Genomic DNA, 237,295 nt, shown 5'->3' on the forward strand with positions numbered 1-237,295 from the left:
TGTGAATATGTATGTGTTCCCCACAGAAATCTTTTATTTTGTACATTTCTCAGACTCAAATGATGAATTATTGAAGACCTGTACCACTCCTGTGAAAAAGCAATTGCCCCCCTGAACCCAATAACTGGTTGGTCCCTCAGTAGCAACAACTGTAGTTTGTGATAGTTTGTGATCAGTCTTTTACATCTCCATGGAGGAATTTTGGCAGAATAGTTTTAATTCGATCATATCAGGTGGTTTCCAACACAAACTGCCCTTTTAAGGTCTTTTCACAGTATCTCAGTTGGACTGGTCTGAATTTGGACTTGGACTTTTTTAGCCACTCAGGCGGACTTGCTTGTGTGCTTTGGGTCTTTATCTTGCTGCATAACTCATTTGTGTTGAGCTTTAGGTCATGAACTGATGGTGGATATTGTCCAGGAGAATTTTCCGATTGAGAACAGAATTCATGGCTGCATGAGTTATGGCAAGTCGTCCAGGTCCTGTGGAAGCAAAGCAGCCCTATACCATCACACTACCACCACCATGCTTCACTGTTGGTATCATGTTCTCCTTGTGGAATGCAGTATTAGCTTTATGCCAGATATATCGGACCCATGTCTTCCATTTAGTTCCACCTTTGACTCATCAGTCCACAGGATGTGATCCCAAAAGTCTTGGGGCTCATCCAGATATACTTTTGCAAAAGCCAGATGAACCTTTATGATCTTTTTGTGCAGTAATGATTTGATCCTTGCAACTCTCCCATGATGCCATTTTGGCCCAGTGTCTTTCTTATTGTGGAATCATGTCTACTGACCTTAACTAAGGTAAGTGAGGTGTGCAGATCTTTTGATGTTTGTCTGGATTCTTTTGTGACCTCCTGGATGAAATACTGATGTGCTCTTGGAGAAATATTAATCAGCTGGCCACTCCTGGGAAGGTTCACTGCTGTTCCATGTTTCTCCATTTGTGGATAATGTCTCTTGCTGTGGTTCTCTGGAGTCCCAGAGCCTTAGCAATGGCTTTGTAACCCTCCAGACTGATGAATGTAGATGACTTTTACATTTGATCTTGAATCTCTTTAGAACGTGGCATCATGTGTTGCTTTTTGAGACCCTTTAGCTACTTCACAATGCCAGACTAGTTCTATTTAATGACGTTTAGATTCAACACACCTCATATGAGAGTGAAGCAAGTGAAATTTAACCCAGATCCAAAATTAATTTGGTCAGTTGTTGGATTGGTAGCAAAGGGGGCAATTACTTTTTCACATAGAGCAAGATAATTTCCCTTTTCTTTTTGACAGTTTACAATAATTGAGTACCTCAGTGTTTAAAAAAAAACGTCATGAGCCTCCATGTAGCTCCAAGCCAACGCGCAACTGACCACAACCAGAAGAGGGGCGAACAGAAGACTTGCATTGAAATATATTAAAAAATGACTTTACTTCTCACTTCATTTGTTTCCTCAGTAAACATTTTTGTATTTACTTTATGGTCCCAATGACTTATTTCAACACTCCGATACAGCTTGATGTACATTTTGTAAATTATGGTCTTATTTAGCTTAAAAAGACAATAAAATAAAATGCTTTATGGCAGAGTTAATTTATGATTGACAAGCCCCTTCTGTGTGTCCTTTAGTTCTTGGTCAGATGCATCCCTCAATTTTCTAGTTTAGTTTAGTGTAAAAAAAAAAAAGAACAATTGACACACCAGAACTCAGTGGCAAACATCATGGTGACTACATCCATCTTTATGGGGATGGCTAGTGTGACGTCACGGACCACTTCCGTGTCCAAGCCGCGGCGCACCGAATGAAAACACAATGGCAGTAGCGAAAGAACCGGTCACCTTTTTCACTGTGACATCTTATTTTGCGGATTTTCCGAAGTCGGTAAAGCGAGGTCTTAACTCTTACAACTCAAACAGAGTTGTAAGAGTTAGTGTGCTGGCAGGTGGTTTTAAAGGGAAAGTGCAGGCGTCAATGAAAAGGAAAACGTACAGTGTTGAGGTGAGTAGCTAAGTAGCGTAAGCTAACAAACACAGGATGTCAGAAATAAAGCTAGCTTTATCATCTGTGTGAGGTTAAATGTCGTTTACTTGGCTTTGTTAGAGTTATGTTAGATTTGAAAAGTATACTCTGAAGATTCCCAGCAGCACACTCTAGCGCTAACTTCTGCCGGGAGCACATGGCTAATTTGCATATGTAAATAACTACGCATCTCTTTACACTAATCATGAATCCATAACAGTTAAAATAATCTTAGCCAAACATTTTTAGCAAGTCAGTCCAAGTATTGGACTCAGTTAAATCCAAGTCACATAGACCCATATCCTAGTCAAGTCGAGTATTTTGGGCAGATTGGTCAAGCAAGTCCAAGTCCCCAAAACTGGGACAAAAGTTTCCCTCGGCAGACTTTATTCTTATAAATTAAAAGTATAAACTTATTATCAGAGACTTTAATCTCGACCACTTTTAGTTTCTTTTGTAATGTGGCCCAAACACTCCTCATAACACAAAAAGACAACATAATTCAAGCGGCTAATACTAGCTAGCGCACGTTAGCTCCCGGCGCTAAATGTATTTTCTAAGATTAGAAATCCGACTTACCTTATCAGTGTCAGCCATCTTCTCTTCTCCTTTTCGTCCAGAGGAAAGCGGTAGAAAGATATCGTTTTATTTACATCATTTCTATTGTTGCAACACAGGACACAACACAGCACCATTATATCGTTGGTTTGGTAGGACACGGAAGTGACGTTTTTGGACACAATGACGTAGTTACTAGCCATCCCCATATATACAAGGTGGGCCATACGTTTTCATCCATAGGAAAAATAAACATTTGATGTTGGACAACCGTTTTTGTTTGCATAATGTGCTCTATATGATTACCATTGTTTTGAAAACACATAATACGTGTTTTCCACTGTTGACATTATACATTTTCCTATGTATGGAAACTTATGGCCCACCCTGTAGTCTCTGACCAAATCAAGGTTCATCCTGGATCATGAATCTTGTGTACCATTACAACCTTAGAGCATACTAATGCAAACATTAAAACTGGGCAGTGTCTTCTTTTTGCTATTTCTAAAAGTACCTGTAGCCCCTGACTGACGTCTTGAACTACTGTTCTTTTACTTATTCTGTAAACACCTTTAACACTGAAGTGTCCTTGTTCTTTTATTCTTTGTGAACTGTTCTGTTTGTTTTTCATAGTTTTGCTTGTTGTCATTTCACTTTCATCTTGTCTTTTATCTTGTTTGGCTGCCCTTTTGTTATTTGTCCTAATGTTGTGCAGAACTCAAACCTGCAATGGACCAGTTGGATGTGTAGGACAGTAAAACATGAAACTGATTTTGGATCTATCTGTCTATAGATAGACAGATAGATAGATGAGTACAGTTTTATTTAAAGCTATCAAAGGATGTAATTGTATTACATTATTCCCAAAATTTCCCAAAAATAAGAAGCTGAGCCACGTATTTGATGTAATTCCCTCAGAGCACCTGGATTTACAGGCTTTCTCCTGATGTGTTTTTACTAATGACCATGACGCTATGCAAAAATGAAATTAAGAGTGTGCAAAAAACATCAAAAAGCACCAAAACTTGCAAGCACATGCAAGCTTTTCTCGACATAATGCCCTGGTGATTGCATATGTAGGCCAACAAAAGTGTAATTCAGCCAAACTAATTCCGAATCTGTGCAGCTGTCCACTTTGACTCAAGTGACAGATCAACATAAGCAGGAACAGCGAGATGCCATGACTCTTAGTCCCAAGTGTGAGTAGAGCTCCAAAAGCAGTAGATCCGACAATTCCCATAATGCCGCTCAATGGCTTTGCTAAATCCTTGCTGAATTCTAAATTAAAAATGGTAATTCTTAAGCCCAAACCAGGAAAAATATATATAATTGGCAGAGTACTCTCTAATTAAGCAATCATTTCTGACGGGAATAAGTAATTCTACAAAAAAAAATCCTAAAATTTGCCTCCTCTGGCTCCGCTGCATTCATTTGTTGGTTTAAAAAAAAGTAATAAATTAATGCATTCAAAGACAGCATTAAATAATATTGTTGCACTTTAACTTTTTGCCTTAAGGTTAGTGTTATTTGCAAGACTTATGTAACAGTAATCTTGCCAAAAAAGCAACCTCCACACAGCATAAATATCAAACAAATCAAATGAATAAATTTGTCAGCTAGAGCATTTCACTTGTTCCTAATGCAAATCGATCAGCCACTTATTGATTTCTGCCTCACTGTGCATCACTCAACACTTCCTACACACTGACTAGAAATAAGAGATTAATGATTGCTCATATGTGCCAGAACTTAAATGGATAAATCTAAAGTGATATTGGTATGCATACAGAAGCAGTCAGTGTTTCTGGTCTGAGAAATTGAAATGCAGCTGTGAAGTAGACAGTTCAATGAATTAGCCTCCCCTTTGAGAGGCAGAACCAGGATTAACTTATCCTCCCTGAATCTGATCTTGATTACTAAAAGTAAAATGCATACCTGAACTCTGATCAGTCAGGCTCTGGGGACCACTTAGGACTTCTCAGTGTGCTAATCATCCAACTGACAGCCGGTGATTGGGTCTCTGTGATTCATTCTTTGTGCATCTATGTGTTCCTCATGTTATTCACAGAGGCATTCATCACATTAACACCCCATCAAGTGCATCTATCATTTGTCAATGTTTGGCTGCCATGGCAGCAGTTGCGGGGGCTCCATCCACTCCTCCACTCACTTCAAGGCAATGATTAATAAACTCATTAATGCAAAAGAAAAACATTTCACCTGTGCTGTACTCAAGGATATGTTTCAAAACATACAGTACAATCACATGGTAAATGGCATTTATTCTTCATGATTTTTTGCCACCATTCACCATTTTATGCACCACAGTCTACATACACTCTCCGCCAAAAATATTGGAACAGTGAGGCCAATTGCTGTAGACTGAAAACATTTCAGTTTAACATCGAATGACGAATATGAAATAAGAGATCAATATTTCAGCTTTTATTTCCAGGTATTTACATCGTGGTCTGATACACACTTTAAAAGATAGCACCTTTTCATTTCATTTCATTTATTTTTAAAAATTGACAGTTCGTATTAATGTACATTTTCATGTAAATACGAGATATTATAGCCATGCAGCTAATTTCCATCTCAAGTCCCATTGGCAGATCAAAAATAGAATAACATAAAACCATAATTAAACAAATAACATAAAAACATAATTGAAAAAAAATATATACATATATATATATATATATATATATATATATATATATATATATACACACACACACACACACATACCTACATATACACACATATATATACATACACATACATTACATACACACACATATACACATATATACAAGAAAAACAACAACAAAGGATAATCCATAGTGGACATAACCAACAAAAGCTGGGAAACCAAAGCAGCTTGCAACATGATTATATTGTAAATATCTCTTTGTTGCTATTGTTTAGCCTTGTACAGAGATATTAGGATAGATTTCTCCAGTTGTTTTTTTTGTTTTTTTTGGAAAAGTACATGCACACAGTTTTAGAGATGTTAAGGTGTATTTGAGAGCTATCAAGCCATTTAAAGACATTACTCATAGCAACTGTCAGCTCTTGGGCAGCTTGCTTTTTGTTTTTTGCATGAACATACAAGACTGCATCATCGGCATACATTTGGCAGATAACATTTGGTGGACAGCAACTCGGTAGATCATTTATAAATAAGCTTAAAAGCAGTGGCCCCAGCACCGACCCTTGTGGTGCTCCAAGATAGTTATCATGGTGTTGCGATTTTATATTCTGTACTCAAACACACTGAGTCCTTGAAGAAATATAGGAATTAATCCAGTTCAAGGCATTCACTGAAAAAGTAAAATAGGATAGCTTGGTCAGCAAAAGTTGATGATTCACAGTATCAAATGCTTTCCTAAGATCAATAAAAACAGCCCCAACAATGCCCTCTGTGTCCAACCTGGACTGTAAATTTTCCAAAAAATAACAAACAGCCGTGTCAGTGGAGTGATGTTTTCTGAAACCAAATTGCATTTGGTACATGTTATATGAACTGTTATTTAGGTGCTTTACAATCTGGTCAGCAACTATTTTTTCCATTTTCTTGGAAACTGCAGGAAGTATACGTATGGGTCTGTAGTTAGTAACTGTAGCTGGGTCACCAGATTTGAGGACCGGTGTTCCATGGCTCTGGGAAAACCCCTTCAAATATAGAGTTGTTACAAATAATTGCTAATGGTGCTAAAAGAGATTGCTTGTGGGTTTTAACATTGTTTCCAAACCAAATGCATCTTTGGCCTTAGAGCTTCTCAGTCCTCTAATTATCTTATCGATCTGACACTGTGTTATTGTACAAAGATTAAAATTGGTGCGACTGTGTTTAGGGGAACCGGCCAGAGTTGACGTGGCAGTGTTGGATGCTCCATAGCTGAACTACCAATATCAGGAAGTGGCAGGCTGTTGTTAGCTTGCCACTGCTGGGCTATGAACCATCAGCAGGGTCCCGCTGTATGAGCTGTTCTTGTGTTAACTATATCCAGATGTAGAACCCCATCAACCTGAAGGGCTGTACATCCAGATTCCACTCTGGTGTGATGGTGACCCAGGATTATGTACCAAGTCTTGAACAGAGTCAATAAAGTAATCGTTCAGAACTGTTGCAATATCTCCAGGGTCCTGTATTACTTTGTTCCCCAGCTATAACTCCCTAATTTCTCTACTTGCTGCATGATGTCCTGTCAATTTTTTAATATTTGTCCAGATTTCCTTTGTGCTTCCTCTTGCATTATCTGCGAAAGTAATAAAAAAAAATTTGCCTTTGCAGCTCTAATTTCTTTCAGAACTCTTTCTAAAAATCTGTCTGTCATTACACATTTTTGTCTTGAGCGATTTTTTTTAGCGCGGGATCTCTATGTTTCATCAAAAATCATATGCTATCATTTAACCAGGGTAGGTGATTCTTTTTGGATGGCTTTACTTTAGCTTTTTTAAAATAAACTTAAACACTGTTTCTTGAATTACAGTCATAAATCCACTACAGTTGTCAGCAACACACAGTATAACACACTGCCAATTAAGAGTTTCAATCCAATTAATATTATTCAGTGCCTGTGTCAGGTTAGGAATCTCCCTCCTAGGTACTCTCATTTGTTCGGATGTTTTACTCTGGGTGCAATTAAATCTACTCTTAGAAAGTTTTCTAGTTAAGATTAAATTATGATCTGATAGACCAGTGATCATATTATATGTTTTCAAAATTCGTTCACACTTGTTGCTGAGGACTAAATCTATACATGATTCAGGGGATTTAGTTCGTCTAGTAGGACCTTTAATAAGTTGTGAGAAGTTATACTTGTTCATTATTAATGATGTAAATACCTGGAAATAAAAGCTGTATTGTCAATCTCCTGTCTCAAATTCATCTTTTGATGTCAAATCCAAATGTTTTCAGTCTAGAGCAAAAATAAAGGAATCAGCCAACCCTACATATAAGCTATATATACATATATGTATATGTATGTATATATATATATATATATATATATTATACCAACACTGCAGTATTGAAAGTTGGCATCAAATATTTGAATATATTTAAGACTTAGTCCTGTTTTTAATCAAACATTTACAGATTCTTAATGCATTTTCGTGGGCAAGATTCTGGGTGAAATTGTACAGCTTGTACAGAAATTGAAATCAATAGTTTGACCTTGTAGAAGAAACACAGTCACAGTTCACTTTTTTAGAGAGTTAGTTGATATTTATCATCCGTTTAGTAAATGTTATGTCACAGTAGCGGTGAGTTAGTTTAGCTTGATAAACTCTGAGAGCAGAGAAATGGCTGCCTCAGTTCTGTCTCAGGCATAAGTCTACCAATAACTTTAAACTTAACAGATGATACCAGATTGACATACATACAACCTATGCGTAGCTTTTGCATTTTGGCTTTTGTATGGATTAAACAAGATAAATGTAACATGACGTACTGATGGACAGAGCCATGCTCGCTGTTACCATGTCTCCATATATGTTGCATATGCAAATGTATACAATAATATTCTAACACATAGCTTCTGTTACGTTTACATCTAGCGTGTACACTTCTCCACAGTTTTAGGATCCCTTAAGCTGCCAACACTGCAGACCCTGATTTAGTTAAGTTTAGTTTGTGTTCTAGTCTGGACAGGTAGTGGCACCCAAATTTGTTTTCTGATCGGACCCTTCTCCCTCTATGCATGTTCCGTGATTCAGTGTGCTCCTGTGATATGGTCTGGAAGAAAACAAAGACGTATGCTTTGACTAACAGTGGTGAATTCAATATTGACTACAAATTATGGTACAAGTGTTGGCCAAAGTCCTACATGATAGGTTAAGTTGTAATGCTAAATCAGATGTAGTTGTAGGTATGAATGTGTTTGGCTGTCTCTCTGTGTTTTTCCTGGGATGGACTGTTAATCTGTCTACAGTCTAACCTTTGGACCTTTGTCATCTGGGATATGGGGACCCTTATCATCATGTTCACGATAATGTATATGTAGTTGAAGTTTTGGGACGTGCATGGTTTGAAAAAAAATGTTGGTTTTAAACAGGAATCAACTTGTGTATTAAAAACCAGCGTTTGGTCAACACATCTATCCACCCTGACCTCCTCCCTACACTGACTTTGTAGCTATATGCCATTATATAAACATCACTACTACACTCACTGCAGGGCTTTGTCATCTAAACATAAACATGTCATTTTGGATGATTTCTTAAAGCACCTAATGTCGTTTCACTCAGCTGCTAGAAGCTGTTAAGAACAAAAGGAACATAACTATGACTTCTAACAAGCTGCTTTGAAAATGACCTACCAGGCTGATTTTTTTTTTCGAAGGTCAGTGTCGCAGCAAACAGACATGAGAGTGGTATTCATCTATTCTTCTACAAGTTATTCGTGACAAGACTGTGAATAAAACAGTTGTTGTTTTATACATTTGAGCTTTAGCTTCTTTTATTAATAAAAGAATGAATGATAAAAGCACGTTTATTCATCAAAGCAAAGCGCACATAAAAGTGTCATCAGTGCCAAACAGAATACTGCACTGATGCCAGTAGTGAGCAATTTCAAATGATGAACAACAACACAGAAAGTAAAAGTTAAGTTTGATACTCCACTGTGTAGAGGAGTGACACCGTCATGACACTACTGCCTCCACTGTATCTGGCTTTCAATTACAACTAGAGAATCCTCTGCAGGTTTAGCAAGTCGAGTCAACTAAAGGCCACATACTTGCAGTGCTGACGTTCATCTGACTCATGACCTTTGTCGTGTGCCACCTAGCTGTATGATTCAAGGAAACAAAAAGGTCCTCTGATATGCACAACATCTCACTGTGCTGAGAACACACTGATTCACTGCTTGCTTACGTATTTACAGGAATTTTGACTAGAATGGAGCAAATAAGATTAAAGGTTTGTATGATTTTTTGGAAGATCTGACACAGTTTAGGATGAGATACACACAAAAGTAGAAGAAATCATCCAGGAAGCCAGTACTTTTTCACAGCATAATACACTAAATGAGATCATATGGACGAAACAGAAGCTGAGTAAGATATGCTAAACAATGCAAGAAATGGCTTCATACGTGTATAATACACACCCTGTGAATGTTGGGAAAATCCCTGGAGTATAACCATCAATCAGCAATATCAGCAAAGTCTTAGAAGTGGTTGTGTCTTCATGGGCTAATGGCAGGGCAGGGTCAACTTCACACACTAATTCGTCTGTTCAGAGTGACACCATGACTCGACTCTGTGACAAGAGCCAAAAATACAGCGCTAGCACCCCAAACACCCTGGCCAGTAGTCATTATGGAGCTTTCTCTCTGTCCATATGCTGCTATTTCTGTTGTTTCTCCACTTTTCTACATCTCTCTCTCTCTCTCTCTCTCTCTCTCTCTCTCTCTCTCTCTCTCTCTCTCTCTCTCTCTCTCTCTCTCTCTCCTCTCTCTCTCTCTCTCTCTCTCTCTCTCTCTCTCTCTCTCTCTCTCTCTCTCTCTCTCTCTCTCTCTCTCTCTCTCTCTCTCTCTCTCTCTCTCTCTCTCTCTCTCTCTCTCTCTTCCTCCATTTCTATGTTAAATTGAATCCAGTTCATTTGACTTTCATAATCGGTTTAATTAGATTCATTTAGTAGAACCAATATGCTCAACAAAAAAGTTGAGATTTCCAAAAGCACACAAGGAAGAGGATGGAGACAATAACCAGAGCTGAAACAATACACAATGTAGAAAATCGGAATCCAAAAAGAGTACATAAACAAAATACGCATAATTAAATTTTAAAAACCACAGCACAGGCTTCTGTTCCTCTGTAGTTGTCAGTAGGTAGCAGGGAGTTATTTTGCTGCACTGATTGTACATTTTGACATTTCATCAAGTAAATCCAGCAGCATTCTCGTTATTTATTTCCTTTTGCCTCTTCGTTGTCATGTTGCCAGTTTATTTTGGAATGAGAAAAGGCTTGTGATTCCTTTGTGTCGACATGTTTCTTTATCTTGCTGTGGTTTCCTAGAGTTTTCAGACGACAGTATTACCCAACTCAGCTGTGGCTTTGTGTGCCACCTTGATATCTTTTCCTTAGAAACTTTTTATTTCCAATTTCCTTATAGAGAGAACACCCAATAATCACATTTCGAAGATGCTGCTGTGGTAATTATGGTGCTGGAAAAAAATACCATAAACTGGGACACAGTTATTAGAAGATGCAGCCACATTAGAGGTTCAAGGGTATACAGGAATCTTTTATTGATTTTTTCATCAAGATATGTTTTTATCTCACCACCACAAATGAACTAGAAATAGAGCCAGAGGGTTTCCATCTGCATAGTTACAGCAGTGGAAAAGACAAGTGCTTTAAGTTAAGCCATCATCTGTGGAAAAAGAGCTTCTCGGGCTGCTTCCTCAGACTCCCCCACCCAGACTGAGCCACATTAACCTACACACTTTAATTTGATAAGAGTTTGTCCAAGAAGATTTATGTTGAGTGCATAATCATGCGTGTAAGCATCTACATAGTGTGGATCAATAAGAAAGAAATGTAATTTCCAGCATCATAAAGATTTCAGGGAGCAGCTACTTTGCAAACGTATTGATTTGTTGAGCAGATGTTGATAAAGCAGGCGGCTCCCCTCATGTTAGGTACCTGTGAGAATACATCACCATCAGCGTGTCTGATTTACTGCTCAGCATTACCTGCAGAGCTGGGACTAAAAGTGGCTGTTGGTGTGTCACTCTTGTTTTAAAGTGGCATGTTGTGTGACTTCTGCATCACTAATAGTTGTCTATGTGCTGCTGCCGTTCTACTGTGTTGTGGATCTATTTCTTACTGACATCCACCTCTGCTAATATGGAAATGCCGCCACTGTGTGCAGCTTGAAAACAGCTTATTAGCGGGCACTTTTCACCAACATTTACAAGTAGTAACACACATGAAGGAGTGCTGTTGAGATTTGCTCGGTCCAATTTTGTAAACCTGCAAAGCTCATTAGTGAAACTGGCTCTCTGATATCTCTAAAACTGGACCTGTTAATATAACACCTGTGACTTAGCCTGTGATTTGCAACACAGAGGTTATAGTCACTCATTTCATAGTGCTTCATTTTACTTGCACATTCGGTACATGCAGAACTCAAATGATTGCTAAGCCGTAGCCTTCTTGGCAGAATCAATCTCCAAGTGTGTTGCTACTCACTACACTGACAAGGAAATGTCTCGATTCCTGCATGGCGAACACATTCTGCCCAATCAGTGCCAGATTAGCAAATGTTGTAGCATGCACATTACACTGAAACCTCGAAGGTTCTCCTCCTTGGATGTCTCCATGTGAGTGTGGTGGTTGTGTTGGGTCTGATGTGTGCTGAGAAGTCTAATTAATCTAAACATGTCTGTGATCAGGGTGTGGATACGAGGTTGCAACAGTTCTAAAAGAGGCATTTATTGATTACTAGTAATAATTGCAGTGCATAGAAATCCTTATTATGTCTCTGCATTGCCTTGAATTTATTTGTTTTATGTAAACGCTTACTGTGATTCATATTTCAAAAAAAATTGAGTGAGCTTACGCTTTCTGTAACAAAAAAAGAGTATCCCTTGGAGAAACAGAAGATCCATAGTGTGTTTAGGCTGAAGGGATCAGACAACACGTTGCTCCATCATTTCCTGTTCTTCATGGATGATCTCCAGCAGCTTTTTAGCAAGTTTATAGACCTGCACGACAGCCAAGATTTTTGTTAAGATTTTATATGCACCATGGCTCATTGTACATCACAATTTAAATCATGTTTTCTGTTCTCTGTATGTTTATATATAGCATCTCACCTACGCCCACTCACTGCCATGAGTCCTGCATCAGTTCCTGTATGGTTGCTGTCAGACCTACATGTCATTGCCTCCATGCACATCCTTGGTAACACTTGTGACAGCTGGTTTACTCCCAGGAGAACATCAGTATACCAGAAGCTGGCTGTCGCAGCTGTTACCCTCCTGGGCTGCAAACAGGAAGCTGAGATGCTACAGAATGAATGGGTGAATGAGCCAGGTTTGAGATCCCAATGCAAACGTTTGGTACTGCGTCCAAATTGCAACTAAATGCCAGACCATGTTTAGTAAACCTTAGTGTTACAGAATATTTTAAAAGCTGTTTGTCTTTTTATGAAATCAGAGGTGGTGGTGTGTTGTTTTGTCTTCCCTTGCTTTTTAATACACCTTTCAAAACATCATTTACTGACTAAATCTGAGTTCTGCATTAAATTCCATGAATAGCTAACAGGAGACTTGTCCGTGTAATGATTCAAACCAGCACAAAGCATAAGGCAGCTGTTGATGCTGTAGAGCTCCCTTATTTGTCCAGATGCCTCCATAAAACCGCCATAAGACTGTGAGTCAGAGAGCAGTTCAAAGCCCATGTTGTTTGTGTTACACTGCCGAATTCATTTTTTTCTTGTCTGTAATTAGTTCAGGTCGGCTGATGTCATGTGAGCACACCTGGAGGTTTACACTGAAGTCTCCAGGCTTCTTTTCTTCCCTTCACCGTCCTCTGTTGATCATTAAAATGTAACTCAGATGTTATCTGCAGAAAGGTATTCATAATTTCTTTGCAACGTTTATTATTACAATGTCAGATGGTTATTGACAAAAATTATTAGAACACCTATAAAAAGCAGAGTGATTTGTGTACAGGTAAATGTCCATATGATGTTATTTATACTCTGTCTTCTCAAGAAAACCCTCCTTTCCAGTCAGATTACTTGGTTCAAAATGGTTCAAAAAGTGGTATGTTGCTGAAGTTGCATGATGGTACCTTGTCCAAGGTTGTGCTCACAATGACGCCATCAGAAATACACACGACAATGAGTGTTTTTTTTCCCCAGTCAGTAACCATTGTGCACAGCATGTGTCAGTCTGAACATGACATCTGTAAATGAAACATAAGTAGCACACTATTATTCACGGCACACATCAGCAGGAAACCAATGGTCCACAGTGGTGTATGCAAGGGAAATGGTCGTGTAGAGTATGCCATGCAGTGCAAGTTCTCACTGCACATTATTCACTGAAATAGTACTTTCATTACATCAGCAAGCCCAATTCTGTCAAATATCTCCAAATCCTCTGTGGACATACAGTATGCTGCATGTTTGCATTTAAAATTTTAGCTCTTCCGGTTTTTAACATGCTCTGGTCATCGGTACCTTATGTTATATGTAGCTTGTTTAAGACATTGCGGTATAAGAAACAACAATTTGGAGAGATGTACTGATCGGCAAGTTCATCAGCAGCCATGGCACTCACACACTCTCCAGAAATCTCCACTGATGAGAACTCACTACCCTCCACCAAGCAAAAATGTCTAAAATCAATCCGTCCACTGAAAACACAGAGACCAAGCTGATTCTCACCTGTTATCCAACTCCTTGTAAGTCAACAAACAAGCTGTCAAAATGTCAAAACGGCAATCACATTGGTAAATGTGAGCTATTCATCTATTCATTTTTTAACCTTTATTTTAACAGAGAGGGCTATCAGGAGCTAGCTCTTCCAAGGGCACTCTAAACCAGACACATAAAACAATAAAAGCACTCAAGGTCACTGTATGCATCATCAAATTATACAACAACCAGACCAAGGGCATAAACCCAAAGAAGCACATCAGTTCAAGGAAAACACATGCATTTATGTTGGTCTGTCAGTCAAAAGGGATTTAAATTGATACAAAATTTCGCAGATTGTTCCACTTATGTGGATCATGATAAATAAAAAACAGGTTCCCAGTGTCAGTAACGGTTTTCAAGGTCCACATGTTCTTGCGATCTTATACCTTACAAAAAAGTGTATCTGATTTGATTGTGCCACACTTGAAATTCTCCCTGGAAGGCCCGTTCTATAAGGATGTCAGACACCATCTGTGATGCATGGATTTACTCTGTGTCAAGATTGTGACCCTTTAATTTACCTTCAGGAAGCAGAAGAAGCTGCAGTGAGCTAGCCTAGCCGCGCTAGACCCATGCTCTGAAGACGCAAGGGTCTAGGCACGCTCGACAGGGAGGGAGGCGGGCTAAAAGGTTGTCTATCAAATCACTCTGCAGCAATTGGGTAGGTATACAACCAATCAGCGCAACGAATAGGCTCCTAGAACTCCGGAAATCAGAGGATGCGGGAGTTCGGTGAAGCCTTATTTATTCAGTCAATGGGTGAAGCTCAAGTATATTACAGACATGTTAACAGAAAGATTATTCAGAGTCGGTGCTAATGGAGCTCAACGACTGTTGTCGTTTTTGTTGTCGACCCTGGCAGAGAATTAAATTCGTTGCTGTGGGTTGTCTAGCGCGGCTAGGCTAGTTGTTTCCGGTTGTTTCTGTCAGAATCGTCGCGCCTCTGTCATCACTTAGTTACGCCCGCCTTCTGACTCTAAACTTCATGGTGATTCGTCCGGCCAGTTTTAGGAGCATCCAACCTCGAGCCTTATGGAGGATAACTAGACCCACCATGGCAGAGAATTGAATTCGTTGCCGTGGGTTGTCGAGCGCGGCTAGGCAAGCAGTGAGCCTGATCTGGTGATGGATGGGTAGGGGGACGCAATTGTTGTCATGATAGAGCGCCTGATAGTCATCACACCAAAGGTCACATTGCTTGCACTCACTGAATGATTTCCGTCAGATGCATGAGAAGAACTTGTTCTGACACTCTGGACACAAATTCAAGGTGCACAGTCCTGTGAATGTTGAAGAAACAATGAGTACACTCTTGGTGTTCTGACCTGACAGGCCTTCTTGAGTCCTGGAGATTATTTTTTTACTTCCGCATCTGTTGCATGCACATTATCAAGTCTGCTCCAGGAACAGAATCAGAACATGATGATCACACTCATAAATGAAAAATGCAATTTCTGGTGTGGTCTCAGACATCAGGACCCTATTTTTGGTCAGATATTTTTGCTATTCTGTGATATCACTTTTCTTATTATATCAACTTCTCAGCATTGATAGTGATTATTTTAGCAACCACAGAAAGCTGCAATGCTGTATTAACTGTCACATTTTTGCTATATTTATAGTTTGACAATTGCTGCAAAAAGTGTCAGATACTCATTAAACTGTTTGCTGCTTTCTTTGAGTTCTTCTTATTTAAATCATTTCTTGTACACTGAGCTGGAACAGCAGCATGAAGAGCCTTTGAATCCTGCTGGGGATCCCCGACTGATCCATGATCACCACTTTGTAACTGCCAGTTTTATTTTGGGTGTTGTATATGTGTGTTAGAGTAAGTTAACCCCACAAGGTAAGATGATGGCAGGAAACCGGAGATAAATGTTCCTCCCTCGGTGGATGCACGTAAGTAAAGTTCCTCCTGCACTTAAAATCTCACTGAGTGTTCATTCCATGGTATGCTTCTGCAACAAACTTTGCCAGTTTGACCTTGTCTTCCACTCACGGTTAATGGCTTTAAAAGCAGAGAGCGCTGTGCATTCTGCTGCAGAAAGCTGCTCACTGTCAGTGTGCACAAAAAAATGCATTTGTGGGCTCACATACACACCACTAGCTTCAGACATAAACTTCAGCTCGACTACTTCTGTATCCCTCTGCATACCCTTCTTCCTCTCTTTATTTGCTCCCTTCCGTCTGTCACACATAAACCCTACTTTTTGAACACCCTGCACTGATTTCTATTCATTCCTGGGAGACTTACTGTACCCTAACCTTCAATGTAGACATTACATAGCAAACCCTCAGCTTTGACCTTAAGCTTACTGTAAGCGCTATGCTGGGGAGATGTGTCAACAGTGTCATTTCAGGGGCAAACTTCTGTGTCATAAAACAACCCTGAGAACAATTACAATGGCAATGCGCTCGCTAACACCAAGGTCTTTATGTTTTAGATTCAGTTCCAACAGTGAAAGCTACTGAGAAGTGATCTTTTAATATACAGCAGTGTGTGACCATGAAAGGTTCGACCACAGACTGAGTTCCACCTGCAGTCTGGTTGTGAATTGCAGTCAGCAGGTGGAGCACCTGCATTCAGCAAACATCTCTGATGAAGCTGAAGGTGCATCCAATAATTTATTATCATTTTTGCTGGATTGCTGGCAGGTGTGGTGTCACTGTTCATTTTTGTGTCTGTGAAATGCGGAGCCTTGCTTTGTAGGATTGTTTGTGCAGTCTGCCATAGGCGTTTGTTTTATTTCATTGTGGGCAGTAGCAAATATAGAGCAGAACACAATGAGTGGCAGTCTGAGTTTTCCACTTTTTTCTTGATATTCTGAAACCATATAAATTGTGAAACTAATTGAAAGGACTTAAAAGTGAAGAGATGTATTATTTCATAAAGTGTGTACAACAGACAGATGAAAACACAAACGAGGAGTTCTTGGCAATTATACCCCATTGTCATCATTTAAAGGGGATATTCACTCCATAGGCTACAGAAGAATCTTCCAGATAAAGTCAAAGAGATTTGTGGTGGTGAAAGGAGTGAAAAACGGAGCTTATGACCATCCTGTAGAACAGATTTTTTTGTTATGAAAGTGGAAATGTATCACATGGAAATGGTCACATCAGCCTGATGCTGAAATTAAATCCTGTAGCAGCAGAGAAAAGCATTGTCCTTAAAATTTGTCTCATAGAGGCTAAAGGCAACATCTGAGTGGTTGAAGATACAAGTCTCTGATAGTTTATTTGGAAGTGAGTGAGCAAGACAAAAACATAAAAATGCAAACACAACAATATTCTTCACTGACATTCATCTCAGACAGGACACAATTACATCTTGACATTATTACGTTTCAAACTTCTGAATTAGATGCACTGGCATTCACCAGGAGGTACTGGTCCATTTCAAGCACAGCCTCAAACTAACCATAATATAACAAGGATTTAGTATTCCTCTTCCATAATGGTGCCAGAATGAGGCAAAGATGTTCTTACTTAAATCTCATAGTAAATTTGAAGTTCTAAAATCACTGGATTCTACACTTCTTGCAGCTCCATGTTGTCTTACAGGCACTATTGGATTCTCTAAAATACTGAAATGTGAGTGGATTAAAACTTTCTGGAACTTGATGAAAAAAGACTGAGACTGTTCTGCTTGATTGACTGAACCTTCTGTATGACCCTGGTGGTTCTTCTGAACTCTTTGGCTTCATACAATATATCTTTTATGAAAAACCTTGATGTGGTTTTCAACTGTTCCTTCAAATTTAAAAAACAGATTAGTTCAGTTGTCTAAACTAATTTTTTTCAGTTAAGACTTTTGGCCAAGGTAAAGGTCAGTCCGCCTCTCAAAGATCCAAAGTTGTTTAAATCAATCCACTGGACTTTAAGAAAGTTCCTTGAAGATGTTTCACCTCTCATCCAAGAGGCTTCTTCAGTTCTGGTGGTGGTTGGTGTTGCCTCAGCTTTTAAACCTCTGTGAGGTGTGGTCAGTGCTATCCATCTTCCAACGACCACTGCCAAGACTCGTCTGGCTCTTCAACAATGGTCGTTGGGACTAAGCCGTTGTGTTGTGCAGAAGTCAGGTTGGTACACAGTTGACAGCCGTATTTGACAACTGTTAGAATCCATGTTATGGCAAGAACCAATCAGCCAAGTAAAGAGAAATGACAGTCCATCATTACTTTAAGAACTGAAGGTCCATCAGCCCAAAAAACATGTAAAAACTTTGAATGCATCCCCAAGAGCAGTCGCAAAAACTATCAAGCGATACGACAAAATTGTCTCACATGAGGACCGCCCCAGTGAACCGAGTCACCACCATCATTAGAGTCCAGAGAAATGCCCCACAGAGTTCTAGTAGCTGACACATCTCTGCATCAACTGTCCAGAGAAGACTGCGCCAATGAGGCCTTTATGGTCAAATAGCTGCTAAGAAACCACTACTAAGAAAAAAACAACAAGAAGAGATTTGTTTGGGCCAAGAAACACAAGGAATGGACATTAGACCAGTGGAAATCTGTGCTTTGGTCTGATGAGTTCAAATTAGAGATCTTTGGTTCCAACCGCCGTGTCTTTGTGTGACGCAGAAAAGTTCAACAAATGGTCTCTACATGCATGGTTCCCACCATGAAGCATGGAGGAGGTGTGATTGTGTGGGGGTGCTTTGTTGGTGACACTATTGGGGATTCATTCTAAACTGAAGACACACTCAACCAGCATGGCTACCACAGCATCTTCCAGCAACATGACATCCCATCCGATTTGCGTTTAGTTGGACCATCATTTATTTTCCAACAGGACAATGACCCCAAACACACCTCCAGGCTGTGGAAGGACTATTTGACCAAGGAGGAGAGTGATGTAGTGCTGCTTAGGTCAGATGACCTGGCCTCCACAGTCACCTGACCTAAACCCGATCCAGATGGTTTGGGATGAGATGGACAATAGAGTGAAGGAAAAAGGGCCAACAAGTGCTCCGCATCTCTGGGAACTCCTTCAAGACTGCGAGAAAACCATTTCAGGTGACTACCTCATGAAGATCATGGAGAGAATGCCAAGAGTGTGCAAAGCAGTAATCAAAGCAAAGGGTGGCTATTTTAAAGAATCTAAAATATACTGTAAAACATGTTTTGACTTATTTTACACATTTTTGTTTGCTATATGATTCCACCGTTTTGATGCATTCAGTGAGAATCTACAATGTAAATAGTCATGAAAATAAAGAAAAACAATTATATGGGAAGGTGTGTCCAAACTTTGATTGGTAGTGTATGCAGGTGAAAGGAGAGGCATGGACTTCATAGATCTGCATATTCTCCTGGAAGAAAGTGTAGAATTACATTTAAGCCATTTTAAGGCAGCACTGGATCATTTTCATGGAAAACTTCTAAATATGTAACTTTGATACACTAAGATGAAATTTTAGTGGTTAAATTAATGACTTTAGAGGGACTTTAACTTTCTTTTGTCCTGCAGGCAATCTGTTATAAATTTTTAATCTGAAACATCATCACAGATATTTGCTGCAACTTTAGAAAGCTTCCTCCAGAGTGTTATATACAACTTTTTTCCACAGGTTAAGTAGTACACCTTGAGACAAATAAACTGATCCTCATGAATAAAATTGCCTCTTTAACCATGTTTTTACCATTAAATTTAATGGTTTACGTGCTTGGGGAGCAGATTCCTGTCTGTTATAGATTTTTCGCTGTTTTGTTATAGTCATGCTTTGCTCTCTTTACCTCCCCTCCATCCCTCCTCCATCTGTTCCCTCCCCTCTCTATTTTTGTCTTTCCTCTTCCGCCAGGCTGAATGGTGTCTTTTCCTGTCTTCTATTTCTGTCCTGCTCCATGTCTCCCCTTTTCTCCTCATCCCCACCCCCACCCACCCTTTCTCTCTCTCCCTCCCTCTCTCTCTTCTCCTTCTCAGGGGTCCTGTTCTAATTCAGTACTCATCCTCCAACCTAGTTTTCTGCCTTTTCTAATCCCCCCTTTAGACTTCAACTGCCTATATGGATAGTAATGATACAGTAGCTGTGGCCTCCTAGACATGTCCACTCCTCATCTTTTGTCTCAATCCTTTACTTCTTTTCTTCTCTTCCCATTTTTTTGTTTTGTTTTTCTCCTCTCATCCATCCCAGTTTCCTTCTAATCTTCATTTTCTTCTCCTCTCTTGACATCACAAAGTCATGGCTGGCCAGAGCGGTGGCTAAGAGAGGCTTTTGACAAGAAGTTTCAGAAAAGGAAACACTTTCTCAGTGAGGAATTAAGAAGACGGCTGCTTATCCGCCCTCGACACTTCTCAGTCCCTGTTTTTTCTCTGGAGTAAACAACTGGGAGTCTCCTCAACTCTGCTCTGCTATCTGCCTGCCCACTTTGACAGGCTGCAAACACACCAGCTAAGACCTGTCAGAAATCACATAGCACACCTGTCCACACATTTTCCTTGGATGTAGATATACATACCTATGTCTTCAGACGTTAAACTGCTTTCCACGAGAAAGCGGGTATGAATGACATGCATCATAACACAGTTGATCCTCAAGCCAGAAAAACAAATGAGGCACCACTAATGTGATTTTTTTTGTCCCCATAATCCCACTCTGGCGTTGTTTCTGTGAGCAAAACATCCCAAATCTTTGTGCACTGGCTACAAAAGCAAAGAGTCTTTACTAGAATCTTGTTCAGCTTTGAATAATGTTGAGGAGGCCATGACTGATGCAAAACAGACTGAGATTAATTTCCAACAAGCTGTGCAGCAATAACACAGGGAGGAATGAATTGAGAGTCGTGGCAGGCTGCGTAATGAAGTAAATTCTGGTTCTGTTGTGCAAAAGCAGTTTTCTTCTGACAAATATTGAACGAGATAACAGTGATAGGTAAAGATTCTCACTGGGTGAGAATTGTGAGTCATTCTATTGCTAAGCAGCAAATGTAATAAGTAGTAATGCAGTTATCACACTTAAACTGCATCGTTCTGCCACCATGTTGGACAAGATTTTAAAATAACATCTGGTAATATCTAAATTACTAGGGGTGCACATCACAGATGACCTCAGTTGGTCTCTCCACACCAACTCCACAGTGAAGAAAGCACAACAACGTCTGCACTTCCTGAGGAGAATGAAGAGAGCCAGCCTTCCAACACTCATCCTGACCACCTTCTACAGGGCCACTGTGCAGAGCGTCCTGACTGGCTGTTTCCCCACGTGGTTTGGAAACTGCACACAAGTGGATCGCAGATCTCTGGAGCAAGATGTGGTTAAGACAGCGAAGAAGATCATTGGTGCCTCTCTCCCGACTCTCCAGGACATCTACCACGAATGCTGCGTACACAAGTCCATCTCCATCATAAAGGACCCCTCCCACCCATCGCATGGACTGTTCCTTTCCCTTCTATCAGTAAAGAGACTGAACCTGCACATCAAGGCTCTGCAGCAGCTTCTTCCCACAAACAGTCAGACTGCTGAATATCCTGTGGCTACAACACACGTAGACCCGCATATACATCCATCACCTCCAAACTCAAGAATACACACAATACACGTTATATATGTACATGATATACTATTTGGCCAGAAAAAAAGCCACCACCTGGATTTAACTAAGCAAATAGGTAAGAGCCTTCCATTGGATAATTACTGCAGTGATTAATATATTTCAGCTGCAGCAACTTATTTAATCCTAGCTGATGCAGTGAGGAGTTTGTCGTTTCTTAAACAACCATCTTGGAAGACAACCTCCGGTCATAGGAATGATGTAAATCTGTCCCAGAAGAGTCAAATTACTGGCCTGTTTCATCAAAGAAAACAACTAAGGAGATTTCTTAAACTACTAAAATCAGGTTAAGAACTGTCCAACAGATTATTAAAACCTGAAAGATAGTGGTGAACCATCATCTTCGAGGAATAAATGTGGTCGGTCATGTGGTCTGATGAGTCCAGATTTACCTGTTCCAGAGTGATGGGCGGATCAGCGTAAGAAGAGAGGTGGATGAAGTGATGCACTCATTATGCCTAGTGCATACAAGCCTGTGGGAATTAGGGTTATGATCTGGCGTTGGTCAGGTTCAGCAACAATGACTACGTTTCTATGCCATTAATATTTGACGTTAAAGTACGGCGGCCCGCGGGCGGGCCGTTTTTTTATCGGTATACGCTTTTTTTAAATAGAAGGACACTGCAAACACGATTATACAAACACTATACACACATAGAAAGCTGAGATTCTCATGAATCCGCCGGTATAAACCACTTTCAGATGTGATTACCACAGCGGGTAATATAAACACATTTATCCAACAAACAACAAGTCAAGTAAACGTGCACAGCTCACCTGTCGACGCAGTTTGGACGCTCGTTTCTGGTCATAAAAGAAGATAATCCACAAAAACCGGCCAGAACCCAAGCTTAGCCATCCAGAGGAAACAATCCAGTATAATACTTTGGCCAAAACATGTCTCGAAATAGGTAAAAAATCCAGAAAACGATCGGCTCCGTGCGCGTGCACGCGGCGCGTGGTGGCGCTGTGCGTTTCATATTCACTGCATCTTTCTATTATAACTTTATCATACACGGTCCTATTTTCTTTGTTCGCGATTCAAAATGGATACTGGAGGCTTCTCGACCGCTTCAAACCGGACTTCAACCAATCAGGTGACTCGTTTCCGCCTACTTCGGCGATTTAGCCAACCATGGCCGAGTCTGACAGATATCGATTACATCACTTGATTGACTTGTTTCTCAGCAAATCACGCCGGAGGAAACGTTAGATTGACAGGCCTGGTAGCCAATGAGCTTGCTGAATGGCTTGCCTATAAATCCCGCCTCTGCCAGCGGCTTTATATGATATTTCATTCGTGAGCTCCGGGGTCCACCTGCTGTTTCTCTGTATTCCTCTCAATCTGTGTGTGTGATCGACACTGAAGCCTATCTGAAGTGATTTTTTGAGTTCTTTATGAGTTTTTGGAATGAAAATGAAGTGGAAAATGAAGTGAAAAGGAATTTATACCATTCTGTAGAGAGTGTGCACAGTGTATAAAGAGTGTATCCAACATTGACAGGGGCGGAGCATATCAGTACAAATACATGTGTGAAACACTCATTTCTTGTAGTATTGCTCTGAAATTTTGACCTGAACTATGTAAGACCCCAGGCTTTTGCAATATTGTGTTTTCAAGCTGTTGCAGTGCTGCCACACTGATTTTCAGGTGTTTTATTAGGGAAAAAATGTAGGCGAGAAAAAAAATTCATCCTAATTCAGTGTGTTCCAACATACATAACTCTGTGCCAGTAGCACCTAGAGTAATTCTGACTGCACTGGGTGAAAATTCAGGTTGTCAGCTTTCAAATGAGACCCCAACCATGCATGTACTCCAAACAGTTCAAGAACAGCATTCAATTTACTTTCTGTAAATCTCAGTAGAAATTTCGGGCGGAAATTGACCAAACCTTAAAGGGTTAAGGTCAGTATTCCGGTTTCTGAAACATTTGGAATAACCAGTTTACATGCCTAAACAGACAGAGTTACTCCTGTTTACATGATCAGCATAATCTGTGCTGCTGCGTGTGGGTTTCGCCATGTCTGTTTACCTCTTCTTGTGTATTTCCGGTGGGTCGCGCGCCAGACGCGGCATACAAGTAGTTGCCGTACTCAAAAGACCAAGATTCCTTTCAGATGAAACATGCGCAGAACGCAAATTAATGTTTCTTTCTATGGGGATATTCCGATGCGCGTTTATATTACAAGATATTCGGGTTAGAAAAGGAGTAACCCAGGGGTCTTATTCGGGTTTTTAAAAACCCGAATATGAGCATATTCGGGTTTTTGCGGGTGTTTACATGGCCGTACGCAACTGGGTTATTGCTAATATTCCGGTTATGAAAGGGTTATTGACCGCATATAAACGTAGTCATTATGTTCCCAAAGAATGAGGTCAGCTGACTACCTGAATATACTGAATGACCAGGCCTTTCCATCAATGGAGTTTTTCTTTGCTGATGGCATGTTCCAAGCTGACGATGCCAGGATTCATGTGGCTTACATTGTGAATGAGTGGTTCAGGAAGCATGAGACATCATTTTCACACATGGATTGGCCTCTACAGAGCCCAGACCTCAGCCCCATTGAGAATCTTTGGGATGTTCTGGAGAAGACTTTCCACAGCAGTCCAACTCTCCCATCATCAATATAATATCTTGGTGGAAAATGAATGCATCTTTGGACAGAAACAAATGCTGTTACATTGCAGAAGCTTATCGAAATGATGCCACAGTGAATGCGTGCAATACTCAAAGCTAAAGGTGGTCCAATAAAATATGAGTGTACGACTTTTTTTTTTTTTTAACCGGGTAGTGTATTACACACGTGGACAAAATTGTTGGTACCCCTCAGTTAAAGAAGGAAAAACCCACAATTCTCACTGAAATCACTTGAAACTCACAAAAGTAACAATAAATAAAAATTTATTGAAAATTAAATAATCAAAATCAGCCATCACTTTTGAATTGTTGATTAACATAATTATTTAAAAAAACAAACTAATGAAATAGGGCTGGACAAAAATGATGGTACCCATAACTTAATATTTTGTTGCACAACCTTTTGAGGCAATCACTGCAATTAAACGATTTCTGTATTTGTCAATGAGCGTTCTGCAGCTGTCAACAGGTATTTTGGCCCACTCCTCATGAGCAAACAGCTCCAGTTGTCTCAGGTTTGATGGGTGTCTTCTCCAAATGGCATGTTTCAGCTCCTTCCACATATGTTCAATGGGATTCAGATCTGGGCTCATAGAAGGCCACTTTAGAATAGTCCAACGCTTTTCTCTCAGCCATTCTTGGGTGTTTTTGGCTGTGTGTTTTGGATCGTTGTCCTGTTGGAAGACCCATGACCTGCGACTGAGACCAAGCTTTCTGACACTAGGCAGCACATTTCTCTCCAGAATGCCTTGATAGTCTTCAGATTTCATCGTACCTTGCACACTTTCAAGACACCCTGTGCCAGATGCAGCAAAGCAGCCCCAAAACATTACTGAGCCTCCTCCATGTTTCACCGTAGGGACAGTGTTCTTTTCTTCGTATGCTTGGTTTTTGAGTCTATGAACATAGAGTTGATGTGCCTTACCAAAAAGCTCCAGTTTGGTCTCATCTGTCCAAAGGACATTCTCCCAGAAGCTTTGTGGCTTGTCAACATGCATTTTTGCAAATTCCAGTCTGGCTTTTTTATGAGTTTTTTTCAGCAGTGGTGTCCTCCTTGGTCGTCTCCCATGAAGTCCACTTTGGCTCAAACAACGACGAATGGTGCGATCTGACACTGATGTACCTTGGCCTTGGAGTTCACCTTTAATTTCTTTGGAGGTTGCTCTGGGCTCTTTGGATACAATTCCAACGATCCGTCTCTTCAATTTGTCATCAATTTTCCTCTTGCGGCCACATCCAGGGAGGTTGGCTACTGTCCCGTGGGTCTTGAACTTCTGAATAATATGAGCCACTGTTGTCACAGGAACTTCAAGCTGTTTAGAGATGGTCTTATAGCCTTTACCTTTAAGATGTTTGTCTATAATTTTTTTTCGGATGTCCTGGGACAATTCTCTCCTTCGCTTTCTGTTGTCCATGTTCAGTGTGGTACACACCTTTTCACCAAACAGCAGGGTGACTACTTGTCTCCCTTTAAATAGGCAGACTGACTGATTATGAGTTTGGAAACACCTGTGATGTCAATTAAATGACACACCTGAGTTAAATCATGTCACTCTGGTCAAATAGTTTTCAATCTTTTATAGAGGTACCATCATTTTTGTCCAGGCCTGTTTCATGAGTTTGTTTTTTTAAATAATTATGTTAATCAACAATTCAAAAGTAATGGCTGTTTTTGATTATTTAATTTTCAATAAATTTTTATTTATTGTTACTTTTGTGAGTTTCAAGTGATTTCAGTGAGAATTGTGAGTTTTTCCTTCTTTAACTGAGGGGTACCAACAATTTTGTCCACGTGTGTATGTGCACAACTATTATTGATTTTGTTATACTGCTCTATGTGTGATTACGTACCTACCATGTTAATTACCGCTTGCACTGTATTATTATTTACACTGTATCACAGAAATTTATATTCTCTACCACGTACATATTATAGTCACCAATGTATAATTAGCATAATAACTGATCATGACTCGTGTGCATTATACTGTACATAATAACAGGTTACTGCAGTCAAAATTATTTTCACCCATTTTCAACCCAGTACCAAGTATGATCATGTTTTTTGGTTTAGATTTTTTTAAAATTACCTTATATTTATTCATATCTTTACATATTATCAACACTTTTATTTCAACACTGTGAAATGGATGAGACAAACGTCATTTCGTTTAACTGTGTATTACGTACAATGCTGAATGAAAATAAAGCTGAAGTTGGTGATGCATTGTCACTCAGCCAGTCCTGTGTTTTATCTTTATGTTGTAGGTGAGAATGTTAATTTTGTTAATATGATGTACTTCTGAAGATCAGAGCAGTAAGTCACAGAAGAGCAAAGAAATCTGAGGTAGCCTATTAATTGAACCGGTCTTTCTGAAAACAGCTGGTAGTTGAAACTGAAGTCTTGGGGAGTTCAGCAAAGTTATAGATGACTTTCTGAGCACACAAATAACTACAGTTTTCATAAGTATTGTCCTTGAAATTATCTAAAGTTTAATTCACATTAACAAAAAATGTAACCATAAGTCTTTTTCCATCTCTCTAGTTCTTTCACCAGCCTCTTCTGTTGAGCCGTGACATTTGGCCCAAAAACATCTATTACACCTGGGGCATTAGGTTTGTTAAAGGCTGCGAACAACACAGAAACATTGAATAAAGAGCAATATTACAAGATTGTTCAAAGAATAACCAATCTTTTCTAAAAAATAAACCAACAAAAAAAAGTCAAGTGAAGTCATATTAATTTATACAGCACATTTAATACAGTAGTAACACGACACATATAAAAGAAGTCCAAAAATATTAATTAAAATCAAGGGCATATAAAACATGTATCCTGAAAGCCATAAAAGGCCACCAATGAAGTACAAATGAAGAAACAAACATTGTACTCATTGAGGTTTACTTAGAGGTTAACTAAAGTAAAATTTCAGCTTCTCTTTGGCTCTTTATAAACTGGCCTTCATCAGCATCCTCAAAGCCTCTTTTCAAAACCAGAGCCAGTTTTTAAGTGTGGAGCACAGTCTTCATATGAGTGTGAAATCTAACTTTAAAAAATAAGAATCATTTACTGGTAGTTCATATGTTTTTTTGTTTTCCTGCTGTAAGTAATGTGACATGATTCTGTGTGGCTAGCAGTGTGATGTTTTGGTTCACAGTGTACTGTTTGGAGAGAATGAATGATCATTTCAGGGAATATTTACACACATTTGTGAAGAACTGCAATTTTCAGGGTAATATGTTTCCTTTTCAGCAGATGTTTTTATTGCAACCTTGCTCTAATTATCCCATTTTCTTGTCTTTACTATGAAAATGTGACTGTATTTTTTTTCCCTCTCTGATGAGTTTTAGCATCAACAGAGGAAGACAAAAGTTGCATTGCTTAAAGTGCAACATATAGGTTGATGACCCCAGTGAATTATTGTGAAGGAAACTGAAGCAGAAACTCAACATTTGCAAAATATGTCTATTTATGTAGTAAAATAAGGTTCTGAATAACTTTTGTTCTACTCTTTTATACTCACGTCAAAAAACACAACCTGGCAATGACCTCACCAATGGCCGAGCACTCAAGTTAGGCTGTTTAACAATAAGAAACACAGATTCTATTAGTAATTTGACAGTGAATAGATTGCAAATATATTTATATTATGAACTACAGGTTTATAATGCTGAGCCTGCTGGGTGTCACAGGGATCAAGAACAGATGGGGATTAGAGAAAAATAAAGGTCACCAGTGAGAATTTAATTTGTGGTGTGAGGAGAACCAATGAGCAGACATATAATAATGTCAGCTTATATTGTATTAATCACAGTGCCATAAAATTTATCACACACAACCAATCCAAAAAATCTGGACACACCTTCTCATTTAATTGTTTTCATTTTCATGACTATTTACATTGTAGATTCTCACTGAATGCATCAAAGCCATGAATGAACATATATGGAATCAAGTAGCAAACAAAAAAGTTGTGATTTATAAAAACAAACTTGGCGTGAGAATGTGCACACCGGTGCGCCAACCTTGATTCTTGATGCTTCCTTACGCACAAAACAGGGCGTAAAACACAAACTTTGCGTAGAAAGTGGCGTACGCTGTGTACATTGTGATTTCTAAAACAAACTTGGCGTGAGAATGTGCGCACCGGTGAGCCAACTTTGATGCTTGCTTAAGCACATTTTGGAGACAGAGGGAACGGCAGTGCCGGAGGGTGAAGTGGCAAATTGAAACCAGATTCATCTCAAACCTTTATTGTTATCACATATTAGACTTGTAGAGCCGGATAATCGTAAACCCTCATTGTTGTAGATGTTCATATAGTGCGTCATTCGGCCGACGACTGTATTTGCAGAACTATGTTCATATATTAACAGGGGCGGACTGAACGTTATTTCATTCGGTCGTTTGACTGAAGGGCCGGTGCAGTAATGTTTATTAAATAATTTTGTTTACTGATCACCCGGCTCCCGTATGGCTCATCGGGGAAAGCAGAAGACCCATTTGCAGGGGTGGTCTCCAACGCAGTGGCCTGGGTTCGATTCCTGCCCGCGGCACTTTTATGCATGTCTTCCCCCTACTCTTCTCTCCATTTCCTGTCACCCTTCACTGCAACTATCACAGTAAAAAGGCAAAAAAAAAAAAAAGTAAAGAATTTTGTTTATTTATCCATATGCGGCCGAATGGGATGAGCGTCCAACCATTAATCAGCCCTGTACAGACACGAAGGCACACATGCTTCACACCACAACCCCCGAGTGAAAATGAATTTGTCTATGTGAACCGAAAAAATGCACATTCAATCAGTTTACAAATTATTTGTACATCGGACATGATCATAGCAAATTTAGTGGCAGGGTGGCCTGGGTCAACACATGATTCATTCATCCTGACGCACAGCAGTGAAAAGACTGCCGGCCGGCACTGCGTGAAATGCCGTGGATCAGCAGCTTATTTATATACAGATACATTCATGAGTTACTTTGTATTGACCATTCATGGTAAAATGTGGGTGTGTTGTGGGCGGAATGTGAGGTGGATCCACCTGTGCAATCTTCCAGCTGGTGTGTGATTTATAAAGAAATTGCATGCAGCTGTGCTTACGCAAAGTTTTATAAATCAGGGGTGAAGGGCATATGCCCTTTTCGTATTTTCGGCGTAGGCAAACTTTTAGTATGGATCCTACGCAGTGTTTTATAAATGAGGCCCTAGGTCATCTGATGTAGAACTCCATCACTCTCCTTCTTGGTCAAATAGCCCTTACACAGACTGGAGGTGTGTTTGGGGTCATTGTCGTGTTGGAAAAGAAATGATGGTCCAACTAAACATAAACCAAATGGGATGGCATGTCACTGCAGGATGCTGTGGTAGCCATGCTGGTTGAGTGTGCCTTCAGTTTTTGAAAAAATCCCCAACAGTGTCACCAGCAAATCACCCCCACACCATCACACCTCCTCCATGCTTCATGGTGGGAACCATGCATGTAGAAACCATTTGTTGAACTTTTCTGCGTCGCACAAAGACACGGCGGGTGGAACCAGAGATCTGTAATTTGAACTCATCAGACCAAAGCACAGATTTCCACTGGTCTAATGTCCATTCCTTGTATTTCTTGGCCCGAACAAATCTCTTTTGCTTTTTGTTTTTCCTTAGTGGTGGTTTCTCAGCATGTTTTTGACCATAAAGGCCTGATTGGTGCAGTCTCCTCTGAACAGTTGATGTAGAGCTGTGTCATGAAAATAAAGAAAAACCATTAAATGAGAAGGTGTGTCCAACCTTTTGACTAGTAGTGTATTAAGATATGACACAACCAGTACTGACTATTTAATACTGGAAGGGCTATTGATACTTACAACAGAAACTAATACTCAAGGATCAGACGATCTCATGTCTAGCGTAAACCAACACTGCGTTTAATGATGAGGCATGAAAGACAGAGAAGGACAGAGGTGGGAGAGAGCTGACTACATTAGAAGGTGGCAAACAATGAAAGAAGACTTGTAGTGCAAAGCTTACATTCTTGTTGAGCTGAATCTGACAGATCTGCACCAATTCTTCCTGACAGCAGGAGTATCAGAGTCTGATGCTGATGGTGGAAGTGAAGCTGCTGTCTACTGAAGGACATGAACCAGTGATAAGTCTCTCATATCCTGCTAAGACATCCCATCTGAAACTCCATCACATCTTCAAGATCATAATTCTTGTGTCTACAGTGAGTGGCACCTATGGCTATGCTCTTTCTCACAGATGAAGCTGTGAAGGCCCTTTCTCTTTACCGCTACAAAACACTGAGATTACCCGGAGAAAAAAAAAAAAAAAAAAAACAACAACAACAACAAACACATTAACTGTCACACATGTGCACTTACACATGAATGTGTTGTACAGTTAATCACATGGGAGGACATGTCACACAAGCTGGCTTTCTACAGCAGTGATGACTGACAGCCTGTAGTCCTCACACACCAGACAGTAGTGTCCACTTTAACCCTCAGCCAGGGCCACAAAGCCAGGGAGACACACACAGAAAGTGGCACTTCAGTGGGTGGTTACACAGCTGCATGAGCACAATTACTATATAGGTATATGGGATGTTTCAGACCTCTGGCTCACTGGATTTCTACATGCCAATATAAAGCTACATTTGACTCAACAGGATTCACATGTGCAACGTTTCCCGCCCACCAGCAGCAGCAGCAGTGTATGACGTGTTAATAGCAGCTTGCTGCAGTGGCAGACGTGAGACAGTAACAACGCTTAGAGGCAGCCCTCACAGCTGGCTAACCAGTATCCGCAGCGCTATCATTTCCATGTTGTCACCAGTCATTCATTGTTTAAGTTCTGCTTAAGCAATTGCGGCTGCTTGACAGAAAAGGCCCGTGGCGATGCGTCCCGCCAGCGCTGCCTGTTAACTCAAATGTAACACGGTGTCCTGCGCTTCACCCCCACCAAGCTGGGACTTGGAAGCAGACACATAAGACGCAGCCGAATGGCTTCGAGAACTGGCAGGTCCTTCGCGGTTTTTCAGCCAGACAAAGAAATGGAGCCAGAAGAAGAATGAAAATGAAGAGAAAGAAGCAGAAGAAAAAAGGCGTAAGGGAGTAAAGGGCTTTAAAATAAAAGGAAGAGAAGAAGGGATTGATTAGGAGGGAGTCACGGTAATGAGCGGGTTACCCTTCCTGGGTAGCCTTGGTGGATAGCTGCCATCTCCACGTGAATGACCTGGCTGATTATCCAGACAGACAAATGGGGGGGCACCGGGCATTACTACAATCAAAGTCGAGGCTCCTAAAGGAAAATAGGCGACCGAGGGTATCTGCAAGAGAGATGATAATGTTCAGTCGAGCCAGAACCCTGTGGCGCACTCATTTCTCTCTTAATTAGATGGCAGGTTCAACTAAAACAGCCTCTCTCTGAATGAGGGAATGCCACGGGAACAGATTGGGAAGGTTCTGATCTTGGATGTGCAGACTACAGTATGTGTGTTTGTTGGCCTTCATTCATAAAACATAGCTCGTGGGTGTGTGCGAAAACTAAGAAGTTGGATTTATTTAAATGTTTGAACATTATGTCGTGTTCTTTCTCAGTGCTTGTATACATTTTTGAACATTTCAGGAAATATTTGCAAGCTTTAGTGGATAGCTGTGATTTTCAGGGTAATATCTTGCCTCTTCTCCTGGTGTTTGTTTTGGAGCTCTGCTCTAATTATCCTGCTTTCTTGTCGTTATTGTTGAAGCGTGAGCATTATTTTCTCTTCTTTAATTTGAGCATCAGATAATTAAGTCAGTTTGCTTAATGCCTATATTTCTCATACGCATACTTCAAAGTTATGCAAAAACTAAGAAGTGAATCAAATGTTGTTTGTGCTTTGATCTAAATGCCAACACTAACAAACTAACACGATCTCAGTGACAGTTGGAGATGTTTAGATGGAAAGTTTACCATATTTATTAATGTGTCACAAAGCAAACATTTGTTAATTTGCTGGAACAAAAAGTTCTGCTGACTCTGATGGAGCATCACTACTGCTGCAGGCATTTGGTCATAAATATGTGCAGATTATGTTTTAAACTGATGGTGGCTCTAAATAAAATGTTTAACAAAGAGAAAATCCATTGAATACTTGTCAAGCTTCTGACACTAATGATGGCAGCAAAGGAAAACTAAACGGATAGCCAAAGTAAGTAGGTTCATCTTCTGAGAATCATGAAAGTATAGTTCAAATCTCATTTAAAGGGAAACTTCAGTTTTTTTCAACCTGGGGTCTGTTTTCATATGTCATTTCATACATTTGAGTGATGGAGAAATGAATTTTCGACATAGCTCCAGTATTTAGCCAGGCAGTCAGCTTAGCAGCTCAGCTAGCAGATCAGCTAGCGAAAAGTATGGGGCAAGTGGCCTAAACACTCTATGCCGTTGTTTATAGCCACATCCACTAGAGGGGGCCACACCACAATAAGTGTGTGATTCGCATTTTGTCCCTGTCTTCATGGGCGTAACGGACGCGGGGTATGCGTGGGACATGTCCCCCGCACTTTCCACATCTGTCCCCTCTGTCACCCCGCACTTTTTTTCAGCCGTTACAACAGCTAAACCCGTTATTAGCATCCAGTAACGTGTTTTCCCGAGCCGTCTTTGAATGCACCATGAGCGCATGCTAACGCAGGTGTTCCACAGGAGACGTGCTGCTGTGCTGAGCAGTGCTAAACGTGCGTCTGGAGTAATGTTTAGCAAACCAGCCAGAGCCAGCAAGAAGCAAAAAACTTTACACAGTTTTTTCCAAACAAACCGTGTAAGTTGTGTGACCTTAAATGATGACAAGGTAAAACGTGGCAATATATCAATATGTTAAGCTAGTTAACAATAATTTAAATGTTGTTGCCCCTGTTACATTACTGCTAATTAGTTTATTCTTGGAATAAACCCAGTCCTCTTTAATTTCTGGGCAGAAGATGTGCTCACAATTGCTCTCCATGTATTTAAGTCTTTTTGTCCCAAAAGAGGAGAGTCAGGGAGGAGAAAAAAGAATAGGCTATCTATGGTATAAATTTACAACTATTCTTTACTCCTTCTCTTTCTAATTCTATCTCAGAATTTTGATTTTCAGATTTTTTAATGATTATTTCCATAACAAAGAGCAGAGTCAGGCAGGAGATGGACCAGAGGCGGCGGCCAGCAGTAATGTTGACCATGCAGGGTCTGCAGAGGTGAAAAAACATATATAAGTGGCTGAGAAAAAAATATGTATCTATGGGTTAAAGTGATTTTGAGGTTAAATTCTACTGCAATTGTTAGTCTTCCTAATGCTATTTCAGAATTTTTCTTACCACATTTTTTATGTTTATTGCCATAACAGAAAGAGCAGAGTCAGGGAGGAGATGGATCAGAGGCCAGCAGCAGGGACAAGGATGTAGGGTCTTTACAGGTAAGGAGAGATTATAACTTCCTGAAAATAAGATATCTATTGCAGGGAGAAACCAGGCAGTACTGATCATTTCATGTTCAGTGTTTGGCACCTTTGGCTACTCGTCCAGTAGATGTTCAAGGGACATTGTTGTCAACTCAAATAGAGTTTGGCCACTAAAACTTTAGATTTTATAGTTTAAAGTTTTATACTTTATAGTTTAAAGAACTAGCCTAGTTGGTCCCCTGGTATTGTACTGTGGCTGTTAGGGATTATGTGGTTCTTTAGCCACTAAGGACGGTGCAATTAAATGTAAGAGAATGATAAATCGCTCTGAAAAATTTGTCCCCCTCACTTCTGAGATGGTGGTTACGCCCATGCCTGTCTTTATTCCAATAAAACATAAATCATCATGGTAACATATCAATTTAAACTGGCTTATTAGGAAACTATACAGGAAAAATACAGGAAAGAAAAAATAAACCAGCAGTCAGTTGGTGACTCCATGCTTCGTGCCGTTTCAAACTTGATCGATTACACTGGTCTGGAGAAGCCACAGATGGAAAAGCAGTAGCACTAGAGATGGCATCATGGCTCCAAAAAGGAAGTTCAGGAGTGGGCTGAATATTTGCTGTTAATCATGTGCATGTGTGTTTTAACCCAATTACAAGCTGTGCACGTGATTTGATAGTTGCCCTGTGCATGTTTTGGGGCCACAAAAAAAATCTTGCTTCGGGCCACCAAAGTCCTAGGGCCGGCCCTGCCCGCGTCAAAGTCCACCCTAACGTGCTTTTTTTTCCCACACTGACCGGCTCGGATAGTCTCAACGAGTTTCCCACAACATACTAGAGATGAGAAGTGAACGAAAACCTCCACATTACCTGGGGATCGCTCTTTGTTGTGGTCTGTATCCAAAGCTCAGGACGCTAGAAAGCAAATCTCATTCCGAAATCGCGTGATAGCTCGCGCCAAAACCGGTGTTTTGGCACGAGCTCTCGCGTGATTTCACTCAGTGTGGGGAAAAAAAGAACGTTAGGGCTGGCTTTGACTCGGGGGGGCCTCTTGCCCCATACTTTTCGCTAGCTGAGCTGCTAGCTGAGCTGCTAAGCTGCCTGCCTGGCTAAATACTGGAGCTATGTTGAAAATTAATTTCTCCATCACTCACATGTATGAAATGACATATGAAAAAAGAGCCCAGGTTGAAAAAAACCGAAGTTCCCCTTTAATTCAACAGTTTCTAAACCTATAAAATGGTTAAGGCAGGTATTAGTGATAGGGCTGGACCTGAATGTCCGAATATTCGGTCGTGACGGTGGTATCCGAATATTAATTTTGAGATCCAAACATTCGGATATTCATCATTGATTGGGGCCGAATATCCGGAGCCCAGAAACTGCTATTCGGACCAGCCCTAATCAGCGATAGACATTTCCTCAATAGCAATAAGAGCATTGTCGATTCTTCATTTCATTGTATTCCATTTATCTGGATCAGATTGTAGTGTTAAGAGGCTAAGCAGGTCTTTTTAGACGTCCTTGTCCTCACCAACACTTTTCAGTTTTTCCACTTGGATCCCAAGGGTTTTCCAGACCAGATGAGAGACAAACTAATGAGCAAAATCTTAAGACCGAAAAAAAAAATTGCTAGAATTTGCAATTTGGACTGGTGGATCGTAATCAGGTTGTAAGTAGAGCTTCAAAATGCAAAAAGAAGAAATAGGAGCAAGAGACAAATTACAGAGAGTAGGCAATTGATTGGAAACTGCATTTAAACTCAAACAGGCTGTTCACCAGTTGATCAAAAGTTTAAGACAATACCCTTTAAAATGCAGAATCTGTGCAAAAATTTGGCTTTCATGTAGTTTTCTGTCAGGTATTCACACTGTCATGACCTCCTGATGGCAAGGGCAAAAAGACTTTCTGTGTTTGACTGTGGCAGGATTTTTGAGCTGCACAAGCAAGGCCTCTCGCACTGTGCCACAACTGCCGAGGTTGGTCGCAGTAAGACTGCAGATGGAAATTAGCTCTGTGCTAAATCTGGTGCAGGCATCTTTTTAATGTTACTGCACATTGTCAAACTAAAACTAAAACTATTTTAATTTTCTTTGAAGATTCTGAGGACCGTGGGACATAAAGTCAAGTGCTAAACCCCTCAAAGTTTCTCCTGCACTGGTTAGGATCTGAAGGGCTGTTCGTGAAGTCACAGGCTGATCCTCCAAATTAAGGCCCTTACTGATGCTGACTGCAGCCCAATAACATTTTGACGGCATCTGAAAAAGAAAGACAAAGACAAAAATCATCTTCAAAGGCCACATCTCCTTCCACACCACAAACTTTCCATCATCAAACATCGGACACTGAAAGTTGAAAGTTTTATTCTCCAACCAGAAAAACTTTAACCTTGACCCTCCTGATAGTTTCCAGTGTTACTGACATGACAAAGAGATCCCACTGGATCAGGCATATGGGTTCTGTAAAGCGTCTTGAGACAATTTGACTGTAATTGACGCTATATAAATAAAATTGAATTGAATAGAATTGAATTGAATTGAATTGAACTGGAGATGTTTTCGATGCAGCACAGTTGAGAAGGCTTCACTGTAAACTGGAATGCTTTTTCCTTCAATGGAACGATGGCGCTGCAGGTTGTGCAGGGGCGTCAAATGGTGGCTGGCTATTTGGAGATGGTGTAGTGGACATCAGTCTTGACTGGGGGCCCTTGTCTGTGTGGTAATGACTGGGTCTTTCAATAGGACAACGCTGCAGTTCATTACAACTCTCTGACGAAAGACTCCTTCCAGCGGAATAACATTGCACTTTTGGACCGTCCTGTGTGTTCCCCTGATCTAAATCCCACTGAGAAGGTTTGGGAATGGATGTCAAGGGAAGTCTACAAAAATGGACATCATGTCCAGACAGTGGACGCCCTTTGTGAAGTCATCTTCACCACATGGAGCAACATTGATACCAGCCTCCTGGAAACACACGAAATGAATTTTTGAAGTGATTAACAAGAAAGTTGGGGCTATTCAAGACTGAGTCTTGTTGACACTTTTAGTTCTCTTTGTTGTTGTTTTTTTGTTTTGTTTTGGCTATGATCTTAACTTTAGATTTGCTGACGAGCAGCCTGTTTGACTTTATCCCTCATCAGTACATGCCGCAAAACCTACTTCATCCGTACACTTGGGGTCCACCTGGACTCCAGTAGTATTTCATTTGTTTCATATTTCTGTGACTGTCCAAATCCTCTCAGTGTATATTTTCCTAAAACGTGTGTTGTCTAAAGATACAAATATGAAAGAAACAATGAAATTACTACTGATGATTACAAACATGTATTGCTTACAATGTAAGAACTCCTGAATTGAAATGAAGCACAACATAACTGAAACAGTCATCACAAGAGCAACATAACTCAAACATAAAAATGCATTGTCTGTCTGACCCCAAATGACTTTTTTATATATAACTCACAAACCTGGTTGGAATTAAATAAGATTTGGTTTATGTGATGGCAACTCTGTGGGTGACAACTACCTAAAGGAACTGAAAAACTGAGCTTGTAGATAAAAAAAATATGACAACTTATATACCAGTAGGGTCCGCATGGACCCCAGGTGTACTTATGAGGGTTAAATGAAATTTTCAATAAATTGCCTACTTCCTGTTTTTTGTTTTTTGCTTCTGTTTCTTCTTTTTGCATTTTGAAGTACTTGCAACATGGTTATGACCCAACAGTGTGAAATGTAAATACTTGTAATTGTTCCCCCGGTCCAGTGAGCTTTGGGTTTACCCCATGGTCTCCTCCTAGTTGGGCTTCCCAGAAAACCTCCAGGAATAATTTGCTCAATAGAATATTCACTAGATGCCTTAAATCCATTTGATATAAATTACAAGAGAAGCACATATCTAAAATGCAAGTTAGGTTGCAGGTCTCCTGAGATGTGCTAGTCCGTGGCCACTTGGTCCTCATGACCCTTGTTCATGCCCACAAACCTCCATTAGTGGGGGCTGTAATATGTTTTAAATGTTTAACAAACAGCCGGTGACACCAAGTCTAGGTCAGCCATCTTTAACCTTAAACAAAGCGTTTATTTAATGTATATGAAGGTGAAATTGTTCCTTGGTTCTTATTTATTTTTTTATGCCTTTTTTATGTGTAAATGTATATGTTTGGGTTTTTTCATTGTTTTGTAAATTTTAAAATTGTTACAGTCGTTGATGTCAACTGAAGCAGAACATTTAATCCATTTTTTACTTATCGTCCAGTCCTGCATTCAAAAGTGTCTCATGACTAACAGAAGAAACTTGCCATTTCTTTAGCTACATCATTATCAAAGCTAAATATACATCTGTTAAAATCAAATCATTGTAATATCAGATGGTCTCTAGCAGATGTAAGGCCAGATGTTTGGATTAACTGAACTAAATGACATCATTACAATATACCCAACTTTGATTTCCAAATGTCTGGAGTTTGGGTGGGGTGGGCGGTCGGGGGTGGCAGGAGGGCTCATCGGTGCTGGTTTGGCCACTGATGAGTGTGCACACATCTGTTTGAGTTGTCTTCAAGGTCTTAATTCTGCGTCTGACATCTAGCAGATGTTATTCCTGTTTTAACTTCCTGACGCCACTTTTTGCTTTACAACAGCATACAATCTTTGCTTCATGTATCTGGAAATGCTCCACAGGGATCATCCTGATTTGGTGGCATGGTCAAGCTGCAAACATCCTGTGAAAACCCCAGGAGCCTTTTGCAGTGTTGGAAACTCAATCTGTTTGGGACCAATAACTGAGCCATGTTCAAAGTGGCTTCAATTGTCTGTCTTGACCATCAGGCTGTAACTGACACTCTGTGTACTTCATAGTGTACTTCATGTTGTCTTTCCTGGCCATATGGCTCACTGTTTGTAGCAGCACGGAGTCAATAAAAACTCTACCCAGTCATGCACACACCCATATTCTGTATATCAACCTGATCTATGTGGTGTTGTGTGTGTGGAAGGTCACAAGTACACATATTATTCCCATGCTCAGTCACTGTGGTAGTGATGGTGGGAATCTGGCTGGACAACAGCTTGTCGGTTAACAGAGACTCATTCAGCTCTCAGACATCCTTCCCAGAAGCCCCCCGGGAACTCCATCAATAGAAGAAGACTGAGGAAGGCGGGGAGGACGGACACAGGAAGTCATTACAATCTGCATAGAGATTGGTTTGACCTCAGCGTCCACCCCCTCACCAGCCTGCCCAAAGCTTGACTGGACACAACAGATGTTAGTGGAGGTGGAGTCAAGGGATGAAGGAGGGGGTGAAATGACAGCTGTACATTGTCTGTCCACGCCAGCCATTGTTTGGAATGGGAAAAGAAGGAAGAAAAAGAGAGAGGAGGGAGACAAAACAGAAGGATTGTTGATTGCAGTTGTTTGAAACTGCGTTTTGTGCAGCCCTTTGGCAGAAATGTCAATAATGTGATTGAACTTATGGCAAAAGGAGGAGAGAGAAAGAGTGGAGAAGAGAATAAGAGATTGAGCGAGAAAAGGAAGGCAAAGGAGAAGGAGCGAGCAAGGCAATGTGTGCAGTTACTGACTGCTCGTTGGACACAAGAGTCCTCCTCAATAACAAAATCTCAGCCACTTGCAAAATCTTACAAAACCTTCATTGTGTTGCCTATTGATAATGGAAGGTCAAAACTGTTTATAGTGTTATTCAAAAATACAGTGTTAAACACAGTCAGGTTCAGCAACACAAAGCTAATCTTTTCTTTATTTTTTTAGTGAATAGGTTTTATTTTGATGTAACTGGCGTAACCCACATCAGTAAAACTAGCTGTTTGTCTTTTTACAAATTCAGAATTGTAGGCAAACGTGTTTGATGGCCTAAAGATTAACATTCATGAATCATTTCACAGATTTTAATTAGGAGTGAACAAGCCTAAAAACATCAGATTTAAAATCATCTATTGTGCAAACAGGTTTCTGCAGAAACGCATTAATGCCAGAATGTTAGAAACTGATGAGAACAAAGAAAGAAGGCAGGAATAACAGAGTAAGAGAGACAGAGACAGATGGGTGAGTGAAGACAGGCATTCTGCATGGTGGACAGCCAAGGCTGACAACCTGATATAGGACACAGAGGAAAAAAACTGCTAGGTCAGGCAAGAAACCCCAAAGGCAAAGGAGAAAATTCATGACATTCACATCACATCAGCAATATCACTTTACTAAAAAATAGAAAAGAAGGGAAATTTAGAGACAGGGCAAGAAAGGAGGGGGAGTGATAATATTGCTCTTGATGCTGGTTGAAATCCAAGTATAGAAACATCTTTTCCAAATGCCTCTGTGCTGCAGTAAGGAGGAAAAAGTCAACAGGGCTCATATCGATGCAGCAGAGGTCTGGAGCGATGGAGAATGACACAGCCAGGCTTCTCCCGAGGGGGAAAAAGTGACGCAAGTTGTTCCAAAATCAGCTGTGCAGACACCAGTTCCTGCCAATGCTGTCCAACAGCACAAAATTAAAAAAGAAAAATGGCAGCAGTTTTAATGGGCTTGAAGCTTAGTCATTACATCTCTTTTACAGAGTTTACAAAATGAGCACAATTGTGTTGGAAGATGATTGTTTTTCAGGCAACGCTTTGAAGCTTGGTACTTCGAAAGAAAGGCTTCCTGTCAAATGTGCTGAAAAAGCAACACGCAAGCACAGTTACACGCTGAAATCAACTCCTACATATCCATACACAAAACACACGAATGCAGACAAATATATGTTATAAGTACATCTACTCTGAAAAGCTACACTTTCATATATGAACGATCTGTCAAATGATAATGTGTTAAATGCTTGTAGAGACAAACCCACAGAGAATTATCTCCTAATTTTGCTGTTTCTCTGTTTTGACGTTTTTCATCTCATTAGCCATGTTTCCATTATGTATGTCAATTAGCATCTTAAAGAATCACATTAGAAAACAACAAACTGAAAATAACATTCCATGCATGCTTGAGGTGGCTGTTGAGTTTTTCACAACAGAGTTACTGCATATAATAGGAAAATGAAACACCTTTTTTTGAATAAATTCTGATGTAGTGAATGTCTACATCGCTAATGAGCTGCTTCTGCTTCTTTTGTTGTCTTCATCATGGACAGCGTGAAAAGCATCTAAAACCAGCTGACATGACAGAATAAATACAACTTTCCCAACTGAAAACAATTCCTGAAGACTTTTCTTTATTTTTTGTCACAGATGGAAACAAGAAACGCTTTCAGAGAGTACAGTACTCTGCCAAGGCTGCTCAGTTGTTGTATCATTTCTGATGAATGAAATCTTTAAAAAATGTTTGTGGTTCGCAGCGGTCAATTTGTAGTAGGATCACAATCATGTGATCGTCAGCAGGCAGCTGACGTAGTGTTCACTTGTACTCGTAGTTACAGTGATGCCGTGTCACTATCTCACAATGATACAGAAATCTTTAACAAATCTGTGGGTGCAGACTATAAGCCACATCACTGCCAAAATCTAATCAACTGGTCCTTGAGTAATTTCTGACCTTTCCTGAAAAAGTCATCCACTGGCCTGTTTTTGAGTAATGTTTCTAACAGACAGACAGACAGACAGACAAACCAGCACTGATTGTCACAAAACTATGCCACATTCCTTGACGGAGTGAAAAGTTTTGCTTTTGGTTCTTCTACTTTAAGGCTTTTTTGGCGGTTGACAAACAGCAGGATTTGCTTCCAGCTTCTTCTACTCTGTTTCTTAAAGGTAATGCAACTTCTAGTGCAACTTTTGACGGCACTACACAGACTCATTATATTCACTCAAAAGCAGTTCAAATTATTCCGCCAAGGAACACGGCGGAGTTATGTGATTATCGGCATTGGTTTGTCTGTCTGTCTGTCTGTTAGCAACATTACTCAAAAACGGACAAACAGATTTGGATGAAATTGTCACATGATTACGATCCTACTACAAATCGATTTAAAGATTTCATCAGTTAGAAATCATACCACTGAGCAGCCTTGACAGAGCACTGTGCTCTCTGAGTGTTCTTTGTATTTGTATTTTCTTTGAAGTTTTTTCTTCACTTCAAATTTGCTTAACGATAATATGGAAATGCATTTGTCATCTTTAATCAGCTAAGTGATTCTAATGAACCATCTGTATGCCAGATGATAAAGATTTGAGCTAAAGAGGCCGATGTTTTCCCTCAGGAGTTGGTGGTGACCAAAATAGAGCAAAAAGAAGAGTGAATATGGGAAATCGGCAGAACTCCAAGTGATTGTTAATGTTGCCTAAAACAAGTTTAGCTAGTTTAGTCAGTTTAGTATGTCGCCTTTATAAAGAAATACTTGCCCATTTTGGTTTTAAACCTGTTCTGCTGCCCTCTATCTGACAAGAACATGTTTAAGGAAACCTTTATCTTAAATTTTTTAAAGAACAAATGTCAGAAAATAATTCCCAGCCATAATTTTGCACACCACATTTGAAACACGCATGTGATTACAGCAAGCCTGCATATGTCTGGTCATCGTCAGATTTACCCAATAATACTGTCAATCATCAAATATTGCTCAGCTGTAACCTCAGAAATCTCCGCAGACAGATATCAGGGAGTTTGCCAGAGCTTTAGTCAACTTATTGCTCACACCTCTTTCTTACACTTTATTGCACAATTTATTGAACCATTATGCCTCACAAACAAAATAAATCCAAAGAGAGAGAAAGACCAATTCTCTAGATTTATTCTCCCCCGTATTTTCTTGTCTCTCACTCTCTGTCTGCTGGCCAAATGCGGTGCGACGCTGCCTGGTCATAACAGTCAGGGGGTTCATTTCTGCCTCGAGTCTAATGCAGGGCAACAAAAGCGCATGGACGACATTAAATATTTACAACAACATCTTCTCTCCCTCCCCAGCCGTCTGCCCTCAAATAGTCTGGACAAACAACCCACTATCACACGCATGCTTCATACACACAAAGGAAAGGTTACCTTGTAATGCAACTTGTTCACTCATATGCACACAGTCACACAAAGCAAGAGATATGCAGTTAAGAGAGCTTTTCTTTTATAAAACCCAGTGAAAATGTTGGTGTTTAATTTGATATTCTAAGAAACCATAAGTGAAAATATGATGGTTTCCAGCATCTCACTCTTTAGCCCTTTTTTCAAGCCCCCCTTCCCCCTCCCACCAAGTTTTTTACCTTGTTAAGATATCCATACCTATCTGTTAATTTGCTGCAAGACACATCGTGGGCGAAGAAAGAAGTCAACACCATGGCATTTCTTCTTTAAAACTGCGGTGTACTGATTACACTGGAAACACATATTCTGACTTTCAGGGTTTTATAGATAGCAATCCTGAAGAACTAGTTCTTTCTGCATCATTATTCTTCTTCAGAATTGGTTTCTGATTCAAACACGTATGACTGAATTACTGATCTGATCTGCATATTCATGAGCGAGAAAAAGTGTAAAATTATGTCTAAGGAAGGGGTTAATTTTTCAGAAACAGCTTTTGAAGACGTAGCTTTAATAAACAGAAATGAGTTTTAGGGGATTACTCAATAGCCAGAGAGACTTTAATTTTGCTCTCAGGGTTTTATATATGTGACAATTTACATTTTTATTTTGTTTTGTTTGGGGCTTTTTTTTGTGGAAATTACTCTTGAAAACGTGGTGGTTGCATTACATTCATTACATGTGACTTACATCTGACACATTAGTGTGATGTTTCTTTAATATTGCAGGGGTAGTTTCAAGTCTCTTAATATTGTACTTTTAATATTGCAGTTACTCAACCCTATAAAGTCCTGAAAGTGTTGACGAAGTTTTAGAAGTTTCTGATCGCTCATAACTTCCCACATAAAAAATACATTCTCGAGTGAAAGGGAGTTGACAGCATCTCATAACAGCTTTACAGTGGAAACTGAGCAGTACTGAATTGTCACAAGCACTGTCGCAGAATGTCACTATAGGGAGCACAGACGGCCTGAAAAGCTAACATCTGGAGAAAACCATAAAGTCATTTTCCACCAGAGAAACCTGTGAGCCCCAAACCTTCATGCATGTTCTGACCACAGGAACTGCTACTGTAGAACTTCTCTAAGGGCCATTTCTGGGGGAGATTAAAAAAAAAAAGTAGGCATTCCAGGTAGGTACTCCTTCAGAACTACTATGCAGGGCTCAACGCTATTTGGGTAAACTTAGAAAGGATGCCAAGCACCATTTTTTTCCGCCCTCTCAATGTTTTTACTGAACCGTCTTCTCATCTCAAACATCCCAATCAACAGTGTAAACTTACATCCACTCATGTTCAGTTACTATCATTTCTCTTATTGTTTTGGTGCCCTCAGAGTTCAGAGCCCACGTCATAATGGAAATGGAAATCTAATCTCTGAACCCTGACCATCTTCTGTAAATGTTCATACCATCTAACACCTGCCCCAAGATCCTGCGTGGGAAAGACACCTGAGTCATTCCAGTATGGAGGACATTTTATGCCCCACCCATCGAATTTCAAATAATCCATGTACAAAACATGCAATTGTTGTGGAAATGTACTTTACCTGAGACCAAATCTCAGAACAAACAGGAAAAACGAATGTTTGAAAGTCAGGAGTTCTCCCTAAAATGCCATTTTAATCTTGTCAAACCCCCCTGATGGCCAAATTGAATCTTACATAAAACAATTAAAACGAAACTTTAACGCCCTTTTGTTGGTATAATTTTTTCATTGTTGTCTCTTGTAATTACAGGAACATTTTTTTAATCAGCATAACATTTTAAATAATAGTTATTATGCATGGAATGTGTGTCCAATAACAACAACCCTGTTAGCATCATTTTTTTAACTGGTAGAAGAAGAAGAAAACAGTCAATAACATGATGAGCTGGAATTAGCATCATCAAACAGTTTTCCAAAAGAATGAGAAGAGCAAAGCAATGTCCTCTCTAATATTTTTCATAATTTCATAACATTGTCAGTCTTGATTGAATGTCTCACTCTACCCAATATTATCAGTAAAAAGGTAAATTCTTCAGATTTTTATCTTAACCTTTATTTTTTACAGCAGTTGTTTGTCTTATTGGTCAGCAGCAACACCAAGCAAATATCTAGCTTCTACACCTGAGAAAAAACTAACATTAACATGGATTAGCAACCCTGTTACTGTGATTAGAGTAGGGTTTGGAAACAGCAAATAAAGCATGGAATAAAAATGGTACAACTGATGTGTAAGCTGAGCCAATCAAACCTTTGATACCTACCTAACGTACCATTGATGAATGTGGAGCAGAAAATTGTAAAAGAGATGGTTAATTTTTCAGAAAAAATTTGAAGCCCGAATGTGCTCCAATTCTGGAATGACCCACCTATTGTGACTACTTCTTCTACCTGCAGGAGCCGCACATGAAAACATGCAGTACATTACGTGCAAGTTCATTGTTTCCAGGCTTTATGATAAAATAAGCAAACCATCTCCTGTTCTCACTCAACGGACAAATTAGACTGCATGCCAGGCTACTGATCTTCTCATCTAACTTTCAGTAAGTTATTTCCCACTATGTTGAATTACACACTGAGAAAATCCAGGTCCATTTTGGTGGAAATATGAAAAAAAGAATTACAGTGGACCTTAATCATAACACAGAAAGTTGAGTTTGTTGTGTTTGTATAAATGTGCTAACAGCATTCTTGGAACACAACTATACACATTGTAACATATTCAGAGGGAAAGAAAAGACTAAATCACTTACGTAAAATCTGTATCCAACCATTCACACGAACATATATTTAAGCATGCTAACACACACACACACACACACACACACACACACACACACACACACACACACACACACACACACACACACACACACACACACACACACACACACACACACACTCTGCAGCCCACAGCCCCAGCACCGCCCATGTATCCACATCTCGGGGTGCCATTGTGCGTGACCGCTCAAGCAGGTAATTCACTGACAATGAATAAAATGAGATGTAATTATTTTTCAAGCAGTCACTTGTTGAGTAGAGCTGATTGGGCTGAGAAACATGTGTTGCTCCCGGACTCCATTATTGCCATGCCGCCGTGTGTTTTACAGTAGCCAGACAGAGGTTAACGCTTCGCAATCAAATTGTGTGCCAGCGTGCGAGCGAGTGCGTGAGTTGGCTGTCGACTGGCGAGGAGAGGGTGGGTGGCGGAGGCGGGAGTGTGGTGAGGGAGTGTGGGGGGGTCTGAGGGAGGTGAAAAATAAGCCTCTGGCTATCATCACAGGAAATGGCCTGAGACATCCACTTCTCTGTCTCTCTGCCACCCACCCTCCTCTCGCCGTCTATCTCTCACACTGTTGCTATCTCTCTTGTTCATTCGACCTTTTTCTCTTTCTCTGCCTCTTGAGCTTTCATTCCCTCTATCTCCTCCTCTAACCTTCTTTCCATTTCCTAAGATAGCTTTCTCATTCACTTTCCATCTCTCTCTCTCTCTCTCTCTGCAGCAGTTATCGGTTTTTCCCTCTCTATCTCTCCTGTTCTCCATCTCACTCTCCAGACCTCAGAGTTTTCCTTTCTCCCTCCATCCCTCCCTCCCTCCCCATGCGCCTGTTTTGTTCTCTCTCCTCCTCACTCTTTTTATCCTCTATTCTTTCTTTCTCTCTGTCTCTGTATCTCTTCTGCTCTTTCTATCTCGCTCTGCTCCCTCCGGTGTACCAGAACAGGTGGAGGACAAGCTGATAAGTCTCAGTCTGACGCATTCTCACCAGCAGCCATCGCATGCTCTCTGATCCTGTGTTATTTGAAACACACCTTTACTGTTATCTGTGTGCATGTACGTGGCTCGCTCTCTATCTATGTATATATGGTTAAATTACAGCCAGGAGAGATACATCCACCGCCTTTGAACTGTTCCCACAAAGGCAGCTCTGCCTCACCCACCCTACCAAAGCAGCAATTCCATTCGATTTCATCCAGTCCTGTCTTGGTAATTTGCATCCTTTTTCTCAGCTGCTCTCTTTTTTTTTATCTTATTCTCTCTCTCTCTCTCTCTCTCTCCCTCTCTTTCTCTCGGCTTAGTGTCTTTCATCTTAAAGCAGTCCTCATAATACCCACACATACACAGAACTCTTGTCACAGAGACATGCACAGGCACACACACACACATCACACTCTCATATCTCTTATTTCCTTGGCTGGATAAAGTTGAGCAGGACTGGAGTCAGATCGTTTAACATATTACCGGCTCCCAGGGGTCCCTGTTTATGCCCGCTCACTCCAGAGCAGATGAGTGTGATTCCAGTAGCTGCTGCGCATTAAGCAGATCTCTGCAGCTCCATTGGGCCCCCGAGGACCTCTACATACGACGAATGCTCATAGTGGATAAGGCATACGGACGATATCTCCAACTTGATGTTGTACTAAAGATGCAGAGACATGCAGATGGGGAGTAAACACATGTCATGCAGTACAGAAACACACAAGCAGGTAATCAAGTGAGTTAATGCAGCATGTTAAATTGTTCTACCGTAAACACTGCAGCTCACACGTGGACGTAGGATGAAGCTGGGTATATAGTTTACAAGGTTAGATCTACAGCAAAGAGCCAGCAAGAAAGAATATAAAAGAATTTGTTAGATGCAATCAAGAGACCATTTGACTATTTTTAGTTTGTCAACAATACTGAGACAAATATAAAGTTTGGTCTGAGGGCGATGCCACAGGAAAAGCCATGTTGTTACCTAAATCAAACCCATTTATTATTTTAGGATCATTCTGGCTCAGCTTGTCAGCACATTGTTGTCAGATTTTGCTCAACTCACATTTGTCTCACCAGTCTAATTTATCAGTGTCCTGTGTTGTTTGTTGGCTTCAGTAGTTCAGCTGTACTTCATCACTTTTAAAAGAACTTTTGTTTCTAGACTGAATAATGACTTCATTGTTTTCATGCTCTTCAGCTTTAACTAGTCACTGGTGACTTATGTTTCATTTCAAAAGCTGTAATAGTGGTTGTTAGGAGTTTTTCTCAAACTAATCAAAACATTTGTCATTTAGAAGTTTTCTTTTACTTCTCGATGTCAATTTACATCAGTCTGTAGAGGTGGATCAGTGTCAGTATTCCTTCTTTTTCTGGTGTTTCTTTCTCTCCCGATTTGTCTGTCAGACTGTAAGAACTATAAGAACTGTAAGAAACAGTTGTTAATTACCATGACACCATTGTTGAACCATTCTGTGATCAGCATGCAACAAGGCTAACTTGGGTAAGGAAAAGAATTATTCTATGCATGTAGACAAACACATGTTGTATGCTGAGAGGACGCTGACAGGAATACATTAGCTTATTTGTAACTAGTTTTAGATGTACCCTCCAGGTATGAAAAGTGAAGTCAATCTGGAAGAAATTTAAACCTGTTTTCTTCTAACAGCCAGCAGGGGGCAACTCCTGTGGTTACTAAAAGAAGTCAGATTGTGTGTGTGTGTGTGTGTGTGTGTGTGGGGGGGGGGGGGGGGGGGGTGCTGGAGCCTATCCCAGCTGACTCGGACGAAGGCAGGGACAGATCGTGACCACATTTATTACCTCAGTAAATACTATCTTAATGAGTTTATGGTCTCAGTCGCTAGTTTTCAGTCTCTTTTCATACGCCATGATGTTCATTTTGCAAAATATGGTCTCATTTAGGAAAAAATACGTGATCGAGAAGAGTATCTTTTAGGACTAGCTTGTGATTGACAAGTCGCTACTGTATGCAGGGTTTCATCAACTTCTCTGTCACACATCAAATCTGGTTTAAAATATCAGAGGTAACTGACAAATTCCAAACTGGAATCTTCAAAAATCACAACAGGCAGCGTCACAGGCATCCGTCTTTTCTACACACTGAAAGCTTTTTTGGACTCAAATGTAGAACATAGACTTGGTTGCACAAAAGGTTTATTGCAAAACAGTTTTGGAGAGGAAGAGGGATTTCTGGAAGTGAGGAGGCTTTTACAAGTAAACGGAAGACGTAGGAATCTTGAAGTGCGTAACGCCTGAAGGCTGGTGACTGAGTGTGGCGTGTGGCTTAGTGGGTGGCTGACTGACCATTTTGGAGGAGGTGAACATGGCGTCGGGGAGAGTGAGTAGCAGACTGGAGCTTGAGAGTGGGAGTGAGCTGGCAAGAAGATGACCAGAGGAGACTGGAATCAGAAGTACAGAGATGCTGCAGATTACACTGGATCAAGTACGAGGAGGCAAATATTACAAAGAGGGTTCGGGATGACAACTCTACAACATGAGTAGGTACAGCAATCTAGCAAGAAGTGGAGTGATGATTCTCCAGCAGGTGGGTGGATTAGGTTACTAGATGATTCTCAGATGTGTCAGGTGATTGACCATGAAGAAGACCAGGTGGCCACATCCAGGTACAGATACAGAGAGAAGCAATGGGGACAAGCAAGAGACAAAAGTGAAAGGGAGAAAATAGTGGAAACACATCGAACAGGGAACAGAAAAATGAAAGTATGACAGCATAGTTGTCACACAACAGAAAGACACCAGTTTCACGAATGTTCTACCTATATGGACAAGCAATATGCACTAAACTTCATTTCAGTTAATAGCTGCTGACCTGTTGCTTTGTGCCAGTCAGCAGTTAAAGACAGACAGATTGATAAAACTCCCAAACAATGCTGTAAGTACAATATAAAGTCTCTTATTTTGTGTGTTTCTGTATGATACTTGAAAACACAGACCTGCTTCTCATCTAAAAAAAAAGACTTTGAACAACACCGGAAAGAATAAACTTTTGTTGTTTTGAAGCGTTGGCCCTGGTATCAAAAGACCTGTCCATCATTTTGAAAGCAAACATAATTATTCCAAAATAATGTTTTTTTCCCTAAAAGGATTGCACACACAGGGACGCATTACAAAAAGGTGTAAAATAAAAGAATACCTTGACATCAAAAGGTACCTTTGTGAAGCTTAGTTTGTTGCAATTTGTGTCAGTCAACTCTGTATTCATGTTGAGGCCACGCTTTGAGATGCTTTTAGAGTATTAGAAGGCTTTTCAAAGACCATTATAACAGTGAGCTGTTCAGTGAAAACATTCTGCTAAGCTACAACATTTTTAAAAGTAACTTTTAAATAATACTGTACGTGAATTATTTGTTGGTCTGTGATACAGATTCTGCATTTTGTGGATTTCTTTACTGTAGTAGTATTATAAAGAGCAGTAAAAGTGACAGACAAAGCAAACACTTAAATAAGTCTCCAATACATCCATGCCTGCCCACGCAGACACATGCAGTATGAATATTTTCCAACAAACACACACACACAGGCCGACCTTGTTACTGTAACGAGTCACATTGCTCACCACACTCAAGTCAGCAGTGCGTTCACATGCTCCTCAGTACAACAAGGCCTCTATGCTGCTGCGTCCGTTGGGAGAAGAGGTTCAAAATGTATCCAAAGGGCTCCGGCTGAGACAACAGAGGCCCGTGTTCTCCTGCTGCTGCTGCTGCTCTGCTCCTGGCCTGGTGGAGGGGAGCACAGGGGCTGCTGATGGAGAAGAGGTTCAGGTTTCAAAAGGATTTTTTTTCTCTCCCTCTTTTCTACCCAAATGGATCAGGTCAAATACAAACACAACACAGGTGTGTGTCTGTCTGTGCATCTGTGCGGTGTGTGTTTATTATCACATTCTGAACAGAATTTGAACTGTGCAACAAAGCAGCCAGTGTGTGTGTGTGTGTGTGTGTGTGTGTGTGTGTGTGTGTGTGTGTGTGTGTGTGTGTGTGTGTGTGTGTGTGTGTGTGTGTGTGTGTTGTTCATGTCCAGGTTGCCAGTGGAGAGTCGCATGTTCTGTTCTCATCACCACCTGATCCCACCAGAGTCCATCACACAGCACAGCCGTGTGTGTGTGTGTGTGTGTGTGTGTGTGTGTGTGTGTGTGTGTGTGTGTGTGTGTGTCTGTCTGTCTGTCTGTCTGTCTGTCTGTCTGTCTGTCTGTCTGTCTGTCTGTCTGTCTGTCTGTCTGTCTGTCTGTGTGTGTGTGTGTGTGTGTGTGTGTGTGTGTGTGTGTGTGTGTGTGTGTTTGTGTGTGTGTCTGTGTGTGTGTGTGTGTGTGGGTGTGTGGGTGTGTGTGGGTGTGTGTCTGACTGAACACGTGTACTTGTGTGTACACAGTATGAAAATGTGTATATGAGAGTGGAAAAAAAGTCACATGGAGTCATTATGTCACACAATCCGTCCCATATGTGCCGAGTTATCCAGCTCTCCGGTCACTGAGCTACAATAGCAGCCCACTTTTTAAAACACCAGCACAATGTGCGCCCGTCACGTGGTGAAACCGAGCCCAGTCAGCGGATACCACCCTGGGGAGTGCCAGAGGGGGGATTTAAGTTCAGAACCAGGAAGTGTTTCGATGAAAGCAGCAGGGCCTTGGGGGAAGTTTGTCCACCCTTCCCCCTCCATTTTACTTTCCTTGCCAGCTTAAACACATCTGTCCTGGACTGACCACCGACCCCACCCCCATATCCTCACAGCTGGGGCTTCTGGTCTGTGCCACATTCGATGAGTTAAACAGAAATAGTGAGAATTGATCTGATGAAATTAATTTGAGCGCTGGAAAAACTCAAAATAGTGGCAAATATGATTAAACAATAGAGAAAACTGTTCAGAATTAAACTACTGCAGATAAAATTCATCACTATTTAACGATGTGTAAGCATTTTAGTCACTTATGGTTGTTAATTCTTCCATAATGTTACAGCTTTTTGCAGAATAACAAAATCAATTATTTGGAGTTCTTAAGGAATACCTGTAAGATTTTTGAACTCCATGGTTGACTGTTCTGCATGAACTTGAAGTCATGACACCCACGCCAAGAATTACAATAACATCGTTGTAGTCCTGTTAATTAATCACCACATGTTTGACATGTAAAATCCTGTCTTATTACCTTTGTTCTGCTGCTGTTTCTCATATTCAGTGCTTCATGGAGCCCAATAACACCTAAATTTGCCATTGCAGTCTGTTTACTAGAATTACCTGCACAAGTTCCATCTGCTCACTGACAGTTAGTTTACTATAGTGTTTTGGTTGCGTGTTATCAAGTCTAAGAGTCTACAGCCATGCTAGTGGCTCTGCAGGGTTGTATTTATTTAAAAGATAATATCAGCATGCTAAGATGCACATAGTGACAACACTTCAACATATTTGGAAGGTATTAGGGTTTACTTGGCATAGAGGGGCCCTCTGGGGATTGAGAGGTTGGCAGTAATCATGATCATTTTGTCTACAGTAAAGCCAATGAGTCTGTGCTACCTTGTTGGACAGAAATCTATGCATTTTCCTTTGTTTGTGGCCTTCAAACTAATTTTAAAGGTGCAGAATACCAGCTAGTGTTCTGCCTACTACATGAAGAAGCGGGAGGAGGAGGCCGCTAAACAGACCAAAGACTTGAAAAGCCTGATTCTGAATGGAAAAATTGTGATTAATTACCACCAGAGTCGGGTATAACCTGACTCTAGACGGTAAAACTGAGATCCCATTAGCTTCACAGCGGAGCATCCAAGCCCAGTCAAAACAGTGCAGCTTAGCTGGCTTATCAAGCGCCAGCCTCATGTGTAAACATTGTATAGCAGCTGTGGATGAGAAAGGAGCTCACTGCTGGAAGTTAAAGATGCCACATTTAAGTTTTTGCTCTGTTTGTTGAACAGTTGTTTGAAAAATTGTGAGTAAGTTTCTTCAGAGAGAGTAGGATTTGCTGAATTTATTCTCAGTTTTCAGTATTTTGGTGCTGTTGATTTTACTTTGGTGCGGGGTTCCAGAAATTCCTCTGTGTAGGAGTAACCCTGTGTTTGATGGTTATCAGTGGTCACCATCTTCCTTTCCCATGTCAGCATGCAAACATTAGCTGCAAATTATTTTTAGTTTTGCAGGTATTTGCTTGTGAACCAAAGTGTGAACTGTTGATGAAGCTAGATGAAGAGCTGTGGATCACACAAGTAAATGGATGGTCTGTATTTATATAGCCTTTTACAATACCTGCAAGGTACCCAAAGTGCTTTACAAGATACGTCACATTCACCCATTCACACACACATTCACACACTGATGGTGGAAGCTGCCATGCAAGGCGCTAACCACGACCCACGTGTCTTGCTCAGGGACACCTCGACATGAACACGACGGGCCGAGGATCGAACCGGCAACCCTCCAGTTGCAAGACGGCCACTCTACCCACTGAGCATGCCGCCTCACATCGTTCTGAGTCATTCTGAGCACCAACTTTGCCTTTGTTCTTGTTAGACGATGCATGAAAATGTTTCCTTTTACTTCAGTCTGTGGGTTTCCAGACCTCTAGCTAAGTGTTGTGTACTTTTGCTCTGCATAGTTTTTGTCTGCAACTGGGTTCTACTTAACAGTCCACTTAGGGTGCTTTCACACCTGTTAGTCCGTTAGAGTGGTTCGTTTGGACCCAAAAGTTGTTACAATGTTGCTAATTTCAACTGGTTCGGTTCGCATTCACACCAGTGTTTTCGCAGTTGAACCAACTACGATGAATGTTATATCTCCCCCCAGTCGTTTGGCGGCGCTGTTCACAAAAATAATGACGTAGGTGAACGCTGATTGGCACAGCACGTGAAGAGGGAAAAATCCCAGAAGAAAACAGGCTGTGTTTATTCCATGGATCGAGGTTTATTCATAAACAATGAACTATGTTCTCCTGTTCCTTCTTGTTGCCATATATTCGTATCATTGCTTTATGCAGCAAGCACAAATACTGCTGTTGTTCCAGCATGAAGCTCGCATTCGGTACGAGAACATTACACAGTTATTTTTGGCACGGAGAAGATGCATTGCAAGACGTTGTCCCAAAATTCCCTGTGCAGGTTGCTACGGAAGCTCCCGTACACCAAAAAGTCTGCTGCGCCATCAAGCCGGTCCGAATGGAGACAGGTTTGTGTTCTCACCAGGAGCGAACCGAACTGGAGTTCACATAGAAGCGGACCGAGACCACCTCTCGAAGGTGGTCTCGGTCCGGTTCTTTAGTCCGCACCAAAAACATCTGGTCTGCTTTCACACCAGCCCAAACGAACCGTACTTGCTGGTGTTGCGGACTCCAGTCTGCTTTAAGCGGACCAAAAGGCGTATGTGTGAAAGCACCCTTACTGTGTGGCACTTTCTAGTTACCAAAGGTGTTTGGATTTAGTGCACCATACTTGACTTTCAACAAATCCTTGTCTTGTTTATTTACAGATTTATTACATACCTTCACTAATAAATTACTTTGCTTCCTACTAACCCCAGCAAGTAAAGTGTCTGGCACTGCATGGGCTATCATGCAGAAGGCAACATGAACTCCAGTACCTCTTTGCCACCCACTGACCAACTCCCACTTTCAAAATTATGCATGCAGCTCTGTTGAAAGTGGAGCAGGTCTGACTTTAAGGAGGCAGTTCTACCTTCAAGTGCTCCACATAAACCCTTCCTTCCAGTCATAAATATGACTAACAGTATAGCAGAAAGTCTTTGGTTGACGAAAAATTGGAGCCAATGTAAACTTTTTCATTTTCCAAACCGAACAGCACACAGATACTGGGAGCTTCTACTGCATAGAAGATAGAATACATGAATAATAGAATGCATAATAAGTAATAAAATGGAAACATGACAACGATAGTAAAATGAAAAGTAGGGACATATGGCACTAAAAGAGATTAAAAAGTGAAAAAATAAAAGCCTCATATTTGCCAGCAGGTGTTGGCACAGCCTCTGTATTTTTATTTCTCCCTCAAGGTCACACTTCTGCTTTTAATGTTCTTCATGTGCTTTAGAATTACAACATTTCCACCAGTATTTGAAAGCAGCATAATTACTGAAGCGGTGCTGGCCAGCCGGCCCACCCGCCCTCCGTCCGCCCGCCGCCCCCCGCCCCCCGCCCCCCACTCTGCACCCCTCTCAGGGTCTTACTGGGTTGTTAGAGAGCTGGTTGTGTTTTCTCTGTGTGGCCAGGCCTCGCTATCACATTACCGCACACATGCTGATGCAGCAGCTCCTGAAGCCGCCCCCCAACTCCACCCCACCCCAGCCCCTGTCCCAGCCTCTTTCACCGAGCTGCCCAACAATGGAGTGAAACAAATTACGATTTCAATTTAAGTAATGCCACATTACAGTTTCCAATCACAGAAATAAGTCGTTACTTTTGTTATCACCACTTCTAAATGTAAGATTAAAAGTTGAATTATCCAGGAAATGCTCCCCCACCCATCCCCACCTCCCCAGTCGTCCTGATTAATTTTCATAGAATTAGTCATCGTCCCCTTGTGCATCGCGCTCAGCTCAGATGAGAAATGGCTGAAAAGTTGCCTGCAGGAAATATTCTCTCAACTTTGATTTTATCAAGCAGCAGAGACAGGAAGCGAAATTAAGTTGAGTCCCAATTTTAGAGGATAAGAGGATGCAACTGACAATTCTGCAGCTGTGAGAGCAAGGTAGCATAGTGCTGCAAAAGTCAGTTTCTGAGGGGGTAATAAGCAAATTAATGGATTACTTTTGAAAGGACTCCAAGTATTTGTGAATTATAGTACCTGGAATATTAATCATCCTCCTCCTTGGCTGTTGGTGCTCTTTCACAGTCAAACTACCCAATAATTTAACAGCCTTTCTTGGAAGTCATCAGGGAAACTAAACAGAGAGGACAACCAGTGTTCCTGCAATATGTTTAAAATTAGGCACCACGTGGAAATTATTGGTGTGAGGATCAGCGGGGACAGAATCTTATGCTTGACTTGTTAAACAAGCAAGACCCTCCTCAGCTTTAATAACATTTTCTTTGGAACCTATCATTAGCTGAATGAAACGTGAATAACTTTGCACAATCTTTAAAGAATACTGAAGTATTTAATTGGTACAACAGAAGGAGAATACTGAGTGCTGTTCACAGTTTTTTCCATTAAAATTTCTATTTGAAGCAGGAGTGGTTAAACATTACACCACCAATAAGGTGTTGTTTCATTTTCATCATGACATACTAACTGGTTGCAACTAAAAAGCTCTGGCTTGTTTGTGTTTCTTTAAAGCAACTGTCTGTCTCAGTTGGAGCTAAGCCCAGGATGTAGTAATGGTGCCCATGCACAATGTTTTTGGCTCTTTTGGCTAAATATTCGCATGCAGCGAGGCATGCTCTGTCAGTAAAATGGCTACTTCACCAAAAAAACAAGGAGAATAGGTTTATTGTGTGATCCAAATTCTCAACAATTCTGCTTGAAAGATGCTGTTGTTTCCAGTAGTGAAGAGGAATTTGAAAATGACATCTTCCTGTGTACCACCAAATCTCACACTACCTCTGATGATGTTTCTGATCTCTTTTTGAGTAATCAGTCTTACAAGACACTCTTACAACATTTTGGGAAATGAAAAATTGGTTAAAAAATGAATTCTACACTTCAGTATCTTCCTTCTTTTATGATCACCCCTTTCTCCAAAAGTACAGTTTGTGCAGTCCTTCAAATACAGTGGAAATAAACTTGTATGAGCTCAAATCTATTGAAAACGTGTTATAGAAAGAATTTGAAAAGTTCAATACAAGTCTGTGGCTCTACCTACATGGATGGGGAGAGAAATTTCAGTGGCCAACTAAGTTTAAAAAATGTATGTATGGAATCATCAGTTAAATTTGATTTAAAAAAGTGCTTTAAAATTTTGGTGACTTGGTCAAAAAAAAAAAAATTCCTCAAAGGATGTACTTCTTCATATGCATGTAGTTTCACAACGTGAAGCTTAAATCAGTCCCACAACACGATTAGCTGGATGTTTCCTGTTTTGGTAGACTATTGGTTTTGGGGGAGGGGCAGGACAACTGTCATACAATCGCCATCTTTGGTGTTATAGAATCCTCCCATATACTATCTTTCCTGTCTGTAAGTGGTAAATCCACCCACTTAAAATGTCTCTGTATTCAACATCAAACATTTTAATGGTGGCACTCACAATATAAAGGTTCAGCAAGCTGACTTGTACCAGTAGAGCAAAAGTATTTTTCATCAGAAGCAATTTTTTGAAGGTAATTTATTTTTACATGTAATGTTATTCATTTTCTGTTTGCCAATGTTCGCCACCAGTGACAACCCTCAAGCAACATTTGGACAATAATATGAAGTTTGCCACTACTAGCAAACATGTCCACTGGTGATTTATCACCACAATTTGATAGTAGCTATAAACCTATCACAACCCTTGGTAATAAGTTTGACAACAGCTTCAAATATGTCACTTTATATTTGCAACAGATTCCATTTCTTGCGACAATGTCCTCTCGTAGACAGTCGTAGCAGTAAAAAAATGACAGAAATCTGTAGAAGTTATTTTCATATGTACCTTAAATCTGTGGAAAACTTCTGGTGGACTTCTGGCTCATTTACATTGTATTGTTTTCTGTGCTCTGCATTGCTGCCTTACAAAAATTGATTTGAGTTTGAATCTGCTAGTCAGCTGTCCACAGTTCAAAGACACAACCCTGTGAAGGATAAAGTGAGTACAGCTAAAGGATTGGACTGTTTGCCATATGTTATCCACAAAGTTAGCCAGAAGTCCACCACATGTGTGCCACAAACCCAGTTTGCATATGAAAATATGACCTTGGTCCAATTTTGTGCCGACATTGCCAAAATGTAACCACAACTGTTAACAAAAAGTTAAAATGCTTTAAGGGAATGTAGCTTTTGTGGAGGCTGCCACACTAGTTGAGACACAGAAGAGCTCTGTTCTTAGAAAGTTATTTGATTCAGAAAAGTTCTTATGACACAGTTTTAGGATAATGTATGTTTCTTTCTGTTGTAAGTAGCGTAACTGCCAAAGCAACGCTGGTATTCATGACAAGTAGTACTCCATGATTCAATAAAATTTAAGAAAAATTTTATAGCAGACAGGAAGAAGCTCTTAAACTGTATAAACACATCTAAATTTGACCTTTCCACAAGATAAAGCTGATGATAGCAGACAGCACAGTAAAGCCACCAGGTTTGGTTGGGAACTGTAGCTATAAGTAGAGCCTTCTGTAGCAGCAGACTGAAGGGAAAGAAAAAGAATGGGTGAGGGTGTTTATTTTTCCTCCCAGCAGAAAAGGCCTTCATTGATGGTTCTGGATATGCTGCCCTTTTTGGAGACACAGTGTGGGTCTGACCTGGCCTTTCTTTCCTTTTTTCTCTCTTCCACCCCACACACTCCCCCCACCCAGGAGCTGGAGGGGAGCTTGTAAAGTCAGCAGCCGTACGTTTTGTTATAAAAATAATCCGGGTTTTATTGGGATTGCCATGGGAGGGTGGCATAGAGGGTAGTGAGGGTTAAGTGGTTATACAGCACAATTCACCTCTCTTACCAGAGAAGAACTACACTGTTATATACTGTAGTGACTGCTCTATACACACACTGGGAGACAGAGGAGCTATTGGAAATCACAGTCGCGATTCTTTGGGGGAAAAAAGCACAAAGGTAGAAGTGTTGACGTGTACATGTGTTTCTGTATGCATGTGAAGAGGCAGTATGTGTGAATCAGCGTGTGGGGGTATTAACAACATGCTGGTATTTAAACTGCTCCTCTAACAATGGGTCTTAAGTCTCTAGCCAGTGCCCACAGTCTGTCTGCTAATGGTACCGGTCCACTCACTTACCCAGCAGGATGGAGACACTCCAATGGTTTTACGGAGTGCCAGGAAATGCTAAACATCACTAAGCGATCCTATGGAGCCCCATATAAATGCCACATCTGCCTGTAAACATCTCATTTTTGCTCATCCGGTAGTGCCCAATAGAGATTTCCAGTAAGTTGACAGGCCTTATTTGTAGCAGGGCAGCAGATATGTCAGGATGATCTCTGGGAACGTCTCAGTCAAGGTGGTTTTGGCTAAAAGGTCACCGAATAAATGTGCCTGCACAAGTTCAGACGGTGTCCAAGGCATATTCAGGACAATATAATCACAGCTGTGAGCAGCCAGGCCCACATGCGGTATACGGCTTGAAGGACAAAAGGCTCTAGAAGAAATTGATAGATTAGAAAAGGGCACGGTCAGTCATTTGTCTTTTGTTTTCCCTATCAGAGACCTTCAGTGTTGCCGTGTTGCCGAGGACAACATTATAAAGCATGAAAGATTGCCTAGCTTATGGGCATTTATGGCAAGTGTAAGTATTTCCACTGTTTTTCACAGTTGAGTGAGTTGCCCTTTAGGATTGCAAAGATGCCTCGGAAGGACATTCCGACGCCCAAACTCTGGAGAATGCAAGATATGGTGCGAGGCAGGGGGCCTTGGCAGACAGAGAGAAGCTCAGTGTCTGTCTGTCATTGTCCAGACGTCTGAGGGGCTACCCGAGGTCGCAACACTATTCCTTTGGTGGGATGGGCCAGGGTGTGGGAGGTATAAGCGGCTGTCTCCAGAATTCAAATACTGTCAACCCCTCACATCTGTCTCATCCCTAACAAGATGAACCTGTAAAATTAGCCTGCCGAAATGGGTAGTAGTTATGGTGGCAGAGGGAGTGCCGTGACAGGGATATTTGTCAAGAATTGGATTAAAGCAGATGGCTTTCTGAAACCTCAAACCAGTGTGATTAGATTTTCACCGTTGAACACTGATTGAAGGATGATTGCATTAGATGACAACGGGAAGGAAAAATACAGACAAAAACAAGCTCGATTTGAGCAGCAAGGCAGGATTGTAATCCTTTTTGCCCTGTTGCTTGCACACGGATGCCTTTATCACACCACTGTCGTTAGTGAGTGCCATCTGTTTGTTCTGTGCATGTGTATACATTGTTTAATCCACACGCATTATAGTTGGGTATTTTTAGTCACACTATTTTTTCACACATTATTGTGTTGTGTCTGTTTAGGCTTGGAGAGCAAATGAACACATGGAGCAGTGTTATGTAACTAGAAAACAATGAAAAGATAACCGTATTCTGTTAGTTACAGACAAAAAGTGGGCATAATCAGAGTACTGCTGCAGGCTTACAATTTCATATATGTGTGTATACATTTTAAATTTGCCTGCGAAGGTTGCAAAATCTTGTTTTTAGAATTAGATACTTGCTTTCGGTCTCTGTATGCTAAACCAAAAACCAACATTAGTCTACAAACATCACAGAGAGTGTAAACGAGTTGACAAAGGCACAACACACAAAACTTGTTAATTGTGAGTGAATTTTGCGTAATTTGCTCCTTATTTTCACATAAATTACAAATTGAAATATCAGTTAAAATTCAACTTTACTGCATTGAAGACAGAGTCCGTAACAGGTCAAAATAATAACGAGACTTGGGTCTGAGTTTTGACAAAACATTAACAGGAGCTGAAGTTCAGTTTGTTGCTTCTTTTTATTTGCAGGAGTCTTTTCTCTGACTTTATTAAACACCCACAACGTCAACTAGCAGCAGGATCAACATGTATATTTAGACATGTGGCACAGTCACAGTCACTTCTTTCAGGCTACTTAGAATTAGAAGTTATTCCTGGCATGGAGACGGATTGGAAGATTATGATCTGTAACCATAAATACTATTTTTATACTTTTCGTTATGTCAGACAGGTGAGCTGTCAAACACTGACTTTTATTATCTTCACTACAATCATCTGTCACAAGGTTGTTGTTGTCAAGTTGTATCCTGAGCTCCATCACCAGTGTTAGGGTAGCCTAGCCGCGCTAGACCCATGTTTCTGAAGGCACAAGGGTCTAGGGCCGCTCGACAGGGAGGGAGGCGGGCTAAAAGGTTGTCTTTCAAATCACTCTGCAGCAATTGGGTAGGTATACAACCAATCAGTGCAACGAATAGGCTGACGTAGTTCCGAGAGCACCGGCGGATTGTGGCTAAGTCCCATTAGCTTCCCAACCAGCGGAGCCAACTGGTATATTAAGGATTTGCCATATCCCGTCGGCATAAGTCCAAATACGTCTTTCTTCTCAATGAAACACTTCAGTGCCGTCGTTTGTTTATCTTTTCAAGTTGAATTTTAGCTTCAAATCTTTAAGGGCTGTGGCCAAAGCCGAGTCGAAAGATAACTGTTTATTGTGCGCCGGTTGTTTCTGTCAGAATCGTCACGCCTCTGTCGTCACTTCGTTACGCCCGCCTTCTGACTCTACACTTCATGGTGATTGGTCCGGCCAGTTTTAGGAGAATCCAGCCTCGAGCCTTATGGAGGGTAACTAGACCCACCCTGGCAGAGAATTAAATTCGTTGCAGTGGGTTGTCTAGAGCGGCTAGGCTAGTGTTAGGGTATTGTTTAGCTGAAAAGTTTGACTTGGTTACTAAAGTAAAAAATGTTCTTGTCATGTCAAGTACTTTGTTTTAGAGACTTTTCAGTTTCTCTGCACTGTACATGTTCAAAGATTACTAAACAAACTCAAGTAAAAGTTTTTTTGGCATTTTTTTTCTCTTGTATTCATTTGAATATTTGCTACATATTTTTTTAAAAATAACTGAGAGCAATCAAGTTACATTCCTTTAATATTGTGATACTGGATTAGGTAACTGGCATCCATCCATCCATTATTTATACACCACTTAATCCTCATTAGGGTCGTGGAGGGGGCTAAAATCTATGACAACTGACTTGGGGTGAAGGCAGGGGGCACCTGGACAGGTCACCAGTCTATCACAGGGCTTCATATAGGGACAAACAATCACACTCACATTTAAAATAATCAATTAACCTCATCATATTTTGGGATTGGAGGAGGAAGTCGGAGTACCTGGAGAAAACCCACGCATGCACAGGGAGAACATGCAAACTCCATGCAGAAAGATCCCGGGAAGACCAGGATGTGAACTGGGGATCTTCTAGCTACAAGGTGAGCTCCAAGGCCCGGGTAACTGACATGTCACATTTTTTCACAAATAGTCACTCACTGAATTGAGAAACATTTTTAAAAATACCTTTTCCATATCTGTGTCTGTCAGTGAGCCCACCACATTGTTCATCTGTGATACGACCGGGTGTGTTGCTGTGAAATTTTGTATAGAGAGTTGAGATCCTAAGAACGTTTTTCATCCTCAGACGTTTTCTGTGGCAGCACAATGAATTTCAATTGGCACTACAAGGAATTCTACTGAATTTTGTGATACTCTGACTTTTCATCTGGGGCTACCACCAAGTTTCCACAAATTTCATGAAATATCTCATGATATTCTATATGGCTTGGTTGAAACCTGAAATAGATGATTTGTGGTCCACAGAAAATGTATCTGCACACCACCAGCACACTCAGAAATCAGGGGTTTTGAGTTCATTACATTTAGTCGCGTTTTCAGCGAAAGCCTGCTTAGATTTTGGAACACAGCATTAGTCTTGTTAAACTCTGACTGATGTGACTGGAGTCCAGCTGTGGATGTAAAATGCACCGTCACAGAAACACATTCTAAGTAGCGGAGTTGGTAGAAATATTCAACATTCGTGGCAGCTTTCTCCAAGTAAACAAGTGGACGCAACTGATGTGCATTCATAGTGAACCACCAACAAGCCTGAGGCAGAAAATGGCCTTTTAAAAAATTGCTCCATTTTGTTCGACCAAGGATTGTTTTCATTCAGTTTCTGGCCGAACCTTTGGCATCTCAAATGAGAGTATGCAGGCAGAGCCGATTCCCATGTATCTCCCTGCAGACGGACAGAACAGTGTAGGAGTTAAGCTGCCCATGTAAAATTTCTCTCATGTTTGCCAGTTTTTTTTTATTATTATGCGTAGCTTCTTAAAAAGATTCACAAGGCAGACTTCCCAGCACAGAGAGTGATGGAGGCACAGTTAAAGGAAGTGAAGACATTCACTTGCAATAGCAGACCAGAGCCATAGCAGCAGATGGAGATACAGGAGTTCTAAGGGCTCCAGCGCTGCCTTGCTTTGCAGTTTTTTCCTCTGCGCTGACATGCAGCACACTCTCAGTTGGAGACTGAAGAACCTTAATAATCTACAGATATTCTTCCTTTTACATGAGATGGTAAATTAGCATGCTGGTGTCCTATCAAGATGGAAAGAGCAGCAGTGAGGCAGTTCATGGAGAATTCAGCTGAGATCCAACACTGATTTATAGACTTAGTGACTTTGTGAAATTAAGTGAAAGAAACTCTGGCGGAACCAGTGGTTTATCTCTGTCATCGAGCTGATCTATCACCCCGACTTTTAAGAAATTAAGCTTCCTTCTAGAGGGAGAAAAACACACTCCTAAACTGAGCCACCTTGCTTTGATGAAAGTAGGCCCCATTCTTTCCTTTACTAATCAAGCACTACAGTCCCCACTGCAGGTCAGATCAAAAAGATGGAACATGTTTGTGAAGCGGTAATGAAAAGCAATTCTTAAACGATTTTTTTTCCATCCCTTAAAACGCTATGATTAAAACCTGAGCTGTCACTTCCTATCTGCCTTTAATGAATATACAAGTTGAATGAAATGATGTTCTGTTGAGCTGTAATTTCCTTTTTCCGTCGAGAGGAAAGGAGAGAGCTGCTCATCATATGGGACATGCTTTAATACACTCATCTCAATAGATATTAACCACCAGGCGATTGCAGAGGCAATGAAACATTTGGGCCATTCATTTCAGATGAAGACAGGAGATTTCTCCACTTGGTTCCACAAATGTTTACCCATGAAATTGCAATGAGATGAAATGTGACAGATCAGCAGCGGCTGAAAGCGGTTTTCTGTCAAAAAGCTAACGTTGCGAAAAGACCTTTAGATTGATTATGACAACTTTGGTTCTCTGCCGTTTAGAATCAAGCTGCTACTGCTGGGTGCTAAAGTCATTCATTACTTTTCATTTCAATCTCATATGATCCAGCTCATATTCTAGTGTCCTAGTTCTGCTGTAAGGTCCGTTATGCCTATTTTAATTGGACTGATCCCTGTCAAGTAGAGATATCTATTAGAGAAACTGAGTATTTAAGTTTTAATAAAGAGGCTCTAAATATATACTTTGAATCTTAAGCATCTTCCACAAGTGACAGTAGGCTTTAACATCAACCTGCAATGTTTCAAAAGCTGTGAACAACTGTGTGCTATTAAAAACTTCAGCTGACACTGAAAGGTAACTTGAGGTAAATGAGGCAGTCGCTCAGAATTACTGTTTTCCAAATGTGAGTTTCAGCCAAAGTAAACCGAACATCTCATTGAGATGGAAAAGTCCAAACAGAGTAAGCAGAGAGGAGCGATGCAAAGGGAGCAGAGACTCACAGGAGGTAACCTGTGCTCTGCCTCGTAATGAGACTTTAGCCCACTTTCTCACTGCCTGGCCTGCTTTTATACATCTGTCAGATGTGCTAAATAATGTTCCTGTTGTTGCTCGTCACTCATACAACCTTGGTACCACCAGTTCTGGGATACTTAAGGACTCTCCAAGTGGAGCTGAACCGATTTAGCGTTTTGAATTTACTACTTTACATTATGAAAGGAGGGATTGTTTTCTATTTGATTTATTTATTTATTTTTGGTCCTGACGCTGAGGCTCTTTAGGGTTTAGTATCCATCAATACCAGTGAAATCTCTCCCTCTGTTGTTGCCGGGGAAGATTGACCTGAATTGTGAATCACTAGAGTTAATCCCTCCTACGTTTACTATATGAAGAGCTGGATTTCCTGAGCCAGCCTCATACAGACTGTCCTGGAAGCTAGTGGTGCGGATTAAGCTGCATTCTCCATCAGGTTGATGTCTGCGTGTGCACTGTAGATATTTTCTGTCTTTATTTTGAATCAGTTCTGTAGCTAAATTAAACAGTTTCAATGAGCAGGAAGCGCTACGGCAGAAAAAGAACAGATTTAATGATAAGTAACTAAAAACACTATAAAGCCTAATGAGACAATAAAGCTGCAATAAAAAGTTAAATGCAAAAATTACAGAGGGTATAGGGAATGAAATTGGATGCAGGGTGAAATATTGTGTTTGTGAAGCTTAAACTGTAGTTTTTGTAGAAGCAAAAGTCAAAGTGTATGAAGTTTGTGTCTTGTACTCGTACACAGCAAACACTAGGTTATCAGTGGCTGTAGCTGCTGCAGTGATTGAAGAGTGTGACAGCAGCAATGACAACAGATATGCAGCGTTTCCTCTCTCTGCTGCTGAGATGCTACAGCAGACCACTGCATACAAGAGGACTGATGTCACCACAGCGTCCTAGAAAAGTTTCAGGGGTCACCCTGTCGACTCCAAATCACCTTAGGGTGCTTTCACATCTAATCTGTTTCGTGTGATTGGGTTGATGTGAAAGCTGTCACTTGAACTCTGCTGTCGACCAAACAACTGCACTCAGACCGAGCTTCCATTTATCCTGACAGATTTTTTTTATTGCAGAAATGTGACTTCAGAAGCTAAACTACTATTGAATCGATCTTCTGGCTGTGAACTATTAAGAGTGGATCTTATAATGTGTAAACTGTGATGGCACGGATAAGTGCAATCCCTACTGCATCAAGTGTAAAGTAAAGTAAAAACAAAGGTGCACTGAACTGTGTCCTACTTTGCACGTTTCATTAGTTCCCCAATAAAAAGTGAATGAAAAGTAGCTGCAATCCAATAACTCCACTCTTGTACAAATTTCCTTTCTGTCTCATTTCTTGGGTGTTTGTCTGTTTTGGTATGGGTCACTGTGGTTGGATCAGTCCTGCCAGTTTTAATGAATTCAAGCTCATTCCCCATGCTTCATATGCCATCAACCAGTGTAAACACGACCAGAAAGAAATGACAGAAGCGTGTTTCTAACTGCCTTCAATGTTTATTTGCTCATTTTCAGTTTGCGCAATGGAAACACTGCATGTTCAAAATGAATGGATGTATGAATTAAGTGCAAAAGATGTAATTTCTTTAACTGGGGGTCTCTCAAATCAAACAATCTCTCAATCAAAACAATCACGAATTACGCGATTTGATGATGTTGTGAAGAAGTATGGGATCATGGGAATTGTTGTCTTCATTAGTGTTGCCAATGGATATTGATGTAACATGACTAATGAATGAGGTTATGTATGCTGTGTTTAATGACGTAGGTTTATGTTTATTTAATTTCATTCTAATGAAATAGCTGCATGTGATGCTAGCTAATGTAATGATCATTTCTGGCTTACAATTAAAAGAGTTATCTACTCAGACAGTCCAGGGCTGTTATCTGTGGTCAAAGCAATAGTACTAAAAGAACTGTGATCTATTACAAATGAGCAATACTAGTGATAAAATGGAAAAACAACGGTGTCATCTGGTCTATACCGTGCTTCCCTGGCTGCAGCAGGTAAAGGAGGTGTGATGCCCCTAGCCAAGGTCGTCAGTTTGTTTTTAAAAGTGGGGGGGAGTGGAGACCACAGCCATTGTCAGATGGAAATGCACACCCTGGGTGGCGTGCTGGGTAATCGGGAACACCGGGGATATCCCCGGTGGGCCGCTTTATTGTTGGGCCGCTCCAGTCATAAAATAATAATAATAATAATAATGCTTTAAATCATGGGTCTCAAACCCACGGGCCAACTGCAGCCTGTGGGACGATATTTTGTGGCCCTCTACTTGAGATCAAAGTTTAGCATTGGTGCGGCCCGCCTGCTTTTCTCATATGCTTCCGTGTCATTGGTAAGACAGCACTTTGAGAAAATGTCGAAGAACAGCGACAAAATGCCACAAGCTGGGATCAAACTCACAACCACTGCACCAAAGGCGGAGGCTCAACCTGTTGAGCTATCAGTACATGCGGGTAGAGGGGTCTGTGGGCCGTTATAGTACTAATTCTCCCGGGCCGAAATTTTGCCCCTGTACGCCTCTGGTCGGGGCTTCCACTTGGCACGGGCGTAAATTTAGCATCTGCACGTTTTTTTTTTTAACCTCAGGAAGGTGTGCTGCATGTCTCTGCAACTCTCGGCAGAGTGCGAATGGTGCATTCAGGAGCATCGGAATTCTCTATACTGCTGAAAATAACTGGGTTTACAACGGCTTACATGTGAAGAATTTGAATGTGTTGGAGACAAAATGACCCCTGACAAAAAGTGGGGGGGACACATCCCCACGTCCCCCCCTAAACTGACGCCTATGTCCCTAGCACACCACCATAATGAAACACACCATTACACTGAACAAAACTCTGACATTTCTCTGGGTTAGAACATTGTTGGAAGTAAGGAAATAAGTACACACAATGTATAACACTGGTATAATCATTTTTAGACATTCTACTGTGAAACATTGCTCATTATATCTTCCAGTGATGCAAAATCCAACAAAATGCAATGGCACCAAACTGAGCGAATAAATCATGATGCATATGAAGAATGCAAATGTATACTGATGCTTCTACTCTTCCAACCTCGACTTACAAAAATGAGATTCTCATACAACTGAACAACATTCTCATTTACATTTTAAAAGAAATGTGTTTTTTTCCAAATCAAAGAGAGTCTGATGGAGCAGAAAACACCTCAAGCTTGACGGAGACGTTTCCATTAGGAGAATGGAGGCATATGTTAGTAACTGGACTTCCATGCAGGAGACGGAGATTTGTGTTCGAAGTAGACTCATTATTCTTCAAATTAAGCTTTGTTTTCATTCACTGTTTGCTTTCAATTTTCACTCAGAGTTTGGTTAAGCTTCGGGATCAAAACTACCTGGTTTAGGTCAAGACAATATCATGGTTTGACAATTTCACAACATGTTCGAAACGTCCCTATTTTTAAGGTTACTATAGTGACACATTCTGTCTCATGTCATATATGATTGGTTTGCTGAAAATAAATGAAAATAAAGCTGTATGAAAGAAGTGTTAATTTAAAAAGTGATTTTTTTTTTGTCATATGTCAAAAGGCAACTAATGTATCAAACTTGATTAAAAATGCAGTTTTGTGTGTAAGAACATAATTGTTGGGAACCAGGGTTCAGTCCTCTGAGCACACCACATTTCACGTCTTTAGCATTTTGTTTGTTTGAGGTTTGAGCATGTTGTTGCATTTTCTACTTCGGCAATGGTTTATTGGCACCCAGCTGAGGAATTAGCGGTACCAGCTGTGTATCCCCACGCACATAAATCCTAATTTCTACATTGCATAATTGGATAGAATTGTGCATATGATTCACATTTTCTTTTGTACACTTTCTGAAAATTCATTTCAAATTTGCACCACATTTCAATAGCAATCCTTTCCCTTTGTGTCTACACCAAATAATCCTAACTACACGCACGCTTGATCTCCTCATTTTCGGTAGGTATTTGTATGTTTGAACAAGCTCTGTGTTCACTGAGGGATTTTTTTGTCCTGCAGGAATCCACCAGCAGCTCTTTCTTGTTTGCACCGAGTTGGAGGCACCACTGAAGAAAGTCCTGCATTCACTCGCTTCTGCACTGATACATAATGCATGCGGCAATGACATCAGCAGATTTTTCTAAATAGAAGCTCCTGTGTTGAAGCTGACATTTAAAGCATGGAAAATGAGAAGAAACAAAGCGACCAAGATCCCCTGTACCACAAATAATCATTTCTGACACACTCATGTCGTCTTACAGTCTGTAGTATCTACAAGTCAGTGAACTCTTTCATTCTGATAGAGGCTTAAGTCACTGTGGTTTCAAGCACAACCGCTAAATAAACCTGTGATTTATTTAGAGACCTTGTGATCTTAAAATGAAGCATTGAAGTTCTTCTAAAGGAAAGTGCAAATCTGCATCTTATTATCATTTCATATTAATTTCTGGGGGGGAAAAAAACATGCAATGCTGCAATTACTTGCGCATCCTTGTTATTGTTTACCAGATGCTGTGAAAAACAGAGTAAGCGAGTGCTCCGAGCTGCTGACTCGCTATCAGCCGCTATCTTTCTTTGCCGCGCTGTCAGCCATTAGCCTGTAATTTATGCTTTCACACTCTCAGGGCCTTGTGCTCAAAGCAATGGCATTGCCGTATGCGAGAAAGTTTTCGCTTTCACTCTGTTGACGGCTGTACATTGACTGATAAACAGAAACGCTGACAAATTGAGTGCTCCTTCACGCCCACCGCAGGTGTTCGAACAAAAAATAAAAAAGGAAATAAAAAGGTTCCCACTGGAGTGGAGGTGTGAATTAAACTCCAGCACAGTTTGGCATGAAGAGAAAGAGAGAGACAGCCAGACAGACTCTGAATGTGTTGATAGACAGCTGACACACATCTTTGACCATCTAACTGAAGCAACGCAGCCAAAGAGTGGATATACTGGTGAAATGCGATCAAAAAAACAGAAGCTGGAGTTGCTCCTTGGATACATTTAATGATTTTAAGCACAGCAGAAAGTCTGCAATATTGTCAGGTCAGCAGCCTGAGTTTCTAAAGAAAGATCTGAATGTCTTTTGCAGGCCTGGGGGCCATAAAACTGGCTCAGCATATAGGAAATTGATTAAGAGCACAAGTCAAAACACCACATGAAGTTGTTCAGCATTCTGAAACTCTGAGCAAGCAGAGAACACCAATAACAGATTGAACCTGAGGTCAGGAATGGAGCTTCACACATGATTGTCTCCTCACATAATACATCTGAATCCATCCGAGCCAACTTTCAGTGGAAAAAATCTGTGTAAATGGATTTTGATCATAGTCTTTTTCATTTTTAAGTGTTATTGATTGGCAGAGACACTGACAATATAGAGCCAAGATCAGAGTCTACTCAGGATTGGTTGCTTAATAGTGCCTCTCCGCTTTATTTAAATTCCTAGAAGCCCATGTTCACCATACTAAGAACAACTTCCCAGCAAGAAACCCACATTTTCTCAACAGAGTCTCTTGATGTGGCCCGAGGCCGTGCTACTTCTCCTTTTCATCACTGAGCTGTTTTTAACACACTGCCGAATGAGAGTCCGACTCAAAATTAGTGTCCTAAATCCAAACTCATTAACTCTCAAACCAAACAAATCTGTGCCAGAGCGTCTGTAACCTGATGTGTGTTTGAGATTAGGAGCACTGCAACTCAGCCTTGTTTATTTGGTAATCTGTCTGTGCGAGGCTTTGGGTAACGTCTTCACAGGGTTTACTATCATGTAAATTCAGAAGGTGCAGACAGTTTAGCATCAGTCAGGGCTGATGTGTGCTCACACATGGCAGCAAACAGAAGGGCAATATCTGAATGTATTCGTGCAATAATAAAAAGATCTTTTTTTTCTCTTTCCTTTGGGATGTAGTCTGGTCTGTGTTTATTGATTTGTGCTGGGGTTAAAAGGCCCCATAGCGTCTGTTGCTACATCAATATATACACTGAGACAAAAAATAATTTGCAATATTTTCTGTGCTAAGCCACAGAGATTATATTCTAATATTTTTCTTCTAATCTGCAAGTCTAATCTTAATCTTTTTGTTAGTTCATGTTGTTGTTGTAACTGCGCTGGATTATTTTTTGGATATTAGATATTTTGACTCTTGACTTTTATAAAGACAACAATAGAATCAGTCTCTGTACATTCAGACAGAATTCAGGAAATATGTTGGTGCACTTTCTCAGATTTTCTTCATAAATTGCGGCCCAAAACTAAGTTCTTTAAAATGTTTTGCCAGTACAGGGTGATCCAAAAGTTTGGAAACAAATGAAAAGTATAATCCCAATAGTATGTTATTTCAATAAATCAGTACCCCAGATACAGTGCCTTGTGAAAGTATTCGGCCCCCTTGAACTTTTCAACCTTTCGCCACATTTCAGGCTTCAAACATAAAGATATAAAATTTCAATTTTTTGTCAAGAATCAACAACAAGTGGGACACAATCGTGAAGTGGAACGAAATTTATTGGATATTTTAAACTTTTTTAACAAATAAAAGCCTGAAAAGTGGGGTGTGCAATATTATTCGGCCCCCTTGCATTAATACTTTGTAGCGCCACCTTTTGCTGCAATTACAGCTGCAAATCGCTTGGGGTATGTCTCTATCAGTTTTGCACATCGAGAGACTGAAATTCTTGCCCATTTTTCCTTGCAAAACAGCTCGAGCTCAGTGAGGTTGGATGGAGAGCATTTGTGAACAGCAGTCTTCAGCTCTGCCCACAGATTCTCCATTGGATTCAGGTCTGGACTTTGACTTGGCCATTCTAACACCTGGATACGTTTATTTGTGAACCATTCCATTGTAGATTTGGCTTTATGTTTTGGATCATTGTCCTGTTGGAAGATAAATCTCCGTCCCAGTCTCAGGTCTTTTGCAGACTCCAACAGGTTTTCTTCCAGAATGCTCCTGTATTTGGCTCCATTCATCTTCCCATCAATTTTAACCATCTTCCCTGTCCCTGCTGAAGAAAAGCAGGCCCAAACCATGAGGCTGCCACCACCATGTTTGACAGTGGGGATGGTGTGTTCAGGGTGATGAGCTGTGTTGCTTTTACGCCAAACATATCGTTTTGCATTGTGGCCAAAAAGTTCCATTTTGGTTTCATCTGACCAGAGCACCTTCTTCCACATGTTTGGTGTGTCTCCCAGGTGGCTTGTGGCAAACTTTAAACGAGACTTTTTATGGATATCTTTGAGAAATGGCTTTCTTCTTGCCACTCTTCCATAAAGGCCAGATTTGTGCAGTGTACGACTGATTGTTGTCCTATGGACAGACTCTCCCACCTCAGCTGTAGATCTCTGCAGTTCATCCAGAGTGATCATGGGCCTCTTGGCTGCATCTCTGATCAGTCTTCTCCTTGTTCCAGGTGAAAGTTTAGAGGGACGGCCGGGTCTTGGTAGATTTGCAGTGGTCTGATACTCCTTCCATTTCAATATGATTGCTTGCACAGTGCTCCTTGAGATGTTTAAAGCTTGGGAAATCTTTTTGTATCCAAATCCGGCTTTAAACTTCTCCACAACAGTATCTCGGACCTGCCTGGTATGTTCCTTGGTCTTCATGATGCTCTCTGCACTTTAAACAGAACCCTGAGACTATCACAGAACAGGTGCATTTATACGGAGACTTGATTACACACAGGTGGATTCTATTTATCATCATCAGTCATTTAGGACAACATTGGATCATTCAGAGATCCTCACTGAACTTCTGGAGTGAGTTTGCTGCACTGAAAGTAAAGGGGCCGAATAATATTGCACGCCCCACTTTTCAGTTTTTTATTTGTTAAAAAAAGTATAAAATATCCAATAAATTTCATTCCACTTCACAATTGTGTCCCAATTGTTGTTGACTCTTGACAAAACATTAAAATTTTATATCTTTCTGTTTGAAGCCTGAAATGTGGTGAAAGGTTGAAAAGTTCAAGGGGGCCGAATACTTTCACAAGGCACTGTATATTCAGAAGAGTAACAGATTAGTGTAAAACAAACATATTTCGACATGTTCATGTTTGTTTCTTACACAACGTTGTGAACGTTTCCACCAACTGGTTACACTGGTTACACTGGTATCTTCTGGAATGTATCTTCATTCATGCTTATGAAGGTTCCTCAAACTGGCCAGTAAATGTTGCCTCATAGTACTTTTGGATGTTTAAAAAAATTAAAACTGTCAGATACTTTACCATCAAGAGTTTGGAAATCTGACACTGATGGCCTGGATTTTGAAGTTATGCTCCAGCATACCTGGACCTTATGGTTCTACTAATTTTCTTCCGAGTTATTGCACTTGGCAAATGCTATGCTTTTAAGTTATTTTGTTATGCTATAACAAAAATGGGTAAAATAAGAGTGAATTCATGCACCCCCAACTCAAATAGACACTGCAGTTAAACTTTGTTTCCAAACTTTTGGGTCACCCTGTAGTAAAAGAACTTCTTTCCGAGGAAGCTATTTTAAAAACTCAGTAACCACAGAAATATAACAGCTAGAATTGTATGCCACAGATTCAAATGACTAAATGACCCCAGCAGAGGCCAAATTATAAATTACTTATCTCTGTAAATTGAAAAGAATACAAAATACTCAAACAAGGGTTGTGGCCAAAGAAATTTGCTGTAAGAGCATATGTGTGTGTGTGTATATATATATAGATATAGATATATACAGCGCTCTCCATAATTATTGGTACCCCTGGTTAAGATGTGTTGAAAGCCTCAAAATAAATTATTTTTTATTGCAGAAGCATTCTCTCACACTGAAATTGGTAGAAAAATGAATTATAGTTGAAGATTAGGTGCTGTTTTGTTAGCAAAAGGGGTTTGTACACATCAGTGGTGCTAATAATTGTAGCACACATGATTTGATGTAAAAGAATTATTTCTTAATGTGTAATTTTTTTCCCCACTGAATAAATGCACTTGAATTAAAGGTGGGATTTTCGTCTTTTTTTCATTGTGGTCTTATATTATTTAGAAAAATAAATACATTTTTTTAGAAGCTAAAGAACACATCTTAACCAGAGGTGTCAATAATTATGGAGGGCACTGTATATACAGTATATATATGGATGTATTCATATTTCATACTAAAAATACAAACTTTTGGCAACATTTCACCTCTTTTTGGGGCCTTTGACATCAGCACAACTTGATGTGTTGCAAGTATGGGAAGCCACCGTTCTGTTTGTTGCTATCTTTACATATAAAAATAGTGACGCGGACTCATTGTTAGGACTACAAAAACTGGTGTGCATGGAAACCTATTTATTCTCCTTATATGAGCGAAGTTTTAAGTTGTGTCTGTAAGCTATGTTTCATATTGTCTTCATGTTGAAATTTCACAACCAAGTATACGCTGAACAAAATCTGGGAAGGTGCAGCAACATCACTATTAGCAGCAATTCACAGAAAAAAAAAACTTGCACCGTCTAAAGTTATTTATTCTTGCAGTTTAAATCAACCTAAAAGTAGCTGTTTATATGTGTTTATACGAAAGCATTTGGAAACAAGTTTAAATGAATGCCTCCCAGCATGCACCTGGGCAACAGATTGTCTGGATATGAAGCCTCATTTTATGCGTTCACGCATTGTTACAGGTGTTAATGTGTTTTACATGGTGCTCCATAATGGCTCCACTGTTTCTACAACTGCAGTGTTGCTGCAGAGTCACTTATTAAAGGGGAACTCTGCTTATTTTACACATCGAGGTGAGCTTGCAGGTACACAGCCGAAAACAGTTATCTGCCCCTCCTGTCTATGTTAATGGGGTGGACCAGATATTAGCACTTTTCAATATAATGTGGTCCAATGCACCAACACCCACTACAACCTCAATAGTAAATTATTAAATTATCACCTCGGCAGCAGAGCTGTTGTGTTGGATTGCTGTGGATTGTACAGGTTTTCATGACAAAGTGCTTGGTGAGTGCACATACACACCTTTGCAAATGCTAACAAACATTTAAAGTGCTGTTCCTTCCCAGAAAACACTGGCACTGTGACAACAAAGCTTATATCGGACAGTTATTTCACTTTCATGGTAATCATTTCAGTCAACATAGCATTCAATCACACTAATTGAAAAAGAACTGCGAACACAACAAAAGGATAGTAAGACACCAGAGCCCTTGCCAAAACAAAGTAATCATAATAAAGTACATGAGAGCATGAAAGAAAAGAAAGAAACATCAGCAGGCTCAGTAGCTGCAATATCTGCAGCAGTATTTCCCCATGGCTTTGATTCTCTATATTCAGTGTAATTGAATGTGATCAATACAGTCTGAGAGAATCCTATGTGTGTTCCACTCTGAGGATATAGAAATAATGAATATATATCCAGAGCACCGCGTTTTTAAACACAGAGTCTGAATGTGCAGAGTTTAAAAGACATATAGGAGGTTATTGTGCTGCTTTATGGGAACTGTAGAACTCAGTGTTATTGGATCTCCACTCAAACACAAAACTTTTGTTTGTGCCTAGACTCTCTGGACATTATCCTCAGCAAAAAAAAAGGCACAAAAAAGAAAAGAAAAAACAAAAGAAAAAGAAAGGAAAAGGGGCTCTTCTATAATAAGATGGAGCTTGCAAAACACGGTCACGTGAAAATACCATCCTGCACTAAAGTGTCACATTTGAGAAATGCCTGACCTTTTGTAGTTATAGATTCCCCTCAAGACATGTTTTATGACATATGAAACACTGAAAATTACTTGTGTCTAATATGATTTTCCCACAGAAGCAAGTCACTTGTTAAAAATGTTAAAATTACATCTGCTCTTTGTCTGTCACCAAAATCAATAAATATCATACACTCCATTTCAGACATTTAATAGCTGGACACAAGATGTTTTTATGTGAACACTCAGCATGTCATTTCTGTTCCTATGAGGTCTTTAATCAAAAGACATAGTATGATAAGGTTTATAAGTATTATGCATATTCTTCTGATTAGGGGTCACTTAGAAATGTTTTTATTTTTCAAAGAAAAGCTTTTTTTTTCAATGAAGATTACATTCAATGAATCAGAAATACAGTCATGCACATTGTTAATGTGCATGACTATTCTAGATGGAAACAGCTGATTTTATGTAATATCCACATAGAGGTACAGAGGAACATTTCCAGCAACCATCACTCCTGTGTTCAAATGCTACATTTTGTTCGCTAATGGTGTTGAAAGGCTCATTGATGATTAGAAAACCCTTGTGCAGCTATGTTAGAACCTGAATGAAAGTGTGAGTTTTCATGGAAAACATGAAACTGTCTGGGTGACCCCAAACTTTTGAACAGTAGTGTATATAAACTACATATTTAAACATTTGGGATAATGTAACTGCACAAGCCATGAAAATGTAAAACGTGGGTCTTACACATCTTACTGCTGCTCACCATATCTTTCACTGAAAAGTGCATTTTCGGTATGTTTCTGTAACGTATTCTTCTACGCATTTTTGGGAATCACATTACAAAAAGTTAAAGGAGGTGATAAAATGCCCTGAATTTTGCATAAAAAGGTTTTAGTATTAGGTGAATTTTGTCTTTTTCGAGCCAGTACATGCAATGGGTGATGGAAACATCTTACTGTATAAGTTCAGACGTAGCAAACATTTGACTGACTTGACTGATGGGCTGTTTCTGCTGTTTTCATTGTTTTCGCCTCCAGACAGAATAAAAAGTCCAATATCAGCTGACATTTAGAATAATTAATACATTTTCCAGTTCTTGAAGCCCTTTAAACATTTTCCTCTTACAGATGGCTTCGAGGTTTTTTAGCCTCTGACTCACTGGCTGTGGATTGCAGGTAAAAGCTTGCCATTGGCCGTTTAAGAATCAGAATCTCTTTCATTGCCAAGTAAGTTTTCACATATCAGGACTTTAACTTGGTTGGCAATACGCTGACGGGTACAACAAATTAAAGCAAGATAAAAGATTAAAAACTCAAGTGTTGCAAGTCAAATATAAGGCATTGGAGTAGCTTCAAAATCCCCTTCATTATGGGAACCAACAATAACCTCCAAGCAGCAACCAACTAGAGTGAAAACTTTTGCCAAAGGTTTGCATTATGTAACAAGAAAAGCACTCAGAGAGCGCAGTACTCAGCCAGGGCTGCTCAGTTGTATCCGATGGCTGAAATCTTGAAAAAATTTGCGGCAGAAATCCCAGTACTATAGAATGTTGTGGTGCACATTAGATTTAGGTCTCACACACAAAGGGCAGTTTTATTGTGAAGGGGGAAAACGGGGTTTTGAACCTCCAGGTTTTGGCGGAGGGAAGTTGTTGTGTCCTGGCTGAGTTGTTGCAAGAAGCAAGAGTGGAGAGTGGAAAATAAAGTTGTTGAGACTCCTGGCGATTTTCGTCTCCTTTTCTCCAGCCTCCACATTGGTGACCCCAACGTTGAACCTCACAAGTAGGGACATGTCGACCGAAGCGACTTCGTCTGGTGCGGCTGCTGCTGCTGTGGTTCCACCGGCTGTGGTTCCGCCGGCTGTCTTTGCAGCTACTGTAAAGCTGCCGGATTTCTGGACACATGACCCAGAACCATGGTTCCAGCATGTTGAGGCCCAGTTTCACCTGTGTGGCATCACCACGGACGACACGAAATATTTTCACGTCGTCGCGGCTTTGGATTCAGCCACTACTCGCAGGTTGATGGGACTGCTGCGTGACCCGCCGGCTGTCGGCAAGTATGCGGCACTGAAGACTCAGTTAATACGGACATACCAGCTCTCGGATATGGAGCGGGCCGACCGACTGTTATCTCTGAGTGGGTTAGGAGACAGCAAGCCTCGGAGCTGATGGAGAATGTGCTGGCACTGCTGGGCTCCGGTGACACTTCATTCCTCTTCACCCACTTTTTCCTGCGCCGGCTCCCGCCTCAGGTACGCACTGCCCTGGCCGCCTCTCCCCTCATCCGTACTAAAGATTATAGGGGTTTGGCTGAAGAAGCTGACAGACTGTTGCTAGCATCCCGTCAGTTTTCGGTGCATGCCCTGTTGCCGGGCGGGTCCGACGGTGATGATTCAGTGGAGGTAGCTGCCGTCACGGAGTGCCGGAGAAGGGAGAGCAGCCTGTGTTTCTTCCACCGCCACTTCGGAGTGAATGCTCGGCGATGTGTCCAACCGTGTTCCTTTCAGCGGCCAGGAAACGAGCAGACCGGCGCTCACTAGCAGCTGCGTGCACCGGTGACAACGACAACAAGCTGCTTTTCATTGAGGACAGCGCTTCTGGACGTCGTTTCCTCGTGGATTCGGGGGCGCAACAGAGCATCGTTCCCCCCTCCTCTGCTGACAATTTGGGACAAGGACAAGGACCCCCGCTGGATGCAGCTAATGGCACACCTATCTGCACCTATGGCACCAGGTTTATGACTGTGTCTTTTAATGGCCGTGAGTTTAGCTGGGACTTTGTGGTAGCTTCAGTTTCAGTACCTATTCTGGGTGCAGATTTTCTGTGTGCATTCAGGCTGTTAGTAGATGTAGCTAACAGATGTTTGATTAATGCTGTATCTTTTGAATCTTACCCGTGTACTCTGGGGTTCGCAGGGCCTGTACTGGCAAACATGCTCGCTAATGGGAACACGTACCAGCGCCTGCTCGCTGAGTTTTCTGCCCTTACGGTCCCCGCTTTTTCTACTGCAGTAGCTAAACACGGGGTTGAGCATTACATCACTACAGTCGGCCCACCAGTTTTTGTTTTGCCGTCTGGATGCAGCTAAGTTGGCCATCGCCAAAGAGAAGTTTGCCAGCATGGAGTGACTGGGCATCGTGCGCCGTTCTGACAGCCCATGGGCTTCACCACTACACATGGTTCCAAAGTCCGACGGGGGCTGGCGGCCTTGCGGTGATTTCCGGCGCCTCAACAATGCTACCACTGATGACAGATACCCAGTCCCCCATATTCAGGATTTTTCTGCGCACCTGGCGGGGGCGGTCATCTTCTCCAAAGTCGACTTGGTGAGAGGTTATCACCAGGTACCTGTCCGTTCAGAGGATGTCCCTAAAACCGCTGTCATCACTCCTTTTGGGCTGTTCGAGTTTTTGAGGATGCCTTTTGGCCTGAAGGGCACGGCTCAGACATTTCAGCGGCTCATGGACTCTGTGCTGCGCGATATGCCTTTCCTGTTCGTGTACCTGGATGACATATTGGTGGCGAGTGCCTCCATGGAGGAACACTTGTTACACCTTCGCAGACTTTTCGAGCGTCTCAGTGAACACGGATTAATTGTGAACCCGGCTAAGTGTCTGTTCGGTCTTTCAGAAATCGAGTTCCTGGGACACTGCGTGTCGCGACGGGGCGCTGTGCCACTCCCTGCCAAAGTCGAAGCAGTTTCGGCTTTTCCGCGTCCTAGCTCTATGAAACCCCTTCAGGAGTTTTTGGGGATGGTTAATTTTTACAACCGTTTCATCCCCCGAGCTGCACACATCATGCACCCCTTATACGACACGTTAAAAGGAAAAAAAGGTAACTAGGACATTGAGTGGACCCCGGAGAGGTTGCTAGCTTTTGAGGAGGCAAAGGCGGCGCTTGCCAATGCTGCCCTGTTAGCTCACCCTGACCCGGCTGCACCCATCGCCTGACCTCCGATGCGTCCGATTACGCCGTCGGGGCGGTTTGTGAACAATGGTCTGACGGGGCATGGCAGCCGCTAGCTTTTTTCAGCAGGAAGCTGCGTGACTCTGAGAGGAAGTACAGTACATTCGACAGGGAGCTCTTAGCCCTTTTCCTCGCCACACGCCACTTCAGGTTCCTCTTGGAGGGCCGGGAGTTTACTGCTTTTGTGGACCATAAACCCCTTACATTTGCTATGGCTAAGACATCCGAACCTTGGTCGGCACGACAGCAGCGGCAGCTTTCTGCTGTTTCAGAGTTTACGACAGACATTTGACACGTGGCTGGGAAGTTCAACCTGGTTGCTGACTGCCTGTCCCGTACCCAGATTTCCACTGTTCATTTGGGGACGGACTATGCTGAAATGGCTGCAGACCAGCTGAAGGACCATGAGGTGCAGGCGCTGCGCACAACCGAGTCTAGTTTGCAGCTGACTGATGTCACGTTTCATGACAGCGGGGTGTCCCTCCTTTGCGACGTTTCTATGGGCAAGCCGCGCCCTTTGGTTCCCGCCGCTTGGCGCCGCCGTGTGTTTGAGGCTGTCCACTCCCTGTCACACCCGGGGGTTAAGGCGTCGGTCAGACTGGTGGGGGACAGGGTTCGTGTGGCCCGGTCTCAGAAAGGATGTCAAAGTTTGGACTACTACGTGCATGGCGTGCCAGCGTGCTAAGGTACAGCGTCATGTTAAATCTCCTTTGGGGCCCTTTCCCATTCCTGAGAGACGTTTTGACCATGTACATGTGGACCTGGTCGGTCCTTTTCCCCTGTCCCGTGGGTTTACTCACCTCCTGACCATGGTGGACAGGACCACACGGTGGCCCGAAGCGGTTCCCCTGTCCTCTACTACTTCGCCTGACGTTGCCCGGGCATTCATCTACTCCTGGGTGTCACAGTTTGGTGTGCCTTTGGACATGACGTCGGATAGGGGCCCTCAGTTTACCTTGGAGCTCTGGAATGCGATAGCTGGGAGCTTGGGGGTTAATCTGCACCGCACCACGGCTTATCACCCACAGGCCAATGGACTGTGCGAGCGGTTTCATCGTTCTTTGAAAGCTGCTCTCCGTGCGTCCCTGGTAGACAGTCGCTGGGTCGATAGGCTGCCCTGGGTTTTGCTGGGTCTGCGTTCCGCCCCCAAAGAGGACCTGCACGCCTCTTCTGCTCAGTTGGTTCTGGGTCAGTCTCTGAGAGTCCCGGGCGAGTTCCTGGCTGATGTCCCAGGTTTGACCCCTGGGGTTGTTGGACGGTTTTGGTCAGGAGGGAGGTGCTGGAGTTTTTTCACCAGTTGCTACGCACTAGAATAGTTCGTTTGCCTGAGTGGTATGTTTGAGGATTTGCTGCTTGCATGTTCTGTTTTTGTGTTTCCTTTGTGTGTTCTGGGGGGGCCTGTGTGGTGCACATTAGATTTAGGTCTCACACACAAAGGGCAGTTTTATTGTGAAGGGGAAAAACGGGGTTTTGAACCTCCAGGTTTTGGCGGAGGGAAGTTGTTGTGTCCCGGCTGAGTTGTTGCAAGAAGCAAGAGTGGAGAGTGGAAAATAAAGTTGTTGAGACTCCTGGCGATTTTCGTCTCCTTTTCTCCAGCCTCCACAATGTAACCATTTAATATAGATGTACCCACAAACAAAATGACCTTGCGCTGAGCACAGGCTTGTGTTGCGCATGTGTACGTTATGTATGGCTGCCGAATCACGTGACCAAAATGTGTAGCGAGCGGCGGGAATTAATGAGACTTGGAAATGGGCACTGTACCATGGCTGACGCTGCGCCCTGACCCCAATTGGGATATGCGAAAACTACAAATTTCCCCTTGTGGGATTAAAAAGGGATATTTAAAAAATAAATCAATAAATACCCCCGCAATTTAATCAGTTGGTTCTTGTATGATTTCGGACAGATAAGTCCCGATAAGTCCACAACGGTCAATTTGTAGTAGTATGATTTGTAATCATGATCATTAGCAGACAGCTGACGTAGTGTTCACTTGCACCATGACGCTATCTTGCAATGATACAGAAATCTTAAACATATCCGCAGATCCAGACTAAACTAGCATCACTGCCAAAATCTAGTCATGCGGTCCTTGTGTCATTTCTGAGCTTCCCTGGAAATTTCATCCAAATCCGTCAGTCAGTTTTTGAGTAATGCTGCTAACAGACAAACAGATGGACAAACGTACACCAACTGTCACATAACTGCCATTCGTCGGTGGAATAATAATGCAAAATTCTGAGTTTTACATGAACATCATCACAGCATTGTGTTCTTCATACAGCTCAAAGCGATGGTGCTTGATTTAAACGAATACAAACATTCTACAACTTTTTTCTCCCTGTAGCAGAATGATGATGAGGTGCAGTTAGACCATTCTACACAGCACTATGTCAGTGCTAAAGTTTTGTTTCCAGCTTTTTCTACTCAATTTATTACACTACTGAATAACGTAAAGTACATGCCACCTTTACATGACACTACACAATCCAGTTTATTTGCTCCAAAGCAGGTAATAGAAACAGGCCTAACTTGCCTTTTCATTATAGACCCATTTCAGTGTCTGTGCACTGGAGGCTTTAAGTTTCTTGTATAAGCAGGATACTTGATCCTGACTGGCTTCCAAATGAGCTGTGTTGTCACAAAAAAACGGGCTTTGAGCTTGAAGGCGAGCCCATACATTAGTAACCTTTTCCCACTGAGTGGATGAAAGTGATAACAGCTACAACATCCTTGGATCTAAGTGAAGGAACAGTAATTGAAACATTTCAGTGTGTGTGTGTGTGTGTGTGTGTGTGTGTGTGTGTGTGTGTGTGTGTGTGTGTGTGTGTGTGTGTGTTTAAGAATAAAATATGAATGAAGGGATTTTAATGAAGTCTTTTCACCATGTGACTTGAAGAGATATCAATATATCATCCTCCAACACTCATTTGGCCTCTTCTGCCGAGGCTAAACATTCTTACCAGCAGCAGCAGATAAGCAGCTTCATGTTTGGAGAACAGTCATTAAAACGCCCAGAGAAGATACTTAACACTACAAAAAAACACAATTTATTAAAAGCCAGAACATTAATTTCTTCATGACAAATAAAATTATCACAGCTGAGTAACAGTTATTGGTTCAGGCCTCATCTGCCAACAACACATTCTTTGTATTTCTTACACCACTTCCACTTCTTCAGTGAAAAGTGATAATTAGAAGAATAACAATGCTGAATTGATGCTAAATTGATCTATTCTCCCTGCTTCATCTGCAGAGTAGATGTGGAGCCTTGCTCAGGGGCACCTTAGCGGGGCAGGAAGCAGGCTGAACAATGGTATCTTTAAGCGGAGGGCCACCCTGCTACCCAAACCCCAAACCAAATCCTCATTTGGTTGTGTGGGGCTCGTTAAAAAGGACCTCGGAGTGTCTCAGGTCAGACTCCAGGTTGCGCAGCAGTTTGCCCAAACAGACCTTCCACTTCCCCACACAAAGAAACCGTCTTAATGAAGACGTGTAATGGTTGCTGCAGGGGCCCCTCGGCTCTGTCGGGGCCCTTGTTCGGAGGGGCTGATGGGCGGAGACCTGTTTGTGTGCCTTTTTTTGAAATCCTCCCCGGTCCCTGCTGTGATGCGTACTGCAGGAGCAGGCTGGGGGCGCACACACGCTGCAGCGCCGCGAACACACGCATCATTTCCAGTGGAGATTGGCACAGAAACGCAGCGCCACGATCCACTCCGACGTGTCTGCTCGGTACGGACTACTCAAACTTCTGACTCACACAAGGCGGATCGATCCTTCTAGTTCGTCCCAGATAGCGGATTAAATTCACGCTTTCTTTTCTTTTCTTTGCCCTTTTTCCTGCGCTCCTTTTCTCCTCCTCCTCCTCATCCTCCTCCTCTTGGTTTCGTGTTACAAAGCCTTGGGAGGGAGTTGCGCGGAGAGCCAGTTCTTCTGTGTAGGAACTGAATGACAGGATCATATGGCTTGATTTGCCTTCCAGTCCAATCATTTAAAAAATCACAGAGGACAGAGAGGGGAGAGAGAAAAAAAAACCGGCGGACGAAATCCATCAGAAATTGATGAGGATGTGGAATAATTTATAACTCCAAATTCAAAAAACAAACGCGAGATAACGGAGAAGAGAAGAGAGGCAGGAGGAAGGGATACTGGATCTGTCGTCAGAGAAAGACGGAGAGGAAACCCTGTGATCATCAGCACTATCACCGTAATAATGAGGTAAGTTTGCGCTCGTAATTTATCGGAGGCTGTAATGGAGGCTGCTGCGCTGCGAGGATTAAAAGTAGACGAAGGACGCAGAGACAGAAAACATCCAAACCCGGAGCGTCCTGGTCTCCAACTGTTGCCATGAAGCCCCTTTGCTTTTTTTCTTTCTCTTCTTACACACAGTACGATTTGGGACACAACGCGTTGCCTGAACGCATCATTTAGGTGTTGTGGGGTTGCCAGTTTGGGGCTCAGTGTGGTGCAACTTTATCTCCGTTCCGCGCAGTGTAAACACAGCGCACTGCGGTCAGGAGCACTTGGAAGGGAATCAACTGTAGTCCGTCCATTTACTGTATGTGCTGCTACTAAATCACAGTACAGTACAATACAGTATAAAACGCACAGCTACATGCCTGGGAAGAAGTGGTTTTTGCTGCAGTGTGTCAGGATTACTCAAAATAGTGATTTCTTCTAATATCTCTTAGTCCTGATTGATTCTGGTGCCTTATAATGAACTTTTAAGCACCTTGTCTTCCTCCACTCTGCTTTGTATCTTTTACAGTATCACTATGATACTCAAATCCTTTTCCTAACTTACTTTGTGACTCCTGAGGGGAAGTAGATTATAAACGTACTCCAGCAAATTTCAAAAGTATTCTCCACTTATACAGATTAATGATTTGAGATTTCCCACTGAAAAACAGGCAGAGCTTTTTAATTTCTCCAATGCCATAAAAGCAGCGAGTCCCCTCAAGTGCTGCCTGTATTCCCCCGCTCGCTCAGCTGACACTCCAAAAATTAAGCTCTTATGCTGACAATAATCCACAGACTTGAGATATTACTTTGGAGTGCTTTTTAACTCCTCATTCCCCCTCCAGATTTTTTTTCTTGCCTTAATGAAGTCAGTATTAGCTTCAGTCGAGTGATTATTGTAATTACTGAGGAGGAGGGGGCTGCGTGGGGGGAGACAGGCGTCCACACTGGACAGTGAGCAGGGGTTTGTGTAAAAAGGTGTTGGTTTAGAAAGAGGAGGAGGTTTTTTTTCATTTTTTTTTTACAAGCTGTATGGTGCCAGTGCCTGTTAACTAACAGACAGTGCAGGAGGGAGAGTGAGGAGGGGGTGTTATAGGGTGAGGGTTGTGGGAGAAGTTAGTGGAGGCATGTTATTGCCATGTGGGATGGAGCAGATAGGCTTTACACGAGCATTATTGTCCTTGAGGATTTGCTGTGCGCTGTGATATTTGTGTAATTGTCTCGTGAGGTTTTTCATGGATTTCTTTTAAGGCTGGCGGCCGGCCGGCTCGCCACGTCTCCATGTGTGTCTCTGCCATTTGCAAAGATTAATGAAAGTAATATACTAGCAGAAGTTCTGCGTTGGCAAAGCTGACATTTGCGGCGTAGAGAGGATAATCCTGCCCAAATTCTCTTTGCTCACCTTTTAATTTGTGAAATGGAGTTCACAGACCTTTAAAAACACACGTAATCCTCGATATAAGTGTGCCCAGTAGATTGTGCAGAAGTGAAGCAGGTTACAAGGAGATATCTCCGGAAACCAATTTGGTTGTTGAATTCCTCCTGACATCTGCATTATTCACTATCAGGAGGGAAAAAAGCCTTGAAAATCCAGTTTTATCCAGGGTAGTAGTGACAAAGACACTCAGTCTCTCTCTCTCTCTCTGTCTGTCTCTCTGTCTGTCTCTCTCTCTCTCTCTCTCTCTCTCTCTCTCCCTCCCTCTCTCTCTCTCTCTGTCTCACACACACACACACACACACACACACACACACACACACACACACACACACACACACACACACACACACACACACACTGCAGCCCTCTGGCCCCAGATGTTAATGCCTCCATTGAGGGAGCCACAGGACTCCTGCCGACTCGATCTCTTCATTGTCGGACAGACAATGGACTCTACATCCTGACAGCCAGCCTCCTTCCCATCTTCCCTCACACACACACACACACACACACACACACACACACACACACACACACACACACACACACACACACACACACACACACACACACACACACACACACACACACACACTTCTTGTGCTGCTCCTCACATACACTCACACACACACAGTTGAATAGCACACGGTCACGCAGGCTAAATGCACACATGTAAACGGCCACGCTTCAACAGAGGGGTTTAGGCATAGACATGTGCAGCTTCACAGTTTCATGTGTTCTCTTGTGATGTTTGAGTACGAGCTTGACAGATGCGTAATTTCTCCATGCTTTTATCTCTTATTTGTAGCATGTGTGTGTGTTTATGTGTCCCTTCTGGCTGTTGTGTCGTGCATGTGTTGTCCACGTCGGTGTCGGCTTCAGTACAAGGCTGAAAGTGGCTATGATTTTCCAGATAGATAGATAGATAGAGATACTTTATTGTCCCACTGGGAAAATTAGACTCATAACTGTATTGCGTACTTGTCAGCAACATCATAATATGCATTCCCGTAAGTACTCATACTTGTTATTATGGTCTGCAACAGTTCATTCAACAGTTAAAAAAGTGCAGAACTTTTCAGTATCTGTACTTTAAAGTAATAAAAGCCAGATCCAATAAAACAAACATATTAACCTGAATGTTTTTAGCCTATAAAATGTCAGAAAACAAAGGAAAAACTAACATTGAAGTTTCTGCATGCACGACATAATGTCATAATGTGTTGCTTTCGCTGCCTTACAGTCTGTCACCCAGAGACGTGAAATGTCTAGTCAGAAAGCTGCAAACCCTCCCGCTTGTGAAGCTGGGGGAGAAAAAAAAGCAAATTTCTGGTGTTTTTGTTTGAAAAGTGACTCAAACAGTGAATCTAGCTGTAATAGCCAGTTCACTTATCAATCCAATTATTCAGCTGTGTTCACTAATTGTGTCACTGCATGTGTCTCGCTGTCTTTGTGTGCACATGCATGATGATGAAGCTGTGCGTACTGACACCTGAGGGTCAACATTGCGTCATAGCTCGTCACTGTACCAGATGTCTGCTGTCTGCTCTGTGCCTGTGTGTGTTTGCGTGTTTAATTGTCAACTCTGTGTCACATACATCACGTCAATGCAATAGATACTGCAGCCCACATGGTGCACAGCTGAATGCACAGTAAAATCCCATGATAACAGGATCACTGCTGATTCTGTAACTCCGCGGCTACGCATACAGGAACACACACACACACACAGTCGGCATTCACGTCCGCTCTGGTGCTGTGTCAGTGTATGGATCTGAATCTGCTAACGATAATGTATTTTAGATGGTGGGAAATACATTTTTTCCTCCCTCTGCTGAGCAACAGTTGATGTGCCAGCTTCCCACAGGAGGCTCTTTTTTTTTTTCAAAACATCTTTCTTGCTTCCCACAACAGATTTAATTCTATCTGCTTTTCTTCAAAAAGTCTCTTTCAGAAGCAGATCTGGTTTTGTTTTTGCTGTTTCAAACCGGTCTGTTTCCTGCTGAGCTGAAGGGAGTTCACATCGCAAGCTGTGCCCTCTGTGTTCTGATGCTGCACGAACAGAATCACACTGATTCTGTTGTTGTTTTTTTTCCCTTTCGATGCTCGTCAGTGTGTATGTGTGTGTGAAAGCTGAACAGAGATATGGTTCATGGAAGGCCAGATGCAAGGTCTGGAGAGCTGAGGCAGATGGGTCGTGTGTGTGTGCTGGAGGGGAACAGCAGGAGGCAGGGCTGGGCTGGACGGCCTGATGTTTAGAGGAAGAGGAGGGGAAGAGGCTTGTTTACGGGAACATCATGGTAAATGGATTTTGGCACGGTTCAGGGTCAAAGTGATATAAACCTTATGCTTTTATGCCTTCGCTTTGCATGAGTCTGCATTATTATTGCTGTCGGTTCCTTATCAGGGGCTCCATCATCTGTGTAGACAAGATAATGAATGTAGCTGTGATATGTGCACAGCTCCCTAAAACTCACAGTTAAACCAGAACATGAAGTTGCACACATGAAGAAATGTTAAGCCTTGGTTGTACTCCCTTGTGGATGTGCACATGAACAGCTGTGGACGCCATAATTCTAAGTTTGTAGTCTGTTTTGGAGTCCCCTGGGAGGACTCACGTCTCCGTATTCTGCACATGCACACTACAGCCCCTGTAGCTCAGTCGCCACATGGACACAAGCTTTGGACCTGACCTCACACATTAGCATTTCATTAGCACATTAATCATGATAACTGATGAGAACTGAGCCTGTATAATTAATTGCAATCAGATTTTCTTCATTTCATTTGGTCTAAGTTCAGACCCAAACCCATGACGTTTGGTCCTTCCTGTCTCTCTTCCTGTGACGTGTCCATGTTTCTCTTCATCTGTCATGATTAGGACAAAACAGCCAGAAAACACTGAATAGAAATCTATGGGACAATTCTGAACCACCAAAGATGTCCATTCTATGATTCGTCCCACCCTCCTCCCAAAAAACCAGTTATCTGCTTTTTAACACCAAACTAGGAGCCATTTGGCTAATTATGTTGTTGCACTCACAAAGTGAAATGTCTTGAAACTGTAAATGTGTAGTAGAAGTATATCCTGTGGGGAAAAAATGCCTTTTAACCTTGTTTTGGGGCAAAGTCTCCAAAAAATTGATGTGATTTTATCAGTTTTTATGTGCCAGATATTATTGAAATTGCAGTTAGTATCCTGTCTTCATTAATCTAATGATAGCCTGTGGGCTTTAACAAGATGGCTGCTGAGTAGTGAGACTTGCTTACAAGGACTTTGGTAACATCGACATGAGTGATGGGAACCAAGGTTTCCCAGCAGAACGTTGTAATGTAATGAGATGATCAACCTTATGCATTCACTGGTTGGTGATTTTAATGTTGTGGCTGATGGCTGTATGTAGGAAAGCTCTGTTTTGTGTTGTTTCTTCTGCCATTCTCTCCACCATCTGCTAGTTTGAAAATCAAGTTTTATCTCTTCTAGATGAACAGGACCTTCTCTTGGGCTCTCAAGCAACTGTCTCTGTGCTGTAAATCAGTGCAGGAGAAAAACTGCAGTACCCCAGAGGAGGCCACAGCACTGCAGCTTAAGAAAACCCATGCTAATGAACAATATGCAAACACGTCAAGAAATGCATTCATCAATTTTTATGGCATGCGTGCAAAATAAAGAAACATATTGTATAAACACAAAGAAAATGAGTTAGAGGTTTCAGGGAGAAACTAAAATAAAACTAAAATATCTCTTTATCTCTTTACCTCTCCTCCAGTACGGAAATAGCCAGAGAAAATGTCTGTGTTGATCTGTGTTGTTATGCAACATTTACATACTACATAATGGATGAAATATGCATATGCTAATTGTCAAAATACAGTTTGCTGATTTTTGCAATTATCATACATCTTATAGTTGATGTTTCTAGGAAATTGTTTTCAATGAAATGAGGTGAAACACATATGAAACCATGCTCACAATTAGTATGCAGTACAAAACTAGGACACAGCTTTTGACTTGCAGATCGTGTTCCTGTGTCTCTTAATGTTTCATAGTTGATGTGAAATTTGTGAGTGTTTCCCAGCGTGTTGCATTTCTTCCAATGTGAAAATGTGTGTGATGTGAAAACGCGCTATCAGCTTTCAGGAGAGGATGTTGGTTGTTTCAGCACAATCTCCAATTTCTTAAAATTGATGTGGTTGTAATTTATCATTGAAATGCTATGGATTGTGCTATTCCTGCAATGTGGGACACAAACTGTGCACACACTGAAGCACACACACTTACACATACCACTGCACAACCTCCAGCCCATTCTCAGTAGCTTAAAGGCCCACTGAGAAGTTTCCGTCAGGCAGCGACGATGGATCCAGAGGGTTTTGGCAGTGGCTGTGATTGCAGTTGTTCCGAGACGAGAAGCTTTTGCTCTTCTGCAACTTCAGCCTTCCCTTTGAGCTTTCTCTCTCTTTCTCTCTCTCATTCATCTTCTATCTCTCTCATCCACTTATGCAGACATTTTTTTTCGCTCTTCCTCTCCTTCACTCGTTTCGGCTCGATTCGGGTAGCGTAATGAGGTCATTTTTGCATTGCCAAAGTGTAAGCACTTACCACTTATATAGCTCAACTTTAATTGAACAGACAAGTGCATATTCAGCCTATTGTGAGTGAAAACTATGCTAGGATAGAGAAAAGCAGTATAATCCTTTTGGTGGCTTTAATTGTAGTGCCAGTGCCCTGAATGCCCTGGGAGCTGTCATTATGGATCTTCCTCTCTATTCACAAAATCTATTCAGTTAGATTAAATGAAGTTCTATTGACATGATTGTCAGAAATTAACAATATTGCTAAAAGATGCACTTCTCTCAGAATACAGAACACAGAACAGTAATAAATATTTGTCACCCTCAATGAATGATTCAGTTCTCCTTTGGGGCGATCAATAAATAAATAAGCCCTCAGGGAGGAAAAGTGTTTCCAGGGAAAGTCAGACTGGTGGAAAATTCAATATGGAGCATACTGACGTTCCTGGAGGCAAATATGTAGGGCCAGTGTAGCTGGATGCACTAAATCTTTTTCACATTTGCAATGTGGAAGTTTTGTTTATCAAAGCCTTTCATTCTGACCTTTAATTTCCCCCCTCCTGGGCTGATCCATGCAATTTTAAACATGTAAGAATGCAGTGGAGAGAGGCATCACCCAAATCTAATTACGGACGTCTGAAACAAATGCATGAACAGATGGAGAGTAATCCATAACTCCCCACCATGTCATAAAGGTTTCTGCTATTCTTCAGCACAACAAACTCTGCCTCCCTTTATGTGACTCGCTCGGAGAGTTACTGGAGGCCTTCAGAAGACGCTTGGTGGAGCTGCTCTGGGAGACTGGGGTCCTCTGCATTATTTATGAGTGGTAGAATGGAGGTGGAGGAGAGCCCTGACCTGCTTGTTTGTTACCAGCTGACCACTATTGGCCATCTGCTGCCCGCCACCCTCGCTATTTCTCTCCCTCTCAATCTCTATCTCTATATTGTTCCGCTGTAGGCATCTGTCTATCAGTAACTGGGTTTCTATCCAAGTTTTTATGTAAAACATGACACTCAGAGTTACAAGGTTAAATGGATTTTTTTGCTTACTTGAGATGGAGCAGGATTTCAATAATACACTGTCATAAAAAGTAGATATGTTGATAAATATTAATAGGCAGTTGGTTTGGCAGTGAGCAGCTGTGTGTCTTTCCTGTTTTGAATATTATAAGGTGGATATTTGCTGTGGAAACTTGGGCAGCCACAAAGCGATGCAAACATTTACAGGAGTGGTCACATAATCAGCCCTTTCAGCCTTTTCTGTTTCCATTGTTGCGTCAAATCAGACAGCTTTGACTGCGACATTACCTCATTGCGCCCAAACAACAACAAATAGTAGTTACTGGACTAAACTTTGACCTCACAGCACATAGAACATTGAAGGTTTATGTTAGCATATGTGGGGATTTTTGTTTCGAAGATAGCTAAATTTGAAAATGCTCCTTGATGAGGACACTGAAATAGCAAAAAATAGAGTTTCTTGCTGCTGACCTCTCTGGCTTTTACCAGTCAGTGTCAAGACCCATAAAATAGATTTCAAAAAAACGTTCTTGTAGTCTCACCTGGCACAAAAACATGAGTAGCCTGTAGTTTTCGAAGGAGGAAATAGGAAGTTATGAAATTAGAGGTGCAAAACTGTTTGGGCAGCTTAGCATTTAAAGCCGGGGGAAACAGCTAGCTGCTAGTCAGGCAGTTTGCTTTCATTTATGTTTCTTTTGTCTACATTTTTTAAAGTTCCACATTTTTGGAAATTTTCTCATCCACTTTCTGCCTACGGGTCAAATTAGATCAGTACTGCTTTCATTCTGCTAAATATGAGGCTGGAGCAACATTTGGTTAGCTGCATGTAGGGGACCAAAGTGGTTAAAAACTCTGCTTACCGTCATGTAACTGAATTTAATTTTTCCTACAGAATAAACAAACAAGATAAATTGACCCTTGAAAAGCATATAGCTAGCTTTTTCTGAACTTTACACTAGGCTAAACTACCATGGTAATTAGACTGCTTTAGAGCTCTTTTAATACTCTCTGTTTAACAAGCATTCAATATGGAACAGCGAGTTGAGATTTCATGAAACCTAATAATTATCATTATTTTGCATCATTACTGTCAGATGCACAGTCATGCAATAATATGTGGATTCTCAGGAGAAAATGCATTTCTTTGTTCCAGAATTTGGACATGCCAAGAAATGGGCGAAGGTAGGCCAATCGTAGCGTGCTATTTAGTAAATAGGAAGTGATTCTCTTCACTTCCTCTGAATTGATTCAACTAGGAAAAATGTTGCACCTGTCCGTTAATCATTGTCATTGCAGAAACATCATTTCTTTCTTCCCTTCGTGGAATAATATCTTCACACTTAACACATACAGTAGCATTCATCTAGTTAGTGTCTTTGGCCATCCAGTCTAATTTTCATCTTCTAACTGTGTCAAAGACTGGCCCAAGGAGAGAAATCTTCATTACTTGTTCAGTAATTTAATCTTCAAGTAGCAACTGGACTCCTGTATCCTTCCCAGGTCTGTCCAAATTTAACTGAAACGGTGAAGCTGAATTAGGAAGAGATATATTATGTTTGGCCAAAAGAAAACTTTGTCGGGGAGCCAACTGTGTTTCGGGGGCACCATGTAAGGTATTTAGTATGTTTTCTGAGGCCTCCGATGCGCCTGTTCCTCGCCTGCTTGTTGTTTTGTTTGTTCCGACTCAGCAGATGTTTTCTGGCTCAGTTGTCCGCACTATGCTCTGTATACAGAGAACTGCCGGAATTGTTCTCTTTTTTGTTATTCTGGTTTTGGTGACGCGTCAGTGCTGTTTGGACCCAGTTTGAATGCCAAGGTTCCTATTGTTTACCGTCAATGCTTTGCTGTGTGTGTGTGTGTGTGTGTGTGTGTGTGTGTGTGTGTGTGTGTGTGTGTGTGTGTGTGTGTGTTCTTGTACTTGCTACATTGTGAGTACCATTTTCTGCATTTAACTATCAAAGTGAGGACATTTTTACAAAGTGAGGACATTTTGGCCGGTCCTCACTTTGAAACAGCCATGTTTGAGGGTGAAGACTTGTTTTTAGAGAACAGGTATGAATTGAGGTTTGGTTAGGGTTAGGGTAAGGATTAGGGTTAGGCGATCAGTTGTGATGGTTAAGGTTAGGGTAAGGCTCTAGGAAATGCATTACGCCTATGGATGTCCTCACTAAGATAGAAGTACAAACATGTGTGTGTGTGTGTGTGTGTATGTGTGTATGTGTGTGTGTGTGTGTGTGTGTGTGTGTGCACTTTGCATGGAGTTTATACATATTCTGCTCTTGCTACTTGCTCTTTTCATTCATTTTTTCCTTTATAGTGTAAGTAAATGCGAGCAGACTAGCCACAGAAGATAGCAGTAAAAAAATAGTGGCTTATGCAACTGAGATTTGGTGCATTTATGTATGTGCATAATGATGCCAATGCGGAGCAGTAGGGGGTGTGTAAAGGAAAGTAGGCCCTGACCCTCCTCTTCCCCGTGCTAACCAGAGCATGGTGGTTTGTTTTTATGAGAGCCTTTTTTTGGCATTGTTCTGGTCCGGTAGAGCTCGCCCTCCCTACCGTGGGACTGGCCGTTAGTGGGCAGGAAGTGCCGGGAGCGCGCAACTAGTGCACACACACACATGCAGTGTTGCAGACTCCAGCACACACAGCCCCTCCTGAGCCTTCGCCCCACACTCACACATAAAGTTTTGAAAGGACAATAAAAAAGTTGCCCTGCGGCTTGCAGGCTGGTAAGCTGCAGCTTATCCAGGAAGGAGCTGCAGCCGGGCTAATGGCCTCTCTCCAGGGTAGGCACTACAGAGGGGCCCGAACAGGCTTATCAGCAGCAGGAGGGCCCTACATGGCTGTTCTCTGAGATCTCCACTGAGCTCGTGTGTGGGAGTAGCTTAACTTTTGTAGCTGTTAGGAGAGTGAGAGCTGTGTTGCTTATTTCCTGCTGTGTTTGTCTAGTTGTATTTTGGCCTGCAGGAGAATAAAAGTTAGTCATTAGCCCCTCTAAGATGAAATATAGACGTTTACCCAGTATAGCACTTTAATTGGAGAATTCAAAGTTAACTTAGTGTTCCTAATGGCGACTCAGCCTATCAAGTCTTAGTGGGAAGTCAATGCTACTCTTTATTAGTGAAAAATCAATGGGATACCAGTGTGGCTTTTGCTACTAACCAAGTACTTTTAAGTACCATGGGGCGCTTTTGGCAGGGATGACAAGGATGACGCACCATGTGCTGTACTCTTCAAATATCTCCACAGCTGAAGTGTATTTGTTTGCTTTAATTGGGGATGTCTCAGCAAAGAGCCAGCAGGAATTGTGGAAATTGAGGCAATGTGCGATAAACAGGAGTGCGATGCCTTGCTTGCAGACTGTCTAATCAGATTTTTCCTCATGGATCCCACTATGATGACTCCAGCATGATCTGAGCACATGAATCAGACCGCTTCTTCATCTGCGGTGACGGAGGAGCTGGTAGGATGTTCAAAGCAGCTGCTAACTCTACAGCAGAGAGGTAGCCTGTCAACCACAACCGTATGAGAGGTTTGTTAAACACAACCCTTTTTCGCCTTCAACGAAAAGTAAATACAGGCTGCAGTGTAGCATGTCTGCATATCCCAAACCCGCTGTTTGTTTTTGTTGACGATGCCACCTCCCCACCTACTCGTCTGCTTTGCATATTGCCCGCAATAGACATGAAAAGATGCTGCAGACAGGAATGCCACATTCATTGTAGATGGGGAGGCTGGACTGACAGATAGCTGTGTATAAAATCCTGACATGGACAACATGTTTGTTCCAGGTGCTGTAATATCAGTGTAGTAATGATGAGCTGTCCTCCTGGAGACGGTTGATAGTGAAGACAACATTAAGAAAGATGAAAACTCCAGAGTCTCGATCTCCTCGAGGGCCCTGTTAACCTCCCTCATCAACTCTAAATCTGGCTTTATTGATTCACAGGTCTGCCTCTCCACACTTCTTTCTTCACTCTGAAATGCTTTATCGAGAGTACTTCAACAATCATTTCATTTCCACCGCAGATATTTTTCATCATTGCTCTGTCATTTTTTTTTTGTGCAAATACATAGACAATAGAACACCTCTTGTAATCAGGGCTATCTCTGGTTAGCACCTGATTGGCCTCACCTTGAATCCAGCTCAGAAGCCTGTTTTGAGCGCAGCTGTATAGGCAGCTGCAGCTATAATGGTCCTGTTGTTGAGGTGTTGGTGTGGTGGAGGGTCTGAAAGAGAGAGACAGATTCTGTTTTTCCCCTCTCACCCACCCCTATCCTGCTGCAGACTCACCTCTGACCCCCGGCTGGTTGTGCTCCCACCCCCCTCATCTCCTGCTGCTCTTTTCCAGTCCACTGCTCTCTGCATGGTGTCTGACTAGTTTGAAGAAACGAATGGAAGGAGAAGGAAAAAAAATCGAGAAAGAAAGATGCTCAGTGGGATGTGGCCACAATAATATGACAGAAAGGAGATAAAGGAGGAGAGGGACAGAAAATGGGAGGAATACAAGGCCTGGCAGGAGTAGAAAAAAATAGAGGAGCATATACAGGTTGCCAGATTTGGTCCACTCCTAGAGAGAGAGAGAGAGAGAGAGAGAGAGACTGAGATTGCAAAGCAAGAAGGAAGCCAGCTCACACAGACAACATCCCTGAGAAACCAAGATAAGAGCCGACCAGCAGTCAACAATTACACCATCAATTTCCAGCCTGGCTCTCACCTTCTTTTCTCAGCCCCTCTTTCAATCTCTCTCATCTTTTGCTTCATGGTGTTCATTCTTATTCTCTTAGTCCCAACTGCTTGTGTATTTTTATAATGGATCTCTCCCAGAGTTCAAGCTCATAGACATACACCCTCCACTGCTCTGACTTGTGCATACAGACAAAAATTCATTCTTCCCAAGAAGATTTCGAGTGGTGTTCTCATGTATAGTTTTCAAGTACTTTACTTGATATATTTGAAAAATGCAAAGTAGCTGAAGTCCTACTTACATGCAATAATAGATCATATGTATTAATATAACCCTATGAGAGAGCCCTTTCTGCAGAGAAAAAGTTTTTTTTTAATTTAATTTTACATTTGATGCTTTCTTTTAGATGCAATGAGACTGTTTTGTGAGACTGAAAGCAATTCCTGAAGGCTTAGCTCCATTTTTCTCTGGTAAGTGTCCAAAGTTTTGTTTGCTTCTTCTTTCATTTCAAGGTTGTTGGGTTTTTTTTGCAGCAAACAACTGCTTTTGTTTCCTCCTTCTTCTAATGTGTTTATTAAAGCCATGGAGTCTATACTGTTACCTTCAGATAGCACGACACACAGTAGCTTTTTCACAGCAATCAATGGAAACAAGTCTTTTTTGCAACATTTCAAACGATCACTTTAAAGTGGCTTGACAATTACGTGGGGACGCAGCTGCTGAATGTGAAAAGTGTAAAAGTGTACTAGATTAGAATTGCTGAATGATAGCTTTAAGTATACTTTGGAGATACTTGTCATATATTTTTACTCCGCCAAGGAACGCAGTGGAGTTATGTGACTATCAGCGTTGGTTTGTCTGTCTGTCTGTTAGCAACATTACTCAAAATGGACTAACGGATTCAGATGAAGTTGTCAGGGATGGTCAGAAATGACACAAGGACTAACTGATTAGATTTTGACAGTGATGCAGCTTATAGTCTGGATCCACGGATGTGTTAAAGATTTCTGCATCATTGTGAGATAGCGGCTCGGCGTCACTACAGATATGACAGCAAGTGAACACTCACATGATTGTGATCCTGCTAAAAATCGACCACTGGACTTATCTGTCCAAAATCATACAAGGAGCAATTGATTAAATTGTGTGGGTGTTTCTGAATCTCATCAATTCCTGCTGCCTGCTACATATTTAGGTCACGCAATTCGGTGTCTGTTGTTTGTGGGTATATCTACACTGATGGTCACATGCTGTGGTGCCGTGAGTTCTGACACTAATTTTTTCAAGACTTCAGCTGTCAGAAATGATATGACAGAGTAACTGCGCTTTCTGAGTGTTTTTCTTGATACTAAAGTGACATTCTGAATTACTTTTACTTGCAGCGAAGTATTTTTACATTTCATGTCCCTCCAAAATGTCAAAAATATATGTGCTGAGCAAACCTTTGTTACAATGGCAGTTTTTAGATAAAATGTCGTTTTTAATAAACTTACTGAAATAATTAGGAAAATTGGTGGTGGCAGGTCTGTGTAAAGATACACAGATGTGCAGCAGAAGCTAAAATGAGGCTTTAGCATGTCAGCAGCACCATACAGGTTTCAGATTTTGAGTCGAGAGAAATTTTCATTTTGTGTTTTCCTTCTTATTGCAGAGGCATGCTGTAAGGACACGTCCTGACAGTCATATATGGAAATTTACCAGAACAAAGCAAATTGAAAAGAGAATTTAAAAGCTATTCTTGAAGGATCCGAATACTTCTTTCACTGCTCACATTTTCGCACACTTGCAAACCAATGATCAGACAAATGTGGAAGGCCAGGTGCAATTTCTCTATTTCACACACTCTCACCTATACCAACACAATCACATATAACTTGCCAAATGCATTCATTTGCACGCAGACTTTCGTGCGCTCACACATTGTCTCTATCTTCTCTGTTGCTCACACTTGCACACGCACATACACACACAGCTGTGGCATATGGAACAGTTTATCTCGCAGTGTCTTTTTTTCCATACTTATTAGGCAAAGTCTTTTTTTAGGAACACCAGGGAGGAGAGAAAGGCAAACTCTTTATTCTGATTTTTTTTTTTGCCCGAGGTTAGACCAGCCGCGGAGAACACACTCACTCCTAACAGAGGCACACACACACACACACACACACGCACACACACAGACCCCCTCTGATTCTATGTATCAAAAACATCAATAAAGTCTCATTCAAAAAAGGTCTGAAGACTAATCCAAAGAGACAGAGAAGGCGTAATGAAAGGAGGCTGATAAACCGAAACAACACACACTCACAACAGACTTACTCTCAGATAGCTAGATAGCTAGATAGCTAGATAGATAGATAGATAGATAGATAGATAGATAGATAGATAAGTGGGGCAGTACAGCAAAATAGAAAAACTGAGAGGAGTCATGTCCAATTGAAGTGACAGAGTTAAATGGGCTTCCCTTTTTAATATTCACTGACCGTTCATCCTCCATCTCTCCATCCCTCCATCCATCCTGTCCTCTCATATCTCTTCGGCTGAACAACTCTGATTTGTGTACCAGGATTAAATTCCTCAAATTTGTCTTTCACTCCCTGTGGGAGAGGACTGTGTTTTTTAATTAATTGATTTTGAAATCAAGTTAGCTGCTTTTTGTGTGTGTGTGTGTGTGTGTGTGTGTGTGTGTGTGTGTGTGTGTGTGTGTGTGTGTGTGTGTGTGTGTGTGTGTGTGTGTGTGTGTGTGTGTGTGTGTGTGTGTGTGTAGGTAATCGAGTGTGTGTGAGTGTGTCCCTGACACTTAGCTGGCTAACTGAGGGGTAAGGTTGTGGGTTTTGCTGAGTGTATGTCCATATTTTTATCTGTTTAAGGAAGTTGAAGAAGCAGATGCAGTCGCAAAATTTAAATCAGAAAGTGTAAAAATTAATATTTGTGGTTTTAGAAGCACTATGGGCCAGTTTATTTCAGTTTCTTCACTTGTTTGTTTTTGGATTGGATGAGATAATGTGCTAATTACTGAGCTTCAGATGTTTGGGCAGGTGGATGTTATTATGCTCAGGTCCCCACAATTTCCAGTCTTTATGCCAAGCTAATCTAATCACAGCTTCTTTATAACAGGCAGACATGAGAGAAGCATCAATCACACTTTCAACTAAAATGTCACTACTTTGTACCTTTGAGTTCAGAAAAGATGCTTAAAGGATGGAAGCGTGGCCCCCTGACTACTCTAGCTAAAACTCAGTCCTATAAAATCTGAGGCCTCTTTCCTGTCAGGGGTTAAGTCTGGAAAATCTGTTCATGTGTGAGTTCACACTTTGCCTAATTAACAGCCTGTGTCTCTATGTAAAGGCCTGAGCGCTCCACTGTGCTCTCTGTGTTCATTATTTGTGTGTCTGTGTGTGATTTCCCTGTTTTGCAGGGACATTTGCTTTGTTGCAGAGCTGCTGCGTTGTTGCCTCCCGCATTATGTAGCGCACAAAACCGACCTCTCCAGAGCGGCGTTCACCGTCACAGCGAGGTGCCTCTGCGCTTGTAGCGCACGAGGATTGTGGTGTTGCTTTGTGCGTCACGGCGCTGGTGGTGGATCTGCTGCGCGCTGTCAGGCCCACGCCGTCTGTCGCAGTGTGTGTGCGTGTTTTCTTTTTTTTCCCCCTCTGTTTAAGTGTGTTTCTTTGTGTCTGTGTGTGGGCCTTTGTGTCTCAAAGTCTGTGTGGCTGTTTCTTTGTGTCTGCATCTATGTGAGTGTGCATTAACTTGTGTGCGTCTATTTTTCTTATTGTCTGGAGTGTGCATGTTGCGTTTCTTTCCATGCCTGTGTGTGTCTTTATGTGTTTGTGTCCTTGACCTTATGAAGGTGTGTGAATGAGGGCGTGCCTTTGTCAAAGTGCTTTGTGTCTGTATCTCCTTTAGTCTTATTAATTATATATATCTGCATAGTGTGTGTGTGTGTGTGTGTGTGTGTGTGTGTGTGTGTGTGTGTGTGTGTGTGTGTGTGTCTGTGTGTCTGTGTCTGTGTGTGTGTGTGTGTGTAGATGTGGTAAAACACATCTATGTGACAGACAAAGCTCCCGCTAGACTTTATTAACAACATTTACCAGAATCTCTGCTGGGTTTGTCTAAACTGAGAGATTAAGATGTGCCTACACAAACACACACACATTGACATGAGTGACTCACAACGTCTCTGTGGGTTTAGGAAAAAGAATGAGTGTGTGTGTGCGTGTGTGTGACACATACGCTGCGGCACTCCAACACATTCACACACACTCTGTTCTCATGTATTCTTGTTCTGTCATACACACTGCGCCACACCTCCCACTCACACACTCGCCAAAGGACACACACACAGAAAGTTTGTAAGAAGTACAAAGGCATCAGATGCTTTTAGCTGTGATTTATTTGTGTCTGCTCTCAGCTGGGCTGTCACACTCAGCATGACATACCTTATGCACGCAGAAACACTTCCAACACCTGAGAAAGTGCACCAGGCTGTTGTTACCAAGCTATGAAGACATCCGTGTGTGTCTCTGTCACTGTGAGGGTGTGTTTGCTGCATTGTGCAGCAGCAGCAGCAGTCGGAGTGAGTCGATTGACTTATTGGTTCTTGCAGAGAGAATGTGGGATTGTTCGATGCCTCGTCACTTATTTAAATGGAGGAGCTACACAGGTAGATTCAGACCTGAAACCAGCTGGAGAAGTTAAGTAGGAATAGTTAAATGCATAGTTCAGCAGATGGATACTTTTTTGTCTTTCTCAGAGTGATGTAAGTGACACGGAACGATCATTCTTCTCCTAAGTGCAGAGCTGAAGTCTGCACATGGTTCTCCTAGCTCTGCATAAAAACTAGAAGCATTGGAAACAGCAAGTTTCAAAATCAAAAAGCACACCAACCATCACTTCCCAAAGCTCACTAATTAAAATGATGTATCTATTTTGTTTAAACTTGTACAAAAAAAAGAACAAAAAAACAAAAGAAACAACAGCTTGTGGTTTCTTCAGAGAGTTGCTTGCTGGAGCTATTTCTTGATGAACAACAGCCTTGTGCAATCCCCCAAGTCCTGGACTGCCAACTTGCCATCAAGCCTGTGCAGAGAACAAACCCAACATCTCCTTTGCTGTGTGGGTGGATGTATAAACTAGTCTGTCAAGAAATAGTTGCAGCTTGTAACTCCTATCACTAATAGTCCTTTTTTTATTTCTTTCTCAATGTGCAGATTAAACAAGATAAAATGGTGGGTGTATTTTTTGTTCTGTCTGCAGCTTCACAGTAAACAAAAAAAGGTTTTTTTTGTTGTTTTTTGTTTTGCTTTACAAAAGGAAGAAAACGAGCACATTTTCCCAAACACACTAAGCAACTCCTACTTCGGCCTGGAATAATTTGACATTTCTTAGTGTCTTGTTGTTCAGAAAGATGCTCCAGCATTTTTCTCTCCAAGTGAGGAAACAGAATATTTGCAGTTTGCATAATTTGCCTGAAATTCTTGTCTGTGTATTTTAAGCGGGTGCAAATCCAATCAGCACTAAAGCATATGTCAAGAAAGAGAGACAACATAAACATGTGTTGTCATATTGACATGTAACCCACTGAACTCAACAATATGAAGTATTTTATTCAGAATGACACTGACGTAAATCAGAAAGAAAGACAGCACAAAAGTTGAATGAATTGATTACTTATTTTAGAAAGATGGAACAAACTGAGCTCAACATGTACAACATTTTTCTAAATGTGTATACACTGCCTGGAGTTCATCCCAGTTTCGCTAAACAGTCCTTGAATTTTTGTCACATGACTGTTAGTCACTGGTGGCGTCACCTAGGGTGCGCCAAGGGTTAAAAAATTATTTTTTATGGAATCTGCTTAAGACTGTTGTTTATCTTATTTAAAGTAAGACGTATGGAATATAGTGATTTTTATGAAATATTATGGTTTTAAGCTTAGCTTTGGTTAAGTTTTCAGACTTAAACAGCACTTTAAATGAATAGATAGTAAGATAACAGCATTTAAAACTGCCCTTGGATTTTGGGGTTCAAACGGTTAAGGTGTGTTAATGACTCACAGTTTCAACTCATGCACTGAGCAACACACAAAAAAATAAATCCACTTTGTTTGTAGCTGTAGATTGTCTTTCAGGGTGACCTAAAAATATTTATCTAGTCTAGAATTTACCTAGGAAAGATAAAATGCTGGAGCAGCTAAGAAACAATAACAATAGACTTAAACAACTTTTTGGAAGCCCTTTTCATTCATCATTATTACTGCTAGACACTGTTACTGTTGAGGTCTTAAGTCGGATTGCAACACATCTATTTCCTGAGACAAAAGGCCCATAATCCTGTAGATGGGAGCATTAAGCTTTTCTTTTTGTAACTAAATGAGTCGTAACCTGAGGACTTCATGAACATTCATAAAGTCAGTCCAAGATTTGATCCTGTAACCGGTTATTGTTGAGGAAAGTATATATACTAGTCACCAAAGTGGTGACGTAACCCTAGAAATGAGCCACGACTTACTTAACCTACTTAAACAAAACGCTCTGCAGTGTCTAACCGAGCTGTCGTCTGGCTGTAGCTTCATATTCACAGTGCTGACATGAGAGTGCCATGAACCTTCTGATCTCAGCAAGAAAGCAAACAAGTGCATTTCCCAAAGTGTTGAATTATACCTTCAGAGAGAAGTGACTCAACAGAGACAGAGATGCAGTGTCAGGAAGCTAAATAGGTTGGATCAGGGAGAAGTGAGGAGGCAGAGACAGAGTCAGAGAGCAGCAGACAAAAGTGAGAAAAGAAAAGAGACAACGGAGGCTGAAATGAAGCAAAGAATGGAGAAAACTCATAAAAAGAGAATGGGAGCCCAAGAAGTGTTTGAGATGATGAAAGACAGTCAGAAAAAAGTGTGATAGACACAAATAGGGAAGCGGGAAATACAGCAGATAAAAAAGCGCAGAGGCAGAGTGTGATTGCTGTCGCCAGAAGCTCTCCGGCTTCTGCTCGGTGACCACAGGCCTCCTCTGCACTTCATTTATTGTCAGTCTTTATTTGATTTCTTTGTACCGCTGTCATTTTCCCCCACTCCCTGTTTGCCACCCAGACACCCTGCCGCTTTTGTTTTTCCATTGCAGCAACAAAATGGCCTAGTTCTTCTCTCTAACCTTGCCTGATAGGACCATGGAGCAGTCTCTCACTTCCTCTCGCTTGAGTCATGCTTTGAGTTTATTCTTAAATGTGTGTTTTTGAAATAATTGTACATCGAAGTATTCCGGTTCTGCTAATATTTACCTCAGTGACTTTTACTTTTGGAAATTAGGGGATAGTGAGCCATGTTTTCCTTTGAATGTCTCAGCATGTGTCCTAATTTTCATATAAGGCGATAGAGAGGAATGATAGACGTGTCTTGAATTTGACGCATCCTTTTAAAGCGTACCAATTTGTGTTTGCATGCTGCCAGTCTGTCTAAACAGTCAGCCCACCACTGGTTTTGGTTGTGTGCAGATGTGGCTTCCATTTACCAGGCTGAAGACATTCTTCCATCTCAAATTGACTGCTGAGCTTTTGATTCGAGGGCTGACAGCATGTGTCAGCTACCGACGAGCTTCGCATTTATTCGCTGCCAGGTTTGTTTATGTTGATATTATTCAAAATGGTCTGCAATTTATGATGGAAAGTTGAAAGAGCTCCCCAGTGACAAAGCTGCGTGTGATGACAGTTTGTATGCATAAATAACAGGTTCCAAAAGCTGATCTTTATGTTTCGGTTGGAATAATATTAAGCAGACTTCATTGAGTCTCCATCTGTGATTTTGATGTAGGTGAAGTAATGATTTTTCTCTGCAGCTGCCGGCCTGCCAGCCTGTAAAACTCTGCAGTGAAACTTGCCTTAAGGAGCTGCCAACCCTCCTTAAACTATTTAGTTTGCATGCTTTTTACTAGCAGTCACATGACCGTGTAAAGGCAGATTTCCCAGTTGACAAGAATAAACTGAATCTGAGCTGTCCCTGTGCAATTCGGCCGTCAAAATTATAAATCCCGATCATCTAGCGAAAGGGCTTGCAGCTTCACACTGAATATATCAACCAAACCAAACCCCGGCTCCCATCCCGAACCTCTTTCTCCCTAATCCTACTTGAAAGAGGTGATTTATTCTCACAGTATTACAAGGAAAGCATTCTGCCCACATCGAACGGCCTGCAACTGCATTTAACAGGTAGCATTACACTTTAACACGGTTTCTCACTGTCCATTACCGCACCATTGATTCCAGTTAGGCTCACATTGGAAATGGATAAGGTGTAAGTGAGTCGAGGGTTTGAGTGGAGAGTTTCATCTCCCCCTGGTCTCGATGGTTCAAATCACATTGAGCAATTGGCTCCAGGCTCGCTGTGATCTCGTGACGAGGTGATATAATCCTTGTTGGTCATGGTGTCTGGGCTGCTAGTTGTTTATCATTTAGTAAATGCGAAAGCTTGGTGTTTATCTGTGAGGATCAATGGATTTACTTCTCTGTAGACCTGCAGGAATGCATGCATGAGTGCGGTACAGCAGCAGAGACTGTCTGCCTCCCATCAGCTGGTTTATCCTATGAGGACACAGCAGAAAATGGGCCTGTGATGTAGAAACAGGGACATCTCAGGCCTTTGGAAGGCTAAGCAGTATACCAACAGAACAATGTGTTCAAACCCAGCTGGCTGCATTTGTTTGTCCCCTCACTGTCTTTGCCATGTCTCCACTCCGTTTCATCCAAAAGAAGCACGAATACCATAAAACAGCTTCGTCGAGGTGGAAAAAGAAATTGCTTTTTAACCAAATGTTAAATGCGGCCTAACCAGAGCAAATGGTGAAATTCACCAGCTGTTCTGCATTTACAGAGCAAGACGATCTGCTGAGCTTGAAATGTGTCACATGCTCCGTTCCTCAGCTCCCCTGACGATCCAGCATGACTTAGAATTTATACTGTCACAGAATGTACATCGTGTAACATAGAACTGTATGTACTGACTATAAAAGGAGACATTTCCCACCCTTTGCTTTTTTTCATGACTGTGAAATCACACGACACTCCAGTGATTAAAACTTATACCCAGTTCATAAAGCTTTATTTGTTTGTTTTTCTGGGGCTTTGCTGTAGTAAACACTGTGTGTTATGTAAGTCATTCCCGTGAAACATCCTCTGGAACAAGCAGCATCATGGGAAGTAATGTGTCTTCTATTTGGCAGCAGCAACAGCAGTTTGTTTGAAATAACTTGGGGGGGGAAAAATAAAACGAGCATCTTGTTTTGCATGATCGTGACAGCCACAGAGGATCTTTAAGGAAGAGACTGCCACCTACAGAAACACATCTCATCCAAGCAAAAGATATAAGCTTGAGCTCCACTACTGTTCAAAAGTTTGGAGTCACCCAGACAATTTCATGTTTCCATGAAAACTCACACTTTTATCCATGTGCTAACATAGCTGCACAAGGATTTTCTAATCATCAATTAGCCTTTCAACACCATTAGCTAACACAATGTAGCATTTGAACACAGATGGTTATTTTGATGGTTGCTGGAAATGTTCCTCCGTACCCCTATGGAGATATTCTATTCGAATTCAGCGGTTTCCAGCTAGAATAGTCATTTACCACATTAACAATGTCTAGACTGGATTTCTGATTAATATAATATTATCTTCATTGAAAAACAAACTGTTTTTCTTTCAAAAATATGGAAGTTTCTAAGCAGCCCCAAACTTTTGAACAGTAGTGTATGTTCAGTTGAAATACAGAGCTCACTGCTTTGGCATAGGAGGGCGCAGGCCGCAGAGGATTCCAGCAAAGAAAATGTGCAGGTATGCTCCAGAACTCATAAATGGTCATGAGTCTCTGTAGAACCAGAAAGCAGAAGATTAAAACTTAACGGTTTTAAGGTTTGCTTATGGTTTCCTTCATTTGTGGGATCAACTGTAAGAACCAGATATTGTACACAATAAAAGGGATGCAGTTCCGTTTACATGGACATGATTTATAGAAGGCACTGATTCTGGGCTGTAAATGCACGGTTCATTGCCAGATGACGAAGAAAAAGAACAAAAGAAGAACGTAGGTTGCATCATGCTCCACTCCTGGCTTCTCTCCACTGGCTCCTTGTTCGTTTAACAATTGACTTTAAGATTTAGCTAATCCTTTTTAAAGGACATTACATAGAAATGTTGATCCCATAAGACTCAGTTCTCAGCCTTAGATCATCTGATGGGGCCCTTGTGTTCCAAATACATATACGATAAATCAATCAGCGTTTCTTAAACCTCAAAACGACTCATTGAAGTGTCTAGTTTTGTCCGCAAACCAAAGCTATTCAGCTTAGTGCCACAGAGAAGGAAATGAACCAAAAACAGTCACAATTAAAAAGCTGCAATCAAAAAATATAGACTTTTTTCTTTAAAATGGTTTAATGTATTAAATAAAATAGTTGACTAATCAATGAATCATTTCAGCTACAGTTTTTATTAAATTCTATTAACATTTTGCATTTAGTGACTTTCTTTGTTTTGCCGCCTTCTTTTAATTTTATCTCATCTTTACATTTCCTGTGTGGCCTTACTGTCTGTGTTCTTGTCTTTTTTTTTTTTTTGCCTTCTGGGTATCCCGCTTTGGTTTTGTCTGTCAAAGCATGTAGTTCATAAGCTGATTCTGCGGATTTAAAGGATAGATATGAAGTATCTGTAATCTGATAAAATTTTTCTGGAGTATTCTGTGCATCTCTAAATGTTGAGACCATGGAACAAATCCAGAGCAAGATGGCAGGAATCTGTATATGTGGCAGGGGAACACGTCAGAATTGACCAGAAAAAGTGGAGGATTTAGCTGCAGACATTTGGACCTGCTGTCAGAACCACAACCCGGACCTAAAGAATAAGCAGTGGAAATGAATATATGGATACAATAGTATTTGCAATGCTTGTTGACGTGTCCTAATGACAGTATCATGAGTGAAAGAAGCTGTCAATGCCATGTCCACCTTGAAACTGCAAGATATTTCAATCTACCAATGACCAGTGTTGCCAGATCTCACAATAGAAACAAACTTCCAATTCTGTGGCCAACAGCTGAACTGCCACATTGTGTAAATGAGAGGTCACTTATTAACAGTATAAATATATACATTTATTTTTGTTTGCAGTTTGCAGTCAACATAAAAACTTTGAACAACTTAAAATTTTTCAAGTCTGATTAAAATAAAAGACCTTATGCACAAGCAACAGTAAATAAGCAACTACACTTTAGAAAACAAGCCCAAAAACCTGTGACTGATGAGATTAGCAAGCGACTTTACAGAAAAACAAGTCCAAAGTCGCTTATAATAAGCAAACTTGGCAACACTACCAGTAACAGTTTCAGATTCAGACTTCCAGGATTTTGTACGTAGCAAACGTAAGTAACCAATACTGTCAGCTTGGTGGGACTTTCTGCAATATTCTTTTTGAGAAACGGTTTCTGGTGAGACTACGTGTGTCTGAACTGCAAATTTACAACTTGCCATGTGTAGTAGAGTAGTTTGCCAGTGTTTGTGTTGAGTTGTAGGTGAGCTGGTGTGTTTGAGATGCAGCAGGTCCTTCATAGATCCACACATCCTAATGGAAACAATGGTGTTGGCACATCTAAGCCATTTCACATCAGCGAGGGATTATTTTCACGGACAAACTTCTAAATATGTAACTTTGATACACAGAGATGAGTCTTTAGGTGTTCATTTGAGGACCGGTGACAGACTTGAACAATGTGGACTGAACACCTCCTGACAAACAGAAGAATGTCCACCTGCTCTGAAGCTGTCATCCACAGTTTTCTTCCCCAGACTTGCAGACTTTTCAGGTTCTAATTCTGCATCATAAGCCCTGCACAGCACAGCCTCTCAAAGAGCAAACATCACACACAAACACTGAGATGAGCAGAGACATAAGCATAAACACATATTCTAAGGCTTTTATGCAAATTTTAGCTTCTCTTCCTCTGCTTATCTCCCTCCACTTCTTCCTCTCTCTCTCTCTCACACACACACACCTGTCCTCCTCCCTTAGGCATGTCTTGTAGAGAACCATCCCTCTCCTCTCCTGTCAGTGGGAACAAATGAGCCGGGGCATGTTTCTTACTGTGTGTCTGTGAGTGTGTGTGTGCAGGGCTAAACTTCCTGAGTGTCTGGCCTTCCTCTCTCTAGTTGTTTCCACCCCCAAAACACACACATAAACACACAGACACACACACACCTGCTCCGCACTGTTACCCTCTGACAGATCACTGACATGCTGTCTCTAGGCCATCCTGCTGTGTGTGTGTGTGTTTGTGGTTACAGACACCCTCCCACTGTGTCAGTCTGGCAATTGCCATTTCTCAAGGAGCTAAGGAAGGGAGGGAGCGTGGAGTAAGATTGGAGGGAGGGCCAGGGCCTTGATGTGAGTGTGTTTGTTGTCAGAGGGTTTATTAATAAAGATGACCTCAGCCAGCACTGCACAGAGGGTGTGTGTGTGTGTGTGTGTGTGTGTGTGTTTTTCGCTGTCTTTCTTTTTTGTTGTTTCTCTCTTTGTGACTCCTTGATCAAGCCAAATAATTATTTAGAGAAAAAGGATTCCATTTTTATGTATTCATCCATAAAATTCAAAAGCCTGCTCCTGTCTTCTTGCTTTCTCCTTTGTGAATTTGTGGCAGCAGTCTGAGTCGGTTGCTGTCTGTTTGCGTGGACTCATAATGCATCTTTGCTTGCATGCGAGCTCATCTGTGTGTGGGAGTCTGTGTGTGGGTGGGCGTAACGGGGATAATCCTTCTTGATATAACTCCTTTGTGTCTCGGCGTCCGTGGATGTGATTATGTGCTTCATTATGTCGGGCTAAACAGGTTGAGTCCTCTGCGTGCGTGTGTGCAGACGTCAGTCACCTGCTGTGTTTGTTAGAAAGAACAGATGTCCTTGCAAGAATAGAAAGATGAGTAATTGCCATCAAAGTGCAGGACATTTCTGCCTGTCATCACTCCAAAGCAAGTGTGACTTGGTTAATCATCTTCGGGTCAGATCAGTCAAATTACCAAAAGTCAGATTTTCTCACTCTCCCCTGGTTGCATCACTTCATGTCGAGAAAACAGGAAAAGCTGTGTTTCTGTTCAAAAGCAGAATCTGTCTTTGTTGTTTTGGATGCGATTTGATTCGAGCAGATTTCAGTGGAACTACTTTCTACCAAAGAGATTGTCCCTATGAAAATTGTTGGCAGTGTATTCTGTGGATTATCCGGACCGGGATGTTTCTGTTTCATTCTGTTGAACACAGGATTCTGTGTATGTGGGAGAATAGAGCAAAGCAGAGCTTTAACTGTCAAATAAACCTGCATCCATCCTTGTGTTTAGCTTTCTTGATGTTGTCCCTGCTAGGTTCAGATCTCGCAGTGGTTTCATATAGTGAAACAGAAGTGCTGTCTAACCTAATTGGCTCACAAGAATTTTTAAACAGAGACCACTGCAACCATTATAAAACAGCCTGTATTTTGAGAACTTTGAGTTTCACAGCACTTTTTAGTTCAAGGTAGAATTCACCCACAGCCTCGAAACATTCAGGACTGCCACTGAGCTGTGTGCGTAGACCACCTCAGCCACCTAATTATTTGTGTTTTTCCTGTGTTCATGTGATATGACTGGGTGGTGTGGACAGGATTCAAACTGAGTCTGTGGTAAGTTACAGCTGCGCTCAAGAAGTGTGGCAAACCTTGGTAATATCAAAGTCAAAAAGATCTGCAAGACACTGTACTGTGCTGTGTTCAGTTATAAGGTAAGTTTGTAATTGTTGGGTTGAGCTGACCTTAAAAAACAGTTTAAGACTTGTGGAAAATGTTAGAAAAGGTTGGTAAAATGTACAGAAGTCAGGTTCGGGTGAGGATGATGTTGTCAGTAGTGGAGGGTGATCTCATTTGTTTAGCTGTCGTGCTCCCCTCTGTATCTGTCCCCCAGGGCTGGAGCTGGAGCTTGAATGGGACAGCCAGGCTAGCAATGGGCCCCCAGGGGCCTGGTAGTTACCATGGAGGGAGATGGCTGGGCTCATTTTGCCCTCTGTCTGCCCCACCACAATGAACACAGAGGCCATTAGGGACAACAGGGTCTTCCTGCAGCAACCTGGGAGAGCTGCAAAGTGATAATGCTCTGAGCTCATGTTGTTCCTGCCACCTACACACACACACACACACACACAGACACACAGACACACAGACACACACACACACACACACACACACACACACACACACACACACACACACACACACACACACACACACACACACACACACATTTGCAGGGGCAGTTGTAAATATGCACACGTGCACAAATTAAGCTCCACAAACACAAAGCACCCAGTGGGAATATGCATGCAGGAGCACTCACACTCACATATATTCACAGATGTAGCTGTGTGAATTGATCCACGCTCACATATATTACTCTTTAACCTCCCCCTCTGTCAATACTCCTCCACCCATGTAGGGCTCTCTGGCTCTTTGCTATTTCAGCTGCGGCTCCGACCCCCAGTCGGCTACATTTTGTCGGACAGACGGCAGCAGCAGTGAGAGGAAAGCTAATGAAACAGGATACCCCTGCCTCTGGTTATTCCACAGGAGAAGAAAAGAAAAATCACACTGGCTTTGACCTTGAATGAGTCTGTAAAATCACACAGTATGCTGAGAATGGCTGCATGTTTACTTATTCACTGGCGGGCGTCATTGTTCTTTAAGGCCCACGCAAGACCTGAGAAGTCCTGTACTCCCCTGTAATGAGTGAGGGTCCCCTACAGGGAGACATTTAGATGCACCAGTTAGTCTTCTGGAGCATTCTTTCACATATAATGTCAAGACCAATGCTAGGAAATTACATCATGAAAATAAATTACTTTAAATGGATGCTTTTTTCGCATTCGCCCATGCATGTCTGAAAATATAGATGCTTTTCTTTGAACATCGACCTGGAAGGTTGTGAAACTTAATTGCAGAAATGAGTTTGTCAGCCCACAGCCCAGGAAGTTGTGTATTTACGTAGGGATTTCATGATGGCAGAGGCATAGAATCAAAGACAAATGAAGGATGAAAGTGAGAGCAGAAAAAGAGTCCCTGTCTTATCGTTCATCTCTTACAAGTCCATCCATATTTCATCAATGTTTATAACTGTTCTGAGGATACCACATTTGAACTATTTAGTATTTATATTTATTCTTTATTTACAAAATGTTTACAGCTGCTTTGCATTAAGCAGAGTTCATCTGAGGTTGTTTGTATTCTCTTTATGAAAGGCTCATCAGTTAGATGGGAGATTTTACAAGACGAATAGGAATTACCATAAATACACAAGATACGCAAAACAGCTTTTTAGTTCAATATATCATTTAGTCATGTTGGGTACAAATTTTTAAAAAGGATATATTCATTGGATTAATTGTCATAATAAAATATACTTAGTTCAAGTCATAGTCCCAAGTCATTCTTATGTTAAAGACCCCCTCTAGTAAAAAGCTGAAAATCAAGGTTTTTTTTACCTTGTTAACTTGTCTATATGTTTTTATATACTAGAGGACATATTATGATTGGAATAAGCAGTCAATGCCACTGCTGACTATTTTCAGCTTGAACCAACACTGATAATTTGTAGGATGGGAAATTCTCTAACGTTATTGTAGCATCTATACCTAAATCATTACTTTAAGATCATCTGCAGTACAAACTAATTATACAGTGTTTGAGCAGACATAAGTGAGCTGGTGTGCTAAAGCTGCAGCGAGCAGAGAATGGTGAGTTCAAGAGAGGCAAGTATTTCAAAGATCTGCACATTCTAGAGGTAGCAATGGTGTAGAGTTCCATCTAACACATTTTAAGACAAACAGGGATTATTTTCCTGAAGAAATGTTGAACTTTGATAAAAAGAAACTAGTTTTAGAGGTTTAATCAATAACATGAGAGGGACTTTAACGTAATGTTACCCTAAGAAGTCAAATTCTGGCTGTGTAATTAGTGTACTCGGGGGAAGTTTGCTAGTAAATGTTTATTTTTTTTACATATTTACATATACGATAGATACAATGCATCATGAGTTTTAAACTCCGCCAAGGAACGTGGTGGAGTCATGTGGCTATTGGTGTTGGTTTGTCTGTCTGTCTTATTACTCAAGAATGAACTAACAGATTTGTATGAAATGTTCAGGGAAGGTCAGAAATAACACAATGACCAGTGATTAGATTTTGGCAGTGATGTGGCTTATAATCTGGACCCATGGATATGTTAAAGATCCTACTACAAATCGACCGCTGCGGACTTATCGGGACTTATCCTTCTGAAATGATGCAACGACTGAGAAGCCTTGGCAGAGTTCTGCGCTCTCTGAGTGCTTTTCTTGTTTTGGAGTTTTTCTGGCAACCTGCCAAATAGAAGTCCAATTTTCTCTCCCATTTAGCTCTGCTTTGGTTTCGACTATTTAAAATATTTGGCTCTTTAGCTGCTAAATTCTACAGTATTTAGTAGCTAGTTGCTAACTTTGTCAGTGTACAGCAGCGTACCGAATGGTGTCATGGTACATTGGATTTATGAGATCCTATATTTCGATGACTAGCCAAACATGTCAAACCAAAGTGATGAGCTTAAAGATGCATAAACAGTGCAGGGAACTCTACAAAGTCATTGCAAGGGGCACCTTTAACATGGAATCATTCACTGGTGCAGGTTTAATTTAATGTTCCTGACAAGCTACAGATGGTCAGATAAGCATTTTAACAGGCCCTATTCATTTATAACCTATTTACTCACTGGGTTTTGTTTTGCTACGGCTCCTTCTCAGCGTTCACACTCAAATAGGGCATTTCACTAGATGGAAAAGTTGACTTGTGAGCTGACACCCATAAAGTGTGTGCAGTGAGAAAAACAGAGATGCAGGAGTGAAAAGCTGTGTGTAGAACGTTGTGGGTTTTATCAGAGGGCACCTCAGCAGGAGGGATTTGTTTGGCTTTACTCCTTTATGAGACAAATATTGGGATGAATCTCTTCTCCGCTCTGGGCCTTTGTTGAGAAAAGACCCAGGCCCAAGCCAGTGCTTTACCATCACATCCTCCCACTTATATACACAAACCTCTTATACAACACACACACACACACACACACACACACACACACACACACACACACACACACACACACACACACACACACACACACACACACACACACACACACACACACACACACATATTATGTTTTTCTATCATTGTGGGGACTTACCATTGACTCCCATTCATATCTAACCCCTAACCCTAACCTTAACCAAACCCTAACCCTAACCAAAACAATGGCTGACCCTAAAGAAACGTTTTTGCATTTTTACTTTTTTCAGTATCAACAACATGGCCAAGAAAACACTGTTTAAACTTGTGGGGCCCGAAATGAGGTCCCCACAAGTGACATAGTTTTCGGTTTTCCTGCCGTTGTGGGGACATTTGGTCCCCCACAACGTAGCAAATGCTAGAACACACACACACACACACACACACACACACACACACACACACATTGATATGCACACAAAGACCTCTCACCCCGTGCGCTCACTTCAATCATTTTACAGGCGCTTTCTCTGAAATACATTTTCTAATTCCATTAAATGAACCTCATGGGGTGATTTCAGCCCTTTTCACTTCCATTTGCCCATCATATAAGAACCTGTGTGTGTGTGGTGGATTTATAGACAATTGTGTGCATTTTTCTTTCTCTGCGTGTCTCTCCTTCAGTTTAGCTCACACACCAGGTGCTGCTCGGTATTTTGTGTCCACTGTGGCTCCTGTGGGTTCTGGCACAGTGAGAATGATAATCACAGCTCCTCAGCTCAAACCAATATCAGTTGCCAAAAGCACCGACGCAGGCTCTGCTCTTCACACAGGAAATGAGTGGATGATAGTGGAAGGGCCCCACTTCACTGAGAGAAATCAAAATCACAATCACTTGATGTGTCAACTCCAACAAATGCGAAGGGGTTTTATTTTTGTCATTGTGCACAGATAATAGCACTCAAAACTGCTCGTTCATGCTGGCAGAAATTTGGTCAATGCGTTCTGACCCACTGCAATGCCAGAGGCTCTGATAGCATCTGTGCAGTCGGCTGCAGGTACAAAGATCAGAGCTGGCAGGGCGGATATGTTCCTCTCATGAATGCAGTCATGAATATAATTATCTAAATGTTCTTTTCAAGTACAATGGTTTCAGCTGTTTTCCTTATTTTTTTATCTGGTAGATAGATTGTAAAGAAATGAGAAACTCTGAAACACTAACAAGCAGCTCTTGACTTTCAGTTTTTGGTGATATTTGTCTTAGTGTCCCAGCATTCTTTTTTCACATAACATTTAATTTTATTTTTTCATCATGACAGTTATTACCACTTTCTAATAAGGTACCTTTTCCAGAGGGGGTATAAGCAAAGACAGTGTAGAAAGTGGACCTAGTAAGACGCGGAACCAATCAATCAGTTCCTTAAAACTGCATTCGTTCTGCCAGCAGAGGAGGGGACGAATCCTGCAACTCCAACGAAAAGTCAGATTATACAGAAGTTTATGAGAAAGTGACTCAACTTCTCACTTGATCTGTTAAGTGAGTAAACATTTTCCTGATCAGTTTGTATTCTCTGTCACTAGTTTCAAGTTTCCTTCAGTGCAGCATGACGTCCATTTTATAATTTATGTTCCTGCTCTGGAGTAAAATAGACCCAAGCAGGTGAAGTGTGATCGAGTTCACAGTCAATTCCACCCTTTACTGCTCCTTTGTGCCACCCTGTGATCCAAAAAGAGTCACTTTTGGATTCAGGAAATCAATGTTGTCTTGGTTGGTGGCTGACAAGCTATAGCTGTTGCCCCACATGGGTAATCTTAATAGATGATAAATAAGATGGCTCGGAAGTTCCCACATGATCCAGTCAAAGGAATTTTTCATAGTTTGGCAACCAAAAAGTTGTTCTCATTAATGGCTTTTGACTGATTTGTAAAGCCATAAGCTCCATCTTTCAAAATGAAAATCCAATTGAAAACATTACAGTACAGAATGACATTAGGTTAGATTAGTCGCCTTTGTTTATGTGTCATTATCAGTTTTCAAAGCCATCGATCTCTCAAACCTTGCAACAGAAATGGTACCAGAGCAGACACAATATTTCACAGACAGGAAAAAGCATGAAGAAGACAAATGCTGCACCGTCTGCTGTGTATCAGTCATCTCTATGGTACACTGAATAATCGATCCTTCAGTTGAGCATGAAGTGGCAACTCTCATGAGAAACCTCAGAAGGAATTGACTATGTCGAGCAGGCGCACTGATAATGGCCTCAGGAAATGATGACCACCACTAATTTTAGCTTGTAAATCACAACCAGGTAGTAATGGAGCTGCACTTAGAGGGGTCAGAGTTTATGAGTGACTTTCTCTGGAGGACAAAAGCTGTGAAGTCATGCTTTTCAGCTCAGGATTTCTTTGTTTTACGGAGACTTTTTTGATGAAGGAGGTTAGCATTTGGCATTTGCTGCTCAGATCTGACTTTGGCCAGATGTCGACCAAGATGGAATCTGTGTAGATGTACAGTACGCGCGCGTGTGTGCGTGTGTGTTGTCAGCCAGGTTTTCAGAGAGTGTTTGCCTCTAATAGGGACTGGCAGGCATTTTGTTGGGCTTTATTGCCACATGCCTCTTCCAATCCTGCCACTGATTAGAGCTGCCATCATTACTGACACGCACAACGTGCACGCGCACTCTTACAAGGAAGACTTTGGCACATGCTCAAAGCGCCGGCCTTTGCATATGATTAGCATCCCATTGCGTTGTCTTGTGCAGCCATCAAACGGAGCATAGAGTTGTGCTCTTGTCGAGGCCGATTGGAGGAAGTGATGGGTACAACGTCGCTCCACTTTCATTCTGCTCATCAGGGTGCTGTCAGCTTAAACAATGTCAAATTTGCTGCAAAGCAATTAAAGACCCAGCCTGTCACAATAGCTCCTGATAGAGGAGGCTCATATAGTGGTGTTGCGCGGGCAAACACAGGTGCTGGTACACGCTTTGCCATGGTCACACACGTGGGTATGCAACACATCCACCCACATTCACACACACACACACACACACATATATCTTTACAATAAGCATGCAGGCGATTAGCTCAGAAAGTGCCGGTTTAAACTGTTAGTCACTGCTGATTCACAAGCGGCTGGCTGGCTTCCACACAGCCACTCACTGTGTTGCCTGTCAAACACACAGGCGGCCAGCAGCTGGAGGTGTGTGTGTGTGTGTGTGTGTGTGTGTGTGTGTGTGTGTGCGCGCGCGTGCGTGCGTGCGTGCGTGCGTGCGTGCGTGCGTGCGTGCGTGTGTGTGTGCAGGTGTTCTTGAAATCCTGCTTTTTAACCAGAACCCTCATCCCCTCCTTCATTTTTTTTGGCCTCACATGGATGTGTGTGTGCTTTGGTTTATGCGTAGATGTGCATGCATACTTATGTGTGTGTGTCTGTGTGGAGCCGTGCAGAGCTTTGGCTGCTTTCTCTTGGATGAAGCCAGTGGAAAGCTGAGGTCTGGATGACTTACTTATTTAGGAAAAATTCACCAGAGATGGCCAATATGCTGCTGTGCTGTCACATAGCCGTGTGTGTCTATGTGTGTGTTTGAGTTCATCCAGTCTTATAGGTAACCAAGCCAGTGACCTCAGTAGCAGCATATTTCATTTTGGAGACATTTTTTCCCCTAACAGCCTTTAAAGTTATTCTGCTGCTGTTACGGCTTCAGCAGACACGCTGCTGGTTCAGTCCCAGGTGGAGACACTCACCGAAGGGTTAAACGCTCTACCAGAAGCGGCTAATATACACATACACACACACATGCTCATGTGCTGAGTTACTCAGAACCACAAGGTTCCTGATTAAGTTTAAATTCACTTTCTAGCACATTTAATTAACCTAACTTGATTTTGAAGGACCTGCTGTCAAACAGAGTTTCAGATTTTTACATAAAGTGCTTTTTATTTTTTGTAGCCATCGGAAGAGACTTTATCCTCTCTTTGTGTATTCTCTTCCTTTAGAAAAGCATCTCAATAGCAGCTTTCATGTCTTCATTGTTCAGTGAAAACCAAGAAGGGTTAAATCAAGCTTTAATGATTGAGATGATTGGCCTGCTTGTTAGGATGAACACAACTTTTAATAGTCAGTTGAATTGTTTCAAAAATGCAAAAGTTTGTTCCGAGATTAAAACAAGGTTTTAGATCATGAAGAGTTTCGAAGATACATGTACCGCATGCCTCCACACTGGCGTCACTAGTGACTAGAAGCATTATGTTTTCGGGATGTTCATGCATCCCATTCTCGTGACCGCAATATTTCAGAGACGCCCTGAGGGAATTTCTCCAAACTTGGCACAAGCGTTTACTTGGACTCACCAGTGAATCAATTATAATTTGAGGATCAACGATTGCTTTGACCTTACAAAACACATCTTTTCCCCCCATAACTCAAGAATTTATATGCTAGCTGTGGCATTTTTTAACTCAACGGTCTACTAGGACAAACTGATGATGTGATGACATTTTATATCCGAGAGGTCAAAGGTCAACTTTACTGTGACATCATAATGTTCTGAAAAAACACTTTTCTGGATATTATTCAAGTCTTTAACTCAGGAACAAAAGGACAGACTGTGACCATTCGATCAGACACAAGCAGCAGCCTGCAGGGCTGGAGTATGTAGTTAATGCAGACATACCAAAAATCTGCAGTTCCCTGATTGGCAACTTGAGCCTCCAAAAGTGAGTCAATCTGGGAGACACACATGTTGAAATGTCCAACTTCAAAACAGAAATAAACATGTTTACAATCTGTTGCAAAAACAATTTTGATCTCTACAGCCAACTTCCTTGTTAATGACGGCTGTAGAGGGTGAATTATTATATAACTCCCTCATTTAAATTGGATTAAGTCTTAAAATTGTGCGTAATTAAGGGCATGCCACTTTGAGTGACACGTGGTTACCGTCATAGGACAGTCCATGGCTCCGCTCTTGCTCCACCACTTTGTTCATTCTTGGATTAGCTGGAACTTGGGAAGAGCCAGGCACTGCCAAGGTGGTGATGACGAAAGCCTCTATACTAAACTTCAAACCCTCTGATCCGGTACCCTAAGTGTCACAGAGGGTTTGTCCGTTTTTGTTTGCACTCAGTGGTTGGATACTTCATTGGTGACACTAATCTTGGGTGTCCACTATCAGCTGTGGAGATCTTGTATAGACCTTTTGTGTTGCCTGACTGATGATGTGTGTGAGTCATTCGTCTATTAGAATCGGTTGCTTCTTTGCAGTAAAATGGATATTTGAACCACTAGTCATGTCTTTTTGTGTTCAGAATCAATCAATCATGTGAACACAGGAAAGGAATTTGACTGTCATGTTTTCACTATATATATTATCTGATTCCAGACAGAGATGTATCCTGCAACTTGAATAGTTGGTGGAGGCGTACAACAGTCAGTCAGTAATTTGTGCTCTTTTTTTGTACTTGAGATTTTGCATTCACAAGGCCATCAGGCTCTTCACATAATTTCACTGAAAACTTTGAATTGCAACAGTTTCTCGAAGATTCACTGCTTCTTTTTTTGTGAGAATTTTGCCAAGTTTCTGTATTTTTTTGTATTTTGAATTTTTTCTAGGTGAGTTTGAATCAATAAAGTCAGATGACCATCACAGCTTTTCCAGTCAATATAGTGCAGCCCAGTGTGCATAGAGTGTAGCTGAGTTTCGAGTGTCTAGTTTATTGACAGCAGTGAATGAAATATGATGGTGTCAGAGGGTTCGGTGTTGCCTTTGTGTGCTCTCTCTGTGTAACACTAGCCAGCCCTTACGTTAGTGATACTAACTGCTCGGCCCTCGGCACTCTCATTGTGATTAGTGAGCCATTGATGTTGACATGAATCTCAGCCTCTACGCACATATTAGCACACACACACACACACACACACACACACACACACACACACACACACACACACACACACACACACACACACACACACACACACACACACACACACACACACACACACACACACACACACACACACACTGGCAGGGACTCTGCAGTCAGTTATGTGATCAGCAGTGTGAACCAAGGGATCCAGTGAATGTGAGCCTGAAGGGTTCAGGTGTTTGTGTAGGTGGCTTTGTACATCATTGTTGTGCTATTTTTGCATTGAGACCAACAGCAATTAAAGCAACAAATTTTCACAGCAAAATTAAGCAAATTAATGATTTTTTTTTTTTTTACATCAAGTTGAACTTTGGTGAACTTAGCTGCATATATTCACTTCCTAGCAGCCTTTGAGGAAACAGCAGAGAGTCTGAAATGGATATAGCTTGTTAGCCATACTGCATCATCCACCTGGTTGGTTTATAATGCGCTTCACAAATGACGAATGCTTTCCAGACAGTTATGAAACAGGAGTCAAAGGCATAAACACAGTTTTATAAAGTATTCATGAATTCAGTTTTCTATCACTTGCGATGCTTCCTTACTCAAAGTCATGATGTCACGTCTGAGCCAGCCTTGTTCTGTGTAACTCAGTGCAAACTCTCTTTCTCCATTTCTTCTTTTGGTTTGTCATGTTTTGTTTATCATGTTTTGAAGTTTACTGTCTATAGTCTAAGATCCTGCCTTTATAATTCATCATTAAACGAGTCCCTGTTGAACTTTAGAGGAGCGTTGTTTCATTGATTGTTTTCATTGACAGTGCACAGTGTGAAGTCTAAATTCTCCAGAGATCCTGTGCTATGACTTTCAGAAACATTCATGGGAGTCCTGTGTGGGGTTTGTGTGTTAAATACAAGGGGCAATAGACGTCCTTGTTAACCTGCCAAGGAACGCGGTGGAGTTATGTGACAATCGGCATACATTTGTCTGTCTGTTTGTCTGTTTGCAACATTGCTCAAAAACGGATTTCACAATAATACAGTTTATAGTTTGGATCCACGTATTTGTCAATGAATTCTGTATTATTGCGAGATAGCGGCATGGCGTCACTGTAACTATGACAACAAGTGAACGCTACGTCAGCTGCCGATCACATGACTGCGATCCAACAACAAATCGACTGTTGTGGATTTATCGGGCCTTTTCCGTCAGAAATGATACAAGGAACAATTGATTAAATTGTGGGGGTGTTTCCGAGTCTCATCAATTCCCGCACCACGCTACATATTTAGGTCATACAATTCAGTACCCATACATAATGTACACATGCATGACACACGCTTGTGCTCAGCGCAAGGTCATTTTGTTTGTTTGTACATCTATAGTAAATGGCCACAATCTATAGTGCCGTGATTTCTGCCATTATTTTTTTCAAGATTTCAGCCGCCTTAAATGATACAACTGAGCAGCCTTGGCGGAGTACTGTGCTCTCTGAGTGCTTTTTTTGTTTTATCCTGTGATGATTATTACAGGTACTGGAGTGTGCTGTCAAATTGCATTGTATCTACCTATTTATAATAAGCTGCCTGCAGCAATGACCTACGGAGTTGCTTTGTGATAAGAGGAAAGTCTCTGAAATCTACCACTTCATCACTTTAGGTTCTTGTTATGACTGATTGGGGCAACAACATTCATGGCTGGCTAGTGTGTTAGCTCCAGCTGTTCACCAACTAGCCCTGAGAGTAGTCACTAATCACCAGGTTTCTACAACCATGTTTTACATAAGCTGCGAATGGATGTCACTCTGACTGTGTGATCAGGACTAAATGTTTCTATCTGTATATGTGTGTGTTTACATGCAGGACTTATACTTCAGTAGCATATGTGAATTAATGGCTGTGTGTACCTGTTTGCATGTGTGTGTGCGTGTACTCAAGAGTATGTGCAGAATGAGTACTGCTCTGACAGCCACATTAAAATGATTAAAGTTGCCTTGCCAATCTCTCATGGACACGTGTGCACACACTCACACACAAACAAACACTCTAACATCCACCTCCGTCACTCATTACTCCTCTCTTCTTCTTCTCGTTTAGCCCAATGTGACCTTCGTCTGAGTCGAGTGTCTCCATTCAGCATTCACAAGAAGACAAGAGAGAGGGAGATTAAGAAGAAAGCACACAGACGCGCGAGGGAGGAGAAGAAAAACAAGTAAGAAAGTAAAAACAGAACAAAGGGTGGAGAAGAAAAACACAGCAGCATCTTTTCTGTCTCCTCTGGAACCTTCCTCAGCAAACACCACGACTGGCAGCGTGAATCAGAGAATAGAACAGAGTGAAGAATGGAGGGGGGGTGGGCATGTAAGATGAGCGAAGAATCAAAAGAAATAAGAAAGTGAAGACGAAGAGAAAAAGGGAAACCATGCAGGAGGGGGAAGGGTGGCAGTTGTCAAAACAGGACATGGAAATTACAGGCATTTTCAGGAAATCCCAGAAAGAAATTATTCTGGAGCGAGACAAAGGAAAGAGGAGAGCGATGCATGAGCCAGGAGATAAGAAAGGAGGGAACAAAAAATGGCAGAAAAAGTTGAAAGTGGGTAGGATATTGGATTTTCGTTTTCAGAGCATTTTGTTAAGAAAGATGCTGAAGGTTATGGGTGTGAGAATGTGTGCGTGCATGTGAGGCACTCAGACCTTTTCTGATTGTGTGAGTGAATGTGAAAGGTGGCCATATTTCACCTGAAGTGGAAAAGTGGAAAACAAAGAAGAAAGAAAGAGAGGTAGAGAGGAGAAATATATAGATTGCTGCACTGCCACAAGTAAAATGAATCTGACAGAGTGTGCAGGGAATTTAAAGTTTAGCTTTACTGTGAATAAACTTTCATCATTTCCATCACAATCTTAAGTTATACTCTAAATGTAACAAACGTATAAAGTTTTAATTTACATTTTGAGAGTACACTCAGTAGAATCTGACTATTTAAGCTCCAAAGATATAGATGAAAGAAGTTAATGAAAGTTGATGAATATGTAGATCCACTCCTCTCTGTTGCCTTTAATTATTAACAGGCACTTTAGAGGTAACAGGGAGAGCTTTAAAGGCTTGTTTTGGCCCTGGGTTTCTACTGCCCAAATCATCTGATTAATGGAGGTTATTGAAGTTGTGTGTAGCGGAAAGTGGGAAGATCTGCCAGCCAGTCTTCACTTACAACTCAACACATCACAACTCATCACACTTTGTCATGATCCCTCAGTGTCACATGTGAACGTGCTGGGTACGCTTTTTCTTTTAATTTTTCAACGTGCAGTGAAAGTCCAGAGACAGAGACAGAGATAAAGTTCCCTGGATGTCAGAAATTGACACTATTGATCTTTAGACAAATGAAAACGAGAGTTCAGTCCAAAGTAAACTGAAATTAAGTGAAAAAATCATGGTTCATTCTTCTTGAATGAAAGTCTCACGACTACAGGTGCTTTTCCACTCGTACCTGCTCGGCTCGACTCTACTCAACTTGGTTTAGGTCATTTTCTGTTACAACTGAGTACCACCTCATCGTGGAGTCAAGATAGCACGGCGGCCCAGAATTCCCTTAACGTCATTTGTGTGTGATGCAAACGCAATATAACAATAGAGGACATCAAGGTCTATGCTCAGTCTATGGCCTTTTGTCAGATTCACAGTAAAAGAAGAGAGTCAGAGAATGCTGAGGGCGGCAGGCTTGATTTTTGTGAAGGACTCACTCTCATGTGTCGTCACTCCCCGTCCAGTCAGTGGGCTGCACTCTGTAGACATCACAATATCGTTTCGACTCAGCTCACTTGGAACCACGACTGAGTAGGTACTCAAATAGTACCTGGTACCATGTACTACGTCCTCATGGAAAACCTCATAAACCGAGTAGAGCCGAGTAGGTGCTGGTGGAAAAGCGCCATTACACTACCTCCTCACCTTCAACCTCTCTAAGAGGCTCTTTTAATCTGGAAGAAAAACCTGGGATTAAGAATAGGAACCGGTTATAAGTAACCAAATCCAAATATAACCTATTACAGGGACAGGAATTATCCTGTTGGGTGGACATGACCGGAAATGAAGCAGGGCATTAAAAACACATTTTCGGAAATAGTGGAGGGTTAGATGCAGGTTAGACATGGAGTATGAGCTGCACACAGATGTCCACAGAGATGTTTGTGCAGACTCTAGCAAATGTGGGCAGATGGCAAAATTTATGTCACTCAGACCCTTGGCTGGTCTTTACATATTCACAGATGCAGAAAGTCTAGTAATCAAGCCATAGGCCTTAGATGGCTGCTGCTATATTTAGAGAATGGAGGATTACAGTCGCAAATGATCAGAAGACTTCGATTGGATAATGACTTGTGAATCAGAGATTGGATCATTTTTCAGATCAGCAAAAGAAAAAATTTCCTTTTATAAAAGTGACAGCAGCGGTAAAACTGTATTTTCCTCTGGTGACACGTGAGGATCCGTACAGATCACGGCTCACTTACAGTCCATTACACCACTAGTGACGGTCTAATACGTTCACTGCATTGTGCTCCTCTCACTCCTGAAACCAAACCTACATCCTTGTCATAGTAGAACCCTGAATGTCCCGATGTGTGTGAGTGTGTGTATGTTTGTAGGTGGCCACCTCCTCTAGGAAGCGTGTGATGAAGAGCTCTCTCATTTACAATCAGTTGTCTGTTTGATCGAGCGACTGGGAGCTCCGGCAGACTTTAGTAAATTGCCTCCGATAAAAAAAGTCATTTGTATCCCAACTTCCACAAACAGAATACAGAGACGCACCAGCAGAAGAGGGACGCGCTTAAACACACACACACACACACACACACACACACACACACACACACACGTACACAACAATGACGGCCAAGCTGCGCGCACATAAACAGAGCTGTGAAAAAACAGCCTCAGGCAACATTCCTCAATCCATATTTTCTCTGCAAGCGTGTGTTTCTCTGTCTCGCGCTGTCACAATGCGCTTATCCCTCGTTCCCTCTAATAATTCCGGCTCTCTCTTTTACTCTCTCTCTTTCTATCTGCGACTCTCGCAGTGTGTGTTTATCTGTGTGAGGATATTGGTTGCCGATCATAAATAGCTTTTCTCTGACAGGGTGCCATCACAGACACAGAGCGCTCGGGGGGAGAGCGAAGGGGGGACAGGGAGGGGGAGGGAAGGGGACAGGGAGGGGGAGGGAAGGGGAAGTCAGGAGGAGGTGGGTGACAGAGGAGAGCGATGGAAAGAGCGATAGCAGCAGGAAGAGAAGGAAAACGCAAGAAAAATGGAGGCGGAGGTTATGTACATCACGACAGCATGACAGGTGTCAGGAATGCACGGATAAATGGACTGCACTTAAATGGAAACACTCAAATGCCAAGCAGGAGTTGCAACCTTCATACACACTAACACAATTCTTCACATAGAAATACATGTAATACCATATATGCTACAAAATCTCTAATAGCGAAAGGGATTTTATTTACTGCAGCTAAGCAGGCCTTCTCTGAAAACAGGCTTCTGTTCAGCTACTCCTGCCTAATTTGCTGCTGAAGCTGTTTGCTATTAATGCAAACTCTGCACTTTTTCTGTGTTTACCTATTACACTGATGAATTCAGCATAATGCACATTTCCTCTGCACTAATTCGATCCGTACAGCAAGAGGCTTGTCGCACGCGTTTCTCTTTTCTTACAGAAATACTGTTTGATCCACAGTTTTTTCCAATTTGCTGTTTATTCAATCACTGTTTCAGTGAAACTTCCTGCAACATCGTCTCACATTTAAGGCCCTCCAGCATATAAAGAGGCATAATCCTTTTCTTAGTTGGCTTTTAGTCAAAGGTCTCTACAGGGAGCGGGACTAAAGTAAAAACAGTTTGACATTTTGAGAAATACAGATTAAAGGAAAAACCAACATAAAATGTCTTAGTAAGGGATCAGGTCACCATTTACCACCGGAGTAAGCTGTCTTGGCATTGAATCTTCAAAACTGGGGATGAACATTATTCTTCCAAAAGATATTCCCTCATTTGCTGTCTGGAGCCTAGCACAACTGGTTGAGATCTGGTGGTTGGGAAGACATGACTCAGATCATCTTCGTCCCCAACAAACCATTCCCACCTGATCTGGATGTCGTCATACCGTTCAATAGTCTCTATCAGGGCACATCAGTTCCCATAAATAGTTGCAGTTAAGGAAATCGTCCGCCTCCTAATAGACTCAGTAGGCCGTTATCACCCTGTTTAATGGTGCTCTGTTATCACCTTATTTAATGGCAGCGTTGCCTCTATTTAGCCCTTACAAAGAGGAACAAAAGTGCATTTGATGAACTGATGAAGGAGGCTTGGGAGCTTCATCCAGGAGACTGAAGGTCAACTACCATCCTGGACCACACTTATATTCTTACTTTCTCTTCTCATTTTGACGTCTGCTCTCACACTGTTTTGTAGTATGTGTTTGGTTCAATTTAGGAACTAAAACTACTTGGCTGGGATTGTAAAGGGATCTTGGTACCAAATAACAAAGCTCCATTTCATTATTCACATGACAACAAAAAATCGCGGACGTTATTGTGGTGATACTAGAGTATTAGAACGTGGAGGAAGTGTCTACTGCCCCACATGTATGGGAATGATGTGTGCTGTTAAGAGACCATGTAATGAGCTGATAGCGTTCAGATAGGGTGAGCATATAGTGACCCTTGGATAAGGCATTGTCATCCTGGAAAAGACCACTCCCATCAAGATAAGGATGTTTTATCATACAATCCGGATGATCACTCAGAACAATTTTGCATTCATTTGCCGTCACCCCTCTATCAATAAGGGCAAGTGGAACCAAACCATGTTTACAAAATGACCCCTAGAGCACAACAGAGCCTGCAGATCCAATCACTGTAGGAGTCAAGGGTTCAGATTTTTCATTTGTCACTCGCCTGTACATTTTTATATATGTACGCTGAATAAAATCATCAGCCAGCAAGCATAGAAGAAAGTCAGGAAACTGTGGGAAACAGCTGTCCTGGCACCTATCAGCACCTCCAAAGCTCACTTATTAACATTATTCCAGGATTTTACTACACATGAGCAAGAAATAGTTCGAGCACATGACTCCCTGTAAACCAATACACTGTGTTGATGAATGTAATGTATAAAATACTGGAGTGGATATTCCTTCAACAGAAAGGCTTGCCAAATCATTCTCTCCTCAACAATGTTTCATATTAAAACCCTTTCGCTACCTTAAATAGCATAGTCATTTGAGCTGCTCTGCTGTGTGAAGTGTTGACAACAAGTGTTGAGTTTAACAGATGGCAGATCAAAAAAATAGCAAAGTAGAAGCAAAGTGAATTATTTAGAGAAGGGGAGCAGTATTTGGGGTGGTCTTTCTGTACTGATGAAATTGCGCATTTTGCTGAATTTACTACATGAAGCATTAAAGTAAATTCAATTTCCACTTTAACGTTTTTTTTTAATCAAGTCTTTAGTGGGCCTTTATTTGTCTGTGTCGACCAAGGCTACAGACATACTATACACAAGGAAGTGCGCGCACACACACACACACACACACACACACACACACACACACACACACACACACACACAGAAGTTCCCCACCATCAAGTTTGATGAGGTGAGCGAATGTGAACCCGCTGCATCTGGCATTCCTCCGTCTTTTCCCTCCACGCAGCAGCAGTCCCTGTGTCTCTATCGATCCCAGCTTATCTTCCCGTAAACCTGGACCTCTTTTCTCTCCTCCTCGCCTCGCCACCTCCAACCCTCCTCTCCTTCTTCCTCATTGCTATCGATCAGCCCGTGTGTTCAACAAACTAGAGAGCAGGGAGTGGTTAATGTCGAGCCGGGCCGGAGGAGCTCTGTACGTGGTTCGCGTATCGCCTTTCATTCTTAATGGGTCCAATCAGACTCTAATAGACCCTGGGTTAGAGCATCGAAGCCCACCACTCTCTTCTCATTCCTCTCACCTTTCACTTCTTATCCTCTCGTCAACAAGTATCTGTCTGCACTGTACGTCTGCCAGGTGCATTTTTAGCTGCTGACTGTTGATTTCGCAAACTGATCCGACAGCTCTCCTTGGCAAGTTTTCTTTTTGTTTTCCTATTTATTCATTCGGGGAAAGACTCGCTTCTGCTGAGTATGCACATGCTTCTTCAGAAATTCCCTGCTTTGCATTTTTTTACTGTAATGTGCATTCATTCCTGGGAGCTGCCCAATAGAACCACAGGTTGCTAATTTTGGCCACTGGGAACTGCCCAGTACCAGAAGCTCAAGTCTTTTATTATCTCCAGACTTCTCTCAGCCACTGAACACATTGACTTTAGCTGGGTTAAGTGCCTTGCTCAAGGGCACCTTCATTGTGAGTGGTGGTTGACTCAGGGGAAAATGTCTCTTGCTATTTTGCTTTACCAATGTTGTTTGCCTTCCAGGCTTTCAAATGCCACATGAGTGACAAGTACAAAGTAAAGAATCAAAAGTGGCACTGAGACGCGAACCCAGACACAGTGTTCAGAGTTGCTATAAAAGTACAGAAATAGCAATAGTGTCTCTCTAAAATCTCTTTATTAATACACAATTAGCTGCGTGTGAATGCTTTATATGCTAATATTACCAGCAAAGAGTTTAGTGGTTAAAGCGCCTCTGAGAGAAGAAAAAACACATTGTTCCTGAGTTTAAATAAGAAGCTAAAAAACTCAACATTGCGTAGGCGGTTTGCAGCCAAGTGTGAAGTGGCTGGGATGAGAGTCACCACCTCCAGATCTGAGGCCTCGGTTCTCTGAAGGAAACCATTGGATTGCTCCTTCTGTTAAGGGATTGAAGTATCCTGGGATCCGGTTCCCAAGTAATGGGAAACTGGTACGTGAGATGGGCAGAGAGGCTGGTGCAGCATCATCAGTGATGTGGACGTTGTACCAGACTGTTATGGTGAAGAAGCAGCTGAGCTGGAAGGAGAACCCTTTGATTTACCAGTCGATCTGTTCCAACCCTCAGCTATGGTCATGAGTTTTGTTTAGTGACTGAAAGAATAAGGTCCTGGATACAGGAAGCTGAAATGAGCTTCCTTTGTAGGGTAGCTGGGCTCAGACCTAGAGGTGGATAAACTTGGAGTTGCTGCTTCTTCACATTGAAAGGAGCCAGGTGATTAGAATGCCTCCTGAGTGCCTTCCCATGGAGGTTTTCTGGGCACGTCCAACTGGGAGTAGACCCGGGGGTAGATGCTGACGTTGCTGGAGGGATTATATGTCTCATCTGGCCTTAGAACATCTCAGGGTCCTCCAGGAGGAACTGGAAGATGTTGCTGGGGAGGCTGCTGCCTTCATGACTGCACTCTGGATAAGCAAAATGTAAATGGATAGATTTCTTCATTTAATATGCTATGAGGCTTTAGTATCTTAGCTTTTGCTGGTCTCGTATGACCAGAAGTTTATGATGACTAATTATTGGTTTTGTAAGCAAATTTCCATACTTTTGTATAATACACTATAACAATAATAATAATTATAGTATAGTACTCAGGCAGTTTACTGACTCAGGACTTTCCTCTACCTCTGCTGTGACAGTATTTCAGCTCAATGTTACACAATAGTTTAGCCAAACAGCATTTACCACTTTCATTTGATTGTGTTGTATGATCAGATAAACTTACATTTTAGTCAGACTATCTAATTCAATTCTTCCCAACAACAGGGATGGGATTCCCAGAAGGAGTTGCAAGAAAAGTCTGGTGGGTAACAAGTTGATTAACAAGGTACAAAAGCACACAAAATCATATATGTTAATTTGCATATGTATATTCATACATTTTACAGATGTTCCCCTATTTAAACTGAAAATCACATTTCTAATACAAACAAATTATTACCGTTATGTATGCTTTAGATTAGAAATTTAGCATTTTTCTTGTTTTGAAAGGAAAACTTACGGGATCATTTCACCTTTTTGATGTCAAAACTGAAGAATGTTCTGTTCAGTTGATGTCTAACATAGTTTTAGACATATAACAAAGGGTCACAAATACACATTGGTTTGATTTAAGACAAGCATAAATGGTTGGAAGAACTGATCTAATTTGAATTTTAATCATAATAGGGCCAGACGTTGGGTAATAATTTTACTCTTCACCTTTAGTCTCTGCCTATTGTTTTACAACGTCTGATGGTTTTTCCTCTCATATTCTTTGCAGTATCTGACTTATTTTTAGTGCTGTTGCTATATTCCCAGATCTCAGCACCTAATCTAAAGAATGTTGCTATTCAGCACAGGCATGATGACCAGGTCTACAAAATGACATTTCTGGGCTGGAATTGAACTGGAATTATTCTTCAATATCAGTATCCCATTAAAGCCAGTCTATATTTGCTTACTACTAAGTCAACTTACTTAAGCACGTATGCTTCCAGGTCACACAGATGATCAGAGAGCACTTAAGGTCACATTTTAGCCATGTGCTTATGCAATAAGACACATTAAGTTGACTCTACTCGTGATGAATCTGAATAAGCTCAACACAGAGTGTCCCTGAGCCTGAGGGACACAACATCTGATGAACACTTACTGAGAGACACATTCTAAATTCAGTTGAATCTAAATGCTAATACAGAAGGCAGTTGGGGAGGATGAAGGAGTTAAATGGGCTGAAAGTACGTAGTGGTGTAGCAGCAACATTGCACTGCTCAGCACTGATGCATGCAGAGAGGGTGCTTATATGGACCATCTAGTGTTAGAGTTTTAGCCATAAATGTTTAGACAGCATATATGCCTATAAAACTACTCTCAAGTACTGCAAGGTAAACAGTATAGCTTCATAAATAAATAGCAACCATAATAAGAAATTATACCATGAAAGCCTCAGCTCAAAATCATTTACACTACAGTTGGCCATGTCTCCCCTCTAAAGTCTCGTTTTTCTGCTGTTGACTGTCAATCTCGTCATCTCTTTGTTAGTGTGACCTGGCCTCCCTCCCCACCTGCCCCCCACTGAGAGGTGTGTGGGCTGCTTCTATAGGAGTCCAGCTAGGTGTAACCTTTCTGCCCTATGGCACCTCACCGGGATCCAAGGCTCCGGGCTCAGCATGAACTCTTCCCGAAAGAACAGAGCTGAGGAAAAGGGAGAGGACAGAGAGAGTGGGAGGGAAAGCGAAAGAGTGCTACCGGACAATTAGCCCCCCCAGAAGCTTAGTAGGCGGTCGCCCCGAGCCAGAATGCACCGAGTGTTTGGGGGACTGGCTGCCAGCGAGAGAAAGCTAAGTGAGGGGGGAGATGGTGTGCGCGTGGGCGTGTGTGCTGTGCTCGTTGTAGTGTTTTGCATTCACACGCCCAGCGGTTGTTGTTCCGAAATGAGACCGTACGTTGGGAGCCCACAGGCGTCAATACGACCATTTCTATTATTCAGGGCTGATTACGGCGCTAAATCGTACAGCGGTGAATACTTTTTAATGAGCTTTGAAATACAACAGAGAAAGTTTGTCAGCTTTTTTTGTTTGTCTGAATCTGGCTGGCGGGGAAAAAAGAGCATATTTGCTGAAGTGATTTGATTAGTGCGCTGGTGTGTGAGGAGCAGGTTGCAACATATGTGAGTGGTGATTTAGAAAATGTGAGTGTGTGTGTGTGTGCGATTGCAAAAGTGTGCTGGGGACACGTGATAAAGCCTTCCTTTAATGTTTTGCTGGTGTGTACAGAGTGTATGGTCCACGTGAATTTATGTGTTTGAATTCACCATATATGTATGAAACGTACAGTATATTAAGAATGGAGATGTTAAGAAAAAATAGCGGAGGTGCTGTGAGCGTCTGGGTGTGTGTTGTCCTGCTGCTCATGAACCAGTCCGTTGCCTGGAGCAAGGCTGATCGACCTGTGACCACGTTGTGATCATGGATTGGTGCACACACACTTACTTATGTGCATTGATGACAGGTCAAAGCTCCATCTCAGCATCCCCCGGGCCTGCACATGGGTCAGACACATCAAGGCAGGGCAGAGTGCATGTGGTTTTCCACCATTTCCCACTGCACTCATGTGTGCTCATCACAAGCAACATACGCCAGCCTGACAGCACAAGGTCGACCAGAGAATAAAGGGAGAGACAGACTTAGATGGAGAAGCTGAGAGAGAGGAAAACAAAGACAGTGTGTCTGCTCACACATAAGTAACCTAGTTATTGTTGGCTTTCTGCTGTAATCACATTTCTTAAATGTGAAGTAACTGAAAAACTTGGTTTCCGACATCAGGTGAAAGGATTAAGAGAAATCGCTTACCGACAGAGATGCATTCTCATTGGTGTTGGAAATAGTTTGTGTCCGGCATAGTCAGTGACATCCAAACAGCTGTTTAAATAATCGATTTGCCTTAAGTCCAGTCCAAAAGTACATAATCTTTAAGTGATTTGACTGAATGTTCATTGTCATGTCTATATTGATCTCACTTTACTGCTATTTTGGTTAAGGTGATTTTGCACTGCCTGACATATCCGTATTTTATCATCATATTCAAGGACGCTGTGATGGCAGGAACGGTTACCTTAACAGTTGTCCATCTAATACATGTGCCAATGTAAGCGTTACTAATTCTATAAGTTGATTTACAACAGCCTCAGCCTCATTTATGCTTGTCATTAACATTTTTGGTAGATTTTTTTTTCTATCACCATCCTTCCTGTTCTAGCTCAAGAAGATGACATCCCTTTTCTTCATCCCACCTATAAAACTTTAATTGTCTGTGTTTTTCCATCATTGCGTTTGTCAGGATGAGTGTGCCACTATATCATAATATAGGTTTTAAATCATTTTTGTCCAGTCATGCTGTAAAGTATTTATTTTAATATCCTGACAGGGTTTGCTCATTCTACATTTATTATGGATTTTACCGCGGAAGCCCATGCACTGATGACATTAGCTGCTCTAGCGATTGGTTGGAATTAAAACTATGGACCTCGAGGGCACAGGGTTGAGAGCCGGTGATTAAAGTCTTCTATGTGCTGTGGAAATTTGCCACTATTACTCAAACTTGAGATGTTGTTTGGGTGACTGTCATCTCCTTGAGGCAGATAATTCTTGCTGCAAAGGGATTTCATGTATTCAATCAGATTCCTCTGAAATATCGTTGATTCGGCTATTTCGTTACACTTGCCTATTTACACATCCTGCAGACACAGAGCAACATTAGCATTCATTTGAAGTTGTATTCATGACTTAATGAATATAAGTTGAATATTCACTCTGCTTCTAGCTATTGTTTAGATTCCACATTCAAGAGTGAAATATCTGACTCTGCATCTGTTAAATTTTTCACTGTGTTCACCAGCTACTTCTAACTTCGTCTGTCTGCTGTCTGATGCTTTCCTTATCAGAGCCTTTTCATTAAAACAGCTACCTGCAGTGGATAGCACCAAGAGTGACAGAGGGGTAAACTAAGACAATAAAGCTACCACGCAAAATAGTTAGCTACAAGATGCTAAAATGTCTCCTAGAACTGAAGGCAAAGGAAGTCCATGACACTTGTCTGTGAGTTCATTTCAAACAAGTAATCCCTTTCTAGTATATGCAGCCATTGAGACTGCCGCCTGAAAGTCGATTCTTCGAAGCATCAGTCGAAGATCATCAATCCAACTCAGTGTTGAACATTCTCTCTCTATACACCGCTTTATCCTCACTAGGGTCGCGGGGGGTGCTGGAGCTTATCCCAGCTGACTCGGGTGAAGGCAGGGGACACCCTGGACAGGTCACCAGTCTGTCACAGGGCTACATATACAGACAAACACTCACACTCGCATTCACTCCTACGGGCAATTTAGAGTGATCAATTAACCTCAACATATTTTTGGACTGTGGGAGGAAGCCGGAGTACCCGGAGGAAACCCACACATGCACAGGGAGAACATGCAAACTCCATGCAGAAATATCCCAGGCCCATCCCCAGGATTCGAACCGGAGATCTTCTTGCTGCAAGGCGAAAGTGCTAAACACTTACGCCACTGTACAGCCCAGTGTTGAACATTTGTACATAATACATGGTCTTTTCTATCATTAACTGATGAAACTAGAAAATGAACGTTCGTACGAATACTGAATCGTGTGACCTAAATATGAAGCAGGCAGTGGGAATTGATTGGAGAAAACACGCCACAATTTAATCAATTGTTTCTTGTGTCATTTCCAACAGATTAGTCCCGATAAGTCCGTAGCAGTCGATTTGTAGTAGGATCACAATCATGTCATCGTCAGCAGGCAGCTGACGTAGTGTTCACTTGTTGTCATAGCTACAGTGACACTGTGCTGCTATTCCGCAATGATAGAGAAATCTTTATCAAATCCGTGGATCCAGACTATAAGCCGCATCACTGTCAAAATCTGATCACTTGGTCCTTGTGTCATTTCTGACCTTCCCTGAAAATTTCATCCAAATCCATTTTTGTGTAATGTTGGTAACAGACAGACAAACCAACACTGATCGTCACGTAACTCTGTCGAGTTCCTTGGTGGAGTAACAAGTTGGAATCTGAGTTGGAGTTATACTTTTGATAGCAGCTGAGTTGGAACATTGCTATAGGTAACTTTAGGTAATGTAGGTCCAGTGTGGAAAATGAAGGGTTCTAATGTGTTGGAAGCTACAGTGCAGTCATATGTCTGTACACTGTCTGTGACTCAAGCTTGTTTGTACTGGTGCTCCATGATATATCTTGTGGTCAGAGTGACCAAAAAAGCATGCTGGTTTACATACTGCAAAATTAGACCTGATGTAGTGGGACATCCTATCCTGGTATTTTTGGCATACCGCTTTCAACATGCATATCTTTTTCTGGCATATGATATAAGATGGTAATATGGGCATTGGAATGCACCTTAAGCGACTGTAGGCAGCCATAAAGTGTCTAAGTTTAAATGTAACAGCTATTTAAGTGTTGCATATCTTGTTCACTCCCCTAAAAGAAAGAAAATAAAGGCGTTGTTTGTGCAATGATACGAGGTATTTCTCCCTAATCACTGTAGAGTTCATCTGGACAGTGGTAATGCCATGACTTTACTTTAAATGATTTTATTTGTATGCATTTGCATAGCCTTAAAAAAATACGCTGAAAGAACATGATTTTAATAGAAATGCATGTCGCTTAATAGTCATGCTAAATCATAATGCATATGTTAACATCAACTACAAAAAACAAATATTCAAACCATTGTAGTAAGTGACTGAATTCAATTTAACAAATAATATTCTGATTCAGATACAATCGCCAAGAGAACTTGAACACTTTGGGGAAAAGATCGTCTTTCATTGATATGACATATGTATTGACGCAAGTTTAATATCTAGATTGAGGCCCTGTTTACACGAGAACGCTTGCAGGTAAAAACATCAAAATATTTCAACAAAACACCCTATCGTTTATACGAGGATGGCGTTTTGGGGGCTTAAAAAAGCAAAAATTTGAAACCGGCCTCCAGAGTGGAAAAGTTGAAAACTCTCCGCCGTTACATTTCCGTCTAAACAGCAAATCGCAAAACTTACCGCGGCGGAGATCCGAAAAGGGAGATAGTACACATGCGCGTAGACATGACCTAGCTGCCTGGCATGCATATCCAATCGAATTCCACACACTATAGAGTCACCGTATATACGCAGATTTCCTTCAAAACCGCTCGTCTAATCGTGAAATAAAAAGACGCCACTTTTGCGTTTTCTGTTAAGATGGTCCTCGTATAAACGTAGCATGAAACTTGACCAACTTGTTGAAAGTCTTGGGTTCACTGAGTCTTTGAAATCTTTTCCTGTAATAAACTGCTTTTGATATCTGCAAGCATGAGTCAAACCACGGCTCAGGTATTGCCGAATCTTTCTACTGAGAGTTCAAAGGTTCTGAAATCTATACACCCACAAATGTTTTGTGTACAATACACTTCCATCTTACACCGCCACAGACCAACACCACAGATGGTCCTGCCGTCTGATTAGCTGGACATCAGTCTGTCTGGTTTCATCTCGCCCTCATCTCCTCTTCTATCAGTTCCTCAGGTCTGAGCAGGTGTTTGGCCTGCAGTCAGAGTCCAAATCAGATCCATTTCATCTGTAATCAGCTGCAGCCCCTGGCACTGATGGAAGAGATCAGAGCGCCAATCAAAGAATTATAAGCCGACCACGCCTGACCAGCAGACCATGACACGGACAAGGCGGCGAGGCGGGGAGAGGGGGCAAGCAAGCAAGAGCTACAGTAGGGATGAAAGGAGAGGAGATGGAGATTTGAAGGCTTGCAGAATCTCCCAGGGGAGAGACATGAAAGAGCAGGGTGCTGGGGGGAGGCAGCAGTGAGGGAGGCTAAGATGTTACACTGCCGTCTCTCATGGGATTTTTTTTTTTTTTTTGACGTTTCCATCAAGTGGAAATAGGTTGTTTAAAGTCAAATGCGGTGCTCAGTTCCGCTTTGAATTGAGGTAATTAGGATGGGTAGTGAATTCCAATCACCGTGTGAAAAGAAAGTCAATGACATTAACTTGACGCATTTGAATTGCTTGATGCCCCGACGCCGGTTCGCAAATCATTAATTGTATGCAAATATGGGAAATCATGTGCTCAGGTGCATGAAAATTGATGAGTGGATCACATATTGATGATAGCGGCTTTAAAGAGGGATTTCAAATAGTTTTTTAGAAGACGCTAACAAGGTATCAGATATACCAGATTGACCAAACATGATCACACACTCTTTGGCATTTATCTTCTGCATTCATACACACGCACATAAACTCGCTGTGTGCAGCTGATCAAATCCCTCTTTGATTATCAGTCTTTCATCTGCGCCAGCTCAACACAAACAATCTGGCAGCACGCAGCACACACACATCCATAAACACAGCTCTTTAATGTGAGCTGGTCAGCATAAACACTCCACACACACATTTGCTTACACCTGTATTCACACATATGCTAGTTAAAGCTATCACTTAGATGCAGACTCACTGATGCCTGATATTGTTTTAAGCCATAAGCTCAAATCACAAAGACTCTACACACACACACACACACACACACACACACACACACACACACACACACACACACACACACACACACACACACACACACACACACACACACACTATGTGCTTTAAGTGTCCACCTGTGTCTTTGTAGACTGGCAGACGCTGAGTGTGCACGGCGTGGGAGTGCACTTGTTTCCCTGTCAATGGTGTGTCCATGTCTGCTCCATTAGGTCCACACTCTGAATAAAAGCACTGCATCAGCTCTGTTGCCTCCATCCTTCTTGTCACTGTACAGAAAAAAGCTTCTCGCTGGACTACTGCAGAAAGGTGTTTTCTTTGTCAGCCCTGTTGCACGCAAGGCTCTGGAGCACTGTATGAATAAGTGAGAAGGAATAGCAAGAAAATGCTGAAGTCCATGTTGACTTCTCTCACTTCACATCCCGCAAGTCATCCATTTTGCAGGGAAAGCTGTAACATGATATTTTTCAGTCTGATTCCAGAGCAGTTTTGCTCCCGACTTGAACTCGGAACCTTGAAATCTCCTCTTTGAAGTGTTGCCACAATTGCACTCACTGTATATTTTTACATTTATAGTCCAAGCATTTAGCTAAAGCTTTCTTACAGCCTTCATACGGCGTGTGAGCTCGGATTCAAATCATCAAAACCGATTTTGAAGGACCTTCGTGTTTTTAAGGGCTGATCTCTGATCAAAACTTTTCAGCTGTAAAAATTCCTCGAAATTGGTCAAATTATCATACGTTATATCTTCTCCCAGGGCTCTCTGGTGGGTTCACAGACTCTCACAATACTTGGAACCTTTCAGAATACATTTGAATCACAAAAATGAGATTAGGTGAACTCAGGTCACAAATTAACATTTGGCAATGAATCTTTCTGTGTGGAAAAAGATCGTGTTTTTAACAACTTGTCTTTTGAAGCTCTGTCTGAACATAAAGTTCAAAAAGCTGAACTCTGCCATAAATTATACTGCTCTTCTTGTAGGAGCTGCAGTTTTATTTCTGTGACATCCACTGCCTGCAGGATGGAGTTGAAGATTTTGTCCTATGTCACAGTTCGTGAATACCAAATCTAAAAGACTTTGTATTATTATCTGAATGCTTTTCCAGTGGAAGAAAACCTTTTCCAAGCATTATCTCAAACAAAGCGTATGTGCAATGGGCTTCCTCGTTCAGTTTGGTTTGAAGACACTGCTGCTCTTTTCCAGAAAGTTCTTCAAACAAGTTGACTTGTGTTTGAACAATGTTGAATTTATCATTCAGCACCAGCCAAATTGTCCAGTCTAAATCCATGTCAGTGGCTCTAAATGTAACTCCGGCATGTTCACATGTCAACAGCACAATGCTGGCATGCCAATTTTTTCAGGCATAGCTAATGTTTACCATGTTAACCCTTTTAGTTTAGCGTTGTAGTTAGTTTAATAGTTAGCACAAGCTACAGCTGAGTCTGACGAGAGTGTCAATAGTTGGCTGGTATTTTTTCACAAAGTAAAATATTGGACAACATAAAGACCTTGTCTGGTAAAATTTTTTTTTAAAAATCTGACATCTAAATATGGGTGCAGAGGCCCATTTCCAGCGACGCTGGATTGAAAGGCTAATTGATGATTCAAAAACCCTGGTGCAGTTATGTTAGCATGTGAATTAAAGAGAGTTTTTATGGAAAACATGACATTACCTGGCTGACCCCAAACTTTTGCACGATAGTGTATATATATTTTTTGCATTGTGAACATATCCATAGGATGTTTTGTACATGTATGAAGACATACTATGAGCACAATAGGAAGTCAGTGAGCATTTTTCGCCTTGAAACTCCAGTGTATTAATGACCGTCTCAGAAACATCAGGAACCAGACATCCAGGGTTTCATACGTAACAAGCCAACCCTGTCATCTTACAGGGTGAGGCTTTCTGTGCTATGTTCCTATGTCAGTATCAGTTTCTGGGTTGGCTGAATTACTCCAATTTTACAATTTCTCATTGTGTAACACAGAATAGTTTTACAGTGTTTGAGCAGACTCAAAGGGGGTGGGTGGAGAGAGGTCGGGACCTCTGAGATCTCCAGATACTACAGAATGCAGTGGTGTCAAGCTGTTTTAAGGTGTGAAGGAGTCACGGATAAAACATCTAGCTTTTCGAGGTTCAATCAATGACTGGAAAAGGACTTTTATTTACCACATGACAGTGTAATTACATGTCATCTATGGGGACCTTGAAGAGCCATTGTAAATTTCAGGTTTCTTTCAGTAGTTGTTTAGACATTTCACCCAAAACCTGATAGTGGTTCGAGATAAAAAGACAGGGAGTCACCAAAGCCATGAGGACTATGAATATCTGGAACCACATTGTGGACTAAAATGTAAAATAAATATCCAGCAAAGCAGTAATGTCATCTATAGAGACACTGCTTTTGGGCTAAAAATACTCAAAGATGCAGATTTTGTTTATTTATAATACTGTGTTTAATTTATTGTATTAATATAACTTTGACTAATCACTACTTATTTTACAGCAAATGGATCTCCAGAGCCTTGTTAGTCTTGGTTTCTGAGCTTCAGTGTTCCAGGCTTCTCTTGCTCTTTCAGAGGTTCCCCTGCTAAGACTGCAACTCTGCCAAGAAACGCCCGTCTTTGAATGCTGAAAATCAGAAACCCATACGTGTCCAACCATTAATGCGCTGGTGCTGCTCCAGCTTCTCAATATCATGATTTCAAAGTGAGGAGAACACAGCATAAAAGTCCTTCAGCCGCTCTCAACGGCTTTTGTCCACGGGGTGTGAAATCGTTTGATCCAGCTTGTTCCATTTAGGTGCAACAACCTTTGTGTGCGTGTGAGAGTTTTCATTTGTGTGTGTTTTTAAATGCTGCCGGAGCAATAAAAGGTGGAGGGAGAGGGGAGGGTACAGGGCTGCAGGCAGGAAGGAAGGAAGGAAGAGAGCTGACGGTAGCTTCTGTGTTTGTCTTGCGTGGAGGGGAGATGGAGGGTGGGGGCTGTATGTAGTCCATTTTGTCTGTACGTGTGTGTGTGTGTGTGTGTGTAGGTATTGAGGGGGCAGTTACGGGTTAATGGACATTAAGTCTGTCCCAGTGTGGTCGTCTGGGTGTAGAGCGGTGGGCGATGAGCCCTGGCTCTCTGTAACTCACAAGGTCAGAGGTCAGGGTTAAAAGTCAAACAATGCCTGGAAGGACTAACAGTCAGTGGGGAGTGTGTGTGTGTGTGTGTGTGTGTGTGTGTGTGTGTGTGTGTGTGTGTGTGTGTGTGTGTGTGTGTGTGTGTGTGTGTGTGTGTGTGTGTGTGTGTTGGGCGGAGGTGAGGGAGGGTAGGAAAAGAGTCTGCCAGAAAAGGAGAGGTGGGAAAAATGAAGGGCAGGAAGAGGACAACGGAAAACAGAGATATAGCGGTGAGGAAAAGGGACAAACAGATGGGGGTTGAAAATGTTCTTTTTTTTCGCTCCCCCAGCGTCCGCTCACTTCGAAGAAATGATCCTGCTTTGCTTTTCCCTACAGGGACTCATCTTACCTCCAGATACACTCTGACATGAAACACACACACACACACACCGAACACACACAAACTAAAAGCATGCACGTAACGACACAAATCGACGGACGCATGCAGGAGCTCTGCAACCTAATCAGAACATGTGGCCTATTTCGCTGTATGTCTTAATGAGCCCTCCAATGTTGAGTGCTGACTGATATTATTAGGCTGCCGTGTCTCAGCTCATTAGCTAAACCAGGCTCAACAACAACACCAGCAGCTAAAAGATGATTTGATACCGCCTGTAGAGTTATGTGACACCACAGGACCTTAAAGAGGCCGTGGTGAGAGACAGAGCAAGTGAGTTAATTTGGTCATCGGGGGAGAGCCAGACTGAATCCCGCTTCTTATGACACAGCCAGGGATCATAAGAGTCGGTTTGATGGAAAGAAATAGAAAAATACATCACAGGCCGACTTCAGCCGTCTCCCTCGCTGCTCGTAAAGTTCCCTGCAGATGTGCCTTGAAGATTCAGTGTGCAATTTTAGCAGCAGAGTGGTGTCAAGTTAAGAAATGTAGCCAACAATGCTGAGTAGAAAACATTACTGCAGGTATCTAATCTGTTTTTAATGCGGGATGGCTCAGTTTTGTCTATCGGCACTGCAGTGTGTGCTATTAGTGCAGTTGAATCAATATGCCTTTGCTGGTTTGACAATGGTTTGTTGAGTTGCATGTTCTCAAAGCCTACGAGCATGTAAACCACACGAGCTTTTGTATAAATTCGATATTACACACAGTGGTGGGAGGAAGGATCGACTAGTGTATTCGTACACTTTTACTATGTCAAAGTGTTTATATTATGCAAAATCCAGTTTTTCATTGTTTTTAAACAGCCTTAAGTGTCCCGGGTGTGTCTTTAGACGCACAAAATATGAGAAAAAGCCTTCCTTCCTTTCTTTTCTTACTTCACACATCACAAAATGTGTCTCCGAGTGAGCCATTTCAGATTTGTAGCCTGTTATGATGTCACAACAGGATAAGCTCCGCCTCCAACTGCCTCTTCCTCTTTCTTTGAGCTCTTCTCTGCCTCCAACTGAACAGAGTAGATGCAATTTAAGAATTGTGCCTTTGGTCTTCTTCCTGAAAGGGTTGTGGACAGCAACAGCTCAGTGGGATTTAAAGCGACAGATACTGGAACAGTCCGTTTGGTTGAAACCAAGAGTATTATTCAAGATTCAAGACCTTTATTTTTCACAAACAGTTATACATAGTATAACGCGCAGTGAAATGCATTGTGCATATAGGTTTGGTAGAGTGAATGATGTGTACAGTGTTTAGGGCTGGTGGAATGAGAGACTTATATTTCATGATACAGCAGAACTGCAGTGCAAAAGTTGGAAAGTAACACCTAAACTTGCACCTTGTGATTAGTTCCACAAAATTGTCTGAAATAATACCACATATTTAAGTGCAAAATGCAAATTGAAGGAGGTGTAATTTGTTTTGTTGAAAGTAAAATGTTACCATATCCCATTATAAATGAATTACTGTGGTGCTACAGATATGTCCTAGTCCATAAACCATACTCTCCAGATGTAATGAGACGTGTTGGTTTGGTACAGACAACAGTAAAAATCACATAAGTTAAAGGAAATATAAAATTACCTTTAGTGCTAAAATTACAACTCTATTACAACCGCCATAGCTGTCAAAATAATCACAGTATAATTTTTTTTATTCATTGTTCAGCCCTACTTTTGTTAATTTTCTCAGGACTGGAGCAGGAAAATGCTTGGGAGTCGACACGACATCACAGCTCATTGCTATATCATTTCTTCATCATTTTGGGACTCATTTTGTCTGACATTTTGAGAAAATTACAACCTCTATTTTCAATACAGCATTTGGATTTTGTAGAATCCATTCACTTCCAAACAGATTTTTTAGTTTATACATCTTTCCATTAGTAGAAATTCAGAGTTAGTTTGGCCACAGCTATCCTCGAATAGGCTTCCTAACTGGAAAAGATCAAGTATGAGGCGAATACATTTGATAAATTCTATTCTGAAATTGCAACCTTTAAATCACTGAAGGTCTTACCTCCTTATTAATCAAGTTTTCAAACCTCAGCTAACTAAATGTTATGCTTGAATATTCGAAGGACTGTTTTGAAGGATGTTAAATGGTTAGCTTGCAGCAATTTTTTTTCCTTTTCCGTCATCATCGTTCTTAAATATGATCTTTCTGGAACTGATTGCTTTGAAGGAATCAAGTGTGTGAGGAGTTTTACTAATTTTTCAAGGACTTCTTCACTGATTGGCCTCTCACAGTACAAGTCGACAAGCTAAGAAACTGCTCCTTGTTGGCAATAGGATTTATGCTAAACAGCTGTGTTGTTGGAGAGAAGAGGAAACAGAGGAGATGATTAAAATATGATGACAGACAATGGGAAAGTGGAAAAGAGATGGAGGTATACGAAGGTTTGAAGATTTTCTTTAGACTGGCAGAAGCCTTGAATTGCTGTCTCGCTCTTCATCCTCCTGCCTCTTCCTCCTTGTCTCCCCCCTGTAGTGTTTACATGCTGCCTCTCCACTTAATCCGGCCTTCAGGATGCCCACTTCACTTTGTTACCTCTCAGCACAGCGATGGAACAGTGGATGTTGAGAAAGAATTTTTTTTCCTATTTCTCCATATCCCTCCCTCCCTCCCTCTCTCTGTCTCCCTCTCTCTCATCCTTTCAGCCCTCCCTGCCTCCCTCTCTGGCTCCCCTACCCCCCTCCATCTCAATCTCTTCTCGGCTCACTCGAGCATTGGCCCGGCAAGGCCTCCAGCATCGATCCAATAAAGCTGGTAGCCGCCACTGCGAGGCTTGGAGAGCTTTCACCCAAACCCAGCGTTTAAGCACGCTCATTTAGCAGCGCGTCGCCATGATCTGATCTGGAGGGGGTGGAGGTGTAGGGGGGAGGAGGGGAGAGAGGGGAGGTGAGCCAGTGCTGGTGGAGAAAGATTTGCTTTTTTTCTCTTTTTCTTTTTTTTTTCCAGCCTCTTCTTATTTTCCTTCTCAAAAGTGCGATCAATAGCAGTCACATCGGTTTGGATGTGGGCACACAAACACGAGCACACACATCTCTAAATCTTAATTACCTCCCCTGCCAATCCACCAAGTACACCAAATGTTTGCTTGCCAACACTGAAATTTAATATTCGCATGTGGGAATAGATGAGGAAGAAGGAGTAGCATGTGAGCTACACTTACTCAGGTAGCTTCTGTCTTTGTGTGGGTTAATGTTTGGCATTTTGCGTCTGTTTAAAAGTCAATGGGTTCCCTTCTCCAATGAGCTCACATCATCAAAGACACCATTTCACTCAGTGATACACAGCAGCAGGTGCAGGAGGGGAAGCTTACAGATGGTGTGTGTGTGCACTTCTGTGTGTATATTTATAATTCATTTCTTATGGGGATATTTTGTCCTCATGTGGATGCAAACATTCGGAGGAATCATTCATTCCTCCCATCAGCACTGACTGGATTGAAGTCCGGTAACTGGTTCAGGGTTGAGGTTTGAGTAACTGGACTTGGTTTAGATTAAACTTAGTGAGTTGGAGTTTCAGGGGTCCTGATGTAGATCCACTTTAAAATCAAAATTAAATGGAAAGTTCACTAAATTTCACTCCTCCCCCTCTAAAAAAAGCACTTACTCTTAGTGAGATGTAGTCATGCTGGTTCGTTTGCAGCGATTTTATATCCCGAGGTTTTGAAATATCCATCTCGGAGATTTCCGCTGCAGTATGAGTGAGATAGAAGTGAACTGACTTTTGCTTTTGGCGCTCACAGCACTTAAAAATGACATTTAAAATTGTTCCAGAGAGTGTCCCAGATAATCACAGGCCTCTCTAGTTACAGTTTTCTACTTTTTACTGAAGGCTAAGTCCTTAGAAAAACAGTAGACAGAATAGTTCATTGATTTTTCTTAAGATTTTAATATGCTTCAAAGTGCTTCTCAGGCCCAGTTTCTAGTGTCACAATCAATTCACCAAACAGATAATCTTGCACGCTTCCATTTTTTCAAGTTTCAGTGGGCTGCTTCAGGTACCTCTCATGTGTACAACCATGTGAACTAAATGAATACCTGAGAGATATTTCCTTGTGGCAAAACCACAAAGACATGCAAGAGTTATAGAGATCAGGGAGCAGCCTGGAGGAGGCAACAGGTTTTAGCTTTAGACCTTTAGTAATGGCAACAGTCTGTAAAAAGAAATCTGCCATTTGTTTACATTTTTTTAAATTTCTCTTCCAGGAGTGCCATAAATATCTTCATCCACCTCTGTTGCATTCACGTAGCAGCAGAAACCTAAAAGACAGAACTCTCACATCCTCAACCTGCATGACTTGATACAGTTGTAGACGTGTAAATATTTCTTTGCAGGTTTGATTAATTGACCTCTTATGCAAAAAATCAATGAAGTGAAACATGCAATTTTTTGACTGTTATTTCCCTCTTGGTTGATGCAAAAACATTAGCTGATGATTGTGTGGAGTTGAACATAATTTAAAGTTATTTTCACACTTGGGGACTCTGCTAATAATGGAGAAAGTAATAATCACAGGGAAATATTTAAGGCCGTCCTTGGCTGATTTCACAGTGATTTGTTAAAAGTGAAATGTTTCAGTGTGACTTTGAGGACAAGAGACACTTTTATGTGTTTTTTCCAAAATGACAAAGTGACGCATAGGGCGAAGGTTTAATGGCTGGCATGTCCTCACGGGCATACAAAAACAAAGTTAGGAGTGTGTGATTTTAATGGCAAATTCCTCTTATTACTGTGCATCCATCTCACCTGCAGCATCGTAACGAGTCAATCATCCTGCTCCCTCATTGGACTGTAATGCTGCGTTGTAGCCGCGCGCTTGACATGTTCATTAGGTCTAAACCAATTCATTTACAACACAGTGCTATTGGATTGTCCTTGTCTCGACATTCATTTCCCAACACATTGGCGTTTGATGCGTTGCCAGTGCCAATTAACTTTGATAACTCAGCCCCAGCTTAATATACTGCTGCTGAATTGGCTTGACAAGAGTGCGGCGATAAGCTATTTCTGAGCGTTCTGAGTGACGATAGCTGGATTATCGCTCTCAGTGAGGGAGGGACGCTGAAAACTTTCCTGCATAACCTCCCCGGCCAAAAGTCATTAAAGTGTTTGTTTTCGTTGGCAGACGCACGTACACAGAGGCACATACACCGAGTACAACTACGTCCTTGTAGGTTTTCACAATTTCCATAAATTATTATTGTTCTGCATTATTGCGGCTTTTGATGAGCATGTTCAATTTTATTCTCTGTGTTTTGAAAGTGAGACATTTATCTTTTAGCGCAGCTTGAATGTGTGAACTGTTTTCTGCGGCACTTTGAAAAATGTGCATGTTTTAAATACTGTTCTGACAGAGCGTTTTCTGATAAACAACCAAGCCAATAAAGGAAGTAAAGCTGCTGCTTCCAGCTGATGTGTTGTATTACTTTCTCTCTCAGCAGGCAGCCAGGAGCCGGGCTGTTCTCTTGAGTCCCCCTGATCAACCGATTGATCCTCGGCATCACTCAGCGGCAGTTCTGACGAATGGGAGCTGATATGGGAGCCATGGGCGGGACGAAGGTCTTGCTCCTGGTGTTTCTGGTTGGATGGGAGAAGTCTCTGAGTCTGAATTGGAACCCAATCCCACGCAAGACTGTTCGATACCAAGGTGAGTAAGCAGCAGAAGACCAGCTGATGGAGGAGTTAGACATCAGGGGGCACAAAATTCCCTTAGGTAGAAGCTTACAGTAAAATGAAACATAGAATTTTTCCAGCAAGTATTTTCTGCCAGATCACAATTATAGCCGCTGACAGAACAAGGTTGATTTTTAGTCTTTCTTTTTGAAATTTGCACCCCATGGAGAGTTCATATTTGTAAAAGTTCTGCAGCGCTTTAAAAAGTGGGAATCAGTTTTATTAATATTGCACCACTTCACAATATCTGTCATATCAGGGAACTTTACACATTAAAGTCAGAACTTTACAATATTACATTATACAAAGAGGCCCAACAAACTCAAACAATTCAGTTTAAGCAGCTCTTTGGCAACAGTGAGGAGAAAAAAACTACCATTTAAGAGAAAGAAATGTCCAACAGAACCAGGCTCAAGGAGGGCTGCTGTCTACCTCGACTGGTTAGGGTGAGGGTGAAGAGGAGAGAGAACAGGATAGTAGAGACAGCGGACAAACAATGCAGGAGAGAACAATAAAAGCAACGTGGACACAACCCTGAAAGCTGGAAAACATTTTTAGCCATGAGCAACTTTGATTCACGTACCATCTTCAAGTCCGGGATCCAGTTCTCCTTAATACATCCAATGATAAATCCGCATATGAGCATTAGCTTGAGTCCCAGGCAACTGAGTTTTTGAGAACAGATGTTTTGACACACCAGAAATAATATTGGTCTGATATCTGTCAGCTAATGGACAAGCTCGTCAAGATGAGTTACAGGAGGATCCAGTTGAGAATGTTGCTATAAATATACTTTTACATACAGTTAACTTGAGTAGTAACTCACAGAAAAGGCAGAAAAAAAGTGCCACTTGTCCTCCCAGAGCTTAACCAACCAGCAGTTTTTTAGAGCTGCTCAGAAGTACCTACGCTGGAGTTGGTACATTTTTCTTAGCCAGAAATTACCCTAAAAGAGGTTCTACAGTTGGAATATACACAAAGATTCAGGCCACCTTAAAAAGGCCTGCAAGTTCCTAGAGTGGAAAATTGTTGTAACTGTTCCCAAGACCAGCTGGTGAACTACAAAAAAAGCTATTTAAAGCTAGTGAAGACATTTCATGACAGGTTACTATTGGTCCATGTTGCAAATGTTCAGTAAATTTAAACTTCACTGAGTCCTACTAGCACTGACTGCAAAAGCTCCACTGAAATGGGTAGATTTTTCTGGGAGGTTTTACAGTTTTAGATGCAGCTGTGACTGAGCCCTGTAAAGCAGATTCATCAGACTGATAGATGTTGGTGGGAACTCCACCCTGTCACTGGAATGATGTATCTGGTTGGACATCTGAAACAAAACCAATACTTTCAGAAATGTATTCCATTAGAGTAATCAGGGAGGATTTTTCCATTATGTCAGAGGTGGATGATTTCTGATTTTTGTTAAAGAGCCCCACATCGACCGTCAGTAAAACAATGCATCAGTCTAATCCTGCTGCTCAACTGTATTTGCACTCTTTATCTTGGCCCTCCTCTGCAGCCAGACCCCGCTTTCTTCACTGAACAATGCCAATTGTTGCAAGCTGAGAAATAGTCTTTTTTTAATCCCTCAAAGGGGAAGTGCTGCATTCTGTCTCTTGGGGATTAGGGAAATACTATAAAGAGGAGAAAAAAATATAGGGAGAAAAGGTATATTTTCTCACCTCTCTGTTCCACCTATCCCACCTTTCATCCCGTATCTATCCCTCCATTCTCGTCTCTTCCTGCTCTTTCTTTTTGCCTTTTATCCCTCCCCTCCCCTCTTTTGCTTTGTATGCTGCGGCTCATCGTATGAACCTGAAATGCTCTTATGGCTTTTTCACAAAGAGCTCCGATTTCAGCCGCTCTCGAGGAGAATGGTGCTTGGTGGTGGCGGTGGGAGCAGCGGCGGTGGGGTGTAGGGATATTTCAAAAGCAGCTTTCTCATGCCGCTATCACCCACCCCTCCTTCCTCTCTCTCCTTTTTTTATCCTTCCAGCCCTCCTCCTTCTGCTCTTCCCTCCATGCCACAGTCGTCACTGTTGTTGTGGTGCGATGTGAGGACAGAGAATGGGGACACACGCTCAAAAAAAAAAACAAAAAGCTATCGACAGGGCGTTGATAGTTTGCGGTGAAATGCACCAGTGTGACAAAGCAAACCCAGTGTTGGCAGAGAGCGGCCCAGATCTCTGCTCCGCTTTGGCCATGCAGCACACACTTGTGGTAAAGACACACCAGACAGGGGAAACGGGGACAGCTGCACACATGTCTTATATAGATGGTGTAAAAACAAATGTGCTACCAAGACTGAGAAGCATTATAGTTTTGGTATTTGTTCTGGAATTAAAAAGACAGAACAAAGGAAAGAAAACTCCCCTTGCTTCTTTTGCAGATTCACTTCTTGTTCAGGAATGTCTCCGAAATAAAAGCTTTGTCAGGAAACACAGGAGAAGACAGATCACTTCTATCATGCTTGAATTGAGTGCGCCACTTGAGTGCAGAAATATTCTTGCTGCAAATTGATTTGCATTGGAAACAAGTGGGATTATCGTACCCTCTGACAGATTTCTCCACTTGGTTAAAGAAAAAGGAGATTTTCGGGCTCAATACCGGGTTAAATGACTTATATGGATGGGTTCTTGCTACAGTGCTGGGGAGGGGATAGCACTGAGGCGAAATGGAAAAAAAACAAAGCTGCAGAAAGAGGGAGGGATGGACCGGAGTGGAGAAGTGAAATGAAAAGAGAGAGAGGACACGTATAATGGAAAGAAAACTAGAAAGAAAGATCGGCAGAGAGACATAGTGGAAGACTGGGAGAGAGAGAGGCCAGTCACTAACTGCCTTAAAAGGACAGAAAGAAGCTTGAAACGAAGGACATAGAGAGACGAAAACACACACACACACACTGCAGGCCATTCACCCAGCGCTTCATTTTGCACTGAAACATCTTTGCACAGCATCCATATTAACGTGTGTGTGTGTGTGTGTGTGTGTGTGTGTGTGTGTGTGTGTGTGTGTGTGTGTGTGTGTGTGTGTGTGTGTGTGTGTGTGTGTGTGTGTGTGTGTGTGTGTGTGTGTGTGTGTGTGTGTGTGTGTGCTGTTTGCATGCAGCATGAGTATCCAAGACCGACACGAGAAGACAGACAATGAAAAACAAGAGTGAGGGAAAATATGGAGGCACAGAGGGCGTGTGTGTTTATACCTATTTGTGTGTACAGGGAGGGAGAGAGTGTGTAGTTGTGAATCTGCCTATCTAATCCCCCTTTGTTTATATGTGTGTGTGAGTGTGTGTACTGCTTAGGCTGGCAGTCTGAGGGATTTGGAGCTCTGGGCAGTGTAGTAGGGGTGTGTGTGTGTGTGTGTGTGTGTGTGTGTGTGTGTGTGTGTGTGTGTGTGTGTGTGTGTGTGTGTGTGTGTGTGTGTGTGTGTGTGTGTGTGGTTGGGCTGGGTTGGGTTATGGTGGGGCAGAGATGGTTGAAGAGATAATATTTACCCCCACCCACCAGCGCCACCCCCACCCTGCAATTACATGAGGCTTACACGAGGCTGCAGAAGAAGAAACACAAACATCCTCTCCGTGTCTCTCATTCCCTCCACTATCTGCCCACCTCTTCTTCTCTTACTTTATGTAAGTCGCAGGTTGCCATTTTAAATCTTAGGCCGTTGTTATTCCTCACCAGTCGTCACATTTATGGAGGGGAAAAAAATCACTGTTGGCTTCTAATGAGACATTTAATGTACACACATTATGTATGGCCCTCGTACAGCTGCTAATGAGGGCTGTAAATTTACATACTTTTCATTTTTCTCTCATATTTTCTCATTCTAATCACTGACATAGTGCATGTATCTTGATTTCTTTTTACTTTTATGTGGGTAATATTTCATAGTTATGTTCACATTGTGCAAGGTTCTTATTCGTCGTTTTTTGCAGAAAGTTTTCTCGGCCAAGCACGCTGATATACTACAGTTTCCTAATGTGAAAAATCCATCTAAAAGGCCAAAATTGCAAATATCTTTCAATACTTTCTGAATTACCTACCTCATCTGTCTCAAGTCCACTGGTTCCTGGACCTAAACTGCAGATCATAAGAGACATTTTCCAGAATTTCTTTAATCATTAGTAGTTTTTACTAAACATTGCTAAAAGAGTAGTAATAGTGCATTTCTCAGGGACTATTTTCGTCAGTGGATACACACACATTTAGACTATTTGCAGCACCAAGACTGTGTGACTGTTCACAGTCCACAGAGGTTTGCGGATGCACATTTATGTGTTGTTACTGTATGCTGCCATTTGGGGACAACTGCAAATTTAAGATACACTTGTTCATGTTTAAACTGTTACTGGCTTTTCTCTTTTCCCCCATAAAACACAGAATTTATAGCGTGTTGTTGTCGGCACACAGCTCGTGTAAACGCAGGCACTGTTCAACATACTAAAATGGTCCTTTACCGTTTCTGGTTTGAGCCAACCTTTCAACCAATCGCCATTCAATATTAATGGCGTCATTCATAGTGAGGGACAGTATGCTGGTTGTGGACTTTTCCTTAAGCATGTCTCCATTGCCTCTGCACTGATTGATTTCTTAGAATCTTTCAGTCTACATATGCAAAGAGCAGCGCAAACGGACAATTACACAGAACCATAAATCCACCTTTATACCACAGTCTTGCTATAAATCCTCCCTTCATGGAGGGCATCCTTCATTGTAATTGTCAACTTTACGGTCACTTTGGAGGATGTAGTTTGTTGTTTCTAGACTTTTCTGCATTATACAGAGAGGTGCTTATATTATTTAGCCAACCTTTATTGATGCAAATGGACAACAAAACAGAAACATCACATGGTATAATGAAGTATAGATCAACAGCACCGCAAACAGCACTAGAAAATGGCTATACAGTTGAATCAACACTCCTCTGAATTTTTGATTTATTGCACAATTAATGCAATTAGACTTTATTGGCTTCAGCTGGCTCTACCTCATAAACTGTGTACTGTACACCTGAACATTAAAATGCAAGGCACTGGTGTTTCCATGATTGGCTGCTATTGATTGATCTGTTGTCAAGAGGGTTAGAAAGTCTTCTCCAGTGAAAAGACTGAAATCCAAGTGAAGTAACTTGGGATCAACAGCAGTTATCCTGTCTAAAGGTGACGTTTACCATTTATTGGAAACTAAAATCATACAATGTGTAATAGTAGTACAAGTATCAAATAGAAAAATCAGAAACTAGCTTAAATGGACTGCCTGTAAATTCTACAGATTTGCCTCAAAATTCCTTACGGACATGTACACTGATATACATAAATTTTGATGCCTGCCTAGTATTGTGTTGGTCTCCTTTATGCTGCTAAAAAAAGCTCTGACCCAATGGGGCATGGACACAGGACCTCTGGGGATGTCCTGTGGCATCAGGATGGCGGCCGTGAATTCTGTGGGTCCTGTGGGTTGCAGTGTGGGACCTACCTAGATCAGGCCACAGATGCTCACTTAGATTTGGATCTGAGGAGTGTGAAACCGGCTGCACAGTGGCTCGGTGGTGAGCACTTTTGCTTTGCAGCTAGAAGATTCCCAGTTCGCGTCCCGGCCTGGGCCTAAGATCTTTCTGCGTGAAGTTTGCATGTTCTCCTTATGCATGTGTGGGTTTTCTCTGGGGGTTCGGCTTCCTCCTACAGTCCAAAAGCATGCTGAGGTTAACTGGTAATTCTAAATGGTCCTATCTGTAGCCCTGTGATAGACTGGTGACTTGTCCAGGGTGTTCCCTGTCCCCTAAGTCAGCTGGGATAGACTCCTGCCTCCCTGCGACCCTAATGAGGATTATGCAGTGTATAGATAATGAAAATAATGGATGGAGTGTGGAACCCAGGTGAACACCTGAGCTCTGTCGTGTTCTCCGGCCACTCTTGAGCAGTTTTTGGGATGTGATGGGTTGCATTGTCCTCCTGAGGGTGGCAACTGGCATCAAGGACTGCTGTTGCCATGAGGGGTTGGTGGGTTGCTTGACCTGCAATGTTTAGGTGGTTGGTACATGTCAAACATCCACATGAATGTCAGGACTCAAGATTTCCCAGCAGAGCTTTTCAAGATGATCGATGTTATTCACTTCACCTGGTCATAATGTTGTTCCTGATTGGTGTATAAAACCACATAGATTATAAGGAAATTAAAGTCAACATACGTGTGCTGAAAGTTAAGTCAGGTCCATTGGAGCCATTGACAGATTGTGTTGTGCTGTAAAGTTCCAAAGCACGACTTCAGTGGTAATCACATTTTTCGGGGTGTTGGATTTGGGACATGAAAACATCATCTGTGGATGATTCTCTCTCATTTATATTTCACTGGTGCAGTTTCAAGTAAAAATGCTCTTTTGCATCATACACACTGGACGCTGCCACCTTGATATCTCACATACAGACTGAAGTGAGCGTATTCTTCATTTCATTTTTTGTTGATTTTCAAGTAAAACATCAATATCTAATACATTCTGCTGAGCCCTTTGTGAGTAACATAACAATATCTTATTAAAGTTTACTTACTGTGGGTAACATAAGCCTCTGGTAGCGTATTGAATCCGATGTGATACTTCTTCTTTTAAAGTTGAGTTGCAAGTCTTTTTATGATTTTGTCAAGTTGACTCTGACCCTCAGTCCAAGTAATACGACTCATATCTACACGTCTGGTAGGATCATGTCATCATTGGAGCGTTTCATGGTATTTGCTGACAAGAAAAATACAGAATATCACCTGCTTTAAAGAGGAGAGCATTTTGTACTTTTCTCTCACTTGTTTTTCGGTCTCTGTGACTGACCCACTCCGTCTTTCTCAACCTTTCTTCTTACTGAATTGGCCGCAGATGATTGTAGCATCCATTATGTTGTTTTAAGCTACTTTCACGGCCTTAACCCAGCCCGTTTCCATTGACCGCAGAAAATACTTTCGCTGATAACACCACTGTCTTCTCACTCATTTCTGGCTTTCTCAAACACCATCTTTCATTCTCAGCTTATAGCTTTCTCCTGCGAGGGTTTACACACACACACACACACACACACACACACACACATACACACACACACAACCATGCATGCAATCCTTAGCACAGCAATGACAGAGGCCAGTAAGCCGAAACTATGACAAAACACAGCAGCTGTGGTCAAAGAAAGAAAGAAAGAAAGAAAGAAAGAAAGAAAGAAAGAAAGAAAGAAAGAAAGTGGGTGGTGAAGAGAGCAGGAGAAATCAGTCCCTTCGAAATATGATATTTTGTTTGAAAACTTATCCAGCTTTGAAGCAGCAAATGAGCCCTGTATCTTTTAAGACAAGCCAAGGCAAATGGATGCCTCTTTATTTAGAAAAAGAAAGATAGAATGAGAGATGGTGGGGGAAAGAAAAAACCCAGAGCAGAGGGAGAGAGGAAAAGGGCCGGGCCTCTGACCTCCAGAAACCTCTCTCCCTCTCTTAGTCAACCTTTCTTTTTTCCCTCCCTCTTTCTGTCTTTCTGCCGTATCTCCCCAAAAACCTCCAATTACAGTAATGAGTGGTTGAGAGCAGGGCAGAGGAGGAGGCTCAGAGAGGTTGTGCGTGACTGGAAGGATAGATGGGGGGGAAGGAGAGAAGAAATAGAAGGAGGAGATTCATCACTGCTTTTTATCTGCTATGAGTGTCACTCATCCCCTGACCCAGCGCTGATTGGTCAGTGAAGATTAACAGCCTGGCCCAGATGTCGGGACCTGGAGTGCTCTCTGTTGTCATTCGGACTTTGTGAGAGCTGATGTGTGGGCAAGTGGGCATGCGGATTAAAATGAAAATGCCACTCTGAGGCTGCTCTTATCCAGAGCACCTTCTTGTCGCAGTGGTATCACAGTTGAATTGATGCACTGGTTTGCCACTATTGACATTACATTAAAAATCACTTTATGCTCATCCTTCAAGTCAGAGTGAAGTTTTCTCATTGGGGTAGGATGTCTCACTTGATAAATTCATATGTCAAGTGTGTGAAACATAAGTTTCCTGCTTTTTTCCCCTCAGGGATGCAGTCTGATTACATGTTTACTGCATAAATTACAGAGTAAGTTCAACCAGGAACTAATCAACAATAATTTTAAAAGTCAAGCAGTTTTTTTTAAAGCAGTTTAACATGCAAATTTGATGTTTCCTGCATCTCTAACAAGAAGATTTACTGACTGTCTCTCCGGTTTTTTTCCTAAATTAAGTCTCTGGCTTGTCAAGTATTCGTAACGTATCATCTGTATATAAAAGATGCAGTTGCCTCCAGGTCTGAAAATCCCAGAGACAACTGCTTTCTTTCTAATGGCCAGCAGGAGGCTCCTATGTAATGATGTCTAATTATATAGAAGTCTATGGGAAAATGACCCTACCTCTCCTTTGATTTGCTACCTTAGCAAACACTTTCCTAATAAATTTGTAGTCTCAATCATTAGTTTTTCGTCTTGTTCAATACGGCATGGTATTCAGTTCCATTGGTGATGCTCCCTTGCAGAGGAAAATAGACAGTAACTCAGGATGTCGCTACCCTATGAGTGATACAACACTACAGTATAGCCATGTGTTGCATCCGGTTTCAAAAGACCAAGATGTCAACTAGAGCTGCTGCTAATGATTGGTTCCATTATTAGTTAAACTCTTGATTACTTTCTAAAATAATCAATGAATTGTACGGTCTATAAAACAATAACATATTTCGTTTTGTCCAGCTTATGGTAATAAGTACTGGCATACAATGGTAGTACTGGCCTGAGGGTGCACAGTATGAGGACATGTGTTCATTGTTATAGTGGGTTTCAGTGTAGCGTTCCATCGTCTCTTTGTAAATCTTGCCCTTCCTGTGAATCACCATCCCTGCCATTACTGGCATGTACGTTGTTCAGTGAGTCAAATTCCAAAACTGCAGCAGTTTTATTGGACTTCACAAGCTACCTTCTGTCTGTCCTCGTGTGTGTCATTACCACAGCATTGCACAAAAACGCCTAACTCTCCCCAGCTGGTGCCCACCGCTGTAGCAGTTATACATGCTGAACCATGACGCTGGAATGGAAAACCCTCACTTGTGGCATCAACCAGTGCCTGATTTGTTCTGCTTGTTGTGGATCGCGATGGAGACCCCCCACTGAGCCCTGCTGCTCCCCTCCTCCCCTCCTCCCTCTTTCATCTTCCCTCCTCACCCCCTCCCCAAAAACCATCCCCCGACCGGGCTCACTTGTTCCGTTGTTGTGTTAATCCACTTTTACCACTTCCTCTCCTCCCACTCCATCATGCTTCTCTTCCAAATCTGCTGAATTCAGTCGCTGTATTGGCATGACTGTTTATCAAAGGCTGTGATAATAAAGCTGCATAGTAAATACAAACGCTCCATGAGCTGCAGACAAGGCTTTGCACATATAAGCCATGCAGAGACAAGAAATTATTCAGATTAAAACATGTACTTATTATGTTTCTATCACGCTGATTCAGTCGTTAGCGGGTTAAGTACATAAAATCCAGCCTGAATAATCCTATTAATCTCATTCATTCTTAATTTACATTAGCATATAATCTAGATCCCCCCCAACTAACAATAGGTGCTTTTGCAGATCCAACTCATAAAGGCATGTATATCTTTGCCTTTCATGTCTCACTCTCTCTATCTCCGTGCTCTCATTCTGTCGTACACCTGACTTTCCTGTGAACTTCATCTTCTCTTCTACAGACGAAGCTGGTGCGCTCACGTGGGAGTGTGTGTGTCTTTGTGCACGCCCGTTTGTTTTATTCCTTCAAAGAGGGTACCTGCTCAGATGAAGGTGTGACGGCGCTCTGCGTGCACGCTGGGTCTGTCTGCATGTTTGTGTGGGGGCGCTGCACAGCGTCTCTCTCTCCACTGTCTGTCTGTCTGTCTCTGCTTCTCGCTCTGTGTTTGTCGCTGCTTCAAAGCTCTGCCCAAAATAGGCCTTTAATCATAGTTTGGTGTGCGAGTGGCTCGGCGGTTAGAAGCTATAAGAAGAGGCTGGGTGTATTTATAGCAGACAGCGAGAGGGAAGCTGGAAAACTGATGGAGGCTGATCACAGAGGCGAGGCCAGGATCGAGAGCTTTTCAGCTGGACATGAAGCAACAGGCGCTCCCCTCCCGTTTCCTCTCCCTGCTCCACCTCCAAGGGAGTTCTGTTTGGTCTGGCTTGGTTTGGTTTGAGCTAGGAAGGGCAGTGAAGCTGTGATGTGACCCTGAGATACCCTGCAATGAAGCACATGCAGACATGCACAACTCGGATCATCAGACACTTTCTATGGAATACAATTACCTGATTTCATTATCAGGCAAACAGCTCTACGGAGTAAATTGCTGTTCTTTGTGTTGGTTTTATGTTGCCTTTTGTAGCTCACATTTGTAGAGTTATGTTTTAATGTCTTCTAAAGAATCCCAAGTAAAACAGCTTGATTTCCTACCTTCAGCCTTTGGTTTAAGTTCATTTATTATAAAATCGACAGTAATCCACCAAAGAGAGCATCTCTGTCCTTGTTGCTGCGTTCAAAGAACCTCTATCAATCCATGAATGATAGCTGGCTTTTGATCTATGACAACAAATGAACAGATTTGTATCGTGATTTCATATTATGTCTTCTTTGTGTTTACTTCACCTCATATACAGCAGCTCCAGGAGCCACTGGATAATGTTGCATTATTTTTTCATGATGCTGCAGTTGACTAAAGGGACTGTGTAAAATTTCTCCCTGGGTGATGCCTTCAAGAGCACACAAACCAAACAAATAGTCTGTTGAGTACTGTACTAATGTGTGCTGAGGAGAAATTTAAGTGCACAAAAAAAGACTATCCTGTCATGCAATAAGAGGAAATGAATATGAATAATTACATGCTGTATATTTGACCAAAACTGAAGTATCAGTGTGGTGAATCTGGTTCAGTACCCAGCAAATGTAAATTAAACTTCAAATGGCAGACTGAAAGTACACAAATTAGCGGAATGGTTTTTCAGCACCATGAGATGCATGCAAAGATGTGACGACACACTGGTATTGATTATGATCATGATATTTCAAAAATAGGACAGTAATATTATGTGAACAAGAAAAGCACTCAGAGAGTGCAGTACTCTGCCAAGGCTGTTCATTCCCATATATGGCATTGTCAGAAATGCAGCATTTATTTATTAGTTAGTGATGATCAGAAATCACGGCAACACAGATTGTGACCATTTAATATAGATTTACCCACAAACAAACTAACCTTGTGCTGAGCACAGGCATGTGTTATGCATGTGTACGTTATGTACGGATACCAAATTGTGTGACCTGAATATGTAGCGGGCGGCGGAAATTGATGGGACACCCCCACAATTTATTCATTTGTTCCTTGTATCATTTCTGACAGATAAGTCTCAATAAGTCTGCAGCAGTAGATTTGTAGTAGGATCACAATCATGTGATCGCCAGCAGGCAGCTGACGTAGTGTTCACTTGTTGTCATAGTTACAGTGACGCCATGCCGCTGTCTCACAATGATACAGAAATCTTTATCAAACCCGTGGATCCAGACTAGAAGCCGCATCACTGCCAATATCTGATCATTTGGTCCTTGTGTCATTTCTGACCTGCACTAAAAATTTCATCCAAATCTGTTAGTCGGTTTTTGTGTAATGTTGGTAACAGTCAGACAGACAGACAGACAGACAGACAGACAGAAAGACAAAAGTAAGGCTGATTGATGGAGTAATAATGCACATGAACAAATTACATAAACAGTCCTGCACCATTATGCTGTGTACACAATTCAACATAGTAGTGACGTACAGCACAGTTATGTCCAAAGAAGACATCAAACACACAAGAATTTCATTATCATTCATTCCTTCCCTAGGTTTTCTTTAGATACTGAGATAATATTATTATCATGAATAGTTTTGAGTGCAATTATCATGTCGTGAAAATCTGATATGACAGCTGTAGTGCACGCAAGTTGGAGAAAACATGTTTTCTGCCACAAACTGCAAAAAACAAAAAAGAAAACTTTCCATTTCCTACAAGTATCAGAGCACACAAACAGCTTTTAGAATTTAGGGATTTCATCACAGGCCTGAGGTGTTGGATAGTTTTGCTTTTGCAGAGAAACATTTAAGTAGGAAACACCCGTTTTAAGGTGCTGCTTTGCTTTTAACCTGTGCTGACCGGTCATTTATGCTGCCATCTAGCAGCTTCTTCTGGGTTTGCATTACTCTGAATTTCCTATTATTAAAAATTAATGTGTCGTGTTTCCTAGCCAGAACCAGTAATGGTAAGTGGTCTGCATTTATACAGCGGCTTTTAACCTTAGTGGTTCGACATAGTGCTTAACGTTTGTTTTTCACTGACCCATTCATGCACACTCTTGTGCTAGCCTGGCATTGGGAGCAATCTGGGGTTGTGTTAGGCTTTGTCATGTGAAGTGGATCAAACCTCCAATCCTGTGATTAACATCCTGAGGATGACCCACTCTGACGCCTGAGCCGCAGCCCTTTTCGATGATAGAGATCAGTATGGGGTGGAATAGTAACTGTACAGGTTTTCAGTCTTTGTAAAATGCCATATATAAGCTATTGGGTTGTGACATTGAGTTTTCAAGCCCCTAATGGACGCAAATAATTTACTTATTATTAACAGAAAACTTATATGTTTAGTTAATGGGCTTAAATAAACAAAAGCAAAAGTGTGGCTCTTTAAAAGTTGTAAAAGGCATTGTATAGTGCATTCATGATTTATTAAGCAGTCTGTTCAAGCTTGTATGATGCATTCAATGTATTTAATCTAAAATCACATCTGAAATGATGCTAGTTATTTATGAATGTGTGCACATTACCATTCAAAAGTTTGGGGTCACTTTGGGGTCAGTGTCCTTATTTTTGAAAGAAAAGAATTATTTTCAATGAAAATAACATCAAAAGAATCAGAAATCCAGTCTAGACATTGTTAATGTGGTAAATGACTATTCTAGCTGGAAACGGCTGATTTTTAATAGAATATCTACATAGGGGTACAGAGGAACATTTCCAGCAACCATCATTCCTGTGTTCTAATGCTACATTGTGTTAGCTAATGGTGTTGAAAGGCTCATTGATGGTTAGAAATCCCTTTGTGCAATTATGTTAGCACATGAATAAAAGGAAGAATTTTAATGGAAACATGAAATTGTCTGAGTGACCCCAAACTTTTCAACGGTAGTGTATGTATCAACTTCCTTTCTTTGTCTTTGCTCCCCTTCTTTTTGCATTTTTATCAGAGTTCAACCCCATCTAAAGATGAAAAAACATCCGCAGAGCTGTAGGAGATGTTTGTAGTGCAGTGATCTCTGATCATCTCTGTTTCCAGAAGCACTGACCTCAGTCAGACCCTCTGAGTTATCTGTGTTTTGTATTCTCCCTTTCATTCTGCCTCTCTATGTTTGTTTGTATTCCTTCCTTCATCTGTTGGACTCATTATGTCTCCCCTCATGTTTGCCCTCCATCTCTTATTCACACTCTTTTATTTATGTTCTCTCTTTTCTTCTACTCTCTTCAAACTGTTGTAGTCAAGCATCAAAGGCGTTGTAATTTAACCCAAACCACCCTTGGACATACACTTACTCACTAGGTCCTTGAAATGATGGAAAAATCTTAAAATACTCCAAGTTTGAAGCTGTAAACAATATTCAGATGTCTCACACAGTAAAATCAGACTGATTCTTTTCACAAGTGCTGCATTCCTGTTTTTTAGTTGGTTCGTGTTTTGGACTCCGCTGATCTTAACATGTTCCTGCTGTTCTTTACTTCTTCTGCTCAATCAGTTATCAGAACAGAGGACAGTTTCTTCTTGTTTTGCCCTTAAATTAAAATTGTAGAAACCTGCAGATTCTGTTTTCATACATTTGAATTCACCTCCTGTCTTTTAGCAAACATACAAGTGTGAACCTGCAAACAAAACTGCAGCTATGGCCACTAGTGTCTGTTATATGGACAAACCCGCACTCACAAAGGTTACAATCTCCCACCCTCACACACAAACACACACACTCACACACACACATACAGCCAGCAGGTAGCCTCAGGGCTGCCACAGTGTGGTGGCAGATGGGAAGTGCGTCTGCCCGTGTCGCCTCTTAATGACACAGCCGCTGATCACTTCAAACAAGCCACTCGGAGCAAAACTTTCCCTCTTTTGGTGGAGAGATGTTAAAGTCAGTGAGCAGGTACCCTGGAGAGCTATTCAGGACTCTGCATGCAATGTGTGTGTGTGAGAGAGAGAGAGTGTGCACGCAAATGCAACGTGTCTATTGGCTTACACGTAAACTCTGTATATTGAGTGTGGGTACGTGTGGACAGATGTGCACTGGATTGTGTTACCATGTATTCTGACACACGAGTGTGTGTAAGCGTGTGTGTGTGTGTGAGTGTGAGCATGTGTGTGTGTGTACCTCAGTAGTATAGCGTGTCAGCTCTGGAGTTTTTTTGCCCGGCTGTGTGGAACACAGCAGATGTGCTCAGCTCTCCCCTGAGGACGCCGTCTCTCTCTCTCTCTTCACTCACTCTCATCTAGCTCGCTCATCCGCACATACCCTCCAATGTTTATACGCCGCTGCTCTTCAGATAATAAGCTGACTTCAGTACTTATTCCCCTTCCTTCCTTTCGTTACTTATTCCCTCCTCTCGTCTATCTCCCTCTTTCAATTCTTCTGTGCTCTCATAACGTGTCACCTCTTAGCCTTTTTTGTTTAACCTGAACTTGTCCTCATTTAAGGGCTTCAGTGCACCGAGATGGCCAAAGAGCTGTTTTAAATGTTTACTGCAATTCTGGAAAGCTGTAACTTGGTCTATATGGTTACTTTCTGAATTATAGCTGTCAGATTTCAAGGCACTAATTAAAGGAATATATTACCTTCTTTGCCCTCATTGCAGAAGACTTGAAGCAGGGTCTCAGACTCACAGTACCTCTGGGCTGCAGACTTTGATCAGTGGACAAAGCTCTTCCAGGCTACATGAGAGATCAAATATATTACTAGCTTACTGATGTTAAATATGAAATGTTTGTGCTCCAGCTTTGCAGCCCTGCCAGAAAATTGTATTGTAATGTCAGGGGAAAATCAAAATGGTGAGGAAAAGTCAAATAAATTATCAGGCCATATGCAGCATTACATATTTAATATGTACATGTGTCACAGGCCTGGAGCAGAAGAGACCTGGTGTAAAATATTAATAAACAGGATTATGGTACTTCTAGATTTCAGTGGCACATTTGGTTGAAAATTGATGCTTTGTTGGTAGAAAGGTTTAATTTTTAAAAAAAAGACAAACTACTTACAAAAACCAGCTTTGGGCTAAATAACGTCTTCATCCTAGGTTAGTCTAACTTTAAATAATAATTGCTTTCTCTAAAATGAGGGACTGGAGAACAATCAAAATAGGAAAAAAGACATTGAAATTTAATTTGATAGATTTCAATATTTTCTAAGTAACTTTTTAAAATATTCTCAACAGGCAGTTCAGCAGACATTGTCCACTTACAGTCCACTCACTTGTTTATTGTGAAGCTTTGGTCCATACAGACTTCATCAGCAGATGGAGTTTGCACAGTTGTCGTGACTCTGTATGTGTTCTTTCTTTCCATTATTTGGAGCTCAGCTCAAAGATCTGGCTTGTTTACTTGATTTTGGTGCCACCTTTGGTGCAAAACAGTCAGTGCGATTGAACTCAGCTCAAAGCACTGCTGGTCTCGTAAACATAAAAACTTACATGAAGAATACAAAGGGCTCACCTTGTATTTGAAACAACAAAAGCATTGTCTTCCAAGAAGTGGTTGTAAGTAAATAACTATTTGGTATCAACTCGAGGGCGTCTGAAGAGTTAAATAGTTACACCATCAAGTTCACAGCGTAGCTCCTTTTTGTGACCTTGCCTTTTCTTGTTGCTCGCACAGACACGTAGAGCTCCTTCACCCTGAACAGCCCTCTCCATGTCTATAAGTCTATTTAGTCCCAACTAGGCCACAGCGTCACACGTGCAGTTAGTCACACCATAAATCACACCCGTTCCTGCCGTTTCCTCCCCGGATTTCAGCTGCTATTTTCAGTTGAGAGGGGGGAAAAAAAAAAACAACCCAGCAAAAGATGTGAAAATATTCATGGCATAGAAAACAAAAAAAAGAAATATTCTTATTCAGTTTATGAGATCGCATTATGTGCAGCGCGGGGCTCCCGTCGCCTCGCTTTTTGCACACATTCTATCAGCTCAGATAAAAGTGAGAGAGGGGAGCAGGAGGAGAACAAGGTGACACTACAAGCAACAAGAGTGTGGATAATGAAAACTAAATACCATCCTTTTTCTCTTTCCTCCTGTCTCTGTCTTGCTTTCTCCTCTGCTCTGCGCCACTAGTTTGTCTGCATGCTAGTCAGGGGATTTCAACGTTGTGTGTGTGTGTGTGTGTGTGTGTGTGTGTGTGTGTGTGTGTGTGTGTGTGTGTGTGTGTGTGTGTGTGTGTGTGTGTGTGTGTGTGTGTGTGTGTGTGTGTGTGTGTGAGAATGGCACAACAGCGGGTGAATCTTTTTAAAATTTTGATGAAAAAAGTCAGCCTCAGTTTTTTTCCACAGATGGAAGCGTGGAGAGACCACTTGGTGATTTCTCATAATGTTCTTGTAAATGTTTGTGTCGGCCTGCGAGCAGCTCAAATGACAAACAACCCCAAAACATGGGCAAACAAATTAGACTGTCCTGGGATAAATTGCACCAATTCAGCTCTTTGATGTCAAAGGATCAATAACTGGGTTGACAAGGAGGCTAATATTCCATTAATACTCTGAGTGATAGCCTAATCAAAGTAAAAGGCCTCATTGAAGCCTTGTATTAAAATGCGATCTGCATCTGTATGTGTGGGCCAGATAATGAACGATCATCACTGCTGCAGACTTGCACCCATTATCACTGTGCATTTATAAGCATTTGTCTGCTCTGTATTCTGCCTACGTTGTCACTTGGATCTCATTTTCCATTTGCAATAACGCTACGAGGTCCAACTCTAAATCCCTGTGTTGTTGTGTATAGGTGCTGTGTATAGCCTGGATTAAGCTGCTCCTTTTCCTATAGAATGAGTCCTCTTAATGGAGCACGGCTGAGTTTACCAGCCTTTTAACAATCTGTGGTCTAAAAGCTGCATTAAATTGAAGCAAAACGCAATTTAAGTTGTATTCCAAAACATGATTAATTGATTTTGTCAATTTAAGAATTAGCAGTCTTAATAGATTTTTTTAACAAGTGCATGAATACCAACATCTTGGCATCTGGCTTGATAATAAAGTCACTTTATTGCTCACATTAAAGCACTGGCTGAGTGAAGCTGCTGAAGGTTTGTTTGAAACAATCTGCAGATTGAGCACTCTCTCAGCCTTTATATGAGTCCTATATCATGGAGCTATTATCTGTGTTCATCAATAGGCTGCTGCTTTAAAAGCTCCAGATCTGGCGACCAATGCTGATTGATAACTGTGGTGGTACACAGCCCTGCACCCTTCATCAAAACCAGGGCTGGTCTGAGAGAGAGCATCCTTGCCTCTTGTTTATTTGCACAGCTTTTCTAAATAGACGATCACCTTATCTCCCTTCTGACGTGCAGATCTGGGACTTATCAGACTTTCCCCGAAGACTGGCTTTTGCTCAAGGTTCTTAAAGTAAATACAGAGCTTGGGAAGATTTACGTTCAGCGTTCCATCCTGCAGGAGTAATTTAGAGCAGATCTTGATGGAGGATATTATGGGTACATTTAGCAAACTCATTAGGACCTGTTGAGTTGTAAGCATGAGAACTTTGAATAATACTGCTTTTTTTGCATTGATATGTTATGACATTGATGAATTGTGGATTATAATGCACTGTGGTGGCTAAGTACATAGCAGATATGTGAATGGGGGAAACTGACTTGGAGTTAAATGGAACAGGAGGGGAGGTCACCATCTTCATTAGTGGAAAACATTAAAGCTAATAACTATAAACTAAGATCAGACATTCTATTGTAAGAATGCCAAGAAGAGATAAAGTGAAGAAAGTTCACCATTTACATAATTTAAGGAAGTTGTACTTTCAGTTCTACTTCATGCTGAGGCTGAACATGGTGACGCCCTGCTGTTATTGAGCACAGTGGATGGTACTGTGATAAGTCATGTGTCCCTGCAGGCTTCTGTGCTCTGCAGCTCATCACTGACACATGATACCACCAGAGGGTAGGACTCATTCTTCCTTCTGTACAGCCCCGTGCATTTTCAAATCTGTCTTTGTTTATGCATACTTTTATGCATAAAGTAACGTGAAGTATGAAGCAAAACCTCATGAAATTGTGTACATGAGCCATGTCCCTCTATTTATTGGTTCTCTGCATGTTGTTTCCTCGATTTAAACACAGAGTTCACGGAATAACAATATAAGTTGTCATGTACGGAACAGGAGATGCTCATTTTATAGCAAGATAAATAACCATATATATTAAACCACAACATACACTACTGTTCAAAAATTTGGGGTCACCCAGGCTATGTCATGTTTTCCATTCCTTTCATTCATGCTCTGACATAATTTCACAAGGATTTTCTAATCATCAATGAGCCTTTCAACACCATTAGCTAACACAATGTAGCATTAGAACACAGGAGTGATGGTTGCTGGAAATGTTCCTCTGTACCCCTATGGAGATATTCCATTAAAAATCATCTGTTTCCAGCTAGAATAGTCATTTACCACATTAACAATGTCTACACTGGATTTCTGATTCTTTTGATGTTACTTTCATTGAAAATAATTATTTTCTTTCAAAAAACAGGACATTTCTGAGTGACCCCAAACTTTTGAATGGTACTGTATATGAATATGTTGAATGTGAAAATATCTTATAACAATGTATTCTTCACTATTAACATGATACTGATCAGCTTTTCTGGTGTTGCAGCAATATGCTGCCTTATAGCTGTAAACAAAACACTGCCAAATTATCACTTAAACAAAGCTTATATTGCAAATGTGTTAGCCAGCACATACTGTTTTACACATTTAGTAGACACTGAGAAACCCTAACAATCCTCTGTGCTCGTGCTTCTTGGCACCTGGCAAATGTAAGTTAAACATTCACACTTCATACCTCCATTTTTTTCTTCATGAAGTGTTGAAGGAGAAATCTGCTTCTATAGCTGCTTAAACGATGTATATTCACCAGTTCGTTACTAACACTGATTGGCCTTCATCTCAACAAAACACGAATGAGAGCTTTAAGAGCAAACAAAAGCAGCTCAGTTGCAAGCTGTAATTCCAAAACAATGATTTGAAAGACATGAAAACTTCTGGAAACCGCCAAGCCAGGAACAGCTGTAAAGGTTTAATGAAGGTAGGATGCAGATGGAAATCTGTAACAGCTAAGGTCCATTAAGACAGTGTAGCAGCTCTCACAGGTAGTCAGTCTGTGGACCTGCATCTGGAAGTTGTATAATACAACACAGTCTTAATGAAGAGATGCGGGAGAGATGTCTTATGTGCATGACACGAAGCTATAGGTAGTGGAGAGGGTGTGGCTCGGTGGTGTGAATGAGATGAGACATCACATTTCTACAAGGAAAGTGTGAAATGTTCTTCTCAGGTTTTATTCTGTCGTCTGTCACAGACCAGCCGAAAGGACGGACAGGACAGTTTACAGCTCCGTGTTATCAGTAGTGTAATGTAATGATCCATCTGTGTGTCTTCATCTAGACGTGTTGGACAGCATGGCGAGGTTCAGCGTTCAGGGAGTGTTCAACTACAGCATGCTGACCCTGTCTGACCACGAGAGGGTTTTGTACATCGGCGCACGGGAGGCGTTGTTCGCTCTGGACCCTAACGACATCAGCAGGCAGCTCCGACCACAGGTAACAAACACACATCTACACACACACACACAAACACACCATCTGAAGGCTTTTTTCCATCGCTGAAGGGGATTAAAATATATAAAAGTTTAATTTGGACAAGGAAGGATTTCAAGAAAAATAATTACTGTCTGACTAACTGTCACGGCAAACACCCACACATTCTGAAAGGCTTTTGTGAAAGCGACAAATTGAATGATAACTCATAAGATTTAATATCACAAGGCCTCATGATGGACAGTTCAGGAACAAAAAGCATCCTCTACATGAGCACAGCAGAGATAAACACACATTTCAAATACTTCATTTAAATACCCAAAACTCAATTATGATATCAATTGTGATAGAATTGTTATCGAAAGCCTTTAAATATTACAGAGGTTCGGCTTGGATAAGCAAGAAAAGGAAACATAAAACACCATCTCTGCCTCTGCCTCACGTTTTTGCTGCCTATTAACTGGCTGACTGACCTTTTTGTATTGCTTCTTATTTTTTTTCCATCTTTTGGACTCAAGGACATCTGAGAACACACACACAGACAAAAAAATATTCTGGCAGATGTGAAAAGAGCCTAATAGCACATTAACAGAGTTGAATTCGCGGTGGTTGTTGGATCTTTGTTGTCTGTGTTTCTGTCCCTAACTCTGCAGTTCTTGTACACACCAATACTGTGCAATTTGTTGTGCAAATTGATGTCTTCTCAAAATTAATTAAGTGTCCTCCTTTAAGGGATCATAATGTAATAAAATGTGTCAATTACTGCTGTTATCTAAGAGTAACTGTGCCTCCAGTGCAGTAACATTTCCAAAGCAGACACAGGATTGCTTTTGTCTTGATCCGTATGTCGTTTTTTGGCCAAATAGATATATTTTTTCACAGGGAAAACCGCAAACCATTTACTGAACTCAACCTAAAGTGAACCATATGGAATGCATAAACAGACAAAACATCAAACGTTGTTGTTTAGGTCGAATACTACGATGAATGTTAATGATTATAAGTGAGTGTGGAAAGAAACTGACTTGTTTTATTTGCAGATGTTAATGAACACAAAAAGACCTAAATATGAGTTATGTAATGTAGATATGATCACGGTAGCCAGCTACTGTTAGCTTGCCAGCTGAAACACATTAGCTCTTGTTCCCACAGTTTATGTTATGTGTTCCCATACAGTAACAGCTTATCAGTCAGAAGGTAGCCCCACCTTAGAACATCCATCCTTTGTCTAAACACCATTTAATTCTCATTACCCAACTTAGGGTGAAGGCAGGAGACACACTGGACAGGTCGCCAGTCTACCGAAGGGCTACACAAAGACAAACAATCACACTCACATTCACACCTACTGCCAATTTAGAATCACCAATTAACCTCAGCATGTTTTTGGACTGTGGGAGGGAGCAGAGTACCCAGAGAAAACCCTCACATGCACAGAGAGAACATGCAAACTCCATGCAGAAAGATCCCAAGAATGCAAACCAGAAATCTTCTAGCTGCAAGACATAAAGGCTAACCATTACGCCAGCCTACCTCACAACATAACCTGTTTAATCATTTATTTTTCTCTAAATGTTACCATAACTTACAAAATGAACATCGTGATGCATTGAAATGGACTTGGCGCTAATGATTGAGTCTAAAGTTAGTAGGAAAATGTTAGCTGAGGTAGCAGATCAAGTGAGAAGTTGAGTCATTTTCTTATGGACTTCTATTCAATCTAGCATCTTTTTGCAACCAGAGGACTATGAGAAAGAATGTAGCTTTAGGCCACTTTATGTTGGCTTCATTTTTCAGACCCAGAGGTTCTGTCCGCCGTTTACAAGCAGTCTATGCTATTAATAATGGGTTTGTTTTGCTGTGTAAAAATGGTTGCAACTGGAAACCCTCTCTGGATTCCTTCGATACTGAATAAATCTTAAAACTGAAATGCCATTAGGGGAAAAAAACATTAATATTGCTGATTCAGTCATTTTTTCGTCATAAACGAATGCCAAAATGTTACCTCTCAGAGTTTGAATTCTCAATTGAATATGAAAAGAACAAATAATTCATGGATTAGTTTGGCTTCAAAATGTAATCTGTCTGAAGTTAAGCCATAAAAATCTCCCAACTTGCCTCAAAAACAAGGACATCTTCAGACTGCAACTTAATCCATGTTAATCACAATTGTATCTTTATAGATGTTTATATTATTTCAGCTTTTCTGTATTTTTTGACGGATATTTTCTGTTTTTTTGTCGAGTTATTACATGATTTGGAAAGTATTTCCATTATCTGCAGTGAAAATCCTCCAACAGTAATGTAATATGTAATAGTGCAAGTAAGCTGCCAGATATTAAGATCATAATGTGTGCAGCTATTGGCTCCAACGTTTCACTTCTATCAGCACAAACATATCCACTGTGAATGTGTGGGAGTACTCACAACACGCACACTTGGCTTTGGCTCTGTTTCTCGGAGTTTATGATGCACTTATTCAATCATGTTTTTTCCTATTGTCCTCATTTAATTTGTGTACCCCGCTTTTCTGTGAAACACTCTGGGGCAAACCTGTTTCTTAAAAGTGTTCAATAAATACCCTTGACTTGACTTACTCGTACAGAGATGCTTAAACCCTCAGAGACTCAGTCTGGTTTTGCTTTGCTCTCTCAATAATTGGTCCATATTGCAATCAATACAATTACAGCAATGCGATGGAGGTGTAGCGAGCAGCCCGCAGCGGTTTGGGGATTGCTATCTGATTTACTGCTGTAATGAGCAGTTATTAGATGCGCGCGCGCACACACACACACACACACACACACACACACACACATACACATACACACTGTCACACACAGCTCCGCCACTGGCTGTTTGAGTGAGGGTTATGAGTCTTACAGTAATGATAAGACCACCTGTTGTCAGCCCCCAGCGTGCAATGTAGAGGAAAGCAGCCAACACAGAAAAATGACTGAGCAAGGACGAGGGAATAGTCCACCCCCTCTGTCACCATCTGCCCGTCACTCTCTCCCCCCTCCTCCCCCCTTTCCTTCCTTTAACTGCTTCCCTTTTATTTCCGTGCTGCTGTCTTACTTGCTGTCTTTCTTCATTACTTTTCTCTGCCTTTTTCCCCTGGATATTTTCTAAGGATTTTTTTTTTCTCTCTATCTCCAGATTTAGACTTTGTGGAAACACGCAGTTCCCGTTTGTGTTTGAAGTGCTTTCTTCTTCATTATTTAGTCGCGTTCGTTCCCCATGACGACGGCGGATTGCTTTTCATTATTTCATTTAGAAATTTTCATTTATAAATTCGCACCATTCATGCAGCGGCTCACCGTGTTTCAGCGTTTTAAAAAGAGCCCACCGCACTGAGTAGAATCGTTCCTTTTGTCTTAATTTGAGTAGCTAATCACACTGCGGCTTCAAATGGTATTAAATTTGACTCACATGCCGTATCAAAGTTCAGCCAGCTCTCTGAGTTACCAGTGTTCTTTTTTTAATACATTTTCTAATGGGCGAAGCGTGGGCTGTGTAATTTGTGCTGACGTAGTTGCAGATAAAACATCAGAGATTTGCACGTGTCGTACAAAATACTGAAATCAAGTGGCCGTGTAATAGCGCTGGGATCCGTCCCAAAATAAATGTTTCTGCTGCGTATTCACTTTAACTGCACTTACTTTCATGACGCCTATTTGTCACACAAAGACTCTAAGATGTATCTAAAGACACTAATGTGAAGAGAGTTGAAAAATTTCCCTAAGAGCTGTTACTTATTATTAGTGCAGTGCATTAATGTGATGTAGAGGACATTTATTTTGGCAGATGTGTCTTTATAGCCCATTAGTTATCTACAGTGAGAGCTGCTCTACATGTTGACTGATACTAGCCCTGCCTGACATTATATTTAGTAGAATACCTGATATGTGTGGAGCAAATGAAGAGTGAATTTCTTGGGGTGACTAATAAGAACCTTTCAGGAGCACATTGGAAGCAACAATATACAGCTCTTCTTACTTTTAGATGCTCTTTCTTTTCACCATAAAGTGCATTAGTTGAAACCACAGATCCTACAGGTGATATTTCACAGCCACTGATCCTAATGATTAATTCAGTTATTAACTCTGTAGTACGATAGCTCCATCACATCTCCAGTGAACACAGGAACTCTGGAAATGAAATATTCAGTGGATGGTGGTGGTGAGAGAGATGGTGCATCCTCGTCCTGTGACTGATCTTGTATGTTCATTGTATTTATTTTATTTTCTGTGTACCAAGAAAAAGGCTCAATGAGATTCAAAGTCGTATTTAGAAGAGGATCCTGGTCAGCAGACATTAACACTTTATAGACATTAAACATTTTAATACATAACATCGATGATCATGCAGGGCAATGGGAGTCAGTCCAAACATGTACGTCCAAACACATCTGCCTCCAAGTCACATAAAGTTTCTCAGAATTCATTTCGTGAGCTCAGCTCTTTAAGATTCAACCAATTTTGGAACTAATTCCAGGCAAAGGGAGCAGCTTCTTAAACAGCCTTTTTGCCAGTTCAATACGAGCTCTGGGAACAGATAAGTCCTGAGAGTGAAGACAGCAGCTTCTGATGCTTGTTTGGTGGATATAGATCTGTAGATGTGAAAGAAGCAGACCGTGAGTAGTACGTATTGAATGAATGTGTATATGTGTCATTTTGGCAACCAGCCAGGTGCACCATTATTTCTGTTCAATGCCATTTAAAGCTACTATTGTTGTACTATATAATGTCTGCTTAGATTTTATACTGCAGTCTATCTACCAGTACATTACATGGCAATAAGCCCATTGTTTGATTGCTTTTGGTTTAAATCCAGTCAAGTTAATTTTGAATTTTGCTGCTGCTCTCTGGCTGTAATGACCAGTATAATTATTCCTAATGATGTGGAAACGTCTTAGTAAATACAGTTCATAGTTTGGACCTCTGACCACAGAGCAAAGTTCAGCCATGTGTGACAGAGTCTTTTTTTTTTTTTAAAAGCTGCTACTGTAAATAACACCAAATACCAAAGGTCATTGGTTAAGCAAAGTGTGAGAGTATATAGAGTGCAAAAAGAATGTGCACTTCTCTTTTTCATTGCCTTTCCTTTTACACGTTTCAGCAGAATTGTACCTTTTCAAGAATGAAAGCATGTAGCTGGGGTTCTACGAGTGCGTTACAGTACACTCCTCTCAGTTTGCCTTTGATCCGTTAAACAATGGTGTAATCATCAGAGAATTTTTCTGCAGTGAAGACCTCACAGTTTCTCTCACAGACTTTGTTTGATGAGGCCAATGTAGAAGCACCACTGCCAGGGAGTGAACCCATCTCTGCTGCGGTGCTTTTTCTATTCACAAGTTAATCTGACTGAACTTTATGTTTAGTTCAGGGTGAGCCGGTGTAACTTATGTTTCTAAAACCTATTTGTACCTGTTTGGTGGATGAAAGCATGTGCATCCACTCTCATTAGAGCTGTTATAGGTCATCTGTTTTTACATTTTCAGTGTGAAACTGTATTTGTATTTATAAATGTACAGCTTCTGTAAGTGTGTGGTTGTTGCTATAGTTACCACAGCTAGCGGTCAAGAGTGCAGAGTCTCTTGGCTGAGTTGAGCAAAATAGTGCAAGGAAAGTGTGAGATCGTTTTGCTGTATGTTCCAGGGTGCAATTTATTGGAGATAAATGAGGTGATGTCATTTTCTATTTGCAGTTTGGAATATATATATACAGCATGTTATACAGATATATTACTAATGGGCAACAGGCAGACAACAGCTGTCGGTGCAGGACATCACATCTGTCTCTGTTTCTTCTCCAGATCGACTGGCCGGCTCCGCAGGATAAGAAGAGGGAGTGTGTTGCCAAAGGAAAGAATAACCAGGTAACGGGGATCTCAGCTGAAAGAGTGTGACGGTTGCTGGGGTGACCTGCCTCACTCAAGGGCAGCATGGTAGTAGTTTCTCAGACAATCATTTCTAAGAGCATAAGAATATTGCTCACTTCACTACTCACTCGATTACAGTTTGTCAAGTCAGTCTGATGTTTCAAACTGGAAACCTTCCAGTCATTACATTAGCACACAGTGAAGTGCGTCTTCCAAGCAGGGTTAGAATCAGCAACTTTTAAGGTGGTTCGATTCAGAATGTGATTTTGCCCTAAGCAACACAAGATATTTTGAAGATTGCTCTAAAAAAAGATGGAATTTGATGAACAGCTTGGTTGTAATAAAGTACAGTATAATAGAATATTTCTGTAGACATACACTACTGTTCAAAAGTTTGGGATCACTTAGAAATGTTCTTATTTTGTAAAGAAAAGCAGTCTTTTCTGTGACGATAACATTAAATGTGTAAGAGATCCAGTCTAGACATTGCTAATGTGATAAATGACTATTGTAGCTGGAAATGGCTGATTTTTAATAGAATATCTAAGTAGAGGTACAGAAGTCCATTCCCAGCAGCCATCACTCCTCTGTTCTAATGCTACATTGTCTTGTGCAATTATGTTAGCACATGAATAGAAGTGTGAGTTTTCATGAAAACATGAAATTGGCTGGGTGACCCCAAACTTTTCAATGGCAGTGTAGTACATTATATTAAAGATACTACGAATGTCTTGTATCACAGTACAAGGGAGGTGTAGTTTCACATTATTGTTAAGGAAATTAGTTGTAGCTGTAGGGTTGATTTACACACAGTTTATGCATCATAGTATTCAACTACAGTATAAATATGACTGAAAGGAATCTGGGGAGCAAAGAGTTTTCACTTTTTTACTGACAGAAGAGAAGACCAAGACCAGAGATTGGATGGTTACTTTAAAATGTATATTGATGCAATTATAGATATCGAGGTTATCCCAACACCAAATATTCAAAATAAAGACAAAACAAAAGAAAAATCAGTAAGATGACTTTCACTTTAGTTTATTCTGTAAACTGGATGGAAAATGGGAAAAAGTTCACCCACAAAGTCTGACAATATAAAAAATACACCAAATTTTACAGTAAAAAAGGACACTGATGACAGCTCAGCTGTCTGAAATAAAGAAAAGTACACAGTGTTATGCACTGTTACACCCTGACCAGTCTTGTCTCCATGTCAAGGATAATTTATAAATTTAAGTAGCGTAATTAAGTAGTGTCCATGGTTTTGAACTCTCTCACTTTGTAGATGGATCCTGCTGCTGTCTGATGCTGCAGGTATTTAAAAAGAAACTCTGAGCAAATACTCATACAAACAGCTGGAAACAACAAAGTAAACCTCAGATCCTGTTGATCATTGCATTCAGTAATGTTCAGTATTGTGCAGTCATTATCGGTAAGTCCTGTTGGCCTGTCACAAACTCTTTCTCACTGCAGAAAAATTGTATTTTCGTAGCATTGTGTAGTGGTATTTCAATTTGTAATGGACGTGCAATTATAGAGCAAAATAAAAGCAATGTTTTTGGACAAGTGCTGTGTTAAACTCTCGCTGGTTAGTGTGTGGAAACAGCTGACCTGGTACTGTCCACTAAAGTGTAAAAATGAGTTTGTGTTTACTTTGGAGCCACGTTTAGTCACTGTGAATAATTCAGAACATAAACCTTCTAAAGCTTTGCATTTTTACTTGTTTATTTTTTTTGTATAGATTAAACAGCATATTATTGTTAATTAGCTCTAGAGGAGATATCAGACAAGCTGCTTCCCCCAGTTTCCAGTCTTCATATTAAGTTAAGCTACGAGTTGTTGCCTGTAGCTATAACAAATGACTCTGCAAGAAGCTATTTCTTTAATATATGCATTTGTGCATTCGTGCATTTGCAATGATCTACAAATGATGTAGCACAGTCAAAGATGCAATCACATAAAAAATGTAACAAATGTCATAAGGGTGCCCCACTTTTTCCAAATATTTTATGATGGAATTTAACAGAGGAGTAACTCTTTGTAATTCAGCATCCTCCAGTTCATCCGTAATGGTACATTTGTAAACACAGAAAGTGAATTGGCGCCAGGCAGCTCCACATTTTACTGTCAGCAAGAGTTTCTGCCTGCCTCGCCTGCATAATGTACATTTGCAAGAAGTCTTGTTTAATATTTTATAGAAACACACAGAGGTCTTAGAAATAGACCTAAAACTTCACTCGTTGCACAACAGGAACTTTAGATGTGGTTTTTAAACAGGGGGGAAATAGTTCATGGGAATGCAGTAGCAGCACTATTTAAATTCAAACTGTCTCCAAATGAGGTAAAAATAATACATGTTGAGAAATTATATGTAACTAGAGCTTTAACAAGGCTCTGGTGATTTTAAATAGTCATTAAAAGTTCATACATATTCAAACTTTATGAAAATTGATACCTTTTTCTGTGTTATTCTTCAAATGTAGTATGATGGACTGTGATAAGGATATGTGTACAAAACCTCTAGCCTATTCTAATTGACTCCGCATGTTTACTTTGGTCCAGTAAAAAAGTATCTGGCAGTGATTACATGCAGCACAGAAACAGAAATTTACTTGCCATGCTAAAATAAGCATATGGTGTTTACAATGCCCCTTTGTAAATTTAATGACGAGTCTTTTTATGTGATGTTGTCGTTGTGGGATTGAAAGAGGTCTGTCTACCAGACACATCTCATCCTGATTATTCTCAGTGATTGCAGGAGCCGTAAAACTGAATTTTAAAACATCATATCGCTCATAATATAGCCTTGAGATACAGATATTGTTTTGCCACTACTTCAATGGTAATAGCGACTGGATGCACTGAATTATTCATTCCTCTTGTATGTATCATGCGTGAGCATCTGTTTCCATTTTCATTCAAAGAGCTCTATTCTTCATCACAGTGCAGACATTAAAGGGCACTTGCCATAAAACACCGCATAAATTAAGCTGTTAATTATATACTTATCCTTTGAATGAAACTATCTGTCACTTTATTGTTCAGTTTAAAGCTTATTCAGATTATGTGTCACTACATAGTCTGTGAAGTGATTCTTCAATAGGACACTGAACACTTCCACTAGGTTGACTGATGTCAAACACATTAAAATGACAGTAGGCTCATTTTGCATGTTTCAGATACACAGATATTATCAGCAAACATGATCCAGTTCCAAGGTTACCGAGGTTTTCTCAGGGACTGAGGATTTTTTAAAAATTCACAACGAAGCATTAGAGGAAAACTAAATCTCGCAGCATGTGTGAGCACACTAAAAGTTTTCATGGTGGAACATGCTTCGACTCAACAGAGGACAAAATAGCACTGATTGTACCTTTAAAAGAAGGAGGACAGCATTCTAATAATTCCTCCTCACTCCCTTACAGACCGAGTGCTTCAACTACATTCGTTTCCTGCAGAGCTACAACCACACGCACCTCTACACATGTGGCACATTCGCCTTCCAGCCCAAATGCACCTACGTGGTAAGTATTCATGCCTGTGTGGTTCCCTGGATGGTGAGCAAGCCAGTGCTGACAGTGTCAACTTGAGATGGCTGCCACCTGACCTGCAGCTAAGACCATTGTGTGACAAAATAAAAATAAATGCAATGGAAAATGAATATCCCATGCAGGGTAAGCTGAAAGTGTGAAGGTGTGTGTGTGTGTGTGTGTGTGTGTGTGTGTGTGTGTGTGTGTGTGTGTGTGTGTGTGTGTGTGTGTGTGTGTGTGTGTGGTTGCGTGCGTGCGTGCGTGTGTGTGTGTGTGTGTGTGTATGACACTGATGCGATCGGACAACAGGGTGAGAGGTGAAGATATGGTCCCTGTTACAGGCAGACAGAGCTTGCAGCCCTGCCATGTGGGTCATAATACATAGTGACTACAAACCACCTGTGTTTCTCATTGAGTGAACCTGTGTGTGCTTGCAGAACGCAGATTATTTTGCCCTCGACACTGGAGCCCTGGAAGACGGGAAGGGCAAATGCCCATATGACCCTGCCAAGGGGCACACTGGCCTGATAGTGGGTAAGTCGAAATATGCAGAAATCGTATATGTAAAGAAAAACAAGTCTTTAGTTAGGCATCTATTGACATCCGCTATCAACAAAAAACACAGCAACTGCCTCTGTTGTTCCACCTCAACAGTCTGTATACTGAAGTGAACAGATCCACGTTTTTACAGCTCTAAAAGAAACATTAAATGTCCATCAAGTCTCCACAAACTGCTCCCGCTGAATTTCCCATCTGTTTTGTAGCCGTACGATTGCACTGAGAGTCCACAAGTCCAATTTAACTTTGTATGCAGCATTCACTTCACTGTGGACAGCTTCACTGAACCTACAGGCACCCATTCTTCGTCCTTTTGTGTTTCCCCACTGAACCACTGACCTTCTCTCATTGTAAGCCTGTACAATTGTGGCTTTGGAAAAAAAAAAAGTGAATTAAACTAAAGCTTGCATTTTGTTGGTGCAGATAAGGAGTTGTACTCAGCAACACTCAACAACTTCCTGGGTACAGAGCCAGTCATTCTGAGGAACCTGGGCCAGCAGCACTACAGCATGAAGAGCGAATACTTGCCTGCCTGGCTCAATGGTAAGAGAAAAAGAGGGCACGAGAAGGATGAAGAAGAAAGACGTGGCGAGCCTGCCAAGTGAGAGACAGGGAGGGAAGAAAAGGGAATGGGATGGAAAAAGCAAATAAAACCAGGAAATAGCAACATTTTTATCTTTCCTGAGTTGAGTCCATCTTGTTGCTAATGCTACACTGTCAAGCTTTATGTACGTTCTGGGTAGCTAACAATGACAATGATAATTTGCTACTAAAAATCTCTTATTGAAACAAGTGGTATTCAGAAAGAAGTAAATACCAGCAGACTTTTAGCTGTTGTATCACAAATATAGACTTATTAAAATTTAGATTTTTTTGTAACATAACTCATATTGAGGGAATTTACAACATTTTACACCCTGATACACATCACAGAACATAGATTTTCAGCTTCATTCTTTGTATTTTCAAACTATGCAAGCAATGAATTATTTTAAATGTAATATTTTCTCAGGCAGCAGGCAACTAATGGTATGCTCTTTATTACTAGCTAATCTATTTAACTAGTAGCATCTTACCACTGTAAGTTCTAGTGGTGGATATACAAGTATAGCAGGCCATTTAAATCTGTAATGACTTAATCTGACTAGCTGGAATTAAAGTTATAGATATAATCATCATTTTGACAAGGCATAATTATACAGTGACTCGTCAGAATGTAAGATATCTCTAAGGTGATTTTTTTGACTGGTCAAAATAATAATTGCAGTTATTTCAAATTTCTTTAAGTCTGTTTTTCTTGTAGTTAACAGTTACTGTACGTCATGTTCAATTTCAGTTCAATGTAATTTTATTTGGATAGCGCACATTTACAATATATGTCATCTTATAGCGTGAAACTGATTCAACACTTCAAACTAAATGACACACTATCTGACATATCTGATAAACAAATGTCATTGTCAGCATCCTGCTGATATTTATCTTGTTATTTCTTACCTGGCTTAAGCTATTGTTTCCATAATTTCATGTTGGGACAGGTCACTCAGCTTTATGTTAACTTTAAAGAAGGATTGCTTACTGTCTAATAGCAAATTCAACATGCCCATGAAATTCACTGTTGCTTAGTTTTGGTATTTCTTTGTTTGGAACATTCAAAAGCTGCACCAAAGTCTGACTTTGTATCTAAACACATGAATTTAAGTCAGTCAATGCTTTTTTTGAGCTGGGGAAGGGTTTCGCAACCTGCCAGTTGTAAAAATATTAATTTTTTTTTCTTCCCTGAATCCCTAAGACACTAACAAATTAAAAAAGTATTTTTCAAAAACACACCATGGGTTGAAAGCACAGACTTCTATTTTATCAAACTTGATTAGAAAAATACGGTGGAGAAATATGCAAAAGAACAAGCGAAAGAGAAATGAATCGCAGGAAATGAAGTGCAGACCTGAGCTACACCAGAGGATCGTTATCTTGTGGGGGAGGAGGAGGGGAAAGGGGTGAGCCGCTTGGAGAGAAATGAAGGAGAGCAAAGAGGATGAAGTCACAGCAGGAAAAATAGGTGATGAGAGAACAGACATTAGGATTGGTGATGAAAAGATAGAGGGAGAGGTGAGGGGAGCGGGAGGAAGGAGGAACATACAGATGAGGCAGAGGTTCAGACTGATACGTCGGCCTATTATTCATGTTGATACAAAGCTGTTATTAAAAACTGGACCTGCAATGAAACTGGCCTCACCTTAATTTGAGCAGTTCCTGACCAGCCTGAAAGCATTTAATTGGTCTGGGTTTCACTGGAGAGTTGTCACTATGATGAGTTAAAATGCTGCTTCTGAGTGTTTCATAATGGAAGGACCAGTCCATCTGGGGAAACACTCTATGCTTGTAATTTCAGAAAATACTTTTGCTCAAAAATGGCTGAATTTAATGCCCCCAGCAGTCTCCAAAAATGTCTGTGTCTGCCTTTAAAAAAGAAACATATCATTCAACCTAATGAGGACTGGATATAGAGAGAATCTGAGAAAGACAGCTGTGACTGGAAGATGTGAAAAACGCAAAATGGATCACTAATAGGGAGCACTGGAGAGACACGCAGCAAGAAATGACTGGAGAAGAGGTGAGGCGAAGGAGAGTGACGATAGAAAACAGAAAATGTGAAGGGGTGGCAGGGAATGAGATGGAGGTGTCAGTCTTCTGCGTCTATATATATATTTGTGTGTGTGTGTGTGTGTGTGTGTGTGTGTGTGTGTGTGTGTGTGTGTGTGTGTGTGTGTGTGTGTCTGATTCAGTCCTGCTGCCTGAGACTGTTTGTCCAATGTCTTTACTATTATGTGTAAATACACCTGATACTACAGTTCTGTGTGTCTGCAGAGCCAGACTTTGTCGGTTCAGCCCTGGTGAGAGAGAGCATCGGAAGCAAAGAGGGGGACGATGACAAGATCTACTTCTTCTTCAGCGAGCGAGCGTTGGAGTTAGACTGTGACACGGAGCTCACGGTGGCCCGAGTGGCTCGCGTCTGCAAGGTACCACTAGAAATAGCAAACTTAGACTATTATTTAAAAGATAGACAAAAAAAATCCAACTTATTTGCAGAACGGATACAACTAAAGGTTTTGCTTAAGTTTCCCAACAAGAGGCATCCTTGTGCTTGGACATCATACAACTTCATAAACAAATGGTATTGGATAATGAAATGTAAGTCGATCAGCAGAAAGAGACTACAACAAATCAACCAGTCACTGTACACATTCAACAAGGATGTGAGAAAACACTGTAAAGATGCTTCGTACACAATAAGACAAGGGATGAAATTGCATTGTTGCTCATGGAAAATAGACACCAATTATTTTTTCTTAAAATCTTTAACATTATCCCAGTCAGAGCTGATCCCTGATTCAATTAAGAATCCCAAAAAACTGCCTTAACCTCACTCCCTGTGCGCTGTGTCAGAGGGTGTTTATTAATGGGAAAAGCACAAACTAATTCAAACAGTAATCAATCTGCAAATGACTATGGGTGCACGGGGACAGATTGGACTGCAGAATCATGGTTTCATGCACACTTGGCTGGAAATCAGCTGTTTTGTTTTATTTTCTCCAGCTGTTTTGGCAGCTGTTTCTGAGTAGTTAATAATGTGAGGCTGCAACAGTTTTGGGCTTTCAGACTTCAACAGGAGATGTCTATATAAGGAAGCAGCTGGTTGAGTTGTTTTATGTATACAGTACCATTCAAAAGTTTGGGGTCACACAGGCAATTTCATGTTTTCCATGAGAACTCACACTTTTATTCATATCCTAAGATAATTGCACAAGTATTTTATAATCATCAATTAGTCTTTCAACACCATTAGCTAACACAATGTAGCATTAGAACACAGGAGTGATGGTTGGTGGAAATGTTCCTCTGTACCCCTATGGAGATATTCCATTAAAAATCATCCGTTTCTAGCTAGAATAGTCATTTATTAACAATGTCTAGACTGGATTTCTGATTAATTTAATGTTATCTTCATTGGGGGAAAAAATGCTTTTCTTTCAAGAATATGGACATTTCTAAGTGACACCAAACTTTTGAACGATCGTGTATATGTGGAGTAAATGTGTACGTAGACTGATCACCACAACATTAAATCTGCCTGTCTAATGTTATGTGGATCGCCCTCATGCTGCTAAACAGGTCTGAGCCTTTGGGACATGGACACAGGACATCTGGGGAGGTCCTGTTGTTGCAGGGTGGGGTCTCCATAGATCAGGCATGTTCTGGTGCATTTAATGGATGTTTAGTCAAGAATCTCTGGAGTTTGGAGGCCAGATCAGCACCTTTGGCTCTTTGCTGTGCTCAGTTTCTGAGCAGTTTCTGTGGTGTTGCGAGGGGCTGCCGCCTCCCAGCAGTTGATGAATCACACTATAAATAGCCTGACATTACATACAAAGCTAATTAAATAGAATGGCGCTTTATTTTCAGGACAGATCAAACAATGCCTGGTCTGCTTTTAATAGTATTTTATGCATTCTTACGCAAGTGGTGCAAACGGCCAAAACTGAGAGCGCTCAACTCACTTGTGGACTCACTATTGTTCACATTTGTTTGCATTTTTTGCCAAACTTCTATCAAACTGACCTTCAGAGGTAAATTAAACTGCATTTCTCTGTCCATGTGCCATAGCAAAATGCACCTTTGAAGTTCTATTATACAAGAATTAAGAAACTACAAAAAATGTGTGAAGGAAAGGAAAGGGAAAAGAAGTGCCTGCACAAAGCAAATAGCTCTTCTGTGCTTTATTTTGACCCACAGCAAGCAGAGCAACAGAATTCCACTCCATGACCACTTGACTAACAATGCGTTATGGTGACAGACATAGATCTATTTGGTAATTAATGCATTCATTTGCTTAATTAATGGCCCCATTAGGAGAACTGATTAGGTTTGATATACCACAGTGATTATGTCCAGAAGTGTGAAGTGCTCCTTGTTGAGAAGACAGTCACAACAAAGAGCCTTGAGACTTGGGATGGCAGTTCTTTTTATTTAGTATGATTTCTCTGACCTTTCAATTAACGCGACAAGAGTTTAGTGTCATGTTACACTTACTTGTGCAACCATACAGTGTCAGTAACCTTTAGTCTGAGCAAACTGGAGACAGATTGTTAATAGTGAGTGGAGATGTGTGTAATTAAGTGTGCAGTATATGCAGTGGTTTATGGGAAGGGCCCTTTAATGTCTGCGTAGTGATGCACAATAAAGCTCTTTGAATGAAATTAGAAACAGATGCTCTCACATGATGTGTACTACAGCAATGAATAATTCAGCGCATCCTGCTGATATTGCTATTGCAGCAGCAGCACAATGTCTATGTCTCATTGCTGGAATATGAGCATTTGCATTTTTAAGTCCGTTTTTACAGCTTCTGCAATCACTGAGGATAATAGAAATGAGACGTAGCCGGCAGATATGTCTCTTTTGAGCCCATAGAACAATACATTAAGGGACTGTTATATTATACATATATGCCATGTTTATTGCACAGCTGAATAGTATCACTGTCTTTACACTGCACTTCAGTGGTACACTTGAATGTGTCATGTTCTAAATTCTCCAACACGATAGCACTTCAGTCAGGGAATTCCTGTCGAGGAGATTATTAAATACATACAGTGTATTTACAGTGGTAATATTAGGAATCAATGGGGTGAAGGTGAGGCTAATGGAATGTAACATGAAGAGAAGCACGCAGTAGAGGAAAAAGAAGAGAAGCTGGAGTTTCACACAATAGTTTATGATCATAGATCTGTGGTTTTAGCACCTCTAGCCGCAAGTAATAAATTCATCTCATGTTTTTGACCTGTTCAAAAGGCAACCTTATCTGTATGAGCAATGTAAATCACTTGGTAACCATGGTAACATGTTCTTCAGCATGTAATCGCTCAGATTGTCAAAAGCAGAAGTCTGCTGTGTTTTCATCCTCTTAATCAATCCATTCAATCCAATAAAAAGACAATAATTCCACAGTGATCATCCCAGAACATTTCTGTAAAAGACACCTCGTTGTCATTCTGCCTCCACCTGTTCACAACATGTGATCAGTTGTCAGTCTACAGCAATAACCCACTAACAATGGGCACTATCAGTTATTTCTTGATAAGCGCTTCCCATCAGAAAACATGTATATCGACAGAAAGCAGTAAAATGACCTGTTATTCATCTTCAGAATTGATTATCTCACATGGGAACCGATGATGTGATGTTCTTAGCATTGGTTTGTTTAGAATGGTTGTGAATATGAAAGTGGCAAGAACTAAAATTCAGCAATTTTGTTGTCTTCATGATTCATGATTAAGAAGCAGGCTTCAGTCCATTGAATCTGAAATATTAAACATGTAAGAATGTGGTGCTTTGATTAATAATTTGGAACTGTTCTTTTTTCTTCTTCATTGAAACATTTAATGAGGTCATTTAAAAAGGATTAAAATCATACGACCAGCAAAGTCCAATCTCAGTGTCTGTGCATTGGTGATGTGACATTTCCCCATCAAATGCCTCTATACCACGTAATAGGCTAGCTATAGGAAATTGTTACAATTGTGGAGGTCATCTGTGATCTTAATTCCTTGTGAATCTCCCATGTCTACAGTTAGTTAGATTCTAATTCCATGTCAAAGTAGCTACCATATTTCACCAAAAACAAAGGTTTGTTTTTGGGTGGAGGCAGACTTTACCAAATCCAAAAGAATATTCACCGGCCATTGATAAGAGCCGATGTTTCCTCTCTCAGGGCGATCTGGGTGGTACCAGGACCCTGCAGAAGAAGTGGACCACTTTTCAGAAAGCCCGGCTGGAGTGCTCTCTCCCAGAGCGTCACGTGTCTTTCAACAACCTAAGGGCTGTCTTCACTCTGCCGGGGCAGGACTGGCGAGGAACCACCTTCTACGGCATCTTCCACGCCCAGTGGTGAGTCAGAACGAGGGCTGTCAGAGACGTGCAAAAGAGATGATGGAAATATCTCAATTTAAATGTCAGCTGTGAGTTAATTACTACCTGTGCTATCTGCTGTCATACTGCCAACCTGTCAGATACTGGACTCTTTTATTAAAATCGTGGGTCACCCAATCGCTCTGATATGAAGGCATTAATTAGTACTTTGTGTGATTAGGTATTTCCTGTGTAAATGGGTCTTTAACAGTAGTGGGAGTTATTTTGTGTGGATACAACTCAAGTGTGCTTGAATATATTTTCCTGCTTTTATTAGAAATTGAATGTCTCATAGATTTAATCTAGTTTCAAATATTATGAACCCTGTCGCAAAACAAAATCAAACTGATTGAAATTATTTTTCAAATAAAAAAACTCGAGGGAAAGACGACTCAAAGCTTATAAAAACTTTCAGTTAGACATATCAGTAAACTAGTCATTCAAAGCTGTAGACACTGAGTCTATTTTTCATTTCTTGTTATGTTGTGCAATTGGAGTATCCTATTCTATTTTATTTTCCCTGGGAGCAGAAATTCATAATACCTTTGGTTATTCAGGTCTAACGTAATTTGCATCTCTTCAACATTTATGAGGGAAAACAAACTCTCCACTGATCGTGGATGTTTTTAGATAAAATCAGTGTAAGATAAAATAAAGTTTTGTGACATTTTTCATCTGCAGTAGCTACATAGGAAGCTAATTTTGAGTGTGATAATTGAACTATGAAGGGTGTTGACACAAGCAATTTATTTCTGATAAGTCGCTTTGGTATCATCATGGAATAAAGATAGGCATTTGCCGGACCACTACATAACAGTAATGTGTTAATGAGTTACTTATCGGCAAAAAAATAGGAGTGAGGGCAGAAGGTTTTCTTCTGGAGGAAAGTTAGAGACATTCTCTGTCTCCAGGCAGCGCCCTTTGATGTGAGTCTTTTGTGTTCTTCAATAAGATATCATATCACAAACTGAACCAGCTTTGAACTTCAAGCTTTGTTTCTTCATTCAAAGCTCCTGCTGCTGCTGAAATAAAGGCCTAATCCCCTTTCTGTGTGTGACTCGCTGGGGATTCCTTAAAGCCCCTTGGCTTTGATAGAGATAACATTAAGATAATTGGACATTATGTAAATGATGACTCGGAGTTCAAGCCATAATGTGACTGAATAGACTAGCTTTTTAACTTGCTAAGACATCCGTGCTGTTCTTAGTTGATGTTCACCATAAAACCTGTGGCCCTGCTGCACATGACTGTCCCAGGCTAAAGAAGTACTTCCCTCATAAGACAAATCACATGAGATGAATTTGTGAACACAGCCTTTTCTTTCCTGTTTACACCTTTCAAAGATGCCGTTTTAAAAGGAAAATGGAAAAAAAAATGACATTTCACACCAGCCATGTAGAATCCATTTGTAGCTATCTTTGGAGCTGTGCATCTCACTGAACAAAACAGCAATACCTGTAAATTGGAACTACATCCTGACTACTGGAGTACAAAGTTTACCTTACGCGTCAACATGTGAGTGGCTCAGTTTGAGAGAAAAAAACAAATCAACATGTTTCCATTCCAGTGAATGAGCGTAGAAAGCAAATATATTTGTGAGATGACAAACACAAGTATAATTTAATCTGTCTAGGTCTATACCCAATTTTACTCCCACTTGGGGTCTAAAATTGTGGTTAAAAAAAAAATTAAGAGCTTCCACACCCTGACTTCTCCATTAAATGAAATGCATTTCCTAGTCACAGCACCAACTGATTGATTTCCCTGGCATATGAATGAAGAGTATTACACGTGCATCAATTTGCACATCAGTTTGCTTTGCCACAGAAGGAGTGGCAACACATCTAATCATTGCCCCATGCGCAATTAAACCATTTACTCTGTAGAGCTAACATATCTACTGCATTCTGATTACTGAGAACATTGTTTAAAAGCACGTCAGCTTCGCTTGACAGTGTTAGTCTGTTGTAAACATGTTCAGTTTTAGCTCTCATCCCATGCATTTGACGTGCAACTGATGTTTATATTTATAGCTGTATTTTCACATACTCCATCCTGTTTAGTATATCTCACATACTTGGATGACAGGTAATTCATCTCTCTGTTATTGCTGCCACACATCACTGACTCCCCACCTTGCTGCCATGTTTCAGGGGTGATGTGGATGTGTCAGCTGTGTGCCAGTACCCGATCAGTGATGTGAAGAAGGTGTTTGAAGGGTCCTACAAAGAGTACAGGGAGGCATCCCAGAGGTGGGGACGCTACACCGGTGCTGTCCCCAGCCCACGGCCCGGATCGGTAAGAAACTGTAAATTCTGCACTGGCACAAGTGATATGTAACGTTTGATAAATGCAACTTCTATATAGCTCCAGAAAATAAGAAACAGTGTCTGTATTTTACCTGTAAATGTGAGGGCAGAGGTGGGCTGGTGGAATAATGAGGGAGGAAGGGTGGAAGAAATGGGTGATTTGGAGGAGCATGGAGGTGAAAAACAGCAAAAGCTGGCACAACTAGAAAAGCTAAGGACATAATGATCCAGGATGAAAGGAAAGGAGGCAGAGGAAAGGGTGTAAAGGCATGCGGAGGTGAGAGCAAGCATGAAACAAAAAGGGAGAAAAGGAGAGGAGGGAAGGGAGGCCGGGCAGTCATCCCCAAGCCAGTTAACCATGCCAACGTATGCCAGCTGCAGCTAAGAAGTTTCCTCCTCTTCCTCTTTCCCCTTCCTGGCTCTCTTCCCTTCGTCCTCTCTACCATTTCCTTTCCCTGCTCCATTTCCCTCAACTGTCTCTCCGTCCTCTGTCTGTACTGCAGTGTATAACGAACTCAGACAGGGAGAACAGCTACAACAGCTCTCTGCAGCTGCCTGACGCTACACTCAACTTTGCCAAGAAGCACCCGCTGATGGAGGACAAAGCTCTTGCTCGCCCCCTGCTGCTAACCAAAGGTGTCAACTTCACCAGGCTGGCGGTGGATCGGGTTAGCGCACTGGATCAGCGGGCGTATAACATGCTCTTCATCGGCACAGGTACAAATTACATGTGGTTTTCTGATATTGGTAAAGACACACGTATTTTTATGGAGAAGTATAAACTTTGAGAAGAGGCCTGAAATTTCATGGTGCTTTTCGGCAGATGTTTTTGCTGGCGAGTCTTCGGTGGCATGTGCAACCTCAGAGTGCAGCTGAGACAATGCAGTTTTACTTAACCCAGTATCAGAAAACAAATATACAGCCATGATATACATTCTCCCTCCACAGCTGTTGAACATATTAACACTTACATGACTATTTGGAGAGTGCACGCTTCAACAGTTTCTGACATTTCAATAAAAACTTCCGGCTTTAATTTAATTTAGGTCCTTTAATTTCTTACCATCTTACCCTTCAGATGAACTTTCCACTTCAGTCGCTGTGGACGCTTCAACTATACACAGTGTGCACACTTCATTTATCTCGGATGTTGAGCTTTTATCCAACATCTCAACTGCTTTTATCTCCTGCTCTGTAAACTACAGTGTGATTGCTTTTATCTTTTACGCTTCAACCAACAGTTCTGCTGCTTTCAGCCTCAGCAAATTGAATGACGCTTTAACTAATTTTTACTCTTCAACTGACTTCCCAGCTGCTGTCTCTGCTCACACACCAAAAGACGTTTTAATTATTTTTAGTGCACAGACCCGTTATTCCTGGTATTGCAACTTTCAAATAAACAGTAATTGCTTTCACTGTTTCCAGCTGATATTCAAACTGCTCTCATCTTTTATTTTTAACTGCTGTCAGTCCTCTTTTAAAAATTCAAATGTGTATTTCCTTACACACTGATGAAGTAACTACCTACACGGTCAAATCTGACATTGAACTTTCAGCAAATATACTACCGATATTTTCAGCTCCTACGCACTGGTATATGCTTCAGCTTCTACTGCAACTCCTATTCAATACGTCACATAGGAACAATTTTAAGATATTTTAGCATGTTTACAATTTTTGTTTATATGCACTCTAAGAGAACATTGTCCTCTCCAGGTTTAAAAAGAAGCAGTTGTGTTGAATTATCTCCTTTCAAAGCCTGTATCTATATACATCAGCTAAGCCTTACAAGCTACAGACAAGGCTAGTATTTTTTCATGGTTGCTGTTTAAGGTTACATTCCACTGTATGATGTTTTTATTATTTCGCTCACCTCCTGAAATACATCACATGTACATGGTCTTTCCACATATTCCTCTATTAGCTGACAGTGAGTGAGTCTGGTGTTGTGGTGAGCTGCACACAATATTTGTTGAAGAGATAAGAGCTTACAGGCCATGGCAGCAAACTGAGACAGGTACTGGCATTAGGTACGATGGCACAAAAACAACATGCCATCTGGCCAGACTTCAGCTGGTTTTCAATTAAGGGCTTGATTTGCATGCTGAAATCCATCTTCATGCGTCACAGGCGATGTCTACGTATGCGCCACTTAATTAATATCTTCAGACAGTCACCATCGGGCCCACATGCAGGTGTGTGTTTTGGCACGATTCAGAAATCAGCCTGAACTCCCAGAGCCCTAATCCTGAATAACACAGATCTGACAGTGGATTCCAGGGAATGTGATTTTGAATGCAGCCCATCTCATGAATGGAAAGAGACTCGACTACTTACCATTCAGATCACTGCAGAGGCAGAGTGACTGGGGCAACACTGACTGTGGACTCAGGGCTTCTCTGGTGGAAAGCAGGGAGGCCAATCCAGAAATACACACAGACAACACACACACACGGGCGCACACACACATGGGTGACACACTTACGAACTGACACACATAGATGCGCAGGCTCACACTCCCCGAGCCAAGTGCAGTCATCCCCGCTTGTTGTGCTTCACAGCACAAACTCAACAGGGCCCTTGGCAGACGTGCGCTCGTAGTGCCAATTGGGCTGCGGGCTTGATTAGCTATTAGCTGCAGCATAGCTACGGCTGATGTGAAAAGAGAGAGAGGGAGTGCTTGTTGAAACTGTTTTTCAGGAAAAACCAGGCTACAGGATTGAGGGATTAGCCGACACTGGTCCCTGACGCCACGAGAGGCGAGTGTGATGATATGCCTGCTGCTTGCTATGTGTGTGTGTGTGTGTGTGTGTCTGTGTGTGTGTGTGTGTGTGTGTGTGTATATTTCCTTCGCTCAAGCCTCCCTTTGGCTACTGGGTTAGCTTTTCATATTATCCGTGACAGTCTCTTAATCGAGAGGACCACACAAAAAAAGTACATGTCAGCACGTTACCTTATTCCATCCATAGACACACACACACACACACATCAAGGTCACCCTACCAGCTGTGCCCGAAATGCCTTTCATCACAGGGAATCTAAACTTGTTCACAATGCCCTACATGAAAGGAACCCAGGATCTCCTCTTCCTCCTCCTCCTCCTCCAGCATCAGCTCCCCATCCACCGCTTGAAAAAGTCTTCACATGTCTCTGATAACATTACTGTTACCCAAGGTGTTAAAGGGCCAGGAACAGCCACTTTGTGCTTTTAAATTCACCCTTAAATAGTTTGTTGCTGAGCTGGAGCCCAGTGAAGTAGATGGATGTTTTTGCATGAGAAGCTGTTTTCTTCTCCTTTTTCAGTCTTTCTCAGATGCACAGTAGCATGAAATTTTTGTCTAGCTGGCTTTAAAGCTTCACAAATTGACATTGATTAAAGGTGCAGACAACTTGATCAAACGTTAGCTGTGTGCATTTGTTGTTATGTGACCACAAGCTGACTTGCTGCCACTTTCTTTTCGTCTTTGATAGATCTTTTTTAATTTAGACATTAGTTTTTTTGTGCAGGTGTAATTAATAACATTAAATAAAGCTGCATTCAGGTTGGCTGCTCTAGTTCCAGGGCCTTGCTATTTGCATTTTGGCTCGCTGGCACAACTCAGTGGAGCAAGCAAATACGATTAATGTCATTAGTTTAGTTTCACCTGTGCTTTTTCCTGCTGTGACAAGTCAAAAATCAGCATTAAACCTTAAAAGAATCATCGCCGTAGGTTCATTTTAGACTGGCTGATGAAGCCAGAGCGATTTAGGAACACAGTTAGTATATATTTGGCTATCAATATAGTTCATGAAGTGCAGTGAAAGGAACTGTTTGCTGCAGAGGTGATATTTTTCAGCTTGTGCTTTAATATTTAAATTGTTGGCATCAAAGGAAACTGTTTGCATATTATCATATTTCGTCATTAATATTTAAATGAACTCCTATGCAGTCAGAGATGCGTGTTTGTGAATATATTAGGGTATCATTAATATTTAAGTAAAATGGTGTAGAGTCACAGGTGTCTGTGTACTGATCATTAATATCTAAATCGAAGTCACAGGTGCATTGGTCAATTTATTATAGAATATTATAGCATATTTTGCAAATGAACTGGCGTGCTGTCACAGGTGTGTTTGAAAATAATTCCTAAAGTCATATCAGTTATATTAAAATGAGTTGCTTGGCTTTCAAAGGTGTGTGTTTATAGGGTATTTTGTATCGGGACCCAGCTGAGTGCCGCAGCTAACCATTTGAAAATGTGTTTTCATGGATCCCATGAAATATTAATGCATACCATGAGGGATGACGAATGTCTGTTGCACTGAAATGAACTTGGATTGAAAATCTGACTTAACACGAATGGAATGAAGTGAACTCAATCCTCGTTTCCTTTTCCTCTCTGTGCTGCAGCGGAGGGCTGGCTGCAGAGGGTGGTGATCCTGGGCTCTGAGGCCCACGTCATCGAAGAGATCCAGCTGTTTGAGACATCCCAACCAGTGGACAGCCTGACCATCTCCCATGCTAAGGTAAGCAGACAGCGATGAGGTGTAGCTCAGTCTCCACCAGTTTGACACATCTAAATCAGTTTAAGATGACAAAACTGTTGTATAGTGTCATCAGTCGCTTTTGAGAAGCTTTGCCAAGTAGGGATGAGGATTAAAAGTGAACAGCAAAGGTTCAATAAGTTCAAAATTATTGGTTCTGGTGTCAATGTTAGAGAAACTAAGAAAAGGTGCTGTTTACTATTTCTACACAAATGTTATCTTGAACATTTTATCCCACCAACTCTAGAATGATTTTTCACTATCCCAGTCCAGCAGAATTCACTCTGTCAGAGCCTGTTCTGCCCCTGGTATGTTAACAGCCTACTGCCTTCACAGAGAGTTAACTAAATTAAACATAAACAATTGATCCATCATGAACTGATGATTAAAAGCAAGCAGTAATCTGCTGATTGTTTAGCTATCATTTCAGGCTGAAATGGTCAGTTCTGAACTCATTTAGAAATTTCAGCATGCTCAGAGCAGCAGGGATTTAGCTTTTTGGAGGCTACATGCAAAGCTTGTGTTTGTTTATTTGCACCCTTTCGCTAAGTGAAGGTTGGTGTTGGCAGTGGGAGAAAAATTACTGTTAATATTACAGAAAATGTCAGGCAATTTTTTTTTTTTTTTTTTTACTTAAAAGTGACACATGAACAAGGAAAAAATCTAACAAAGAACAGTATCTAAAACTAAAAATATTATCATCAAGACCATCAGGGATAGCTTAGTTTGGACTGTACAATATCTTAGTGACAACACTGACTGAAAATGTAAGGATGGAGTTTTTAAGGTGTGTGCATTTACCGCACAGGAAAGGTCTAACAGAAACATTACCCACCTGGCATTTTCAGAGCTTGACCCGAACTAGTAACTAAACAAGATTTCTTGGCCTCTGCTGCATCACTGTGGATCAAACTTAAAATGTCACGAGTCCTTCAGCGGTATGGAAGTGTAATACTAAAGGCAAAGCTATGCACTTCAGACCACAGTGGATGGCATATAATGTATTATTACACACAGGGATAACTGCTAGCCCTTTAAAACAGTCCCTCCTGGAAGGGATTCACAGTGTTGGGTTTGACTGTGCACACAAAAAGAGATGGAAGTTTGCTGAAAGAGAAGTTCAAGGCTCCAAGCACTTGACCAATCACTGTGTGAAGTGGGCATTAATGTTCCTGTTAGATTTAGGATCCTAATTTCAGAAAGGTCAGAATGCTGAGGCTGAAGTAAACGGTTTTAGATGATGTTGCCACCTGCCTTGTACTGTGGTTGGAGCACAATGATGCCTTAAATGTCCATTTAAAACACTTCACTTTCATTTAGTTCTCAGCAGAGTCTGATTTACAGCAGAACGGATGCATTAAGTCTCTGGCATTTCAGTTAAGTCATCGCTGTATGGATACACTTTTCATAAGGAACAGTCCAGATTCTATACAACAAACTCAGGCAGAAGTGATTTTAATGAGAAGAAAGGAGCTCTACTTTTTGACTTAATCATTTGAGACTGAGCATCCAGCTGGTTTCTCTGTGAATCATATGCATATTATCACCTTGGACTCCTCTATATATTATCCTCTATCTTTTTGAGAGAACAAACCTTAATGGTCTCTCAGGGAGGAAATGTGCAAAGTTACAAAGTTTTGAGAATCTCCTGTCCAACCAGCACATCTAGCATGTTGCTGTGTGCCATCTGATCCTATTCATTCAGAGTGTAATTTAGAGTTCTTTGTTGTCATATCACTTGTTCATTAGTATTCAGCGATCGCTGTGGTACTTTGTCTTCTGTTGATCTGTTAATACCCCTTTTTGCCAGACACTTACAATCATAGATCCATTGAGAACAGACAGGCAGACAGCACGGTGCCATTGGCCTGTTGCCACCAAGCAGATGTTTTTATCAACTCTACCCTTTTTCAGATCAAGTGTCGCCTCATGCAAAGCTCTCGTCACAATAACAGTAATTACAGTCTTTTGCTGCAGTGGGGATTTGAACCTCTGCCCCCGTTGTTTTCCCAGTCTCTCTGCCCTGTCAGTGAGCCTGTGTGTTGACGCCGGACGTGTCCCCATGGCTCTAAAAAGCGACATGTCCACCGATCGATGCGGTTTTGACGGGGCGTACCCAGCCCTAAAGCCCACTGCTTATCTCATTAATGCTGGCTTAGCCGCGACCAGACATTTTATTTAACAGCTTTTGCGAAAAGAGCGCAAACCAGATTGGATTGGAAAAGGGTCGGGGGGTTGAATGTTATTGTAATTGAGAGTGATTATCCCATTATCTCCTCTAACCCTAACAGACTCACTCTCCCGCTCTCTCTCTGTTTATCTTTCTTCTTCTTCATCGTCTCTCTCTGGTTTCTGTCTCTGGGTGGATGGCTGGGCCTGTTCTTTGTCTTCTTTCCCTCTTCTTCTTCTTTCTCTGTTGCTCTGTAGAAGTACTTGTACATTGGCTCTCGTTCGGAGGTTCTCCAGCTGCCCTTGGCCAACTGCAGCCGCTATCAGTCTCAGCCAGACTGTCTGCTCGCCCGGGACCCCTACTGCGCCTGGGACAGCGAGGGTCGGGCCTGTGTCCGCATCGACCTCCACCGAGGGTAAGACAAATACCCGAGTGCTGCCATGCATTCATACTGTACTTGATAATGCTGATATGCAAATATCAGACAAGCCCCTGACACTGTATTTAAATATTATGTATCCCTTGAACTCTATTACAAAGTGACAACTGTACTAATGTTTTAGTTGGATACATAAAAGTGTGTCTGGCTACGTTTCCCTCAGTCAAGCTTATGAAACAAATGACATCACAAAAAGATGACATACAAGGCCAGATGACATTTATAATATCTATCTTGTACTGAAAAGCTGTGATACTGCCAAATTAAATCTATATTCAGATTATTTGTAGCTAAAGCACAGAAACTGTAAAAGTGAAGAAAAATCTGAATTTTATGTCTTGTATTGTTTGTCCTGGAAATGTCTCTCAGTTCTTTCCTCACGCTGTCACTAATCTTGAGCTCTGCTTTCCGCCCTCTCCTCTCCAGATCCACCTCCTCCCTCTCACAGGACCTCATGCTGGAGAGGTTCAGCAGGGGAAAAGCCAAGTTTGATAAGCCCGTTTCCATCCCTAGTCCTGGTGAGTAGGAGGTTCACACCTCACTAGAGGCCCCTTGTGGGAATAAACTGTTAGTGCAGGAGCAAAAGAATGGGGAAAAAGAATGGAGTTGGGCTGGAGTTGGTGAATAGATTTGGATTGTGCTGAATAAATTGAATTAAACAGAAGAGCTAGCTAGTGCAGAATATGAATTGAATTTATTATGGATGACACTTAACCCCTGCTCCTGTCTTCTCTTCTCGACACTCTGTTACTGCAGAGCACTCTCGTCTGAGGAATGTAACAGTGGTGGTGGGCTCTGACATGGTGCTGCCTTGCCAGCTGGTTTCCAACTTGGCTCAGCCTTGTTGGGTTCTCAACGATCGGGAGCTGCAGCTGGGTGACCCTGAAGCCGGAGGACCACGCTTCGACCGAACGCTCAAAGCTCTCGTCATCCCAGAAGCGGGTCAGATGCAAGCGGGTCGATATATCTGCTACTCTGAGGAACAGGGGGTCAAGTTTCAGACAGAGCGCTACCAGGTGGCTGTAGTAGCCAGTGCTCCAGTCTTCATGGAAGCCCGGGCTCCGGACAGCAGCATGGGGCTCTTTTGGGTGCTGGTTATCACCCTGGGAGCGGCGTGTCTGCTGCTCCTTGTCGCAGCTCTTTACTTGCGCAGAAGGCTGAAGCTGGCGCTGGGAAAGGGAGCCGACATGAAGCCTCTGGAGAGCACCCTGGTCTACCCCATCACCCTGCCCAAGGAGCCGCCCACCTTTGTCCCCAGCAAGATGCCCAGCGATGAAGACCGCTTCTGGGAGACTGGCGCCAACTACTATTACTCAGACGGCTCGCTGAAGATCGTTCCCGGTCACGCCCTGGGGCCCAGCAGCGTCAGCAGCACGGCGTCTCCCAGCGCCATTCCCGGCCAGCCCATCCACTCCCCGAGCCGTCTCAGCCTCACCAACATACGAGGCTCCGGTAGCAACGGCTACATCCGCCTCAACCTGAGCACAGCAGGGGAGGAGAGGGCTAGCGGGGCTGGTGCTGGGGGCGGCGGGCTGGGAGGCCTGGGCATGGGTGGGAACGACTACTCCAGCCCCTTCAAGGAAGAGCTCAGACGCACTCTGCAGCAGAGAAGCGTGCTGCCGGACGCAAACCCAGAGGAGTCGTCCGTCTAGGCCTGTTCTCCTCCGTCTCCATTCCCTGAGTTGGAAAAACGAAACAACCAACCTACCTCCCTCTTTCTGAGGATGCCTGCTCTCTCTCTCTTTCAGTGACATGCTGTCAGTTCTCCATGCTCTCTCTCTCTAGCTCTGCCAATGCCTGTTTGGCTCACTGTAGACATTTATAGCACACAGCATGTTAAATATACATACTCATACACCATGTTCACCAACATGCACTCTTATAATTATTGTGTTTTCGGCAACATGCCGTCATGGTTGTGACTTTTTCTGCTTCCACTGTGCCACTTGTGTAAATTGTGTATTTAAAAAGGACGAACGCAGAGGAGAACACCTCAAGCATGGAAATCAAACAAATGGCGTTACATGTTTTCTGAAGGGCACATTTCTTTCACATTGAGTGGACCAAGTGAGGCTTTTAGCCCTCATGCTGGAACCAGTTGATGAACAACAAGGGCAACTAACTGGAAATATTGTACTGATTCTCTGTCCTTCTGTTCCTTTGAGACTTTTTCAGCTTACTGCACTTAAAAACGGGAAGAGCGCCTTCCCATTTTTGTACTCGTGAGCCCAGAGTGTGAGAGCGGTATAAAAAGACTAATTAATCTCCAAGCAAGACGACAATCACGTCCCTGTAGCAGGAGCTCTGTGTGGGACAGAAAGGAGAGGAAAGAGAGAGACAAAGAGAGAGGAAATTAAATGTAAAATGAAGTGAATTGGAGTGAAAGACGTAAGTGGGGGGTTTTGAATGAAGGACAATCTCTCAAGACTTTCTCTGCTCAATTTGTATTATTTTTCCCTTTCGTTGTATTTACCCCTGGAGAAAGTCTTCGATCCCTTCCATTTTAATTTGATGTGATGGTTGGTTTGAATTGAGACATTTGTTGTTGTTCTTTTTCTGTGTCTTACGGACTTAAGCAGTGTTCCAATGGTTATCAAGTGACTAAAGGCTCCCCGCTGTGAATTTCAATGCGAGGGAAAGCGCCTAACATTACATTACTCTTCACTCAGCCCTGCACGGTGACCTTCAAATGCACCTTCAAGTCCAATATAGTAAAAATGCACTCCATGTGTACCAGATAGGTGTTTTGGTTGAGCCTTTTTGGATGTTTGTTCATCTCCTTTGAAAAGAAAAGGCTATTTGCATTCAGCGCTTAGCAGCCGAACAATAATTGCACACTTAATTCCAAATTGAAGATGACATGAAGACATTAGGCATGGAGAATGTAGTTGAACCCTCACTGGTGCGACCGCTGTGGATGTCTCAATAAGTGCTTTATATTTTGTGTTTGGTGAGGGTGGTAACTTGCACTGCCAAGAAGGAACCTACCCCTCCCACACACACACACTCACAGTCCTCTGAATCCCAACCATCCTGGACAACAGTGTGTTTGTGATGGACCCCTGAACTCCATGAAACCCCCCCTCCTACCGATGCCCAGAGACTGACCCCCGGGCTACTGTGGACTTGTATAGAGGAAGAGCACTGTAAAACACACCGACACAAAAAGAACACACACACAGAGTGTTGATGGAAGAATGGACAGAAAGACAGACGGATTGCTGACAAACTGCTGGCTCCAGGCGGGAAGCAGCCGTGAACCAGTGAAAGGTATTGTTCCACTTAATTAAATTCACGCAAACAGATTTAAACAAAGTCCCAACCTTAAACGATTTCCAATTTAGCTTTTTGGCTTCTAGTGCTGCTCAGCATAGTGTTACCAATTATTTACTTTATTTATTTGGCTTCTCTAGCAGTCACTTTGCCCAGCATATCGCATGCAGGAATAACATCTTGGAAATTCATTTGTATAAATTTAGATGAGAAGATTGATAGCACTGTATCATCTGTACGTTCAATACAAAACTACAGCCAGGAGACATTTAACTTAATTTAGTGGAAAAGCTGAGAGCAGAGGAAAACAGCTGCCTTTTCTCTCTCCAAAGGTTAAAAAGCTCATTACATAACTACACTGTATCTTGTTAGTTGTTTCCAAACAAAGTTGCAGGCCAAGAAATTTTCTGGCACAAACCCATGTTAAACTTCAATTTGTCCTTTTACATTTTGGGTTTTTTTTGTGCAGATTAAACAAACAAGATGTAGCATTTTAAAGACTCCCTTCAGTGAAAATCAAGTTATTTACCTTGTTAACAGGTCCATATGGTATTTATTCTATGCTGATAGATATGTGAATGAAATAAGCTGTGAGTGTCATGACATCAACTGTTACAACTATTACAGCTTTCCATTGTGTATGAGTAGTTTGACAGTGTTTAAACAGAGTCATAGGTGAGCTGGTGAGCTCGAGCTGCAGTGATTTGTCTTCATAGAGCTACACATTCTACAGCAATCCAGTATGTTGATTCATGGCATAAAGGGATTTATTTCATGGAAAAGTAATTGTAAATATGCAACTTTGATACACAGATGAGTTTTAGGGGTTTATTCAAAGACCAGACCAGAGAGGGACTTGCAGAGCTTTAGCGGTTCTGGTAGGCTAGCTGTTCCCCCCTGTTTATAGTTTTTATGCTAAGCTAAGCTCAGCTAACCATCTCCAGGCTTCAACTTCTTTGTTGTTGTTGTACAGACATGACAGATATATATCTTGTATATCTTGTAAGGCCAGAAAGAAAATAAGCTAATTTCTCAAAATTTCACCCCCATGACACAATACAAATCATAATCAGTTTGTCTCTGCCAATGCAGCATCAAGACACCACCCTCATGGTAATTTATGGGAGCAGGCATTGTAGCGCTACATTACTGTCTAATTTGTCTAATTCTCCGGTTTACAACCAAATTGCTTCAAAGGCCCACAGGATGATGAATATTTTAAACATCCTATCTGATAAACATCAACATGTCATGCTAGCATTGTTATTGCATTAGCTTTTAGACAAAAGCACCACCACTGAGCTGCTAGCATGTAGCTTTATATCATGCTGTATGTATTGAACCATTTACCCAGTCTTCTTCTCATCAAAGCTGTCCTTGTGCGTATCTTTTGTGAAAGTCTTGAGGGACAGGTGCTTCAGATAAACTACTTTCTTGGCAAAAGATACGAAAAAGGCCCACACACAGCCCTGAAGCTTGCGGTTAAAGGATTTTATTAAAGAGAAAATGTTCCAGTCTGACAAGCATCAAAATAGGTTGACCGAAGGAAGAAACACCTGTTTAATAAAAATGTTTTTCTTGCAAGTTTCAAAATCTTTTAACACCAATCCCCTACTTTCAACTGACAGATGTAACTACATCCTCGTTACAGATGCTGCAAGTTTTCATATTTATTATTTCTATCTATTGAGCGATGTTAGAATCAAGTAGAAGACTAAATTATTAAATTCACTACCAGGTCAGTTAGCCCAAAATATGATGTGGTCCAACGTGATGCAATGATGTCCTGAAAAACATAACCTACTTTCTGATCTAATTTCAAGAAAACTTTGAAATACAGCCAACACTATGTATGAAAGTGATAAAGTCATATTGTACATAACTTTTTCACCATTTGCTGTTACTTAAGTTATGTAATTTTGTCCTCTTTCTTTTCTTTGTCCATTAGGGGTTTTATTTTTGGAACATGTCTGTTGGGACCAGAGGCGCACAGCAAGAAGGAAGGGGGAGGACAAGGATACTTTTGTCTTTCCCTCACTGTGTACAGAACGAGATGTAGAATATCAAAACGATCCCAAGGTTGAGGAGGTGGTCAGCCATCAGCACTCCATCCTCGTGTTGCATGATCCTCTGCAAGTGGACTGTACATCTTTGATGTGATCATCTTTGTACAAGTGCATCATTTTGATCGATCATTTTTGGACTTTTACAGACACTAATATTGTGCAACACTAATGCTGTCTTTGAAAAAAAAAATGTGTCTGATTTTATGACTCAAGAGTTGTACAGGAATCCATGGCTGCATTTCAACATGTTTACTTTTTCTGTGCCTCTTCACCGTTTGGATAAGCCAAAGTAGACTGCAGTTGCTTTTGTTCTTGTTGAATTACCTAAATTAATTTTATTTGATCAGAGATTGATATTTAAGTCTCGTTAGTCCGTCCACTTTGCCACACTGAGCTGATGTCTGCAACCTTTCTGCATATTTTATCTGCAGCTAAATTTTCCCTGAAGCAAAGCGCAAAAAAGGCTTGAGACTGATGGACTTCCTGATTTTTTTCCTTGTTATATGTCAATAGTGAACTGCTGGACTTAATTCTTTATCCCCTCACTTTATGTAAGGCTAAATAATTTACCGAAATCGTTTCAGCCCCTGAGAACCAAATGCATAGCTGCAGATAACTGCTACAACATGTCTATGTTAAAGTAATAAATCCCCTGAAGCAGAACGCTAAAACACATTAGCTCTTTACACTGGTACTTGATTATGTCTTAACATTTCTACTTTTTACAATTAAGCTTTTGATTTAATACAACATGTTGCAAAAACTAAAAAGATAAAGGAATTCAGGTCTCAAGCTTGAAAAAAAATGCATGTGTAGTGTTCTTTCTGTGCATTTCTTCACTTCTTACGCATTTGTTTGCTGATAGTATTTTCTCTGACATCTGGCTTTAATATCTGCTGTTTTCTTACATTATTATTTGCATTATTCTATTATCACTGCAATTTTACTTTGCCCCATTTTTGCTTGTCTGTTACTGGTCTATTTTGTTTATTTTTAAAGTATGTTAAGTAACTTATTTCACTTGTACAAACATGTTGATATTTATTATCATTGTACATATGTCCTTATTTTTTATATGTGTACATATACACAAATAAAAATAGAGATATACTTGTGTATGAATTTCATTGCTGAAGAGGAATTTACATATAGTAAATACTTATAAAGCAAGAAGCAACCTCTTGTGCTGAAAAACTAAGTCAAAAACTGCAATTCCTAGACTGGCCCCTTGGTACTGGCTTCAAAAGAGAGTCAGATCTCACTGACTCATGTTAAAATGTCCAACTTTACTGTAGAAACAAACATGTCTACAGCCTGGTACAAACAAAATCCAAACATATTACAGGCTCTCGTAATATCACACATTGACTACTGCAATTCCTTGCTGGCAGGCCTCCCCACATGCACTGTCAAACCTGGTGCGTCTGGTTTTCAACCAGCCATAAACAGCACATATCACGCCGCTGTTCAGATCACTTCACTGGCTTCCCGTTGTTGCCCACATAAAATGTAAAACTCTGACACTGGCATTCAAAACTACAATGAAAACAACCTGACACAACCACCGCAACAGGGCCGGTCAATAGCCAGACTTTTCTCCTCTGTGGTTCCCCAGTGGTGGAAGGAGTTACCACATTCTGTTCAACCTGCAGAGTCCCTTTCTGTCTTTAAGAGCAGTCGGAAAACTCAGCTCTTCACTTTCCCTGTTGATGACAACTATACAGGGGGTACATTTTTATATAAATCATTGCTTAGGCTGTACTGAGGTTGATAGTTATGCATAATTAAGATAATTCATGTAGTGACTGCTTTAATGGCAGTTGGATGTCGTCATAGTATATTTCCCTCTGGGATAAATAAAGTCTGTCTAAGTCTAAGTAGAGTCAATGGCACTTGAACATTAGCACAGTCCGCCTCAGTTCCACTTACACTTCACCTCTTTGCTCATCTTTGGATTTGCCAGGAGTTAGGAGGAGTCAGGTGCTGTCGAGATGGCGACGGCCCGAGCCTCTGCGCTGTGGCCCAACTCCAGTGTTCCCACTCAAGACTTTGAAATGGATTCCCGCTATACCCATGAGGACTTCGGGCTGTCTCACTATTAAATCGTCAAGTGCATGAAGGCTCTCAGAAAGACTTTCTCAAAATCTGCAGAAAGAGAGCACTCTTTCTGCTTTGACTGAGGCAGCTACCCACAGTTCATGATGTGTCATTCAATGCAAGTTCAAAAAGGGGAAAACAAGCATGAAAGGAGTCTGCAAACTTCACTTTGCAAGAGAAAAGAAGTCCACATGTAATTATAGACCTGGTGACTTATAGCTTGAGCTGAGTGTGGTTATTTGTCTCATGATGACATTGACGATGAATTGAAAAGGTGTTTATGTTAATGTTTACATTTAATGTTACAAGCTACTGTCCCAGTCCTATTCATACTATTTCCAGCACTCATATCATCTAACAGTAAATCACTTTCCTGGTGATGTCAGTTAAGTCTGCGAGGGTTTATTGCTTCGAGTTAATAGTGGAGATGGGAACTGGACCTGGGCTTCAAAATCACTGTTTAGTAAATATATAGGCGACATCATAAAGGGTCTGTCCATCTTTATGTGCAGTCTATGAAATGAAGTTCAGTTAACCCTAACTAGTAGGACTTTTGTGAGAGAGAAGAATTACCACCAAACCAACAAAACACAAAAACTGGTGACATGGAGATTGAAAAATGGGCATTTACCAAGGCGGGGAGAATCTGATGAAAATATGTAATTGCTCACTAAATCGGAAACGCAATTAGTTTTGTTTATTGTGCATTTTGAAATTCTCTTTCTGTCAACAGATCAGTTCAACCACAACAGAAAAGACTTTGCAATTACAGACAGACATTAAAAAAACAAACTGCTCTACATATTACCAGCAATCTAGACAACAAAATGCAAGTGAAACACACCTCATATCCCCTGAGTTGGCTTCAAGTCTTTCTTCAGTCATTGATTAAACCTCCAAAATCTCCTTTCTGTGCATTTAGACACTTTTTCCACGAAAGCAATCTCGTCCTGCCATGAAAGGAATTAGATATAACTCTTCACTGATTCCTGTAGACTTTGTGAATCTATGAATTCCCTATCTCCATCTACGTCTTTTAGCAAAAAAAACCTTGATTTTCATCAGAGGAGGTCTTTCACAGAGCTATACAGGGAGGGACAGAGGGTCTCTGCTTGTATCCCCATCCTGAAAGAAACAACTGACCAAGAATTGTTGGCCCGTGTTCTTGCCAGACAGATTAACAGTTCTATTGAGTGTGTTCTTATTTACTACAGACAGTGAAACATACCAAGCAATAAAGCAGAAAGTTTGAATACTCTCCGCAAATGAGCAATAAAAAAAAACCACCGTATCATTATATTCTTCCCCCCAGATATTTGTATCCAGTTACCACTTCAGTGCAGTCAGTTAATAGCTGCCTCTTAGTGTGTCTTCCCACTCACTGTGAAATCCAAGATCATTTCTTAGTTTTCTTGGTATTTATCTAAAGAAAAAAAACAGCCTGACACCAGTTAACAAACTCATTCACATATCTGTAATGCTTTGTTTTATACTCTGTGATTAAATAAATGATCATACCAGCAGCATCAAATTTAACATTGCAAACATCAGAAAACACATTGGTTTTTGGAGCTTACATGATATTGTTGTACAGCGGTCAGAATATCTCATGCTCCGTGTCTTCAATTTTGATGATTTTTTTCTTCACTCATCCTTTTGTGAGTCAGCATATGGTATCTTGTGAATACCATATGGCTGGAATAGGCCTTTAGCCTCCCTTAGAGTGTAAGGCCCAGACAGAAGTGCTCGTACCAGAGTGGGTCCTTATGCACTTACAGTATGTCTGGCAAAACATTTTATTTTTAACAAAAGGTGTCCGCATATCTGAGTTTACAAGTTAAATAGAATAGGATTTCGACGTAGTATGAGGATAAATATATTTATTGTGACAACAAAGTCAAGTGTAACATCTAAAAGTGTTGAGAGTGAGAACGCATAAAGACTATTATTCCAGCAAAAAGGCCTGGATAAATGATTGAAACATCCACCTTCTGCCATTCAAAGAGGTAAAGGACAAATACAAACATGATTCTAAAAATTAACAAAGAGAGAAAGTAACAATATCCGCAAACAGTATTAAATGACACCAAATTTAATTTTTTAATTCAGACAAGCACATTTGTGGAGTCAGGAAGCATTACTTGAGCTCATCCAACTGGATTGTGGTGGTTATGAACCACTGATTTAAAGGTCACATACTGTGCCCCTTATTGACAAATTTATTTAAGTCTTGCATGTCCTCAGAATGGGTCTTCGAATTTTCTACTCAAAACACTGCAAGGATGGTTAATTTCACTGTGACTGTATAACTACTAGTTTAGCATTGATTTAAATGGGCTGTTTCAGTGTATGTAACTTCAAATGCAGCAGAGCTTCTGCTGTCCATGTCCTCTTCAGGAAGAAGACTCTCTCTGCATCGGTTCTGCTCATTGCCAGAGCAGAGCAGCACATTGGAAAACACAGCTACTGACAGAGACATCAATAAATATGTTAGACCAGGACATTGTGTTGCTTCTAACTTTTTCTCTAAGCTGTCATTTTACATTTTGAATTGACAACACAGGTTTTTTTTCAGCTCATGTGCTTTGTGACTTTGTCAGATGACATCAGTAGTTTAGTAGTGCAGAGCCACAAACTGGAAATGGCTCTGAAGGGACTGCCAGTTAGCATGTAGCATTAGTGGGCCAGTGTTTCATAGTCTTTCAGTTGTCTGACAACACAATCAGAAAAATACATAAATGAGAATAACTTTACTGGTAACTTGGCTCTATTAAAATACAGTATGTGAGCACAAAGAGCAGGAGAGAAGCAGACAGAATTAAACACCTGTTGAGTTTATGGTGTGCTGAGGAGCAACTACCAATACAGTTCAATTGGTTTCAAATCACACTTGCAACTACTGAGATAGGTTAGAATATTCATTAGAAGAATCTGTAATAAACAGTTATTTTTTTTCAGAACACTGTGTATATGATGGGCTGCACAGTGGAGTAGTGGTTAGCACTTTTGCCTTCCAGCAAGAAGGTTCCTGGTTCAAATCCCGGCTTGGGCCTGGGATCTTTCTGCATGGAGTTTGCATGTTCTCCCTGTGCATGCGTGAGTTTTCTCCAGGCACTCCGGCTTCCTCCCACAGTCCAAAAATATGCTGAGGCTAATTGATAATTCTAAATTGTCCGTAGGTGTGAATGTGAGAGTGATTGTTTGTCTGTATATGTAGCCCTGTGACAGACTGGCGACCTGTCCAGGGTGTCCCCTGCCTTCGCCCGAGTCAGCTGGGATAGACTCCAGCACCCCCCGCGACCCTAGTGAGGATAGAGCGGTGTATAGAGAATGGATGGATGGATGTGTATGACAGGTTAAATGGAAATAATATTATCATGTGGTAAATACATAATTTATGGCATTAGGGTTAAAAACAGATGATGATAAAACTGTTTCAGACTGTGGTTAAAGAAAGTGTTAAAACAGGTAAGCAATTGTGTTAAAAGGGGTAAAAATGTTATAAGAGTATTGTTGAATTCACATTGTGTGCATTATTGTTAAAGTTATTAATCTTAAGATCTGTGCTCTACATGTGCACCTCAGTCGGTTAGTCGGAGATTGATTGCTTTTGTCTCCTCCCACTTTCTCTGGGAGTTTTCATCATTACAGTAAACTGCATATCGTGGAAATTTCACACTGAATTACTGCTGTGATTATTTCTCCCCTTTTTCAGGGGCATAACACTTCCACTGTCTCTGAATGCATTACAGCTTCAACAGAGTTCTGATCTGTGGTCATATCAAAACAAACTAATGGTAACGTTAGCCACGCTAGCCCCACAATGTGCTGGAGATCCCTGCCATTGTGAGAACATTGCAGTCAAGAATTAAAATAAACCACTGGGTCCTCAGTTCTTCAGATGCTGGGATTGCATCAGATGTCTTGTGTTCACTCTTGCAACCAGCAGCACAACATCTGATATTCTTTTCTCCTGGCTCATGAGACATTTTAGAGTTTGCAGCAGCAGCTCTAGTGAATAAATAAACCTGGCAGACTGTGCTCATTTTGAGTGACTCAGTCAGTGAGCGGCCAGGATTGTGCAAATACGTAATTCCACAACTACTGTTACCTAATTTAAGCAGAGAAACTGATCAAAATTATCTTTACCTGTCGACCTGGGAGGTCATCTAGTCAAAATGAGCTTGAAGAATGGTAGATAACAGTATCTTCATATTTTCACAGCTTTTATTTTTCACTTCCAAGTATCTAAAACATACAAAACGCAATGAAAATGTATTTTCTTCTTATGATAGTGTTAAAGTAACTTGCACCTTTTGTTAATTAACTCTAAACTATTGACACTGTTGACAAATGATCCTCTGGAATCATCCTACAACATATTTTCTGTGACAAAATTAAACCTATAAAGCATAATCAAAGCTACACATCTTTAAAGTAGAAAAGGTCAGTGCAAAACAGCATAACTCCCATTTTGTTATCAAATAGTCAATGATAAGAAATGGGCACCTGCAAATTTTTGCAGTTAAAGGTTTTGAATTCCAAACAAGACTAACAGCTTTTCAAATCTGAAAAAATCTTATTCTGGACAGGAACTCGTGCATGTACGTAGGTATTTCACCGTTGACTGTCAAGAGTTGTTTCATGTCCCCAACCTGTGCCACACAACAACAGCAACAGCAGCGAAGCTTCCATCAAATTGCACATCCTCGGCTGGTGTCAACAGAAGAAGGGCACACGCTTCATGTGGTCGGCTGCCCCAGCTGTGGAAAGAGGCTCACAGTCGCATCTGATCTTGGTGTACTCAGCTGCACCACAGACTCAGAAACCTCACAAAAGGCGAAGTTGTGTGTGTGTGTTTAAGATTGTTTGTTTGTGGGGAGGGCTTACTTGGCTTTTCAACAGTAGACCACGCTTCACCCACTTGTTTGGGCTTACACGTTTGTTTGGGCTCACTAAGCCTCCTTTGAAACCACTGCAAACCACATGAATATATGGTAATACGTGGTTAAATGCATTATTAATTGCTGTTATTAATCTTGGTTTATGCTGGGAGTTGTTTGCAGTACAACCAATGTAACATCAAAGCTTTTATTTACCACAATTTCACCAATAAAAACCAAGAAGAAAAGATGCAGACACAAGGGCCCTATATTCCCATTCTGTTGTGGTCCAAAGCCCACATCTCTGTTGTGTGTGTTAAAGGGAGTAAGTACAGTACAGTACACAGTCCTACATAACTTCCAACAATTTAAGAAGCCACTTACCAAGGAAGAGAATCTGATGAAAATATGTTGTTATTTATTTATTTTATGGGAAATGCAGGATCTGGTGTTTCTGGAGCTTTCAACCAACAGTCTGAGAGAGGGATGCAGTCAAACTCCAGCTGTTTGGTTTGGAGACAGCCACAGCAGATGGGGCCCTATAGTCAGGGGAACTGTATATGATCCAGCTGGATCACTACAGAAAAAAAAAAGGGAAAAAAACGCTTTGGATTTTTTTTTCATGATTGATTTGGGTTCTTCATCAATGCCTCTGAAAGAAGCATCTGGGCTCTGCATAAATCTAAATCTAAAAAATGAAGAATTGATTTTATGCACTTGGATTTAATCTGCTTTCTGTTTTGGACTTTTGGTTGGTCACGTGTTATTCGATCTGTCACTTCTATTGGACAATTCATATTAAATAAGTTCCGGTCTTTTTCAAGCATTCTAAAATACGGAAGTTAGTCCCTCCGGTCGATACAGTTGCTCCGTTATCATCAACATTTTAACAACTGTGGCGGTTAATTTCGCTTTTTTACACGTTTTTTTAAAGCGAGTCTATACTACAATGCATGTTTTTTTTAGGTTATTTAAGTGTTGCGTATGAGTGGTGTTGACTTTTTCGCGGAGGGATCCTTACGCAGCCGCTCGCTCCGGTGTGGAGGGTGATTTGAATCGCTCTCTGCTTCTCTTTTTGTTTTATATGGACGTATATTAATTTCCCAGTTGCGTTTTTTATACTCACATTTTTACATATGTTTTAAGGGCAGACGTCCATATTATTTCACTTAAATTTACAAGGTAAGTGTGACTGGTGATGGCAGTCCAATATCATTAACAGTACAGTTGCTAACGTCTAATGTGGAGAGAGAGGTGCCTTACAAACTAGCGTCAATTAACACTTGTCTTAGTTTTGTTTTTCCGAGTTGGTCAACAATAATAATGTAGGGTCGCAGGTAGAAGCGATAAAGTGCTCCCCAGTACTGTTTAGGTCAGCTATTCATTAAACAAGCTCATTTGTTGTGAAGTGTGTTAACCTACCTTAGAGTTAGCATGCTTCCTTATGTTTACCAATAGTACTTAGCTAAATGTGTTAGCATACGGCTAATGTCAGGGAACCTTGTTTTTTGTAGCTTTGTGGACTTTCGAATGAAGTTTTGTTCAGACAACATGTTAAATCCAAGTTGTTATGGTTTACACACAAGCTCTTTTATGTTATGGAAATACACGTGACTGCTCAGCCGTCTCTTGTCATCCGTAGTAACATGTATTATCACCGTACACTTCCTCGTGGTTCACCTGCTCTGGACTTATAACGTCTACTCGTATTATCAATGCAGATGGCCACAGTAGAGATGAACACTGCAGGTCCTAATGGGGAGCAGAAGGAGAAGATGCTGTCTTCCTCAGAAGAGGCAGCCCCCTCCATTTTAAATGAATCGTTACCCCCCTTGAACTTCTCTGGACTCACACCTTCTGAGTTTGGAATCTCTGTCCAGAGTTTTACCCCAGCCTCATCATCAGATCGCAAAGGTGAGAGGACTGTTGTTTATTAGGTGCCAAGTTGCTGTTGCTTGTACATGGCTGTCAACAAAGAGAGGGTTTCACTTGCTCAATGGTAGAGGCAATTGGAAAAACTAGATGCAGTATATGCCACAGAGTTTGTTATAAACTCTAATACTCGCTTTTAATCGATCTAAATATACTCAAGAAAGCACCACTGTTGCATGTAACCAGAGATGATATTTCTCAAGACATAGTCTATATTTTTATATAAGCTAGCAATAAAGTGTTATTGAGGCAGTGTTCTCCTACATCTTGCTCCAGATAAGTCCCGTCTAGCACAAATAAAAGCAAGGCGGAGGTCCAACATTGGTGTCCGTGGCTCTCCAGAGACCAATTCGCTCATCCGCTTCGTGGCACAACAGAGAATGAAGACTCCACCAACCACCCAAACTCCAGAGGTGAGGTGTTTCTCAGGCTGCACAGCTAGCCACACACTAGGACTGTCATACCACATCTACATGCTGTGAAAAAGTATTTGACACCCCCCCGCCCCCCACTTTTTTTCTCCTGCTTTTTTTCTCCTGCTTTGTGTGTATCTCACACTAAGCGGTGTCAGATCTTCAAACAAGTAGCGGCCATTTGTAGATAATGTCCTCTCTGTGGATGTGCAACATCCCAAAGCCTTAGAACTTTGTATCCCTTCCCAGACTGACTGATATTTCAGTCAGTTTCTTTCTCAGCTTCTCTGGAGTTCCTTTTGATTTTAGCTTAATGAGCCACTTATGAGGCCTTTTAGTCAGCCTCCTGCTGCTAAAAACGGTCTATTCCAGAGATGATCTGATGCACCAGAGCTGGTAGTAATCCTGGATGTGTCTGGTCCAGCAGCAACCACTTATCGATTCTGTTTGGTGTTTTGGTAGTTTCTTACTCACAGTTATTATCGGATAACCTTTTTGCTTCAGGACAGATTTATCAAACTGGTATTCAGTGTTTTCTCAGGTTGCTCTCATTTTATGTAAGTTACTTTGAAGATCAGACACAGTTTATTGGGAGATACAAACAAAACAGAAGAACTCGCCATAGGATTGAATATTTATTTATGTACAGTGCACTGTTATCAAAAAAAATAAATCCAGCCTCACTAGGAGACTTCAGATGAACCTCACACCGTATTAACATATTAGATATCAGTTACTCTGTATGTTAACAGAGCCCCCCGTAAGCACACATTGTGGAACTTCACATCGGCATCAATAACATTAACATATGACCTGACAGAAGACAAGCTGTTACGTCCAACTTGTCTAACACATGTAACATGCAGCTGCTTATGTAGGATTGCTGCTATTTACTGAAACCCTGAGCTGCTGTGTGAAGCACTATCAAAACAAATTCAATATCGTCAATGGTCGCTTTGTGCATCAACATTAGCATAATGCAGCAAATGAGCTGAGCAAAACCAAAAATGATGGAGCTCCCGCTGTAACAATGCAGTTTGAATGACAGAATGACTTCCGGGAAATGATGGTGAAGAAAGCAGTATTATGTACAAGGGCTTACAGTGACACTGACAAGTTTGGCGGCCTGCCAAATGTGGATGATTGAAGCAGAAACGTTCTACAAAAACACACTTCACTTTTTTTTTAAATCAATTAGCCTGTGCTATTTAATGTACATTATTACTAAGCAATAACTGAAATCAACATGCAAACCTTAACTGAACCGTACTTGTGTATATGTCAATAAATGTGACTCAGTTCACATTCACATGATCTTATATTAAACTCCATTCCATTGGTCGGCAGCCCGTGTCTTATTGGAAATATCTTCAGTTAGATTCAGTTTTTATGTCATGATCATCTTGGAAGTGGAAATGTTTACATTCACACAGTTAACTGTGAATGTGACTGTGCATTCCTTTTATGTAACTGGGCTCTTTGTGCCTTGTCTTTAACAAAAATAATAGTGTGAGTGAATACACAGGTTGATCCAAATAATTAGCCCTTTTCAGACATGGAGGACATAACATTGCTTCTTTTTCCCACTGTTAAAAGTGACAGAATTTAGATATGACAGACTTCTACAAAGCTGTCCATCATTGCTTTACATTTTCTCACATTTAGCATGAAGGGAGAGCTCAACATTGGACCGATTTCCAGCCATTTTTGTAATATATTTTCTTTTGTCTCTAAATCTATTCAAGCACAGGACACAGCTCCTCAGGTTCCACTTCCTACACTGTTGTGCTGGTAATCACTCTTAATATGAACAAGTCTTACATCAGCGCTTCATGATGTTGTGCGTGCCCATACATTAGTGTGATTGCATTCATGAGACCTCAATGCTGAAAGTGAATGTACTAAATACCCCTTAGTAAGACTGGTGTTCTTACTTTTGTGCAAGAAGTGAGCAGGGTGCTTATTCAGACTTGAGAGCAAAAGGTGAAATTGCTGCCAGATTAATGGAGGAGGGTGTATGCCTGAAAGGGGCTATATTATCTTCACAAAACAAGCCTTGAAAGATCAATGCAGAGAGAGGCCAAACCAAATGAAAGTGTAATAATGTTTAAATCCCTTTTTCCTCTGTCAAGTTGAATATATTAACATGTAGCACAATATATCACTGCTTTTTGTAATAATATAAAGTAACAACCAACCGAGAACTCATTAAATTGATACCTCACTCAATATTTCATTATCCAACACTTACATCAAGTATTCCTGAGAGTCCTCTAGTAAATGTTATTAGTTTTCATCTTAAGAGAGAGCATGTCAGTCACAGTGTCCTCAATTTGTAAGTCTCCAAAGAACGATAGCATTCATTGATGCTTTTTAAGTGGTCTGAGAGGAAGCTAGACTTCTGCACCCACTCTTGGCTCCATTTTCTGGTATTAGAAAGTCTAGCCTGTGATGAAAATCTTAGCCCATTGCAGGTCTTTTCACTCAGAGCTGGTGAAATGGTATGAACTGCAACAAAGTCTGCAGTAAAACTACAATGTAGTGGCCCAGTGGGTTCCATGGAAGACTTTTACTCCGGAAAGAGAGATTTGCATCCCAGATGAAGCTATAAATGAATGTTGGGTTTAAGCTTGACTGTCTTTATGTATCTGAAGTGCACATGTGGTAGGAGGGGCCTTTTCCAGATTTCTGCCTACTGCAGCTCGAAGATCTAGCGTGTTTCTCATTTCTTACCATGGACGACAGGAGGTGGGCGCTGAAAAACTAAGTCTGTGGACCAAGTCTGCTCACAAGCTCAAATGTGCAAAGGATTCAAAGGGGGAAAAAAACTGGCAAACGCCATGCATGTTTGGAACTCAGTGAGCAAATAGTGGACAGTTGAGAGCTGCAATATGTTGCCAAAGTGGTTGAAGAATTTTCTGCGGACTTTGGGTTCTTTGTTCCGCTTTGAAAATGACCAATTCTCAAGTCAGCATGGGGTGAGTCTAATACTAAAGGGATAGACTTTGCACCAGAACACAGAGCAAAGCAAAGTATCCTATTAGGGTGAATGGTAATGACAGACTATTCTCAATCATGTGGCTTGCTGTGACTTTCCTGTTAGATGATGCTCAGCCAAGCAAACCGTAACACTCCTGGATTGTGTGTGGAAGGAGTATGTGATAGATGGGCTGCCTTTCAGTAATACCACTTTTGTAATTTCAGAAGTCTATGACCTGTCAAGCTGCATCACTGAGCAAATATGTTTATTTTTGCTGTCTCAACTCTCAGCTTGTCAGAAGTAGCCCCTTCCTTCCCCGGGTCGCCTCCACTCTGAGGCAGAAGATGGCCTCCTTCCAGAGCCTGATGGATGTGGAGGAGAGTGACGCCTGTGATCCAATGCCAACGCAGGACAGCAACACTGGAGGATGCATCAAGACAAGAGATTATCTGTCTGGTGAGGCTGCCTCATTGCCACAGGATTAATAGTTTCATTTCTCAGCGAGGATCTACGCCAGTAGAATTTCTTTATGATGTCTGGAGGCACCGTTCAAAAGCAGTGGATTAATGCATTGCACAGTATAAGCCTGACTGTGACAACATCTTGCAGCAGTCGTTTCTTCAGAGCCTGGTCATCCCCTTAAATGGGCCAGTTTCTGAGCTGTTTGTTGCTGTAGTGAGACTTTATCTCCCCTTCTTTGATCTTTTTTTTTTCCCAAGCTGAGTTTTTTCTGATATGTTTATTTGATATGTGATATTTTATTTTTATTTCACTGAGATGTCAGGAAGTCCCAGTTTTTTTGTATGTTTATATAATATGTCGTTTTGATGGCTGTTTTCTCCCCTCTCAGATGGGAACAGCCGTGGAGGGAAGGAGAACAACCCACCAATGATGCCCACACCCAGCAAGAGGAGGCGTCTGGGCCCCCTCGACAGCTGCAGTGTAGAGATTAAAGAGGCCAGCACTCCTATCCCTCACTCCAGTTTGAAGGAGCAGGAGGTACACTCACTCTGACTCACTCACTTACTTGACTGCCGTAAATAATTTAACTAAAAGGTTTTTACCTCTCTGTACTTGGCTTCCATTGAATCTGCCGATTATTTTTACTTCTATGAGGACTAGATTTCAATGCTAAACTATATTTTATGCAAGCCTCTGAAAAGAGAAAAACAAACAAACCCAAGTTTGTGATGTTTGTACAAGTGCTGGCTATTAGCTTTTATTTATTTGTTATTGAATTTTTTTTGGTCTTTGGTTTGTAGACTCTGAGCTTCTACTCTGTATTCTGTAACATGCATTATCGAGTTCCAAGGCTTCTGTATTATTCTAAGCACTAAAAGACACAGTGTTTACCCATCTGCAGCAGTGTTCCTGCTGCTGTAGTACATCACAGTAGAATGAAAACAGTGGGAATTCATTAGCCTTGTCCACAGGTGGATGAAGAACCCAGGATGCTAGTTGTGACACAACAACCAACATCAAGGTAGACTGTAGACCAGGCTCAGACTATGCTTATTTCTCCTCCCCTTCATGTTAACTTTAAACTCAATGCCTGCTCCCCTTCTAAGAACCATCAGGTTAGGACTCATCTGTAACACACATGCCAACATGGCAAAAGCTGGGGAAAAGTGTTGCAGACTTTCACTGATTGTGCTGTCCAGTCATGGCTGGCTGGATAATGTTAATTGAGCATCACATTGTCTTTACCATGATTTCTGATTCTGATTCACACTCCATAGTGAGCTGCTGTAACCAGATTCATGAGGAATTTTTAAGCTGCCAAACTGAAGTGATGCAAAATGTAATGTTAATTAACCAAGACACAATTTTCTGAATTAAGCTTGTCCTCTGACTCAGTGTAACACACTTCTGTTGCAACATGGTGCAGAGGAGCAATCAAATGTGTCTCATCTGCACCCACACAGCAGGTGCAACCAGGCAGACCTGTGATAGTGGTACCCTGTTTTAGAGCTGAGCCACACGTGTGTTAGACTCCTCGCTGAGCCAAGTGCTGTCTTGCTTTAAAGCCCTCAACGTGTGGTCATGCAGGCAACTAGAAATGGAGCTTCATATTTACAGATGTTACTGTGTCCGGTGTCTGGTTTGAAGTGTTTTTTTTCCACTCCTACATTGCTGTTCTGACTTTCATCCAACATGTAACAGCCTCAGCCTCTCATCTTTTCCATAGCCATTTTGGAGAGTATTTGTTGTGTTGAACTACAGCTTATTCTTACCGAGTACTTCCTGCTCTACTGATCAGTTGTGGATCAGTTTTAAAAATTGCAAAGAAAAAAAAATGCAAAGCACACCGACTGTGAGCTGATTAGTTGGATTTATTAAGATCATTTCACACTCCAGTGCCCTTTAAGATTTTATGTTTGAAATGTATGGTGATGTTGGATAAAATGCAAATGTCGTTCACTTAACATGTTCTGTAAAGCTCCTTGAACTACAGTCCAACAGAATAAAGGATCTCATATATTCTCACTTAACAGGATGGTGTCTTTGAACTCCAAAGCCCCAGCCGACCACTGGCTGATAATCCTGCAGCTGCTTCACCGCCCCAGCATTACTCCCACTTCATCATCCCGTCTCTCCCTTCTCTGTCTGAGATGAAGCCTACAGGTAAACACACACTGCTCTCTGTGGCTTTGCTACAGTATCTGGCCTTTCATCTTAGTTTAGCCTTGCCTTTGAGGCTGAGTGCACAGTGTTATGCTTGTTTCAGGTTAGCTTAGTCCACTAGGCTGCATTGTTGTGTTTTCACAGAAGAAATGTATGTTCAGCTGTTCTTGAGGTTTTTTTTTTTTTTGTGTTGGAGAATGCCGTGTGTGTTTTAGCTACATGTGCTGTGAGTTTGAAATAGTTGGCTGATATCAGATGAATGGACAAGTACCCATCACTCATTAGCACTGTACTCAGAATGGCAAGTTCAGCTGTCCCAGTATTGGTATAAAAGTGTATTTGTGTGAAAATGCTGTAACTGTTTCAAATTCATTGGAACATTATAAGCTTCATGAAATGCAAGTAGGTAATCCTTAAATGTTGAAGACATAGTTACACTGTCTCAGCTTGATTTGTTAAATCCTGATGGCATAAAAAACATGCTCCAACTGATTATTTGCATTTCCTTTTTACTATTTTCTGTTTTATTTGACATGAGACTTTTTAGAAACCATACATCTATACAACTTGTTTTGATATTGTTTCATAAAAAGAAAGAATCGTATATACAGAGCAATGTAGATTTTCTTTCTGTCTTAGTCATAGTTCAGTTCAATTCGATCCTTAATTGTTATTGTCAATAAATTTAACAACGGAATTTTGTTCAGAGCGTGTCATACACTGCATAGCATAGTGTAATAAGAGCAGGGAATATTCAGTATTTGTACATTTAAGGATTTACTATCATGCAGGTGAGAAAGACTCCACTGGGACGCCCACAGTGAAGAAGAAGAAGAAGCAGGTTCGCTTTGGAGGTCCCCTGTCTCCTGAGTTCTTTGATAAGAACCTGCCTCCCAGTACCCCATTACAGAAAGGGGGCATGCCAGCCCGAGCACCCACACCAGGCGAGGGCTTGCAGCTGCGCTCGGTGCTGAAGACGCCGCAGAGGAATGAATCTCAGCCAGACCTCAGCAGCCCCACTGTGTTTGGTGCCTCCCCTGAGTTTGCGATGCCTCGTAACTGCAGAATGCCATCTGAGGGAGAGGAGACTGAGGAGAAGGATGGAAAGGTAGACAGAATGCCAGGATTGTTTCATTAATGGCAATATTGGTGTGATTGTAGGATGATGTTTGGACGCTGCTTGTCATATAATTGTAGTTACCATAGCAAGGGTTTCCATTAATACAGCCTGGATGATCGAAGGACTGTCACCTACAATCTTGGACTCGAACATCCAAAATGTTGTTATTATGTACATGCTGACAGACCTCAATTAGGGCTGATCAATTATTCAGATCAGAATCACAATTTGTAACAATGCAGCTAACAAATCACCATAGCTGCAACTTAGAATACACAGAGTGTGACATTTAATAATGACATTAATGCTGCAACAAATTTTATTTAATTTGAGTGAACTGAAACGTTCAGGGATGCTGCCCATTGTTCATGTTTTAGGCTGAAGACTGTAGTTCAACTAACATAAACCTTGTGTTATTTAAATGTATTTACATTTTGCATCACGTCTGACCCAAGGTTTGAACTGTCCTATCGGTGGCTTTACACATTCCTGTCGTCCTCCTTGTGTTACAGTCACATTTTGGATGGTGTCTTGTAGCAGTGCCCATCACGTTTTAAATCTATCACATAGTGAATACTGAACTGAAGCTAAACTTAAAAGAATTATATCTCAAATCAAATCACAGTATTTTCCCCAAATTTATTTAGCTGCAATGTAAATGTGTTTATCTGCTATCTATCTCTGTAATAGCAAGATATGATACACTATCTTGTCTAGACTTTAAATATTATAGTCTGCACTGAACAATGTTGTGTTTTTTTTTTCTTAGATTGTTTTTCCTTCAATGGAGGAGGCTGACTCTGCAGGTACAAGTGATGCAGGTTGATTATTACATTTTATTAACCCTGAGAGAGTACCTTAGTGTCTCCAGTGGAATTTGCTTCTTTATGATAACAGCTCTTTTCATTTGTTGCCTTTCAGAATGTACGTGGGTTACCCAGCCGTTGAATTTGAACACTGCTTTCTATGAGGAGTCTCTTTCTCAGATTGTGACAGGTAAATGGCTGTCATAGTTTTTCCCTTTTCATTGTGACCTACTGTTACTACTTCATCTCTCTACTGCTGCACCCTTCACTGTCTCCTGACAAATCTGAGTGCGTTAAACGCTACGGCTTGCCAGAACTGAAATTTAAGTTGGCTGTGTGTGGCTCAGTCTGGTCAGGATTCTCATTTTGAACTTAGATTAAAAAGACAAGCCACTCTATGAAAGTAGAAATTGGTAAATTCAGGGAAGTCAGAATGAATTGTTGCACATACAGTTCATTATTTGTTGGATTCAGCTGTATCAGCTTCTGTGAATCATACACTACTGTTCAAAAGTTTGGGGTCATCCAGTCAATTTCATGTTTTCCATAAAAACTCACACTTTTATTTATGTGCTATTGTAATTGCACAAAGGGTTTTCTAATCATCAGTTAGTCTTTCAACACCATTAGCTAATACAATGTAGCATTAGAACACAGGAGTGATGGTCGCTGGAAATGTTCCTCTGTACCTCTATGGAGATATTCCATTAAATCAGCCATTTCCAGCTAGAATAGTCATTTACCACATTAACAATGTCTAGACTGTATTTGTGATTGATTTAATGTTATCTTCTGTTATGATCCAGCTTCTAGAGTCAGCTGGATGCAACAAAAATAACCAGAGGTTATCGGTTCAAGTGAAGGCATTTGTTGCTCAGTGGCAGATTAATGCAAAAGAGCAGTGATAATACAAAGAAAAGAGGACAAAAATATGGACATTTCTAAGTGACGTCAAACTTTTGAACGATAGTGTATGTTTTTAGCCTTTGTTAATTTACCAATTGTCCCTTAAGCCACACAGTCCAAATTAGTATCGCCTACTGTTGAAGTCTCAAACAGTTGCCATTGTACCGTTAACACTGTAGATCTTTCTTCAGAATCTGACACCAAACCCAGCACAACCTCCCAGATGGATGTCCTGGATGAGCCTGCATCCCATCCAGAGGAGGGGAAACAGCCTGAAGCAGAAGCTGAAGCTCCAACTCCAGCCCAATCCACTAACAGAAGAAAAAAGGTCTAAAACAGTTTTTAATTGCTTTTAATTTACTTTCTTGGGAATGTCATTGTGGGGTCAAAGGATGCTTTACAAGTAAAAAATACAACACTCAGGCAAAATGTATTTTTTTCTATCCTCCATAGAAATATGGGGAAATTTCATTTACCAAGAACATCTGAATTTCTCTAATTGCAGCCACAACCAGCACAGGAAGCTACTACGGAGGCTTTAACTCGCTCCAGCAGCAGAAAAAGAAAGGTCTGCTATTACCACAAACTGCTCTCAGCTTGATCACACTTGTAGAAATCTTCATTTACCAGACAAGATAGTCTTCTTTAATAATTTAGGGGTCATAACATATTCCCATCTAATCTGCTGTTTAATTCCACTGCATCTGAACTTAATCATGTTTGGGAATTTTCACTTTATATGTGTGAGAGAGCGTGGCAAAGAGACCATCTATGTAATGTATCCTCAGGCCAACTGTCTGTTCCCCCAGCAGCCAGAGGAGAGTGAACCTGTGAAGAGGTCGACACGGTCTGCTGCCAAGTCAGCCTCTGGGAAGATGAAGGTGAGATGACTGAGTCTGCTCGTTTGATTTCTCTGTACCTCACTTCACTTAGGGCTCTGTGGACATGTTTTTCTGAAAGGCAGTCATGGAGTTGATAGTTACACAATCTGGCTGCAACTTACTTTGCTTGAGTTAAGGAGAAGATGTGTGTTTTTTATTTCTTAGAGTTTCCGTCACAGGTCAATAATTTCTCACCAGCAAATAGTAGGAAATATCAAATCTTAAATTCATTCATACCGTTGTGCCATGTTGTGTTGGATTACAGAGGCTACACTGCTCTCACAGATAATGGTCTATACCAGTTTGACAAGGCAAAATAATAGAATGTTTCTTCACTGCTCTGTTGTAGAGGTGTTACAGTACATCTTTTTGTCGCAAATTATTCAGAACTAGACATCCTTGGATCGGTACGCCCTGTGATCCAAAGAATTACTGTCAGAATAGTATATTTACAGTCGAGGTCAAAAGTTTACATACACTTGTAAAGAACATAATGTCATGGCTCTCTTGAGTTTCCAGTTATTTCTACAACTCTGATTTTTCTCTGATAGAGTGATTGAAACAGATACTTCTTTGTCACAAAAAACATTCATGAAGTTTGGTTCTTTTATGACTTTATTATGGGTTAACAGAGAAAGTGACCAAATCTGCTGGGTCAAAAATATACATACAGCAACGCTAATATTTGGTTACACGTCCCTCGGCCATTTTCACTTTAATTAGACGCTTTTGGTAGCCATCCACAAGCTTCTGGCAAACTTCTGGTTGAATCTTTGACCGCTCCTCTTGACAGAATCGGTGCAGTTCAGTTAAATTTGTTGGCTTTCTGACATGGACTTGTTTCTTCAGCACTGTCCACATGTTTTCAATGGGGTTTAAGTCAGGACTTTGGTAAGGCCATTCTAAAACCTTAATTCTAGCCTGATTTAGCCATTCCATTACCACTTTTGATGTGTGTTTGGGGTCATTGTCCTGTTGGAACACCCAGCTGTGGCCAAGACCCAACCTTCGGGCTGATCATTTTAGGTTATCTTGAAGAATTTGAAGGTAATCCTCCTTCTTCATTATCCCATTTACTCTCTGTAAAGCACCAGTTCCATGGGCAGCAAAACAACTCCACAGCATAATACTACCACCACCGTGCTTGACGGGAGGCATGGTGTTCTTGGGGTCAAAGGCCTCACCTTTTCTCCTCCAAACATATTGCTCGGCATTGTGGCCAAATGGCTCGATTTTTGTTTCGTCTGACCACAGAACTTTCCTCCAGAAGGTCTTCTCTTTGTCCCTGTGATCAGCAGCAAACTTCAGTTGAGCCTTAAGATGTCGCTTTTGGAGCAAGGACTTCCTTCTTGCAAGGCAGCTTCTCAGTCCATGGCAATGCAAAACACACTTGACCATGGACACTGACACCTGTGTTCCAGCAGCTTCTAATTCTTGGCAGATCTGCTTTTTGGTGGTTCTCGGTTGACTCTTAACCCTTCTGACCAGTTTTCTCTCAGTAGCAGGTGATAGCTTGCAATTTCTTCAAACACTGCAGCTTTTATTAATGTTGTATGTGTTAGCACATGCTACACATTTTAATCAGTCATCCAGCCACCATGTGGAGTTGAACACAAGACGGCCGAGCACAAGCAAAAAGCCTGTGGTTGGTCGAATTGCAGTAAAGCTTGTTCAGATGTAGATGGCTGTCCTCAGTGATGAAAACAGGAGAAAAGGCTGCAGTACTTTGTGCATTTCTAAAGCTAAATAACATCAGAATTGGCCATTATTAAGTTTTATTCATGTTATGTTTGAAACTGTGCAGGTCAGACTCTTCTGAATCATTACTGACATTTGTGTTATTTTTCTTTCCTCAAAGTATGCCGGCTTTTGAGTGCCTTAACTGCTACAGTATGAATTATAGCCTATTAGCCACTGTTGAAGGTTTCCATTTTTCAAAGTATATGACAAAATAGTATTTTATGCATTTCAGTTTCTCTGCTGCAGTAAAAAAAAAAAATGGATAAGCCGGGGTCTTAAAACCAAGGCATCACTCCTAAGTTTTGTGTTGTTATACCCCTAGCATATCATGACCCCCACAGTCATGTTCTCGGATAAGGCAGCTAATATTTAATATTTTCTTTGTCAACAAATCCCCTTAAAAAACATAGTACTAGTTCATCATTCAACTTTCCAACTTACCTCGCCTGTCTGTAGCACTCAGCCCTAAGTCCAATTCTTCCTACTGAACACTCAAAGTGTTAAAAACAACTGAAGTTTAAAACAATCTGTCCGAATAAGCATAACACATGTTTTTGCAAACAGTAGTCAAACAGGAGAAATGGCACACATGCTGTCCGCTGTTTTCTGTGGCAGATTTGTTGACAGGAAGAAAAATATAGACTTACCACTAAATATATTATTCATACCCATTTCCACAAGATGAATTAATAAATGAGACTATTGCAGTTACTTACAGCCAAAGAGTCACAAGAGCTGCACTTCTCATGCAACTATGTGCATCATTGTGGGGGGAAGTTTATCTCGTCCTGCAGTGTGACGCATCGTTTCTAATAAATTCACCCCTCGTTGCTCTCTGCTCACATCACTACTACACTACTACTGAGTTTGCAACTCCTGCCTTACTAGCATTGTAGTTTCTTTTCTTCTTCATTCAAATGGGACCTGAAGTATCAGACCATGATGGCGTTATTTAATACCCTCTCATAAATGAAATGGTATATCTCAGTGGGTTTGTCTTGATACATGATAAATATAAACACACTCATTAATAAGAGATTTCCCCTAACAACATGTGCAACAAAGACTCATTGTGACTTCTGTTATAATGTAATTATCACTATGAGCTGAATATTAATGAATGAATCTGATTCTCAGAGTGACAAACTCTCCACTAAAACAAGTGTTTATTTACTTGTTGAGGAAAGTCAAAAAGTCTCCAACAATCAATTCAGTATAACATCTCTAGATAATCAGTGTTGGTATTGATTTAGATGTACAAAAAATAATTACTCTGCATCTCATATCATAAATGGATGCTGGCCAGCTAACAAATTAAATTCTATGACAGTAGAAACTTTTTTAAACCTCATTCTACAGATGACCTCCACAGCGGCTCGTCGCTGGAACAGGGACGTGGATCGCTCCCTGTATGGTTCACGTGCTTATGCCTCCAAGAACCCCACTCTGAGTCCCATCACGGAGAGATTGTCATTCATCAGTCAGTCTCCAGCAGCACAGCAGACTCTCTCTAAGAGAGTCACAGGTAAAATATTTCTATTATAATTTTGTATAATTTTTTTCATAGCATACAATGAGTCAAACTCTGTGGCTACCAGTCACCATGATTTGTTTGTTTAAGTTAAAACCTTTGGAGCGTAGCAGCCAGAGTCATTCTCCTGAGATTGTTTTTGTCCTCGTATCTCCCAACAGACCCAAATCAGGAGACCTGTCTAAACCTTGAGATGGCTGCTGACTCTCAAGTCATTGCTGACCTTGCCGTGACAAAAATCTTGGAAACTGCTTCTCGAGATTCTTTCACATCTTCCAACTCTGATGAAGAAAATGCCACGGGGAAAGGCAGGAGGCTGTCTGGGTCGAGGGTGAGAAGAGGAGGGCTGAAGAAAAGGAAGGTCAGTGGTGCTGATGGTGGCCTGACAAGTGAGAAGCTTCAGGATCAGACTGGAGCAAAAACAGAGCAGCACTGTGAAGAGCAAACCACTACAAGCCCTCAGGTATCAAGGGGAAGCACATCAAAACACACTGTGCCTGAACAGGGAGATGTTGACACTGAAGAACTTTGCGGCCAGATTTTTGCAGATATTCCCTGCATTGACTCAGATGAGAAATCAGAATGTTATCCACCCACCTCAGACTGCTCACCTTCAACTGAGGAATCCAACAACACACAACCAACACAAAGAGAAACCATAAACAGCTCAGTCCCACAGGAGCAGCAGAACCACCTGGAGGAGCACCAAACCAGCCATGAAGGGGAGGAGAAGGGACAGGGAGAGCAAGCAACTAGCCAGCAGGGAAACATTCAGTCAAGCTCTGTTAGCCCAGAGGAAGGAGCCGTCCACGACATCGAGCTCGCCCCCTGGCAGGCTGAATTCAATTTTGATGATGTGTTCAAGCCTGTTGCCACTAGAGGGCAGCGCTCAGTGCGCCGCAGCCTGAGGAATCAGAGCAAGGGCGAGCACGCTGGCAGTGCAGGACTCGCCTGGCTGCCTCGTACCTCCCCAGACTTCAATAGAGAGGCCCGCAGGAGGACCCGAGGCCGACGGCTCAGTGCTGCTCTACCTGCTCACCCTTCACTCCCTGAAGAGGCACAAACCACCCCATGAGCTCCTCTGATTATCTGAAAGAACTTAGATTAAAATGGGGTAACTAATACATTCATTACACCTTCATGCATCCCGACCTGTTTTCTTAAAATAAAATGAAGTGATTTTTGAAAGAATAGGCTGATTGTTTTACAATATTGATGCTTTTGTTCTCTGTGAATTATCAGAGCTGACCAGTAATTTGTATCCGGTTTCCCTCTACTAACCAAAACCAGTCAATGCACTGAGAGCCCCCTCATCTCTGCTGACCACCTCCTAATCAATACCCTACCACTCAGCTGGTAATCACAGTACATCTTCAGCCTCTCCAAAGTCACTGGATCAGGCATCTGCAAGTCAATATCTACTCTGGTAGATAGATGAAGATGGCTGCACTGCATTCACCATATGTCAGCCAGGACTGAAGTAATGGAACAGTAATGAAGGGAGAGAATACGCTTTACACACAGAAATCAAAATAATATGCTCAAATGTTTCACTTTCTTTGTGATTACTGGGTTTCAGGGGTTTGTTTTATTCAAACGGTTGAGCTACTATGTTCTAAGTGACTGTTTAAATCTACTTTGAAAGTTTCTGCTTCTGATGAAAATGCTTTGGTTTTATGTAAAGACAACACAGTCCAGCAAAATGTGCTCATTTGAACAGATGATTTAGACTCATTTGGAAGGAAGTCATCCAAATAATAAAACGGCCATTGTCGCCACAAATGGGATGTTCCAGCTGTGTGGTCACTTCAGTTCAAGTACAGCAGCTTTCCTTTTGCATAAAATAGGACCTTTTGGCATAGCCAAATGAATTGCTGTGTAAATTACCATTCTGATCTACATTTTGAACACAGCCAAATGCTTGGAAGTAAGTTGACCTCTAACCTCAGGTTCAGCCAGTTATAGATTCAAATCAGCTGCTCTTTACTTCCTCCATCCATCTGTCAGAGATGAACGGAGAGAGCAGTAACAAATTGAGTTTCAAATTCAGTTCACATTGGAAAATTGGCTCCCAGAATGATGCATGACTGTAATCTATCCATCACTGGGTAATTGACTCCCTCCTTTTACATCAAGTCAGAGTCACTTGGCTGAAGGACGCTAGAGGTTTCTGGCTCCATAGTGTGTGCCAAGGTCTGAATTCCCACCGGAAGACGGATGGACAGTCGTACTCTGATGTGCGGTGTAGCTGCAGTGAGGCCACGCTGCCATCTGCTGGGGCTTTTAGATGTTGCATGTAACCAGTTCCTACTGTAGACATCAACTAAGAGGAGATGAAAGAAGTCACAAGAACTGATGTCTCCAGCAGAGAAAATAATTTATTAGATGTGTCAAATGTTTTCTTCATTGATGATCATGCTCAACAAAAATCGCCTAAGGCTGATGTAGATTTATTTATTTTTTTACATCATGCCCAAGTTATTACTTCAGGCCTCACACCCACTTCCCCATGCCATTTTAAAACTTGCAGTGGTTTTGTGAATCGGTGGTTTTATTGTTTGAGTATACAGCCGAACTGCTTCACTTCTGCACAAGTGGGTGTTGGGTGTGTTGTCTGTGGAGAAGAGCGCGCGGGAGAGAGTGTGTGTGTGTGTGTGAGGGGTGTGAAGCCCCTGTCCCTGGCAGACGGGCATAGTGAAGACGGCTTAACGCAAGAACAATGGGGTCCTTTGACCAAAACGACGCCCCCAAGACATGTGGCCTCCTGTCACCGTGGCAACCCCCCATGGGACAGAGAGCGGGGTGACAGCTGGAGAGGAGGACTTACAAAAATGGAGTCCATTTCTTTCCACTGAAGCTCCCTTGCTCTATATCTTTTCCCTCTTCTCCCTGTCCTCCTCTACCCTCGGCCCTTATGAATGTGGGTTACATCTCTCTTTACAGCTTCATGTGATTGACCTTATGGGCTCGGTTCACCACCTACAACTCAGACAAAAAAAACTGAGTTAGGGCCAACAATAAATCAGGTCTTTATGGGCTCTTGTTGCTGTCAGTAATAAGAGAGCATTGAGCTCATTGACAAATACGGGGCAGAGCCATGAGATTTCACACTCACTGTACACTTGATTTTACGCCTCATTTTAAAACGGATGAGCACTTTCTGTACAGACACAAAGAGGCATAATCAGTTATTTGTACTTCCAGATTTAGAGACTTTGGTCTTTCAATTAGTTAATTAGTAGCTGAATGGTATTAAGTTGTCCCGCTGCCTCGACCCTTTCTGTGCTCAGTGCTGTGAGCTTTCTATTATTGATGCTCAGAGGCACCATCTCTAAGCCCTGCACAGCTCTCCTACAGAGCTAAAGACAGCAGGAGGAGGGCCGTGAAACAAAGGCAGGACAACAACATGAGAGCCTCTAGCTACTCAGTTTGGTTTGCTGTCTCAGTGTGTCTGCATGCTACAGCTGTGACTGGCTCAAACCTGCCTCAGACAGCTGCCTCTGCACACAGTCCTCAGACAAGATTTCCCACATTTTATTTAAAAATGCACCATCTTACAGTCTGTTATGTCGTGAGTAAGAGGCACATGAACACTTTTATAATGTCACAGCTGTACTTGACCCATTCCAGCCAACAGTCATTTTGAACTAGATAACTTCTACTTTTTTAAACTTTGCTTGCCTTATAACTACAGCAGGGAATAACAGATGGTGGTCTGTAAAGTGTGTGGTGTCTTTTTTGTTTTGTTTGTTTTTTGTCCCAAAAATTTGGTCTTGGAGTTCCAACGTCTATTTAAACGTCAGACTTTCTGAGGCTGTCCTTTGGGATATTTTTGAAAATTATGTCGGGAGACTTCAACACAGTTGAGGTTTTAATAAATGCCTTTTGAACTGCTTCTAAAAGTCCATAAAGTCCCTCTCTGGTCATTTCTTAAACCCCTAAAAACTGATGTCTGAGTTTTTTTCTATGAAAGTAATCCTTTCATGAGTAGAAAATGTTGCAGATGTAACTACACTGATGCTTCCTCTAGAACAGGGGTGTCAAACATGCGACCCACGGGCCAAAACTGGCCCACCAGAGGGTCTAATCCGACCCATGGGACGACTTTGTAAAGTATAAAAATTACAGAGAAGACATGAACTGCAGATTGTAAATTTGTACATTCTAATTTCCAGATCATGACAAGTTGTTTTGATCATAAAGTACAATACTAGATTGCTCATTGTTCTTTTATCAATTTGTGTCTCATTTTTAAAAAAAATATTTTGTCTTGCTTCTGTTGGTTTTTTTGTCTGACTTTTGTCGTTTTGATCATAAAGTAAGGGCATGCTCTGGGGGTTCAGGCATTTGTGTTCTATAAAGTGTCTTGAGGCAATTTGACCTGTAATTGGCGCTATCTAAATAAAATTGAATTGAACTGAACTGAAAGTAAAATACTATATTGTTCAGTTCTAGATACCTGTGACTAAATGGTTTGTGCCTTTGTAGACACTCTGATCTGTAAGTTGTAATATGTAAATGATACTGAGGCATAATGTTGCAATTTATTTTTCTTCACAATTTTCAGGTTGCTTTGTTTTGTGAAAAGATAAGTCCTTAAATGTGAACGTTTCCAGAATGCACTTTTTGCACTAAAACAAAAGGAAACATTAGGAGTTATGTTTATTTATGGGTCATTATGCTCTGATTTTACTGGTCCAGCCCACTTAAGATCAAATTGGGTTGAATGTGGCCCCCTAACTAAAATGAGTTTGACACCCCTGCTCTAGAATGTGCAGATTAGTGTAATTCCTGTCTCTTTCCACCCATCCCTCTCTCCTCTCTGCAGCTCTCTTTAAACACTGTAAAGCTACTCTACACTACACACTGACAAGTTGTAATATTGCAGTACTTCATCCATACACACCAGAAACTCACTCTGAAGAACAATAATGATACAGAAGGTCCCATCCCACAAGCTGACAGGGTTGGTTCTTTGTGGCCTCTGTTCCGCTAACTTCTGCAGCATGAAAATATACAGTTAGTTTTCATCCAAGTCCAGTTGCTGTAAGAAACTGAACAGTTTCCTGTTATTTTAAGAGTACAAAAAAAAACTTTACCTCTGAGGCACAGCAGTGTGGATACATGGATCACCATAACTTGGTCCAAATCCAAAAAGCTCTTTTCTTAAGTTATGTTTTCCACTTCTTTGTTGTAATCTGTACCGTCAGTCCTCTCTGCCCTGCAGTTCTCCCAGACATATCTGAGCAAACCGAGACCCCTTGACGTGACATTTAGCCCGTGAAGACCTAGAGTTAGTGAAAATGGTGTTTGTTCGGCCGCTAAAGGCATAATGTAGAGAACCGCTTAGTTTCCAGGATGTACTTTAAGTTCTTAAAGTAGATACAAATGCCAAAGGGGATTTTGAATGAGATTTTCTTACATCTGGAGTAGAACCTGAAAGTTCTGGGACATTTTGGCGCTCTGTGAATGTCACCTCAGGTTACCTCAGTTAAACCTACAGTTCTTTCTACTTGTGTCATATTAAAGGGGAACGCTAACGTCTTCACACATGAAAGTCTGCTTATAGGTGTTGTGGAGTGCTGCTGCAGATGTGTTTATAAGCCATCTGCAATCTAATGAAACGCCTCAGGTGATGCCACTTGAGGTAGCGTCAGCTGGGGCTGAAGTTTACAAGTTTAAAAAACGACAAAAAAAATGTGTGGGTGTGGAGCTGAAAGACATGACCTCAGATCTGTGTGTCCCGCTGCTCATCTCTGCTGCAGGGAAGCATCGTCAGGCTATATTAGCATATCACAACCAAACCTCCACCTAAACTGTTAGCAGCATGTTGTAATGTGGGTAATGTAGGCACCACCATCTGACATGGGAGAAGAATGTAAGAAGTTCTCTCAACTAAGACTGAGATTGCCAGTGATCTCAACTACGATCCCTTCAGTTGATTAGAACTGCATGTATCGTAACCTGTTTCATCCCACTGGCAGCAATCGTTGCCACTCATTTTTCTTTTAATGTTAATTCTCTCAAACTGTTGTTTTGGCTTTGGACAGCTAATGCAAGTTTTAAAATCAAAGAATAGGTTGTCTCCTCAAAATTGCATCAATGTCATGTAACTAATGTGAATAGTCACATGACTAGGCCTCTTGTTATTTCCTGCCTGAACCGATGGAAGGAGATGTCTGCCTCAAACTTGTACAAGAAGAATATATTTAAATGCTTTAATTAAAACAGATATGACTGAGATATTTTGTACATATTTTGGAGCCTATCGCAGTTAGGGTGAAGACGGGACACCCTGGACAGGTCACCAGTCTGTCACAGGGCTACATATACAGACAAACAATCACACTCACATTCACACCTACAGACAAATTAGAATCACCAATTATCCTCAGCATGTTTTTGGACTGTGGGAGGAAGCCGGGGTACCCAGAGAAAACCGATGTATGCACAGGGAAAACATGCAAACTCAATGCAAAAAGATCCTGGGAAGGCCGGGACGCAGAGTTAAAGGAAACACTGAGAGAAGTTGTTTCTTGAAAAACTGAAGGTAAACAGTGTAGTAAATGGTCTGGACATCTGTGTCTCTTGATTTTTAACCTCAGCAGCTCTGAAGTGCCTTACAGTCAGTTTCTTGTCCACACCAGCCTGCCACTGGGAGTAACTTGGGGTTCAGAGTCCTGCCCAAGAACACTTCAGCATGCAAACAGGAGGGAGCTGAGACTGAGCCTGTAACCCTGTGATTAGTGGACAGCCTGCTCTCCCAGCTGAGCCACTGCCGACCAGCACTGTCAGTACTGAGTGTTTCTATTACAGAGGACCTAGAGAGCTGCCCAGTGACATACCTGCACAGTGTCTGGACGTGTCTGAACTCGATTTGCTGACTGTATCAAGGGGGGAAACTGGGTGTTCATATGAAGAAAATAGTACCTTTCTGAAAGTCACAAGATAGATGCTGTAATAACCCACTGTAATCCCTTTAATTAATGGATGATCTCAGCGTTGCAGGAGATTTGGAAGTTATCAAACAGGTTTGATTGTGTCTTAAAGTAGATGATTTTACGCTTTACTGGATATAACTGTGCGTGTATAATGAAAACAATCTCTCCATTGGAGGTGATGATGTGCGTTCTTGTAATATTTCCTGGTAGTCCCCAGAGTGTTGAGGAACACCTGAAATTAATGATCAGTTATTACCCATTTTATATTCACAGAGACGTTCTGATAGCCTGGCCGCGCTAGACCCATGTTCTGAAGGCACAAGGGTCTAGGGCCGCTCGACAGGGAGGGAGGCGGGTTAAAAGGTTGTCTTTCAAATCACTCTGCAGCAATTGGGTAGGTATACAACCAATCAGTGCAACGAATAGGCTGACGTAGTTCCTCGAGCGCCGGCGGATTGTGGCTAAGTCCCATTAGCTTCCCAACCAGCGGAGCCAACTGGTATATTAAGGATTTGCCATATCCCGTCGGCATAAGTCCAAATACGTCTTTCTTCTCAATGAAACACTTCAGTGCCGTCCTTTGTTTATCTTTCAAGTTGAATTTTAGCTTCAAATCTTTAAGGGCTGTGGCCAAACCCGAGTCGAAAGATAACTGTTTATTGTGCGCCGGTTGTTTCTGTCAGAATCGTCGCGCCTCTGTCGTCACTTCATTCCGCCGCCTTCTGACTCTACACTTCATGGTGATTGGTCCGGCCAGTTTTAGGAGCATCCAGCCTCGAGCCTTATGGAGGGTAACTAGACCCACCCTGGCAGAGAATTAAATTCGTTGCCGTGGGTTGTCTAGCACGGCTAGGCTAATGTTCTGAATCTGCACAAAATGTAGAAGAATCAGATCACAGATCACCCGCTAGGTTCGATTCTGCTAAATTTCACATTCTCTCTGCTTTCACGAGTTCCCTGCAGTCCCTCTGGGCCTGGATGTGAGTTCTCCCTTTTTGTCTTTTTGCTGTTTAACACTGTCATGGACTGGTGGTGTTTCCTTCCCCTCTGCCTGCTGTATGCTGGGAAATACACCAGACCCTCTTCTGCATCTGTGTTTAACACTAGTAGGTATGTATGATCGGTGAACAGAAAAGGAAAAGACAAAATGCAACACCACAGACCTAATAAATGCACAATGATATCACAGTCTTATCCATGTGAGTCAGAGGAGTCCTGGAGCAGCAGAGCCGAGGCAACAACATCAGCATCACGTCTCAGGAGGAACCAGGCTGTCTGCCATGGCAACTTTTCTCAAAGACGTCCCTACAGAGGAGCTCCATCCTCAACTCTGGGTTCAACTCAGAGCACCAGCCCGAAGCACAGAATGCAGCTACCACTTGTTCTGAAAACTGGTCTCAGAGATTCAGCCTAACAAGTAGCCCATATTTATCTTCTTTTTGGAGTTTCTATATGTACAGAAAGATAGATAGAATGCAAGGATGAATACACTACAAGTTAGTCCACAATCCTTATGCAAATATTTCAATTACTGTTGCTGCAAAGTTTTACTCGGACATTCAGTGTCCTCAGAGGATGAATCCTGAATCTGAAATGCCCACTGTTTCTCTCTTATGTTTTGCATGAAAAGTGTCTTCATAACAATATAGTTTGCAAAAAAATGTCTTAAATATCTTTCTAACACCACCAGTGCATCGATGTTTGTTCAGTACTCTGTTTAATGTGTAAATATCTGCACAACTAATGATATTTCCATCAGCGCTACAATTCATAGACTGTATATAAAGGATAGACACAGCCTTCTGTAGGAAAGACCATCCAGGTCCATTAGTCCCCACTCTCTGCACTCACCCCCCCCCCCCCCCCATTCACAGTATTTGTAAAATGGTGCCATTCCTTCTCTTTCCTGTTTTATTTTTTTCCAGGGTATTATGTCAAGAAGAAAAGAGACTGTTTGACACATTCACTGCACTGATAACAATTTAGTCCATTGAGAATAGTCGGTGCACTTATTAACATTCACACCAAGAGCTCAGACTGACAGCTGCAACTCAAGGTGGATAGGCAGTCCACATCTTTACTTAGAAAGTTTGCTGACTTTAGCAATGTCACAGCTCTGATTTACTTGTCTATTTACTGTTCAAGTAAAAAGACATCAAGTGACTGAAACCTGCACTGTTATTAACAGCCAGCAGGGGGAGACTCCTTTTGGTGGCAAGAAGAAGTCAGATTGTTCAGAAGTCTACATGAAAATTACACTACATCTTAACTAATTTGTTACCTCAGTAAATATTTCTGTAAGCAGTTTATGGTCCGTATATGCTTTTTCAAGTCTCCTTGAAGGCAGCATGATGTGATTTTTTGCAAATTATTGCTCTATTTAAAGTACAATAGATGTTAAAGCAGGGTAATCATAAAGGTGGGACTACCTTGTGATTCACAGGTCGCCAATATAAAACAGCATGCTGAGTCCTCAAGTTCTCAGTCAGATCCACCCCTCACTGGTTTCAAAAACAAGATGGCAACGGTCATATCCCAGATTTGAAGCTTCAGAACAGTAGTTTACAAATCATTGCAGTTATTTTCACGAGAAGAGCCCATATGACGACCCCCTGAGTAGCATCCATGGTATCGTTGGCAAGCAGCGATGCTCTCAGTCTTAAAGCCAGTGTGTGCTACTTTCAGTTGGAACTCATAAGCTTGTGACGTGGGAAGTCACATACAGCAAAAACTTTGTGTTCCGGTGGTAACACCACTGCTAGACGACAGCAAAATGGGCACTACTGTTGGTGTAGCTAATCATTTAGCAATTTAATGAGCAAGTAACATAATGTAGAATCCAAATGTATTTTTCTCAGTCATTGTAAAATGATGAATAAAATCTGTACTCCTGTCACCACTCAGAAACCATGAATCTTTCAGAAGATTTCCATTTATGAGACTGTGAATACCACAAGATGGGATAATTCATACGGACCCCTATCGTGAACATGGTAAACACGACCTCATTTGACGGCATCCTTATCACCTGAACACCAGGTGTACATGACTTCCCATGTCTTAATTACAAGTTCAGGAGTTTCATTTAAAAGGACCGTATGTGTCAAGCACTAATAAGCCTGTTAGAATGCTTAAACATAAACTAAGATGGTGTAAATGTTAACATAATTACCATATTAACATGCTGACTTTACAGAGCAGCTAGCATGGCGGGCAGACTTTTGGTCTTGTTAGGGTCTCTCTGAATAGCTTTGATAGAAACAACAAGAAATGGTTCTCAAAAAAACTGCTGCAGTGGGATGCAAGAATTATCAGTTGTTTAAATGATCCTTTTCAATGTTTTCAGAACCACATGGGAAACTCTCATTAGTTCTAGTGTACTGCAGCAGAGCAAATAGAACTGTGATCTGTATGACAATCTACCCACATGAAGGCTTCTCATACTGTATATACTGCTGGCACTCAGTTAAATGTGTGAGTAACTTATAATGGAAGGGTTAAGGTTAAAGCTAAATGCTATTTTTAAAAAAATGGTTTCCGTTGTTGTGTTTGCTATCATCCTTGTTATCTGACAACATATTTGAAAGTACCTGAACTTGCTTTTTCTATCACCTTTTGAGCTGAGCGGAAATGTAGTTCCAGGAGCTCAAACCCCAGGCACACAGAGAACACAACAGCAGAACACGTGACCGGTTACACATGAGTGGAAAAGACTTTTAGTTAGGGGTCCACCGAGAGGTCATGCTGGTGTCTGTGAAGGATAGGATTCATATGATTTTCATACTCATCAAGCCATTCAGAGAGCCCTCATGCCCTGCAGGCAAACATCTGTATCTGGGTCACTTCTCCACTGCTTTATTTTGGGTTTTCCTTCACTGAATGTATTTAGTGGAGTGTGAGAGCTCACTGGTTTTGTCCTCGGATATTTGATTTTAAAAAATGGATAATCCATTATGAAGGGACTTTTACACTTACTGTAGCGGATTACTTTATGGGTCAGTATCCTTGAAATAATCAATGCACAACCTGTCTTCCAAAATGCAACTCCTATCAGAAACAATACAATCAAGGTATTTAATGTTTCTTACATCCATGCACAAAGTCTGGCACCATCCACTTTACAATAAGAAGCCAGTAATGGCGCAAGCATGAATATTTAGCTATGAGCAGTTACCTCTATGTGTTTTCTGTGTATTAATCTACTCACTAAAGCCCTCTGAGCTCCGGAGGTGACCTGATCAAGATCTGCAGTGTCTGGCTGGCTGGCTTCTCTGTGAGAAATGGACCAGGCTGACATGTGTCAGCCATGATAAATGAGCAGGTGTTTGTGTCGGTGTTAAGTAAATGGAGTCATTATTGATGACCTCAGTGCTCCCTGTGTGTTGGTAGTATCAGAGATGACTTCCAGGCCCCCGCTGCAGTAAAAGGGGATGTTATGTTGTGATTCTGTGGGTCAGGGAAGGACTCACAGCCTCGGGGGCCAGGCGGCACTGTCTGCCACCGAGAGGTTAAGTTGAGTGGCTCGGACTGATGACCTCAAAGAGGAAGTTCACTGGCGCTGGAGCTCTGTGGCAGCCTCTGTGTGGACTGCTGTGACTTTACCCTCTTCCTGATGGTTAGAGCTTAAATTTACACCCAGCTTTACTTTCTCATATCAGTGTAATGTCAAGAAAGAAAAAAAAACAACCATGAACTAACATGGGACATCACAGTGACTCGGTGGTTAGCCCTGTTGTCATCTAGTGAAAAATGATTAATAAAACTGAGAAGACCAGAGGATTCATTCTCCATGTAACATGAAGGTCTGTACAAGATGTAATGGCTGTGTCTGGCCAGACGTAATGGACTGACTGTTCCAAAATGTTATTAGTAGGGCCACAGCGCTAACATGATAATATCTTTCCTAGAAATCTACATGTCCATAGCAGCTGCAGATTAAAATCAAAAAGTGCAGTTCCTCAGATGTCCACATGAGGCTGGCTCCAAAAGGGAGTCTATCTCAATAAGTTCACATTTAAAATGACCAACTTTATGAGAAAGAAACATGTTTACAGCCGGGTACAAAAACACAATTTTGGTCTCTCTGTCTAATGTTCCTGTTCATGACTACTGTACATGAGGTGAATGTTTACACAACTTCCCTGTTTAAATTGTATTACAGCTTAAAGTTCAGAATAATTAAGGCTGTGGCCACTCTGACATTCCTTGACTTGCCTCAGCTCCACTCATGCTACATCTCTGACAATTTTTGAACATGCTGGGAGTCAGGCAATGCCACCACACTGAGCTTCAAAACCTCTATGCAGGAATGAATAAGCATGTCATGGAGGGTTCATCCATCTTCATATACAGTCAAAGGTATATACGCCCGAGGATGTGTCATTTGTCTTCATTTGATAATATAAAATTTTCACGGGTCACAGTTGAAAGGTGGACAACAAACAGCTTCTAAAGCCATTAAACTAAAAGGTGGTTACAGTGAACTGTCTTTATAAAAAGCTAAAACCCTATTTCACATGATTTCCTTCTGAGCAAACGCTGATCCCAAGCAGAAAACATGTGTGTAGAAAACCTGGATGGATGAGACCTGATATTATCATCACTCTCCACTGCAGTTTCTGTTGTCTTTCTCCATATGAAAAACACAGCAAGCTCTCTGTCATTGTCACCTGGACAAGATACTGTTATCCAGAAGGACTGAAGGTATTTATCACCTTCACCATGATATGTATAAGCATGTCACCTCATCACGTGTCTCTCAGGATAATCTGTGATTTTTCATCTACATCAATAGGATTACATAACATGCTCCATCTGTTGCCTCTTTGCTGGGCTCGAGGATAGGGGGGTAAACATATCTTTACACAGACAAGAATCTAATTATTCAATTAGGGCCTCTATTGAACGAATAACTGATTCACCACAGTTTACGTAATAACAAAACAGATCATTACTGCCTCTGTAATGCGATTTAGTACTACCGTTGAGGGCTCATCATTCACGGGAATGTACACTTTTTGCTCCCATTACCTCACAGTAATCTGAAAGTGCTACCATTAATATAAATGACTGTGAAGTGAATGGCTTTTAATATATATCGCATTGATTAAATCAGGGAATCACACATCATTTGCGTTCACCCGCCCATTAACCAACATATCCTGTTTGACATAAATCTTGTTCCTGACTCTTAATGGAACTGATTGAAGAGGTCCTCATGTTCCAGTGTGAGAAAGGCCTGTTGTGTAAGTAAAAAGGTGGGGGTAGCACGGAGGTGGGGGAGAAGCAGACAAAGCCCGCTGAGCTCCAGAGGTTAGCCCCCCCTCACCACTACCACCACCACCAGGCCCACAGGAATGTGTGTGTGAGAGAGTCCTGGAGGCTGCATTGTTGTCTGTGGTGCATCCTGCTCTGCAAACACTGCAGAACTGCTGCACTTCTCAAGACTCGGAGGCTTGGACTTGGGAAGGAGCCTGTAATGTGGGAGGTCTGGATACCAAACAGCTAAACAAGGCATCATGTGATATCGTTGCTGTTTGTTGTGTGAAAGTGAAGAAACCCTCTGCGGTACTCTTGTTTAGTCATAGATGAACTTCTTCTCTCCTGAGAAAAAAAAGCCTCTGATGTTATTTGACAAGGCTGAACTTAACAAACTCAGAACAAATAGAAGCTAAAAGCCAAGACCTCCATGGCCATTGCTGTCTTTTAATTATCCTCCTTCTTATCCTCTCTGTTTCCACTGTCATTGTATCCCACACAGTAGTTTGATTGTGCGTACACTCCCTGCTTTCTGCTTCAACTGTTGAGACTTGTCTGGTTTGTTGGGGTGTCTTTTCTGCCTAAGTTGCTGCTGGTAGTGCCTGGGAGTAACTAGGAGATTTACCGTAAGTTGCCAGGCTGCCCTGCAGGGCATTGGTGAATAATAAAGCAAAGCAACGGGCCATGTTACCCCAGACATGATCAGGACGGTTAAAAAATATATAAAATAAAAAGTGGGGATGTATTGAAGACAGGGAGAGAAGAAACAGACTGAACCTGAAACCCTGCAATTCAAAATGGAAAAAGAGCTCATATTCAGCTAATGAAAGGAAAAGTTTGACATGTGGGGGAATACGTTTTCCATGCTGGGAGTTAGATGAAAAGATTGCTCTCATGTATTAAATATTAAGCTAGAGCAAAGATGTAGCTAACGTAGCTTAGATGTTACGGGAGGTTATATGCTTGAATAGTTCCAGGACTCTTTGCAAGATATTTTTACATTACAAGATAAGATAAGATAAGATAAGATAAGATAAGATAAGATAAGATAAGATAAGATAACTATATTGATCTCTCACTTAGGAAATGTATACAGTAAAGAAGTGTGATACAGATACAAAGAGGAAGCAAGAAATAGAAAAAGTACAGTACGTCTAACAATAATATATACAGATACGAATGTACAGGTATGAAATGATGGACAATGTACCTAATTGAAGATTGCAGATTAAACAAAGAAAATCTAACATTTGAATTACTGTGCTTTAGAGGCGGTAGGAGAATTTACTCCCTTAGGCCTCAAATCCTTTTGGGACATGTAACATCGCTGGCTTTATCAAAGTATTGAAGTGACAACCTTCTGTCATTCCAACACAGGTCACTTTTATGTTGTTGTTCTTCCATTCCCCGTATGTAAAAGACAGGTGTAATTTTTAGATCTGCAAAGAAAATTCAACACTTGAGCAGAGGTCAATTGGGGGTGACTCCTCTGGTTGTGAAAACAAGTCTGATTGTAAAGTAGTAGGCTATGAGAAAATGACCCTACTTCCAACTTAATGCATTACCTTAGTAAACATTTTCCTCATGAGTTTATGTTTTATCGATTGCTGGTTGTGAGACCTTTTGAACACAGCAGAATGGAATCAATTTTCTCATCTGATTCCTGGCAAATGAGTGAGCAAGTGTGTTTCCCAAAATAGAAAAGAATTCTTTGAACTCACCACAGTCTTTAAGGCCTAGATGATGCATCACTATGATTGGTTGGAGGCTAATGTCTTTTTGCCATCTGTAACAGGGTGCTATAGGAAGATTAATGCTTCTTATATTTCATATGAAAAGTGTTGTTCTTATTAACTACTATGTCCTTATCAGTTTTTAGGAAGATGATGCAATTTTATATACACTTAGATCTTCTTTAGCCTGGATTCATTTTAGCCTGCTTTTTAATGCTTCCCAATTTTTCCTTTTCCAGAAAAACTGCAATGCCACAAATGACCATTGACTCCAGTGGTGAGTCAATCCCCGTGGACGTCTAAGTTAAACATAAACTTGGTCTATATTATGTGCGTTTTATTCTATGTAAAGCACTTTGTGCTGCTTTTCTAATGTATGAAAAGTGCTTTATAAATAAAGATTGATTGATTGATTGATTGATTGATTGATTGATTGATTGATTGATTGATTGATTGATTGATTGATTGATTGATTGATTGATTGATTGATTGATAATTTCTCCATTCCTCACAGCTGTACTGGAGGTGAATTCTTTGGGAGTTCAACCACTTAACCATAGGAAGCCTGTAGGTGACACAGAGGGTTCATCCATCTTGATATAGTCTATGGGCAGGAAACACCACACTAGAAACCAACACTTTGTGTTTTATGTATCATGGGTTTGATTCCATAAACCCCTGTATGTTACATGAAAGTACACACTGGAGTGGCATTATAACAACTTGTTCGGCTCAGTCCAAATGAGCAAAGGTAAGCAACAGGCTGGCTGTACTCAGGTGGTATAGCAGGTTGTCCACTGATCTGAAGGATGGCAGTTTGATTGCTGGTCCCTTTATGTGCAGAAGTTGGTGAAGAACACTGATGGGTGAGAATCTAGTTAAGGTTAAAAGATGTGACCATCTAACAGCACCATAATGAGATCCTCACGGTGCAATCTGTGTGTGAAGAGGGCTTCTGTCTCTGACTGCCATTACACCTTTATGTGGCAATACAAATACTAAGGATTTTGGCTTGACAGCACACTATCTTTGACTATTTGTGTTCAACATTTGATACAAAAAAAAAATCAAAAATTACACATAAAACTAGTGTTACAATATAGAATTAAGGGAACTTTTTATACATTGTATTCATCACTGCTCCCAATGTAACAAAGTTGGGTTGATTTCACTTTTGACATGAAGGAATATTCTACAAAACTCCACTGTAGCTTGAAATTATAATATCTCCTCACTCATTTTAATCTTGTAGTGATGGCACATTGTTTAATAACTACTTCATTTTAGATCATCTCCAGGTGTATAGACAAACTAAGACACAACTACCTTCAGGTATTATCTAACATTTAAATGGAACGGAATGCAAAGCAGTTTTTCCATTCAAGTTGGGGGATATGAAAATATTACTATTTAATTTCTTCAAGACAGTATTGTTTTAATGAATCCTATTTGTCACTTCATTGTTGGTTGTCTGGCCTTAGATGTGTTGTTGTTGGACTTCTTGATGACCAAAAGCCTTTATTTGATGCAGCCACCATTGTTGAGTATTTCTCATCTGAATAAAGCTTGAATAAAGTTAAATAAAGTCACATAAAGCTTCAAAAAGTCAGTTACAGATGTGTTGGGGTATTGCTGTTTTAGCTTGATCTATTACCTTGACAGCTTCCTCCTCTGCTATACTTAATAGTGTTAAAGTCAGAGCTGTTTGTGCATGTTAATGGCCTTGTCAGAGGCCGCTGCTTTAAATCTACGTACACTTAAAACAAATGTTAACCACAGCAGGACAATTGATTTGTCAAACAGAGTAGTCCTCTACATTTCCCTCCCCGTCTCTCCTCTGTATATGTCTGGTAATACAAGTGTACTCTGCGGCACTCTTGTGCACTTGTGGGTTCAAGTGAAGGAGTTGGTGTTTTCAGGGAGATTTCAGACAGGAGGAGTTGGAGAGAGCGCAAAAGGTGTCTGGCTTGACTTTCAGCTCAGCGCTCACAAGCTGCACTTCACCTTCCAGCTGCTCTCTGTCCCTTTGAATTCAAGGAGGAGAGAGAGCAGGGGCCACAGGGAGGGAGGAAGGAGGGGTTTGGGTGGTGGTGGGGGTCACTGGATGGGTGGGGGCACGCTCTTGGGCGTACAGGCCCTGGAAATTTCCGTTGTGTTTCAGTTCTTTTCAGGATGGGAGGGGTTTGGAGCTGGAGTTTGGGTTGGGGTGGGGTGGGATGGTTGGATTGGGGTCTGGGGACTTGGCAACCAGCCAGCCACAGCAGGAAGCTTTTGCTAGTTTCACACGGACAAAAAAGTAGCCCTGGACACTGGCTGGTTATCTGAGCGCAGCACTCCAATCATCACCCTGAAAAAACAGGAGCACATGCGAATGTGGTCTGCAGGGTGGTGGCCCAGGCTGGAGCTGCATACACTTACAGCTGCACGACACATTGATTTTTCCCTATTTTCTGTTGATAAAGTAAAATCAGGAGCACCGAGAGGACAGCATGGTTGCATTTCCCCTTTTTAAGCTGAGCCACTTCCAGACTTCCATTTGATAATGTCTGATCCGTCAGGTCTCGTTAATTCACTCTACACACACACCTGACTTTCCACTTTACAGCAGTTACCGAAGCTGTCAAGGATCCAGTGTGAGTTAATATTAAATTAGTCGCGTGTCACGCAGCCTTGTTTACTTGAAAAACGTCACCTCAGCTGGACTCAATATGTAAACATCCTCATTTACTGATCCTAAACAGGCAATCAATCAGGCCCTATTTTAAGAGCATTTGACAATAGGGGTTCTGACATGCAGCCGCAGAAGGAGTTGGAATTAAAACAACAACAAAATCTATTTAAAGACTGAACTCACAATTTAAAATCTGGTAACAAAACAACAGCAGCAGCAACAATAAAACAAGCATGGTAATTGTAGCATGACTTTTTGAAACCAAAGGGATGTCGAACGTTTATTTGGCTTGGCAGAGGTCCAGCTTTTCAACCAGAGGCAGGAAGAAGTGGAGCAGAGCGAGATCCAGCAGGCCCAACAGCAGGCCTGGAGAGCAGGAGGTGCTGCTGTGCATCAGGTGGACGGATGTGTGCGTGTGTGTGTGTGTGTGTGTGTGTGTGTTGCAGAGGAGAGGGGAGGGCTGCAGGGGGCAGGTGGACACTGGTGGGACTTGCTGGGGGCTCAGGGCCCCTAGCAGGTGGATGCTCAGAGAATAGAAATTAAAAAAAGGAGGGATTATGGGGATGAAAGGGAGCTCAGGATTACTTGTCTCCTTTTCTGCACCGAAGATAGAAACCAAGCCAAGAGTGTCATAGTGCAACATCCATTTGCTGGCGGACGCAGTAAAATATGTCATCCGGTGCCAGTTGTTCACTTTTTAAACCAGAAACATGGTCAGAAACTGTTCATGTATGGAAAACCAATGTTTTTAAATAGAAACTAGCCAGATTTTTCTTTATGCAGTGTAGCAGTGGTTTACAAAAAAAAGATCTACATGACATAAATAGTATGAATGGAAATAACTAATAACCTATAATTTTTTAAAATTAATTACTATTGTTTGTAGATTAAAGTCCCTGTTTTGTCATTCATTAAACCCCTAAAAATCATCTCTGTGAAACATATTTAAAAGCTTTTTTTTAGTGAAAATGTCACAATGTTGTTGCTTCCTCTTGAGTGTGCTGATTCACAGACTTTCTGCTTCTTTTCTTTTCTTTTCTTACAAGTGAAAAATTGGACTCATTGTACTGTAAATTTTTTAAAGCATAAACTGACTCTGGTACGGTTCCACAATTTGGGAAATCCACCTTTTTTGATGTCAATATTTAGACTATTACTTATTCTGCACATCTACAGTACTTGTTCAATATGCCTTCGTAAGACAACAAATACAGGGAAACTGCTTGCATGGTTCAAAGTTAATAAAATCCACCTACTGACACTTATAAAGATCACTAGTTTTGTGGTAAGATGCAAAATTAAAGGCAGTTATTGTGCAGACAATTTCTTGGCGGGCAGAAGTGACTTTGTCAAGTCCCTACTTGTGGCCTGGCAACTCTATAGTGATAAAAAAAACACTTTAGGAAATCACTGATCCTGAATGGATATAAAAAACAACACAGGATGTAACATGTTAAGTATATAGCTGCTACCTAGTTGTTCCCCCCTACTTGCAATCTTTAGGGTATACTAATCAGCTTCACTTTTAACAGGCAGATATGGGAGTGGAATCATTGTTCTCACCTCTTCAGTGTCAGCAGGAGAGTGAACAGCTATTTCCCAAAAATCTCTATTATTTTTACTAACTGATCAACTCATATTTTCAGTTCTTGTAAGTTTTTATTATTTAAACACGCTTTTTTGCTGTGTACATGACCTTTATACTGTGCACATATTGTCATAGTCAGCCCACAAGTATCAGTAGAATAATTTAAAGGTGATTAAATTCAAACAAAAATGTGTGAATAAGGATTAAAACCATCAGAGCCAGGTACTGCAGAGGATGATAACACTCATTCAGAAAAAGTAAAACTCTTCACATCGTGCTTCTGTCTCCATTCATTTGACTGAAAATCAATATGATCTTATCAAAGTTAGAGTGATAGGACTCCCTACTCCTCCACTCTCGCAGGCCACCTGGTTTGCTTGTTTCTGTTGTGTATTGGTGAACATGGCCTCTGGCATGGATCATGGTACACAACATTATTTATTCATGGCCGGGAACGAAGCTTCTCCTGAGTATTGTCCATCTGTTAGCTGCCCTACTGTACACACTAATGTAATATGAGTCCTCAGGAGGCGTACTAATAGCCGTTCATGTGTTAACGCTTCACACTATTTATCTGTGTAATAACACTACCGTTAATTATAATTAGTGCCCCATCGTTGGAATGTGATTTATCTGTCCCCGAAGAAGTGCAAGACAAACAGCGAGTAAAGTGTGACCTTACCGGTTTTATTTGATCACCACTGTGCTGACAGCAGTTCACCCTCTCACAAGACACCTCTAACATGGGAAAGCATCAGGTCTAATTGCTCCCTATAAGACACACTATAATCCGTCTCTGAGGACTGCTGTACACACCATTTTACACAAAGCTCCAGATAATTTAATTTCCACCCAGGGAGCTTTTGGAATTAGTCTGTAATAGAAAAGGAAGATTGCTGCCAGATTTCCAACACAAGTGCCCCTGTA

The 237,295-nt window shown here is 41.3% G+C and overlaps 2 protein-coding genes across 9 annotated transcripts; both read left to right on the forward strand.

The window, feature by feature from the left end:
* The first annotated feature begins 81,805 nt into the window (after window positions 1-81,805).
* Window positions 81,806-196,373, forward strand: sema4c (sema domain, immunoglobulin domain (Ig), transmembrane domain (TM) and short cytoplasmic domain, (semaphorin) 4C). Of its 4 annotated transcripts, XM_022212392.2 has the most exons (18): window positions 81,806-82,693; window positions 94,847-94,910; window positions 119,486-119,600; window positions 143,425-143,633; window positions 163,391-163,545; window positions 169,360-169,422; window positions 172,854-172,952; window positions 173,396-173,492; window positions 173,940-174,059; window positions 176,385-176,536; window positions 180,286-180,461; window positions 182,636-182,780; window positions 183,295-183,508; window positions 187,182-187,297; window positions 189,743-189,900; window positions 190,351-190,442; window positions 190,681-193,194; window positions 195,146-196,373. In XM_022212392.2, the coding sequence occupies exons 4-17, from the start codon at window positions 143,510-143,512 to the stop codon at window positions 191,574-191,576; spliced, it is 2,607 nt and encodes an 868-aa protein (XP_022068084.1). In that variant the 5' UTR covers window positions 81,806-82,693; window positions 94,847-94,910; window positions 119,486-119,600; window positions 143,425-143,509; the 3' UTR covers window positions 191,577-193,194; window positions 195,146-196,373. The 4 variants fall into 4 exon arrangements, with proteins under 4 accessions (XP_022068084.1, XP_022068083.1, XP_051806269.1 ...); XM_022212391.2 differs by lacking the exon at window positions 94,847-94,910; XM_051950309.1 differs by lacking the exon at window positions 94,847-94,910 and having other exon boundaries at window positions 143,428-143,633.
* A 6,786-nt stretch (window positions 196,374-203,159) lies between these two features.
* On the forward strand, window positions 203,160-218,962 carry cdca2 (cell division cycle associated 2). 5 transcript variants are annotated; one of them, XM_051950311.1, is made up of 14 exons: window positions 203,160-203,425; window positions 203,965-204,157; window positions 204,452-204,588; window positions 207,859-208,024; window positions 208,419-208,567; window positions 210,064-210,193; window positions 210,985-211,301; window positions 212,083-212,134; window positions 212,235-212,309; window positions 213,217-213,353; window positions 213,531-213,593; window positions 213,814-213,906; window positions 217,006-217,171; window positions 217,339-218,962. In XM_051950311.1, the coding sequence occupies exons 2-14, from the start codon at window positions 203,965-203,967 to the stop codon at window positions 218,250-218,252; spliced, it is 2,592 nt and encodes an 863-aa protein (XP_051806271.1). In that variant the 5' UTR covers window positions 203,160-203,425; the 3' UTR covers window positions 218,253-218,962. The 5 variants fall into 5 exon arrangements, with proteins under 5 accessions (XP_051806271.1, XP_022068090.2, XP_051806272.1 ...); XM_022212398.2 differs by having other exon boundaries at window positions 213,835-213,906; XM_051950312.1 differs by having other exon boundaries at window positions 213,838-213,906.
* The last annotated feature ends 18,333 nt before the right edge of the window (window positions 218,963-237,295 follow it).

Source organism: Acanthochromis polyacanthus, chromosome 7, assembly GCF_021347895.1.
Source record: "Acanthochromis polyacanthus isolate Apoly-LR-REF ecotype Palm Island chromosome 7, KAUST_Apoly_ChrSc, whole genome shotgun sequence".
NCBI classification, from domain to species: domain Eukaryota; kingdom Metazoa; phylum Chordata; class Actinopteri; family Pomacentridae; genus Acanthochromis; species Acanthochromis polyacanthus.

Bases quoted from the DNA above. Each gene is read 5' to 3' on its own strand.
- sema4c (XM_022212392.2), top strand. From the start codon at position 143,510: ATGGGAGCTGATATGGGAGCCATGGGCGGGACGAAGGTCTTGCTCCTG. The intron at 174,060-176,384 runs GTAAGAGAAAAA...GTGTGTCTGCAG, and splicing joins CTTGCCTGCCTGGCTCAATG to AGCCAGACTTTGTCGGTTCA. The intron at 189,901-190,350 runs GTAAGACAAATA...TCTCCTCTCCAG, and splicing joins CGCATCGACCTCCACCGAGG to ATCCACCTCCTCCCTCTCAC.
- cdca2 (XM_051950311.1), top strand. From the start codon at position 203,965: ATGGCCACAGTAGAGATGAACACTGCAGGTCCTAATGGGGAGCAGAAG. The intron at 208,025-208,418 runs GTGAGGCTGCCT...CTCCCCTCTCAG, and splicing joins GACAAGAGATTATCTGTCTG to ATGGGAACAGCCGTGGAGGG. The intron at 213,594-213,813 runs GTCTGCTATTAC...ATGTATCCTCAG, and splicing joins CCAGCAGCAGAAAAAGAAAG to GCCAACTGTCTGTTCCCCCA.